This window comes from Gobio gobio, assembly GCF_949357685.1.
Source record: "Gobio gobio genome assembly, chromosome: 25".
Classification (NCBI taxonomy): Eukaryota; Metazoa; Chordata; class Actinopteri; order Cypriniformes; family Gobionidae; genus Gobio; species Gobio gobio.
Genome location: NC_137121.1, coordinates 27,580,751 through 27,819,157, shown reverse-complemented (window position 1 = coordinate 27,819,157; position 238,407 = coordinate 27,580,751). Strand labels below are relative to the sequence as shown.

Sequence of the window (238,407 nt, the reverse complement as noted above, 5' to 3'; positions counted from 1 at the left end):
GTTCTTCAACCCTTCTCTGGTATTTTCATAATAATAAAGCAGTGCTGATTGGCATTCTGTGATAAGAAGCCACATCAGCTCGACTGACGATATGAAGTGAGTTAAAACCTGTTGTTAACCGTATTTTGTTGGACAACAGGTTTATGAACACTTCACATTACTAGTTTGTGAAAATGTTTGACACGTGTTGCTTTTCAAACGCACGTTATAAGCGACTCAAACTCGCAGTCTTTCAGACGGAGCAGCGTTTACTCTTCACTGACACGCTGGGCATTTATTTATTTCAATAAAATCACAGCCTTTGCGCTTTCATAATCGCACATAAGACAAATCACGATTGCAGTTCAATATCAATTAATCGTGCAGCCCTAGTTCAAACCAAGCCGCAACCTCCCGCATTTTCTCTTGAAGCCAATACAGAAGTGACAAACTGCAATTCATCGACTGGCCACTAGGGACAGGCTCCAGAAGGAGCAGAATCTCATTGAGCCCCATGTTAAAATGCCCAACTTTACAGCAGAATAAACCATGTTTACAGCCTGGTACAAATTGCGGTTTTGGTCTATATGGCTAATTTTGTCCTTCATGACCACTGTGAGGGGGGTGAATTTTTTTTAATAACTCATTCGTTTACATTATATAAAGCCTTAAAGTTCTGCATAATTACGGGCGTGGCCACTTCGAGTGACAGGTGGATAGCCATTTATCTGCTGTCTGTTAGTCATCGCGTCACCTCAGCTCCACCAACGTCCCGCCCTTTTGCCCATTTTCTGTTATCCGGGAGTGACGCACGATAACGCGCTGCCAAGATGGCAATGGCCATCTCGACCATACTTTATGCTTCAAAACTGCTCATCAGAATCCTATGGGTGATGTCACGGACACTACGTCCATACTTTTTTTACAGTCTATGGTTCAAACCAAGCCAAAACGTCTCGATCGCCCCCAGGTGGTTGGTCCCAGTATTAGTCATAAATCATGCTCCTCTGTGTATTCTAATGGACGCGAGACAAACTAAATAAAAATTACACTTCATATACTATTTTTCAAAGATGGCTTCTATCATTTTAGGCAGTTTTTATCACGGTGGTTTTATTTAAAGTGTTCGTTTTTTAAAAAAAAAAGTTTAGTTTTACTTAGTTATTTGACACTATATAAATGTGACGTCATGATTGACAGCTGACTTTTTTGGGGATTTTCGGGAGGAGATTTGAGCTTTAGCTTTAATTTCTACATTTCCATAACTGTTTATTTCCCACCATCTTAATGAATTGTTCTTCATCTGTGAGAGTGTCGGCGGGCTTTTGATATCGCGCCTCTACTTCCTGCTCTGTACTGCGCAGACTCCGGTCCCGAGGCCACTGTGCTCATTGGGATCTTCAATGCTGCAGAATTATTTATTTTTTTACCCTTCTCCAGATCTGTGCCTCGATACAATCTTGTCTCGGAGGTCTACAGACAATTCCTTGGACTTCATGGCTTGGTTTGTGCTCTGACATGCACTGTTAACTGTGGGACATTATAAAGACAGGTGTGTGCCTTTCCAAATCATGTCCAATCAACTGAATTTACCACAGGTGGACTCCAATCAAGTTGTAGAAACATCTAAAGGATGATCAGTGGAAACAGGAGGCACCTGAGCTTTATTTTGAGTGTCATGGCAATGGCTGCAAATACTTGGACGTATTTTTTTAAATTTTGATACATTTGTAAAGATTTCACACAAACTTCTTTCACGTTGTCATTATGGGGTATTGTTTGTAGAACGGAGGGAAAAAGATTATGAATTTAATCCATTTTGAAATAAGGCTGTAACACAACAACAAAATGTGGAAAAAGTGAAGTGCTGTGAATACTTTCCGGATGCACTGTACAATATAGAGCAAAGATGCATATAAAATAAACAGTGTTTTTCAGGTACATAAACTGAATAAATTATACAAATATAAAATAACATTGCATATAAATTAAATAAAGATGAATCATTGTTGACGTTAAAAAAAGTTATTTAGTCAAGAGCATTGAATGATTTCTTTGTCATTTATTGTTTGATTAACATTAAAAACTCAGACAGCAGGAAAAGGCTTCATTTCCTTAAAGAAATAATTTACGGAAAGTGTACATTCTACACATGAACATGTCTTTCTCAACTGTTTACGTTTTACTTGACATATTTTTTTGTGTGAATTTGTCCATTCAAGCGCAAGACTTAAAGGAACATTCAGACTTTTTGGGACTTAAAAAAGACTTAGAGTTAGATAAGTCCATACATACCATTCTCATCTCCGTGCGTGCCATAACTCTGTCTGACGCACCCACCGCTAGCCTAGCTTAGCACAAAGACTGGAGGTAAACGGCTCCAGCTAGCCTAGGTACTGCTCAATAAGTGACAAAATAATGCCAACATTTTAAGCTAAGCTAGGCTAGCGGTGGGTGTGTCAGACAGAGTTATGGCACGCACAGAGATGAGAATGGTATGGACTTAACTCGGGATACGGTGAATAAGCTAAAGTCCCAAAAAGTCGACATGTTCCTTTAAAAGAGAACTCATTTGCTTGTTATTTGGGTGCTATCTGTGAGGCGCCGTGTGCACACACACACACACAAGTTTTCTCTCAGTGTGCGCGAGTTCTCCCTCGCGTCTTGCTTAAATGACTTTAGTTTAACACAAATATCAGTGTGTGTGCTGTTTCACCTGTGCTATCAGTGCGCTACCCAGGTGATGACGGCGTAAATGTTACCTCTAGTAAAACGGATGCCAGTTCTAATTCTGAAGCACTTTACACATTTGCGCTAATTTACATGAAGGACAAATTATTTGCACATTGACTTTTAACGCGTCCAGTGTAGACAGCCTTGTATGGGGTAGACGCAATGTACAACCCCAAATCAGAAAAAGTTGGGACAGTATGGAAAACGCAAATAAAAAAAAAGTGATTTCTAAATTTACTTTGACTTGTATTTCATTGCAGACAATATGAACACAAAATATTTCATGTTTTGTCTGGTCAACTTCATGTCATTTGTAAATATGCATCCTTTCCTGTCATTCAGACCTGCAACACATTTCAAAAAAAGTTGGGACAGGAGCAATTTAGGGCTAGTAATGAGGTAAAATGGTTAAATAATGATGTGTGTTTGCCAACAAATACGTGAGAAAATTATTGAAATGTTTAAAAACAATGTTCCTCAATGAAAGATAGGAAGAGATTTGGATATTTCACATTCAACGGTGCATAACATAATTAAAAGATTCAAGGAATCTGGAGGAATTTCAGTGCGTAAAGGACAAGGGCGCAAGCCTAAGCTGAACAACCGTGATCTCCGATCCCTCAAGCGGCACTGCATCAAGAATCGTCATTCATCTATAAGCGATATCACCACATGGGCTCAGGACTACTTTGGCAAACCTTTGTCAAGTACCACAATTCATAGTTACATCCACAAATGCCAGTTAAAACTTTACTGTGCCAAAAGGAAGCTCTATGTTAACAGTGTCCAGAAGCGCCGTCGACTTCTCTGGGCTCGGAGGCATCTGGGATGGACCATCACACAGTGGAAACATGTACTGTGGTCAGATGAATCAGTATTTGAGGTATTTTTTGGGAGGAATGGACGCCGTGTGCCAAAGAAGAAAAGGATCATCCAGACTGTTACCAACAACAAGTCCAAAAGCCTGGGTCTGTCATGGTATGGGGTTGTGTCAGTGCCCTTGGCAAAGCTAACTTGCACTTCTGTGAAGGCACCATTAATGCTGAAAAGTACATAGAGATTTTGGAGCATAATATGTTGCCTTCAAGAAGACATCTTTTCCAGGGACGTCCATGCATATTTCAACAAGACAATGCAAAACCACATTCTGCACACATTACAAAGTCCTGGCTGCGGAGGAAGAGGGTACGGGTACTTGACTGGCCTGCCTGCAGTCCCGACCTGTCTCCAATAGAGAATGTGTGGCGCATTTTGAAGCACAAAATGCAACAACGAAGACCCCGTACTGTTGCCCACCTTAAGATTTGTTTGCAGGAAGAATGGGACAAAATTACACCTGAAACACTTCATCACTTGGTGTCTTCAGTCCCTAAACGTCTTTTAAGTGTTATGAAGAGGAATGGCAACATTACAAAGTGGTAAATGCTTTACTGTCCCAACTTTTTTTGAAATGTGTTGCAGGTCTGAATGACAGGAAAGGATGCATATTTACAAATGACATGAAGTTGACCAGACAAAACATGAAATATTTTGTGTTCATATTGTCTGCAATGAAATACAAGTCAAAGTAAATTTAGAAATCACTTCTTTTTTTATTTATTTGTGTTTTCCATACTGTCCCAACTTTTTCTGATTTGGGGTTGTAAGACATTGCACAATGGCTGATTCTGCTAGGCGTTTCACTTTTAAATGCATGATATGATCAACACTCTTTCATATGTTTAAAAACAACCCACATATCTTCTGTACAAACAAAGGGAATCGTGATAGCCTACATGTATTAAATGTTTAAAATACTACAATGCTCTCGGTCGTTAGATCCACAGAGCTGCTCATAGATAACAGAACAGAACAGAAAAGCGTCCATAAATAGCTGACTAATGAATAACTGGATTCAGCCTCGTGATAAACATGTAAGTCTGTGTAATAGGTGAAATTACTGTCACACAACAGCCAACAACGTTGCCCAATCATTCATTAAAACTGCTCGACTGAAGAACTGGGAAACGTTGTTGGCTGTTGTGTGACAGTAATTTCCCCTATTACACAGACTTACATGTTTATCACGAGCCTGAATCCAGTTATTCATTAGTCAGCTACTTATGGACGCTTTTCTGTTCTGTTCTGTTATCTTGAATAATGTGACGTTTCCATAACACATTCCCATAACAGAGATGTAAAGCTTCTGGCATTTTCAAAGCCTCATAAAATATAATGCTGTGGCTTGGCATGATAAACAGTCTAATGGTCTAACAAATTCCAATTTTTTAAAACAAAAAGTTACTTTACCAATTTTATGGACCTTATACTTCCTATTTGAGGCAATCCAGATGAATGAGCAGAATTATTTCAGGGCAAGACCGCCCTGATTGTAAAACAACTTGATTGGTTGGAGTGTGAATGGCTTTTTATCTGATTGGTTTAAGTATATGGTGTGTGGAGTCCATTATTTGTGAATTTGTCTGCACATCTTGATGCTAGAAATGTTTCAAAATCCACAAATGCATGCAGGGATCCACAAATGCACAGAAAGTGCTTCACAAACGAATGCCAGGCAGAGTTAAAACACATTTATAATTAAATAAATAAATATGTACAACCTGAAGACATCTGCTGCTGGCTGAAAGCTATGGTTACCTAAAGGGGTAACCAATGAAAGCACCCAACAGGTGTATATATATATATATATATATATATATATATATATATATATATATATATATATATATATATATATATATATATATATATATATATATATATATATATATATATATATATATATATATATATATATATATATATATATATATATATATATATATATATATATATATATATATATATATATATATACACATACATACATACATTTTTGTGAATTTCTTTACATTTATTTGTGACTCTCAGTCTATTTATTTAGAATAATGCAACAATTCTAACATCATACATTTTACTGCAGCTGTTTAGAAAGCCTCGTCACATACACTTTATTGCCAAAAGTATTGGGACACCCCTCCAAATTTTTGAATTCAGGTGTTCCAATTACTTCCATGGCCACAGGTGTATAAAATCAAGCACCAAGACATGCAGAGGCTTCTACAAACATTTGTGTAAGAATGGGTGGCTCTCAGGAGCTCAGTGAATTCAAGCGTGGTGCTGTGATAGTTTGCAACCTGTGCAATAAGTCCATTCATGAAATTTCCTCACTACTAAATATTCCACGGTCAACTGTTAGTGGTATTATAACAAAGTGGAAGCACTTTTGGAACAACAGCAACTCGCTAGAAGTGATAGGCCAAGTAAAATCACAAAGCGGGGTCAGCGCATGCTGAGGCGCACAGTGTGCAGAAGTCGGCAACTTTCTGCAATAATCAATAGCTACACACCTCCAAATTTTGTGTGGTCTTCAGTTTAGCTCAAGAACAGTGCATAGAGAGCTTCATGGAATGGGTTTCCATGGCCGAGCAGCTGCATTCAAGCCTTACATCACCAAGTGCAATGTAAAGCATCAGATGCCGTGGTGTAAAGCATCTAGAGCAGTGGAGACATGTTCTCTGGAGTGTCGAATTACGCTTCTCTGTCTGGCAATTCGATGGACGAGTCTGGGTTTGGCAGGTGCCAGGAGAACGGTACTTGCCTGACTGCATTGTGCTAAGTGTAAAGTTTGGTGGAGATTTGGGGGATTATGGTGTGGGGTGTTTTTTTTTAGGGGTTGGGCTTAGCCCCTTAGTTCCAGTGAAAGGAACTCTTAATGCTTCAGCACACCAAGACATTTTGGACAATTTCATGCTTCCAACTTTGTGGGAACAGTTTGGGGATGGCCCCTTCCTGTTCCAACATGACTGCGCACCACTGTACAAAGCAAGGTCCATAAAGACACGGATGAGCAAGTTTGGTGTGGAAGAACTTGACTGGCCTGCACAGAGTCCTGACCTCAACCCGACAGAATACCTTTGGGATTAATTAGAGCGGAATTAAAGCCTTCCCAGAAGCGATGAAGCTGTTATAGCTGCAAAGGGTGGGCCAACTCCATATTAAACCCTACAGATTAAGAATGGGATGTCATTACAGTTAATGTGCATGTAAAGGCAGGCGTCCCAAAACTTTTGGCAATAGTGAATGTGGGTACACCTACATTGTTACTAAAGCAATCCATGTTTACACTAACACAAGACTCCATTCATAATCAGTATATAATAGATTGCTTACAAATTGTAGTCCATTACTAAATACTAATCACAGATCGCTTGTGACAGATTGTGTAAAACAAATCGGAAAACGTAATGAAATTCTGTTCAGTTATGAAATATTTTGACAATCACAAACACACTTGTATTTGAGGCGTGTTCCTGTATTGGGTTCTGTTGTGATTATTTGGAGTGTTTCTGTATTTGGTTGCGTTGTGATTATTTGCAGTGTTTCTGTATTTGGTTGCGTTGTGATTATTTGCAGTGTTTCTGTATTTGGTTGCGTTGTGAGTATTTGCAGTGTTTCTGTATTTGGTTGCGTTGTGAGTATTTGCAGTGTTTCTGTATTTGGTTGTGTTATGAGTATTTCATTGTTTGTGTATTGGGTTGTGTTGTGAGTATTTCATTGTTTGTGTATTGGGTTGCGTTGTGAGTATTTGCAGAGCATTTCTGTATTGTATTGCGTTGTGAGTATTTGTAGCGCGTTTCTGTATTTGGTTGTGTTGTGAGTATTTGCAGTGTTTCTGTATTGGGTTGTGTTGTGAGTATTAGCAGTGTTTCTGTATTGGGTTGTGTTGTGAGTATTTGCAGTGTTTCTGTATTGGGTTGTGTTGTGAGTATTTGCAGTGTTTCTGTTTTTGGTTTCGTTTTGAGTATTTTATTGTTTCTGTATTTGGTTGCGTTGTGAGTATTTGCAGATCATTTCTGTATTTGGTTGCGTTGTGAGTTTGCAGTGTTTCTGTATTTGGTTGCGTTGTGAGTATTAGCAGTGTTTCTGTATTGGGTTGTGTTGTGAGTATTTGCAGTGTTTCTATATTTGGTTGTGTTGTGAGTATCTGCAGTGTTTCTGTATTTGGTTGCGTTGTGAGTATTTTCAGTGTTTCTGTATTTGGTTGCGTTGTGAGTATCTGCAGTGTTTCAGTATTTGGTTGCGTTGTGAGTATTTGCAGAGCATTTCTGTATTTGGTTGCATTGTGAGTATTTGCTGTGTTTCTGTATTGGGTTGCGTTGTGAGTATTTGCAGTGTTTCTGTATTTAGTTGCATTGTGAGTATTTGCTGTGTTTCTGTATTGGGTTGCGTTGTGAGTATTTGCAGTGTTTCTGTATTTGGTTGCGTTGTGAGTATTTGCAGTGTTTCTGTTTTTGGTTGCATTGTGAGTATTTGTAGCGTGTTTCTGTATTTGGCTGCGTTGTGAGTATTTTATTGTTTCTGTATTGGGTTGTGTTGTGAGTATTTGCAGTGTTTCTATATTTGGTTGCGTTGTGAGTATTTGCAGTGTTTCTGTATTGGGTTGTGTTGTGAGTATTTGCAGTGTTTCTGTATTTGGTTGCGTTGTGAGTATTTTATTGTTTCTGTATTGGGTTGTGTTGTGAGTATTTGCAGTGTTTCTGTATTTGGTTGCGTTGTGAGTATTTTATTGTTTCTGTATTGGGTTGTGTTGTGAGTATTTGCAGTGTTTCTGTATTGGGTTGTGTTGTGAGTATTTGCAGTGTTTCTGTTTTTGGTTTCGTTTTGAGTATTTTATTGTTTCTGTATTGGGTTGCGTTGTGCGTATTTGTAGTGTGTTTCTGTATTTGGTTTCGTTTTGAGTATTTTATTGTTTCTGTATTTGGTTGCGTTGTGAGTATTTGCAGTGTTTCTGTATTGGGTTGCGTTGTGAGAATTTGCAGTGTTTCTATATTTGGTTGCGTTGTGAGTCTTTGCTGTGTTTCTGTATTGGGTTGCGTTGTGAGAATTTGCAGTGTTTCTGTATTTGGTTGCGTTGTGAGTATTGTATTGTTTCTGTATTGGGTTGTGTTGTGAGTATTAGCAGTGTTTCTGTATTGGGTTGTGTTGTGAGTATTTGCAGTGTTTCTGTATTTGGTTTCGTTTTGAGTATTTGTAGTGTGTTTCTGTATTTGGTTTTGTTTTGAGTATTTTATTGTTTCTGTATTGGGTTGCGTTGTGAGTGTTTGCAGTGTTTCTTTATTGGGTTGTGTTGTGAGTGTTTGTAGCGCTTTTCTATATTTGGTTGTGTTGAGTATTTGCAGTGTTTCTTTATTTGTTTGCGTTGTGAGTATTTGCAGTGTTTCTGTATTTGGTTTCGTTTTGAGTATTTTATTGTTTCTGTATTTGGTTGCGGTGTGAGTATTTGCAGTGTTTCTGTATTGGGTTGCGTTGTGAGTGTTTGTAGCGCTTTTCTATATTTGGTTGTGTTGTGAGTATTTGCAGTGTTTCTGTTTTTGTTTGTGTTGTGAGTATTTTCAGTTTTTCTGTATTTGGTTGCGTTGTGAGTATTTGCAGTGTTTCTGTATTTGTTTGTGTTGTGAGTATCTGCAGTGTTTCTGTATTTGTTTGTGTTGTGAGTATTTGCAGTGTTTCTGTATTTGTTTGTGTTGTGAGTATTTTCAGTGTTTCTGTATTTGGTTGCATTGTGAGTATTTGCAGTGTTTCTGTATTTGTTTGTGTTGTGAGTATTTGCAGTGTTTCTGTATTTGGTTGTGTTGTGAGTATTTGCAGTGTTTCTGTATTTGGTTGTGTTGTGAGTATTTGCAGTGTTTCTGTATTGGATTGTGTTGTGAGTATTTGCAGTGTTTCTGTATTTGGTTGTGTTGTGAGTATTTGCAGTGTTTTTGTATTTGGTTGTGTTGTGAGTATTTGCAGTGTTTCTGTATTGGGTTGTGTTGTGAGTATTTGCAGTGTTTCTGTATTTGGTTGCATTGTGAGTATTTGCAGTGTTTCTGTATTTGGTTGCATTGTGACATGAGTATTTGCAGCAAATGTGTTGTCAAACTGATGATGACATAACTTTTCCCCCGCCATCGACGGAAATTTCTGTTTTTACTGTTATACGGTAAGGGGTGCTATTACACATCTTCTGAAAGAGTACAGAATCTCCTAAACAAAACACATGCAAAGAAGAAGCAGAAACAAGCAATATATGAAAGCAGATGCATATGTAAAATAATGCAATCATCAAACATTAAACAGCATATAAATCAAAATAGCCTAATGTTACTGAATGAAATGTCGACATAGGACAAACTAAAGGACCGTGCAAGCATTAGGGTGTTGATGGACTTGATCTACATTCTGAATCCGATCCAGAGGTTGTCTTTGACAAAAACGCAATTTTCTTTTTTTTGCTCAAAATGTTTCTTTTTTTATTGAAGTTACACACATTCAGGTGTTCACAAAAATGCAATGCATTAAGGTAGAATAAAACTTAAAGCAGGTCTGTTGAGATATATTCAGCTGGTGGCTGGTAACTTTTTTTCAAAAATGCTAGCGGGGAAAGTGTTAATTTGCTGGTGTTTTTTTGTCTGGTTATCACCAGACCAAGCTCATTTAAGATTGAACATTGGTCTGGGGAGTCTGCTCTGTATTTTCTACTGCACAAGAGGCATGATCAACAAGCATTATTCAAATGACTCTGTATGCAATGCAGGATAAATTTATGTACTGAATTCCAGACGGAGCTGCAGGGTGAAATCAAATCGCCAGCAGATCAGGCTGGGTTTACCGAAACTATTTGTATGCGTTTTCTTCAGTTGCAGCACATTGAGACATTCAACATTTTCATTCCTTAAGATCACGCCAATGTAATTCATACAGTAATAAATAAAAAAAAATCACTTAATTTTGATACATTATTTATGTTTGAAATGAACAGCTGTTTGGGTAATTATTTTATAGTGCTTAATGTGTTTTTTTTTCTGTTTTTTTCTTCTGTTTTTTTTACTGTACTGAAAGGTACTGTACGGAAATGTGTACTTTAACGGTTAAACTCGTCAAAAGCAAAATAATATAAACGTGTGTATATTTTACATGATACAAATGTAGTTTTTGACCATTTTTTAAATTTTATTACATATTTGGGTGGGTTACACTTTATTTTAAGGTGTCCGTGTTACAGTGTAAACAATACATTTAAGTATTGAGTAATAATAATTAACTACATGTACTTTACTAGGATTAGAGATAAGGGATGGTTTAAGGTTTATTGCATTGTAATTATTCATAATTTATAGTGTTATACTGTTACTATGTACCTTGTAACAAGGACACTGTAAAATAAAGTGTTACCCATATATGTTCCTTTAATCAGGATAATCGTCAGGATTTTTTGGGATCAAAGATATCCCAATCTTAAAAAAAAAAAAAAAGACGATTTGATCCAGATCAAGTCCTTGATTGGATTTTGAACAAACCATTTTCAGATTTCGATCCAATCCAAAAGCCGATCTGATTACTTTTGAACAACTGGGCCAGGAGATATCTGGGTCAGCTTCCGATCTAGCACTACTTGCCCACAAGGTGGAAGCGTTTCACAAGTATGGCACTATTGCGCATATGCCTGACAAGAATGCACTAATTGTGGCATGGCCTTGGCTCATGAATATTGATTAAGTTAAGTGACTCCCAGTTCAGGATGGTTGCCACGCAACGTCAGCGTGTGTTATATATTCTGGTAAGTTAAGAGGAGGAGGATTCGCAGAAATGAAATGTAGGCCTATACATTTAATATTCACAGCTGTATGCATTACGAATCAATTCAATACAAACAGGCTGGTTTATTTATAACAAGGCAAGCACAAAACAGGGATTGTTTTAAACGTCATGCGCTTCCTCAAAGCACGTGCATAGTCATTCAATACCCTGAGACCTTTATTCAAACGTGCATATCTCAATAAGAGATCTTTATAAAAACGTAGGGGTGAGCAGGGCACAACCTAACGCGGGGTGAGTTGTGACACACATGGTTTAGAACTTTCCACACATGCCAGGATGACGACACTTAATGTGTTTACTTGTTGCCATATCAACACTATATAGAGAAAAAAATGCCAATATTTAAAAATCTTTGGAAGATATTACTGAACATTTATTTAACCATAGCAAAAGTAAATTTCATACTAAAGTAAATTTTTCATCTCTGTTTTTGTGTTTATTGAAAATAAGACACATCTGATATTATTTTACTCTTATATCTGTTATTTAACAGTTGAGATGGTTCTTTAATGCTGATCTAACCAGCAGAAGACACCAGCCGGGGTTGTGCAGGTGGGGCATGTTGTCACTGCGTTACAATGAGCCCCTATTAGCTCCGTGTATCTTTTGGCCATTTGATTTTCCTTATAGGAACGGGTATTAAAAAACTAAAAACGGCTCCTTTTTCTGGTTTTCATTTTTTAAACAAAACGAAAAACAAGAATGCACCTGAGTGTCACACCTGGTCATGTTGAGTGAGACGAGCGCGTCGCATCGTCGTTAAAACTGCATTTTATTATTAGCCTACATTCAGAATTAGTAGCCTATAAAATAAAATACAACAACACTAACATGTAGGCTATACGCATTATACTTGCCCAACAGACCAATTGTAACCACTGACCATTGTACAAAAGACCAATTAAATAAGCAGAATAGTTTTAAAATATTGGCTGTCTGTGTTTTATTTTGATAATAAAGTGAACGCGTGAGGCGCCGGCGCCAACTTGGATTTTTTCCTCAGCAGGGGAAATAACAGTCTATACAGTCATTTATCATCATATAGGCTATATATAGGACATCATAATCATCATCGAAACGGTAAAATTTATAATTTTATTTGTGTACATTCAAAATGACTACAATATTTCATGCCTTTGAAAAATAAAGAAAACACCTCAGTCTCCTTGAACATCTACTGGCGCACACCACAAACATGAACAAAATACAGCGGATACTTGACGAGCCTACTTTTTAAAGTTAACATTTAGATTCTTTGACGTTAAATACACTATTTAAGTCCCTTTGGAATAAATCACAGCATTTTTCATGATAATAAAAAAACGTGACGGGAAATACGGTACGGTACAGCAAATTCGCGGACCCCCTGGCACTTTGCTGGTCTAAAACGGCTGGTCTACACAGAAGAAAGCCCTGTCTATGCTCTGCCCCTGAACGGGTTGTGTCGAGCCATTTGTTAGTCTGGTTGTTTTATGAAGAAAAGATTAAATGTAGCTGCAATAAACGCGTGCAATAAAAGCAACATGTATATAAACCACACTGTATTAAAGAGACCGTTCGCACACAATGGGTCCAAGTAAAGTTGTTTACAAATGTGTTCGCTGCAGCTCAGTATACGCAACAATTGAATATATTAGAAGACGTGATTGTCGTAAGAGTTTTATTGTAAAAATATAGCGTATCAACATGATGATGCAGTTGTTTATATTGTTGTTTATATTTTTAGCTTCATTGCAAGGCAACTTTATAGAAGTTTATATAAATTTCATACACAATGCTAATAAAGTGCTTTACATAAAAATGAGAAAGAGTAAGAACTATAAATAAAATGATTTAAATTAGAATTGATTACCAGAAGATAAAAAAAGTTAATTAAATGGGTGGGGATGTTCTATTTCCTTCTGGACGGCAAGGGTGATTGCATGCATTTTGCAGGTAGGCCTATTTATCGATTTCATCAGACTCCGAAAATTCTTCAAAAAGAACTCAAAGAATGGCCTTCTCAGCTGCCATAGTTGCAACTCTTGCAGAACAGGGTGTTCAACGCATAGATATAATAAAGGGCGGAATCTCTAATGTCATCACCGGCGGCCATCTTGTCACAGGCAAGCTTTCTGGCGGGCTCTGTGGTACCTGATTGTAAGGTGAGTGATCTGCACGAACACAAATCCTCATATCTCCCCGAAATCTTGACGGATTTACAAACGGTTTGGTTTATTACAAACGTTATTAACGTTGGCTATAATTCTGGATGCTTGAACAAATTTCGAATAATTCTTCAGAAGTATGCAGTGTCATAACTACATCTCGGACGTTTATAACAAACCAAACAGTTTAAAAATCGCTAGAAAATTGAGCAAGATGTGTTATTTAAAAAGTTCATGCACCATTAAAAACACGTTACGAGTGACCGAGCTGACTGTGACAAGATGGCCGCCAGATGCAGACGTCGACCTCCATTGGCCAGCAGCCACAAGACAGCCTTTATTATGTATATTTATGGTTCAACGCAGCACCGTTTCCGTTTAAAAAAACGTTTTGTCGGGGCTGAACGCAGCCCTGATGACGGAACACTTTGATCTTCGGCTGACCAATCAGCAGAAAGGAGCATATAATTCCCGCCCACGTGTAGAAATCGAATATACAAGCCGTTTACCTCTGAACGAAAAACGAAAAATCAAGCTGACATTCCAATCCGATCTCACGGCAATTTGTACATATTTTATGAGGTGGCTAATTCGTACGAATTTGTACGATCTCACTCATACGAATGTGTACGATTTTTGCTAAATCGTACGTATTTGAAGAGTTGACAAATTCGTATGAATTCGTATGAATGACCTACCTCAAACCCCGCCCCTAAACCTACCCGTCACTTGGGTTTAGACAAAACGTACAAATTCATAAGAGTGAGGTCGTACAAATTCGTACAAATTAGCCACCTCATAAAATAAGTACGAATTGGTCGTGAGATAGCGTTGGACATTCTTGTTTTTTGTTTAGTTAAAAAATGAAAAAGGAGACGTTTTTTGCTTTTTAATACCCGTTTCTATAAGGAAAATCAAATGGCCAAAATATACACTGACCCTACACGGACCCCTTTTAGAACTACGCTATTATATTCTATACTTTTATGAATTCTATTGAGAAACCATGAGAAAAAGGTGAATAATGACTGAGAGTCAATGTTCAGAAATGCTTAATTGTTATTGTTTTGAACTATGCTGTATTGTTTGCGGTGTTTGTCAAACTCAAACATTCGTTTATTTTTTATGTATTTAAAATGCCATTATTTTATATGAAAAAGTTGATCATTGTATTTTATTGACAAAATATTTTAGTTTGTCTTGTAAATTCTTTTCATATGTAAGATAACATTTTAAGCTGCCATTTGGTCATGTTATACCCCAATGCATGGGGCATGTTGTCACATTTCACTTCCATTCTCTCTGGGTAAATCAATAAAAAAAAAGTACACCGTATTAATGAAACAAAACCACATAACTGTACTAGACATGTGTGAAAAAAATAAATACTCCGGACCTCAAGTGGATTTATACAAACTGAGAAAAAGTCAAAAAGTGTTAGTTTGTGCCCCGCTCTCCCCTGGTTGCAACAGTGCATCCGTATCTCTTAGATACGAATATCCTCGCTAAACGAACATAGGCTAATATTAATATATAATATGGCTCTAGTTTTTTTAAACATATTTTACTATAAACACAAACGTAATATTTCAGCATTAACCTCCTGAGACTTACCAATGCATTGTGTCCACTGCAGTGGACAAATGGACAGTTTTGTACAATTGAAATAAATAAACGTCTTGTTCGGTCTCAGGAGGTTAACGACAGAACAGATTCATTTGTCTTTGGTGTGCTGTCGTTTGATTCTTCTCCTCACTGACGCGCCTGCGCTCGTGGACTCCTGCAGTTTGAACCTCTCCAGCCCTCCCGCCTCATCCAGCGCCCGCGCGCTGCAGCTCGGCGTGGCCACTTTAATGGTGTTTCCAAACTTAGAATAGTCCACAGCATACATGCCATCTTCTTGAGACACCGTAGGCACAAACCTCTGACCCCATAATATCTCATCGGACAGGTAAGAGGTCCGCGCTTGGGTGGTGATGCCGGTGGTCTCCACCACCCCCTCCAGTACGACAATCACCTCCATGTCCTCGTGCAGCAGCCCGTCCGCGGATAGATCATACAGCGGGCTGTTTTTGTCGATGACGTGACTGATGATGAGGGGCGACACCAGAAAGATGCTGTTGGTGCCCACCGGGTTGTCCATCTGGATGTCTATCTGGTCCAAAGGCACCATCTCGCCTTCATTGGTGACGGTTTTCCGCACCACCTGCATGTGGATGGCGGCACTGATGATCATGCTCTTCCTCAAGTCCCCGAGGCGAAACATGAAGCAGAGCTTGTTGTTTCGGACTGTTATAACCGCGTGCTTGCTGAAGATGAGCGTTTCCGCTCGCCGGTTGGCTTGCGCCGTTTTCATGAAGATGCACCCTAACATGATGGCATTGATCAGCAAACCCACTATGTTCTGAATGATCAGTATCACGATGGCCGATACGCACTCCTCCGTGACCATCCGTCCTCCAAAACCGATGGTCACCTGCACTTCGATGGAGAACAGAAAGGCAGAGGAGAACGAGTGGATGTCCGTTACGCACGGCACAAAGTCGTCACCTTTCTGGTCCAGGTCTCCGTGCGCGAAGGCGATGAGCCACCAGACCATCCCGAACAACAGCCAACTGCACAGGAAGGACATAGTGAAGATCACCAGAGTATGAAGCCATTTTAGATCCACTAAAGTGGTGAACACGTCCTGGAGAAAGCGTCCTTGTTCGCGAATGTTCGTGTGAGCGACGTTGCACGTTCCGTTCTTGGCGACGAATCGCGCCTTCCTCGATTCAGTCTCGAATTTGGGCTGTAACACATCCTCCGCCAACCGAGTCAGCAAATAGTCATCGGGAATGAGTCCTTTTCTGGACAACATAGCTGGTCCATACTACTGTTTCGCAAGTTGGAACACGGCGAGTGCGCTCATCTTCTGCCCGCGCTGCGGTGGGTGTCCGTCCGTCCAGGCGCTGCGGGCGCGCTCGCTCACATGAGGTGAGGAGGTCCCGTGGGAAGACGCCACTTTTAGTGATCCGGCTGCCGCTGCCAGTCAAATGCAACCGGATATTTTCTCGCACATCCTCAGATGGGACCTCAGAAAGACTCGCTCAGCACAGGGCATGCGTGCTAAATGCGAACTTTACCACAGTTACACCGCTCTGCGTTACCAATTAAACGCCATGCTACACTTCTATTATAGTAAGGGCTCCAGTTCTAAAGAGAAACTATAATCGGCATACTATAAGCCTGCTATATATCATGCTATACTTTACTCTGCATTAACAATAAACAATTTTTACCTGAGCATTATTAATGATTTTGTAGCACTTTACAAAAAGGTGGCGCTTAAAAGGTGGTATTAACTAACATGAACTAAACATTTGTTACTGTATTTATTCATCTTTAATACAAATACAGCTGTACATGTTAGTTCATGGTGCATTAACTAATGTTAACAAGATTTTAATAAATATTAATAAATGTTTATAAGTGCAGTTCATTATTAGTTCTTGTTAACGAATGAACCTCATATAAAGTGTTACACTCTAAAAAATGCTGAGTTAAAACAACCCAAGTTGGGTTGAAAATGGACTAACCCAGCAATTGGGTTGTTTTAACCCAGCAATTGGGTTGTTTTAAGCAAACTTTTAACCCAACCGCTGGGTTAAAACAACCCAATCGCTGGGTTAGTCCATTTTCAACCCAACCCAATTTTTTAGAGTGGAGTGAATGGGTCGTTTTAACCCAACAATTGGGTTGTTTTAACCCAGTGAATGGGTAGTTTTAACCCATCAATTGGGTTGTTTTAATCCAGTGAATGGGTAGTTTTAACCCATCAATTGGGTTGTTTTAACCCAGTGAATGGGTTGTTTTAACCCAGTGAATGGGTTGTTTTAAGCAAACATTTAACCCAACCGCTGGGTTAAAACAACCCAATTGCTGGGTTAGTCCATTTTCAACCCAACCCACTTTTTTAGAGTGCAGTGAATGGGTCGTTTTAACCCAACAATTGGGTTGTTTTAACCCAGTGAATGGGTCGTTTTAACCCAGCAATTGGGTTGTTTTAACCCAGCAATTGGGTTGTTTTAACCCAGTGAATGGGTTGTTTTAAGCAAACATTTAACCCTACCGCTGGGTTAAAACAACCCAATTCCTGGGTTAGTCCATTTTCAACCCAACTTGGGTTGTTTTTAACCCAGCATTTTTTAGAGTGTAATGTTTTGAATCAGTCAATTCTATATACAATTCTGTAATATTTTATATAATAATAAAGGAAAGATTTAAAGAGAGCATACATGTTGTTTATATATTTTTTATTAACAAATGATTAACATTTTATTTACAAATGTGATAATAATTACAGTAATAAATAGATTATTAATCATGGTACAATTGCACTTTTATTTGTCGGCTCGCACGAACGACGCAAACACGCTGTCCTCTTGATTCAGGAGAACCTCTGGTTTATCAAACTCCAGAATGACTCCTCTCTTCATCACAATCACCAGGTCTGCATTCAGGATGGTGTGCACACGATGCTATGGAAACACACACACACACACACACACACACACACACACACACACACACACACACACACACACACACACACACACACACACACACACACACACACACACACACACACACACACACACACACACACAGGTAATGATGTTAAGTGGCTGAGACCTTGTTTGATCTGGCTGAAATGCCTCTTCAACATTAAAAGCATTGAATTGTCCCCATGCTTTTAGGATTTAACCACAGCTAGACTTCAAATATTAAAGAAAGCAAGCTAACAGGCGACTTACGGCGATGGTGACCACAGTTCTGTCGGCAAAGGCAGTCATCACAACTTTCTGTAAAATGCTCTCCTATTAAAAAAAGAGCATTATTAATATAATATAATAAGCTACAAACCAATTAAACTAACCAATTTTTAAAAAAGCATTATATTATACATTTTTTAAAATAATTTCAAACTTTTTAATCTAACCTATTACAAAGAACATTATTATATTAATTTTTTATATTAATTATAATTCATATTTATACATATATATTAGGGCTGTCAAAAGATTAATCAATAAAAGTTTGTGTTTACATAATATATGTGTGTGTACTCTGTTAATTATTATTTATATATAAATACACACACAAGCATGTATATATTTAAGAAAAACATTATTTTTATATATAAAACATTTATATTTATATGTATTATAGATTATATAAATGTATATATAGTATATACATACAAATATTTCTTAAATATATACATGAATGTGTGTGTATTTATATATAAATAATAATTAACAGAGTACACACACACATATATTATGTAAACACAAACTTTTATTTTGGATGCGATTAATCGCGATTAATCTTTTGATAGCCCTAATATATATATATATATATATATATATATATATATTTTTTTTTTAAACATTTAACCTAACCTATGTAAAAACATTATATATATTTTTTAAATACTTAAAAAATTAACTAATTAAAAAGAGCCTTACATTATATTAAATATATTATTTTATTTTATATATATTTTTTAATAATTAAAATAATTAAAATTTTTAATTTTATATGCATTAAATATAAATTACATTTGATATATTTTTTATAATTTCAAACTTTTCAACCCAATATATTAAAGAGCATTATGTTATGTTATATTGGATTGGATTATTAGGTTAAAAAGTTATTATATACACATTTTTATGTAATTAATTATATTACAAACAAATTTGTATATAATTTCTATTTTTTAACCTAAAAATGTAATATAATAGTGTTCTTTTAAAAAAATAAGTTCTCTCTTTTTAAATGCATTGCATTTCTCCAATTTAATATTTTTTATTAACAAATTATATTATTGTTATAACAATTTAAGTGAAGGATTTAATTTAAAAAATGAACATGAATTTGAGTATATTACTTTATATATTAGTGCTGTAATGATCGCTTACATCAGGGGTTTTTAAAGTGTGTGGCTGGGGAGTAGAGCTGGGCCATATGACAATATCAATCGATAGAGATTTTTCTATATAGTTCATCTGTATATAAATATATCCATGCAGCGCAGGACTATTTAAACACGATAGAGCAGCAAAGAAACATGGATGAATGAGAAGAGCAGGACGTACTTTATGATGAGTTATTAAGAGCATAATTAATAACCAAACTTTAAGTGGCGCACATCCGCTTCGGAGTGCTGAATTCAGTTGACTTTCGCGGCTTATTGCATTTGAACACAATATTCATATTATTGCGCTTATGTGTCAAAATGCCAGGTTATGTCTAGAGTGAAACTAAACAGTTGGGTGAAATTATCATTATATTGGATCCATGCATAAGGTATAAGCCTGTTATTAATGTTTAAGGGCTAGTTCATCCAAAAATGAACTCACCCTCAAGTCATCCTAGGTGTATAGGATATTCTTATTTCAGACGAATACAATCAGAGTTATATAAAAAAAAGTTCTGGCTCTTCCAAGCTTTATAATGGCAGTGAATTGTTGGGTTGTTTTTGAAGTCCATAAAAGTGCATCTATCCATCATTTAACTGCTCCACACGGCTCGGTGGGGTTAATAAAGGCCTTCTGAAGCGAAGTGGCGCGTTTGTTTAAGAAAAACATCCATATTTAAAACTTTATAGACTAAAATAACAAGCTTCCGGCGGTCAGCGGTACGCATGTCGACTAACGGTGAAAGAGTAACCCTTGACCCTTGACGTGATGATGAACGCAGAAGCGCAGAGGATAGAGCAAAACAAAACACCGGTCATGAATTAGAAGTCTAAAACGAGAATTTTTAAAGAGAAATGGCAGATAATTAAGAGAAGAGGAGCTTGAGTTTGTTGCCCAGCCCTATCCGCGAGAGGTGTCAGAGTTTGCGATGCTCCTGTACATCGCGTCAGGGGTTACTCTTTTAGCGCCGAAAGCTAGCTATTTTAGTCTATAAAGTTTGAAATATGGATATTTTTACTACACAAACGCGCCACTTTGCTTCAGAAGGCCTTTATTAACCCCCCCGGAGCCGTGTGGAGCAGCTATATGACGGATAGATGCACTTTTATGGACTTCAAAAATGACCCATCAATTCACTGCCATTATAAAGCTTGGAAGAGCCAGAACTTTTTTAATATAACTCTTATTTTATTCGTCTGAAAGAAGAATGTCATATACACCTAGGATGACTTGAGGGTGAGTAAATCATGGGCTAAATTTCATTTTTGGGTGAACTAACCCTTTGAATGATTTCTTTTTCTTTTGTAGTTTGATTAGTGCTCTTGACTAAATATCTTCCACAGCTGATACATTAATATTCACATGGTAAACCTTTAGCTATAGTGTATGGTCAGCCCAGAGCGTTCAAAAGCAATTCAATACTAACAGGCTTCAATAAAGCAATGCAAACCAAACCATCTGGCTGCTATTTTTATTCGGAATAGAGTCTGTATGTGGTGTAGAAACACCAGTACTTTTCACACGGATGCTTTCCTTTCATTTCGAATCTATCAAATTGACCCTCACACTCACTGTGTGTCCATTCCTCTCTCAAACCCAGCCCGTGCATTTATCACAGCCACGGTTCATTTACTCAGGCGAGATGAAGGCAGAGGAGCAGTCGGAAGAGAAGTGTGCTTGAGAATAGTGTGGAGCGAATCGAGGTCGTGGCCCCCGGGGTTGTTCCTTCTACCTCTTAGACTATCTTACTCTCTATTGTACTTCAAAGCACACGCACGCACGCACACACACACACACACACACACACACACACACACACACACACACACACACACACACACACACACACACACACACACACACACACACACACACACACACACACACACACACACACACACACACACACACACACACACACACACACACACACACACACACACACACACACACACACACACACACACACACACACACACACACACACACACACACACACACACACACACACACACACACACACACACACATACCGTAGCCATGTCTATGGAAGCAGTGGCCTCGTCCATAATCAGAATACTGCTCTTCCGCACAAATGCACGTGCCAGGCAGAACAGCTGACGTTGCCCCTGGCTGAAGTTCTCCCCGCCTTCGGTTATTATGGCGTCTGAAACGCAAGGGAAGAGTGTCATCAGTCATATAATTAGATTTGTTGGATAGCGTTTTTGTTTTTCAGTCTGGTACAGCTGGTTAGATGTCCGGAGGTGATGTGATTATCCCATATGACCGCAGTCAATTTGACGTGCGTCCTTTTAGAAGTGCATTGTTCTGCCAGTCACTCCAAAATGAGATATACATTCTGAATGAGACTGCTGAGAAGTATACGCAAGCGCTTTCATTCATAAAAGCACAAATGCCTGAGGAGAGTGACCTTAAAAGGCCCAGTCACACCAATGACGATAGCTATAACTATAAAGTTGTAAGAATCATTCTTATTCTATGAGAATAGGGAAGTCCACATCGCAACCATAAAGATAACACAGAGGAACGATAGTTAGAATTACTTTCAGGATGATTTTTTTCTCTCTAGTTAATGAACGATAACATTGACAGCCAATCAGAATCCAATTTGAGCATTTAAAGCTGCAGAAAACAAAGATCAGCACACACTTATAACAAACTAAACATTATTGTGTGTTGATGTGGACGCTAATATAGTAATTCTTGGTGTGAACGGGCTTGCTGTATCACTTCGGATACACAACATTTGAAGGCCTCTAAATGATCAACATGATTAAAACTGTTGTTCTTCTGTTGTACACAATCTACTTCATGCCTTTGTAGTCTGATTGATAGTTTCTACTTTTAGCAAGTGAAAGGCCCTTTTAAGCATTCTAAAAACGTCCCTCTTCAGCTCGTTCACATCTCTTATGCTTTGAAAACTTTAATGTTTTTTTTTTTTAAGTATATGTAAAAACGTCTTTAGTAACACTTTAGTTTAGGGTCCAATTCTCTCTATTAACTAGTTGCTTATTAGCATGCATATTACTTGGATATTGGCTGTTTATTAGTACTTATAAAGAACATATTAATGCCTTATTCTACATCCCTTAATCCTAACAACACCTAAACTTAATTGTTAATAAGCAGTAATTAGGAGTTTATTGAGGCAAAAGTCGTAGTTAAAGGTGCAGTGTGTAGAATTTATGAGGATCTATTGCCAGAAATACAATATAATAAACATAACCATGTTTTCAGTGGTGTATGCAGACCTTACATAATTTATTATGTTTTTATTATCTTAAAATGAGCCATTTCTGTCTTCATACACCGCTGGTCCCCTTACAGTGAAGTCGCCATTTTGCGCCGGCATGTTTCTACAGTAGCCCTAAACGGACAAACTTCACAACAGAGCGCTAGCTACTCTCTGCTATGTGCTTCGAAAGGGAGGGGTGAGCAGTGGGCAGTTGCAATTCACAACCTCGCCACTAGATGCCGCTAAAATTTACACAGTGCACCATTAATAGTTAGGCTAAAACTTATGGGGAACACTAGCCTGACGTCGTCATACTCAGATTCTAGAATATGAGTCTGATACTGCCCCGTTGGGCTGTGATTATGGGGTGTTTCAACCGAACCAGGAAAGAAAATGCCTCTGCGCTCAATTGGATAGACCAACAACCAATCAGAGCAACGGAACGACGCATAGTTTTCAACAGAACTCAACTGCACACACGCTGGATGAAGTAGAAGAAGAAGATGAGTGTAAACGATCTTTGCCGGTGTTGTAAAAGAGAATTTAAGGAGACACGGAGTACTTACCAACACGATCATCATTTTTGAGAGAAATAGTAAAGGTGAACACATATTCACTATTAACTATTTTAGCTATTAACACTATTAACTTTTGCCGCAATAAACTCCTAATTTTTGCGTGTTAATAGTTAGTAAGGTAGTTGTTGTATCGTTTAAGTTTAGGTATTGGGTAGGATTAAGGGATGCAGAATATGGTCATGCAGAATAAGTACTAATTAACAGCCAATATGCTAGTAATATGCTAATAAGCAACAATTTAATAGAGAGAATTGGACCCTAATCTAAATTAAGAGCTAATGTTTAGTAATATTTCAAGGTGAACACTTACTGGACTGAAGCAACGTTCATACTTTATTATTATCAAATATGATACATCAGGCGTTTGAGGAACGTTTATTTGTACATCTGTCAAGCATCATTGAATTGCATTGCACATTAAAAACTACAGAGCTTTGATTATAAAATAAACATGATATTTAAATATCATCGACATTATTAGGAGATATAGAGTGACACGTAGAGTACGTAGTCTGTTATACTGTTTAAAAGATCACATTGATGTACATTACAAGCTATCAGAATAGTTTACTTCAGTTTACTTTTTGGCCATATAGATATCAGAAACAGCAGCAAATTGCATATTTTGCTTTGGGCCTGTTTTTCCTCCTTGAATATGAGTTCCATATTCTCACTATCATACTACAGTATATGAGACATAAAACCTTATGCATCAAATATGATACTCAAAAAAAGGTGGCATATGTTTTTGTCGATAATTTGTCTAAACATTGAATAAACTGTTCCATTAAAAAAATATATAAAATAATCATTTGACAGGGTTAAAGGGTTAGTTTACCCAAGAATGAAAATTCTGTTATCATTTACTTACCCTCATATCATTGCAAACCTGTATGAACACTGATCCCCATACAGACTTTCCTTATAGTGACAGTATAGTGACATTTTTCAAAATATTGTGCCCTATCATACACACGGCGCAATGTGACGCCAGGTGCGCCGCAAGTGTTTTTTGCTACTTTTAGCCCGACACAGTTATCATTTTCAATCCACGTTGTTTAAATAGCAAATGCACTCGCGCTCATTTATTCGCCCAAAACGAGGTGTGTTCAGGCACATTGTTGGCTCGTTGCTATTTTGAGGAATTGAAAACGGCTGCGCCATTGACCAACAAAATCCTGCTCTAAAGTCTATAGCGCAGTGTTATTTGTGTTATTTAACGGGCACGTTAGTAATATGTGCCTATAAGCGGGTGCCCAACACTCGTACACTCTGCTTATTACACACACAGGGATGCGCAGCAGCACACACACATTTTGAAATATTAAAACAAAATATTTATTTACGATACACAATACATTATCCTCTCTAGAGAAGCGTTCAGTCTTTTCGCTCGTAAATTCCGCCATGTAAATAGCAAATCCGTCATGGCGCGAGCGCTACTGGGTTTTAAAGGGAATGGGAGATGAGATTCTGATTGGTTTATTGCACGTTACACCCAAAACACACCCATGACTTATTAAGAGAATAGGTGCAACCCTAGCCGTTTTTTCCATTGTTAAACTAGCAAAAGTGAATTCGGACACGCCCTAAGTTCACCTGAGCTGTGCGCTTCAGACCATGTGCTCAGATCGTTAAAATAGGGCCCAAAGAAGGAGAAAAAATAATACTGTAGGTTTGGAATGACATGAGAGTGATTAGATTATGACAATGTTAATTTTAGAAAAAAAAGGGATTTTATACTATCCCTTTAACATTTGATTTCTATCAGTCTCTATCATGTTTTATGAGTCTTAGGTGTCTTACCTAGTCCTCCAGGCAGGGTTTTAACTACTGGTTTGAGTTGTGCTATTTCTAACGCCTCCCACAACATGCAGTCTGTGGCCTTCATCTCTGGATCTAGATTAAAACTGAACACAAGAAAATGAGATATTATAAAACTTCTCATTATTAATTCAGTTAGCATCAGAAATCCTTACGCTCTACAGCCCCATACTGATGTGTTACGGGGTTTTTAAAAACACTGAAACGGGATAAAAAGCTATGGTAGATTCAGAGAGAAAACAGCATTGATTAATAAAATATGAAGGCTCAGTCATGCTTGTCTGTCTTCTATTCATAATGTAAATCTGCAGCAGTTTGGTCTCTGAAAAATCACATCTCCAGTGTCAAATTCAACTGATTATGCTGATTAAAAGTGCATTTTTTATTATTGTAAATTAACAAAATGTCTAGAATATTTGGTTTCAAGAGACGCACCGGATGGTTCCGCTGAACAAGAAGGGATCTTGTTGAATAATAGAGAAGCGTGACCTCAGCGTCTGAAGAGGCAGCTTTGCTATATCGATGTCATCAATGATTATCCGCCCTGTTGGGGAATATAGACTTAAAATCCATGCCACATATTATACTCTGTAAAAGAAATAAAATTAGCTTGACCTTAATAAAAAATGAGAGTCACCCTCAAACGTGTCAACCATCCGGAAAAAGGCCAAAGAGAAAGAAGACTTTCCACTTCCTGTTCTACCACAGATTCCAAGCTGTAACAGATCAACACAAAGTAAAAGGTTTAATGGTAAACCTTTATCAATATGTAATCATAATAATTGTCTGTGTGTGTATAAATATATTGACATTCCCGCCGGGACACACCCCCTCAGTCACACTGAGACTGAGAATTAAGAAGTGTTAGGAAGTAGACGAGAGAGACACATTCCCGTCTTAATCCGTCTCTTTAGTCCACTTTCAACCACTTCTGTCCTTTCTTTGAGGAGAGGGTCTATGGGCCTAAATGTATGGATTTTTTCAGATCTTTCGATGTAATAGACAAAATTAGCTCACGCAATTTACATATGAATGTGCCTGGAGACGACTTTCTGCTCTGACAGACGCTTCAGGGGACAAAGTTTAAATCCCGTCTGGTTATCGCGCTTGCCATAATGTTTCATATTAGGTCACCGGAAAGAATAGAGTCTCTCTCCGCAACGGCATTTAGCGATAGATTGATCTGTCTTCTGTGTGAAGACTGTGCACGAGCCAAAAGAGAATGTAAACCCCGCCTACTTTGATTTGATTGGTCATCTCAATCATTTTGACATTGACGAGCACTGTTAGACCACATTCGTTTCGACTGTCTGACCAGCCTCACATTCTGTTCCTGTCAATCACGCGGTGTCAACCAATTATACTGCATGAGGGAGGGGCAAGCCAACTCTCTCTCTCACACACACACACACAAAGGAGGCAGCAAGCATGGCAAGCGCGGCATACGCAACGACTCAGCAAAACGGTGCTTTTCAGAACAACGCGCGGGCCGCACTAACACTAAACTATGAGACCCATGCACTAAGGCATATACAGACTAGTTCTGTGCTGTAAAGTGAATCCATTTAAGAATCCCTTTTGCTTCTATCTATTTATTTTTTTACATGAACTTGTGGCTAGTGATTTTCCAAAGTTACTAGCCACTCAACATTTTCACTGGCCACAACTTTGACATTGATACCATGGGGGAAAACCTGCCATATAGATATTTTTATTAGTTTTTATTTTTATATTATTTGTATATACATTTGTATTTATTAATCGTATTAATTTAATATGTACTCGCCAAGACCGACATTTTGACATTATTTTGTGTATATTTGACTGTTTAAGTGCAATGAGCAGTGAAAAAGAACAATGTAGGGTGTAAGCACAAAATCTGCAGGAATGAGTTAAAATTGTGCACAATACGCGCAATCCTACACCGACATTCAAGCCCTGTATCACAAACAATATTCATCCGGAGCAAATGAAACCAGTGAGTGAGGGAGGCGGGATTGTGTGTAACTCGTTGTCGGAGAGATCACGAGAGACTGAGAAAGAGCAGCTGGGATATTGTATCTATTCAGCAGAAAAATGAGTATTGGAAGCGTTTCAGATTTCAGTATCGATATCGAAAAATCTATATTTCTGACAACACTACATCGCACTTAGTTTATTATTTCAGATGCCTCTTTAAAAGACTACAATTGAAAAATTTATATATTATATATAAAATTCAACCTGCCAAAGTGGCTAGTAGGATGGACTGCGAAACACGCCACTGCTGAAATACACCCGCCAACCCACCAAATGCACCAAATGTAATGTCAAGCTCTGTTCGTAATATAAAATGGGTTTGTCCTACATTACCCAACCATGGTCGCTGTTATTTTGCCAAGTAAGACATGATCCTGGAACAACATTCCTGTCTGAAAACAGTCCTAACCCTATCCATATCTTTACCCTTAAATTCAGAGGGAATGATAGATCATCAAGAATGGTGTAGAAGCCGCTAACTCTACATTTGTCAAACTATAAAACTTGTCCCTCAAATCTGATTGGTTGATTGGAATTTTCCAGGACCAACAAAGATATGGATCCAGGAACCTGTTGGACTTGGTAAAATCAAGTTCACCATCAAACCATACCCCTTTGTAGAACAAAAGGCTCATCATAATGGATGTTTTTTTCAATAAACACTGACAAAAACTTTACAGTTAGGTGGAATATAAGATGGTAAATATTTAATTGACGAGCTACAATATATGGACTAGGGTAGGATTTTACCCCAAAATTCAACATATCTGATATTAAATGTTTTTTTTACAGTAATTTTGCCACTCAGTGTGTGAAACTGTGACTCTGCCTACTGTGACATCATCTGCATACCCTCTATATATTTAATAAGTTCAATATAATTATTTAACTTTCTTAAGAAAATGTACTTCCTTAAATATATGTATAATGGTACCTTTTGTCCTGGGTTGATGTGAGCATTGACCTGCTTGAGGACAGGCTTCAGGGTGGTGTCGTACCTCACACTCAGATTCTGGATCTGAATCTCACCCCGCTGAGGCCAACCGTCTGGAAGCTGAGACGCAGCTGAGAGAGAAACATTCAACCAAAGAGATAAGAGCTGTAATATATACAGAGAATGACGGACAGAATGTGAGAACAGAGGAAATGAAGGAGACAGATGCTGCGTGTACGAATCCAGTGAATATGAGAAGCGGTTGTGGCACAAATATCCATTGTTTACTAACACTCACAGAGCAGACCCTCGTAGTTTTCAGGTTCTGTCTTCAGCAGAGCTTTTATTCTCTTCACAGCTCCCAGCTGCACCTCCATGTCTGCCAGATTACGCACCATCCAGTTCAGGTAGTTGGACACCTGAGAGATAAAATATAGAAACAGAAGGTATCCTATATTGTTGATGATCAGCATGTAGGAAGTTAGACGTATGTGTGTGTGGCCTTACCATGAGGGCGTATGTGAGTCCCAGCCCCACCAGCCCAGTGGACAGATGATTGTACTGGGAGTTAGTGATGGAGGCCACAGCTGCTATTAGGACAATAAAGGCCCCAATGTACTCCTGCACAAGAGATACACCAGTATAACAGTTACTGTTGACTCGGTCAGGAAGTAAAATCTACTTTAGCCAGGGCCGCAACCACTATAGACATAGAGGGGGACAAATCCCCCCCGAATAATTAGAAATGGCAAAATTGTCCCCCCCAATATTTGATATTCTTGATGCTGCTCTGCTGTACTCCATTACACACTGCTCTGTTTGTTGCAAGGGTGACAAAAGTAAAATGTTAAATTTTTAGGTTGGTCTAACATTTTTAATGAAATTTCACCATTTTGAATTGAGAACATGACATTATTTATGTAAATCATAACTGAATTTGATGTGACAACAAATGTTTTGCCTTTTTACACATTAGGCAGATGTGCATATTTAAACAAAAATGCTAATAGTTTAGGCTACTTCATAACTACAGTATACTTTTTCTTTATTTCCTTAAATCCCTTTTAATCCTTTAATAATTTAATTCCTTTAAATAAACCAATAATACCATTAACCCGCCCTTCCCTACGCAAAAACAAAACAAACGCCCAATGGTTATGGCCTTGACCTACTGAACAAACAGTACCAACTCTACAAATGTCACATATAGTAACTTGTGTGGCTTATAAGCTCACCATTCGAACCTCCAGCCAGCGGTTGGCCGCTGTGAGGAAGAGAGAGGCCATGTTATTGGCATCTGTGAACTCTAGAAGTCTCTGTCTGAATCTAGGCTCATACCTAAGAGAGGAAAATACAAGAAGATTCTGTTTAATACATTTATATGGAAGGCATTTAGCAGATGCTCCCATCCTGAGTGACTGCCACGGTCAACAGATGAGCAAATAAAGCACTCAGACCCATTATCTTGCCCACCTGAACGCTCTGATGGTTGTGAGCCCCTCTACTGTCTCAGAGAAGTGTGAGAGCAGAGGAAGCTGTGTGCTGTCTTCTAACTGCTGGAGATCTCTGGAAAAACAAACACACAGCTCACTAACACTAAACATCTCGATAGAAAATAAAGATGCTCTCATATATTTACCCTCATGCCATCACCAAAGGACATGACTTTTGTTTTTCAGATGAACACAAATGAACGTTTTTAGAAAAAGAACCCATCTCTTTAAGTCCATATGAAGTGAAACAATAGGTGGGTGTAAAAAAAAAACACGAATATTAAACCATTGCTTCCAGCCAACAGACTGGTGTAGCTGCGTTCAGCATCACTTCTCGATGACTTGTGACTTCACAATGAGCTTTCCATTTACATCAAGTGTAAACTCAACACTCTTATGAATATTTAAATTCAATAAATAAAAGGGCATGTCCGAATCCCCTTTTGCTAGTTTAGCGACAGAAAAAACGGTCTGCACACCTGGTGCATGGTCCAAAAGGGTTGTCCCTAGTCTATTAATGAGTCATGGGTGTGTTTTGGGTTTAACATGCAATAAACCAATGAGAGTCTCATCTCCCATTCCCTTTAAAAGCCAGTTGCGCTTGCGCTATGGCGGATTCGCAATTTAAAAATGTGTGTGTGCTGTTGCGTGTCCCTGTGTGTGTAAGAAGCAAAGTGTACGTGCGTTGTGCACCGCCTGTAGGCTTATATTACTAACACGCCCTTTAAATAGCACAAAAATACTGCGGTTTTGTTCTGGACCAGGGTTTTGTTGGTCAATGGCGCAGTCATTTTCAGTTCCCTCAAAATAGCAACGCGTCAACAATGGCCTGAACACACCTTGTTTTCAGACGAGTGTACAGATGGGTGCGAGAGAATTTGTTTCTAAAACAAAGTGCCGCTGGACGTGAAAATGATAACTGTGTCGGGCTGAAACTAGCAAAAACACTTGCATCTCGCCTGGCGTCGGCACATTGCGTCGGGTGTATGATAGAGCCCAGTGATTCATCCACTGGGGTTGTAGAGTACTGTTATGATGGTTGTTTGTGCTGTTTTGAGCATAAACTTTTGGGCACCCATTGACAGGCATCATATACAGTGTAGGAAAATAAGTATTTGAACACCCTGCTATTTTGCAAGTTCTCCCACTTAGAAATCATGGAGGGGTCTGAAATTGTCATCGTAGGTGCATGTCCACTGTGAGAGACATAATCTAAAAAAAAAATCCAGAAATCACAATGTATGATTTTTTAACTATTTATTTGTATGATACAGCTGCAAATAAGTATTTGAACACCTGTCTATCAGCTAGAATTCTGACCCTCAAAGACCTGTTGGTCTGCCTTTAAAATGTCCACCTCCACTCCATTAATTATCCTAAATTAGATGCACCTGTTTGAGGTCGTTAGCTGCATAAAGACACCTGTCCACCCCATACAATCAGTAAGAATCCAACTACTAGCATGGCCAAGACCAAAGAGCTGTCCAAAGACACTAGAGACATAATTGTACACCTCCACAAGGCTGGAAAGGGCTACGGGGAAATTGCCAAGCAGCTTGGTGTAAAAAGGTCCACTGTTGGAGCAATCATTAGAAAATGGAAGAAGCTAAACATGACTGTCAATCTCCCTCGGACTGGGGCTCCATGCAAGGTCTCACCTCGTGGGGTCTCAATGATCCAAAGAAAGGTGAGAAATCAGCCCAGAACTACACGGGAGGAGCTGGTCAATGACCTGAAAAGAGCTGGGACCACCGTTTCCAAGGTTACTGTTGGTAATACACTAAGACGTCATGGTTTGAAATCATGCATGGCACGGAAGGTTCCCCTGCTTAAACCAGCACATGTCCAGGCCCGTCTTAAGTTTGCCAATGACCATTTGGATGATCCAGAGGAGTCATGGGAGAAAGTCATGTGGTCAGATGAGACCAAAATGGAACTTTTTGGTCATAATTCCACTAAACGTGTTTGGAGGAAGAAGAATGATGAGTACCATCCCAAGAACACCATCCCTACTGTGAAGCATGGGGGTGGTAGCATCATGCTTTGGGGGTGTTTTTCTGCACATGGGACAGGGCGACTGCACTGTATTAAGGAGAGGATGACCGGGGCCATGTATTGCAAGATTTTGGGGAACAACCTCCTTCCCTCAGTTAGAGCATTGAAGATGGGTCGAGGCTGGGTCTTCCAACACGACAATGACCCGAAGCACACAGCCAGAATAACCAAGGAGTGGCTCTGTAAGAAGCATATCAAGGTTCTGGCGTGACCTAGCCAGTCTCCAGACCTAAACCCAATAGAGAATCTTTGGAGGGAGCACAAACTCTTTGTTTCTCAGCGACAGGCCAGAAACCTGACTGATCTAGAGAAGATCTGTGTGGAGGAGTGGGCCAAAATCCCTCCTGCAGTGTGTGCAAACCTGGTGAAAAACTACAGGAAACGTTTGACCTCTGTAATTGCAAACAAAGGCTACTGTACCAAATATTAACATTGATTTTCTCAGGTGTTCAATACTTATTTGCAGCTGTATCATACAAATACATAGTTAAAAAATCATACATTGTGATTTCTGGATATTGTTTTTTAGATTATGTCTCTCACAGTGGACATGCACCTACGATGACAATTTCAGACCCCTCCATGATTTCTAAGTGGGAGAACTTACAAAATAGCAGGGTGTTCAAATACTTATTTTCCTACACTGTAGACATGTGTTTATCTGAAGAAAGTAAGTCATACTTCTTGGATGCATGAGGGTGAGTAAATTTCACTTTAGGGTGAAGTATCTCTAAGTTTTGAGAATAAATTTGTATCTATAAAGGTATATTTCTGATTCTCTTAAATCTCTTAATGAATAAAATTACACATGAATTTGACCAATTCTTGGTATACTATATACAAAAAATAACAAATCAAATCTGGACAAAAGGTTGCAACTGAAATGGAGAAGTAAATGTCTTCAGATAAAGGACAAATTAATCGTATTGGTTACTTTGATGCGACTCTGAAGTATTTCTGGATGAAGTAGCAGGTGATGGCCAGTGGTGCTAGTACAATGAGGAAAACCGGCGTGACGTATGAGATCACACCCAGAGCCGACACACACAGCAGCGTGGAGCGACTCAAACACTCCAGGGTAGCGGGAATGTGCTGAAACATAAAGAGACAGACATATTAAAATGCAGATATAAAAATGTATTGCTGAATGCTGTTCATAATGGTCACCAAGGGAGTAATATTGCCTCACACAGACATATTTTACGACTCTGGTATCGTAACATCATACCTGATCTATTGTATTGGTATCAGAAGAGAAACGGTTTAATATGCTTCCCAAAGGAGTCGTTTCAAAGAACCTGGAAAAAGAAAGAGGAAACAATTTTGAAAAAAAAAAAAATATATATATATATATATATAACTCCGCCCACTGACGTCTGGTTAGCCCTGACAAATTACAGAAGACGCTAGATTATGTACAGTAGCAACACCAGTTTGAATCTGCCTTTTGCCGAACTTGCTCTTGAACAGATCGGAAAAGCATTTATTTTCATAAAAAATGAATATATTCTAAAAGTGGAAATAAAGTGTCTGATGTGTGTTTAATAATAAAGTGTTTATCGGTTAGGGTATTGTCCCAATAAGGTGGCATTCATTTAATAATTTAAATAAATATAATAATATAATATAATCATTTACACTATGTTATTATTGCATACCATTCAGTGTACAACAACACTGAGGTACAAATACACTATAAGTATACGCTATAAGTATAAATATCATCTAACTACCATATACCCTTATTGCAAAGAAAATCCTGCGATGTTTACATAGTCTACATACACTTTAAGAGTGGCCTTTTATTGTGGCCAGCCTGTGCAATAATCATGCTGTCTAATCAGCATCTTGATATGCCACACCTGAGGTGGATGGATTATCTCGGCAAAGGAGAAGTGCTCACTAACACAGATTTAGACAAATTTGTGAACAATATTTGAGAGAAATAGGCCTTTTGGGTACATAGAAAAAGTCTTAGATCTTAGAGTTCAGCTCATGAAAAATGGGGGCAAAAACAAAAGTGTTGTGTTTATAATTTTGTTCAGTGTATATCACTACTTTCAATTAGCTAAGAAATTATGCAATTTTCACTTAGTGTAAATAGCCGCTGCCAAGAAATACACCCTCCCACTTTCAACTAGCCTAGAAATCTAGACGCACTCTAGCGGCTGCAAATATAATTTGGACAAATGTAATTTGCAGTCAGGGTCATCTAGCAACTCTCTGTTGGCTTGCGAGCTGGAAAAAACAAACTCTGGTCAGGCCAAATCACATCGTGTATAGAGTCGGTGGGCGGGCTTAACATAATGAGGGCAGAGCTGCGGCGGTTCCGCATGCTAGGCTACATGTAAACAAAGAAGCTGGCGAACAGCGGTCTTTCAAAACGGCTTTGGCCGCGACTCTAGAAGACTTGGAGTTACGTTTTTCTTTGAGAAAAGAACAAAAAACGGCACTGAAGTCATTCTTAAGAAAGGAAGATGTGTTCGGAGTTTTGCTGACCCGATACAGCGAAAGTTTAATCTATCAACTAGCTCTGCTTCACCTTCTCCGTTGCTCTGGTTGGTTGTTGCTCTATCCTATTGCGTGAAAGACAACCGTTTATCCCGCCCCTCGGATTGAGCCCTGCCAATGGTGAGTTCCCAGACCCAACAGCTTGATGTGGGTCTGGCTCGTCAGGCTAACTTTCAACTGCTTTTTTCCAGATAAGTATGCGTAAATATTTGTATGAACATAAAAAGATTCAACAACTTAGTTCAGCCAAAATGTATTTTGTCATCTGTGAAATGTACATATGAAATTATTCTTTTTTTTTTTTGAGGGCTGCATCCACTTCCCATCCACTTTCATTGTATGTAAAAGAGCAACTTAAGACATTCTGCTAAATATCTCTTTTAGCATTCCACAGAAAATGCAAAAATTTAAAACACAACATTTGTTAACATAGGCGAAGAGCAATAAAACAAGACATGTTCACATACATGTACTCTCTCTTTCTCTCCTAGGTAAACCCTGGCCGCCCACCTCGTGTCCTCTTATTTAAAAGAGTAGTTCACTTTAAAATGAAAATTACACCATGATTATACTTATACCGACTCCTGTATTCAACTTATGCAGAAAGTGTAACGCCTCTCGTAGTTCAAAACACTTATGTTACATTCGACGTCATACGTTGTGCTTTTTTCGAAAGTTGAATATGGAAGGCGGTCTGTCGGAAGCTATATATTTTACTTTATAGCGTGTTAAATATGGATATTTTTCTCATAACCCCCCATCGATTCGCTTCAGAAGGCCTTTATTAACCCCTCAGAGCCGTGTGGAGTCCTTTTATAATGGATGGATGCACTCATTATAAAGCTTGGAAGCGTCAGGATATTTATTAGTATTAATCTGATTGTGTTCATCTGAAAGAAGAAAGTCATATAAACCTAGGGTGGCTTGAGGGTGAGTAAATCATGAACTAATTTTCATTTTAAAGTAAACTACTCCTTTAATACATACCCACATACACCCTGATGCATGACAAATTATACACAACACACTTCAGGAATATGAAAGTATCAGATGTACCTCATTGGGGCGAGAATAATATTACTGAGCAGATTGTGGTGCAGTTCTTTGGCCACCCGCAAGCCTGTCCACTCCACGGCCACTGATGTGGCCAAACACAGCACTATACCCAGACAGCACAGCAGGCTGAACACCAGCAGATATGATGAGTGACTGAAACCAACGTCCTGTGGAGAGAACAATGGTGACACTTAAAAAAATGCCAACTCACTTGATACGCAGTTCAGAGTTAAAAGACTGAATAAATCTGTGCACAGAAAGGGTTGTTAAGCAATTCTATCATGCTGATCTCACTCTAACATATGTTGTCATGGTTATACTTTCAAAACAGAGCAATAGCTGCATATTTTAAGCATTTATTCACCAATAATATTGTTGTAGCCTGTCGCAGTATTGTTGCAGAACGAGAACGATAACTATAACAATAACAATATAAATGGCCACAGCAACAGATAATAATGTTCTGCACATTCGTCTGCCACTTTAAATGCGCAAGCTATTTAAATTCTGATTGGCTGTCAATGTTTTTATTGTTTATCAGCTAGAGACAACAATATGGTTTCTCATGTCATTATCCATGTGGTTTGATCTTCCCCGTTCTCAAAGAACTATAATGATTATTAAAACTTTATTGTCTGTGGTGTGAACCAGCCTTAAAGGGATAGTTCATCCAAAAATGAAAATTACCTCATGATTTACTCACCCTCAAGCCATCCTAGGTGTATATGACATTCTTCTTTCAGACGAATATAATCAAAAGTTATATTAAAAAATGTCCTGGCTAATCCAAGCATTATAATGACTCGGAGTAATTGTTCTATAAACCATCAGGAAACAGAGGTGAGAAGAAATAGGCTAATGTACACAGGTGACGATATTTATTTTAGCAGCCTACACCTCACCAAAATTATTAAAAAGAATCATGTAAAACCCAGTAAACCTTGATATTATTACTTGTGACATGAGAACAAAAGGTATGCACACATGTATACAACTAAATTAACGATCTTTTAAATATTTCCTAATTTATCTTTATTTTCAATAAAAGGACTGATTTATGCTTTTTTAGGCTCATTTTGTAAATATAAGCAACTATTTTGTATGTGCAAACTGGGTGCCGGTGTGATGAGACGTCATGCTCGGCTAGATTCGCCTAGAACTCGTGCATCTTTAGATGCGGAGCCGCGCGAAAAGTTACAAAAAATGCTCTGCACACAGCCACGCGAAATGGGGTCTCGCGCACTCAACGTACACTACCGCCCACTCCACGATGACATCCTTTTTGCCGCGAAGGAAGGAAGGTGGTCCGCCGGAAGCTAGATATTTTACTTTATAAAGTTTTAAACATGAACATTTTTCTTACACAAACTCATCGATTCGCTTAAGAAGGCCTTTACTAACCCTCCGGAGCCATGTGGAGAACGTTTATAATGGATGGACTGCCATTATAAAGCCAGGACAATATAACTCTGATTGTATTCGTCTGAAAGAACAATGTAATATACACCTAGGATGGCTTGAGGGTGAGTAAATGATGGGATATTTTCATTAAACTATCCCCTTAAGTGTATTTACAGTACACAATTAAAAAAAAGCCATGACACTGTTAGCAGGCAAATCATTTCAATTACACATTAAGGCTGAGGATTTTCTGACTGATTCTGATTTATGTCCTGCAACCCTCCAAATGCTAATTGTACGCACTGAAGAAATCACAAAGTGAAAGAAAATCAATCTGGCAATCAAGGCGACTAAAAGGCTTTTCATTACCGTAGAACTCCAGCATCAATAATGTGAACCCACTCAAAAACATAAGAACTAAGTAGTGGAAATCTAAATCAGGGGTTAAGTCTACTTTACATTCTGTGTGGCATAAGGACTGCTGCTTAAAATGCGTTGAGCAATTATCTGAGCAGTGATGGAGAGTAAAGTATTGATTGGAATGAACTGGTTTGTGAAAATGTGGAAAATACGTTAATAAGATGCCTTGTAGTGTCTCTGCTAAAGAGGAGCATGTGGAGTGGATACAATTAGCCCTTTCATGCATGGTGTCCACATTTGTGGACAGTTAATTTAACTCCATTTAGGGTTAATTTATTATGGTAATTTTCTCCAAACCACTTGAGGGCAGTGTCAGTAGATTGACAGCAATATAGTAACAGTGGCTATATCTATGGTGGCTACTGTCTTGTATTCCAAATATTCATTGCTTGATGACGTCATTAATCCAAGATGGATGACAGCGATAGCCATGTGTCAAATGCCCCAGGCATATCTGTGAAAAACTTTAATACAAGGAGGTCAATTGAGCTAAAAAAATATATAAGTATGTACAGTAAAGTATGATGAATATGTTAGTATTTTATAAACTGAAATTCAGAGTAAAATGTAGTTGTTATACACCAAAAACTAAAGCCGCATTTCCACCGAAATTACCAGGAACAATTTGTACCAGGAACTTTTTTTACAGGAATTTTTTTCCCCCCAGATCTGCTACTGTCTGCGTTTCCACTGCGGTCTAAAGTACCGGGAAGATTAGGCAAATTAGTCCGGTGATGTAGTACTGCGCGCGGCTGCTCCTTCCAGTCAGCGACGGACAGTAATAATTTTTGTGCGATACTGTCTGCAACAATAACGAGGAAATGCAAGCAGCGCTGCTTTTGCTGGTTCTATATTGGTTTACTAAAGAGGTCATTAACAAAACGGCGGAAAAGAGATGAGCACTGATACTAAAGCGTATTCTGAAAGCTTGTAAAGCTAGATTTAAAATAAGACAACATATGTTATTATCAGCTATTACGGACATTGACTGTGCGATAGACTGAGACAGAGACAGAAAGAGCAAGACTGATATTTACTGAACGCAGAACGAACCTCGCAGAATACTTTTAAAAATGCTGGTTGAAATAAAATGTGGCGTTCAGCATGTTCAGCGCCCAAGTCCCACCCCTGAAAGTTCCCGAACTTTGAAAAAGTACTACCCCGGGAGCAGGGCCGCCTGGAGGGGGAAATATTTACCCGGAACTTCATTTAGATCCTAGTTCCTGCAGTCGAAACACACCGAGTACCACCCCAAAGTCCCTAGTTCCTGGGGAAAGTTCCTGCGGTGGAAACGCGGCTTAACTGTCCACGTATGTGGACGTCATGCAACAGTGGAGTCAGATTGCATAAAGTCTGATTTCTGTAACCTGCAAGTATATCTGTTCTATTTTTGCAAAGATGTTATGAATTGTCTTATATTGTAATAAAACAGACATTTAACAAATATATCAACATAAATAACCATTCAAAATGATTATGACATATTACGGCATTAAATGGCAACTTTACACATACATATCGAGACAAATTAGCATTTTGCCTTCCAAAGGGACAGCATAGGTCAAGCACTAAGTACAGAATAATATCCCAGAGGACAGTGTGTGTGACAGTGACAGCAGTGATGAGGAGGATGTGCCATCAAAGCCCAGCCCATATTGCTACTAGGTTTCCGCATATTTGTAACTACCATTATAGTTCCAACAATATGTTTTATTGTTGTTATATTGTAATATTAATGTTTTTAATAACTGAGCTGATATACATAGCATAACATGACATAATAAAAACACAATATTCTATATTGTCATCTGTGGCTTTATGTCCCATTTTACGCCTCTGTTGCATGGTGTCCACATACGTGGACAGTTAAATAATTTTTTAATAAAACTAATAAAAAGAATCTTTAAAAAATCTAGATAATGTTTTCCACAATTCATGCATGAAAGGGTTAGATTTTTTTGCACAGAGCAGCTGTGTGATGAGAGGACATCTAAAGGGGTCCTATTAAGCCCCTTTTTACAAGATGTAAAATAAGTCTCTGATGTCCCCAGTGTGTATGTAAAGTTTTAGCTCAAAATACCCCACAGATCATTTTTATAGCATGTTAAAATTGTCACTTATTGAGGGTGAGATAAAACGTGCCGTTTTTGTATGTCCCTTTAAATGCAAATAAGCTGCTGCTCCCCGCCCCCTTTCAGGAAGAGGGCGGGGCTTCAAGAGCTCATGTTAGCAGCTCCGATTACCTCACGCAGACACGCACTGAAAATGTCAGAACCTGTTCAGCCTTTTATGTTCAAACCGGAATCAGACAATGACGGAGAGACTCAAACAGGACGCAAGCCAACGTAGACATGAAACAGGACGTTTCTGAATGGTTAGTTGATGAATTGATGTAGGCTAGCTGATCTTCAAGTCATTGATTAGCATATTCTGTCATGATAATCTATAAATCGCTCTCACGGACCTTTTCCTGGACTGCCCCCACTTGGTGGAATGACCTGCCTATCTCAATTCGTGCGGCTGAGTCTGTTGCCATTTTCAAAAAACGTCTAAAGACACATCTCTTCTAGCAGCACCTGACCAATCAAGAATAGCACTTATCATTCTAGATCAGTTTCTGTCTATTTTTATTTTTTTTTTTATTCTGTTCTGTGCTAGATTAACTGAGACTTGTTACAGCACTTGCATATTGTTGCCCTTGACTGTTCTAGTTTGACTTGCTTCTATTGCTCTCACTTGTAAGTCGCTTTGGATAAAAGCATCTGCTAAATGACTAAATGTAAATGTAAATCGCTCGTGTGGGAGCTGTTGTAAGATGCCTTCATCAGAGAATATATGCTGCATGGAGATAGAACAGGTATAGTTTAGTTTAATTACGGTTATAACTTATGTTGTCATCTTGCTTTTATGACATGATATTGCATTTGTGTTACAGTACGTATTGCAATAACTGGAAAAGACGGCTGCGATAGCTTGAGCAGACTCCCAAATGTGCTCTACTACAACAACGCTTCCTCTTCTCTAAAGCAGCCCAACATGGCGTCACCCCCTTTGTTGCGTGTTCCGTTTGTTGTAGTCCTTAAAAGTCTGTAAAATTAAATATATCCCTTTGCATTGAACTTTGAGCGTTGTAACTTTGTAACTATGTTGTTTATGCTCAAACAGCAACATCACACACTAACTAAAGTTAAAAAAGTGAAATCATAATTAACCACCCCTTTAAGCAAAAGTTTTGAGCTGGACCGTTGTGTCTATAAGAAAGATGGAGATCTGATGGAGCTCTTCAACGTAGCACAATGCTAACCATCAGACTAACTCAAGCTGAGCTGAGGTTTACTAAATAAACTGCCTTGCCTCTAACCCTGAACAACTAGAGTCTACTCTAACTGTTATCTGAGCTGTCAGAGCACATGCTATCTCAAGGCTAGGCTCACCACAACATGCTCTTCCTCACTGGCAGGGTGATCTATTAATAAAGTCAAGGGCTTGTATCTGGCTCTTAACACCTTCTCTTGTTTTTTTCCTATGTGCCATTCAACTTTGATGTGTCTTGTGAAAACATAAAACAAAACTTTTTGTAGGATATTACAGTGTGGCATATTTATCATGGAGAAGTTTAATAATCAACCAAAGCAGCCAATGAAATCATGCATCTAAGCTATCCGAGGTCGATGAACTGCCTCTTCAGCAGGTGCAAACCATAAATCATGTAAATTGGAGCCTAAATCATTCAAGAGGGCAGTCGATTTTCAAAGTAGACATCAAATGTGCCAGATGTAAATGCCAGATGTAAATTTGGAAAAAAAAAATTACATTTTGAACAAATTTAACCAGAATATCATGGAGAAAAAAACGTCTGCAATCCGCATAGCAACCCCTGACAACCACCCACAATGCATCAGTTTTTAGTCTCTTACGTTCATAAAAGTTCACACTTATGATCGTCCATCTTTACCTGCACTAGGGAGCAATTGTGTGCAGCTGCGTCGATTTTGGCCGTGATGACTTTGGACGTCCAGTGAGCGAGCCAGTAGTCGATGGCCACCAAAATGGAGTGTTTGAGGAGCTGGGACAGCAGGAGCAGGAGAAGCAGGAGGAGGCCTGCAGAGCTCAGGTACGTCCCACAGGATTTCCAGGGAATGGTGGCTCTGTGCCTCATCACTCGAGACAGGTTATCTTCATCATCGCTCTCCACAGACTCTTCTATAGATAAGAAAAGAAAACTAATTGATAAATAGATGAGCAAATTAGATGATAGATAGATAGATAGATAGATAGATAGATAGATAGATAGATAGATAGATAGATAGATAGATAGATAGATAGATAGATAGATAGATAGATAGATAGATAGATAGATAGATAGATAGATAGATAGATAGATAGATAGATAGATAGATAGATAGATAGATGTGTGAACTTGTCTATCTATATTAAATATCTGTGTCTTGAGAACACAGTTCAATCTTTTGAATTTGAATGTAGAGAGCACACCACACTTGCTGCTCTAAATTTAAAAAGCAGAAAATAGGAATAAACATAATAAAGCTGTACAGCCCAGCCAGACACTTGCAACGTGCCAAGAATACCATTGAATGGCAGAGCAGTAATGCTGTGTGTATATATCCTGTTTATGTCAGTAGAAGAGCATTAGCCATCAGCAAATTAGTCATCATGGAGGGGGGGGGGGGGGGGGGGGGGGGCACCCCACTATGGTTTAAGCACTCAGCACAATCTCAGTGCTGAGGAGACAAAACCATTCCCACATTCATTATTCAGTCACTCCAGCACGGTCAAGTCCGTTAGCAGATGTTAAATCCTTTTGCTCCCTCTGGCACGCTACAACTAAAATCAACAATGCTTAGCAAACAAATCAAAAGTGTATTATGATAGCCATATGCAAGGAGGTCATTAATAGTAAAATGACCGTTGCACAGATAATATAACATGAGGTGACACTTCTAGAAGAGCTTCTGGTCACATTTAAGTTGATTATTTCAGGTAAAGTATGGAGTTTATTATTGTGTCAGTCACTGCAGTGAGAGGGCTAACCTTCCAATATAACTTCAGTACTGGAGTATATTGAAATTTGGCCAACTGACACATGACTGGCACTTGTCTGCCAATGTCTGCCATCTAGAGAATAATCAATTATGAAGACGAGGGGGTGTAGAAATGTAGAACAACTTCGGCCTTGGTGGGTAAAGCCTATAAGGCAGTAAGTCATGTCCATCTTGCAGGCATACCAGGCCGACCTGCTCAGAGACCTTGATGAAGGTGAGGGGGTGGGCACAGAACTGTGCTGGGCCATGAATTTGTCTCTCCGGGCCACCAAGGAAACGGCCAGTGCCATCGGTCATGCTATGGCAGCCCTGGTGGCCACAGAGAGGCATCTCTGGTTAAACCAGCGGCCACATCACCCTGCAGCCCAAGACTGGTTTCCCACTGAAGCTAAGCAGGGCTGAGCCTGGTTAGTACCTGGATGGGAGACCAACTGGGAAAACTAGGTAGCTGCTGGTAGAGGTGTTAGTGAGGCCAGCAGGGGGTGCTCACCCTGTGGTCTGTGTGGGTCCTAACACCCCAGTATAGTGATTGGGACACTATACTGTAACAAGCACCGTCCTTCGGATGAGACGTTAAACCGAGGTCCTGACTCTCTGTGGTCATTAAAAATCTCAGGATGTCCTTCGATAAAGAGTAGGGGTGTAACCCCGGCATCCTGGCCAAATTTGCCCATTGGCCCCTCTCCATCATGGCCTCCTAATCATCCCCATATACAGATTGGCTTCATCACTCTATCTCCTCTCCACCAATCAGCTGGTGTGTGGTGGGCGTTCTGGCGCAATATGGCTGCCGTCGCATCATCCAGGTGGATGCTGCACATTGGTGGTGGTTGAGGAGATTCCCCCTTCTATATGTAAAGCGCTTTGAGTGCCTAGAAAAGCGCTATATAAATGTAACAAATTATTATTATAATTATTATTAAATCTTTCTGGTATTAGGAAGAAGGAAAAAACATTTCTTCTGGATGCCCCACTTTCACATACTGGCCTCATCGGCGCCACTGTCATCTCAGTTGTTGAGAGGTTTCAGGAGGCAAGAAGCAAGCGCCGCCGTTTCAGAGGTACCTGCCACGCCAAGCTCCGGTCTCAGGGGCTGTTGGACGGGAGCAGGCCCAGCCGCCTACGAGCTCCACATACAGGGTGCCGCATGTCGCATCCTAAGCCCCCCTGCAAAAAGAACGAGGATTAGGGCAACGTTTTCAGCCGAAGCCTTCAAGGGGTAGGATTGCGGATGGTCGTTATTTCCAAGAAGACTTTGGCCAGGAGGTCCTGACACCAACCCGCCATCCTTGATGCTTCGGCGCGCAGTGGTTTCCAGCGAGTTCAGGTTTCAGTGTCCGCCCAGAGACGCTGTCGAACTCAAAGACTTGCCCCCTCAGGGGAGTGAGTTTTAGAGAAGCCAGTTTGGTTGTTCCATGCTGATTATCCTCTTCAGGGCACAGAGCTGACTGCTCGAAATACACCAGTCACCAGGCTGTTTCCCGTAGTTGACCATCTGGCAGCGTGGAAACTTCTGCCAAATCGGTCTCAGTGGGTCCAGCAGACTATACAATTGGATGAATAGTAATTTCCTACTACTTAATTCAGAAAAATACAGAGGTTTTAATTATTGGACCAAAACCTCTGCACTTAATAAGCTATCAGTTTAACTATCATACGAAACATGATTTCTTTATATGATGAACAGATTTAATTTGGGCTTTTATTCACATTTAAACATTCATTAACTCACACATTTGTGGTAAACGGAAGCTCAAGCATGTTCGCTTGACGTGTGAGAACCAATGAGGTTTATTCATCGTGTTACAGAGCACGCTTAAGCTGAAAATGAAAACTTTTGAAAACGAGACCATTATCGTCTCTGTGTAAACATCAAAAACTTGAATCTGTGAAAACTGTGATGTCATGCTCTGTAAAAGAACGAGCATGTGCATCGGCGCAGAACACAAAATGCATTGGACCCTTTTGAAACATCTTTAAAACAGCAACAAGGTTGATTTTAATAATGTATCTGGCATCGTGACAGACATGGTCACTTTGATCTAGAAATTCATTCTTCAGAATTAACGGTGTATATCAATATTAAGTGACATTGCTAACTGCTCGCCTGGCATGCATAATACATTTTTTGTCGTTTTCACGGACCACGTGAACAGGAATAGTTTTGATAGCGTTGTCATCTGTACAAAAAAAAAACGGTTGAACTATTCCGGTTTGGTTGAACTATTCCGTTAACTGCCACATCGGTTAGGTGCTGGAGATCCTTCAGGATAGGTTCTCCACAGGGCTATTCCCCTCCACTCTAAAGGTCTATGTGGCGACCATAGCTGCTTACCATGCACTTTTGGGTGGGGAGTAATTGGTGAGAAAACCCGTTGGTGTCACATTTCCTACGTGGTGCTTTGAGGCTGAGGCCTGCAAGTAACACAAGGGGTTCCGTCTTGGGATTTGGTCATTGATCTGGAAGGCTCGTCAATGGCTTAACTATTAACTGTCAAGACTTAAATGGCCAACTCTATGTTTCCCCTTGCTAGTGCTCTTGTATTCCTTCATGTTAACTTAAGGTAAATTTGAATGATGTTCCAAATTAAACTTAATCAACAAGTACAATCGACCATGACATCCTCACCTTATCTTATTCCTTATTAATGCAGAAAATTCACTCATGCAAAGCTAGATGGAGTCGTACAGCTGTGCCCTGTTACTATCATATTTTAAAATCTCAACTAATTATCCTGGTGCTGAGAACAACAAAAATATCCTACCTAAACACCTGTGGTCCTATTCTCTGTACCGGGGTAGCCAACCCTGCTCCAGGATGGCTACCATTCTGCTCCAACCCTAATCAAAAACACCTGAACCAGCTAATCAGGGTTCTAAATGTACAGGTCTATTGGAGCTGGGTTGTAACTGGAGTTTGCAGGAAGGTAGTGGGAGCAGGATTTGCTACCCCTGCTCTATACCATCTGGAATTTGCTCATCACAAGCAGAGACCCGGATGTGTGCCTACACATTGCAATTAATTATGTGAGGATCGTATTTCTTAATTACAGATTAATTACAACGCTCAGTTCCAAGACCAGGGACTTCAGCCATCTGTTAGTGGATCCTGGATTTCATGACAGATGGTGGGCATCCAAACATCTTGGCATAGACCAATCACATCAACAGCTTGGTCAGGAAAGCACAGCAATGGCTATATTATCTCAGGAGCCTGAGTAAGTTCAAGATGCCACCTTAGGAGATGCTTTCCAGGTGGACTTGAGAAAGCAATCACACAAGACTGCAAGGATTAGCAGAGAGTGCTACTATCAGATTTTATTTTCAATGCTGCAGTCAGCAGAAAAAAAACTACAAAGAGGAACCAGTGGGTGCTATCTCTTGTCACCCAGATCTTTAATGAAGATTTATGAGGATTCCCACCAGGGGTATTGCATAGTTAACAGTGCAACAACCCATTGTCCTTTTTTTGAAGATAGCTTGCTGGAAAATTCTAAAAACGATTGTACCGATGAGAATGTGTTATAAACTCTGTTAAAACATATATTAGTTTTTTACTACATGTTTATCTACTCTTACCTTCTACTTCCTCTTCAGTTTTTAAAGCCTCTCTGGAGTACATGGCTCGCCTCAAGTTTTTTCTTTCCAGCACCGTCATATTCTCATCTACTGTCTCCTGGAACACAACAAAAACATCATGCCTTAACAAATACTGAGAACAGGGTATTTTGTTTAGCATATTTGGCTAAATCAAAAGTCAATTGCATTGTTTTCCAATTAATTCCCTTGAGTACTTGGTTCTCTTAAAAAGAACAATGGATAATAGTGACATGGGCTCAGTGGCCTGTTCTGCAAGAACATCTTCCTGCAAATGTTGAAATACTGAACCTATAACGAAGGGGTCATCTGAGAACATCTCCAGGTAGTTTGGACCAAATACTATAAGATATTTCATGTGGAAGAAGAACAGGAAGGGGCCCAACACAGTTCCTTGAGGTACTTCAGCGTTGTTTGATCTTCAACATAGTTGTGTAGCTTAAATGTTTTGTTTTTTTGGACACAGAAAAACAGTTTAGAGACCTGATTGGCAGCTGTGTTAGCCACTAGATGGCATATAAACACTTGTTTTGAGACTTGAGTTTATTACAGTCACTTATTTGTCCCAAGTCACAGTCCCACTAAGTGTATCCACTGTGTCCTGTCTTCTTGATTGCCAAGCTTGTATTTTTTTTCAGTATAAACCTAGAGATTGCTCTCTCTCTCAAACAATTCAAACAAATGTCAACAAAATGGTCAAATGAGTATTTGGCTTCACAAAGCAAAACAAATGAACTTGCCCTTTAAATCCCTTCCTCCAGTATCTCATTATTTTTTTGCAGACTACCTTCTCAAATTCTTTGTCTTGTCTGTGCATCAGAGTCTTCCACTGCTCGAAGAGCTCAGGCTGAGAGTTTTGGATGTCCTTCAACGTTCCTTCTGCTTGTATGCTGCCATCTTTCATCGCAATGATCTACAAATGAACAACAAATATTCAATTTTTACTTCATTCTCCTGACAAGCCACATAAAAGAGAAGGTGGACGTTTTAAAGCCCTGTGAGAAAAGCCAATATTTAATGGCAAGCATGTCCCTTTCTATCTGTCAGCTATGTCTAAATAACAGGGAGTTGAAAAACTCTTGACCGCTAGAGGTTTATCGAGTGCCAGGAGGAGGAACACTTTAACAAGGCAATTCATCACCCAGAGCCAGGATGAAAGAGACAAGGGAACTTCTAATAACAACAAATTGGCTTGAGAACTGTCATATGTTTCATGAGTTTCGTGAAAATGCACAGTGTCTATAAGCTTACTCTGGTTAGGTATGTTGGGTCAAAGCATTTGGAAGTGAAAGCTTCAGCGCAGGTTCTGCCAGGAAGACTCAAATGCCACCACATTCATTACAATCTGACAATAAGCCAATTATGATCTGACACCTAATATATATGAATGATCGAACAGTCTCATTTTCAGCTTATAGGTGATGCAGCCGAAATTACCTCTAACGTTGGCTCCACCCCTGACTTCATCTTCGGGCAGGATCTGCCAGTATACCTCAAGATCTGGGCTATGGACGGGGTCTACGCCAAAATAACTTGTGATAGGAGGACTAAAGATGTACTTTTTATTGCCTGTTTATTCTTCTTAGAATAAAAATAGCAAACGTTTATCTGCCTACTGAGTCTTTCTGGTAGAACTATGTATATTCTCTTAAGTCTCCATATTATTCAAATTTACCTTCTAAAGTAAATTTATCTTGTATTAAGGATGTTTTACTGGAAACAAAAAAGCAAAACAATGGAAATGAATGGGGCCCATTCTTAAACATTAAAATACCCACTGTTTCAAAGGTACAACCACAAGATGTGAACACTATGCATGTGACAACATAATGCCTAACCCCTAAAACTACTCGTTTTGAGAACAACTTTACAGCTCAAATCATTTTAACAGAACAAATTATGTAAATGTTTTCATACATTTATAAGACTTATATTTCTTACACAAATCTTATATATACTTTCAAACCTTTTAGCATTTTTTTTGTGGTAATCAACATTATGCCACAAATATTGTCCATTTAGCTAAACTTGTACTGAACCTGCAATTTTCCTTTTCTTTTTTCATTCTTGTTAAAGATGTTTTCAGTTAAGTAAAATATCTGTGAAAGTGGAGCACATAGCTTTCATTCTGAAAAAAAAAAAAAAAAAACTCAAATGAATGAATCAATTAATTTAATCATGTTCCTTTCAATAAAAGTATCCAGCACATTTAAAACAAAATATCTAGTTACTTTTATTAAAACTAACACTAAAATGTAATGTGTTACTTTTTTAAAAAAGTAATGTTTCCGGCCACTGGTACTGAGCTTACAATGTAGGTGTTTTTTGATGCATTGGAATAAGTATTTCCTGACTGAGTAGTGCATTTGTGCTTGTGTTAATCTTATAAGGTGTTTTCTTTCTTTCTTTTTCCCCATTCAAACCAGCGTCTGGATGTGGAATATTTCTTGTCTCTGAAAAACAATATCAGGTTAGGTAGAAGAAGATAAATATTTGCTTATTCTAAACCTGCAGTGACCTTAATTTGGGTGAATGGCTTTGGTTTGGTCTGCAGTTTGATTCCTGCCATTGCAAACAGTGGCCAAATGGGGATTTAATTAGATTTTCTGTAGACCAGATGGTCTATTTTACTCAATTTGAATGTATAATGAATTGTATTAGTAGGATTTGCCGTTGAAAACGTGACAGAAACAAAATTAACTCATCCTTTACAACAGACTATTGTATTGAACTATAAATAAAATACATTTTGGGGTTCCTCTGAAATAATTTCAATGGGTTCAGCAGGTAGATGACAGCTGATGAATGAAGGTGAATTATTCATAAGTATAACTCAAGCTTTGTGAGATTTGACTTTTAAATTAGGCTTCAACATCTCAGAGCTCACCTATTCAATAATTCACTTGCTTTCACTCTTTCTGATTTAACAGATAAGAGTCAGAAGTCCAGGACTGCGATTCTGCCTAAGAGCATTTTTAAACTTGATCTACCCATCAAAAGTCTGACCAACTGTTTAAACGACTTTCTATAGGGGAAGAAGTTTGAATAAGTGTGTTTGCATATGAAGTACCCAGTCTGCGTGAGGGAGGTACTGTAGTTTGTGTGTCACGAGCACCACCGTCCTCTTCTCCTCTCTCAGTAGTTTAAGAATACCCTCCTGCATCAGGTGATCACTCAGGTGAATATCCAGTGCTGAGAAAGGATCATCCTATGATAAAAGAAAAAAATTATAATTGAAGTCTCACTTCGTAGCTTTGTGTGTATAGATGGTTCTAGGCTTACCAAAAACACCACATTGGTTGTTTGATAAAGAGCTCGAGCCACACTGATTCGCTGCCTCTGGCCTCCAGAAAGAATAATGCCCTGGAAACAAGAAAGAATAGGAAGAGGAAAGTTAATAGTAAGGCTGTATTGACTAAAAACCTCGATAAGAAGGAGGCAGGTGGTAGAAGTTGTTACAGTAACAACTCCACACACAAATGCCATGTGGATTGATCATATTGACTTGGTCAACACTCTTCACATGAGGCTGCTTTTAGGTACAACCTGAAAGTCATTTACAACATCAAGCTGCCTTAAATGTGACCGGAGTTAAAAACCTGCATGGCGAGAGTAAACAACAAGACGGCGTTCTTTTAACGGCTACCTGGATACTAAATCACGAGGATCCCAAGCTAAATATGCATGGTTATTAGTGGAATTCAATTTGACACACCATAACTGAAACACAACCATATGCAGTTCTAAAACCATTCCAGATGGCTGGTAATGAAATGCTCCACAAAAGTCACATGGGCGGCACACTGACCCGCTCTCCGATCTCCGTCTGGTCCCCCTGGGGCAGGATGTCAATGTCCGGCTGGAGAGAACATGCTTCAATTACTGTCTTGTACCTGGAAACAACAAAAGATGAGACAGAAGCACAGCTGGCTAGACACTTAACACTATGTGGTAATCTATCTTTATTACTTTTTAAAATATTGATGTTGAAATAAAATTGGTGTTTAATAATAAATGACTGATTCTCTGCATGGACTCTGTCATTGATATAACAGTGTTTAAAGCATTTCAACTGATACGCCACCTAAGTACGCCATTTGGGACTGGGCAATAGAACAAAAAATGTTCTATGCAAATTTCCCCCACGTCATTTATTGAAATCTTGGTGTCCAAACCAAGTGCAAGTTAAGAAATTGCCTGTCCACAATAATGCGAAAATGTCCATGACACAATCACAGTCAGTCTGAACATTTGTAATGTTTAAAATACAGAAATACTTTTATTTCTTTGTGGGTGGGGCTACTCAACAGAAATCAAGTGAGTAGCAAAATATCTGGAATATCTGCATTTACAGTAGCTAAGAGAAAACTTAGAATTAGACAATAATAGTGTAAAATTTGATGGTACACTGAGATTAGCCAATCATAACAGAGATCATTTACATATAAAAGTCAGCATGAAATAAAAACCAGCTCTATTTTCTAAATGCATATTATTGATTCTTAGTGTAAATGATTTGTAAATGATCAAAACTGGATCTTCCGGTCAAACGTCAGAATTCTCTCTGGTGACGTATGCCGGATTTCTCCAATCATTTAGCCTGCTTAAACCCACCCCTTTATTACAATTTCTTAATTTTTTATGCAACACTCACATCTCAAAATCCAATCATTAGCCGATGGATTGAAAAAGTCTCCACCATACAGAATTTTTTTTCTCCTTTTGCGAAAACCAGTTACACTCGGATGTACGTCACAATACAAAAGAAAAGTCACTTCTTCCATTTCAAGAAATTTGTCTGTCCACAATAATGTGAATCTGGACACAACACAATGACAATCAATCAGTCAATTTGCGATGTTTAATATATAGCAATATTACATGTCGACTAATTCGATTTCTTTGTGGGCGGAGCTAACCAAGAGACCGGCAAAATATCGTTTCGCACATCGTGATCGTAGTCAGTTAGGACAAAACGTACAATAAGATGATAATAGTGTAAAAATACTCTCATAACAGGGGTAATTTACATATACAAGTCTAAAAAGGATAATAAAACAGCCAGTTTAATTCTAAAGGTCAGAGAGAATGCAAAATGGTCATGCAAAATTAAATTAGTGCAATTCTGTCTGGGAATGGTAATGGATATGGCCATGTTAATGTATTTGGTCTTGGCGGAATAGATCTGCTACGCCGCTGCTGCTGCACATGTGACACATGAATTAACCTCGTAGCAGATCTATACAGGTGGAGCTGGGGAAGGGTTTCTGAAATCACGCTGCAGACTGCCAACAGCAACACAACAGTATTTGTTTGAATGTTGAGCCACAGCTCATTGGCTATGTAGATGATGATGTGATCCCTACCAAATTGAGTTGAGGACCTATCAGCCTGCGCCATCTAGAGTTCCATACCACAACTTGGTATGAAACCCTAACTAAAGGTGCGGTTACATTTGCCATTGCTCGCCCAAAGATTTCTGACAGAACACAGTTTAATTAAAGGGTTAGTTCACCCAAAAATGAAAATTCTGTCATTAATTACTTACCCTCATGTCGTTCGACACCCGTCAGACCTCCGTTCATCTTCGGAACAGAAATTAAGATATTTTAGTTGAAATCTGATGGCTCTGAAAGTCCTCCATTGGCTCAATGGCACCGTTCACTCTCAAGACCCTTAAAAGGTACTAAAGACGTCGTTACAAAGTCCATCTCACTACAGTGGTTCTAAAATAACTTTATGAATCGGCGACAATAGTTTTTGTGCACAAAAAACCCCTAAATAATGACTTACATTGTGATGACGATTTCAAAACAAAGCATCATGAAGCTTCGAAGCGTTATGAATCGATTCAGCGGTTTGAATCGCCAAATTTCAGCAGTTTGGCGGTTTGACACGCGATCCGAATCATCATTCGGCTCAGTGATTCATAACGCTTCGAAGCTTCATGATGCTTTGTTTTGAAATCGTCATCACTATGTAAGTCGTTATTTAGGGTTTTTTGCGCACAAAAACTATTGTCGCCGATTCATAAAGTTATTTTAGAACCACTGTAGTGAGATGGACTTTGTAACGACGTCTTTAGTACCTTTTAAGGGTCTTGAGAGTGAACGGTGCCATTGAGCCAATGGAGGACTTTCAGAGCCATCAGATTTCAACTAAAATATCTTAATTTCTGTTCCGAAGATGAACGGAGGTCTGATGGGTGTCGAACGACATGAGGGTAAGTAATTAATGACAGAATTTTCATTTTTGGGTGAACTAACCCTTTAAGCTCTCTTGGCCTGAAGGGGTCATCTGAGACCATCTCCAGGAAGTTTGGACCAAATACTGTAAGATATTTAATGTGGAAGAAAAACAGGAAGGGGCTGAAGCCATCCTTAAAGGTTTGATTCACCCAAAAATAAAAATGATCCCATGATTTACTCACCCTCAACCCATCCTAGGGGTATATGAATTTCTTCTCTCAGCTAAACACAAATGGTACCTTACTTTTTTGGGCTTCAAAATTCCAGGTACCATTTACTCCCATTATAAAGCTTGGAAGAGCCAGGATCTGATTGTGTTTGGCGTATACACCTAGGATGGCTTGAGGGTGAGTAAATCATAGGGTAATTTTCATTTTTGGATGAACTATCCCTTGAACATTATAAGTGGACTGTAAATATAGAATGTGTCCTCATGTACATTGAGTACAGACACCATTAACATGTGCCAGCTGCTGAGGCTCCAGGGAAGGTGAATATACAACAGAGATTAAGCGTCGACTCACAGAGAGACACTTACTGAGGGCCACATCTGTCTAATGACTGTTACTAAAACATAAAGAGGCGAGAAGGATTGCGCATCAGATGGAGATAGAGGACGCATTTCTATTGACAAATGGACATGGGGGAATATAAACGAGACAAAATTGATAGTAAACACTTGACTTTTGTACATCACCAGGGCAACAGGGTGCTAGACACAGGTTAATGCGTTCAGAAGGCACATTTGGCACAAATGTTGTACCCAGTCCGGCATATGGTGGCGTTTTTGTTATATTATTGTGTGGGCAGAAAGTAAATGAAGGTAATTTACCTTTGCTTTATTAAAGGCATCTCAAAAGTGATGTTCTCCGCTAGTGTGGTGTTTAGGAGCCAGGGCTTCTGGGAAGCGTATGCCACAGCACCTCTTTTCCTGTCAGAGGGGTTGCCATAACATCAGTGATCTCCTTCACAACACCAATGTTGCTCTTAAATATAAAAGAAAGGCTTGTTCAAGGTTTTTTTTTATTTTTTATTTTTTAATCTGACCTACACTAAGAATTATAATTTAAAGGAACAGTTCACCAAAAAATTATAATTCTGTCATAATTTACCTCATGTTAAAAGTCCTGTCAAGTCACCTATATTTATATAGCGCTTTTTACAAGAATAGGGGGGATTTTTTGTTGTTGTAAATAACATCTTAAATTTCATCTGCTACTTACACAAAGCTTAAATATGTCCTTTTATTTTCCTTTTTGTCCTTATTGGTGGTCACTATAAACTGTGTTCGGTGTGGTGATTATTAGTATTATTAGGTTATTTTAGTGTTATTTACATACTATTAAAGTATTGTTACATTTATTGCCAGTTTAACTGGACATATATTATGATTAAGTATTTATTAATATTTTGAATTAGCTTTTACGTTCACATTTTTAGTTCCCTTTCAGTCGGTCACTCCCGACAGCACGCCTGGGCCAGTGAACCGACAAATTGGGATCTCACTAGACCAATCCACTTTGAGTGTAACTAAATGAGCCAATGCACATTGGCATGCAAGATTTGCATCTGATGATCCACTCCGCCATGCGGGTATAAATACAGAATCGGAAGAAATCACATATTTGCCTTTCGCTTCGGAGCCGAGCAGTTCATGTGTTCTGCTCTGTGAATTCACAGGTGGTTTTTCCAAAACTAGTCTGCAGTTCTTTTTTGGAAGAGCCTCTCGTGTGGTGTTGGTGAGATGGCGCTATCAGCTGTGGTCGCGATCCCTACAAAAGCTTTTTAAATGGGAAGGAGCCTCTTGTGTGGTGTTGGTGTGATGGCGCTGTCAGCTGTGGTCGCGATCCCTACAAGAGCTTTCTAAAAAAAGCTGTTTTCACAGCTAGGTGCTGTTCGATCAGTGAATGAGAGGTTGCACTTTCAAAAAGAGCTTACATGGGTGTGACACTGTGTCTTTTCCAAGATGACATTCCACCCGTGTGCTTCTGAATGCGGTCACTATCTGGTGCCGGTTGATGGTCACAATCACTGTCTCTCATGTCTGGGTGTTAAGCACACTAAGGCGGTGTTTGTGGATGCGGGAACATGACCATCATAGTGTTGAGATACACAGGGTGTGAGGTAACAAAGTCCCTTTGCCTATTCCCCGATCTACTTCTGGTTCTGATGGCCACCAGAATCGGTCTACTTCGGCTAATGGCATTGGGTGATCTGAGGATTACAGTGAGGGCTTCCCCAATGAGCCAACCTCTTTTGGCCCCTCACTCCTCTTGCACACCATAGCCTATGGAGCTTCCAGAGGAACGCGCTGGCCCCTTTCGTCGGGTGCCAGCCGTTTCCTTTGAGGCTCCGCTGGATGTCAATCGCTGCATCATATGGTGAGCTAGAGTCCTCTGGGGATGAAGATTCGGCTGTGCTGCACCCTTCGGGGACCGCAGCGCTGCCTGAGTCAGGCCCAGAGTTGGCCGCTATGCTTTTCCCGGGTTGGGCTTGAGTGGAACCCTCCACCGTGTCCTGAGCCCTCAAGGTTGGACGATTGGTTTCTTGGGGCGCCCCACCCCAATGCCATTCTTCTCATAGGTGCAGGAGGTAGGAGGTCACCAGATCATGGATGACACCTTTAACTGCAAGAAACCGGTCGGGTGCCTCCTCCGCCCCTCACTACCCTTGATGGCGGGGCAGTTGCGATGCAGCTGTGTCCAAAGACCGCTAACACTGTCCAAGGCCTGTAAGTTCTTGTCTGCTCTCGCAGGCAAGGCTTACAGATCCTGTGGAGAGACTGCTTCTGCCCTGCATGCCATGGCGCTCCTGCAGGTCTACCAGGCCAAAGTGCTCAAGGAACTGCACGGCAGCTGCTTCCTCCACCTTGCCGCCAGCCGCAGCCCCTCCGCCTACTTGTTGACGAGGGCACCCATCTGCGGCCGCCTCCGCCCCTGCTTAGCCTCAGCCGCAGCCTCCACCTAGACAACAGCAAGCCCGTCCAGGCCCCTGCCAAACCCGGCGGTGAGAGGAAGAACAAGTGGCCCTGAGACGGGCGACCCAGAGATTGGGAGATGGTGATCGCATCACTCCCTCCTCCGGAGAAGAGTCGGGTGGAGAATCCTTTGTTTCCTTTTCTTTTTGTTCCCCCCACTGGCCTCACAGCTGTTCACGTCCTCAGAATTGGATTAATGCGTTTCTATGTCAACACTATCAATGCCGACATAAATCTGCAGCAGTCAGGTGGTACAACTAGAGCTCTGTAAGTTGTTTACGTTCATTATTGTAATGTTATGTGTGCGTTCATTTGTTTGGAGGAGGCGTGGTTTTGAAGACTTTGAAAGAAGGGTGGGATACTTGCTACTGCTAGCCTCTCCAAAATTGCCTTCCCTGGGATAGACAAGAAATACAATTAGTAAAATGTGCTGACGTATTAGGAAGTTTTGGGAACAAATCATACAGAATGAGTTTTTTTTTTACAGAAAAATAAAGTGCAGTTTCCTGTGATGGGTAGGTTTAGGGGTAGGGGCAGTGTAGGGGGATAGAAAATACAGTTTGTACGGTATAAAAACCATTACGCCTATGGAATGTCCCCACATTTCACAAAAAAAACCCTGTGTGTGTGTGTGTGTCTAGGTCTATATTACATTGTGGGGACCCCACAAGGATTATGTCCCCACAAGGATAGTAAAACCTGAGATCACCCACATTGTGCGGGAACAGCCAGCGGTCCCCACTGGGGAAATGGATTTAAAAAAAACATACTAAATGATGTTTTTTTGAAAATGTAAAAATGCAGAAAGTTTTCTGTGATGGGTAGGTTTAGGGTTAGGGTATAGATTATACAGTGTGTGCATGAAAACACAACGTGTGTGGTCCTGGCAATCCCTACGTGAGAAAATAAGGGCATAATGTCCCCACAAAGATGGCAATATCCGAAATCCTTGTCCTTGAGCTGACATTTTTTGGTGCCCATGAGCAAAACAGCTTATAAATCAGACTTAATTATGTTTTTTGAAAAAGTAAAAATGCAGAAAGTTTACTGTGATGGGTAGGGTTAGTATAAGGAGTTAGAATATATAGTTTGTACAGTATACAAATCCTTTTGTCTATGTAAAGACCCCATTAAACATGAAAACCCAATGTGTGTGTGTGTGTGTGTGTGTGTGTGTGTGTGTGTGTGTGTGTGTGTGTGTGTGTGTGTGTGTGTGTGTGTGTGTGTGTGTGTGTGTGTGTGTGTGTGTGTGTGTGTGTGTGTGTGTCTGAGTGCGCTTGCTTACACACCTGATGTCCTCCTCTGCAGCTGCATCTGTGGGGCTGAAAACACAAATGCATAAATAGCACTTTAAGAGACTCCCCTAAAGTATCATTAAAGGACATTTACACACACACACACAGGCATATCACAGTGACCTCTGCCGTACATTTCCCTCAGCCACCACCATGCTTCACATTAAACCCTAAAGCACTGCTGCTGATGCCATGTAATAGGAGGCTGGAGAAGTGCTGTGTAATCATGTATGGGTGAATCGCAATGCAGTGCTGCTGGCCCAATGAACGTGGATGAGTACAGTGAGAAAGACTCTTAATAGATTAGTCAATAGAGCATTTGGCCTTGTAATGTCACATTGTCCTTGAGAACATGTAGAAAGCTGAAAAATAAGTTTTATAGGAGTATTGATATGGAGAGTTGCATGATTATATCTGAAAACGATTCAAGGCTATGTTTGAAATAGCATACTATATTTGTGCATAATGATACTGATCACAAACTATTATAAGAAATATATTGTGCTCAACCTTCTATTCCAAATAAAATAAAAACTGATCAGCAAAATCAACTCTTTAAAAAAAAAAATGTTTTGCCAAAATTTAAGTCATTTCTACACAAAGCTGTAAACCCTAATGCTCAAAATAATTAATTGGTTTGAGTAGGGTAAACTAAAATTAAACAAATAAGTTAAATCAAATTAGTATTTAGAACTTTATTTTTCTTTTGAGTTCACAAAACTGACACATTTGAAGTAATCTGAATTTTCATTTTGAGTTTTATGAACTTGTTTCTTTTAATTCAGACAAACTTAAGTTTAACTGAAACTAGGCTGTGATTTCTATTTCCCAGCATGCTTTGTCATGACATTCGAAAGGGAGCGTAAATGCTAAAATGAAGTGTTATATAATATAATTAATGTTTATAAGATTAATGTTAAGTGGGGGATTTAGTAGTGTTTAATGTTTAGCTATGCTAGTTTAAAAGAGTTTCTGTTATGCATTTTTGTAGGGTTACCATCATGGTGACAAGTGGAAAATGAGCTTAGTTTGAGAACAGGGATATGTTAAATGTTCTATATTGCTGTCCTCATTCAACAATTGTTATGCTTCTAAAAATATTTAAGTTGACATTACATGATAATTTTAAGTGAAATGTATGAGTTAGCTTACTCAAATATTTCAAGTTAAGAGCAAATAAAATGTCAAAGTACAAAATAAAATTCTGCCAGTTCTGCTTATTTCAACTTTTAATTTCTTAACCTTAAAAATGTTGGTATAACTGATTATCTCAAATATTTTAAGTTTTGTCATCTTATTCGGGTTTGCATAAAAATGAAATAAATCTGACATGAAAACCAAGCCAGCAGCATTTCAATGTTATTCACGGGTGAACCAACATAATGAATATACGGAGCCCCTAAAGCAGTGGTCTCCAAACTCAGTCCTGGAGGGCCCCAGTCCTGCAGAGTTTAGCTCCAACCCCAAATAAACACACCTGAACCAGCTAATCAGTGTCTCACAAGGCCCTATTGTGAGACACTGATTATCTGGTTCAGGTGTGTTTAATTGGGGTTGGAGCTAAACTCTGCAGGACAGCGGCCCTCCAGGACTGAGTTTGGACCTCTGCCCTAAAAGGGACATGGTGGTGGAAAAAAAATATGAGATGGGAGGAAAAATAATAAGTCAATGCTTCTGTTTTCTCGCAAATGTTTTGCGTTCCCCCCGAGAAACTTTGCGTTCGCTTGCAAAACCTTGTGAGCTCTTTGCGAGCGAATGCAAAGTTTCTCGATGGAGCACAAAAGTTGTTGTGAGGGAAAATATTTGATGATTATGAATCAAGGATTAATAACTGATTATTTTTCATTTTTGCAAATAGAATCAGCGTTGATTTCAACTAGTGGTGGGCATAGATTAATTTTTTTAAATCTAGATTAATCTAGATTAATTCCAAAATTAATCTAGATTAATCTAGATTAAAATGGCTCATTTGAATTCTGCCGAAGGCATTCAGAATATGTGAGCGCGTAAGTGATCGTTTATCTTTTTGTAGTTTGAATAATAAATAACTTCTGTCCCTTTAAGAACTGACGCACGCATGGATCCCACTGTTCCTGTGAGCTGGTTACGACTGTGTTTACGTTAAAACTCACCAAGATGAGCATTGAGACATTTTTGAGTGTATTTGACCATTAATAAGCTGGAAAAAGGAGCTCATTTTTGCACTTGTATGTCAGAGGCGGCTTTATTATGGTATGTGTGTGTGCGCTTCAGATGCGAGCGCGAAATCTGCGGGAATTAGAAGAATTAACGTTATGTGCCACCCCGCACGAAATTCAGACCGGTCACACCAATACTAACAAAAGTCCAGCAGAACACCCGTTCGCCATGTTCAGAGGATTAAACGGACTGAATGTGAGGAGGCGGGGATGTCAACTCGCTGTCGGACGGAGAGGAGAGGGCAGCTGATATCGATACTGTAAACAATGAGTATTGTATCGTTTCAGATATTTCAGTATCGATACATAGCGAAATATGGATATATTTGATAACACTAATAGGCATACACACAGGGTTGAAGACTCGTTCTCTCGCCCCCTACAATGCAATTCGACTTGGTGTACATCCGCGCTAAAATATCAAGGTGAAAGTCACCATAGCTTGCGTAATATAGACCCAGCTCCCAACCCAACTTTGAGAATAGATTAACGGCGATATTTTTTTTATCGCCCGATAAGAGTCTCACGTTAACGCCGATAATGGCCCACCACTAATTTCAACATTGTTTCAATGTTTTTCACAGCATAATTCAGCAACGTGATTCAAAAGAATGTTACTATTACTATATAAAACTATTTAGCATTAAACATTGTTTTAAAAATTTTTTGTAAATGAAACATGTAAATGAAACATCATGAATCACAGAGATATGACATTGTTTCAACAACTTTTACAATGTCTTTACAATATTCAATTTCAATGGTGTTTTGTTAACCTTTTTACAATCATTCAGCGTTAAACATTTTTCATTTCAATGCTGAAGGTTAGTCCTATTGCATCATGCAAACTGTTTCACTAGGGCTGGGCAAAAAAAAAAAAAGGTTTTTCGATTTAAATTTTTTTTTTTTTTAAATGTGGTCGATTCAAAATTGATTCTCAAAGGCCACGAATCATTTTTTTCATATTTATTTCTGCAAACATTGAACATAAGATAAACGTAAATCTAATTATTAGTCTTCTCCACTAGATGTCACCCTCTTATTTGCCTTGCGCGATGTTACAAAGGAGCGAGAGGTACACCTGTCATTCATTCATTCAGTGCTTAAATGGCGGCTTCCGGTGTGTTGTCGACGTTTGTAATGCTGAGGTGAAATGCTAAAAATCTGCGAAACCAGTTAATGAGACATCACCCAGACGTTGCAACACCCCCACAGCCTATCCCCCACCCCCACAGTGATCTAAAAATAGATCACATACATGCGAATGCTTGCTTTGCATTATCACCATAGTATTAAACTTGAACTTGTTGAACTTTATTCTGCTGAACACAAAAGAAGATATTTTGAAGAGGGTTTGTAACCAAGCAGATAGAGCAACCATTGACTACCATAGTAGGGGGAAAAAAACTATGGTAGTCAATGGTTGCTCCTTGGTTACAAACACTCTTCGAAATAGCTTCTTTTGTGTTCAGCAGAACAAAGAAACTCATACAGGCTTGGAACAATTTGAGGGTGAGTAAATTATGACAGAATTTTCATTTTTGGGTGAACTATCCCTTTAAGCATGTACGTTAGCCATTATAGACATATTCAAATCAACTGAGTCAATAGACAGCGCAGGACCAATAATTCAAACCTAATAGCTTATATTATAAACAGATTTCCTCAAAAAAAAGTTAGTCCACATAAGTCAGCACGTTACAGGTGCACTATGTAACTTTTCCGTCCACTAGAGGTCGCCTATTCAAAACAAAGGCGTAGTTTGATGACGCCACGTTTAGGCGCAGAATCTTGGGACATGTGTTCTTCACCTCACAGCCGGTGGAAAAGAATCAGGATAGGACTCGGGCAGAAATCATGTTCATTGATGTGATTATTAACGTTACTGTAGTATGAAGCAGAGCAGGACCAAGTGTTGTGGAGCTGAGCAAGGCCGCTAGAGTGATTGTTAATAAGATGAAGACAACACACACCTCGCGAGCAGCGGGACTTTTATTATGCCACAGTCACAGGCACCATCTCCGCTTTTCCGGTCATGAGTATGAGGTAACGCAACTCTGTTTATCATATTAGACACATCTGAGTGTGTTAAATGATGTTATAACGTTACTCGGCAGCTGCTATGACACTTGTTCACACTGTAGTGAGAGTAAAGCGTTTCTGCAGATTAAAACCAGAAACCGAGGATAACGCAGATCTGACGCAATCGACAGGCGACTCCCTTACACGTCCCGGTTCCTTGGGTAAAATAACATTTGGGATATTGTAAGTACTCAACTGAACAAACTATATAACACTGGCCTAGTGGTTTTTGGATATTTTACTGCCAAAATTATACATAGTGCAGCTTTAAGGTATTGTTGTTCGTTACCACGGCATATCATTGTTGTATCAAATGATTAATTAAAATGTTAGTACATAGTAGTTAAGGCCACCTGATATAAAGTGGGTCCAAGAGTTTAATATACAGTTTTGTGGCTCTTAATTTCTTTTTAATTACTCACTTGTAAACTTATGTTCACTGTTCTTTTTTATAAATATAGTACTTGTATTAAATCTATATTCATTCAGTTGAATCGAGAATCGATTGGAACATCTGAATCGATACCCAGCCCTATGTTTCACATACATTTTTAAACGGTAAACATATACAGAGCTTATACTGCACAGTATGCATAATGCTAGTATTCCATTGCAAAACACAAACATTTTCTATTTAAGCTCTGATTGGCTGTCAAGCTTTATTGAAAAAACTAGCCATCACATATGCTTGTAGTAAGGAAATAACACGTTTTTAGATAAACCGTGTGGCATTTTATTGAAGTATTAAAATTGCTTTTTCATTTCAATGAATTGAATGAAATAACAGATGTCTCTGTGCATGTCCGGTAATAATACACCTTGGCTTTGTAATGTATGACACAGTGATTGCTGCCAACTGTAATAAGAGACGTCTATACTTGGCTGCCATTCCAGCTCAATTGCCAAGAACAGGACAGACACCTACACACTTCACACACCCCCATTCACACACTGTGACAGCACGTGTTTTATTAATGACCAAGGGGCCAGTAGCACTTTTTATCCCCAGCACCAACTGTCGACTTTAAAGTAAAATGCTTTTTAATAGCTATTCCCTGCAGAGTTTATGTATTTAACAGACAAACCAAATGAGTCCACCCATTACAGTAGATAAGAGAGCCATTAAAATTGCAGCCGTCTCTGTTGGGGCCATGGCTTACATGGTTCATGTAAATGCTAACATGTTGTGCACATACAAGCCACACACATGCAGCTGGTGTCATTTCCCAATCTGGTTTTCTCATCATTTTCTGTCCTCGCATCATTACCATATGAAAATTGGCCAAAACAACAATTGTCTCAAAACGTAGTGAGCAGCCCGACTAGACTGCTTTTTAACCACAACATGTCTAACATAGGTTTTGCAGGAGGCAGTATACATTCATTTCCTAGAATTTGAGACAAGCTTTGTCTTTTCAGCATGCCTGCTAAATGCTGTTTAGGTAGCTCACTAGGTTTTGAGATGCAGCTATAGACTTAGCTACTATGCTAACATTAGAATGAACTGAGCATTAATAGAATATGAAATATGTGAGAGGCTGCTAATGACGTTAATGTATATGAAATAATTTGGAGTCCATAGGAGATATAATGATGGAAAAAATAGGGTAAATGGGGGTACAAATTTCAACGCTTTTGTATTTTCTCGTGTTCCCCAAGAAACTTTCACTCGCAAAAATGTGCTCTCACAAACATTCAGCACTCTCCAAATGTTTTCTCACAAAAGTGTTGCGCTCCCTAAGAAACTTTGTATTCGCTCATGTGTTCTCTTGCAAAAGTTTTGTGTTCCACAAGCAACCTTGCATTCGCTTGCAAAGTGTGTTCTCATGCAAAATGTTTGCATTCCCCAAGAAACTTGCAAAACGTTTTGCTTTATTTTGTAAAAGTGCTGGGTTCCCCCAAGAAACATTGCTTTCACTCGTAAAATAATTATCGAGAGAGAGAGAAAGATGAAAGATGTGTACAGTACCTGCGTCTGTTTAGTGTGTCTCTCTCTCTCTATTAACAACAAAGCTGTGAGTTTTATTGCTTCAAAACAGCGATATGACTCCCTCGTTACTGAGAAATATAATGTAGAGATTTAGTAGTGAAGTATACTTTATTACTAAAAGTCTCAGGGCAGCGTTGATAAATTTAGTAGCTCCTGAATGATTCTGTGTGCCATCTGTGTGCGAGTGAGGTGTGTGTGTGCTTCAATAGCTATATTTCCATCCATTTTATGTACATTTTGGGATATTGCATAAAAAACGCTGGATGGAAAAGTTTACATCTTGCAATTCAGACTTTTTTTCTCAGAGTTGCGGGATATAAACTAGCAATTGCGAATTATAAAGTCAGAATTGCGAGAAAAAGTAAAAATAGCGAATTATAATGTCAGAATTGAATAAAGTCGCAATTGTGATATATAAACTTTGACTTTTTTTCTTGCAAATGCGAGTTTATATCCCGTAATTCTGACTTTATAACTCACAATTTTGACTTTTTCTCGCAATTGCGACTTTATATCTCGCAATTCTGACTTTGTAACTCGCAATTGCGACTTTATATCTCGCAATTCTGTCTTTGTAACTCGCAATTGCGACTTTATATCTCGCAATTCTGATTTTATATCTCGCTATTGCGACTTTATATCTCGCAATTCTGACTTTGTAACTCGCAATTGCGACTTTATATCTCGCAATTCTGTCTTTGTAACTCGCAATTGCGACTTTATATCTCGCAATTCTGATTTTATATCTCGCTATTGCGACTTTATATCTCGCAATTCTGACTTTGTAACTCGCAATTGCGACTTTATATCTCGCAATTCTGATTTTATATCTCGCTATTGCGAGTTTATATCTCGTAATTCTGACTTTATAACTCACAATTTTGACCTTTTCTCGCAATTACGACTTTATATCTCGCAATTCTCACTTTGTAACTCACAATTGAGACTTTATATCTCGCAATTCTGACTTTGTTACTTGCAATAGGGACTTTATATCTCGCAATTCTGACTTTGTAACTCGCAATTGAGACTTTATATCTCGCAATTCTGACTTTGTAACTCACAATTGAGACTTTATATCTCGCAATTCTGACTTTGTTACTTGCAATTGCGACTTTATATCTCGCAATTCTGACTTTGTAACTCGCAATTGCGACTTTATATCTCGCAATTCTAACTTTGTTACTTGCAATTGCGACTTTATATCTCGCAATTCTGACTTTGTAACTCACAATTGAGACTTTATATCTCGCAATTCTGACTTTGTTACTTGCAATTGCGACTTTATATCTCGCAATTCTGACTTTGTAACTCGCAATTGCGACTTTATATCTCGCAATTCTCACTTTGTAACTCAACCTTGACCTATCGGTAAGCCCCGCCCCCCTTAGTTACTGTTGCTAACTTGGACAAACAAACGGAGTTGCTAACAATCTTACAATGACTGCTGTCAAAACCTTGTGTGAAAACCTTATCCCAAGATGTTTTTGGACACAGAATGTAATGGACCCCGTCCGAATGATGGCCAAAATTAACTGATGGTTTATGAAGTTTATTACATAATTGTTTTTCAAGCCACAAATTTCACTCATAATTTTAGTTTTTCACTCCAAAAAAAGTTGAACAAACAAAGCAGAAGTGCGCATTAACGTCTCATTCACAAACTCTCTCTCTCCATTGCATTTTCATTAACATACACAGCAAATTATACAAAAATACTCATTCAACTACTAACAGTAAACAAACATATACAGACCGTGTGCCTTTTCGGGGGTGCTAATAAACTGTAAACTTTGTATCAGTTAACTCCGATTAACTGCTAGCTCTCCCTTTCACTACCCATAGACTATAATACCCCTCAAAATAGAAGTCCTCCTTAGTAAGACAGATAATGTAGACCTTAAACATATCTAAATATCATATCATATCAAAAATATATACAAAAACAAATCGTTTTTTGTTAACGTTACATGACGTGAGAACAGTTAGTTCCCTTTCGTTCAGTCACTACGACGTACGTTAGTGACTAACGAATGGGGGTTTCGCTTAGAAGCCAATCATCTTCATCGTATTCAACAGCGCCCAATGGCAGTGCCAATGCCATGGGCATGCGGAATTTGCATGCGTAACTCCGCCCCACCTCGTGGGTATATAAGGAAGTACGCTGCGAACATCGCATTATGTTTCTGCTTTGGAGCCAAGAGGATCTCTTCACTCCTACAAGCCTGAATTCTGAAGTCTTCTCTTCAGTCTTCGAGAGACCAGCGGTTCTCCAGGGTGTTGGTGTTACGGCGCGTTCCAGCGATCTCATGCTGCCTGCCTGCTGATCTGTGCAGTGATCTGCAACAGCTGTGTGTGTGTTTCCCTGGGCGCTTCGGCACTCTGCAGAGCTTTCCTCTCACAAAAAGAGCTTGCGCGTGGCACGTCTTTTTCAAGACGGTTCGCCCGTGCACTTCCGGGTGCGATCGATCTCCGTTGCTGTCTATGGGCACATTCACTGCTCGATGTGTTTGGGCTTCAGCACGTTCGGGCAGTGTTTGTGGATGCGTCATGTTCCCACTGCGGGAACGTGACCATCGCGATGTTGCGGTCGAGACTCAGTGATCTCCGTGAGGAGAGAGAGTCCCCTCTGCCACACCCCAATCTACCGTCTCCGAGTGAGGCGGTACTTTGGCTGGTGGCCAGGGTGACCTGAGTGCGGTGCCGTGGTATTAAGAACCCCGACGATCATTCCTCGGGCCACGCCCCCTCTTGCACATTGCTTAAACCCGCGAGTGTTGGACTGAAACAGCGGCCCGTCTCTGACGCCTCGTTCGTTTCGTTCACGCTCCAGATAGCAGTGAGATGTCGATCGCCGCATCCCAAGGTGGGCTGGAGTCCTTTGGGGATGACGATTAGGAGTTGTGCTCCGCCTCCGGGTGTGTCAGCGCTGCCTGATCCGACCTAAGGTTGACAGCCATGTTATCTCGGGCAGCCGCGAGTCTCGCGCTGGTGTGGAACTCCGCCCAGTCGCGAGTGCTCGTGGTTGCGCGATTGGTTTTTGGGGACGGCACCCGACAGCTGTTGGGCCCCGCCCCCAATGCCTTTCGCTCCCGAGGTGCATGAGGAGATCACGCGGTCCTGGAAGTCCCCGTGCTTCCCGCGATCGTTTGGTGGCCTCCTCCACCTTCTCTGCCCTTGATGGGGCCGCGGCCTAGGGTACACTGGGGCCCCCTCACCCCCACTGTTGAACTCTCTGTTGCGCACTACGGTGTCCACAGAGGGCTTGACGTGGCGTGGTGTGGCTGTCCTAAGCACCCTCCCAAAGCCTGTGGGCTCGTCTACTTCGGTGGCGTGGTCCTGCAGAGCTACGGGCAGGCCGCCGCCCCGTTGCACATGCACAAGGGTGGAGCCGACCCAGGGCTCTTCATTGAGCTGCGTGCCGCGACTGATCCCGCCCCCGGGCGGTGAAGGTGGCCACACGCTCCCTGGGTCGGGAGATGTCCACAGCTGTGGTCCGGGAGAACACCTGGCCTTACCTGGTGATTTGGAGGACGTTGAGTGGGCCCGCCCCCTCAACTCACCCATATCCCAGGCTGGCCTCTTCGGCGGCGCGGCTGGGAACTGCGCCCAACAGTTCTCGGCCGCCCCAGAGCAGACTGAGGCTGTAACACGTACTGCCCCGGCGGCCAGCTGCTGCACCAGCCGCCGGCTCAGTCGCCTCAGTCCGCTCGCCGCCGAGGGCGCCCTCCCTCCTCCCGCCCGGCCCCAGCAGCAGCCTTCACCCGGGCCGCGCCGTGGAGGTGGTTGAGGATGACGCCCAGTCCGCTCCCCAGCCTGGTTAAACGCCACGCTGGAAGTGGACAACTCAGAGATGGGTTCCAGTTCTTCCCAGGGGATGGTAGCAGGGCCTCTCCTTCCCCCGGTGGAGGGCCGGGGGAAAATCCTTCCGCTGCTGGCCCCCGGGCTAGCAGCGCTTGGGAAGAACTCATGTTCCTGTCTCTGAGAACCCAGAGACCGGTGATGACAGTGCGCGCCACCCACGGGTCCCGCCACTCGCATCCCTCTCTGTCGCCAGCCTCCTGGCAGAGCAGACCCCAGTGGAACGCGCGTCCTTCCCTGGTCTCCTCTGTCAGGACGCAGCCGTTAACCGCACCCCCACACCGGGACGCCCAACAGCCTCCCTTGTCCGGGTCGGTAACGCTGCATCGCTGCCCCACTCCGGGTACACCTGTAGTCCGATTGACCCCGCTGGTGCAGTTCCTGGGAGCCTGGCTTCAGATTCCAGGGCTGTCCCGCTGGGTCGCGAAGACAGTCAGGTGCGGCTACGCGATTCAGTTCGCGCAGGTTCCTCCCCGCTTTCGGGGAGTCCGTTCCACTATGATCGGGGCTAATGCCCCCGTCATGCGAGCGGAGGTTGCCACCCTACTGGCGAAGGGTGCGATCGAACCTGTCCCTCCAGCCGAGGTGAATTCCGGGTGTTACAGCCCGTACTTCATTGTACCCATAAGACCGGTGGGCTTGACCGATCCTGGACCTGCGCGTCTTGAACCGTTACCTCCACCGGTTTCCGTTCAAGATGTTGACAGCGAAACGCCTTTTCGAAAGCGTTCGTCCAGTCGATTGGTTGCAGCGATCGACCTGAAGGACGCCTACTTCCATGTCTCCATTCTACCTCGACACAGACCGTTCCTACGGTTTGCTTTCGAGGGGCGGGCATATCAGTACGCAGTTCTACCATTCGGGCTATCTCTGTCCCCTCGCGTCTTTACGAAGATTGCCGAGGCAGCCCTTGCGCCCCTTCGGCAGCACGGGGTTCGCATCCTGAATTACCTCGACGACTGGCTTCTGGGTCACTCTCGAGAGCAGGTTTGCGGACACAGAGATTTGGTGCTCCATCACCTAGCCCGTCTGGGCCTTCGGGTCAACTGGGAGAAGAGCAAACTTTGCCCCGCGCAGAGGATCTCTTTTCTCGGTATGGATCGACTCGGTCGCCATGTGCGCGCTGCTTTCGAGCGAGCGCGCGCAGTCTCTGCTGACTTCCCTTCGACAAGTCGAGGGCAAGAGTGCGGTTCCACTGAAACTGTTTCAGAGGCTCCTGGGGCATATGGCATCTGCAGCCGCGGTAACGCCGCTCGGATTGCTTCATATGAGACCGCTTCAGCACGGGCTACGCGATCGAGTCCCGAGATGGGCATGGCGGTCTGGCACGCTCCGGGTACAAGTGACTCGGGCCTGCTTACAGACTCTCTCCCCGTGGTCGAACCTCAGCTTTCTACGGACCCGAGTGTCCTTAGAACGAGTTTCCAGGCATCTTGTTGTATCAACAGATGCATCATCCACGGGCTGGGGTGCCATGTGCAATGGACAAGCAGCCACGGGCTCCTGGATAGGACCCCAGTGCCTTCTGCATGTCAATTGCCTCGAGTTGCTGGCAGTACGGTTCGCCCTGCACCGCTTCCGAGCGTTGCTGAAGGGTCAACATGTACTAGTCAGGACAGACGACACGGCCGGGCGGTCTACGCTCCCGCCGTATGTCTCAACTCGCCCGCCATCTCGTTTTATGGAGTCAGAAGCATCTGAGGTCCCTTCATGCTGTCCACATCCTGGGAGTCCTGAACCGTGCAGCATCGAGCTCTCACGGCTTCAGCCACTTCCTGGAGATTGGAGACTCCATCCCCAGACGGCCCAGCTGATATGGGAACGGTTCGGTGACGCACAGGTAGTCCTGTTGCCTCCCAGGACTCTTCCCATTGCTCCCTGTATTATTCCCTGACCTATGGTCGGCACGGATGCACTGGCGCACAGCTGGTCGTCGGGGCTACGCTATTATGCGTTTCCCCCAGTGAGCCTTCTCGCACAGGTACTGTGCAAGATCAGGGAGGACAAGGAGCAGGTCATGTTGGTCGCCCCGTTGGCACGGCCGGACCTGGTTCTCAGAACTGCTACTCCTTGCGACAGCCCCTCCCTGGCCTATTCCTCTGAGACTCCTCAGAGACGGGGCACCGTTTGGCACCCGCATCCAGCGTTCTGGAAGCTCCACGTGTGGCTTCTGGACGGGACGCGGCTGGTTTGAGTAGCCCTCCACCTGCGGTGGTCGCTACCATCACTTCCGCTAGGGCAGAGTCTACACGACACCTCTATGCGTTGAAGTGGGACCTCTTCGTCACATGGTGCTCTTCCCGCCAGGAAGACCCCTGGAAATGCCCGATCGGGTCTGTGCTTCGTTTCTCCAGGAGGGGGTGGGACGAAGGCTGTCTCCTTCCACCCTTAAGTGTACGTGGCCGCAATATCTGCCTACCACGATCTCCTGGGAGACAATAAGGTAAGTAGCAGCACGACCTGATCATCAGGTTCCTGAGGGGGGCGAGGAGACTGAATCTTCCTCGCTCTCCTCTCGTTCCCTCTTGGGACCTCTCAGTAGTCTTAAGTGCTCTGTAGAGGCCTCCCTTGAGCCTTTGCGGTCGGCCGAGATTAAGCTCTTGTCTATGAAGACGGCTCTGCTGACCGCATTGGCCTCGCTTAGAGGGTCGGGGACCTGCAAGCATTTTCGGTTGACGAAGCGTGCCTTGAGTTCGGGCCGGCTAACTCTCACGTGATCCTGAGACCCCGGCCCGGATATGTGCCCAAGGTTCCTACCACTCCGTTCCGAGATCAGGTGGTGAACCTGCAAGCGCTGCCTTTGGAGGAGGCAGACCCAGCCTTGGCATTGCTCTGTCCAGTACGCGCTCTCCGCGCCTACGTAGACATGACGCAGTGTTTCAGGACCTCAGACCAGCTCTTTGTCTGTTATGGTGGAGAGCGGAAGGGAAGTGCTCTCTCAAAGCAGAGGTTGTCTCACTGGGTGGTGGACACCATTGTTTTGGCTTACCAGCAGCAAGGTCGACCATGTCCCCTTGGTGTGAGGGCACACTCCACCCGGAGTGTGGCCTCCTCTTGGGCTCTAGCACATGGCGCCTCGCTAACAGACATCTGCAGAGCTGCAGGCTGGGTGACACCCAACACATTCGCCAGATTCTACAATCTCCGAGTGGAGCCAGTGTCCGACTTTGTACTCGCCCCCCCGAGGGGCCGGTAATGGACCACGCTCAGGTGTCTTCGCTTGCTCGCCATTCCACTCCCATGACTGGATACGTGCGATATTTCCTCAGGTGAGCTCCCCGAGAGCCCTGAGCTCCTCCAGCACTGTCGACGCCGACATCAGTTCAGTCTGCCCTTTCGAGCCCAGACCCTCATGTCCGGCCAGGTGCTCCGTGTGCATGGTTCCCCTCTGGCGACCCCCACACGAGTATTCCCACCGTAAGCCTCCTCAGTGAGCAGGTGTCTTTCCCTTGGCAAGTCCCTGCCACCCCTAGGGTTAAAAATCCACCTTCGGCTGGTACCCTAGAGATCTTCCATATGCAACCCTCAGCGGGTCATATGTGTATTCTCTAAGTCCTCCCTACGGTAGGCACCTTGGCATTCCCTCACTGGGATATGCTTCCCAGTGTACCTTGGTAATCCTGTGATAAGTGGGAGTCCTAGGGCCTTAAGTGGCGGGATCTCACACTTACGCAGGGCACTGGATGACAGCTGAGTGGCGCTGTTTTACAGGTTCCCCCATTCGTTAGTCACTAACGTACGTCGTAGTGACTGAACGAAAGGGAACGTCCGGTTACGTATGTAACCCTCGTTCCCTGAGGAGGGAACGGAGACGTACGTTTCCTTAGCCACGTCAGCTGTGCTGCCTGGAACGCGGAGTTCAGTCTTGGCTCCTGCAGCAGTAACATAATGCGATGTTCGCAGCGTACTTCCTTATATACCCACGAGGTGGGGCGGAGTTACGCATGCAAATTCCGCATGCCCATGGCATTGGCACTGCCATTGGGCGCTGTTGAATACGATGAAGATGATTGGCTTCTAAGCGAAACCCCCATTCGTTAGTCACTAACGTACGTCTCCGTTCCCTCCTCAGGGAACGAGGGTTACATACGTAACCGGACGTTATTTCGGTTTGTATGTTAGCAGGGACTCAATAACTTTAATCGTAACTTAATGAGAGTATGACTACCATAAAATCAGTGTTAAAGTACCCCAGGCACATCGTTTTACCATTTTTGTAGCATAAACACCATCAAACCGATGAGAGCTTCGGATTTTCCAATGTATCTCTATGGCGCTGAAACCTAAAGATGTCCGAGTTCCGGTCCCAGCGCAACTGATACTCAACTGCCATTGACTCATCTGTGTTCGAGGGGTGGGGCTTACCGATAGGTCAATTGCGACTTTATATCTTGCAATTCTGACATTATAATTCGCAATTGCAACTTTATATCACAAAATTCGGAGAAAAAAAGTCAGAATTGTGAGACAAAGTCGCAATTACCTTTTTTATTTTTTATTCTGTGGCAGAAACAAGCTTCCATACATAAACTATGATGGAAACACATTTACAGATGAATTGAATGAAATAACAGATGTCTCTGTGCATGTCCGGTAATAATACACCTTGACTTTGTAATGTCTCACAATTCTGACTTTTTTCTCAGAATTGCATGATATAAAGTCGCAATTACCTTTTTTATTTTTTTATTCCGTGGCAGAAACAAGCTTCCATACATAAACTATGATGGAAACACATTTACAGATAAATTGAATGAAATAACAGATGTCGCTGTGCATGTCCGGTAATAATACACCTTGGCTTTGTAATGTCTCACAATTCTGACTTTTTTTCTCAGAATTGCATGATTTAAAGTCGCAATTACCTTTTTTTATTTTTTATTCTGTGGCAGAAACAAGCTTCCATACATAAACTATGATGGAAACACATTTACCGAATAAATTCCTCGATGCGCATTAAAAAAGACGTGTCTATGCGATGGGACAGCATAACTGAACTAACCAGCAGACCAATCTTGCTGCAAAGCATCTGAAATGCTGTTTTGGTAATTCTGAAATGCCTGAGCATCATCAAAATGGTTCGGTATAATAATCTCCCAGAACTGTCTTAGACGACTGCGTTCCCAAACAGCAGGCATGCGAAAGCAAGATAACATAATCAAGTTTATTGCGTTTCATCTGCATGCTCTGCGGTGCAAGTAATTTATTATATATGAAAATGATTATATACAGTGGCTTCTCCTACTGCACGACTTCAATTTTGTTTATTGATATTTAGCGGCAAATCGGCTCACTGGATGGAAACTGCTTTATTCACAAATGTTTTATGCAATATCCCCATTTTGCACATAAGTTAAATTCGCAAGTTTGGATGGAAACATAGCTAATGACAACAGCGCATTATTAAAGGGCACCCTACAGCCAAGCAAGTATTCAGACAGACCATGGTTTAAATTATAATATATTATGAATAGTAGTATTTGTATGTGTTGTCATTATAAAGAAGCTGAGGGTGACTGAGCAAATACAGAGACGAGAAGAACAAAGCCTACAAACCACAGAGAAAAGGATCAGCACTGCAAGGCATGACAGGACACATCCACACACCCTCATCATGTGTACACAATAATTAACAGGCTCTCTGCGGGATGGGCTAAATGTTTATGCTTGTGTTTTGCAGTTTTGTAATAAAACAGAACCTACCTTTCATTTCCCTCTCCATCCAGACTGGGGAGTCTGCAAAATAACACACAGAAAATGAATAACTCAACAAGGAAGAGAAATTAACTGTGCCGAAAAAGAATCACAAAAATCCAATAATTTATCTTATGTAATTGGTATTTTACAGTCTAAGAGATTCCAGTGAATGATAAAAACGGTGCTATTATATTGCAAGGATTCTGAAAGGCAAGATACAATGGCGTGCAAAACGAATCCGTAAAGCGCCACTGCTAGAATTGAAATAGCTCTGCGGCTACACAAAAAAAGTATTGTCCTTGAAAAGTCAACAGGAATATAAAGAAGAGCTTTTCTGCTTTCCTGAATGCCTTTTCTGCAGTTGTAGCTCTTATGCTCTGTGCTTTCAAAACTGGAAAAAAAAGGAAAATACTACAGCACATTTAAATCCATAATATACAGGTCTCTTTAATGTTTCCCATGTTGGCTTTGTAGTTAAGACTCAACATGTCAATTTAAGATAGGCTGAAGTCTTACTGCAACGTGTTTTGAACATTTTCACCTTCATTGTCTCTTCTTAGTAATTGTTTTAATGGTAATGTACTGTTAACTGTCAATCCACATGAGGGACAACCGTAGAAATCAGATGACGTATGTGGTTCCAGAGAGATGTAATTAGCCACTGTGTGCCATTATAAAATGACTGACATTTTTTAAATCATGGCATAGCATTTGTAGAGGTGCTAACAGTGCCGCTCCTAGACTTCTGGGAGTCCTAAGCAAAACTATTAAAGGGCGCTCAGTGCACCACAAACCCTTAAAGGAGTCATGAATCGAGAAATCAACTTTTCATTCGGCCTTTGGCATATTAAAATTAATCGTGATATAAGAATATCCTGTAAGTTTCAGAGCTGAAAACATTGAAAACAACTTGTTAGGCCCAGCAAACGAGAGCTCTCAGAATGTGCCAGGATGTGACAACAGAGTGTGGTGAAACGCCGCCTCAATAGTACGCCTGATTCTGTAGCCCTGCCCACCGACTCGTGGAACTAAACTGATCGCGCTACCGAGCAATAAACATGCCAAAGATAGCAAGATATTGAGCTGTGCCTGGTTGTGGAAGAACACAGTCACTGCATAAGCTTCCTTCGGATTCTAATATTGGAAATGTGTGGTTGAACTTTATTTTTAATGAATATCCCGCTCACGTGGGGAAGACATTGCGCGTTTGTTCCTTCATTTCACCACGGATTCGTTTGTAAACAAAAGGCTGTATTTGCAGACAGGATGAGATTACATGAATGAATGAAGCAACACTTATGCGAGTAAAACATGTTTTTATATGTGATTGTATTTGATCTGTAACAATGCAATACTATGTTACATTGTGTAAACGTCTAACTAAACATAACTTACCACTGTCACAGGGCTCGCAAAGCCCAACGTCCCAGGGCTGTTTTTTTCCAGACGGGCTACCAATACGTATCATCTTAAATAGTGAAATAACATTCCTTTCATGATGTGCCTTGTTCACTCTCTTGACTTGATATTTGAAGGAAAAATACAATCGCCGGAAGTGGTTCACGCTTATATCCACCGATCGGGCGGGCCAAGTAATATAAAATAACATTCATATTAATTGCGGGTGGATGACAGATAAATCGTTGTGTTTGTTTGATAAAGACATTTTGCGAGCCCTGAGGGACGAATCATTCCGGTTGCCGCTTTCAAAACAATGCCTCACGCGTACTCATGGGGGAGCCGAAGCTCATTAAATATGCAAAGCTTATCCAATCATAGCAGTGGGCATTTACTTCGAAGTCTTCAGTGCAGCACGCGCATAAAAACCAAGCACTTCTGGAGAGAGGCTCAAAACCAGTGTAGAAAATCACCTATTACTTATTCGTTATGAAAACCATGCGAACGTCACAAGTAGACCTCAGACAACAGTATATATATAAAAAAAGCCAGTTCATGACACCTTTAATCTGTTTCAACAAACAAAAGTGAGTTGAAACAGTAAAACAATAAAAAAGGATTTACAAACAATAGGACAAATACAATAGAAAAAAAGATTTTAGCCTACTAAAAATAATAGCCTACTATACAGAAATGGAATAAAGTAATCAAATGTAAAAATGAACTCCTTTTTAGTATTGAGCAAATCCGGCAGGAGACTGTATTACAACAGTCACGTTACATGATTTGACTGATTTGGATGTTAGGTGTCACAGTCACCAGCTGGCAGGGTTGGGAGGGTTACTTTTAAAATGTATTCTGTTACAGTTACTAATTACTTAATAAAAAAAAAGTATTCAGTAACGTAATCTAAGTACCACAATAGGAAAGTAATGTAATCTGATTACTTTTGGATTCCTTTAAGGTCACAAAGTAAAAAGCAATATTTAATCAATTAAAAGCAATATTAAAGTACTTTTATATGAGTTTAAAATAAAATCTAATAAAAACTATTAAAACCAAGCAATCGTGTCTTGTTTCACCAACTAGAGATTACACAGACCCATATATACACTATTTTAGCAAAAAGTATTGTGACACCCCTCCAAATCATTGAATTGAGGTGTTCCAATCACTTCCATGGCCACAGGTGTATAAAATCAAGCACCTAGGCATGTAGATGCTACAAACATTTGTGAAAGAATGGGTCGCTCTCAGGAGCTCAGTGAAATCAAGCGTGGTACCCAGGCCCGGATTAAGAACACGTAGGGCCCTGGGGCTATAACAAACCCAAGGGCCCCCATAGTTGCCGATCTTGGTGCCACATTGTTTTCTACCACAGAAATAATTAGTATTTTTTACAAACAAAATCTTCAAAGCACAGAGATACAATGAGTATTATACTGTCTGAATATTCAATTTGAATATGAAGTAGGCCTACAGGCTATATAAATATCCCAGGCTGCAACACATTAACAGCATTCATTAACTCCAGATATGAGGTCAAAGCAAACAGGTTTCCAAATGAGGTCCCAAATTTTATCTATTTTGGGGGGCATGGTAATCAGTACCTTTTGTTGATTTCTTTGATACATGTGCATTTTAATATGTTCGAAGGCTAAAAAAAATATTAATAAATAGCTTTCAAAACCAGGTTAGAGGGCAGTAGATTATCTATCATGCCTGCTCTCTCCTCATTTCATCACTCTTATTTCTATCACTCTGCCTCATTTCCATTACTCTTTTACTCTTTTTCTCTCATTCTCCTTCTCTTGCCCCATCTCTTCCCCTCCTAAAGCTGAGCTCTGGCTGATAGTCTTTTCATTGTTTAACATTTCTATCCTAAAACAGCTGTCAAATATGAAATGTTTAGTTTAGCTTACATCTTGCACCGTTTACTGAAGCGATCATTCATGTTGATTGGTCATCTCAATTTTTTTGACATTGATGAGGGTGACAGACCGCAGGCGGGGTGGCTCAGATAAGAAGATATCCTTGCAGCACTAAAGTAGTGTTAATGCTCTTTTAGTCAATTATTTCACAACATTTATCATGTACACCACAGAAAAATACAGAGGTCCGGACCTCGGTGACCTCATAGCTAACTACGGCCATGATTACAGTCGTGTAGGCAGCCTAGTTTACTTCAACACTTCACTTTACATGCTCGCTACAGAGCCTTTACTGCACACATGATGTTGCCTGCGCTTGTATTAAATTCAAATGGATAGAGCGACTGCCTGGTGCTCATTATCACTTGAATAGAGCGGCGAAAGCGCAGAACGAGTTCGTCAGCGCTGTGTGTGAGACGGTCCAGCTGCTCTCGCGCTGCGACTGATGGATGCGCTCGCACAGTTTAATCAGCTCAACTTCTTTACCTGGCTTTTGGTGTTTGTTCCCATGCACTCGCAGCAGCACTCCAGTAAATAACAGCGCTTAATATGTGGGGGCATGGTGGGGTTTGGCGAGCGGCCCACCAGGAAAAGTTTAGGTGCTCCCGATCGACTGTCAATCATTTTCTTCTGCCGATCACGGGCCCTTCCGTGCTCGGGCACTGGGGCTTCACCCCCACCTAGCACTTATGTTAATCCGGCCATGGTGGTACCTGTTGCCACCTGCGCAATAAGTCAATTTGTGAAATTTCCTCACTACTACATATTCCACAGTCAACTGTTAGTGGTATTGTAACAAAGTGGAAGCAATTAGGAAACACAGCAACTCAGGCCAAGTAAAATCACAGAGACAAAATTTCCCAGAACTCACTGTCCGGACTCATCATCATCGTCCTGATTGTTGTCAGCTGTGTACAGTGTTGGGCACGTTACTTTAAAAAAGTAATTAGTTATAGTTACTAGTTACTTCTTACAAATAGTAACTGAGTTAGTAACTGAGTTACATCATTATAAAAGTAACTAATTACCAGGGAAAGTAATTACTGCGTTACTTTTTTTTTCTTTTAAATGTTCAAATATGTCACATAATTTGGATGCCCCCAATATTAGATATGTTAAATGAATGAATTGGACACTAAATAGAATAAATTATTATTATAAAACATTGTACATTAATGTGCACTATTGTAATGTTGCTGTGGGACAATGTGAGAGACACCTATCAAATTCAATGCATTATTGTAAATATTATCAGTAGGCCTACTATAGTGTAAATATTGTGTAAATATTATCAGTACTATACTTTCCTGTGGTAGTGGAGCTCACGTTATCACCTGGGTTTTTAGCCACTAATTTTGTGGCATATGATGATGTGAGGCGCTTCAAAATCACTTGCCACCGGCGTGGAGAGACTCTTTCTTCCTGGGCATAAGTTGCATGTTACATAAATATTCTTACCTTTCACCTCAACGAGGGAAAAGTAGCGCTTATACTTCCAATTTGCGAAAGCTACCTTTGAAGTCGTTGGACTATCGCTGAATGTGCATATGCGTGTGCGTCATAGGTGTGTGTGTGTGTGTGTGTGTGTGTGTGTGTGTGTGTGTGTGTGAACCATAGACCGTGAAAAAAAATAGGTGTGAACTCAACCTATCAACTTCAACCTTGTCTCCCACCCACCAATCATCATCAGTTATGTGTACCACCGCACCCACCCCCAACACGCATGGCTGGTGCGCGCGCACACGCACACACACACACACACACACACACATTGCAGGTCCGACTGACAGAGAGCCTGTTCGGATGAAAAGCGCTTCAGTGAGCTCAATTATAGTAACGCGACTAACGCCGCATTTTTTTCCCTCAGTAACGCTAACGGCGTTGTAACGAGAGAAACAGTAATTCGTTTGATTACTCGTTACTGAAAAAAATAATTCCGTTAGTAACGCCGTTTATCTGTAACGCCGTTATTCCCAACACTGGCTGTGTATCATTAACCTTGTTAACTCTGACTATATAAGTTCGGTTTATTCAGTCATTCATTGCTAAATCTTGTATGTGTAACAACTGTGTATCTGTTCCATGGTTTTGATCCTGTAGCCTTTTTTTCGGATTTGCCCCGATTGAGTTCCTGCCCTGGTATCTGTTTGGATTGTTTGCCTGTTTTGGATAACGTCGTTGGATTACCCTTTAATAAACTACTGCGTTTGGATCCTCAGGCTTTGCGTCTCCTAGTAGTTTGTAACCGTAGGAAAGGCGACAATGCACCGCTTTGAACGTGGCATCGTGTTTTCGTAATCGGTAAAAATAAAAAACGAAACAAAAATTCTATTAAATCACACAGTTTTAGGGATTTAAACATCTTTGTGAGCAAGGGGGCTCCCAGTGGTTCGGGGCCCTACACAACTTGTGTGCTTTGAGTATAGGGATGACTGGCACTGGATGCTAACCACCATGTCACACTATGGGCCCTATTTTAACGATCTGAGCGAAGAGTCTGAAGTGCATGGTGCAGGTGCACTTAGATGGTCCGAATCTACTTTTGCTAGTTTAGTTTATAAAACGATCTACACGCCAGACGCATGGTCCAAAAGGGTTGTACCTAGTCTCTAAATGAGTCATGGGTGTGTTGGGCGTAACATGCAAAACCAATCAGAGTCTCATCTCCCATTCCCTTTAACCCCCTCAAGTCGGCGGTCGCACCGGCACGATCGGCTCTCTTTTTTTCTTATCAGTGCCAAAGAGACTCAATTAACTCTGTCGTTTTTTATCATTCATGCAAGTGTTATATATCATTATATTCTGTTAAGTTTCTATTTTTTGTGTACAGTCACAATAAAAACAAATTGTTGTGCTTTTTGCAAATTAAGGGAAACAAACATGATTCGCGATCTTCAGCCTCTCTCTCAATGGTGTCTAATCTGATTCTCTTCAGAAAATTACCTGTAGCTTAGTGAAACCTTGACACACAAACATGAGACATAGGTCTAAAGAAATGCCTTAGCGCTGCATTGCACGCGTCTCATAAATGAACTTAAGATGGAAATTATATGAGTATTAATTGCCTTTTTTACAGTGAATTTCGTTTTGCATAAATTGTATCTTAATTTTAATCAATTTATTTAAAACGAATTTTGCTTCATATTGATGTTTAAATATTATACCCTATGTTGTTGTTGTTGTTTTTTTAGAAAGTTAATTGCTTTCTTTAAATTGAATTTCGTTTTGTATAAATTGTATCTTAATTTTAATCAATGTTTTCAATATATTTGATATAATATAACAGACTGGTATGATAAATATATGAGTATATTTGATACCAATATAGCAGACAATAGCCTTAGCGCTGGCTCATGCATTTCACGTGTTTCTGATTGAAGCTCGAAATGATATTTGAGTATTGTGTGAATTTGATCGTTTACAAATGATTCAGAAAATATTTGCCATTGAAATGACTGGGAAAAAGTGTCCCAATCAACCTAAAGTCACCAGATACTAATTGAAATCATAATTGCATTGCATTATGTTGTTTTAAATCCCTAATATTTTACTTATAACATTCATCATTACCAATTATTCAGTTATTTGTATTTATTGAATATTGAATTGGGTTCAGTGTCACAATATTACTGTCTTTTTTAGCTCTTCTTTCAAAAGCATTTCTGATTGAAATCTTGCTTTAAGTAAAAAACATTTAGATTTCCCCCCCAGAAAACTTTTTTTTTTTTTTGTACCATTACTGTACTTATCTAGTAAACCTAAAATCTAGTAGGCCTACCTAAAGCTCATTTATTATGCAGCTCATTATTATGCAGGTCTTTGTTTCTCAGGAGTGATCACATTATTATTCATGGCTCGTTCACACCTACTCGCATAAGGCCTGAGAAAAGAAAAAGTGTTTTACAAAATGTAAATGAATATATTGTTTTATATGAGTAGGCTCAATGATTCTCACATCATTTTGAAGCAAAAACTCAATGCAAATACACCCAATAATCAAAGGTCTTGTGAACACATATCTATTGTTAGTCTTAAAGCCTTAATTTTAAAACAACATATTTTTAGTTTTTTCAAAAATTATCCATAAACATTATTCTCTCAAAAATACAAGCATGTACATACATGTTGCTCACATATTATGGTAGCCCAGTTTGTGCTGAATACAGAGTAATTACACTTTTGCCATTAATATGTTTATAAGCAACTGAAAAATGCACAAATGTCAGAGCATGTCAAAACTTCTAAAGGGCCCCAAAACAGCTCAGACTCCTAGGGGTTAAAACCTGACATGGCGGATTCGATATTTACACGCTTCTCCAGAGAGGAATCCTTTTATGTTTGTGTGCTGTTGCGTGTCCCTGTGTGTGTAACAAGCAGAGTGTATGTGCGTTGTGCACCCGGCTTTATGCACGCCCTTTAAATAACAAAAAAAAAACACTGTGCCATTGACTTTAGACCAGATTTCAGTTGGTCAATTGCGCAGTCGTTTTCAGTTCTTCAAAATAGCAACGCGCCAACATAGGCACTGAACACACCTCGTTTTCAGACCAGCACACCCATGGTTGAACAGATGGGCGCGAGTGCGTTTGCTATTTAAAAAAACATGGTGCTGAAGGTGCAAATAATAACTGCGTTGGGCTGAAACTAGTAAAAAAACACTTGCGCCGCACCTGCCGTCGCATTGCGCCGGGTGTATGACAGGGCCCTAAATCTTAGGCAAAAAAAATCAGTTAAATAAATTTGTTTAGTGATTTACAACTTCTAAAATAATGAAAGCTAACTTCACTACATTAGACTTGTGCACAGGACATGTTGACATTCATAGCAGTTTTAAAGTAATTTATTTGTGCAGATAACAGTCGTTTGATAAATGATTGAGATAAAGGAGATGCTGGTACTCTTGTGGGCTTGTTTGTAAAAACAAACTTAATACAGAAAATTCTGCAATCATGTGTTCTTTGGTTGTTAAAAACATCATTTTTAGCTTGTAGAGTAATGTGATCACATGAGTCTGTGATCTCTTTAAAACAAAGCAAACTAGTTAACTAAAATAAAAAGAATCAGTAAATGTTTACAGGCAACAACTGTCAGGGATCAAAGACTATTTAGCTTATCTATTACTTACTGGAAAGTCATATTTATGATGTTTAGGACATGCTGAGATCAGAAGCTGTGAGAGTCATTTATGTGGACATTTGTGTGATAAACGATTCAGATAAAAGAGAGCTTTTTTTGCCACAGTGCCTGATACTCTCTGATCATCCGCCAAAAGATGTCGAACTCAGCATGAACATTCACACGTAAAAACCATTTCCTTTAGACAACGATTAGACAACACCCAGTAAACGCAGTCATTTCTTGTACTGTTAGTATAAACATTTGCTTTTCAAGACCTAAATTTAGCTGTTCAAGGAGATATTTTGTGTCATTAGGCTTTGTAATATATACTGATCAGGCATAATATTATGACCACTGTCAGGTGATGTGAATAACACTGTTTATCTCTTCATCATGGCACCTGTTAGTGGGTGGGATATATTAGGCAGCAAGTGAACATTTTGTCTTCAAAGTTGATGTTTTAGAAGCAGGAAAAATGGGCAAGCGTAAGGATTTGAGCGAGTTTGACAATGGCCAAATTGTGATGGCTAGAGGACTGGGTCAGATCATCTCCAAAACAGCAGCTCTTGTGGTGTGTTTCCAGTCTGCAGTGGTCAGTGTCTATCAAAAGTGATGCAAGGAAGGAACAGTGGTGAACCGGCGACAGGGTCATGGGCGGCCAAGGCTCATTGTTGCACATGGGGAGCGAAGGCTGGCCTGTGTGTTCTGATCAAACAGATGTGCTACTGTAGCTCAAATTGTTCAAGAAGTTAATGCTGGTTTTGATAGAAAGGTTTCAGAATACACAGTGCATCACAGTTTGTTGCGTATGGGGCTGCAATGTGCACTGCCACAAATCAAAAATGCTTCAGGAATGGTTTGAGGAGCACAACGAGTTTGAGGTGTTGACTTGACCTCCAAATTCCCCAGATCTCAATCCAATCGAGCATCTGTGGGATGTGCTGAACAAACAAGTCCGATCCATGGAGGCCCCACCTCGCAACTAACAGGACTTAAAGGAACTGCTGTTAACATCTTGGTGCCAGATACCACAGCACACCTTCAGGGGTCTAGTGGAGTCCAAAGGGGGACCAATACAATATTAGGAAGGGGGTCATAATGTCATGCCTGATCAGTGTATTTTTAGAAAAAAAAACATAGCTTCACCCTCAGCTAGCATAGGCATGCAGTGGGCACACATATCATGTCAACTATTTGAATAATAAATATCGGAGATGGCTCTCATAGTGTTCACATCTCAAATATAGCACATCGTGGATTCATTAACAGACCTCAGTACTCAAGGGGCACTAGAGTTACTTTCAAATGTCTGTGCCATTGCAATAGATGTCATTATTGAGATTTAAATAATTTAATGAGTATTTGTTTTGGGTGCAAAACAGTAATTTGATTCAGACCTTTCATTGACTGACCCTGTTTCTATCCTATTAATATATCTATCCTACAGGTTTATTTATATTTTATATTTTAATCTAAAACTCTTTAAGTGGATCCACATTGTCTGTCTAGTTCCACTGTTATCTTAAGGATTTGGGCTCAATTGGTTGGTTGTTGCCAGGGAGGACTGGCACTTGAACAAACACCCATCTGTATTGTGCTTGACCCAGGATGCGTCTCATAAAAGGGTGTGCGAACATCAAAACACAAGCCCCAAATCAACATTGTAATCACTAATACTCTGTAGGACAGCACAGGCTGAAGAACAGGTGACTAATTTGTGAAGAGGACTTGATATGGTGGTGGATAGTTACATCACAACACCCAGAGGGTCAGGTGTGTGATGTGTTTCTATTGCTCTAATGTCAATGTATTTCTGATATGGCCTTGTTACCCATGATCTGCTTACATTTGAGGAATTATGGGATGCAGTAATATATTTTGGCCTTTTTCTTTTAATGACCTTAGAATTAAGATCTTTCTAATCAGGGATTGTTTCACTGGGATCGCATTGGTGAAGAGTGAAGCTTGTGTGTGATTCCCACAATGTTTGATACTTAGGGTCATGTGACAGATGCATATGTATAAAACGTACATCTAGATAGATAGATGCACATAACATCCCATTCTTAATCCGTAGGTTAAATATGGAGTTGGCCCACCCTTTGCAGATACAGTATAACAGCTTCAACTCTTCTGGGAAGGCTTTCCACAACGTTTAAGAGTGTGTTTTAGGTTAGGTTTAAATTAGGTAAAAATGTTTAATTATTTGCAGCTTATGTTCAATAAATAAAAAGGCAAGGAAGTTTTGTGTTCTGAAAGAGTTTGTTTTCACAGTACATTGAACACTGTCCAAATATCAAGGAAAATGTGATTCCTCATGATGACTCCAATAAATCCTCACACCCAAAATTTATTCTTTGTGGGTCAGCTGATCCAGATACAAATTTTGGCTCACACAATAGGGGAATCAATACCAGCGGCAGTCCAATTTTTCCTTACAGGCTCTTGCTGTGTCTTACACAAGCCTGGAACTGAACAGCCACATGAGTCCAGATCTTCTTTGAAATGTTAACAAGAGGTAACACAATAAGAAACTTTTATATTACCTAGAGATTGGGAACAATATAGTTATATAAGCTTACAAAACCACACTAAACAGACCCTTATCAGAAATGTTTCTTTATATAATAGCGACTCTGAGGATTACCAATCCCCAAAACATCCACAGCACCATTAAAGCAATTTCAAGCTCTATATGAAAGGCATTACTCATTACAATGTATTCTCTGCACACAGTGCTCTCCGCATGCGCTCTGATTCAAAGAGCTCTTGTGAGCAAATGGGAATCCGTCCAGTGAATACACCAATCACTTCAACCAGGCCTCAGTATGAAATTAGGGTGACCACTTCTGCCATCGATTAGAGCTTTTCAATTACTGTAACAGCAACTCATCTTTATTCTTTCTACCACATCCCACCCCAGTGTTCAACCAGGAAAGACACAGGAGAAGGAAATAAACCTTAGTGCTAATTATATTATATACTTGATATCAAAAAAGGGAGAAACAAAATTTGCATTTCCATCAGCTACTGTACATCAGTAAACATTTAATGCGCTAAACCTTTTTCTGCAAAAAAAGTCCTTATATGAAAACTTGGCTGTTCATACTAAGAAGGATAACTATAAAGATGACGTGGCAAAAAAGTGTGGGGCAGAGAGCCGTGGGAACGGAGCAAGGCCGGTGGCGCAAGTGTTAATGAGCATCACCTGGGCGCCACACCTGTCTCCAGAAGGATAAAAGAAGGAGTGACGACAGTGGAAGACGAGAGAGGACCAGGCTTGGACTTTATGTTGTTGTTTTGTTTTAGTTTATGCAGCAGTCGTCCATGAGGGGCTGCCACTTTACTTTTGTTTTGTCATTTGTGGGTGATGTACACCGGTGCCTGGAACCCGAGACGAAGAAGTTGGCATGCCATCATGCAGTTCTCGCAAAACAGACGCCGAGCTGGTCAAAGCACTCGTTGGCCTCCACCAGATGCAACACCAGGTGCTTATGGACCTCAGGCATGAGCAGGAGGTCACTTCCATCTGCTGGTCCAAGAGCAGGAGGACCGGCAGAGCTTGCTTGGCCTGGACGCAGCACCCACCACTTCCCACGTGCCTCTTATTAAAATGGGTCCACAGGACGAGCCAGAGGCGCTTATGGACTTATTTGAAAAAATGAAAGTAAAGCGGCTCACGTCTCACATCCTTTGCAGCGACTCGCGCTTTTGAGTCGTGCATAGAACACAAAACTGACGGGAGCCGCTCCGGTGGAGAACAGTGACTGGATCTAGAAACTTCAGATAACACACAACTCGTAAGTTACCGAAAGTGAAACCACACAAGAAACCCCTCAGCAGAGCGGCTCTCTCGCACTGTATGAGACCGATGTGGAGCACAGGTGATGTTCTCCCATGGCTCTGATTGGCTCTCAATGTTTTTATTGTTCATCAGCTAGAAATGCATTTTCTGAATGTGATTCCAACTATTTAGTTTCTCTGTGTCATTATCATTTTACTTGCGGTTTAGACTTTTAGACCCTAAAATTGTATAGTTATAGGTATCAACCTTGGTGTGAATGTGTCTTTAGTCTCCAACACTGTCAAGCGCTCCAGAAGTCCTCACCTGTTCCACATAACTGAGCCAGAGATCTTCTGCATCTCGCCAAGTGCAGCCAGCAACAGAGATGATTTCCCACAACCCACCTGGCCCACTATCATAGTTAACTGGCCTGCAGAGAGAATGAATCAAGACTCAAGATAAGTGGATTTCATGGAGCAACAAAACAAAAAGTAATAGTTCAGCCAAACTGAAAATTCTGTTGTGAAGGGGATAGCTTTTCACAAAATATATGGACTATATCGCATAAGTCACTTTTATTACTTTTTTTTGACAGCACTTACCAAAAGGAATCTTAATATCCACATTTGACAACGTTGGGGTTCCATCAGTCCAGCTGAAATATCCACTTGTTATCTAGAATGGAGATAATGGAGGCTGACAGTTATTCTTATTCTCAATGGGCTCTTCACATAGATGAGATTCCTATTTACTGCCTGAGTACAGAAATAACCCGTCTCACCTTGATGCAGATATCTTCATCCTCCACAGTCAGTGGCTCGTCCTCTTGCTCGCTCTGAAGGGCAAAGCTGTTCCAGTCGCCTCTGACTGGGTGCTTACGGTTCACCACCTTCAGAGGCTTTATCACAGGTGAGAAAAACAACATATCTGGTTAAGCTCTGCATGAACATACTTTTATTAGAATGAACATACAGTCATAACCTCTCCATGCCGACCAGGATTGTGATATTACAAACATAAATAATGTATAGTCATAGCGATATGGCTGGATTCCTGAAAGCATGGCACCATAAGCTTCAAGGCCCATTCATAAAAAGAACAAATATGTCTAAAAAAATGTCCAAAAAAGTAAATACCCAGTGCGACCATCATTTGCCTCATGCAGTGCAACACATCTCCTTCGCATAGAGTTGATCAGGTTGTTGATTGTGGGCTGTGGAATGTTGGTACACTCTTCAACGGCTGTGCGAAGTTACTGTCGTATACGCCGATCCAGAGCATCCCAAACATGCTCAATGGGTGACATGTCCGGTGAGTATGCTGGCCATGAAAGGACTCGGATGTTTTCAGCTTCCAGGAATTGTGTACAGATCCTTGCAACATGGGGCCGAGCATTATCATGCTGCAACATGAGGTGATGGTCGTGGATGAATTGCAAAACAATGGGCCTCAGGATCTTGTCACAGTATCTCTGCGCATTCAAAATGCCATCAATAAAATGCACCCGTGTTTGTTGTCCATAACATAAGCCTGCCCATACTATAACCCCACCGCCACCATGGGCCACTCGATCCACAATGTTGACATCAGCAAACCGCTCACCCACACGACGCCATACCCACCATACAAACCGGGATTCATCCGTGAAGAGAACACCTCTCCAAAGTGCCAGATGCCATCGAATGTAAGCATTTGCCCACTCAAGTCGGTTACAATGATGAACTGCAGTCAGGTCGAGACCCCGATGAGGATGACGAGCATGCAGATGAGCTTCCCTGAGACGGTTTCTGACAGTTTGTGCAGAAATTCTTTGGTTATGCAAACCGATTGTTGCAGCATGATAATGTTGTAAGGATCTTTCAAGCGTACTCTCCGGACATGTCACCCATTGAGCAAGTTTGGGATGCTCTGGATCGGCATATACGACAGTCTATATCAACAGTGTTGCCAATATCCAGCAACTTCGCACACCCATTGAAGAGGAGTGGACCAACATTCCACAGCCCACAATCAACAACCTGATCAACTCTATGTGAAGGAGATGTGTTGCACTGCCTGAGGAAATTGTGGTCGCGGCAGATATTTTTTTGGACCCCCCGGGACCCCCCCCGGCCCGGACCCCCCCAATACAGTCAACATTAGCATATCAGCATCTTGATATGCCACACCTGTGAGGTGGATGTATTATCTTGGAAAAGGAGAAGTGCTCACTAACACAGATTTATACAGATTTGTGAACAATATTTGAGAAAAATAGGCCTTTTGTGTACATAGAAAAAGTCTTAGATCTTTAAGTTCAGCTCATGAAAAATGGGGGCAATAACAACCCATCCATCTATCCATCCATCCATTAACACTAGAACCGCCACGGGGTAAAATTTACCCATGGCTGTTTTTCAAATGTACATAACAGATTTTAAATAAAATATCCAAGTCTCCCAGTCACTGACTTTTACTAAAACTGTGTTATTTACAATCCCCTGTTGTTAAAAATTGTTTAGATAAAACCAGATTTAAAAACGGGGCATTTATACCTATAAGCGCAAGCGGGTCAAATTTACCCCTATATAATTCCTCTATTTTCTGTGTTTGAGCAACGCATCAAATAACGCAAGCAACGCACGGTCAAATAAAGATGTTTTAGCCTATTTATAAATACTATTTATAAAACTTTGTATTAATTATACATTTTTGTTTTGCAATTTTGTATTGAGTATTGTTTGCTACTGTGTTGCTATTTATTCAAGTCTGGCAGTTTCCTGAAAAAAAAAATCAGAAATGATGGAATGAATAAAACAATTTTCATGATTATCCCAAGTTTATTGGTGTTGTTCTCTTATTCAAATTATAAATTATATAACTATACAAATGGATAATTAATTAGGTCAAACTGTGCGCTTGAATTCGTATGTTATCCTTATCATAAGTTGTCATACATCTTATGCAGTGCTGTGAATTATTATTGCTTTTCATTGTCTATTTAGGGTATTTTAGTAATTTAAATAACATGGGTTATCTTAATATGGGATTAATGACAGTTTATTATAATATTACACCACCCAAATATGTATTTATTTCCATCTATTTCTCGTCGTCATTGCAGGCTGGTTTAGCCTATAGTCACCAAAAAGTGATTAGTGTAGCCTGCTTAAAATAGCATAAAACAACAGGACAAAAACATAGTTGATGACTAAAAATAATAATTTCATGACTCTATACATTACTTTGTGAAGACAGTGGCATAATACAGTGACATATTACGTTTTTTAGCCATATCAATACAGTAATAATCTGCATGGGTAAATTTTACCCGCTGGCGGTTTTAGGTATACAGCGACCCCTGGCTTTTCTAGTGTTAAACCACCAACCAACCAACCAACAACAACAACAAAACATATAACTGACTTGACTTACCAGGGCTTGATACTTGTGGTGATTGGTTGAATTGAGTTGGATAGTTGCTGTGGGCTCATGTTCACTTCCAATCTCATCACAGGAGAAAAACTCGCTGAGCTTCTGAACACTGGCCATAAGAAAACAATACAGTATGTCATGTGATATTCTGTAAGAACAACAACATTTGTTTATTCTTATTTGGCAATTATTTGTTCACATATCAAGAAATAAGTGTCATTCTGAGATGACACCCCTCCTAGAAAATAAAATAGGACTAAAATATATATTTTCTACAGTGCTCTGTTTATAAGAAAAGTTAAATAAAAACACAGTTAAAAAAAAAATCCAAATATATATATATTTCTGCGTAATCAATAATTCTTTGTGAGAAAATCTGCGCTGCCTATTGTGTGCCATTCAATTCCACCCTCAAATATTACCAACATGCAGAAAATAAATCCTGAGAGAAACAAGACTTGGAGACCTCAGGCAGATGCATTTTATTTTCTAGTCTAGAATGAATGTATTGTTGCAAGTAGATAATGTTGAAAAGAAACTGGAAACAGCTGATGCTGTCGTAAAAAATGATCACTAGCGGGCAGTCATTTTCCCTCTGGTGCCAAGTCATATATTAAGACCGGTGGCACATATGGCCTGTTTTTTTCCGACAGCACTGATTTATGAACTGTTTGTACACTATAAATACAGCCTTCACTCTCTAAAATGTGTTCCACAGCGTTGGATTGATGTGATTGAACCCGAGGCACACAGACAGACACACATTTCCTTCTTAAGAGGAGGGTCTATCGGCGATGAGAAAAGAAAATGCACAGCTGATCTGAAGTGATTTATCACACATTGACACAAGAAACACACAGGTACGATTCATTATATTCCTGGGTGGTTAATTAAAACCTGTAAATCCTGAACCCATGTTGTGAGTTGTACATCACAGTCATACACAGTCAAATTTATATCGCACAACACCGCACAGAAAATAAGCAGTACTATTAAAATTGGTTCAGCAGAAGGAGTCAGTTATAAAAAATGGAATATTACAATAATAAATGCAATTTGAAACCCTATAAAACCTACTTGATATGCACATTTCTAAGGCATCTAAATTATCAACATGCTCAAAACTGCTGAAAAAACTGTTGTACAGAATCTAATGCATGCCTTCTGTCATCTGATTGATAGCTTATACTTTTTAGCAAGTAAAAGACCTTTTAGCATAAATATAAAAACATCCCCCATCGTTTTGCTGTGAAATCTTTATAGATTTTTAGTAAAAATAAGAATACATTTTATATTGTTAGTAATATTTTAAGATGAACACTTACTGGACTGATGAAACTTTGATTTTTTTAATGATGTATGGATAATCAAGTAAACCTAATCAGGGAAATCAGGAGTATCAAATATGATGCATCAGATTTTTGAGGAACGTTTATTTTTTCATTTCTCAGTTATCAGTGTATTGCCTTGCATTATATGTTTTGAAACTACAGAGCTTTGATCATAAAACTAAGCATTTATATATCATCCTACTGAGACATACGCTATGATTATTGGGAGATATAGAGTGACAACAGATATTTATATGCATTTTATGCAAGTAGTCTTTTATACTTTTTTAAATATCTCATTGATGTGATCAGAATTTCAGCTTTCTTTTGGCCATGTAGATATCAGAAAAAGCACCAAATTGCATATTTTTTAATAAAATTGAGGTGTTTTTTTCTCCTCGAGTGTGACCTCTCTATATTATATGTGACCCAGGACCATATAAGTCATAAGTCGCACGGTTATATATGTGGCAATAGCCAACAATACATTGTATGAGTCAAAATTATAGATTTTTCTTTTATGCAAAAATCATTAAGATATTAAGTAAAGATGATGTTACATGAAGATATTTTGTAAATGTCCTACCGTAAATATATACAAAATGTTATCATACATCATCATACCTCAATGGAAAGCTTCAGAGGATATATAAATCTCAATTAAAAATAAATAAATACCCTTATGACTGGTTTTGTGGTCCAGTGTCACATATATGTTTTCACTATATCATACTACATAATTCACAAGTTCACACTTACATCAAATTAAATAGAGTAAAGATGATGTGTATTTGGCGTGCTGTTAGGGGGAGGGCTCTGGGCTCGCAATTTTGGCCCGAACCCAGAGTATCCCCCCCGTGATAGAGATAGTCTAGAACTAGACTGCATTGTATTATTGATTGTGTTGATGTCTAATAAGAGTTTATTAATTCAAAGTGAGGAGATGGGGTGGTGGAGGGATGCTGTCAACGAAAAGAAGGTAAATCTGAACTATATATACACCTCTTGTCGTTGATTAAATTGATTAACTTAATGAGCTCCACTTGTGTTTAATTAGGTTTAATTATCTGAACGTGCTCTTCCCGAAATGTGTTAATTAAACATCACTAAAAGCCTGTTTAAAAAAAATTATAATAAAAAAAAGTAGGGCTGTCAAAAGATTAATCTCGATTAATCGCATCCAAAATAAAAGTTTGTGTTTACATAATATATGTGTGTGTACTCTGTTAATTATTATTTATATATAAATACACACACATTCATGTATATATTTAAGAAAGATTTGCATTTATATACTGTATATACATTTATATAATCTATAATATATATAAATATAAATGTTTTATATATAAAAATAATATTTTTTTCTTAAATATATACATGCTTGTGTGTGTATTTATATATAAATAATAATTAACAGAGTACACACACATATATTATGTAAACACAAACTTTTATTTTGGATGCGATTAATCGCGATTAATCTTTTGACAGCCCTAAAAAAAGTCATAAAAGCCTGATGTTTCAAATATGATATGCAACAAAAAACATCTCAGTTTACGAATGTAACCCTCGATCCCTGAAGGAGGGAACGAAGATGTTACGTCGACGCCACAGACGTATTGGGATCAACATACGTCGGGGACGTCGACATAACGTCGAACATGACTGACTGAAAGGGAACAGATATGCGATTCCAATAAATGATTACTTTTCTTCTTTTTTTTTTACATTCTTTTTCACACTATTATTTAAAAAATCTACAGCATTTACAGGATTACATAATCTTTTTCGAAACCTACTTGTAGCGGCTTTTAATTTTCATGCAATTTTTTTTTTTAATTTCCTTTTATTTATCTCATCCTGTATCAATAACATGCAACTGACCTGACCAGGGCTTTGACGGTGGAGCGCACGACACTGGACAGCAGGAAGAGAGGAGTGACCAGGATATGGAAGAGCGAGAGGGAGGCGAAGGCCACAGCGGGGGACAGGTCCGCATCATCCGACAGATGCACATGGGCCACGAACGTCTGAAACGAACACCTGATCTTTTCATCTGCCGTGTTTATAGTTTCAATATGAACAGATATCAGACTAAATGTTGTATACTTACAACGAGAACTGCAGCAATGGGAATAGCCGTGTTCATAAATACTGTGAAGACAAACAAAATCACGGTTTTATTCATTCGCAAAAAAAAGAAGCAAAAAGGTGCAGTCAGTGAACACACCATCTATCCATGTGTCCAAGCGTTCTCACTTGATATAATAGTACCCAGTAATTTCCCAGGAGAATATAGATTATTTCATATGTGTCTACTATGTAGTATTGAGATGTAGTACAGCTCCTCTACCATTTCTCCAGCGTCAGGGTGAGCATGCGATTTTATTAAAGAACATAAGAACATTGACAATGATCTAGCAGTGTTGTAAGCTGAGATATATGGCTCGCCGGATACCCGTAAGCATGATATATTTCTCCATTATCTCTGACCCAAAGCTCAGAGGATTTTTAACATGCTTTCAAATACTTGTACTCATGCAGCTGCTCTTACAGTTCTAAGAGCAGATTTCATTGCTAAATTGAATTTCTTGTAGAGAATTTAATTTCCACAGAAGGATAGAAAACTGCACAATGAAAGATATCCTGTATGTTTCTATGCGTCACAGTCACCAGTGAGAGTGCCCCGTGGTTACCATCAGAGAGCACTCCACCCCGGACTGTCACTCCATCACAAACTACATTTTCTCACTGCTCCTCATCATCCCTGATTACATGCACCTGTGTCTCATTACCCTGTTCACCTCACCCTATATAACCCTGGTTATCTCAGTCATTCATTGCGAAGTCTTGTTTTGTGTAACACTGCATTTCTGAGCGTTTTCCCTGGTTTCACGTCTCTTGGTCTTGGATTACCCTTTTGCCTGTCTCGCCTGTTTTGTTTACCTGATTGGACTGATTACCTGTTATGTCCTCTTGCCTGTTTTTGACGTTTGTGGATTATTCTAAAATAAAGCTGCGTTTGGATCCTCTACCTTTGTCTCTCGGAGCAGTACGTTACACTATGGTAAATAAACTTTTGGAGATCAATATGATTGATTTAGTGTCTGTGTTTTCAAAAAAAGATTGTATGTATTTCTGTCAAAAAAATGTTTGTAAAGAACAAAACTTTTTGAAGAAAAATAAACTGAAAGAAAAAACATTTTATTGAAACCTTTTTCATTATTTTAATGCAAATTCAAATATTTCCAGCAAATACATTGCCAAATAAAATATACAATACATGCATATATTTTAATATGAAACATAACAATTAATTAACCCTTAATCGATTTAAGCGATTAAACCACTTAAGCGATTGCATAAGGAAATATGCATTTTTTAAATGGAAAACTATATATAATTTTTTTTATTTACTTCTCAACTAAACATTTATGCTGTGTTTTTGTGGGTATTTGGTAGTTTTTTTACCTCTTTACTGCACAAATACTTAACTATGTCATAAATTGGCTCATTAAAAATGATTTTTTTATGAAAAAATCACTTGAATGATGATCTTAAATAAATATAAATAGTTTTTGGACATTGCTCTATGTGTTAGGGATAGAATACCGCCATCTGTAGGTTTGTGGAAAAACTTTAGGAATTATAGTTAAAGAGAAAGAGAGTGCAATGACCACATTATCCAATAGAGGTCCATAGGGAAGTTATGCAAAAGTTAAGCTGCCTTTCATCTTTCTTTTATTTGCCCTTTTCCCTCTCTTTCTCATGATTGTTCCATGTTGCATTTGTGCTCTAGTATTTGTCCTTCATTTATGTATGGAATTTTTTCAGACTTATGCCAGTTTTGTTGATTTTATTTGCCAGTTTCTATAAAAAAGCTCTCTGTTGCAGTCACACACGTGTGTGTGTGTGTTTGTGTGTGTGTGTGCGTGTGTGTATGAGACAGAAAGTTCGTTCCACTTTGTGTTTATGCTCTAGGACCAGATCTTGATATAAATGTAGACATTTTCAGATTTATACTGGATTTAGTTGATTATTTTTTTACAAACAAAGTGAAAAAAAAGCATTTTTTACATTTTCCCATTAATTGCAAAAATCAAAAAATGCTCCAGACACCTGTGTTTGTGTGTGTGTGTGAGTGAACATGCTTGTTCCATATTGTATTTGTGCTCTAGTATTAGTACTTCATTTATTTATGAAAATCTTTCAGATTTATGCCAGTTTTGTTGATTTTATTTGCCAATTTCAATAAAAATACTCTCTGTTGCAGTCACACGCATGTGTGTGTTTGTGTGTGTGTGTGTGTGTGTGTGTGTGTGTACGTGTGTGTTTATGCTCTAGGACCAGACCTTGATATAAATGTGGAAATTTTCAGATTTATACTAGATTTAGTTAACTTTTTTTGACAATAAAAGTGAAATAAAATAATTTTTTACACTTTCCCATTCATTTTCAATGTGGGGTCAATAATTTTTACACACCTTTAGAGCAACCAAATTAAGCCCAGATTTTTTGTGCATGTTTAGATAGATTATTTAGGAAAAGTCACAGAGTCTCATGGCCCTGAGATGAAGGGAACACTTTTTAAAAATGCAGGAGGAAAAGTCCAGCGGGGTCAGCTGGACCCCAAGGGACGATTAAGGGTTAAACAATCTATTTATAAATTATAAATGTATTTATTTATGAATAAGTAAAGAAATAAGTAAATAAAGAAAAGTAAAAATTTTATAAAGTAAAAAAAAAAACATGATTTATTGATTTAACGAAAATATTTATATTTCTAATGAAAAATATTTGCATTGTAACCCAATAAAATAAATATAAAATAAAAAGTAAATAAATAAACAAGTAAAATAAAAATAAACAATAACAAGTAAACCAATAAACATATGAAAAGAAAATAAATAAAATGAATAAAGAGTAAGATTGGATGGATGGATGGATGTATGTATGTATGTATGTATGTATGTATGTATGTATGTATGTATGTTCTGGGCCAGCAGGAGGTAAAAAAATATATGTATTATATCTAATATTCAGTTAATGAGCCCTGAATACAGAATCATGCCCTCCTTCCAACCTGCATAGTGAGAAGTGTATTTCCATGAATGCACTTGCTCTTCTTAACAGCTTGAGTTGGAAGTGCCACAGTTGAGTGAATCCTACATTTGGTTTCATTCAGAAACTGAACATTCAAAAAGCTGCTGATTGCTGATGGATGCTGTATCTGCAGACTCAGACAGTGTTTGCCAGCTGACTGCTGACATACTTCAATCAATATGGTAATTACTGAACAAACTGGTTGAAAGTAAATGAACAAATACCAGATTCTGTTTAGGTAATCGCTATTAAGTAATTGCTATTTGCAGCAAACCCATTCATTATTTAGAGCAACTGATATGGTTGAGAGGTTTAAGCATGTTTCCCGCTATCACTCTCACAAATTTACACCTTCACGTTCCATTAAATGAGGGCAAATGAGACTTGACTGCATCCATAACTCATGAATGTCTGTTCAGGTGTTAATTAGTACCTTATGGACTAGCTTAAATCCATACAATCCCTCATAGCTGATAACTATAAACCTCAAGGGTATTTCATTTCATAATGCACAAAGACGTGTTGACACATTCCTGCACCGGCCCACATTGATTCAGCGATGCGCACTATTCTTGAGAAGCTTCAGATTTAGTTACACGTGTTTTTGACCCAGTTCCATCCAGATGTAGCTGGTTGTGGCTTTCAGCTCTAGGACTTTTACAGCTACTGAAAGCTCTTTTTCACTTCTTATATACACTATATTGCGAAACGTTTTGGGACGTCTGCCCTATTCTTCTGTGAGGTAACTGTGAAAGCTAAGGAGTCTTACTGGATATGGATGTGTACAGGGCAAAGTTCTGCAGGCTGGTGAGCTCCTTGCCCCGGGTCTCCTCCACGCTTGAGCAGAAGATGTGTTCCCAGGCATACAGCTTCAAGAGCTTGATACCCCGCAGCAATTCATTGGTCTTCTTCAGCCGCTCACTGGAATACTCCTGAGCACCGTCACATACATTATACATTAGTTACAATGCTAGGGGAGCTTCAAATCTCAATATTTGACAGGCTTATCATTTGGACAAGCTCTGGCTTTACTGAACAAATATCATCTGTGTTTAAACAAAATCGGTATTTGCAGTTTAAGACATTATACAAAGTAAAGAAGCTCACCAATGTGCTTTTCTGTGCATCTGATAATTTGGTGGCCACAAAGTACTGCACCGGAGCCAAGAGGGTGATGACCGTGGCCCCTATCAAAGCACTTATTCCCAGGAGGTAGTAAAGGAGGATGATTCCTACTATGATCTGAAACCAAGAGGAAAATGCACTTTTGATATCCTTTTCACATTCAGTAGCACTTTTGTCACAGTAAGTGATATAGATCTGTCTGGTATTTTTATCATCAGGAGAGTTAGGGCTTTTTACATTCTTTGATGCCAAGAACCACACTGTATATTTTCATGTATAAAAACCCATTTATACAGTGTGAGCAAAATATTACCCGCTATTATAGACTAGTGTTCTAAATTAAATAATCAGCTTTTATATTAGCATTGTAACAAAGCAAATTATTACAACTACCTGGGAAATGTTTACTCTGTACTCTTAAAACCGCATCCGAACCGTTTTCCGACAACAGCACTAAATAAAATCCGCACCCGACCCGACCCGCTTAAAATAGAACCGACACCCGACCCGCACCCGCAATAAAATCAGTTTAGCATATCATATTATAGACACACTTACAAAAATGTTTATTGCCAGCATACAGAAGTTATTACACGACCTTTAACACAAGGACAACTTCAGCCGGGAGGACATTCTAAAACGCTTAACGTGGCTCAATGTACTAAGACACTGTTATTAAGAGACCAAACTCAGTATACTAATAACGCACCTGTACAAAAAATCAGATGAGCCCAGTTCTATTTTCACAGCAGTTTTTCCTCAAATATCATTAAAATATTGAGTTAAACAAATATGTTTAACATTTATAATTGTATAATTAAAGTAACATTTTAACTTTCAAACCCCTTTCAAACTCAAACCCCTTTAATTTTTTCCCAGACACCCTTGTGGCCTGAACCCCAGTTTGAAAACATCTGTTATATTATGCTATATTAAGATATTATGAATATTACATCCTGGTCTTCCTATGGAGAAGATGAGCATGTGGTTTGTACTACATATATGCAGCAATAAAAAACATTGTTCACTAAAAATAGAGAAGGAGCCTTAGGGAACCAATCAAGGTTTGCACAAAGGCAGCCAGGAGTAACCCCAAGAGCGGAGCGTGCCATGCTCAACGTATCTTCCTAGTCTTACCGACTTCCTGTTTTTGAGACTTAGTCAATACATACTCTCATACTTTCAAGAGTAATCTGAATCTAAATTTTTGACCTTCCACAAACGACTGCATTTTTATTTAATTGTGGACGCTTAAATCTCATCAATCAAGAGCCCCACTGACACACAAAAAAACTCAAAAACCTTTTTTCAAGATGAGGATTTCGAGGGCAAAAATACTGTCATACACAGACTAAAAATAGTGTGAAACGTCAGATACCTCCGTAAGATCTGTCTAACCTCAGGTGAAATATTCAATAGCAGGAGTGAGAGGAATACAGAGTGGGTTTGCAACATTTTTACATTTTGTTTTCTTCAGCTCAGAATCCATTAGAGTGTGACCAACTCATGGCATGCCATTCAAAGGTAATAGTGAGCTTGTTGAGGGAAAAAAGGGGGAAATGACTGGAAATAAATTACTGGTCAGGTTTTTACATATGAAAAAGCATCTAAAAAGCCACTTCGGTCAAAAATGAGATAACGATACTGAGTGAATGCTCTCCGCATATAGTATACGTTCATAAAATACTTTCACTTCAAACCCACTAAATCCCAGCCTCAGCCCATTCAGAAGTACCGGTACTTAGGTAGAAACCTACATATAGAAGCCTGACAAAAATGCTTATTTTAAAGAAAAACGTCAGACGGACTTAGAGGCTTTTGCATCTGAAGTCTTCATATGTAAGATTACATCCATAACGTGATGAGGAAGTTCTTTTCTATTATTGAATTATTGCATATGCATGAGTTATGTGTCTACATTCCATGTGCATTCTGATGCAGATAGATTTTTTTGTGTGTGTGAATGAAAGGAAGAGCATACATTTACATGATGAAAGTCATCTACACATATTGCCAAATCCAATAATTAAACAAAGGAGAAAAAAAATCCCTCTCAAAATTGAATGAAACCATTATGTGAACCGAAAGGGTTATCTCTTCATGGCAAAAACTGAAAAAACAAAACAATAAAGCAAAAAAAAAACCCAGCGAAACTAAACTAAACTAAACTAAACTAAACTAAACTAAACTAAACTAAACTTGCTACAGTGCCATTGGATATTCAGCTGATAATCTCTGATATAAATAAAAGAAAAGGGCACTAACTATACATCATCCTAAAATGCAGGGTAATAGATTCATATATCTCTAAAATAGTAGTTAAGATCAGATTTTACTTCAGAATTAATTTGACTTTTGAACCCAAAATCTCTTCCTATGTGTGTCAAGTACAGATAACATCATAGATATAAAATCATTTGTTGGAATGCCACTTTCGGCCAAGACAGCAGAAGGTTTCCAACCCATAATTACATGAGGAGGTGTACAGTGGTGTGCGGTATGGTTGCAATCCCATCATGCATACTGAGCGGATGTAATAATATATACAGTTCCATATATATATATATATAAAGTACCTCAGGCTTACCTGAACTGGCATTGCGAACAGGTTAGGACACAAGAAGAAGAACCACATCAGTTGGTTGGTGTCTATGGCGACGAGGTTGCAAATCTGGCCCACTGTCATTCCACCCATGGACATGTTGGAGGTGCAGAGACGCATTATTTTATTGAAGATCTTTGTCTGGAAGTAAAAATCAATATTTTATTATTTGAAGTTCTTTAAATCTATGGGCCCTTTTTTTGTTTGCTGCTAGTTTCAGCCTGACGCAGTTATCATTTTCACGTCCAGCACCACGTTGTTTAAATAGCAAATGCACTCGCGCCCATCTGTTCACCCATGGGCGTGCTGGTCTGAAAACGAGGTGTGTTCAGGCACATTGTTGGTGCGTTGCTATTGTGAGGAAACTGAAAACGATGATAACAAGCATTGTTATTTAAAGGGCATGTTAGTAATATGCGGCTTTAGGCTGTCAGGACTCTTCAAGAGAAAGGACCCAGACAAATGAGCAATGAGGGGGTTTTTAATAACAAGACTGAAGACTAGAGACAGCAGGAGAGTGAGGCGTGAAACAGATCAAACAGTAGGTCAGATGATACGAGGACTGACAGGAAGGATGACCACGGAGACTGTTGGGTGGACAGTGTGCCTGAGAGGCAGCACCAAGCAGGAGCGCACAGGACCCAAAGCTGGTAGTGGATCTCCGATGTGGCCCCAGTCTTGCTGCCAGAAAGAAACTCACAGAACCAGAGGCTTGTTAGACTGCTGCATCAGACTGCTGCCAGGCAGTGAGAGTTCGTGGCCAGGGAACTCCAGAAACAGGGCGAGGCAGGGCAGGAACAGACACGAGAACAAAATATAGTTGTAAGCAGGCATTACCGGGGCCAAGCGCAAAGAAGACAAGGTACACTGACACTGCCAAAAAAGTGTCTGTTTTTAAGTGAGCCCATACATCTGTGTGTCAATTTTGGTGAAAATTTTCGAAGATATCAGCTAACGTTTTTTAAGCACTAAATTACCTCGCTGCACAAACCATACGCAGAAACCTGGCAAGTCTGGTATCGTTGGACTCGGCAAGGATTCAGGAGACAAAAAAAATTACTCCCATGAAAATAAGTCAACCAAACCCAAAGTTATAAACATTTGGGGAAAAAAATCTCCACTAGGTGGCGCTGTTTCGAAACTTCTCAGGCTCCTTCAGGGCACCGTGGTGATGACCCATACTGAGTTTCGTAACAATCCGTTCATGTGTTCATTAAATACAGCATTTCATCACATAATTCAAAATGGCCGATAGCCAAAATGTATGATTTTTGAACAAACGGTTCCAAAGTTATAAGCAAAAATAGCCATTTTTTGTATCTCCGGACCGGTAGGTGGTGCTGCGCCGAAACACTGCATGTCACTTCAAATCATGCTTGTGATGACATGTACCAAGTTTGGTTTGAATACGATAAAGTGTTGTGGAGATACAGCCTTAAGTCTGTTTTCGCAAAAGCGACGTAAAATTTGTTTGCACGTTTATCAAAAACGATTTGACAAATCAACTTGAATTCCATATATTTTTGTCAACATGGTCTGATGTTCTGTTCTAATTTTCGTGAAAATCGGAGCAACGGCATAGGAGGAGTTCGAAAAAGTAGGTTTTTCAGAAAATCCAAAATGGCGGGAAAATTTACATAACGGAAAATGACGTCATAGGGTGCAATCGAATCGGCGCTAGAGGGAATGAGTTAGAGTCTCCAAATTTGTTGTGGTTACTATTGGTACTGACCTCTATCAGTATACCAAATTTCATAACTTTTCCGCAAGCGGTTCTATGGGCTGCCATAGACTCCAATGGCGGAATAATAATAAGAAATCTAACGATTACAATAGGTGCCTCCGCACCTTTGGTGCTTGGTCCCTAATAATAGGAATGCTAACGATTTAAATAGGTAAACTAGACGAGACTCAGGACAAGACAACAAGAGCTAACAAAACAAAAAAGAAACTAAATATAACTGGAACTAGCAAAAGGACAACATAATTAAATTCTAAAATTAATAACTAGAACTAGCAAACAAAGAACATAAAAGAGTAGTTAACAATAAAAGTAAAACAAGAGAAATAAAAAAATTTAACTTGGGAAAACTAGAGCAAAATAAAGACTGAAAACTTGACTAGACTAAAAAAAATCAGCAACAAAGAAAACTGCAAAAAAACAATAGAAAATAAATGTAAAGCTTAGAACTGACAGAAAAACTAGCGAGGCAGGACCATAACATAGGCAGGTGCACAATGCGCGTAAACTCTGCTTATTACACACACAGGGATGCGCAGCAGCACACAAACATGCCAAATATTAAAAATAAAAGAATTCCTCTCTGGAGAAGCATTCAGCGTTTCTCTTCCAAATTCCGCCATGATGCAAGCACAACTGGCTTTTAAAGGGAATGGGAGATGAGACTCTGATTGGTTTATTTCACGTTACACCCAAAACACACCCATGACTCATTAAGAGAATAAGGACAATCCTTTTAGACCATGCGCCAACCATTTTTCCCGTCGTTAAACTAGCAAAAGTGTATTCGGACACGCCTCTCTAAGTGCACTTGCGCTGTGCGCAGGGCTCCAGAGTGCGACTAAATGGTCGCATTTCGCGACTAAAATTTGAGAGTGTGCTACTGAATTCCAGTCGCACATGTGCGACCAGTAAATTTGTCTGCTCTCGGTACTGGAGAAATTAAGAAAATACACGTACTAATTATAATTGATAGACGTTATGTCTGGCAAATTCTATCTTTGCCAGCCGTTTCTATATGAGAGAATATTAAACCATTTGTCCGTGATGCATTTTTGCCATTCGCAATCCAGAAGAGAGAGAAAGCGAGCTACCGCCAACACAACACCACAGTCAGCTTAATGAGTGACGATGGCCAAGAACTAAACAAAAGTTTAGTCTGCTTAAACTTTAGGGATGTGCTGTGATATTAATCGAATTTTATTTTAAATGTTGGCTTCCAAGAATTATAAAAAGATGGTATGAGGTAAAACTATTCCTATAGCCGTGTTCCGTCGAGCGCGACATACTTCCCTTCACAGCCTTGCGCTGTCATTTCTCCTTAAACCTAAACTAAACGTCAGAATCAGTGATTGTTGTAAACTGCAGTCTCTACTGTTGCTAAACTGCGGAATGTGTTTGATAATAAAGAGCTATTAAATGCACAATAATCCGCGCAAGAGACGCTGTTTCCAACTTCAATGCGGCTTATGTGTGTGTGCTGCGAAATGGACCGACTTGCACTTTATATTTTAGGCTTTGTGTGCGCGTCTAAACCATCAAATAAACAACAAACAGCCGGTACCAAAATAACCAGATTGGAGAGTAGTTATTTTAACAGTTTATATCTTAAATGGGCGTAAATAGTTTGGAGAAATAGGAGAATATGATATTATTAGTTCTACATTTGATCGGTCTTAAAGGGGCAGCGTCTAATAAACCTGCTGACGATTGAGCCATTACTTCGAATCGAACAAAAGGCAAATAGAAAATATTCACATCTCTTGAATTAATAACTTTAGCTTTTATAAGCATTAATATATCAATTTATACAGTGAAAACTATGCAGTGTTATTTTACATTTCATTACTTTATTAGATTTCTTTGTAGGTTTGTTCTTTACTGTAATATTAATGTTAGCAGACCTTCCGAATGCCTGCACACTGGTCCATTTACACATAGATGTTTTATATTTTTGTTCAAACTTTGCGGTTTCTTTTGCTATATATATTTTACTTTTCAGATTATAAAGCCATGTTAATTATGTTCTTAATTATGTTTTTTTTTTTAAATAAAAAAATAAAGTATAATAAAAAGAACAGGTAAGAATACTGTTAAAGTACCGATAAGCAGTATCGGTAAGAGTAGTAATACCATTAAACCCTTAACGATACCAATCCCTATCAGTAATACAGTGGAAATTAGTAGATTTGGTTAGCATGTTGATTTACGGTGTGCGCCCCTAAAATTTCTGGTTGTGCCCCTAAAATTTTCAGTTGGGGGCCACTGTGCTCCTAGTGAAAAAAGTTAGTCTGGAGCCCTGGTGCGAACATGTACTTAAATGGTTAAAATAGGGCCCATTGCCTGTTTTTTGCGGATGGATCGATAGACCGTTGTGCTGACCTGAATGGCTCCTCTCAAGTTGATTCCAGTCTCGATGGCAACGTAGTAGGAGGCCTGGAGGAAAGTTCTCTGGAGGAGCAGGGCGAAGAACAGGAGCACGGCTAGGACGTAAGCATTGGCGAGGAACTCCTGGGAGGAGATGAAATACATTCCAAGATGCTTCACCTGCAACACACCAAACCATTTAGCTTCACAAGCCTTGACAATCCTCTATACATTTAGCTAACATTTTAATGATAATGCTTGTCTTTTCCTACAAGGGCCCTACCCTGTCACCAATCAGCAATCTCCCTCTAATAAGAGAGTACAGGAACTCATTATAACTCTATTATATAAATATATCATGTAATTAAAGATTAGAGCAACAAGAAATAAATAAATTAAACCAATGAAAAGAAACGCAGTGGACAGAAAAATAAAAGTCTCCTCGCTGCATTTGATACTATACAAATGTGCAAAATGATCCAAAATGATGAGAAAATACCCAATCTAAAGTCATTAAAGTTTGCCATTGGCAAGTGAGTACAATTTCTGAATACATATGAAAAATTATAGAACTGTGACCCTGAACAACACATTTGTTTTCTCTATTAGAAGCCATCTTTGAATATGCCATGTTTATAAATTAATAAAGACAGTCAGTTATTACTTTGAGCAGAAGTGTGTCCCCAGAAACAGGATTTTGGATTTTGTTCTCGAAACCTTTGACTTTTTCCCCAAGCAACAAAAAGGAATTTTTAAACAATGAAATATTATCTTCTCCATTAACTGCATTATACATTAGTGCTAGAACATTACAAATGTTTTATATATAAGTTTCCTTTGTTTCATTGTCCGGTATTGTTTATGTTAAGTGTGGTTATTTTCTAAGCTTCTTCTCTGGGATTCTCCTACATGTTCCAAGTGGAATTTACTATATTAAAGTCTCTTCATCCTTTGTAACATCCCCCTGGAGCATCTACTGCTGATCCATTCATCCATCCATCCATCCATCCATCCAGCCATCCTTCCTTCCTTCCTTCCTTCCTTCCTTCCTTCCTTCCTTCCTTCCTTCCTTCCTTCCTTCCTTCCTTCCTTCCTTCATATATTAATTAATTAATTTCTTACTTTATTCATTAATTAAATTCATTCATTCATTACTTAATTACTTTATTAATTAATTACATAATTTGTTAATTTCATTGATTCATTCGTTCATTCATTCATTCATTCATTCACTTTACTTTACTTTACTTTACTTTATTCATTCATTCATTCATTCATTCATTCATTCATTCATTCATTCATTCATTCTACTTTACTTTACTTTACTTCATTTATTACTTTACTTTACTTTACTATTCATTCATTCATTCATTCATTCATTCATTCATTCATTCATTCATTCATTCATTCATTCCTTTACTTTACTTTACTTCATTCATTCATTACTTTACTTTACTTCATTCATTACTTTACCCTACTTTACTTCATTCATTCATTCATTACTTTACTTTACTGTACTTCATTCATTCACTCATTACTTCATTCGTTTATTCCATACATTCATTCATTCATTACTTCATTCATTACTTTACTTTTTCGTCACTTTACTTTTATTCATTCATTCATTATTCCATACATACATTACTTCATTCATTACTTTACTTTACTTTATTCATTCATTACTTTACTTTACTTCATTCATTCATTACTCCATTCGTTCATTACTTTACTTTAGTATACTTCATTCATTCATTACTTCATTTGTTTATTCCATACATTCATTCATTCATTACTTCATTCATTACTTTACTTTACTTTACTTTACTCATTACTTTAATTTAGTTTATTCATTACTCTACTTTACCTTCATTCATTCATTCCTTTACTTTACTTTACTTTAATTCATTCATTCATTTATACTTTACTTCATTCATTCATTCATTCATTCATACTTTACTTCATTCATTTATTCATTCATTCATACTTTACTTCATTCATTCATTCATACGTTACTTAATTCATTCATTTATTCATTCATACTGTACTTCATTCACTCATTCATTCATTCATTCATACTTTACTTCATTCATTCATTCATTCATACGTTACTTAATTCATTCATTTATTCATTCATACTGTACTTCATTCACTCATTCATTCATTCATTCATACTTTACTTCACTCATTCATTCATTCATTCATACTTTACTTCACTCATTCATTCATTCATTCATACTTTACTTCATTCATTCATTCATTCATTCATTCATTCATTCATTCATTCATTTATTCATTCATACTTTACTTCATTCATTCATTCATTAATTCATACTTTACTTCATTCATTAATTCATACTTTACTTCATTCATTCATTCATACTTTACTTCATTCAATCATTACTCCATTTGTTATTACTTTACTTTACTTCACTTTACTATACTTCATTCATTCATTCATTCATTACTTCATTTGTTTATTCCATACATTCATTTATTCATTACTCCATTCATTACTTTACTTTACTTCACTCATTACTTTACTTTAGTTTATTCTAGTGCTGTCAAACGATTAAAATATTTAATCGCGATTAATCGCATTAATGTCATAGTTAACTCACAATTAATCACAATTAATCGCACATTTTTATTTATTCTAAATGTCCCTTGATTTCTTTTTGTCCCATTATTTTTTCTTATTTTAATGCTCTTATCAACATAGAAAAGTGGATCGGCTTGCTTTGTTCAAATGTTTGTTTTATTGAAAACAACATTGGCATACTTTAGTGTTCGATTTCACACCAACATTCTCACTTGGAGCAAATAATCTCACACAATGTAACACTGCCCATCAATAAAAGGGTGAAACAAATACTTTGTTGCACAAACAGCCCCTTCAACAGCCCTTTCTAAGGGATCAAAACAGGGTGATATAAAATAAAATTACAAAGTGCACATGCAAGGTAAACTAGGACTCCGCCTATAGTGCAGTTAAACCAGGGGTCGCCAACTAGTGGACTCCGGTCCGAATCCGGACCGCGAGATGCGTCCATCCGGACCGCGAAGCCTTTTGACATAATGAAACAGTTAACGTTGCAATGCTCAGTTACTACGTTCAGACCCAGACGCGCGGTCAAGCATGCAGTGAAGAAGAGACTGATGGTGCGCTCACACCGGACGCGAATGACGCGACATGCACACCGCTTAATCCGCGCCGCAGAATGTCTATTTGCGTCTTTGCATTGACTTAAATCACTCGCGCAAAACGCTTCATTCGCGTCTGGTGTGTAGGCTACGCACCATCAGAGCAGAAAGCAGCGCTCAAGACAAGCACTTTTAGTTGAAGACCCCTGAGTTAAACCATGGCTTAATACGTTTCTCATTTCGGCGTCTCACGCTTGCCATCCACGTCTACTCTTTTAATGGCCCAAACGAGTGCGGGCAGCCGCAGCGTGCCTGATGTTTTGGTTCCGGTCTAGCTACATCCGGAGTGGTGTTGTAGTTTTTCTAACGTTACTAGTTGTTGCAACAGCATGTGAAAAAACTACAAAGTTTGTTAGACCAAAAAGAACGTTAATCTCGCGATAAAAAAATTGACGCCGTTAAAATAGGTTTGCGTTAACGCCGTTAATAACGCGTTTAACTGACAGCACTAGTTTATTCATTACTTTACTTTACTTCATTCATTCATGCATTCCTTTACTTTACTTTATTCATTCATTACTTTACTTCATTCATCCATTCATTACTTTCATTCGTTAATTCATTAATTAATTCATTAATTCATTCATTCATTCATTTATACTTTACTTCATTCATTTATTCATTCATTCATACTTTACTTCATTCATTCATTCATTCATTCATTCATTCATTCTTACGCTACTTCATTCATTCATACTTTACTTCATTCATTCATTCATTCTTTACTTCATTCATTCATTCATTCATTCATTCATACTTTACTTAATTCATTCATTCATTCATTCATTCATTCATTCATTCATTCATTCATTCATTCATACTTTACTTCATTCATTCATTCATTCATACTTTACTTCATTCATTCATTCATTCATTCTTACGCTACTTCATTCATTCATACTTTACTTCATTCATTCATTCATTCTTTACTTCATTCATACTTTACTTAATTCATTCATTCATTCATTCATTCATTCATTCATTCATTCATTCTTTACTTCATTCATTCATTCATTCATTCATTCATTCTTTACTTCATTCATTCATTCATTCATTCATTCATTCATTCATTCATTCATTCATTCTTTACTTCATTCATTCATTCATTCATACTTTACTTCATTCATTCATTTATTCATACTTTACTTCATTCATTCATTCATACTTTACTTCATTCATTCCTTCATTCTTACTTTCATTCATTCATTCATTCATTCATTCATTCATATATTAATTAATTAATTTCTTACTTTATTCATTAATTAAATTCATTCATTCATTACTTAATTACTTTATTAATTCATTACATAATTTGTTAATTTCATTGATTCATTCGTTCATTCATTCATTCATTCATTCACTTTACTTTACTTTACTTTACTTTATTCATTCATTCATTCATTCATTCATTCATTCATTCATTCATTCATTCATTCATTCATTCATTCATTCTACTTTACTTTACTTTACTTCATTTATTACTTTACTTTACTTTACTATTCATTCATTCATTCATTCATTCATTCATTCATTCATTCATTCATTCATTCATTCATTCATTCATTCATTCATTCATTCATTCCTTTACTTTACTTTACTTTACTTCATTCATTCATTACTTTACTTTACTTCATTCATTACTTTACCCTACTTTACTTCATTCATTCATTCATTACTTTACTTTACTGTACTTCATTCATTCACTCATTACTTCATTCGTTTATTCCATACATTCATTCATTCATTACTTCATTCATTACTTTACTTTTTCGTCACTTTACTTTTATTCATTCATTCATTATTCCATACATACATTACTTCATTCATTACTTTACTTTACTTTATTCATTCATTACTTTACTTTACTTCATTCATTCATTACTCCATTCGTTCATTACTTTACTTTAGTATACTTCATTCATTCATTACTTCATTTGTTTATTCCATACATTCATTCATTCATTACTTCATTCATTACTTTACTTTACTTTACTTTACTCATTACTTTAATTTAGTTTATTCATTACTCTACTTTACCTTCATTCATTCATTCCTTTACTTTACTTTACTTTAATTCATTCATTCATTTATACTTTACTTCATTCATTCATTCATTCATTCATACTTTACTTCATTCATTTATTCATTCATTCATACTTTACTTCATTCATTCATTCATACGTTACTTAATTCATTCATTTATTCATTCATACTGTACTTCATTCACTCATTCATTCATTCATTCATACTTTACTTCATTCATTCATTCATTCATTCATACGTTACTTAATTCATTCATTTATTCATTCATACTGTACTTCATTCACTCATTCATTCATTCATTCATACTTTACTTCACTCATTCATTCATTCATTCATACTTTACTTCACTCATTCATTCATTCATTCATACTTTACTTCATTCATTCATTCATTCATTCATTCATTCATTCATTTATTCATTCATACTTTACTTCATTCATTCATTCATTAATTCATACTTTACTTCATTCATTAATTCATACTTTACTTCATTCATTCATTCATACTTTACTTCATTCAATCATTACTCCATTTGTTATTACTTTACTTTACTTCACTTTACTATACTTCATTCATTCATTCATTCATTACTTCATTTGTTTATTCCATACATTCATTTATTCATTACTCCATTCATTACTTTACTTTACTTCACTCATTACTTTACTTTAGTTTATTCATTACTTTACTTTACTTCATTCATTCATGCATTCCTTTACTTTACTTTATTCATTCATTACTTTACTTCATTCATCCATTCATTACTTTCATTCGTTAATTCATTAATTAATTCATTAATTCATTCATTCATTCATTTATACTTTACTTCATTCATTTATTCATTCATTCATACTTTACTTCATTCATTCATTCATTCATTCATTCATTCTTACGCTACTTCATTCATTCATACTTTACTTCATTCATTCATTCATTCTTTACTTCATTCATTCATTCATTCATTCATTCATACTTTACTTAATTCATTCATTCATTCATTCATTCATTCATTCATTCATTCATTCATACTTTACTTCATTCATTCATTCATTCATACTTTACTTCATTCATTCATTCATTCATTCTTACGCTACTTCATTCATTCATACTTTACTTCATTCATTCATTCATTCTTTACTTCATTCATACTTTACTTAATTAATTCATTCATTCATTCATTCATTCATTCATTCATTCATTCATTCTTTACTTCATTCATTCATTCATTCATTCATTCATTCATTCTTTACTTCATTCATTCATTCATTCATTCATTCATTCATTCATTCATTTATTCATTCATTCATTCATTCATTCATTCATTCATTCATTCATTCTTTACTTCATTCATTCATTCATTCATACTTTACTTCATTCATTCATTTATTCATACTTTACTTCATTCATTCATTCATACTTTACTTCATTCATTCCTTCATTCTTACTTTCATTCATTCATTCATTCATTCATTCATTCATTCATTCATTCATTCATTCATTCATTCATTCATTCATTCATACTTTACTTCATTCTACTTTACTTTACTTCATTACTTTACTTCATTACTTTACTTCATTCATTCATTCATTACTTAATTCATTTATTCCATACGTACGTTCATTCGTTCGTTCATTCATTCGTTCGTTCATTCATTCATTCACTCCATTCACACATTTATTCCATGTATTCATTCATTCATTCATTCATTCAGTCAAACATTCATTCATTCATTCATAAATAAACAAATAAATGATGGCCATGGATTTTTCTATGCAGTTTTTCTATCCATACATTTATTCCATTCATTCTTTAATTTCATCTTACAGTCATCTTGCATCAGTGTTTTTTGCCTATGTAGTGAAGTAGATTATATCATACAAAGACGTCTAAACATCCGACATCTGAGAGCCAGGCAGAATGCTGTTCAACTATTTAATAATTGATGACAGCTGCATGGCGGTAAAATGCTTTGTTACAGAAAATGTGAAAAGATGAAGTTACATGAAAGATGTAGCCATGACCTGAAGTCAGTCCCTCACTGCAACGGTTTCTAATTGTACCTTCAAAAAAACTCAAACTGACTAGTAAGTAAACAACACAAATACTGAAAAAAAAATGATTGGTTGTTTTAATGTGGCTTAGATGGGTTCAAAAGACAGAAATGCTCTTACCGGTGGCAGAATGGTGTGGTTCTCTTTACTGAGATGGTGCACGATGCCTGAGATGCAGAGCGGGCCTGCAAAGCCAAGAAGATCCGCCAGGAAACGGTAAGTGATGCTGAGGAGCAGGTTCCTTCCGAAAGCCTGTCGCAGAGCCGTCCAGATCCACTTGGACCCCTGCGGATGAGAGCCTTGAGGCCTCTGAATATATAACAGAAAAATAAAGACATTATTTGTATTAATATATTTATTATTACAATTTTTTATATTAGATTTTATATTTCCAGTTTCCATTTTAATAAAAAAAGTTTTTTATGTCCTTTTGTCATTTTTATTAGTGTTTTATTTTATTTTGCTATTTAGGTTTGATTTATTTGTAATTTTATTTTAGTGCTTCAATTTATTAACCTTATTTCAGTATGTAGCCAAAACAACCAGTTTTTTCATAGAATATTTATATTTAATATCAACCTTATCTCATTTAACAATTTTTTTTAACAGTTGGAGTTAACGCTCATAACCTGGAGACAGATATTTATTGAATCAAGATTTTCTTGAATGCATCCAAATTATTCACTGTATTTCAAAGGTGGAAGTCACAATATCTCTGATCGAAAACCTAGTGAATGTGACGCAGGCGAATTTAGAAATGATTGTGACGCAGGCGAATTCAGAAACAAGGGAGAGATGGCTCCAAATGCAGTAGGTTTACTACAAAGCTACAAAACAAAAATGCTGGTGAACAGAAATAACGCACCAACATAACAGCTATAGAAAGACTAGACCGAAATAGGGCACTATTTGAGGGAACAGCCATTTGTAGTGGTGATCGAAACAATAGTGGACGTTATTGTGTGCACTTATTCATACCAACATTGCACCGCAAAAAAGAGTGTACAGCTGATGTACCACAACGGCTGTCCGAATTCACTCACTCCTTTTCATTCACTCCTTCAAGTGACTTCAAGCACCCTAATCAAATGTTCTACATAAGCAACTCCAGCAACTGTTTCATAATCTTGGATGAATTAAAAAGAGTACTTTTTATGCAAATAATTAATTTAAAAAATATATAGTTAAGTGCAAATTGAATGCAATTTCTTAATTACTTCTATTGTCTTTCAAATATAATAAAAGCGTACTGCCGAATTTACAGACAAGCATTTATGGTGAACTAAAATGTAACACTTAAAATGTGTTTTGTCATGTTAGTCAATGCCTCAAAAAAGTTTACTTCTTTAAAGCAAAACAAAAGATTATTAAAACATAATGATTTAAAATGTCATTTTAAAAGTGTTCTTAAATGTGTTAAGGAACCGTCATGAAAGTGTACTCTCTTTAAGAACATCTAAAGGCACAGTATGTAAGTTTCACCGCTAGAGGTCGCTTATTCAAAACAACGGACGCAACTTGATGATGCCGTGAATGAGCGTGGAATCATGGGAGTTGTAGGTCTTGACTCTTCACCGCCACAGCCGATGGAAAGCAATCCGACGGACAGAAATCATGTTCAAGAATGAGCGAATGTATTATAGTTTTATTAAAGTTACCATGGTATGAAGCAGGGCACGCCGAGTGCCGTGGGAGAGAATTACCTGCGCAAAACACCGGTCTCTGAGCTTTTATTCTGCAAGTCGCCGCTTCCGCTCTATTCGTTGTGTAGGTGGGGTAACACAGCGCTGTTTTAGAAGCTTAAAACAATCAAACTAAATACATTTGAGTGAGTTGAAAGTTATAACGCTACTCTGTGCGATATTAGAATATATTAATAAAAGGTGGATGACTAAATGACTGTTGCTAAATGACAATAATGAAAATATTGTATGATGGAGAAAGCTCTCTCAGATTATGCTATATTAGCCACTTGACAAAATAGTGTTGTCTCTGAGATGTGGTAGAAACATGGTATTCATGGTAAAACAAGGGATTCAACAATATGACTAACCGTGTTGAGCTGTATAATAATAATTTGTTTTCTGTTGATAAATGTATCCAAACAGTTGCTCACATATTTCATGAAACACATAATATATATTTAAAGCGTCTTTGTTGTTTCCATGGTTTCTACCGGAAATCAAGGATAGCGCAGATATGACATAATTGACAGGTGACACAAAAACACGGTCCGTGTCCTGGTTAAAATAGCAGATTTATCTTTCTTTAAACATTGTTGGAAACGTCTGGGAAAATATCAGTACACAGGCCATCAAAATATATAACATTGTTCTAGTGGTTTTTTGGATATTTTTATCTAAAATCGTACATATTGTGCCTTTAAGTGGCCTTTTATGTCATTAATATTATATTACCTGCACATACAGTTAAAAAAAAAAATTCTATGTATATAAACTTTTAAGATCTGATAAACACTACAAGCGTAAATTGACATTTAATTAAATTTTTTTACAAAGGAGAGAGTTTGTTGCAATACACATGATTTATCTGTGAATTATATGTAATTTATGCAATTTAGATAAAATTATTTATCACAAAAGGCATTTATTCTGGAGCTGCCTATATCTAGTAACAATCTTGAAGGCACTATGACTTAAAATGCTATTTAGGCAGCGTTCTAGCTTATTTTTTCCTTACTAAACAGCTGCTTCTTTTATTTTCTTGTGTTTTGTTATCTTTGTGCTTAGTTACTGCATATGAGATACAAGGGGCGACATTTCCTTAAGTCAATGTGAAACCCTGTTTTACATTTATACTGGTGCATTTCTGAAAAATGTAGGGCATGGATTGATTTTATAATTTAGGAATTGATTGGATGGTGAAAAGCGGTTGTTACATACCAGAAAGGAGCCAAATGTGATACAAACCATGAATTATTGCACCAAAAATTGGAATCAATCATATGTAGCATTTATCATGTCCTTTACTAATGGAGTTCATCACATGGCACGTGCCAGATGTCACAACGCACGTGCCGCACGTGAGAACTGTCACGTTACGAACTGTCACAATATCTGTTCACCTGGAGCTGAACGCCAAACATGCAACCGCATACATCACATGCTCTTTATTCCCACGAGCACAAAGATACAAAGGTCCTTCACCCCGCTGAGGGTCAAAATGTCACTGTGTTCCCAGCACAAAAGGATCATCTTCTGTCTTTTAGTGTTTTGAAGACACGCACCCTCATTATTCCACATCTGTCTTGCTGTGGTTTGGGACGTGCATGACTTTTCACTTCATCGTCATCCTCATCATCATCAAAGAGAGAGTAGCAATCCCCAAATCCACAGAGAATAGACTACCGAATATGTTTTTTGTGTGTGTGTGTGTGTTTGTGTGAACTCTTTTAAACACTTGAGTCTTTGATTAAAGGAAGTATGACTATTTATGAAATACCACACTACTTCAGCACTATTTCTGCATTTTTTTATGTCAGGGTTATGTTATGTTTCATTGTGTTTCCTTTCAGGGGTGCGTTTCCCGTATAACGACGCAACTCGCTACTTAACTATCATAGCACGATGGCAGGGAAAGAGTTAATGGTTGTGACATTAAAGTCATGTGAACGTGGTGGAGCTTGTTTGTAGCCTACGTTTAGCTTTTTACTTCAAAAAGTCATGTTCATTTGTGAAAATGATCATGATGAACAAAATGAGTAAGAACCATAAACCTTTGTTGGTCAAAGAGCTTATTTTCATTAATGGTCAAAAGCCAATGACAAAATTACTGTGGTTTTGTCAAGGGAAGCAGGGAGATGGTAAATTACAAGTTGGCCTAAAATACATTATCACTGCAGAACTCTATAATGCTAAAATTGTGCGCAAATACTACAGTTACTACTAGTACTCATTTTTTTTACTCACTGTTTGGAGTCATATTCTTAAATTGTGACAGAAAAGAAAGGAATTTTGCCTGAAAACAGTAATAGTAAAAATATAAATTGAAATAAAAAAAAAAAATATGACAGATTCTTGTACCTTCTGGGTTTCAAAGGCCTCACGGAGCCTCAGGTAGTTTGTTAGAGCTCTCATAGCGATTGGTAGCCTGCCAATGACCTTCAGATCGATGGGGCGTCTGTGCGCTGAAGTGATGAAGGTGTTCATCCACCAGTATGTGCTTTTGGACAGCAGGTTTACAAACGGCTGCAGAAATCGAACCCCCAGGTCCTGTAAATCCTCCGGGGGCTTCACTTCAGGGGCGTATGCAAAACATATATATCGCTGTAGGAAAAAATGAGAAAACCTTGTCAAAATTGTTCCATAAATTGTACATAAATGTCCATAAATGCCAATTCAAAAACAATGTTTCTAATCTAAACATTGAATATTAGAAATTAAAGAGGTCATGATGACAGATGAAAATGCCAATTCAAAAACAATGTTTCCAATCTAAACATTGAAGAACAGAAATTAAAGGGGTCATGATGACATGACAAATCTTAACAAAGTTTTTGTACCATTAAAACATCCTGCAGGTTTCATAGCTTAAACATTGTCCTCATTATAAATAAAGCATTTATTCAATCAAGCTCCAAAAATGGCCATGAGTTAACAGATAAATACATTTGCATATATCTGCATATAATAGTTTTACATCATCAAACCATAGGCCCCGCCCACTTGTGCTCAGTCGCTTGCCTACACCTGAGGCTAGCTTCGTGTTGCGTCAAAAGGAAATATAACCCATTATAAATCTCTGACGCTGTCTACACTGGATACAGGATGTGTTCAGTTTCTGAAATACTCCACACACTTGAGCAAAGACTTTATATATAGGAAGACGGTGCACTCATATTATTATGAATGGGAGAAAGTGCAACGCACAATATGGCGGAATAAGTCCCGCCTTCAAAATAAGAGCCAATTGGCGATTGGTAAAGTCATTGCGTCACTGCAGCTACCATTAAATGCTCCAGTTCCAATAGAAACAGTCAGACGTGCGCTTTAAGGCCGTGTATGTAATCCAGTCTGGAAAAAGGATTTTTTTTTTAATGAAATTTATGAGAAAGTTGTTTTCAGATTTCATTGGCGATTTCAAATATGAAATTTAATCATAAGCTTGGCGAACAGTTTTGGAGAATTTGATGTTTGCCCATTCAAATAGCTGCACTTGCAAGCCCGAGAGGCATTTCAAAGATGGCCACCGATTGAAATAAACTTGAGTCTGCCGACAACAGGACAAATGGAAGCATAAAGCAACATTCGCTTTGCAAACAATGTGATAAATCAAACAATTTCTCTTCATTTTAATAACGGGCCTGTACAGAGATTTTTCCCCAAAAAATCCTCTTGTGGAGAAATACACTATATTCCCAAAAGTTTTGGGACATCCTTTACATGTACATGAACTTTAATGACATCCATTCTTAATCCGTAGGGTTTAATATCAGTCAGGCAAGTACCGTTTTCCTGGCAAACGCCAAACCCAGACACGTCTATCGGATTGCCAGACAGAAAAGCGTGATTCGTCACTCCAGAGAACACGTCTCCACTGCTCTAGAGTCCAGTGGCGGTGTGCTTTACACCACTGCATCCCACGCTTTGCATTGCACTTGGTGATGTAAGGCTTGGATGCAGCTGCTCGGCCATGGAAACCCATTCCATGAAGCTCTATGCACTGTTCTTGAGCTAATCTGAAGACAACACAAAATTTGGAGGTCTGTAGCTATTGACTATGCAGAAAGCTGCCGATTTCTGCACACTGTGCGCCTCAGCATGCGCTGACCCCGCTCTGTTATTTTACGTGGCCTACCACTTCGTGGCTGAGTTGCTGTTTTGAACCCAATTGCTTCAACTTTGTTATAACACCACTAACAGTTGACGTGGAATATTTAGTAGTGAGGAAATTTCACGAATGGACTTATTGCACAGGTGGCAACCTATCACGGTACCACGCTTGAATTAACTGAGAGCATTCTTTCACAAATATTTGTAGAAGCAGTCTGCATTATTTTATACACCTGTGGCCATGGAAGTGATTGGAACACCTGAATTCAATGATTTAGAGGGGAGTCCCAATACTTTTGGCAATATAGTGTAAGTGATCCATATTATCATAAAATCATAACCATAACACTGCAATTATTATGAGATGCATTGTCATTTGTCATAATAAACAAATAAATACTTAAGTCTATAAAATTTCTGTCATATAGATTCAAAAGACCACATTTATGCAGCTTGAACATTCTACCAAATATCTCCTTTTTGTTCCACAAAAGCAGCTGGAAAGACATGAGGGAGAGTAAAGAGTCTGTACTCGGACTGATAACACTTTAAAGTCCATATTAAAGATGGGATTGCATTCAGAGCTTCCCAAACTCCATGTGGTCTGCCAGGATACGTGAGCAGACTTGTGTATTATCTGAGACTGCAGTATGAGTATATAGAAAGAAAATCACAGTCAGAGGCTGAAGAATATGAATGGACAATCAATGACCAAGAAAACAAATCTCAGGCACACAATCATTACCCTCGTCGTGATGACATTAATCTCCACGGCCAACAGCAGACCGTATAACAGGGTCAGTAAGCCCGTGATCCCGAACCGCAGCTGCCTCAGGCCGATCCCATGCTCTGTGTACTTGGCAAACTTGATTGATTTAGAAACAAATGCCAGAACCCAGTAAATGAGCAAAGCTGTGAAAGAAAATTAAAATTGACAGTAAATATAATCATATATGAAATTACATTCTCTACACGCATTAGTACTAAAGGCATCAGTCTCTGCTGGTTATGATCAGCATGCATAACTTTAAAGGCCCACTGAAGTGCCTTGAAACGGCCAGAGTTATTCAGTTAGTGGTGATGTAATTTCCACTGAAACAGGAAGAAAGGGCCTTTTCAAAAATAACCAATTCGTTTATATCACAGCTCGACCTGAGCTTGGTAAAGCTTCTCCCTTTAGGTTCAATATGAAACTGTTACTAAAGCATAAGTGAACGTAATCATGGTGAGGATGTGCAGTTTGAAAAGTGTGTAAGCTATGTTCGGTGCCTGGCACCGGTTTTATCTCTTCTACTCGTCAGTGCTGTTTCTAATGCCAAGTCTGTCTAACCATTTCCCCTCCAAATCTCCTCCAAATCTCCTCCATATTGCTTTAAAATAAAGCATTCTGTGCAGAATTCAATAGGTCTGACACGTTTTGTATTCTGTGTTGTGCTTATGATCCACGCTATCGTGTCTCTGGACCGGAGCTGCTGCGTTTCGCCTGAAAGCTGACTTAATTTGCCTCAATGGAAAACATATTTACCCTGTCTGAATCTTTCCCTATCCCCTATATAGTGCACTCTGTGCCGTTCACCATGTAGAAAAAAGTCGAGTGTGAGCAAGTGACCGATTTTAGCCATAGCTTCAAGCTAGTATTTAGGGGGGCGGGACGCTTCAGATTCTAGAGCATTTGATTGGACAGAAAATCTGATGAGAAGCTGGAGTGCAGAGTGATGTCATCAAAACCATTGATCCATATTGGCGAAAGTGAGAGACTGTAAGTTTTGAACGCTTATATCTTCTAAATGTGATTTTTGTCATTGTTTTGGAGCACACTAGCTTATAGGTAACACTAAGGCTAACACATTCATACTAAAAGCCAAAATACTTCGATTTTGATTTCATGGGGCCTTTAAAGTGCCCTTATTATGCTATTTAATGGTTCCTAATTTTGTTTTGGAGGTCTCCTACAATCGGTTTTAATTATCTCATAATATACATTGCAGCATCACCTCTATTCTCACACTCACAGTCAGGGCCGGCTCTAGCTCTTTGGTTGCCCTAGGCGAGATTGAGTTTTGCCCCCCCCCCTCTAATTGTTAAGTCCACCGGCAACTATAGTTGCCAGTGTATAGTTGTCATTTTCCTTCTGTAAGTATTTTTCTAGATATTATCCATGTTTTATATCTTAATGACACACAAGCAGACAACCAAATAAAGGATTTCAAGAAAAAAAAAATATATTAACTTCCTTCCTGTCACATGAGACTGCCAACTTCCTACCCCTACTTCCAGGGAGCACAACGAAGGCAAACCCTCCCAAAGAAAGGTCATTTTCATGTTACTAATAAGTATTTTTTGTTGACATATATATATCAACATAATCATGAAGGTCTCTAGAATCATCCAAACAAAACACATCTTACAACAGATCTATAGTTTTTAGTATACTTAGTCAAACATAATACATTTGATTATGAATAAAGATTGATCTGTTGAAAGCAGTTATTTTGAGTTAGATGCTAAATGTTCTCCTCTTATTCATATTTGACATTGAAGGGGTGCATACAACATATTTGCCCACCGGCAACTATAGTTGCCACAGATTCAAATACGATTTTCAAGAAAAAATACAAAAACCTGGGGAAAATAAATGCAGAACATGCCATTGGGCACAAATGGGTTAAGTATTTATAAAAACTATATAAACAAAAATGCTCCTATTGTTACTCCAAGACTTAAAAAGCTAATTATGACTTAAATGATACACTCTAATAAATTGCACATACAAAAATGCTACAAAGAAAGTTGGAGGATATTTAACAAATTATGACTCAAACTATGGATGAACAAACAAAAATGCTTTTATAGTCACTCCAACACTTAATCAAGAAAGTTAAGACTTGAAGGATCAACTGCAATAAATTGGTCATACACAAATGCTAGAAAGAATGTTCAAGGATATTTACCAAATATTAACTCCATAAACTGTGCAAAAACTCTCTTAAGCACCTGTAAAGACACTTAAGCAAATTATGACCCATAAACTGGATTAACTATACCCTCTACAAACAAAAGTGCTATTATGGATACACTGTACTTACCACTACAAAATTAAAATATATAAGTTCTTGTAGCTCTATGCCTATCTTAAATAATAAAAGATGAACAGTTGTTTCTGGCATTTCTATTCACCTTCAAAATTGACGCAGCATTAAAATTTGTCTCGTCTGGATTTCCTTATTGTCAGTGAAATGCGTAGAAATATGTAGATAACTAGCTAGCTAGTGATAGCTTAGTGACAGCAATAAAACGTCCAATGCCGTCCAATATTAGTTGATAATATCGATAATACGAAGTAAATTTATTTCGTTTGACACCTTTATGGCTGAGATGAGAAGACTTACCTCTATACTGGGCTTTCTTTTGATCGTCTGCCTTTCTCTTTTTCCGTCCCTGTGCACTCGAGGGTTTAGACCGCTTCATTTTTGAAGAACGCGCCAGTGCTGAGCACTAGCCTGACATAACGCCTGTGCTAGACAATATTCACTTTCAATTCAATCTAATAATCAGGTTAAGTAATTAAACGTGCGGCTGAGGGGGCGCCCAAGGATGATCATGTTTAATAAACAGTATGTTTTATTTCGCTTGTTTTAATTCTATGCTTAATGGGAAGTAAGTTTAAGGGCGCCACTAGAGGGCGCCTGGCTGCGCCCCCAACACATTTGTCGCCCTAGGCAACCGCCTAGCTCGCCTATAGCAAACGCCGGCCCTGCTCACAGTGTCTAAAACTGCTCGATAAAGGCCGCCTTTCTGAGAGCTTCCTCTGCTCTGATTGGTCAGAGAAATCAAAGAACACCTGAAAACAGTGTCTTCTCGACATGTCGACAACACGAACCAAACTCTTCCAGGCCTCAGCTACAACTACAGGTTTAAGGGTCAAAGTATAGAGTAGCTCACCGGCAGCCAATGAAGACCATAGGCTGGCATTATGCAAATTTGTTACAAAACTACATAGGTTTGTGCGGGAAGTCAGACTGAAATTACTGACCTCTCCTTGCAGGAAGTTCAGAATCGGTTCTTTCTTTTGGGAGACAAAAACTACATTTATCTGCGATTTGATATTTGAAACTTTACAGATCTTTACAAAAAAAACCTGTATTACACACTACATGAAAGGTAATATCCGGAAAAAGCACTATAGGGGCACTTATCACTCAAGATGTTCAATGACGGGATGATAAATAAGGTTAGAGTCTATTAAAGAGGATATTACAGTCGAGGAATGTGATTGTAAGGCTGAGACTTAAATCTCTTGAGAACATTCAGATGATTTCAAGTAACAGACTATTTTATTCTGGAAATTAAATTGTAGTTGGAAAATAGGATTGAACCACCAAGAGCACCAAGTCTGTAGCACTGCAATGCAGTCGGCTTTCTAGAAACACAGGATCTGTGTAAATGCAGCTGTTGCAATTAAAATATTCTTCCAAGTACACATATTTCTTATTAAAACTGCTGTAACATCCATATTAATCATGCTTCACATTAAAAAGTGATTTGCATTATGAAAGAAATGCGCATGCCACATCCAAATAACAGTAAAGTCAATCCTTAAAAAGCAAAAGACACTATAAAGTCGACACATACTAATCAGTAGTTTGGGGAAGTTGGAGGTCTCTATGTTGTGGTAGTAGATGATTGAGGTGATGGCAGCCATGAAGGCCAAACATGATGGCATATAGAGGTGCAGGTGGACCGACTGATTAAACCTGAGAAAGAGAGAGACAGTATTAGACACACATCAGCATTTCCAATTCCAAAATAATTCCCAATTCCAAATAACTAAAAATCTGTCATTGGGCCTACACTCTCTCTCTCTCAAAAAAAAAAAGAGTACAAAAATGTACCTTTTAAAGGTACAAATGGCCGTCACTTGGGTGGTACTCTTAAGGGTATATTTTTGTACTTCTAGGTCAGGGCAGGGGTAGGCAAGTTCGGTCCTAGAGAGCTGATGTCCTGCAGAGTTTAGCTCCAATCCTACTAAGCTACCTCGGTAAAAAACTCAAGGCTCCCAGTATGCATTGCAGCATGAAGTATATCACCATTGTTGAGATTCATATGCTGATTCTTGAAATCTGTGTGCGTCTAAACTTTTTTCTCCCTAGAATGTATTAAAAAAATCAAAATTCAGAATGCCTGATCTGTGGCAAGAAAGTATTGTTGTTGAATATTATTTAATAATATTTTTTAGTCGGTCATGAGTTTAGTCCAACATTTTTCTTCATGACAATTTTTGTTTATGGCTTTTGATTTGAACAGATTACGTGTTTTGTTAACACTAACAAAAACCACAAAAAAAAGGCAAGATTCAAACTGCCCAACTAAATAAAACACTGATCACCCAAATGGTGACCAAATATTTTCAATAAAACCAACATCTAAACCTCTGTTAATTCTCAATAAGAACTTCTATAGACGTCTTTCAGGGTTGGAGCCAAACTCTGCAGGACAGCGACTCACTAGGTTTAATTGTACCCTAAGGACCAATTGTGTACCTTTAAAGGTACAGCTATATGTTTTGTTGCCCAAGGAATAAAATTTTTACCTCCACTGTACCTTTTTTTCTGAGAGTTTATGACTAGGGCATGTTCTTGACAGGCTTAATAAGATTCACACAGACTGACAGACAAACAGACAGATCGATCTCACCCATCGGACACAATGCCCTCGGCTATTTCACACACAATGACGAAGAGCAGGATGAAGGTGAGGATCCAGCGGAGGTTGTGTCCGGGGAAATGCAGCCAAGTGCTGTGATGGATGTGCACCTTGGAGCTCTGACTCCCCCAACCTACAATACAATGATTACATATCTGTACATGGCTTACAGCAATATATTTCTCTCTGTCAGGAAGTGATGTAAACTACCCTTGAGGAACAAACTGTTTGTCCATATATCATAATCTCTATCAAAGAACATCACATACGCATTTGGCAAGTGCTTTTATGCAAAGTGAGAAATCTTTAACTTTTTATATGGGCAAATATACCAAATATACAAATATACAGAAATGGAAAAAAATCCATGTTCCATGTATCAAAAACAATCTGTCTGAGTTATTGTAATAATACTGGGAAAGATTTTACCCTTGATATCCAGAAGAACTGGATATTAGGGATATGGGGAAGCTGATTTAAAACAAACAACACAAATGTATTGCATATTAAAACTGATTTAAGCATTTATTTTTGTAATATCAAACATAAAATGCCCATTTGAGATGGGAATTGTATGGAATTTAATGATACTGTTTCACTAACAGTTCCATTAACATTTATTTTGGTAGCTTATTGCATTTGTTCTGCTGAGATTCCAACAGAACAGATAACAAATGTTAAATACTTTCTAAATTATTTTCAAAAGTTTTGAAAATGTATTCTGGAATCAGACCATCGGTATACACTAGGTACTGTATAATTTGCAAAATTGCAGCTGTCAGTAGGAGTAAAGCTGTGAAGATATTAATTTCTGAATAATATGTGTTATTGGTTAGAAAGCCTAATGTCTATATTGACAGATATCACTGAAAGTTTGGTTTTGGGTTTTGTTCATGTTTTATGTCTTTTATTTTTTAATTCTCATAGTCATATTTCCTGCTTAGTGTTTGTTATGTGCTTCCCTTATTCCTCATTTTAGCCTGCCACGTGCTCCCCGTGTATGTGTCATGTTCTGATTTTGGCGTGCTCAGTTGGGGACACTAAACTTTTCTAAATTTTTCAACTAAATATCGAAATAAATCTAATTATTAAACTAAATTAACCATATAAACTAAATTACTGATCTAAAGCCCACACTGCCACTGTATGATAATAGAAATGAACTGATGACATAACCGTTTTCTCCAGAATGGCTAAAAGGCTGAATAAAATTATGCTGCATTATTATCCTTTTTAACGCTGTAAAGCTGCTTTGAAACAATCTGCATTGTTAAAAGCGCTATATAAATAAAGTTGACTTGACTTGACTGAGTTTTTTAGGTCATGTGTTTCTCAGTTGTTGGTTCATTGTTTGATTGTTCTCAGGTGTGCCTTGTTAGTCATTAGTCTTTTGGTGTGTCCCAATTCGCATACTATCCTTCCTAAATACTATTCAAAAATAGAATTACTGCGTCCCAAATCAAAGTATGTTGAAATGAGTATTCCAAAGATACCCGGATTGTTTACTATTTCTAGTTAGAATTCGAAGTGCAGGTCTGTGCACACTCTAACGGCTGATACTGCCCACAACCCATTGAGAGTTGGACGAGGATTTGATTAGAGCTATAAACACGCATAAAAAGTGTTAAAAGCTACAAACATACGTGTGACTCCGATGGTTTAGTAGAGATGTTTCGATAAAGGGGTTTGAGTACTTAATAATCAGTATCTAACTTGATGAAAATATATTTATTTTTTACTATCCACATTATATCTGTAACAGCATTGAGAACTTTTGTAATGATACGTTTGGCCATTAAAGGATTAGTTCACTTGAAAAAATTAAAATGTACATACTTTTTAACCACAAATGCGCGACTTCGGGTGTTGTGATTCTTCACGGCGTATGACGTCATCATGTTGGAAAGGTCACGTCAGTGACATTCGTGGAAGTACCGACCCAATGTTAAAGCAAACGTGCAAAGACTAAATCAAACGCCCTTTACCAAAATAACGGATAAAACAACGATGTCGGATGATTTTGAAGTTGGAGGAGAACATAAGATGGAGTCAGTACTTCCACCTACATCACGGGCGTGACCGTTCCAACGTGATTAAGTCATATGGCTTGAAGAAGCACAACACCGAAGTCGTGCATTCGTGGTTAAAAAGTATATAAATTAAAACATTTTCTTGAAAAAAAAGGCCATTTCGCTAGAAAAGACCCTATTCCTCAGCTGGGATCGAGCCTATGAAGCCCTTTGAAACTGCATTGATTTGGACCTTCAATCGTTGGGTGCAATTAAAATCCATTATATGGAGAAAAATCCTAGAATGTTTTCCTCAAAAAACTTAATTTCTTTTCGACTGAAGAAAGAAAGACATGAACATCTTGGATGAGATTGGGGTGAGTCAATTATCAGGAATTTTTCATTTTGAAGTGAACTAATCATTTTACTTTTAAATGCATCATTATGCAAACACATGAGGGGAGTCTCTGCATGAAATACCCACGACTGGCAGAACAACGTGCTAATATATTTCTCTCTGTTACAGTAGGAAATTAAATTGAATTGAATGTGGAGGATTTTTGTTTCTAGTTTATGTTTATTTTCGAGTTTATGTTCTGAGAAGGACTGGGTTGCTCTGCCCTTATGAAGATTAACCATGGTTTTATTATAGTAAAAGTGTAGTAGGTTTAGGTATTTTTACTACTATTTGATCAAAATCAACAGTAAATATTACAATTTACAATTTTGTTCAAATATATTTAATTAATTCCTGTGATGGTAAAGCCTCAGCGACAAAGTGACTCCACAGGATACTTGCAATACTCACATTTCAAATGAAATACGCTGGTTTGATATTCAAAACCACACGTCATTCACACTCTACCGCTTACTGTCGACCATTTCGTACGTAACAGAGCATGTGAGCGAAGCGGAATCTTCCGCTCTATGACAGTGCGCTCCACAATTCACTCTAAAATGTAAATTATTTTGTTTAAAAGTGTGAATTGTTTCCTGTTTGTGTGACAAGTATTCGTTGAGTTTCCGTTCATCTTTCAGATGTGTTTCAGAAAGATTCTTGTGGAGACAGAGACAGTTGAAAGTGCACCCTGTTTATTTGTACAAAAGCACAAAGTTTTGTTGTTATTTTGAGTTTACACAAATAAAAGTAGACCACTTAGCCTATAGTTTATAATGATGTCGTGCACCCTGTTTATTTGTACAAAAGCACAACGTTGTGTTGTTATTTTGAGTTTACACATATAAAAGTAGACCACTTAGCCTATAGTTTATAATGATGTTGTGTACCCTGTTTATTTGTACAAATCAAAAAGTTTTGTTGTTATTTTGAGTTTACACAAATGAAAGTAGACCACTTAGCCTATAGTTTATAATGATGTCTTACACTTACATATGGCCAAAAGTTATTTCCGCTGTCATGAGTAAAAAAATACATCAGAACGCTACGGCATGTTTTAAATTCATATTTATGTTTATTTCATCTATGCTGTATATAAAAAATTAACAGCATGAGTAAAGATACATCATAATATGCACAATATGTCGGGAGACATGGAGTGGGTCGGACATGATTTTGACCACTTCATTAAGTTTTGTTTTGTAGAAAGCTTTTCGTTAAAGTGAATCTCATTTTGTATGAATTGTATTTTGATTTTATTCAATGTTTCCTCAATTAATTGCCTGGATTTAATAAATAAGTAGCAAAATGGTTTGAAGTGCGTAACAAACGAACCCACTAGCCTACCATGTTTCCGAGTCCTTTGAGTAAGCCTGAAACAATACTTCTTTCTGTTTTTAATTCATTGACATAGATGTTTTTAATACATCTTGAATACATGTTATGTATTAATTAAAGTATATAGGCCTATAGAAAGTTATGATATGTATGGCTTTACAGCAATAGGTTATGCTATATTGTATAAAGTGGTATAAATAAACGTGGTGTGACTTGACTGGAGTGCTGAATCGCAGAGCTGGTGCAAACATTTCTATATCGATGTGATCAGGTCAGACACTTTCTTACAATTTTTTTACACCGCTGTCATGTTTCAGGGCTCAACACTAAGGATTTTTGGTTAAAATGTTTACTTGCCCTGCCAAGTTTTTTACTGGCCCCACCACAAAAAAGTAATAAATAAAATAAAATAGGCCTAGTTATTGTTTTTGATCCATGTAACCTTAATAAATAAGGTTGACTCCAAAAATCCTAACTTATATACATTTTAAATATTCTTAAAGACAAATAATAGAATTACGAGCAACAGCACAAATAAATACAACAGTTCTTTTCTGGTTTTTCATGTAGATCTAAACTAGATTTTCAGGTACTGAAATAGTAATCGAATGTAAAATATCACTGCATCGTCTTCACTATATAAATATAGATTAACCCTAATTAAAGTTATACAGTCAAGAGCAGTGAGTGATATTTTTTCTGTCTGTAGTTATCTCCATAGACTGTATAAAAGGAGAAAATGCTTCCCAGCCATTGACGATATTTTACAGATTTCCCTTTTTTCCTGTTAAATGGTAGGGGGGCGCTATTACACATCTCCTGAACGAGTACAGAATCTCCAGATCATAACACAGGCGAAGCAGAAGCAGAAACCAGCAATCTCATATAAACATATGCGTATGAAAAATATTGCAATCATCCAACCTAATCTCACGCCAATTCGTACATATTTCACGAGGTGGCTAATTCGTACGAATTTGTAAGACCTCACTCGTACGTTTTTTGCTAAATCGTACGTATTTGACGAGTTGGCAAATTCGTATGAATTCTTACGAACGACCTACCTCAAACCCCACCCCTAAACCTACAAGTCACTGGGGTTTAGACAAAACGTACAAAGTCGTACGAGTGAGGTTGTACAAATTCGTACAAATTAGCCACCTCGTAAAATACATACAAATTGGTCCTGAGTTATCAGCAATAAACAGCATCTAAATCAAAACAGCCAAATGTTACAGAATGAAATGTGGACCCAGGATGAGCTCTAGGACTTTGAAGCTCTTTGAAGCTTTGGGGTGTTGATGGACTCGATCTGCTCCATCTGTGTTTTGATCATCGTTCAGAATCTGATCCGGATGTAAGTTAGTCTTTGGCAAAAACACGATTTTCTCAGCTTTTTTCTCAAAATGTTGCGTTTTTCATGAAACTTACCCACATTCAAGTGTTGATCAAAAAAATAATGCATGGATCTAGAATAAAGCAGAGGGTCTGTTCTTTCTTTTGATATATTGCATGTTTAGATGTTCATACAAGATATTCTGTGGGCCATGAAACTTGTGAAAAGGACAAAAACGCTGGCGGTGACTGGCATATTTCATGTTTACGTTCATTTAAAAGACATAACCGATTATGTTTATGATGATACTCGATAAGACAGGCATTTTGACATAATTTTGTATGAATATTGGCACGCTGTGAGACGTGTGGGTGTGCTTAAGCTAGTTTTGCTGCTCCGAGCCAGAACCAAACTGAGCGACACGGGCACTTTCTCGTATGTGCCCTTGAATATTTAAATAGGCAAGGCTTACAAATGCGAAAATTCAGTGAAGATACAGCACTGGCCCGAGCGGGCTAGCGAAAGTTCCGTCAATTGGCCCAAGTGTCTTTCACGCTGGCCCCAGGCCATCGGACAGTCCTTATTTTCGAGCCCTGTATTTGTTGTGTGTTTATTATTGAGAGAAAAGCACGCAGCACATCTAAACGGTGCTCTCAGCAGTGTGGACGGCGTCAAAAGGTTCATTAACAGTATAACGCTGCCAAGGTATTTCAAAGTTCTTTTTACCCCAAGGCAAAGTACGATCAATAATTTTGCAGTGTGCGTGTTGGAGAGAGAGACGAACGCAAAGAGAACTGTTCAATTTTATATAAGAAACTGATAAGATACTGATTTTAGATGGTCTAAATTAAGTAGTCTAGGACAGGCACACAAATTTGCTTATATAGGGTTCCCTTGCGAGCGCAGTGTGTGTTTGTATGTGCTTCAAACTGTGCAGCCTAGGGGCCAGTCGTAATAGCCTGCACTGGTAAGTTACGCCACTGATTATTACTATCAAAGTTGAAAACAGTTGTGCTGCTTAATATTTTTGTGGAAACCGACACAAAAAAATGTCATAATTATTTGAACATTATAAAAGACTTTACTGTCAATTTTGATCAATTTAATGCATCCTTGCTGAATAAAAGTATTAAGTAGGATATATATTGCTCACAATTTATTCAATTTATAATTTTTTATAATTCATGTTGCATATTTTTCATATCATTCTGTTTTTCTTCCAATAATTATCATTTATTTTTTTTCAGCAGAAACTTGGCGCAAGGTGGCCGGGCGCATAATAATGTTTATCAGAAATCAAATCAGTCTTGATTCCGAATCATTTAGAAAAAATTTATAATACAAAGTATGAGAGTAGGTGGCAGGTTGGTTAACTCTGACATTAATGGGATTGTTGAATGTTGCCTTGACTCTTCTGGTATGGCAAAATGAACATCGTCTTCCTGTAACTCGACTCTCTGACTCTCTTCAGCTCTAAATTCCCCAACTAAGGTCACATTTGTTTGTCTAAAATTGTTTCCCACAGCGGGTTCTATGCCGGTCTCCCTATGTGGTTCGCCAAACCACATTTTTAACCACATTACTTGAGTGCAAATCAATTATGCAGTGTTTATCTTCGTAATGAATGAGCCAAATATTCAGAAGTTAATTTAATCATTAATCATCAAGAGCTCATTAATCATTTCCTGTTTTCCTTCAACAAACAAAACACTACTCTATCTATCTATCTATCTATCTATCTATCTATCTATCTATCTATCTATCTATCTATCTATCTATCTATCTATCTATCTATCTATCTATCTATCTATCTATCTATCTATCTATCTATCTATCTATCTATCTATCTATCTATCTATCTATCTATCTATCTATCTATCTATCTATCTATCTATCTATCTATCTATCTATCTATCTATCTATCTATCTATCTATCTATCTATCATCTTTCTTAAAGTAGAGTATATTGTTAAGTTGAAGAATATTGTCACTCCAGCCATTCAGTATTTTGACACAAACATGCACTAGTTCTCACCTGTCTTTGACACTCACCGATGAAGAGGATAGGAAAGGTGATGAAGAGCAGGAAGACGTGCGGCACCACTGTGAGGGCGTCCAGAAAGCAGCCGTTGTTGAGGACACCGGCATCCACGTTGTAAGCGGCCGAGTTGTTGTCGTTGCCGCAGAACGCCAAGGACATGGTGGTATCGGGTCTCTGAGGTGATCCAGTAGAAGAAAGACAGAGGCAGGAGGAGAAAGAGGACAAGAAGAGGGTTAAAAGCTAAAAAGATCCTCTCAGAGCATAATCTGTCCACAGAGGAGCCGTTACATCCTTGCTCTAGGTGGAGGATATCACCCGGAGTGAATCACTGCACAGGTAGAGCTCAACAACGGCTCTGGTCCTGCATGGGATGAGCACATCCAAACAGCTTCTTTCCGACAGGGGGACGCCTGTATCGGATTCCACCGACAGAGCCTCGGCTCTCCACGGGCATGCTTTTAATACCAACCGCAGCTTAATGGCATTAAAAAAACAAAAAGCATCTCTGTTTGTGCACAGACACACGCGTGTGCTCGGGATGCAATCTTCCTGTGCTGTGCTGATCAGTTGACCTTGTGGGAGGATTGCTGGATGGCGGAGTGTGTGTGTGAGAGTATGATGAAGGGAGAGAGAAGGAGGGAGAGAGATAGCATGACGGAGGGGAGGGGGAGAATTTCACTGCTGGTGGAATCGGAAAACCAGCACACATCACAGTGAGGTTCACGCCATGAGACGTCAAACATAATGAACGGTGAACTGACTCACAGTAAACAAAGACTGATTTGGTCGGATTGTCCGGAAATTCGAAAACCAAAGCGAGCCTATTAGACTGTTGAAGGACGAAGCTCTTGTAACGACGCCAAGCAGCGATTTAGCAGGATTACTGAAATGGTTTGTTCAGTGGCAGATACTGATATCTAGAAATCAGTGTGGCTCATAGACGTAACAACCCAGTGTTTGGGTAGTTTTTGTGTTACCCAGATCCTGGGTCAGATGTATCAACCCAGTGTTTGGGTAGTTTTTGTGTAACCCAGATCCTGGGTCAGACGTAACTCAGTGTTTGGGTAGTTTTTGTGTTACCCAGATCCTGGGTCAGATGTAACAACTCAGTGTTTGGGTAGTTTTTGTGTTACCCAGATCCTGGATCAGATGTAACAACCCAGTGTTTGGGTAGTTTTTGTGTTACCCAGATCCTGGATCAGATGTATCAACCCAGTGTTTGGGTAGTTTTTGTGTTACCCAGATCCTGGGTCAGATGTAACAACCCAGTGTTTGGGTAGTTTTTGTGTTACCCAGATCCTGGGTCAGATGTAACAACCCAGTGTTTGGGTAGTTTTTGTGTTACCCAGATCCTGGATCAGATGTAACAACTCAGTGTTTGGGTAGTTTTTGTGTTACCCAGATCCTGGGTCAGATGTAACAACCCAGTGTTTGGGTAGTTTTTGTGTTACCCAGATCCTGGATCAGATGTAACAACTCAGTGTTTGGGTAGTTTTTGTGTTACCCAGATCCTGATTACCCAGTTACACGCCTATGGGCCATTATATTTAACCCTGTTGTGTTCAGGTCATTTAAACCTGGACAGGATTTTCTTTTTAGCTTATAAATCGCTCGTTATGCTATTGTAACAATCATGCTGTCTGCACCTGTGTTCGTTCAGCCCTGATTAGTTAATTGTCTTCCACCTGTGCCTGTTTAGTTCCTCCTTCACTCAGTGTATTTATACTCCCTGTCCTGTTCTGTTCAGTTCATCGTCAGTTATTGTTTGTATGTGCTAGTCACAACGACTTTTACTTTCTTCATCTCCCTATGATTAAATGTTGTCTTATAAAACTGAATTCTGTCTTCATCATCCTCCTTCTCCCCAGCTATAATATCACGGAATATCACGGACAGCTATAATATCACGGAATATTTGATTCAATCTTTTTGTCAGCTTGTTTCAATCAATTAGGAAAGGTTTTGTATTTATTTTTGAAACTGACTGATTGTAGGCCTCAATGATCTGAGCTTATATTGGTCAAAAATGTCCATCCATTGAAAAAGAATGGGGAGATTAAAAATAAGAGAAACATTTATTGTTCAGAAGCATGTTCATCATGTTCACATTATGTGTGCTTGCAAAGATAAGGGCCTCGGATCTGTGCATGCGTGGATACATCGCACACACACACACACACACACACGTTCTATTGAGTATTGAAGGCTTTCTTTTTCACAGAGATGAACTTTAACCTCAGATCAATGAGGCTCAGATCAATGAGGATTATGATCAATCAGCTTAAAAAATAAATACAAAACCTATCCTAATTGAAAGAAAACAAGCTGACAAAAAGATTGAATCCAATATTTGGTGATAATATAGCATAACAAGAGATTTACAAGTAATTTGTACATGACCCGGAACACCGAAGGTGTTACAGGGCAGCATTAGGGTTAAATGTGGAAGCTAATTACAAAATATTGAAGGCTATGTCCAAAATTGAGTCAATTAAATGGTGAAGTTTGAAGAATTACACCTTTCTGTGTCTAGACTAGCTACCTGACCCATGCTGATATTAGATCTAGACGTATTACTGTCCAGACAAACACCTATTGCCATAGTGTGAAAACCTTATGACATAGTGGTGAGAAGATAAAGTTGATCTATTACTCAAAGGTGTCAAGTACAGACAGGTGTGGTGTGTTATGCGAGTTATTTCAATAAGGCAAAATTTAAATTCCTGTCGGACCAGCAGATGCAGCAGAGCAACAGTTAAAATGCACCACCGATGAATCAGAATTTAATTCCCTTAAAAGAAGCATTTCCTGAAGATTAATTGAGTCGCATGACCCTATAATCTGCAAAACATGGAAGGTCAAATCAAAAGTGGGCCTAAAGGTATATTATTATGCATTCAGTTCTATTCAATGTACTGTGGTCCCCATCAAGTGTCCTTTAATAATCATCTACATTAAATCTTTTAGTCATCAGGTTATAGAGACTCTATAACTGTATAACACTGGACATGGGTGAATCTCACAAAGCTTCATGGTCAAGAAATTTTTATTTTCCACCCCAAATCTAAATAATATAAAAAAGATAAATAAAAGGTTATAGTTAACTCCATATTTATAAAGTATACTGTTGAATACATAAACATTGGGGTCATAACATCAGTACATTAATAAAACATTTAGCAGCAAATTAATCCTATTTTCAGGACCATTACATTTCATGAAAACTAGACAAATTTCATTCTCATTTATAATTTAAATAGCTGATTATTATATTATTAGTTCAGGGGGATATTTTTTGTGCAGTGATTTATACTGATTTTGATTAAAAATGTCATGAAATTGAATAAATCTAATCAGAACGAATATAAACAGCTTTTCTTTTGACTCAAAATGATACTGGACCATGACAATTTTAAAAGATTAAGGCCAATCTCATTGAAAGACTTATGTACATCCTTGTGCATTTGCAAAAATAAAAAAAGAACCCTATACATTAAAAATCAAAAGAACCCCTATGTATAGAGCTCTGACACATACACGCACACACATGCATACACAAAGTCTAGTATCTTTCTGGGGACGTAATGGTTTTTATACTGTACAAACTTTATACTGTATATTCTCTCATTTTACACAAATCCCCTAAACCTACCCATCACAAACTATTTTACATTTTCAAAACAACAACAAAAGTCATTCTGTATTATTGATAAGCTTTCTTACCCATTGGGACCTCATGAGTCTGTGTGCATTCAGGTTGAAGTCCCCCCCCGGAATAGAAAAACATTTCCACACACACACACGCACACATACACGCACACACACACACGCAGGCACGCGCGCACGCGCACACACACACACACACACACACACACACACACACACACACACACACACACACCAAGAGAGATGATTAATGTGAAGAGCTGGCTGTAGTATATCGATATCTTTCTTCCTCTTCTTTGTCTTTTTTTTTGTTTGTTTTGTTTTTATCTTTTGGGCTTCATCCCATTGAAACAGGATCAATTACAAAAAAAAACTGCGCATGCGCAATATTTCAGTTCACCGGCAGCCGCTGAGGCTCTGAATCGCATCTTGTCACGAGCAAAAACGTGTCAAAATGGTAAATATGTCAAAATGTGTCTAAGGCGACATCAGGTTAAACATTTTTGAAAATGTTTCATAAAAAGTTACAGCATCTTGCTTTGTAGCTGCTTGTAGGCTACGGAGAAAACCCTCATTTTGATTTCCTAACTTCCTCACTGGAAAATAAGTCGAGAAAAAAAAAAAAAACAATATCAAATAGCCTAGTCCAACACATCACTTCGTGTTTAAAGGCTGATTTACAACATGTAGGTAAAACTCATGAACATTTCTAACGGAAACCACTTTCTATTAATAATAATAATAAAAAATTTGCATACCGGTCTGTAGCGCGTGATCATCATCCTGAAATTCCAGTTGTTCCCAAAACGGCGACCTCATATGATGATTTTCAGTCCAGTCCAGAGACCTCACCGTCAAATAGAAGCGAAGAATGAGAATAACTCAAACGGGAATATGTTAAGAATACAAAAATAACTGAAATGTGTCCGTGTCTTTGCCATATGGTCCGAGAGTCTCCCCAGAGGAACTAACCAAGGTGCTGAAAAGAGCCTTCACAGAATCGGACACATTCCCAAACATCGATTTGAAAGTTGGTCGATGAATCCAGTTCATCCAGTCGGCACGTACACACGCGCGACACGTCAATCCCAATCAATGATGCAAAAGAACAGAGCGATATACGGTCAATCACACACACAATAGAAGAATACTATAACCGATATGCAGCTGGTTTTACAGCCTGAGGATTTAACGATAAACCTAGATAATACTAATGTAATTTCTAATAATTGTAGCCTAATCACATTGGTGGAAATACATATTTGTTTCCAGGATGAGACCTAAAATTACAGCCTCCATGCAAAAAAGTGACCCACTAATAATTCGCTACGCCTTGGATATATAGGGCAAATTCGACAGGTGCTGAATATATTGCTTGTGAAAACTAGCCAATCAGGACGTCAGCAGAGGGTGTCGTCATCACAGCACAGAATACCGCCTTCTTATGGCTCAAAACAAAGGGCATAAATGATGGCTATAACATATTCAGAAGTCATATAGACATAAAAAAATAGCCTTTGTTGATGCATATTTGTTACAGCATGTCCTAAAGTGTATCTATTTAGTATTTCAAAAACACTGTGCTTTATTTATAAAGCACGAGCATGGCTGCATTTTCTTTATAAATCTTTATAAATGATTTACATTTATACTAAACATATGACTGTGGCCTGGTTTTTTTTTTTTGAAATTATCTTTTTATTTAGAAAGGCAAATTCCCATCACATACATTAATTACAGCTTTAGTTTTTCAAGTACATAAGTAGGGATGGATTCAGATATTTTAGATAAATTGTCCATATTGCCCTTCTGAGATTTTCTTTTACGGACCACTACTTATTCCAGTTAAGAACATTAACTAAACAGAACAGAACCGGAATGCGCACCACTTCACATAATTAAAACATCACATATAAAGAGGGGCCTGTTTTAAAAGAATATTTCATATAAGGATATTTAAAGAGGATTGGTATCTTACATCCACACATGAGGGGTGAAGAAAAAAAGGCAGCACACTAAATCAGGGAAAGGAAATCAACAGCAAAGATTTAAAGTATCAGGTTGCTATAGGCTATTAAACTTATAAATAAACAGTACAGGGGATATGTCACTGCATTGGTTCACAGAATGTGTAAAAATATGCACAATGCACAATTACTATCTGCTGCAACCAGCAGGACATTATTGGAAGTGCAGCCAGGAACAAGCGCCTTCAAGCAGAGAGAGGCTACTGTAGGCCTACGTTTCCATTTGTTTCATAATGACTCACAGCTCTAAAGAACCAATGGCAGTATCTTTTCATAATTCCATGCACGATAGAGCTGTAGACATTTATAGTAACATGCAGTAGCAAAGGGATTGGTCAAAGCTGTAATAATCAATGCATGAGTCACGACAAGTAATAGTGTGAACAGCATCAACCAGAACAACAGCACAACCTTGTGAAAGGGATAGTTCATCCAAAAATGGAAATTAGCCCATAATTTCCAGACCCTAAAGTCATCCTAGGTGTATATGACATTCTTCTTTCAGACGAATACAATCGGAGTTATCTTACACAAATCCAGGCTAATCCAAGCATTAGAATTTGGTTCATAGTTGCTCTGTTTTTGAAGTCCATAAAAAGTGCATCTGCCCATCAAATAACTGCTCCACGCGGCTCCGGGTTGTTAATAAAGGCCTTCTAAATCTGTTCAATTTATGGAGAAATTGTGGAAAGTTCCCCTGCCGATCGAAAGACTAACGCGACCAGGTAGGCTCGTCATGACGTCACGTACGCATCTTGAGTTTCACTTTCAACATTCAACACTTTTCCACGGAAGGTAGTCTGCCAAAAGTTTACTTGATAAAGTTTTAAATATGGATATTTTTCTCACACAAATGCGTTGATTCGCTTAAGAAGGCCTTTATTAACACCCCAGAGCCATTATTTGATGGGCAGATGCACTTTTTATGGACTTCAAAAACAGAGCAACTATTAATCAAATTCTAATGCTTGGATTAGCCTGGACTTTTGTAATATAACTCTGATTTTATTCGTCTGAAAGAAGAATGTCATATACACCTAGGATGACTTGAGGGTGAGTAAATTATGGGCTAATTTTTATTTTTGGGTGAACTATCCCTTGAATTCCTCACGAAGAGTTAAGTTCAATTCAATACACAATTATTTGTAGAACTTTTCACGACATATTCAAAGCAGCTTTACAAAAAAAAATGCATGTGTCTGTTGGGAAGATTATAGTTTAGGAAAAAAAAATAGGTTACAGAATACATTAACCCTATTTAAAAATGTAATAAGTAGTCTAACTATTTCAATTACTTTATTAAAGTAATGTAACTGATTACATTTGATTCCTTATTAAAATTTCTAACGAATGTTTTCAAATGAAATTATTTTCAAACAAACAGAGATATACATTTAAAAACACACAAATCTAGATTATTATTGTAACGATCCACAATCGTAGTCAAAAACAGGCAAGAGGTCATAACAGGTAAGCAGTCCAAACAGGCAAACAAGACAGGCAAAAGGGTAATCCACAGAACAGGCAAGTAATCCAAAACCAGCGACAAGAAACCAGGGAATTCAGTTATACTAGACAATACTTAGCAATGAATGACAGCGTGAGCATGGTTTAAATAGGCTGAGGTAATGAGGTAAATGAGACACAGGTGTAAACAATGAGTGCTGATGAGTCCGGGCAAAGGATTATGGGTAATGTAGTCTATGATAGAATGACAGTCCGGGTTGAAGTGCCCTCTGGTGGTGATCACGGGCACTCACACTGGTGAATTGTGACAATTATACTGTAGTAAAACATGTTTTTCTTATTATTGATATTAAAAAATAAATAAATAAATAAATAAATAAAAAAAAAACTATTTTTACCACTATGTGTGTAGGAAGGGAAAAAATTATACCATATAAGACCTAATATTGATTTCTCACAAACAGAAGCAAGAATAAAATCTAGTTCCATACTTACTGGCAACCCAAACAGACAGTGTAATTACATGCATGGGTTTTTTTTTTTAAATAGTTATATTCCACCTAAAATATTGTTTAGACTCAGTAACCAATAATTGTGTAGTTAAAGGTGTGTGTAGTATTGACAGAAATGCAATGTAATAAACATAACTATGTTTTCAGTGGTGTACAACGAACATAATGAACCGATATGTTTTTATTACCTTAGAACAGGGGTGTCCAAACTCGGTCCTGGAGGGCTGCTGTCCTTCAGAGTTTAGCTCCAGCTTGCCTCAACACACCTGCTGGAAGTTTCTAGTAGCCCTCCATAGATATCCATAATAAAGGCTAGATGTCTTACGCCGTAGTCTCTAACATCATCACCTGCGGCCATCTTGTCACAGGCAGGGCTCTGTGGTACCTGATGCAAGGCGAGTGATCTCACTGAAATCTTGATGGATTTACAATTGGTTTGGTTTCATACAAACATTATTAACGTGGCTATAATTATGGATGCTTGAACAAATTATGAATACATTTTTCATAAGTATGCAGTGTCATAACTACATCTCTGACGTTTATAACAAACCAAACAGTTTGAAAATCGGTAGAAAATTGAGCAAGTTATGGTTATTTAAAAAGGGCAAGCACCATGAAAACAATGCTACGAGTGAGCGAGCTGCCTGTGACAAGATGGCCGCCAGGTGTGGACGTCGACCTCCATTGGCCAGCAGCGCGGATGAGACATCTAGCCTTTATTATGTATATCTATGGTAGCCTATGCCTAGTAAGACCTTGATTAGCTGGATCAGGTGTGTTTAATTGGGGTTGGAGCTTAACTCTGCAGGACAGTGGCCCTCCAGGAGCAGGATTGGACACCCCTGCCTTAGAATGAGCCATTTCTATCTACATACACCACTGGTCCCCTTACAGTGACGTCTACATTTTGGGCCGCCATGTTTCTACAGTAGCCCTAAACGGACAAACTTCTCTACAGAGCGCTAGCTAGGCCTACTCTCTGCTGTCTTTGGCCCTGTCCCAAATGGCACACTTCATGTGCACTTTCGGTCTTGTGGACTTACAATGGCCGCTGCGTGCGCATGTCTGTCAAGTACACGAGACCGCAGGGTGTCCCATTTGTCATTTTACGTCAAGGAAGGGTGCTCGCGAGCGCCCCCTTTGAGGTCGATATGCGCCCTCGATGCGCACTTCTGCCGAGCCCGCACTGGTCATCGGCCCTCTCTATGTGCTTCGAAAGGGAGGGGTGAGTGGTGAGCGGTTGCAATTCACAACCTCACCACTAGATGCCATTAAAATGCACCTTTAAATAGCTCTATTTTGCAAGTCAAAATGGGACCAACTAATAGAGACATTTATTCACTAGGTGGCGCTTAAGGTTAACATTCATCATAGGAGATGCTTCCTCAGGTTCAACTTTGAAACCGTCGATGCCAATAGCATTTTAATTTAACATATTTTTGCACTGAACTGAAATGATTTTTACATTTCCAGCACTGGAACTCATTTTTATCACCATGGTGTCAACTCTCAGACAGGTTGTAGCCTAAAGCTTTCAGCAGATTTCTGTGGATTGATGTAATTGCAAACCGAAGCATTGAAAACTTTGTAAGTGTACAAACAGTTTAATAAGAAGATACTTTATAAAGAAAGAACATGACACGTATACAGACAAGGAGCCATCTTGGAAAACAGTCTCGACGAGTCAAGCCACGAACGCTATGCTAAGTGAGCTGGTCGATAGGAATTAATCGCAACTTAGCACAGCGTTCGTGGCTTGACTCGTCGAGACTGTTTTCCACTTACAAAGTTCTCAATGCTTCGGTTTGCATGGAGGGACCCTCAACCCCCTTTAAACGGCTTTTAAATGGCAGGAGGCACATCAAAAACAGGCAAAGCAACAAATTAATATTATTCAACATATCCAAGCAGAAAATATTCAGATGTAACCCCTTTTGTAATCGTTAACATTTTCATAAGTAACTGCAATTTAATTAAAAAAAAATTCACAGTAACTGTAACGGATTACCGTTGTATGTATGTGTGCACAATGTGTGTGTGTGTGTGTGTGTGTGTGTGTGTGTGTGTGTGTGTGTGTGTGTGTGTGTGTGTGTGTGTGTGTGTTTTAACTAGCATCATAAGTAAACCACAAGGAACATATATCCAAGATATTTTTTAATCCCTTTATTTAAAAGCATGTTACACACAAACACACATGAGGAGATTTCAATTATACAATATTAATCATGATTTTGGCTTTCCAATTTGTACATACATTTATCATATAGTATACCACAGCAATTCTATAAATCAAACTACAGACATAGAATAAGGAACAAGGAATTCCACAACATGGAATGACATCTATTAATGTCATACATAAACTTTTTGAGGAAACTTGTAGAAATGACCACAACGCTAGCCAGCGTCACTTTGAACGTAGCTTTGAACTAAAACATTATAAATGTGTAAGTTCTACGTCTATGTACTGTAAAGTAATGGCAGCCATCATTGGCTAATGTCCAGAGATGGCAGTACCCATTTTGGTCAGTTTTGTATGGACAATGTCATACCGCATTTTCCATTCCTCTGGTGTAAGTGAAGATGGGTTGACCTCCAGGAACTTATACGCATCCTTATTCTGCAAGCTAAAGGCCCTCTTTGCCAACAGACAGGATTCACCAAAGGCCTTCCAATTCTGAAAGAATCACAACACAGAAAATGCAATGAAATGAACTGTTAAATAATAAATAAACCTGCAATTGAACATTTACTCAGTGGGTAGGTTACCTCTTGCGCTAAATCAATATGCAGCAGAACAATCTCCTTCAGTTCATTCTCTTCAATGAAGTGTTTATCAGCAAATGTCTCGGATTTGAGAGATTCCAGAAATACTAGCACTGATTTCCAGAACATATTATGCTGAAGCAGAGTTTGTTGAATTTGATAAAGGCACTTTTGGACCTCACTCAGATGGGTAGCATCAGGTATTGAACCTTGAGAAACCATATGAAGCAGATATTAATAATGAGAGATCACTTGGTTTTTGACCAAAGGCAAACAGAGATCTTGAAAGAATCTCACCCTTTTGCGTCTTCATGTTTGCCAACTTCAGCTGAATATCAGTCAGCTTGACTTGGATATTGTTCTCCCGGCTTTTCAAGTTTGACTTCTGAGCAACAAGTTGAGCTTTTTGATTGGGGAGAGCCGGGTTCTTCACAGGTTTAGATTCAAAAATGGATTTCAGAACATGTCCAACAAATGGTACAACGGCAGCCAGGAAACTAAAACCAAACCTTCTACGAGCAGATGTGGTTTGACACCGGTTTATCTTTGCCTCAATTTGTCCGATTTCCTCTAAGGTTTTCCTCAGTTCCATCTGAAGATCTCTCACCACATTCTCTAGAGCCTCTATCTCCTTAGTAGTTTTTAAAACATTTTTTTCTGTCTCAGCCTTTTCAAGAATCACATCACTGGTGCAGGAAGCCACACTGCGGTTGTGTTCCTCATATCTGATGATGAAAGATTTCAAATAAACCGTCAGTTCAATCAGTCAAATGTGTTCTGTATGGGTTCACATATTAAAATGCTTTTGACATGTAACACTTTTCTAAAATTGTACCTGTCTACTATCTCTACCACTCTGTTAACACTTTCTGCGATCCATTGTCTTGCTTTTTCCAAAGACATCGTAGCCTGAATGTTTTCGTTATTTTCAACAGCGAGTTTCAGTAGAGGGAACATCGAGGAAACCATTTGGTTACTTGTGTCCGCACACTAAAAGACAGCAAGAATTTTTACATGTTATGTCCTTGCATGTGCCCCCTTAGAAATTGTGAGCCAACTTACATTAATCATTTTATATTAGATTATTAATTTCCATGTTTATTGTAGGTACAAAATTAATAGTACACCAAAGTTGTCACCTTTTTGTGAATTTCGCTACACGTGGTTGGTAGCCTAGAAATCTAGACGCACCCTAGCGGCAGCAAATCAAATTTTTGGGGAATCGGTGTAAAATGTTTACAATATTAATTTATCAACTCAATCAAAGATTTTTTGCATTTAATGAGATTATCACAGTCAACTGCATCAGATACACCAATAATTTGTAATGTCGTTTATCAAAAATATGCTATAACTATAATTTTCCTTATCTCCACCAGAAGACAGAAATTCTAACAGAGTTGAATAAAAATAACTTTATTTTGCATATCAGACATGTATTAAATATTGTTTGACATGTTGTTTATCCGCTGCTAGCTACTAAATAAATTAGACCAAATGAAAATTAGAGAAACATTTCCAAATGATATCTTTTTCACTTATCCCATCCAAAACCCACGAAAGCCTATGTGACCTTGACATGAAATGTTCTTCTTCAATGGTGCATGAAATGAAAATTAAGTTATTAATTACACTGAAATATATTTCAATGCATTTCAATTCTACTCCTTAAAATTATTCAGAGATTTTTAAAAACTCTTTAGTTTGACTTCAATAAGAGAAAAGCCAGAAGAGCATTGACTTTACCTTCTGCAGAAGAGCCTCAGAGGAGGCAAAAAGAGACTGGGTTTCAACAGCACACCCTTTGAGAACACTCTCTAACTTGGGGAACTTAGCCAAGCAGAGATAAGAGAGATGGTAGAGCAAAGCCGTACGCTCAGCTGATGGAAGAAGCTCCTGGAAGAAGCTGAGTTGATTTTTGTCCATGACTTTTTCAAGCACTTCCTCCATCATTTCTGTAGAATTACAAATGTAATACTTACTACATGATGGTTTTTGCACAGGCTTGTGTCGAACACCACAACATTAAGCATGTAAATAAATACATGAAGACTGAAAGATTTGTATTGCACTTCCTTTGTCAAAAACAATTCATAAACTTTTACTCACCTTCCCTGACGGGCATTCCTCTTCTGCAAGTCATCTTTACTATTCTTAGTCTGTAAAGAAATTGCAGTGCCTGAAAAACAAAAAAAAAACTAAATAAGGCAAGAATCTCTACAACAATGATGGATGGAGCATGTCAGTAAAAGTTACCTGCAATAGGAATGAACCTCTAAGAAATGCAGTTGTTGGTATCAGCATAGGGAATTTATACTCTACGGCGCCTCCTTAAAAAAAGTTTGGAACGAAGACATGTAAAACTTATTGTCAAAGAACAGAGGGAGTAGCCTTTTGGGGATTAGCAGACATCCTTAAAGGGATAGTTCACACAAAATTGAACATTTTGTAGATTTACTAACAATGAACATTTGACCTTTCTATATTTTGGATCTATCTATCTATGAAACAATCTGTGAAAAAGATAATAATTGGGTGTTGTTTAGAAATGTAATAATTAGATTGTTCCTTGCCAATGGTTCCTGTACAGGCCTGTTGGTGACAGTTGATCTATTTCAACAAACCCCAGAATTTCACAATTTCACAAACCTGCCTTGCTTGAAAAAGTCAACAGTGCATAAACAGTCTTAGTAAAAGTGACAAGAATATGTTCACAGGGTTCCCCTCAGGGTTTGGAAAAGTATGGTTCCAGACTATTGTCCCTATTTCATTTTCTAAATATAAAATTAAGAATTTCTAAATAATAAATATATACTAAATCTGAGATTTCAGTCCCTTTATTAAAGGACTTGTTCACCCCAAAATGAAAATGTCCTAATCATTTACTCACCTTAATTCCATCCAAGATATCCATGACTTACTTTCTTCAGTGAAAGATACATTAAGTTCCCTTTCGAAAGGGAACTCGCGCTGCGTCAGCTTTGACGCTACGGGGAACGCCTCCAGAGTGACTGGTGCCTGAAATCACATTGAATCACGTCAATCCTATTGACCGGCGACAGCCTATGATGTCATCAAGGTGCGACCAGGAAGTATATAAGGGAGCCTTGCCAACATGACAGTATCTTTTCGTCTTCAGGGACTGTTTTGTCTGTCTTCACATGAAACGTCTGCAAGAGGATAACAATGAAGTGTGCTGAGAAGCAACGCCACTTCTGCAGGTGTGTTTTGAACGTGTACCATGTAGCTTGTGCTTTGGATACACTCACACTTTGCGTTTACTGTCTGGGAGAAGAGCATGCACGAGAGGTTTGCGAACCTCTTGTGAAAGTATTTGCGAGCGTTGTCCTCTGGAAAAACGCTCCGCTCTCGGCTGGACCTCTTCTCGAGGGGAGATGTTTCAGTATCTGGGAACGACCACGCTCGAGCTGAGGCTGAGCGCCGTCTAAACACCACGTGCTTCCCAGATGGATCTGGCTCGTCGCGGAGACAGATGTGGTTCTCGCGGGACGATCCAGATCGCGAGAGGCGGACTTCGGAGGAGGAGCAGGATCTAGGTTCCTCCTCCTCGTCTGCTGCTCTTCCACTCGAGCAAAGGATGGGTGAGTCAGTTAAAAATGCTGAGGCTTTTTCACCATTCTGTCCCATGTACGGGGAGTTGCTGGAGGTCATGAAACGCGCTGCGGGTAGACTGCAGCTGCCTTGGCGGCGCGTGAGGAGAAAGGCTGAGCGTCCAAACAGTTCGGACGACCGGTTTTTCTCCGCCCATGACCTCCCAACTCCTGGGAGTCTTCCATTCCTTCTAGATCTCCATCAGCAGATCTCGAGGGGATGGAAGAAACCATACTCAGCCCCGCATCTGTCGACATCGGCGAGCTAAATGTCGCTGATGTCGAGGGACGGCCTGGCTGTGTATGTGTCGATGCCGCCCGTGGACTAGATGTTATGTTTGTCTCGCCTCTGGGCGGCCGGCGACACTGTGGCTCCCACCCTGCTGGTCTAAAACGCCTGAATGGCAGGGCGTACATGTCAGTGGGTCACTCTGTGGCGGCTTTGCACACCACAGCTGTGTTGCAGGCTTACCAGGCGGACCTGCTGAGGGACCTCGATCAGGGGGAGGGACCCCCTGAGGCGGTAGTCGAGTCGCGCCAGACCGCGACGAGGGTGATGGCGGCGAGGGTGGCCACGGAGAGACATCTGTGGTTAAACCGTTTGGACATTGGGGAGAAAGAAAAAATCCTTTCTCCCTGATGCCCCGGTTTCGCCATCTGAACTTTTCGGCACCTCCGTAAAGGCGGTGGTGGGAAAGTTCGGAGAGGCGAAGGCGCGCTCGGCGGCATTCAGGAAACATGCATTCCACTGAGGTCCGGGACCGCGCCCAGGCAGTCGGGTGTCCCCGGCCCGTCCCAGTCTGAGGGCTGGAGACGGGAATAGCGAGCCAGCGTCGCCTCTCGAGCGCCCCGCCGTGGAGGACTGGGGCGCAGGGGAGGCGGGACACCCGTGACAGGAAGAGGAAGGAAGCCGGGGCTGGTAACCGGAACCAGCGCAGGCAGCAGACTCCACCCCCCGAGGAGCGCGGAGATGAATGCTGCCTTTTTTCCCTTCCTCTGGTTTTTCCCTGGGCGCTTTGCATCAGGCCGGTGGCCTATGATGAGCAGAAAATGTAAGATTCTGCCGGCTCGCCTGGTTTGTTTGGTGAAAGCGCCCCCCTCAGGATGGCGGGCGGATACTAGCCTTACGGCTGGCTGGAAGCACCGCTGGGAGCGATTGGTGAGTCCCCCTCTCTGAGGGTGAAACATTTCAAACTATGTTTTTCAGAACTCCTATACCTTCGCTCGCCTGAGAGGTTTTTCTGGGGAAATTTGGATCGCCGCTGGATCTTCGCAGGGCCTGCAACTCCCCGTGAGTAAGCTAAGAACGATCTTCTTTGCAACGAATTATGTGGTGGTGTGTGAATACCTCGCTTTCTGCTAGAGAGTTGCTGCCTCTCCGTGCTATATTTTCCCCATTGTTTGGGTAACTGAATCGCGCTCTCGCCTGAGGGCTTGTAGCGTAAGGGGCGAGCTGTGTTTTTCCTAACGTAAAGTGAGAAGTAGCTGAAGACCGGGTACACGCTAATGCACGAGCTGTAGTGAGATCTGCGCCCAGCTCTGCGGGGCTTTGGGAAAAGGGCTTTTGGGGCCTCATTGTGTAATATTAGAGGTGATAATATTCCTTTCCCGGGCCCTGAGTAGATCTAGTGCGGACTTATGTCGCACCACTTGGCCTAGGCTTTGTCAAGGATGGGGGCGTTCCCTTTAATAAAGATGTTCGCCCCTGGCCTGTCTTTTTATTTAAGAACATGGCGTTGTTTATGCATCCTTGTTTCAGCCTCCTCTGTTACAGAGTCGTCCGGCCAAGGCCCGCCCCCTTCTCTGCGTTCTGGGGTCACAAGGAATGCAGACGAGGTGTTGCAGGAGACAGCGACTTCGCCAGTGGTCGTGGGGTGGAGTTAAGCGTCTTTTCGCCGGTTTGCGATTAGACTTTATCTGCAGTGTCCGCCTTTCGGAGCTTGGTGGCCGCCATCTGCTGGCGGCCCCCGGCCTCTTCCTGGAGGATGGTACGGCCGGTGGATTGCACATTTCTGTGATATTGTTCCCTTGCTTTATGTCTCTGCTTCACCTCCTTTAGGGCCCGGGTCGAGCGGAACATCGGGTAACCTCTGCTAATGCGGTTCCGGTTGGATGCTCCCCTGAGGCCCGAGCATTGCCAATGGCTGATGCCCTCGCACTTATGGTGGCCGCTGCATGGGAAGTAAGACAGCCGCCCCGATGCAGGTGACGTAAGTTGTACTCCCCTCGCTTAGAGGGTCTTTGTTTGAGCACTTTCGCTGAGTACACTGCTGTTGGGAATGTGATTAGGTCCATGTTTGTAGGCACTGCCCAAGAGACTGCGCCGTCCTGGGGGCCCTAGGACACGGCGGAGCAGGTTGTCCTTAGCTGCCTCTGGGATGGAGCCAGCCCCGGGTGCGGGCATAGGAGCCAGCTGGCTTTGAGTGGCCAGCTTGGACGGTCTGGGCAGTAGGACTTCAGGACAGGTAGTAGGCGCTAACCGGCCTCCTTGCAGGAAAGTCCCGACACCGTGGCCCACGAGTGGGCCCCGGAGGCTTTCTCCACTGGTGTCGACGTCAGCAGTGACCCGTCATTTGGCCCTGGGGATGAGTCCCCAGGTGTTAACTGGATTTCCAGGCCTTCGTCAGCAGCAGACAGTTGCCGTCAGCCCAGGTAGCAGCAGCCAGCCTTCTTAAAGTCTCGGCAGGATCCTTGGAATGTGCAGACCCCCTATTCGGTGGATAGGTCCTGCCAGGCCTCCCTGAGGGGTAGGTTCCCGGTCTGGGTTACCTTCGCTCAGGAGCTAGGCCCTGTTCGGCCTCCCTGAGAGCCTGCTGTGGTCAGCAGGCGCTGCCTGGTCTCCCCCGAGGGGGCACCATAGGCATTAAGTCCCTCGACGGCTGGTACGAGCTGCTAAATAGGTGGTAGGCCCTACCGGGCCTCCCTATGGGCCTGCTGTGGGGAAAGCAGGCTCACTTGACATCCTCTGCGGATGGCGTTCCTGGGCCCCAGTCACTGGATGGCTAGCATGAGTGCTAGTGGGTAGTAGGCCTCATCCGGCCTCCCTGAGTGACCTCCCTGGAGGCAAACTCCCGGTGCCCAGGCATTGTGGCGGTGAGCATGAAGTGCTATGAGTAGCACCTTCTGCTATCAGGTGGTAGGCACGGATGGCCTCCCTGACGACGAGCTCACGGTTCCCGGTCGCTGTGGCAATGAGCGCGAATGCTACGAGTAGCACGTTCTGATTTCAGTTGGTAGGCACGGTCGCCTCCTTGAGGGTGAGCTCCCGGTTCCCAGTCGCTGTGGTAATGAGCGTGAAGTGCTACGAGTAGCACGTTCTGCTTTCGGTTGGTAGGCATGATTGCCTCCCTGGAAGCGAGCTCCCGATCCTCAGGCGCTGAGAAAGCGGGTGAGACGGTTAGCGAAGCGCTATGGACGGCATGTTCTGCTACTAGGTGGAGGCATTGCGCCTCCATGGAATCGTTCCCTGGTCCCCAGTTTCGGTAACGGAGCGTAGCATGGGCTACTATCAGGCAAAGCTGCACGGGCTTCCCTGAGGGGATTCGCTTGGAGTAGGAGGCCCACGTGGCCTCCTCTGAGGGCACGCTCTGGCTTGTGGTTTTCTGGAGGGGTCCAGTCACTGAACAGAGGCCGGCTCCCCGGCCGCTGTGGTGAGCGTAAAGTGCCGTGAGCGGCACGTTCTGCTGTCAGATGGTAGGCATGGTACCTCCCTGAGAGCGAGCTCCCGGTCCCCAGCCGCCGTGGTGAGCCTGAAGTGCTACGAGTAGCACATTCAGCTAGGCTGTGAGTGCCCGATGTCTTTGCAGTTGGTAGGCCTGCTTGGCCTCCCTGATAAGCGAGTCCCTGGTCTTCCCAGCTACCTCGAGGGCTAGCACGACTGCGATCAGGTATCAGGCCCGTTTGGCCTTCCTGAGGACGAGCGCTGCTGTTGGATGCGCAAGCGGTCTATCAGGTTAGCAGGTGGAGGCCTCTCTCGGCCTCCCTGGGGGACGAGTTCCCCAGGTGGGAACACACAACTGGCTTTACGCTGACAGCTAGTGGCCACCCGCTATCAGGCGCCGGCCTCTGGCCGTTTGCGAGACCTGAAGGCGGTGTTCTTACCCTAGCAGGACGAGGTGTCACTGCGGCTATGCGGTCCCGACAGGACGGGACCTTCATAGTGTGCCTACGGCGTGGTTACCTACCGGGCAGGCTTATGAGCTCCTCTCAAACGAGGGTCTGTTATGAGCTTACGGCCACTTGGCGCTGATCTGTTGGTGGTAGGTCCCGAGGGGCCCTCCCGATACGTTCAGCCTTTAAGGCCTTTGGCCTCCTGAGCACGTTTTAAAGTAAGTGCTTGGTAGATCCGAGGATCGAGCGGCTCGACTCCCCTCGCTAGCAAGGGTTTGAAAGCACTTCGCTGAGCTCTGCTCTCCGGGATAACCCGTCTCTGAGGTCCGGCTAGTCGGTGACGCTGCCCTTTCTTGCAGCACCCTAGCGGGATGTCTCTTCGGAGGCGAGTACCAGAGGCTCTGTACTGTACAGACAGGGTTGACCGTATTACGTGTCCCATACTAGACTGGGTCACCTGGTCAGGTCTCCCTGGTGGCATTCGGTGAGAACCTCCCGAATAGTGACTGGCATGGGTTCCCTCGGGTTCCCCTTGCCACGTTCCCTTAAAGGAACCCCTTCTAAGTCGAATGGGTTGGTTCCAGGCCTTCGAGCAAGGCCTGGGAAGGACCTCATGTGTGTGAAGGTTTCCTTCTCAGGCGATAGCTTGGGCTATGACCGTAGGGAGCGCTGTCACTGACAGCCTAATGTGACCAGAAGGGGAGTGGTTCAGGCATTTCAGCAGAATTTGCTTGTCTTGACAGTTGTCACTGCCATTGGGCATGCACTCCCGTCGGCATGGCGGCGTGGGTATATCGTTCCCCGTAGCGTCAAAGCTGACGCAGCGCGAGTTCCCTTTCGAAAGGGAACGTCTCAGGTTACAAATGTAACCATTGTTCCCTGAGAACAGGGAACGAGACGCTGCGTCGCTGTGCCATGCCGCAGGGCCTGCCTGCCGAAACACAGTCCCTTCAGACGAGTAGATACTGTCATGTTGGCAAGGCTCCCTTATATACTTCCTGGTCGCACCTTGATGACATCATAGGCTGTCGCCGGTCAATAGGATTGACGTGATTCAATGTGATTTCAGGCACCAGTCACGCTGGAGGCGTTCCCCGTAGCGTCAAAGCTGACGCAGCGTCTCGTTCCCTGTTCTCAGGGAACAATGGTTACATTTGTAACCTGAGACGTTTTTGAGCAACCAACTGGGTTGGTTGCCATTTTGGATGGCATTGGGGTGAGTAAATGATTAGTAAATTTTCATTTTGAGGTGAACTAATCCTTTAAATATCTTCATGTGTCCAAGATTTCCAAGATTAACAAAAGTCTTATTAGTTTAGAATGACATGAGGGTAAGTAAATTATGATAGAAATTAAATGTTTGGGTAAATTAATAACCCTTTAAAAAATTGTGACTGATTTAGCATTTTGATCGTTAAGGTCACAAAAGGCAATATTTTAATATAGGATTTCTAAATATTAGATAGCCTACATAGAGGTTTTGACTCAGAGTGTAACATACTTGTAGGCGCCAATAGCATTGTGGGTAAGTGCGTCGCCATGTAGTGCTTTGTGTTTCGGGAGACCCGAGTTCGAGTCCTGCCTCATGGACTTTCCCCAATCCCACCCCCCTCTCTCTCCCACCTTACTTCCTGTCTAGCTACTTTCCTATCCTAATAAAAGGCAAAAACGCCAATACTAAATCTTTAGAATGTAACACTTGTTAGCAGTTGAATTTGAAAACATTTGATCAGAACAAGTTAAATATGGTCGTAAATATGTAGGAACCCTGTGTTCAACCCATAAACAACACCTATGGTTTTTGCAATTAAAGGCTGACATGAGTTCAGACATGAGCCACTGAGGTTTGTTTGTCCATCAGTCTCATTTTTCAGATTCTATTAATTGACATCCACAATATTTTCACCCATCTGAGATAACAGACAAAAAAAAGCAAAAATACATCCATAAACCCTGGGTTAACATTCTTATTTAGATATTTGATGTCATTATCATTGATTGGACAAACAAAGCACAAGGGGTGTTTAAAATCGTAATAACATTGAAGTACTGACATATTCCCTTCTGCATTATGATATACATTTGGGTGAAGCATATGGATCCTGCTTTATTTAAGACAGTGTTAATGCAATGAAGTTGGATGATATGGCAGTTGAGTAGAAGCAGATGGAGAACAGCTGCGGGTATGCTAAGTTGCCAAACTCACGTACTCAGTCACTGTAGATAATATGATTGCACTTTCCTTTTCTTTGTAGGGTGAACACACATAGCTGGAGATTGGAGACAAGAAGCTGGATTACATCAGGGGAGTCTAAGATGAGGCGTGATAAGGGTGGGCGTCCTGGGTGGTGCAGGCAGCCCAGGGGACCAGGTAGGAGCCAGCAGTTCAGAGGACCAGCGCGAAAACGGTAGTTCAGGGCTGAGCGTCTCCGGGGCGGCCTCTGTGGCAATGTCAGGGAAAGCAGGAGTCTCATTTTGTGAATCAAAATTCACAATCAAAATGCTTTTATAGGAAAAATCTAAAACTGGAAAAATCTCCACGTCCTTCACTTGACAACCAACACCTGCACATCATTCATCCTCTTCTATGAGCTTTACTGGTGGGTGCATACCAAATAAGTTTGTCCATACTGCCACCTACTGTGCTGGAGTATGACGAGGATTGCAAATCATTCACTCCTGTGGCCTCTGGGATGAAGATGTAATCAAGGATCTCGGCAGAAATAGCAAGCTATCCGGGCATTTTTTCAGTAATGTTTCATGAATGCTAAGAATTCAGACATACTAATTTCCATGGCTAATAACACATTTTAGAAATCTAAAGAACCTACCCTTCCCACTATAAAGACATTTTTGTGCAATGGAAAGGTTCCATGAAAGTTAAGAGTTCTCCATGGAATTATAGATGCCAATAAAGAACCTTTATTTTTAATATAAACATTTGTGTGTCCATAATTGAGTCCATCATTCTCAACAAACGAGATGGCACTTATTAAAACAACCACAGTTTTACTACAAATACTATGGTTAAACTATGGATAGTGTAGCAAAGCGTTTACTAATGTCTCGTTTACTTACCCCCGTTCCCTGAAAGAGGGATTGACGATATTGTGTCAAAACCAACACTAGGGATCACTCTTGGACCCCCACACCTCTGACATATGAAGAAAAGGCCAATGAAATTGGCGTGTGGAATTTGCGCGCCCATGTATACAGTGAGGAAAATAAGTATTTGAACACCCTGCTATTTTGCAAGTTCACCCACTTAGAAATCATGGTGGGGTCGGAAATTGTCATCGTAGGTGCATGTCCACTGTGAGAGACATAATCTAAAAAAAACTATCCAGAAATCACAATGTATGATTTTTTAACTATTTATTTGAATGATACAGCTGCAAATAAGTATTTGAACACCTGAGAAAATCAATGTTAATATTTGGTACCGTAGCCTTTGTTTGCCTTTACAGAGGTCAAACGTTTCCTGTAGTTTTTCACCAGGTTTGCACACACTGCAGGAGGGATTTTGGCCCACTCCTCCACACAGATCTTCTCTAGATCAGTCAGGTTTCTGGCCTGTCGCTGAGAAACAAAGAGTTTGTGCTCCCTCCAAAGATTCTCTATTGGGTTTAGGTCTGGAGACTGGCTAGGTCACGCCAGAACCTTGATGTGCTTCTTACAGAGCCACTCCTTGGTTATTCTGGCTGTGTGCTTCGGGTCATTGTCATGTTAGAAGACCCAGCCTCGACCCATCTTCAATGCTCTAACTGAGGGAAGGAGGTTGTTCCCCAAAATCTTGCAATACATGGCCCCGGTCATCCTCTCCTTAATACAGTGCAGTCGCCCTGTCCCATGTGCAGAAAAACACCCCCAAAGCATGATGCTACCACCCCCATGCTTCACAATAGGGATGGTGTTCTTGGGATGGTACTCATCATTCTTCTTCCTCCAAACACGTTTAGTGGAATTATGACCAAAAAGTTTTATTTTGGTCTCATCTATTTTGAACCTTCCGTGCCATGCATGATTTCAAACCATGACATCTTAGTGTTTTACCAACAGTAACCTTGGAAACGGTGGTCCCAGCTCTTTTCAGGTCATTGACCAGCTCCTCCCGTGTAGTTCTGGGCTGATTTCTCACCTTTCTTAGGATCATTGAGACCCCACGAGGTGAGATCTTGCATGGAGCCCCAGTCCGAGGGAGATTGACAGTCATTAGCTTCTTCCATTTTCTAATGATTGCTCCAACAGTGGACCTTTTTTCACCAAGCTGCTTGGCAATTTCCCCGTAGCCCTTTCCAGCCTTGTGAAGGTGTACAATTTTGTCTCTAGTGTCTTTGGACAGCTCTTTGGTCTTGGCCATGTTAGTAGTTGGATTCTTACTGATTGTATGGGGTGGACAGGTGTCTTTATGCAGCTAACAACCTCAAACAGGTGCATCTAATTTAGGATAATAAATGGAGTGGAGGTGGAAATTTTAAAGGCAGACTAACAGGTCTTTGAGGGTCAGAATTCTAGCTGATAGACAGGTGTTCAAATACTTATTTGCAGCTGTATCATACAAATAAATTGTTAAAAAATCATACATTGATTTCTGGATTTTCTTTTTTTAGATTATGTCTCTCACAGTGGACATGCACCTACGATGACAATTTCAGACCCCTCCATGATTTCTAAGTGGGAGAACTTGCAAAATAGCAGGGTGTTCAAATACTTATTTTCCTCACTGTACGTATATAAATGGTCACACACTTTTATGCTGGTTTGTGCTGAGGAACTTTAGCGGCAGTTCAGAGTTGTGTCAGGAGGGACGTTGATGTTTTGTCGAAACCGAGACAAGGGGTCCCTGTACTATATGCCATATAGCTCATGCAGCATCAGCATCAGCATGAGCTTTGAGATCAAAGTCTGTTTGGGCGACTTTGGCGCAACCATTAGAAATGGTTCTTCTTCCTCCTTGCACAGCGTCTGTGCAATGAGGCTCAGTGGTGGATATTTGCTGTCTTGTGCTTGAACATATTCAAGCAGCTGAGCACAGACCGGGTGTAACCTTCTGAATGACATGCTGTCATGGTGATCGAGTCCAACTGCACACCAAAAAAAAGAGATTCTCTGCACAAGATAAAGCTTGTTCTTCTCCCAGATGACCCGGAGTCCCAATAAGGCTCTATGCTGAAGGACCAGGCCTTTTTGCATGTATACCACCTCCCGAGAGGAAGCTATAATTAGCCAGTCATTCCCTTGGCCGCCTCTGGAACTTGAAGACTCGAGGAGATGGGGACAACCTGAAAGGTAGAATCTTGTACTAGTATGCCCATCACTCAAAGGTGATGAAATCCTTTCTTCATCTCGGCCGGAGGGACTAGAAGGACTGTGATCTTGTTCTTCAAGAAAGCAGTGCCCTCACCTCGTACTGAGGTGAAAAGTACACTGCTGTATCTGGGCTGTATCTAGGTGAAATTAATCGTATAGCCGAGCTGAATGGTCCTGATTAGCCAGCGTGGGTTGGGAAGCGCTAGCCACACCCCAAGCTCGCAATGGGAAACAATATCTGGCGTGCCCTGAGGTGGAAAGCTACGGCTCGCCACGTCAAGAAGGCTCGAAAGCTGTGAGGAATGGTGTACGAAAGCACCAACTTTGGCCCGGGGGCCCACAGTGGCAGAAGTCAGTGACGGTGAAAGGAGCTATACTGGTTTGCAACTCTTCAACTATTTGTGTCCACAGAAGTTCTGAGGGAAGTGTCTGTTGTACGGGCGTCGCCATGAGCATAGGGTATTTGGGACTGACCCAGGGAGAAGGAAAATTGCTCTTTTTTGACCATATAAAATTCACTTCCCCCTCCAGGGAGTGAGGCCAAGCCCAATTCCTGGTGCGAACAGGCCCATAGCCACTCCTTCCCTGGATCACCCGCCTTAGGGCCACTTCAAAGCTGTAGGAGGGTTCTTGACGTTCTGCCAATGTGCAGATGGGGCTACCTGCTTTCAAGAGGACCACTGGGTCTGGCTTTGTTTTATGACAGTCTCCGGCTGCTTTTTCATTGCCGACAACTGCTGTGTGGAGTTCTTGACAGTACCACAGAAAAGGCTGCCTTGGGCAATAGGGGCGTCCCTGCCCCACCCAACATCAGCCTCATAACCTACGTAGTCAGGGCAGAGTCGGTAACTGAATGCAGTTTCTGCATTACCTCTGGGTCAGGAATGTTTTTTTTCCTGATAGACTTGCAATATGACCATTGCATGCAGGGTGGATGGAAAGCCTGGCAAGCAACATTGAAAGTCCTTAACGTGAGCGACTACGTAAACTTGCATGCCCTGAAAGGGAGCCTTGGACTATTCCTCCAGGCAGCAGCGTTTTGCAGGCACAAGTGCGCCACAATCGTACACTCTACCTGTGGAACCTCCTAGTACCCCCTTGCTGCCACACCGCCGCAGGTAATATAAGCAGAGGAGCCAGCAAATCATGAGTGGGCAGAAAAAAGGTGCTTTCCACGATTTCGAAAACTCCTTAAGCACTTCCAGGAAGATATGTAATAATGTGATTGTTCTCTGTCAGTGGTTCCTGTACAGACCTGTTGATTACACTTGATCTATATCAACAAACCTCAGAATTTCACAATTGTACAAACCTGCTTTGCTTTAGGCAAAGTCAAGCTTGCATAAACAGACTTAGTAACAGGCCAGGACATGTTCAACCAATTAACAATATGTATAGTTGTTGTAATTTAAGGCTATAATGAAGCCCTCTACTGGTCCCACTGAGGTCTATTCATCATTCAGAGTCTCCTCTTTCAGATTCTATTCATTTACAGGAACAATATTTTCACCCAGCACAACCCCTTCTGCAACCCCAGGTGCAAACCAAATAAAATTGCCCATACTCTGCTGGAGTATGATGAGGATTGAAAACCATTCATTCCTGTGGCCTTGTGTAATGAAGAAGCACTCTGTTACATATCTGTCTGTTTTGACTTTAAGTTGTTTGTGTCATTTCTGTTTGCTACTTAAGTTCTTTCCTGTTTCTCACTCTTTTTCTGGTCACCGTTATGATTAGTTGTGCTGTTGCCTGTTTTCCTGCCTTTGGTTTACTTATTATTAAAACACGTTGGTATTTGCATCTCCTACGTCTTCTGCTTGTTCCTGAGCACCACACCCGTAACAGATGACCAGGCCGATTACAGACTGCAGTGCGGGCCTTCTCCTCTTTCCCCAAGACCCAGCTGATCTTTTGCTGTCCATCTCCCAAGACCAGCGGCTGATCGAGGAGTATGTGGAGGAGTTTCTTGTCTTGGCCCACCTGGTTTCATGGGGTTATGGGATGCGGAAGGGCATCTTTTGGATGGGGCTGGATGACCACCTATTTCGCCAGGTACCAGCAGCAGCGACCACATGCTCCCTGGCCCAATATCTGGATTATGTACTATGGCTGAGTGGTTCTTCCCTTACTGTTGGTGAGGTGGATGAGGACACCACCACCACTCAACTACAGTCACCCTGTTCCACTCCAGCCAAGATGGATGCTGCCATACCAGCAGCAACACCACCAGAACCAGCAAAAGAAAACTGGCTTATAGACTTTTGGTCTGAACCACTTCCAGCCTCTGACCTAAGTCCGGTTCTGGCTCCAGCCCCAGACCAGCATCCACTGGGGGCTCCTGCCCGTGACCAGGTTCCTAAGGTTTCTGCGCTGCCAAGTCCGGTGGTCCCAAGTCTGGTGGTCCCAAGTCCGGTGATCCCAAGTCCGGTGGTCCCAAGTCCGGTGACTATTCCGGAGGTCACTGCCGTCCCTAATTCGCCGCCCAGGCGCCTTGCTCTGCTGTGGTCAGCCACTGTCCAGCATCCAGAGATGGCTCCAGCCACTGACCAACGTCCTGAGATGGCTCCTGCCAGACAAGTGTCCAGAGATGGCTCCATCCCCAGACAAGTGTCCAGTGGGGGCTCCTGCCCGCGACCAGCGTCCAGTGGGGTCTCCAGTCCAGAGTGGACTCCCCCTCCCATCTCCGGTCCAGAGTGGACTCCGCCTCCTGTCCCCACGATGGTTTCTCCCAAGAAAATATTTTTTTGGGGGGGCAGTGGGTACCTTGTTACCTTCTGGACCACCAATGTGGAGATCACCTGACCCAGGGTCTGCGTCCGAGAAAGCACAACACAGTTCCTGCATTACCACTGGGTCAGGACTACCCTTGAGCAGATCTTTTAATGCTTTGGCCTGATAGACTTGCAGTATGACCATTGTCTCGGACTATTCCACCAGGTGGTGGTTTTTGTGGACACAAGTGCACTGCAATCGCACACTCCACCTATGGAACCTCTGAGTACCCCCACACTGCCGCACTGTTAAGGGCATTTTGTCACGTCTGTCTGTTTGTCATCGTTCTCCTTAACTTTTAGTTTGTATCTCCTTGGTTACCTGTTCCAACAAGACTACAGCGTCAGCAAGGAGCTGGTGGGTGATGATTTGGGCTGGAATATTGGGAAGTGAGATGGATGTTACCCCGTCATCATACCCCGTTTCTTTTATTAGTGTCCTGTAACATTTAACCGGAATGAACAACAGTGAAGTGCGTAGGGATGCTCCGATCCGATACTCAGATCGGGAATCGGCTCCGATACTGTCATTTTTGCTGGATCAGGTATCGGTCAGAGGAGACCGATCCAAATCCGATATTGTGTGTATAGTATTCTGTGTTATTGTTAAGCCACACAAAAGGCACAATACCATTAAAAAGCACCATCAAGTTTTCATGCACTATATTTCAAGTTTTCTGAAGCTTTTAATATTTACAGATTAATATTTAAGTCATTAAATTCACGTGAATGCTTCCCTCGGCTGTGGCTGTCAGTAATTCTCCATTCAGCTTTCAAACTGTGCTGCGTTCGGTGACAATAGTCAACACGAAAAAACTCTCTCCAAGATGATTCAATGTTCCTATTATTATACTTGATCCGTAGATAAAAGGTATATGGTTTTGTATAAAAGGACTTGCTGAAGTTTATTGCGGTTTCTAATTCATGTTACTTTCTCCCGTGTGTCTGTTAGATCACACACAACACTTGAGTAGAGAGCGCTATAATCGTTCTTCACGCGCACAGTAACTGAAATGTAAAACTGTTAAAAGAAAAGGCTCAATAAACTATTGCATAGGTACAGTATATTACATTACACATCAATTTCGCTCCCTTTGTGTTTTGAACTTCAATGCGGACGGAGCGCTGCGCGTTGTGACTCTGTGTTGCTTCAAGCGCATCATCCTGCGCATGGGATGCGGATACGCGTTTTGTGCTACTCTGTATTGGAGGAGCCTTTCATATTGTAATACTTTTGTACATTGAAAGGAAAAAAATTCTGATCGGAGCATCCCTAGAAGTGCGTAGGCTATATCTAACAGAAATCAGGCACAAGCATTTTTCGCAAATTACTCAATCCCAACGTTGTTTTGCGCTGTATTTGGACTTAAAGGGTTAGTTCACTCAAATTTTAATTATGTCATTAATTACTCACCCTCATGTCGTTCGACACCCGTAAGACCTCAGTTCATCTTCGGAACACAAATGAAGATATTTTTGTTGAAAGCTGATGGCTGAGAAAGGCTTCAGATAGGCCTCCATTGGCATTCAGTACATTTACACTCCCAATACACAAACCCATAAAAGGCACTTAAAACGTCGTTACAAAGTCCATCTCACCACAGTGACTCTACAATAATTTTACGATGCAACGACAATAGTTTTTGTGCGCAAAAAAAAATCTAAATAACACCTTTATCCAACTTGTTCTTGTCTTCCGTGTGTGCCTCCACGACGCATGCGCGAGAATATTACGCAGATCCGGTGACAATAGTTTTTGTGCGCAAAAAAAAAATCTAAATAACCTATTCTTGTCTTCCGTGTGTGCCTCCACGACGCATGCTCATGTTCATACTGGCCTTTTTTGGTTTTCTCAGATGTTCAGAACTCACCACCACGTCCAGCTTCAACCCAAAAATCCATTCCACAATTACAGATTTATCAGTGTTAAATGACGACACCATCTCTTATTTCATTAAACAAAGTAAAACAGACAAAATGAAAAAAGGCCATTTCATTTACATCTTTAATTTCCCTGCACCAATTCAGCCGTACTAAACCCTTTCAGCTTATTTAAACTTAAGAAATGCTCAGGCTAAACTCCCATCCGACCCACCCTTTGTTGATGATTCCAACCGCCCTGTCACAAGTTTTTGGTTCCAAAAATCCATCTTGATTCAATCAGGCATCCAAGCAGACCACTTTTCCAGCCATTCATTCCGCATAGGAGAAGCAACTTTAGCTACCCCAAAAGGCCTTTCCCAGCACCAGATCCAAACACTTGGTTGCTGGTCTTCAGAAGCTTTTAAGAACGATATCCGATCAAATCGCATCCATATCAAAGAAGCCCAACGAACACTCATCAGCTAGGTTTTCAGCTCCAGCCTCGCTCTCCCACACATACCCGCAAGCCCACATATCCGACTCATCTGATACCATCATTCCAACAAATGAGAATTTTCTTTCTCCACTGCTGCAGCAGTGATGTTTCCTTGGCTCCCGCAGGAGCTCAGCTCTTCTGACTAACTTCTCCACAGCCACAGCAGTGATGTAACCTCTGCTCCTGCAGGAGCTCAGCTCTTCCGACTAATTAGATTAGATTAGATTCAACTTTATTGTCATTACACAAGTACAAGTACAAGGCAACGAAATGCAGTTTAGGTCTAACCAGGGGCCCGTTCTTCGTACCTCGCTTAATACATCTGAGATGATTTGACAGATCCCAGATCTTTTAATCGTGATAACTGATGTCTGGATAATTTGGTTCTTCAAACGAATTTGCGGATTGGATTTAAATATCTGGATTGAATGATCTAAGATCACTGTGCGTTCTTGTTTTCCCTGAAGAGGGCAGATGCATCGATACTAGAAACCATGATCAGCAGTGCAGCGATTGGCTGGCGTCAAGACAGCAACGTAATGACATCATATAATTAAAAAAGCCACCTGGCAAAAAACTTGGCAAATTACACAAAAAACCCCCACGAATATCTGGAGCTTTATAAGGAAATGGCTAAACGACCAAACCAACATAAAAGTTATAATAGATCAATGATAAATGTTTTTTTTGTTACATGATTACCAATTATTCACGATTTTATACAGTATTTGTACACCCTTTACATTTTTATTTCAATGTTGTAATTCAATTTTTAATTGTAATAATTCATCAATTTGAAGCAGATTTGTAACGTGACAGTATTAACGTTTTTAAGGGTCAAGATCAAATTCTCTGCATCTCCTGCGCTGCATCAAGCCATCCCATAATATCCGTCATCACTTAAATTAATGCACGGCTCAGATGAACTGTACAACATGTGTGCAAACCTCCAATAAAATTATAAAGTAATTATTCCATCACAAATAAATCGCTCAATCAAGTGGCTGTGTCTATAGTATTATACACAACATTATAATATTATATTCATTCTCATATACATATACAATTTAAAAATGTGTATATTATTATTATTATTTAAAATGATTAGTATTGCCCCTGGTTCAGTAAAGAACTCTTGTAATAAAGTAGCAGTGGCTGGGACAGATTTTAAGTATCACCTCAAGATGCAATCTAATCCTGTTTACATGAAATAAGCCTGCTCGCGAGCAGGTTTAAGCTAACGGACCTGTTGCTATGACAGCAAGTCCAGGATGAGCGTCGAAGAACCAAACAATCCAAGATCATGCCAAATCGTCAACAATCAAATCCGGCTAACTGAGTTAGCGAGGTACGAAGAACGGGCCCCAGAAGTGCAATAGCAATAAGTGCAGGACATGGATATGTACTGAGTATATATAAATATATATATAAATAGAGAGATGGTTATTACTATAAAAAGAATTTACAGGTGAATATGTACAGTGAATAATATACAGATGGTTATTACTATAAACAGAATTTACAGGTGGATATGTAATATAATATACAGATGACTATTACTATAAACAGAATTTTACAGATAGAGGTATACAATGATATGTTAGGCTAAAAAGAGGAATATGGCAGTGGATTAAGGTAGTGCAATAAATTATGGACAGAAGCTATCCGAAAAAAAAGTGTAAAAGTGCAGTGGAAAGTGATTGCATATCACAGATGCAATCATCTGACTAATGTCTTCACTGCTGCAGTGATATTTTCCTCTGCTCCCGCAAGAGCTCAGTTCTTCTGACTAATTTCTCCATTGCCGCAGCAATGATGTTTTCCTCTGCTCCCGCAGGAGCTCAGCTCTTCCGACTAATGTCTTCACTGCTGCAGCAGTGATATTTTCCTTAGCTCCCACAGGAGCTCAACTCTTCCGACTAATTCTCCACTGCCACAGCAGTGATGTTTCCTTGGCTCCCGCAAGAGCTCAGCTCTTCTGACTAATTTCTCCATTGCCGCAGCAATGATGTTTTCCTCTGCTCCCGCAGGAGCTCAGCTCTTCCGACTAATGTCTTCACTGCTGCAGCAGTGATATTTTCCTTAGCTCCCACAGGAGCTCAACTCTTCTGACTAACTTCTCCACAGCCACAGCAGTGATGTCACCTCTGCTCCCGCAGGAGCTCAGCTCTTCCGACTAATGTCTTCACTGCTGCAGCAGTGATATTTTCCTTAGCTCCCACTGGAGCTCAACTCTTCCGACTAATTCTCCACTGCCACAGCAGTGATGTTTCCTCTGCTCCCGCAGGAGCTTCTGACCAACTTCTCCACTGCCACAGGAGTGATGTTTTCCTCTGCTCCCGCAAGAGCTCAACTCTTCTGACTAATTTCTCCATTGCTGCAGCAATTATGTTTTCCTCTGCTCCCGCAGGAGCTCAACTCTGTCTAACTCACCTTCACTGCCGCAGCAGTGAGGTTTTCATCCAATATGACGAGAACTCTCACGGTCCTTCAAAACTAACCCCCCAAACAGCACAATCAGCCTCCGCATTGCAATTTTTGGGGGTCATCAGTAATGTTACAGCTGCTGTCCTGCATTGGTTCGCAACTTTTGCCCAAGCTCGTAGCCCTCTCCTCGGACAGCACGCCAAATACGCATACTACTACGCATACCATTACGCATACTATTTACTATCTGATTATTTGTAAGTGTGAACTCATGAAATTATATTTGAATGAGCAAAGTTCGGGAGGAACACGTTCCAATGATCTATCCAATCATCATGTCATTCTAACCAGCTGTCAGCAATCAGCAATCAACATGTCTACCCCAATCAGCACAAGTGAAGGACTATAAAAATACCCAGTCAACTCACCAATGTTCATTGACAGTTTTTCAGCATCCCTCCACCACCCCGTCTTCCTCACACTCACCTGGTTACTTTCCTAACCAGAGATACGGGGGGAGTACTCTGGGTTTGGGCCAAATACAGAGCTAGGAGCCCTCTCCTCGTACAGCACGCCAAATACGCATACTACTAAGCATACTATTTACTATCTGATTATGTGTAAGTGTGAACTCGTGAAATACAATTTATTTTCACTCCCTCATTGAGACTCTTACAGTTATTTTGAACACAAACTATTGGCAAAAGTGAATTCCCCTTTTATGAGGCTTTCTTATTGTAAGAAACTGTAGGCGAGCCAGTTACAAGCATGAAGGGGCATGTTTATTTTTGAAGTCTAATAAAAAGACCATTAACGTCTGCATCCTTGAGTCCTTCTTCATCCCTTGCCTCACCTGACAATAAGTAACATTACAAATATTTTTATATTTTAAATGTAATTTGTTTTATACATTAAAATAAAATCTGTACGACATTTGTCAGTGATAGTGATTTGTCACATATATAATTGAAACATGTATGTGGAATAGAGATATATGTCAATATATGAAATTTCTGATAGCTGTGCATATATGTGCATTTATGTTTTTACTTTATATGAGCATATTAGGATATTTCATATATGAGACATATATGTTTTGAAAATATGTATTGTTCAAATTTCTAATAGGTTTCATACATGTTTTTACTTTATATATCGCATATATTGATATTTCAAACATACTGGTATATTACATTTCCGTATGGGGACCCACAGCCTATATGAAATCAACTGCAAATGAACATAGTTATTTTACATAGTTGGTAAAATACAAAATAAAATCGTTTTTTTTTTGTGGTTTTTGTTTTGGTGTTTTTTTTTTGTTTCTCTATTTTTGATGTAATGTTTATTTAACAAAGAAAATGTGACTTTTAAGTGTAACTTGGGCATGAATTTACATTTGATTTATATAAATAAACTGCCTTGTCATTTCAGAACACTGTTACACACCATTAATCTCCTTTTAAGGAAATGCTTGAAATAAGAATGTTTGATTTCAACATTTTAAACGGTTGGCTTTAACAATAACAGATGTGGTAAGAGTGATGTTGAAAATCCAAGTCTCATCCTGCCCGACAGAGATCCTAAGGTAACAGTACGTGATGAACAATTTTAGGGGCGCGCCATAGAGTATAAATTCCCCATGCTGATACAGTCAAAAACATTGCTTAGAGGTTCATTCATCTTACAGGTAACTTGTACTGACCTCTCTCATTTATTGTTGAATCTCGTCTCACGATAGTGTTGTTGTTTTTCAGTGTTTTTCAGGTACTTCCTTTACAGACAAAAAATGTCAGAAAACCAAGGTGGGTTAAAATTCCAGAATTGTTTTTCAGTGATAAAACGTAAACCTCTTACATGTTTAATGTTGTTTATAATTGATACAAGTCAAGTTGTAATTATTATTACATTTTTTAATTCTACAGAAATTGCAGTCCCAAGTAGCCCTGACTTTGTTACGGAGCTTCTTCCATCTGCCCAGCGTACAGCTTTGCTCTACCATCTCTCTTATCTCTGCTTGGCTAAGTTCCCCAAGTTGGAAAGGGTTCTCAGAGAGCGTGCTGTTGAAACTCAGCTTCTCTTTGGGTCCTCTGAGGCTCTTTTGCTGAAGGTAAAGCCAATGTTCTTGAGCCATTTTTGTTATTGCATCCAAAAACACTCTTAAAAATAAAGACTCTATTTATGGGTTTTCAGTGCTATAGAATAATCATTTTTGGTTAACCAAAGAAACTCTCAGTGAACAGTTCTTTAAGGAGTCATGTGAAGAATATTTAAAAATCTAAAGAACCTGTTATGACCAGAACCTTTTTGTGCAAAGAAAAAGTTCCCAGGATTTTAAATGTTCTTCATGGAATCATAGATGCCAATAAAGAACCGTTATCTTTAAGACTGTACTTACATCTGTCTGAGAGATGTGCATTGTTATACATACTGTACAAGATCTGTTTACCATCATGGTTGACATTTCTAATGAGTCCACCATTCTCTTCACCAAGAGAGATGGAAGTCATACAATAATTTCAAATACTGGCAATAAATCTGCAGTGTTTAGATGACTATTTAAATATGTGCTACACTCTATCTCTTCATAACACAACCACACAATAAAAATGATAATGATGATGAAAGAGTGGTTAAGAAAGCTTCTGATTACAGAAATGTGGATATGTTTCTACATCTGCAATTTGACACTCAAATTCATTCTGACTCAGTGAATGAATTAATGATACAGCAGAGCCCTTGAGCCTTATTGAGTAATCATCATGGACTAATGGCAGTTTGAAGGTGTTTGCCAGCCAGCACAAACTACCGAAATGAATTGAACTTTTTGAGAACTGTCCAAAGTTATTGCACTTATTTCACTCTTGTTTGGCATCTCAACTGAGCCTAATCTTTGAACTGTCATGAGCTTTTATGTTTCATTGATTGATTGATTTTGACCAGTTGTTTCCTATCTAAAGTATGAAATGTGGATAAACAATGTAGGCATTTCTGCTTTCTTTCAGTGTGCGGCCACAAGTAAAAATCTAGTTACCACGCTGCTGCCTGCGCTGAAGATTGCTGTAGAAAAAGAAAAAACTATTTTGGCCATTAAGTCCTTGGAAAAAGCCAGAGCATGGATCACTGAAATTGTTGACAAAGTGGGTCTGATGGTAGACAGGTAAAATGTTTCAAATTGTTGCCAAAATGTTACTTTTACCATCAGAAAGTGTTGTAAGATTTGTTGAATGTACCATATCTGGAACACTTTTGCCAAAAGTCCTTTTTGATGGAACAGATCAAGAGTTTCAGTGAATATCAAGAACATTTACTGTGTTTAAGCTGACAATTAATCTGAAATCTGTTGTCACCAGATATGAGAAACACAACCACAGTGTGGCTTCCTGCACCAGTGATGTAATTCTTGAAAAGGTTGAGACAGAAAGAAAAAAAGAACAAAGTTCTCAGGACATGGCTGCCCAGGAAAATGCGGTGAGGGATCTCGAAGAGCAATTGAAGAAAAACACTGAGAAAATTGGACAACTTGAGGCAACGATTGCACAGAAAAACCTAGAGCTGTATAATCATGTCAAAGATTCTTCTCGCAAAAGTAATCGTCTGGGATTCTTCTCTGCCCTTGTCCCATTTGTTGGACCCATCGTTAAATCATTTATTGATGCTAAAGATTCCCCTGAAGCAGCTGCAAAAGCCCAGCTTCTGTCCAGCGAATTGACTCAACTCTCTATTGAGAAGTCAAGCCTGATGACCAAGGAGTGGAACATCCAAGTCAGGATGACTGAAATGCAGCTGAAGTTGGCAAGCATTAAAATAGAAAATGGTAAGATTCTTTCACTTAAAGGCCGGGACACACTGACCATTGTGAGCATCTGTCAAACTTGTTTTTGTGGCGTGTTGTTTTTGTGCCTTGTTTTCGAGGCGACAACCCATTCCTTGATTTACACCAGAAGCCTCAGAGTGATATCATATAATTATTGTTTTCTTAATATTGTTTCTAAAGGTTCAATACCTGACCCTATCTATCTGAATGATGTCCAAAAATGCCTTTCCCGAATCCAAAACATTCTGATTCAGCTTCAGAAGTTCTGGGAATCAGTGAGTGTAATGCTGGAGGCTCTCAAAGACGAGACTTTTGCCAATGAACACTTCATCGAGGAGATTGAAATGAAGGAGATCTTTCTGGACTCTATTGATTCAGCAAAAGGGGTAACAGACATATGAAAATATTCAGTTGCAGGGTTACAGAAGTTAATTTCACCTTGATTACATTCTCGTTTTTGTGATTTATTTTGTACCTCAAATCTTTCAGCATTGGAAGGCCTTCGGTGAATCCTGTCTCGTTGCAAAGAGCATGTTTAGCTTGCAGACAAAAGATGCGTACAAGTTCCTGGAGGTCAGCCCATCTTCACTGACAAAAGAGGCCTGGAAAAAGGAGTATGACACTGTCATGGAGGAACTGAACAAAATAAATCCTGATCATTCCACTCCCAAAGTGCCACCTCCCATTGGGCCGTAATGTACAAACTTAAGAAGTCTTTACGGCACAGTACATGCCTATAATGTTTCAGGCTTACTGCTTAATAACACATTTGTTATTTATGATGCTGTTTTAATAAAACCTTTTTTCAAGTGAGCTAATTTGTCATGGATTTTCATTTCTCTCATGCCATTTCTCTTTGATTAAATTGCTTTGGATTTCAAAAATATAAACCATATGTTCTTTTTTTAACTGGATACTGTCATGCAGGGGTTGTTCAATAAAATGCACATTGTCGATTATAATGGGGAAATCAATAAACTAAAGCATGAGAAACCACAAATACCATAACATGGACAACACCAGAGTATGAACAAGAGAACATACAAACATATGAAGTTGATATCATGTCTTCTTGATTGGCAGATCATTTATGATACTGCCCAATGAGATGGTTCTATCCATCCAAATGTTTCCCTCTATCTTAAAATGCACTTTTTCAGACACACTAGCAAGCGCAGTTTTTGGACCTCAGATCTCCCTAAACCCTGTGTATGGCCATGGACGCACCTAGGCAAAGTAATGAGAGGAAACAAGGTGTGTTCGACATCGGCTGCACCTGGATGCAACCGATCTGCGAGATTAACCGTGTGCAGGCGGGGAGGAGCTGCAAATGGAGACGTGAAGTCGGACACTTTCTGCTTCCCGTAGTGACGCTAGCCAGTGTTTGCATACTTCATCACAGCTGAAGTGAAATAAATGCAATATTTGTCAAATACACAGATGTTTCAGAAACATTATCATTCAATACTTTATGTACTCTTTAAAACAGCGTGTGTTTGTACAATAATACAGTTCAACATATAAGCCTACACTACACTCTAAAAAAAAGGTTCTTTATGGCACCAAAAATGGTTCTTGGCTCATAATCATAGGGGAACCTTTTTAAGTGCTATATAGCACCAGTTTTGGTGCTTCAGTGGTTCTTCAGCAGTTCTTCAGAGGTTCTTCAGCGGTTCTTTGACTAAGGTGCTATATAGCACCGCTACCATATACAGAACATGTTATGATATGGTGCTATATAGCACCAAAAGTGGTTCCTCTATGATTACGACGAAGAACCATTTTTAGTGCCATATAGAACCTTTTTTTTAGAGTGTATCAATGAAGAGGGGTATGTTTTTTTATCAGTTTTATTTTGATAAACATGACAATGTAACATGAAAAGAGTTTTTACTGTTATGATTTGTTAGCATTTGTGGAACTGAAGGTTTTAGAGTAAACACAAAACACACGTGATCTTTGACATGCGGTGAATCCGGCCAATCGTGGAACAGATGTGTCGTCATCAGAACTCGTGCAGCCGCTCTGGTGAAGCTGTGCAGAATGCACCACCCAGCTGCTCTCGAATTGCTCTCGATTTACACCAGCACTTGCGGCACTTTGTTGACATGTCACTGTCACGTGGCGTTGGTGCCGCCTCAAGTCGGAAAAAATTTCGAACCAGCATTCACTGCTTGAAGTCAGCCGCCGATCGGTCGGCGCATCGCTACATGAAGTCGAACAAGCCTAAGAACAGGGGAAACCAGAAAAAATAGGGGCACGTTAAGGAGGTTCAATCAACTTTGAGTTCAAAATTGAACTCTGAGTTGACTTACCCTGATATGGGGAAACTCTGAGTTTTGGGTTTCAGAACAGATTAATTGAGTTCAGACCAATTCTGAGTAGGCTGACTCTGGCTAAATCCGAAATCGCCCCCTAAACCCTTATTCACTATTCCCTACGTTAGTCCAATAATATAGTTCACTTGAAGGAGTGAATGAGAATGAGTGAATTCGGACAGCCGTTATTGCGGTGCAATGTGGGATTGAATGAGTGCACTCAATAACGTCCACTATGGTCTCGGACACCACTACAAACGGCTATCCCCTCAAATAATGCCCTATTTGGAGGGTATAGGTTTCAGGCTCTGAGTTAAGCACGTACACCACAACTATGAAAAGCCATGATCAATGGAGCTCCAAAATTATAATTCACCATGGCAATAGCACCCGACAAAAAGACGTCTGCATACTTCAGGCTCAGATGAAAGTTTAATTCTTAATCACCGTTATAATATCCGAGGTGAAAACTGGCAGAACGCTAAGTTATTGAACTAATATTCATTTTCATGGTATCCCACGGGCAAAGAAGAAGAAAAAAAAAGAATGTGGCAGCATCCATAAATGAAGTAAACTTTTGACTTCTACTCAGCCAACAGCAAGAACTCATTAAAAAAAATGGGGGAATGAAGAGGAGATGCCAATACCAAGTATTGGAAGAATATTAAAATCCAACAGAAAAAATAATAACTGTTGCTTTTGTATTTGTAGTAAATAAAGATGACCAAATCAATTATGAATAATTTGTGTTTATTTAACAGCTGTGGTGGTGGTTACAACATACACTGCATGAAAAGTGGGATTTTCGTCAGTATGTGACACTGTAGATTGCCGTGAAACTTCAGGTTTACGACTGTGCACGGCAATTTGCAGGCAACACCGAAAACTGCCGTAAATTGTCGGAAATTGACGTGGGCCTTGCTTGGCAGTTGTCCCCCCATGACCCCCCCCCCCCCCCTTATGTCTAGGGGAGGCTTTATCATGTAAATGAACATGCTGTGAGCTACACAAATGCAAATCAGAGTAGCAGCAGGGGGAGTTTTATCTAGGTTCTGAATTTTTTTAACTAAAATAAGTTTAAAGTTTAAGTTAAAATGTTAACTTAAATTTAAGTTAAATGTACTCGTTTTAGTTCACATTACTAAATATTTAGGGCAACCAGTTTGCTCAAATTTTTTGAGTAGATTCAACTTGTCCGGGCTCACAGTGTAGATTAATTACTCTGTATGTCATTAGCAATAACCAATGTTATGTAAAAAAAAAAAAATACAGGACAGCAGTTCATGTCTTCAACATTTAGAGAGGTTATGTGATGCAACAAGACAATGAACCAAAGCACACAAATAAATCAAGTAAAGCATACAGTTTACATACCAAAATAAATTTTCCACCCTGCACTGATTTCTAAATGGCTATTAATCATAAATGTGAAAAGTACAAGTTTGTGTGTTAATAGTTAAGACAGATTGTGTTTTTCTGTAATTGTCATTTAAATTGAGCTCACACCACATTTTATGAATTATCAATGCAGATTTTCAAGAGGTGGTTTCCTGGACAGGGTTTAAATTATGCCAAGAGTAGGCCTTAATCTAGTTAATCGTGAGTTAAAAAATTGTTGCCTGCAACAAAGAATAAGCACAGATTACTAACACCTGCTATGAGTCCTGAACTAAAATAAACTGGATTAATTTACAGTTGTATCTAATTGCTTACACACAATTTAGTCAAGCACTGATGGGGATGTGTTGTCAAAGCATTCAACCATATCGGATATCCTAAAGGAAATTCAAATTATTAAGTTTACCAGAGGTCACAGCAAGATGTAATCAAGTGAACTTCATTTATCAGATTAGCTCATTTAAACAGTTTTCAACACCACTGACTTGCAATCCTGTTAAACTTCTCTTTGATGGCTCTCACTGCCCAGGAAACAACACAAAAATTCTGAGGCTGAGGGACCCTTTCCTTACCGTTGCATACAGCAGCCTTACTAATCTAATCGGGGGTGCTCTATGTGCAATGTTATATAGAAAACTATTTAAAAATGGTACAGCTCAAAGAAATTTGCATGTGGATATGGCAACAAACAAAAAAAATCATGACATGTAACTCTCTACAAATGAATGCAGCCTTCTCATCTACAGGGTCCATGCTATTTTTGTCACTTTGACTGTGTCTGCATGATGAAAAAAATAGCAATTAATAATGTACCTGCACTGTAAATAAACACTTTTCATACTTAATCATTCTTCCTCTCTGTGGTCATTAAAAATCCCAGGATTCCCATCGATAAAGAGTAGGGGTGCAACCCCGGCATCCTGGCCAAATTTGCCCATTGGCCCCTGTCCATCATGGCCTCCTAATCATCCCCATATATATAAATTGGTATCATCACTCTGTCTTCTCTCCACCAATCAGCTGGTGTGTGGTGGGCGTACTGGCGCAATATGGCTGCCGTCGCATCATCCAGGTGGATACTGCACATTGGTGCTGGTTGAGGAGATTCCCCCCTTCTATGTAAAGCGCTTTGAGTGCCTAGAAAAGCGCTATATAAATGTGACAAATTATTAAAACTATTCATTCTTAAAGGGGGGTTTTGATGCTATTTCATGCATTTTGGAGTTGGAGCCTAAAATGTAAAAAAATTATTTGGATGTATGGCAGTATTTCTGTGCCAAATACACTCCTTCTGGATTCAAACAATTTTCGAGTTTCAGTTTTTTTTCAAGTATGGCCATGTATTACGTCAAAATGGGTGGAATTCCTTGTATGGGCAAAGAACTCGGCGAGAGTGAGAGCGCGCCCATCAACGAGCTTCATTCGGGTTACGGGAGCCGTCAGCAGCGCTTTGTTTTTAGACCACAAAATCAACAATGTCTAATGTACTAAAAGAAGTGCGTTTCTGGTTGTGAGGGAAAGATAACCTTGGTCAGCTTCCCAAATAACCCAGTGGTAAGGAAACAGTGGATGCAGTTTAGTTTTCCGGAGCAGCAACGGAGTTCTGCAAGTGTGTTTGTTTGTTCCCGGTCACAAATCGAAACTACATCAAATGTTTCTGTTTTGTTGTCAATCGGTGCGTAAGTGCATATAATGTAAACAAGACAAACGTACAATGAATCGAAAGTTATCCAGGGATAATGCCATGATGTAGTGTGTGTGTGTGTGTGTGTGTCTCTCTCTCTTTCTCTTTAGGTCCGCCCACTGTACTCCTCCACGATTTTGTCTGTTTTCGGAAAGATTCGATACAGCGTATTTTAAAAATCTGATCAAATTAAAAACTTTAAGATATGAAGGATGCAATACTACTCCATGGGTACTCAAGATTAACATGAGATTGGCTGAAACTGTGTGTGTAATTAGTCAATAGTTAATAATTAATAATTTATAAAGCATTAATAGACATTAATAAAGAAGCAGTTAGATTTACTTGGCCTGATTTGGACAGATCATGAAGTGTTTACTGTAAAACAGCCTAGTGTCACATCAATAAAGCTTTTGTTCACAAATTTCTGCTCAGATGCTCTAAGTTTTGAATACAACAGGCTACTTAGCCATTAAAACGTATTTTGTTTCATAATGATGTTTAAATATTATAAATAAAGTTATTTTTTAATTTAATCTATGTTGACTATGAAAAGTGAACAGCAAGATTAAGAAAGGACACATAAGATGTGCAATATGTCGGGAGACAAGGAGTGAGTCAGACATGATTTTGACCACTTCATTCATTTTTTTCGTAGAAAGCCTTTCTTTAAAGTGAATTTCGTTTTGATTTGAAGTGAATTTAATTGTAATCAATGTTTCATCAGCCAATTGCCTGGATTTAATACATAAGAAGCAAATATAGCAGACAATAGCCTATAATATGCATCAGCGCTATCATGTATTGCACAGCGCATGTCATAAATGAACCGAAACTCGAAATTATATTTGACTATTGTGTGTATCGGATAGTTTACAAAATAAAATATTCAGAATAATTTTGCTATTGAAATGACTGGGAAACAAAAGTCCCAATCAACCTAAATTCACCCTATACTCTATGAAATCATAATTGCATTGTTTTAAATCCCAAATATTTTATTTATAACATTCATCATTACCAATTATTCAGCTATTTGTATTTACTGAATACTGAATTGTATTACAATGTCACAATATTACTGTTTTTTTTTAGCATGAGACAAAAACTTTAAAAATAGTAATTTCAAATCTTTTGACAATTTAAAATATAATAGGCCTTTGTAATGTGTCTTTGGCTCTCACTTTATATTGTAAACTATATTCTAAATAAAAATATATTTATTTTGTCTTTTTCCTTAGCGCCCTCTCACATACCTGATTCAAAGGCTCATTCATTGTGCGGCTCATTATGTGGTTCTTTGTTTCTCAAGTGTAAATCACATCATTATTCATGATCGCATTTGTAAAGAAAAAGTGTCTTACAAAATTTAAATTAATATATTGTTTTATGTGAATGAGTAGGCACAATGATTCTCATATCAGTTTGAAGCAAAAACTCTAGGCAACAACACCCATTAGTCAAAAGGCTTGTGGACACATATCTATTTTGTGTTTTGTGTTTCAGTGACTTACTTTTTTGTTTTTGACAATTTAACAGTGAAAACAGTTCAATGACGCTTTTGCCATTAATATGTTAATAAGCAACTGAAAAAAAGCACATATGTCAGAGCATGTCAAAACTTCTAAAGGGCCCCAAAACTGTGCAGACTTCTAGGGGTTATAAATACAACTATAAATGCTTTATTCTTGATTTATAATTGTTTAATTTAAATTTTAGAACTGTATTTTCATATTTTATTAATGATCAATTTATCATTTCTAAATTAAGTATTACATTATTTACAAGCAAGTTATTTAGGAGTTGGCAGTGGTTCATAAGATAATTTAGAAAGTTTAAGTAAATTATTAATAAACTATTTCATTTATTACATATTATTTAGACATATAGTAATAGTTATTCAGTGTGTTAATACATGCTTTATTAACATGTATTCCTACTGTAATTCATGATTAATTCAAGTAGTTATAAAACATTTAGTACTCAGTTAACTAGTTTTGCGAGTTCATCTAAAGTGAGGACTATTTATTCCTCATAAAGCTTTTACGAAGGAGATTAATATTAAGCATTTATTAACAAACTGAGTGTAACGAAGGATCCACTGGAGGCAAGTTGAAGTGAGAACGTCTCGGTTACGTATGTAACCCTCGTTCCCTGAAGGAGGGAACGGAGACGTACGTCGGAACTGACCGACGAATTGGGATCTGATCTCAGAGACCAATCTACTTCGAGTGTATTAAAAACGAGCCAATGGAGATTGGCATGCGATCCACGCATTCCACGCACCGCCCCGCAGCGCGGGTATAAATAAGGAAGTGGAATGCTTGATCATTGCCTTTTTCTGCTGAGGAGCCGAACTAGTGACTCGGCCCCCTAGCGGAAGCACAGCACCTGGCGACGGGACGTACGTCTCCGTTCCCTCCTTCAGGGAACGAGGGTTACATACGTAACCGAGACGTTCCCTTTCAGTCGGTCACGTTCGACGTACGTCGGAACTGACCGACGAATTGGGATCCCTACCAAAACGCCAGGGCGCTGGCCCTTCCAGCGTCCTGCTTGAGCGCACTGGACCGTCTTAGATGGTACGGAAGTCAGGGCTCCAAGCAGGGAGGTCAGTCACTGCTGTTTCTGCAAGACCCACTCAGTGTGACTATTGGATAACGCTGGGAAAGCGTGCCCGTCTCGGGAGATGGTACGCTGCGGAGCCACGTCCTTCAGTAGAAGGCTAGGTGGCAGAATACACATAAGGACTAACCTGGCAGGGTAGTGCAACATATGGCAGTCTCTGGGGTGGTTCCAGCCTGGTCCCAGGGGGGAAAGAACACGCCCAGAGACGACAGAGCGGGCTCTGTCAAGGGAAAGACACGGGGCTAGCCGAGTAGGGCAGCTGGTACCGTGGAAGAATACACATATGGGGTAGCCGTGAGGGGACCGCTACATATGGAACCCAGCCTACACACACGTTTCACAAGCATACGGGTGCAGGCCTGGCGTCAGACGGCCGCAACGTCTGGCACCGCAGGGGTGACGGAGGAGCTCGACAGGGTTAGCCGTTTCCGGGGAACACAACTGGAGAAAAATAGACGCACGTATCCGGCCCAGAGGGCGGGAGTGGCGTTGCAAGCCGACACTTAGAACGGGCACTTAGCGCTACTGGCCACTGGGGGCGAGGATGCGGGAAGATACCGGCTCTACACGGAGGCTATAGAATCTAGCGAACGTCGCCCAGCCCGCAGCTCTACATATATCTGTCAGCGAGGCGCCTTGAGCCAGCGCCCAGGAAGAAGCAACACTCCTTGTTGAGTGTGCTCGCAACCCGAACGGGCAAGGCACGTCTTGGGACTGGTAAGCCAAGACGATAGCATCCACTATCCAGTGGGCTAACCTCTGCTTGGAGACAGCCTTTCCCTTCTGCTGGCCTCCGTAACAGACAAAGAGTTGCTCTGAGGTCCGAAAGCTTTGAGTCCGGTCGTCGTAAGCGCGAAGAGCGCGGACGGGACATAAAGCCTGGGCTGGGTCTGCCTCCTCCGAGGGCAGCGCTTGCAGGTTCACTACCTGGTCCCGGAAGGGAGTGGTAGGAACCTTGGGCACGTATCCAGGCCGGGGTCTCAGGACAACGTGAGAGTTGGCCGGCCCGAATTCTAGGCACGATTCGTTGACCGAAAGTGCATGCAGGTCCCCTACCCTCTTGATGGAGGCCAATGCCGTCAGAAGCACTGTCTTCATTGACAGGATTTTAAGCTCCACAGACTGCAAAGGCTCAAAGGGAGGGCTCTGAAGTGCTCTGAGCACTAGAGCTAAGTCCCAAGAGGGTAACGAGTTTGGACGAGGAGGATTTAGCCTCCTCGCACCTCTGAGGAACCTGACGATTAAGTCGTGCTTTCCTATGTACTTACCTTCGACTGCGTCGTGATACGCCGCTATTGCTGCGACGTACACTTTGAGGGTGGAGGGAGACAGCCTTCGCTCCAGCCCATCTTGCAGGAAAGAAAGCACGACACTAACCGAACACCTTCGGGGGTCTTCCCGGTGGGAAGAGCACCATTCAACGAACAGGTTCCACTTCAAAGCGTAGAGGCGCCTCGTAGAGGGGGCTCTAGCAGAAGAGATGGTGTCCACCACTGCCTGTGGTAGACCACCTAGAACCTCCGCGTCCCGTCCAGGGACCAGACATGGAGTTTCCAGAGGTCTGGACGCGGGTGCCATAGAGTGCCCCGTCCCTGAGAAAGAAGGTCCCTCCTCAGGGGGATCGGCCAAGGAGGGGCTGTCGCGAGGAGAGTTAGTTCTGGGAACCAGGTCCGGTTGGGCCAGTAGGGCGCAACTAACAAGACCTGCTCCTCGTCCTCCCTGACCTTGCACAGGGTCTGTGCAAGAAGGCTCACTGGGGGAAACGCATATTTGCGCAGGTCCCGGGGCCAGCTGTGCGCCAGTGCATCCGTGCCGAGGGTGCCCCCGGTCAGGGAATAGTACCACTGGCAATGGGTCGAGTCCGGAGAGGCAAACAGGTCTACCTGTGCGGCTCCGAAGAGGTCCCATATCAGCTGGACCGCCTGGGGATGGAGTCGCCACTCCCCCGGAGGTGTCGACTGGCGAGAGAGCTCGTCGGCTGTCTGGTTCAGCGCACCTGGGATGTGAATGGCACGAAGCGACCTCAGATGCTTCTGACTCCAAAGGAGGAGGTGGCGGGCGAGTTGGAACATGCAACGGGAGCGTAGACCACCCTGACGGTTGATGTACGCAACGGCCGCAGTGCTGTCCGTATGGACCAGTACATGCTTGCCACGTAGCGGCCCCTTGAGGCGGCGCAGTGCCAAGTGTACCGCTAACAACTCGAGGCAATTGATATGCCAATGCAATTGAGGTCCCGTCCACAGACCTGAAACTGCATGCCCGTTGTACGTGGCCCCCCAGCCCGTGGAGGAGGCATCCGTGAAGAGCACAGCATGCCTGGACACTTGTTCTAAGGGCACTCCGGCCCGGAGAAACGAAGCGTCGGACCATGGGCTGAAAGTTTGGCGGCAGTAAGGAGTCACTGGGACCCGGTACTGGCCGCTCTGCCACGCCCACCTCGGGACTCGGCCATGGAGCCAGTGTTGAAGCGGTCTCATATGAAGCAATCCGAGCGGCGTTACCGCGACTGCAGATGCCATATGCCCCAGGAGCCTCTGAAAAGATTTCAGTGGGACCGCCGTCCTGTTCTTGAACGAATTCAAGCAGTTCAACACCGACCGGACCCGCTCTTCCGTGAGGCGCGCAGTCTGGCTGACCGAATCCAGCTCCATACCGAGATAAGAGATCCTCTGCGTGGGACAGAGTTTGCTCTTCTCTCGGTTGACCCGAAGGCCCAACAGGCTGAGGTGACTGAACACCATGTCCCTGTGTTCGCACAACTGCTCCCGAGACTGGGCGAGTATGAGCCAGTCGTCGAGATAGTTGAGGATACGAACGCCGCGTTCTCTGAGCGGAACAATGGCTGCCTCTGCGACTTTCGTGAAGACGCGAGGCGACAGGGACAGCCCGAAGGGCAGGACTTTGTACTGATATGCCTTCCCCTCGAACGCAAAACGTAGGAACGTCTGTGTCGAGGAAGGATAGAGACATGAAAGTACGCATCCTTCAGGTCGATCGCTGCGAACCAATCTTGGGGACGGATGCATTCGAAGATGCGTTTCTGCGTTAGCATCCGGAACGGGAGCTTGTGCAGGGCCCGATTCAGGATACGCAGGTCCAAGATTGGCCGTAACCCACCCCCTTTCTTGGGTACAATGAAGTAGGGACTATAGAACCCCGCCTTCATATCGGCTGGAGGAACCGGCTCGACCGCGTCCTTCGCCAGTAGGACATCGATCTCTGACCGCAAGACCTGAGCATCGCTGCTTCGCACGGAGGTGAAGAGGATGCCCTTGTACTTGTGAGGCCGGTGAGCGAACTGAATCGCGTAGCCGAGTCTGTTGGTACGGATGAGCCAGCGAGACGGCCTGGGGGCGAAGCCCAGAGACCGCACAAGCGGGACCAACGGCACCACAGACGTACCCGGGGTGGGGCAGCGAGGCGGAATAGACAGACCCGACTCGGGAGGCCCGGAGGCGGCCCTGAGTGTTGTCTGAGTATTCCAGGGTGGGGCAGAGTGTGGGTGAGAAGGCCCGGGGGCGTTCTCGGTGCCCACACTGCTGCCCCCTGGCGAAGGGAGGGGAGGAAAGAAGTGACAAGGCCCGGGGGCGTCGCACACTGCCAACCTGGCCCTCTTGGGGCCCAGGGAGAGAGGAAACTGCTCTGAAAATGTGGGTACCACTGGACTCCGGAGAGCCAGCGGCAGAGTATTGACACCAGTCAGGGCCCCCGGTCCTCCTCCGGGGGGGTTGAGGGAGGGGTGCGGACACCAACTCCCTCGGAGCAGCTCCTGTTCTCCCTGGGCTGCCCATCTCAGGGCCACTTGCCCTTACGCTTGCTTGTAGACTAGCAAGCCCTGAGTGGGTTGGGCGCCTCCCTTACGTCCGACACCCTGCCTCCCAGATGGAGGCTGCTGCCTGGGTTTCGCAGGGGCAGAGGCGGACGCAGGGGGGGGCGCCCTCGGCGACAAGCAGGCAGAGGTGCTGCGAATTAGGATTTTTTTTTTTTTTTTAAACCACCTCTGTCTGCTTCTAGGCCATCGAGAACTGCTGGGCAAAGTACTCGACGGCGTCGCCGAAGAGGCCAGCCTGACAGACGGGCGTTAAGGAACCGAACTTAGTCGGACTCACGCATATCTGCCAGGTTTAGCCCCAGGTTCCTGGACCACTAGTGTGGACATCGCCTGACCCAGGGAGCGTGCAGTGACTTCCGTCGCCCAGAGAGCGAGGTCCACCACCGCACGCAGTTCCTGCATAACCCCTGGGTCGGGACTACCCTCGTACATGCAGGACAGAGGGTAGTGAGAGAGGGAAAAATTTATACAGATTTTGGCCCTTTTGGTGTTCCATATTTTGACACCAAATAGTTCCATACTGCTCATTTTTCCAATGCCCATCCGGGAAAAAAGGCACGGGGGTAGGCAAGGCGATTTAAGCGTTGCACTACGCCTCAGCCACCCGGGAAAGCATGGCTGCCAACTCTGAATCTGATTCAGCAAAAGCACACACCATTATAGTGGGAAACTCAGCATCATCATTTCCAGTGCATAACAGCCCTCTCTCCGATGCAGCAATTGACATCTGTCCTCTGCCAGAGCCACAAATGAAACATTAGGTCTCCTTGTTTTAAAAGGACCAGCAATCCCATCTGTAAGCTACCAGCAGGCATGTGAAACAGTGAACGTGGCCGTCAAACTCGACGGCACACGGTGCGCTGAACGCTCAAGCCCTATGAAAAGGCAAGACGAACACCGCACCGACGTGGTCATGTTCTCATGAGAGAACATGAACCACCCACGAACAAAGTCTCGGCATGCTCATGATGCGATAGAGGAGTGGGGGCCCGAAGAGATGTACCCGGCGGGGATGCCCCACTGTAATCCTCAGGTCCACCAAAGCTTATTAACTAAAGTAGTCCTTTTCTGATGCACCAGAAAAGAAACTAGATCAGGGAATAAGGAAAGGGACTCAACCCCATTTGAGGTTTCATAGTCTGGACCGCGCATCTAGAGAGTGCCGAGTGACGCGCTGGGTTGCCGTGGCAACCCCCGCTGTCAGCCGGCGCTCGACGGCACACGGCGCGCTGAACGCTCGAGCCCTTACGAGAAAGGTGAGACGAACAACGCGCCGACGTGACCATGCTCTCCTGAGAGAGCATGGATCACCCACGAACGCAATCACACATGTTTATATGTGAGAGAGATCGTGGCCGTCAAATGAGGACAGGAAACAACCGCATCCAGAAACACACGGTTTGAATGACATCTTGAAAAAGACGCAGGGTCAAACCGTGTTGCTCTTTTAGAAAAGGAAAACCGCTCTTTCAGTGCTGAAGCACTCAGGGAGATGACCGCGGCTCACGCAGTTCAGATAGTGCAAGCCTGCGTGAGCACTCAGAAATGGAAACGCCCAGCCAACCAACAAAACCAGCTCTTTATCTCCTCTGAAGCGGCCACCCGCTGAAAAGCGCCGTCACACCCGCACTGGAACAGCAATCCTTCTCACGAGACTCGAATAACACTCTTCGTAGACACAGCAATGACGCTGTTCGGCTCCGAAAAAAAAGGCAATGATCAAGCATTCCACTTCCTTATTTATACCCGCGCTGCGGGGCGGTGCGTGGAATGCGTGGATCGCATGCCAATCTCCATTGGCTCGTTTTTAATACACTCGAAGTAGATTGGTCTCTGAGATCAGATCCCAATTCGTCGGTCAGTTCCGACGTACGTCGAACGTGACCGACTGAAAGGGAACCCAAGTGCAGTTTAATTCTAAATATGAACATATACAAAACAAACAATGACTTGAACTTAACTTGACTTGAAACATGAACAGACTTGACTTGAACCATGAACAGACACTCACCAACAGCAGGTTACATAACAAAGCTAGACAAGGGAACATGGCAAACATGAGGGCTTAAATACACAAATCACCCCCTTAAACCCTCATTCACTATTCCCTACTTTAGTCCACTAATATTGGGATCATTGGATCCCAAGATGGCGGCGCGAGTAGATCGCGAGGCTCTGGGTCTCTCCAGATTCTGCAATTTTGCGGTATTTTTCTTGCTCATCTCGGGTCTGTTCGTGCAGAACAGTTGTGCCTTAACATCGTACACCCCTGGTGAGATTTTGGATATTGGTTTGCGAATTTCCGACAGTTTTATGGACAATCTTCGACTCCTTCCTGAGATCGCTAGGACACCCGAGGCTATGCACTCTACCTGGCCGGGCGGAAGTGCTCGCAGGCGGCATCGAGACCGTAAACAAAGGCGGGGGAAGCGCGGAGGACTGAGAGCTAAGCTAAGGCTAACACCACACAACGGCTCTCTTTACCCAGCATTTTCCTTGCCAATGTACGGTCGCTAGTGAACAAAATGGAGGATATTCGACTCAGCATCACACACAGCAAGAAACTTTTGAACTGTAACGTCCTAATCTTCACGGAAACCTGGTTAAACAGCGGAATACCGGACACCGCTATTGAGCTAGCGGGACGCCACACGCTCCGGGCGGATAGAACATTAGATGGCTCCGGTAAGACCAGAGGTGGTGGATTGTGCATTTACATTAACAAAGCTTGGTGCACAAACTCTGCTATTGTTGGGAGTCATTGTTCAGCTAACCTTGAGTTTCTCATGGTTGAATGTAGACTGTTTTATCTACAGCGGGAGTTCACTTCCACCATTATAACTGCAGCCTATATTCCCCCGGATGCTGATGCCAAGCTTGCTATGAAAGAACTTCACGCAGCCATCAGTAAACAACAGACTGATCACCCGGAAGCTGCTTTTATTGTTGCTGGTGACTTTAATCATTCAAACTTAAAGTCAGTGCTACCCAAGTTTCACCAGCATGTTTCCTGCCACACCAGAGGGAACAAAACCTTAGACCATGTTTACACAAACATGGCTGGCGCTTACGTTGTGACACCTCTCCCCCACCTGGGACAGTCAGATCACCTTTCTTTGTTCCTCACCCCCAAATATGCACCCCTCATCAACCGTGTGAAGCCATCAGTGAAGACCATCAAGGTGTGGCTTGCCGGAGCAGATTCAACACTCCAGGAAAGGTTTTTACACACAGACTGGAGTGTGTTTGCTTCTCAAGCCACCAGTGGCGCTCACGCGGACATTGACTCCTACACCTCCTCTGTATTGGGTCATATCAATACCACCATTGACAGTGTTACAACCCAGAAACAGATCACCACATACCCAAATCAGAAGCCGTGGATGAACAGGGAAGTGCGACTCCTGCTGAAGTCACGCAACGCTGCCTTCAGATCAGGAGATGCACAAGCCTACAGCACATCCAGAGCAAACCTGAAGAGGGGCATCAAACAGGCCAAGCACTGCTACAAGCTAAAGATAGAGGGTCACTTTTCCAACTCTGACCCTTGACGCATGTGGCAGGGCATTCAGGCCATCAGTGACTACAAACCCATCCACTCCACCCCCGCAGCCACTGATGTCAACTTCCTGAACAAGCTAAATTACTTTTATGCTCGCTTTGAAAGAGACAATAGAGAAACTGCAACCATGCTCAAACCCTCAGATGACCACCCACCAATCACACTCTCCTCCACAGATGTCTGCAAGGCACTTAGCCGGATCAGTGCGCACAAGGCTGCTGGACCAGACAACATCCCTGGTCATGTTCTCAGGGCATGTGCGGAACAGCTCGCTGGGGTTTTTACAGACATTTTCAACCTGTCTCTTGCCCAAGCAGCTGTATCATCATGCTTTAAACGCACTTCCATTGTGCCAGTGCCAAAACACTCTAACCCGAGGTGCCCTAATGACTACCGCCCTGTAGAACTCACACCCATGGTTATGAAGTGCTTTGAGCGGCTGGTCCTGGAACACCTAAAAGACTCTCTACCATCCACATTGGACTCACACCAGTTTGCCTACCGCAGCAATAGGAGCACAGAGGATGCTGTTTTCATGGCACTGCACTCTGTGCTCATTCATCTGGACAATAAGAACTCTTATGCACGCATGCTGTTTGTTGACTTCAGCTCAGCATTCAACACTGTCATCCCAACCAAGTTAATAGCCAAACTTGGAGACCTGGGCATCAACACCTCAATGTGTAACTAGATTTTGGGCTTCCTAGCAGACAGACCCCAGAATGTTCGATCAGGACTCACCTGCTCCACATCCATCACACTCAACACTGGTGTACCACAGGGCTGTGTGCTAAGCCCGTTTCTCTACTCCTTCTTCACCTCTGACTGCAAGCCTGTGTATGGATCTAATTCCATCGTCAAGTTTGCGGACGACACTACGGTGATTGGTCTCATCAGCAACAACGATGAGACTGCCTATAGGGAGGAGATCCAGCACCTGGCCACATGGTGCACTGAAAATAACCTGCTCCTCAACACCACCAAAACGAAGGAGCTCATCGTGGACTTCAGGAAGGAGTCAAGAGGCACACACGACACCATCCACATCAATGGAATGGCTGTTGAACGTGTCTCCAGTTTCAATTTCCTGGGGATCCACATCTCGGCGGACATGTCGTGGACAACCAACACCTCCAGCCTGGTCAAGAAGGCTCACCAGCGCCTCTTCTTCCTGAGGACACTGAGGAAGAATCAGCTCTCCTCGGCTATCTTGGTGAACTACTATCGCTGCGCAATAGAAAGCATCCTGACCAACTGTGTGGCAGTATGGTATGGGAAGTGCTCTGTTGCGGAGCGCAAGGCACTGCAGCGGGTGGTGAAAACTGCCCAGCGCATCACAGGGCCTCCACTACCTGCCATCGAGCACATCCAGAGGAAACGCTGTGTGCATCGAGCTCGCAGCATCCTCAAGGACTCCTCGCACCCAGCCCACAGACTGTTTTCTCTCCTGCCCTCCGGCAGGCGTTTCAGGTGCCACCGGACCAGGACCAGCAGACTAAAGAACAGTTTTTCTGAACTCAAACCCCCGTTGATCCACTTCTCTCATATACTGCTAACTCTCCTACCTCCCATCTGCCTTCACTTTGTTATTTGCACTACCGACTGTTTATTACAGTAACAACTGTTTACTTATGCATTTTGCACTACCATACCTTAACTGGATTATGCTCATTTGCACTGCCGACTGTTATTTACAGTACCTACTGTTTACATTTGCATTTTGCACTGTACTTCTAACTGTAATATGCAACCACTTTCCACTGCACTTTTACTCTTTTTTTCGGATAGCTTCTGTCCATAATTTATTGCACTACCTTAATCCAATGCTGTATTCCTCATCTTAGCCTAACATATCATTGTATACCTCTATCTGTAAAATTCTGTTTATAGTAATAGCCATCTGTATATTATATTATATTATATTCATAGTACATATTCACCTGTAAATTCTGTTTATAGTAATAGCCATCTGTATATTTACTCACTGTACATATTCACCTGTAAATTCTGTTCTGTTTATAGAAATAACCATCTCTCTATTTATACATATTTATATATATATATATTCAGTACATATCCATGTCCTGCACTTATGCAACCGTTGTATATCCTGCACTTGCTGCTATTGCACTTCTGGTTAGACCTAAACTGCATTTCGTTGCCTTGTACTTGTACTTGTGTAATGACAATAAAGTTGAATCTAATCTAATCTAATCTAATCTAATCTAATCTAATCTAATCTAATCTAATCTAATCTAATCTAATCTAATACAGTTCACTTGAAGGAGTGAATGAAAAGAAGAGAGCAAATTCGGACAGCCGCTGTGTGTACATCGGCTGTACACTCGTTATTGCGGTTCAATGTGGGATTGAATGAGTGCACTTAATAACGTCCACTATGGTTTTGGACACCACTACAAATGGCTGTCCCTTCAAATAGTGCCCTATTTATAGGTATAAGGGGTGATTTTGGATTCAGCCAAGGACTAATGACTAAACAAGACACACCTGTAAACAATCAAGACAATGAACCAATGACAACATGACACAAGACTAGGAAGCACATGACAAGATCAATTTTTTTTTATTTTGATAACAAATTATATAGAAATTATATTAGATTTAGTCTAACATTTACTATAGAAGTTTACCCTGCTACAGTTTACTTCTTTGTTCCAAAACCAGAAATGTGAAAAGGGTCCAGTGTGAAAGCACCCTTAATTTGCGAATAATCAGAAGTCATACAAATAATACACAAAAACACCTTTTTGTTAAAGCATATTTATTGTTTTGCATACTATTTATTTTTCATAATATTGCCCAAACAGTAAGTTGTGTATTTCTAGTACAGATGTTTAATTTATAAATCATGTGAATAATTGCATTTGCTTCACTTACAACATATATACTAAATTACAAGCTTGCTGCAAAATTACTAAGGAATGGCTCTCGATCGATTTCTCCTATGGTCCGTCTTAAAAAAACGTCCTGTAAAAAGAGTGACAGAAAATATAAAAACAAGATTAGTCTGATAGATATTTCAAAGAGGGTTCCCTTTCGAGAGAACACTATGTCTTGGTGTTGATGCAATGGGAACGCCCTCAGAGTGTGTTGGTGTCTGAGTCACATGTAGTACAAACCACAAATATTGGCCTAGGGCAAATTTCAAGTGACGCAACACACACTATACAATCAATTCTATAAATATCACCTGTGCAAGAGCAGCTGATAGAAACCGCTTGGCAGTCGGTGTGTGTGCAAAACTGTTTGTCTATCTGTCTTTAGAACAGGAGTTGAAAAAAACTGTCAAAGTTAAGGAGATGTGTTTCACCATGCCCCGATTGTGTTTCACCTTGCTTTGTGTTCGGCCTAACCTTCACCAAGTGCATGGATACAGCTCTGGCTTTTCTACGACTCCAGGGCATCCGGGTGATAAACTACATCGACGACTGGCTTATTTTAACCAGAATGCGAGCATTGGTAGTTTGACATTGAGATGTCATTCTTGCTCATAAATAGAATTTAGGTTTTACACTAAATCTAAAGAAGAGCAATGTCACAATGTAAGAGAACGTTTCTCAGGGTGGTTTAGGATTTGACCACGATGCGGGCACAATTGTCCCTGGCTCGAATAAATTCTATTCACACCATGGTAGGGGCAGTCTGATGTTATGGCAGGAGCTTCCGTCCGTCAATGCCAGGATCTGACATGTCTTAAGGCTGCAGCCACCAATGTAATTTCATTGGGCTTGCTGCACATGAGACTCTTCCAGTGCTGGCTCAAAAGTCGAGGGTTTCATCCCTTATGAAAACCCCTGTATATGGTAAGGGTCACACGCTGGGTCGCTTTATGCCCTTTCTATCAGGAGCAATCCCTGGTTTCTCACTTTGGGTCCCTCTCTAGGAGCAAATTAGCGTCTCACTTACAGGCTGGGGACCGATCATGGAAGGCTGTTTCAACTCTGGGTCTTTGGTAGGGCCCTGTTTGGTACATCAACTGCCTAGAGATGAGGCCTGTGCACTAAAACACTTTCTCCCAAACCTATGATGGACCAAACCCACCGTCAAGTAGTGGAGTCCACATGGCAGAAGTTCAGCCAGGCGAAAGTGGACTTGATTGCCTGCGAGGAGTCAACCCACTATCCCTTGTGGTTTTCTCTCCATCCTCCAGCTCCTCTAAAGATAAGAGCTACTTGTGAGGGAGTGGTATGAGAGCGCTGTTAGCCAGGTTTCTTGGTAGAGCAGGCAGTTGAGAGAAAGGTGTTCTCTCCTGGGGCCTCTGTCGGTCCTTAAGATGGGATGCTTAATACTTGCTCCGGCTGGAACTAATGGCTGAGGTTCCGGGGGGCAGTCATCTAGTCTGCCCTGCATTATTGGTGGCAGGTGCAGTGAGCCTGCAATCTACCTAGTCAGTTCTACCACCGGGTAATATACAGTGTATCCAGAAAGTATTCACTTCACTTTATCCACATTTTGTTATGTTACAGCCTTATTCCAAAATGGATTAAATATATTCTTTTTTCCCTCAATTTTGCAAACAATACCCCATTATGACAACGTGAAAGAAGTTCACATGTACATAAGTATTCACAGCCTTTGCCAAGGCACTCAAATTTGAGCTCAGGTGCCTCCTGTTTCCACTGATCATCCTTTAGATGTTTCTACAACTTAATTGGAGTCCACCTGTGGTAAATTCAGTTGATTGGACATGATTTGGAAAGGCACACACCTGTTTTTATAATGTCCTACAGTTAACAGTGCATGCCAGAGCACAAACCAAGCAATGAAGTCCAAGGAATTGTCTGTAGACCTCAGAGACAGGATTGTATCTAGGCACAGATCTGGGGAAGGGTTCAGAAAATGTTCTGCAGCATTGAAGGTCCCATGAGCACAGTGGCCTTGAAAGATTGAAGCAAGCGTCATGTCTGGAGGAAACCAGGCACCGCTCATCACCTGGCCAATACCATCCCATTCCCTACAGTGAAGCGTGGTGGTGGCAGCATCATGCTTTGGGGATGTTTTCAGCAGCAGGAACTGGGAGACTAGTCAGGATAGAGGTAAAGATGAATGCAGCAATGAACAGAGACATCCTTGATGAAAACCTGCTCCAGAGCGCTCTGGATCTCAGACTGGGGCGAAGGTTCATCTTCCAACAGGACAACAACCCTAAGCCACACAGCCAAGATAACAAAGGAGTGGCTACGGGACAACTCTGTGAAAGTCCTTGAGTGGCCCAGACAGAGCCCAGACTTGAACCCAATTGTACATCTCTGGAGAGATCTGAAAATGGCTGTGCACAGACGCTCCCCATTCAATCTGATGGAGCTTGAGAGGTCTTGCAAAGAAGAATGGGATAAACTGTCCAAAAATAGGTGTGCCAAAAAGACTTGAGGCTTAGCTCGCTGGTGATTTCACAGCACAGTGATCAGGCATTTGGGCAGTATGGTGTAGTGGGTATTTCATTCCCATAGCATCAACTCCATGACAGAGTGTTGAGTTCCACTTTGAAAGGAAACATTGGGTTAACCCCGGATCTCTGAGAAGGGGAACGAGATACTGAGTCGCGTTGCCATACTTTCAGCATGCCTTTACATCATCCTTCAGAAAATTGAAGCTGATGACGTTCTTTCTAGGTGCCCTTACAGTATATACTCTGCTGGCGAGCCTGTGAGATCTCCTTACTTCAGTAGCCAATCAAGAGGAGTATTCCCATAGTGTCAACTCCATGACACAGTGTCTCGTTCCCCTTCTGAGGGAACAGTTTATATCTCACATCCACACGAGGGGTGAAGAAAAAAGGTTGCACTCTTAGCAAGGAAAAGGAATTTTAAAGCGAAGACTATACATTCTATATATGAAATCTATATAAAAATGACAGATAATGTCACTGAATAGATACACAATATGTGCAAAAAGGCATTGTGAAAAAAAGTCAAAAGGCACATTTACTATCTGTTGCAAACAGCGGGCCATTCCTGGTAGTGTAAATATAATTGCTTTCAAGCACAAATTTTGCACCCGTCTATAGGTTTTTGACTCCAAGTGAACTGCTCGGGTTATGTATATAACCCTTGTTCCCTGAGAAGGGGAACGAGCACTGCATCGGGACGACGCTTTGGGGATGCTCCCTTAGCATCAGCGAATCTGAAACCAGAATGCCAACTAGGCCAATCCGATTGGCGTGCGTGATGACGTCATTGTGACGGCATACCCGGAAGTATAAAAGGGGAGCTGGAACGTAATGGCGGTAGTAATTGCTCTGAAGCATGCGCTCCAGGCGCGCCGAGGTGTGGCGTCGGGATGCAGTGCTCGTTCCCCTTCTCAGGGAACAAGGGTTATATACATAACCCGAGCAGTTCCCTTTCGAGGGAACTCGCACTGCATCGGGACGACGCTTTGGGGAACGAGTACCCACTAGGCCACACCGAAGGGTAGCGCCTGCCCTAGTGTGAAGCCGGAAACCGGGCACAGCTAGGACTGGAGCACCCTAGCACCAGGCGTCGTAGGGAGATCCAGGCTATAAAACCTGATAAAAGTGTGTGGGGTAGCCCACCCGGCCGCCTCGCAGATATCCTGCAAGGGGACCCCAGAAAGAAGGGCCACCGAAGAGGCCATGCCTCTGGTGGAATGAGCCCTCACGGCCACAGGTGAAGGCAAACTGCGCACCTGATAGGCCATGGTAATCGCCTGGACAATCCAATTACTGATTATCTGAGTAGACGCAGGCAATCCCTTCTTAGGTGAGCCAAAACACACCAACAGTTGTTGTGATCTCCTCCACTGTGCAGACTTCGCCAAATAAACTCTGAGCGCCCTAACCGGGCAGAGTAGGTGAAGTCTCCCCTCTTCCGCCGTCACATGAGGCGGAGGATGAAATGCCTGCAGGACCAATGACCTGACCACCCTTGATGGCACCTTAGGCACGTAGCCCGGCCTAGGGTGTAAGATGGCTTTTACTCCTCCCGGGGCAAACTCCAGGCAGGTCGGCGTTACCGCCAAGGCCTGGAGATCTCCCACTCTCCTGAGAGAGGTAATGGCAAGGAGAAAAGCCACCTTAAGGGTCAGATCCTTTGGTCCAGCCGACTCCAATGGTTCGAAGGGGGCCTCAGCCAATCCTTCGAGAACCACTGCCAGGTCCCAGGTTGGAACTCTGGACCGAGCCGCAGGCCTCATCCTCCGAGCCCCACGGAGGAATTGTACAACCAGCTGGTGCCTACCCAGAGGCCCATCACCCAAAGGAGTGTGGAAAGCCGCAATGGCAGCCACGTACACCTTGAGTGTGGACGGGGTAAGCCCTGCAGAGAAACGATCTTGGAGGAACTCCAGCACTGAAGCCACTGGGCAGTTAACTGGGTCCACCTCACGTTCTCTGCACCAAGTGGAAAATACATTCCACTTGAAGCTGTACAGTCTCCTCGTAGACAGAGCCCTGGAGCTGAGTAAGGTCTCTATCACGTCTGCCGATAGGCCAGCCTCTATGAACCTGGTCCCCTCAGGGGCCAGACCCACAGGTTCCAAATCTCCGGGCGGGGGTAAAATATCGTACCCGCCGCCTGAGATAGGAGATCCCTCCTCAGAGGAATCTCCCACGGCTGACCTGCTAGCAGAGCTATGATATCCGAGAACCAAACTCGAGTCGGCCAACGGGGTGCTACCAGAAGTAGACTGACCCCCTGTCGACGGACCCTTTCCAGGACTCCCGGGAGCAGAGCAATCGGGGGAAATGCGTACAGACGCAGCCTCGGCCACGTCTGCACCATGGCATCCAGCCCCAGCAGAGCTGGATGCGTGAGGGAAAACCACAGTGGACAGTGGGACGTCTCTCGAGACGCAAACAGATCCACTTCCACTGGGCCGAACCTCTTGCATATGGCCTCCACCACCTCTGGGTGGAGTCGCCACTCCCCGGGCCTCAGCCCCTGCCTCGACAGGATGTCTGCTCCCTGATTTTGGACCCCCGGGACATACATTGCCCTGATGGACAACAGTTTCCCTTGGGACCACAGGAGGATGTGATGCGCCAGTCTGCAAAGAGGGCACAACCTCAAACCCCCCTGCCGTGCCCCAACCAGTGAGGGAGGCGTCTGTTGAAACGGATTTCCGGCAACAGGACGCTCCCAACACTGGCCCTTGGGACAGAAACCAAGGTTTCTTCCATATGACTAGGGAACGAAGGCCACTGCGCGTTACCCTGATCATACAGAATGGATTTCCCCTCAAGGAAAGCCACCTGGTTTACCTCCGTATCAGTACATGGTGGCCGCGGAGGTCCGGGAAAAAGCTCCTCAGAGCTTTGTAGACCGCCAGCATTTCCAGGCAGTAGATGTGCCAGGAGAAATGCCTGGTCTCCCACAGACCTCTCGCAAAGCGGCCGCCATGACCACGTCACAGCCAGTGAGGGAGGCATCTGTTGAAACGGATTCCCGGCAACAGAACGCTCCCAACACTGGCCCTTGGGACAGAAACCAAGGTTTCTTCCATATGACTAGGGAACGAAGGCATCTGCGCGTTACCCTGATCATACAGAATGGATTTCCCCTCAAGGAAAGCCACCTGGTTTACTTCCCATAACCACGTCCCAGCCAGTGAGGGAGGCGCCTGTTGAAACGGATTACCGGCAACAGAACGCTCCCAACACTGGCCCCTGGGACAGAAACCAAGGTTTCTTCCATATGACTAGGGAACGAAGGCATCTGCGCGTTACCCTGATCATACAGAATGGTTTTCCCCCCCGAGGAAAACCCCTTGATTCCCAGCTACCACTGTAAGGGTCTCATGCAGCAGGCCAAGAGATATTCTGTTGGACGCAGCCGCAATGAGCCCCAGCAGCCTTAAACTGCTTCACAGTGATGCTGTGGCCTAGCTTCATTTTAGAGACCAGGCCGCCTGGAAGAACCCGATATTGGTACGCTTTGCCCCAAAAAGCGAACCTCAGGAACTTCCTGTGACACAGAAGGATGGATACAGGGAAGTATGCGTCCTCTTCAGACCCATCGTGACAGACCAGTCCTCAGACTGGATCTGAATCACAATGGAGGAAATGCTAAGCATCTTGAATCTGAATCTCCTCAGAGAACGATTCAAGTACCTCCGGTCTAAAGTTGGATGCAACTCGCCATCCCTCTTAGGAACTATGAAGTACTGGCTGTAGAACCCGGACTCCCTGTCTGGCGGAGGAGCACATTCTGTGGCCTCCTTACCAACAGGGAGTGAACTTCCTGTTCCATTACCCGAACCTGCCCAGGGACCACTGCCGTCCAGACCACCCCACTGAACTTCAGGGGAAGGTAACCGGACTGCAGTCTGTATGCCCCTTCCTACAGTCGCAGGCCCCAAGCTGATATATTCGGAGGCATAACCATGCGCCGAGATAATCTGCTAAGGGAACCAGCCTCTCGAGGCCGGTCTCGGGTGTCAACCGAGCCTCCTCCCCGACCCCCTGAAGCGGCTTACCGGCAGGGCGAAATCGAGGAAGATTTTCGGTGTGCGTACGCGTTTGCTGGACCACCGCAAGTCTTGCTAGAGGCGGCTGGTGCAGCACGCGTGCACGGGGAAACGATGTGGCCCGAAGCGTACTAGACGGCGGGAACACAGCATCGATTCCCGAAAACTCCACAGGGGAGGCGACCTCGATCGCTCCTACCCGGGAGAGGGGGCTGGCCAGCAGGGGGCCTCATCTAAGGGAGCAGCTCAACAGGGCCACAACCCTAGAGCGGACACTGCGATTAGCAATTGCCTGAAACTGATGTGTCCCGCAGGCCACAAGGCGGCGAGAACGACATCAACTTCAGGAGGGCTCCATCTTAGATGAATATCCAGTTCACAAGTTAAACACGCTTGGGTGACAGAATTAAAGTATCCAACTTATCAAAGTCGGATAACATGACACTCAATTCCTCGGAATTAAATGCCATCATAATCACCAAACCCGTGCAACCTGATCTGAATAATAGGCTGAATAAAAAATATATCTAACTCCTCAAAGTCAGATAATATTTTAATTTAATTCCTCAGAATTAAATGCAGCCACAATAAGGTGAAACATAGTCTGAATGATAGGCTGAATATCTAACTCCTCAAAGTTAGATTATATTTAATTTTAATTCCTTAGAATTAAATGTAGCCGTAATTAATCAGACGACACTGTTTTATTTGTATTTATACGGACTCATAGACCCCGCGTTGCCTCAGCAACGTGGTTCAAGCCGTCATAATACAATTGGCTTTCATCCCTCGAGAAAAAAGCCAAACAGTGTCACACAATACAGTGAAACATGGTCTGAAATGACTGAATATCTAACTCCTCAGAGTCAGATAATATCTCATTTAAATCCTCAGACTTAAATGCAGCCATATCAGACAAATACTGATTTATTTTACTATACGGACTCGTCCGTTAAGCCAACCAGTATCTCATGCACACCGATCGCGTGTGTTCACATTAATTGCAGACCCATAACCTGCGCGCTGCCTTTTTTTTCTTTTTTTTTTTTTTTTTTTCCAGCAATCGCGTGGATGGAATCTTGCATATTTAAGAAGTGCTTATGACTTTGACTGCCTCGATGCTGAGTACGTCTAATTCCTCAGAATCAGACCTCTCACACATCGCGTCCTCCGCCCCGGGGGAAGAAGCCGCAGCGCGGGCTTCCACACGGGGAAGGAGAACATCTGAACTGTCAGATAAAGACTGGGAAAATGCCTCAGCAGTCCCAGTCCCGCTGACAGTCCATCCGTGAGCCCCATGACCAGCCTCGCCGCACCGCCTCGGCGGATGCGGGACCGATCCACGGGGCTCACGCCGAGAGCGGAGCACTCTGAGCGTCAGCTTTCATAATGCTCACAAGCGGCTCCCTCGAGAGCCGCTCGAGCATGCTGAACGCCCAGGCAGTGCACACACAGCAGGTGTGTATCCGAGCCCGACATGTAGCGAGGGCAAGGATGCACACACTGCTTGAACTCTCTCACTTTTTCACACTTCATTTCAATCACACACTTTCACTGACATACAACAGTAAATAGACAGACAGTTTGACAGATAGCGCTTGCTGAAGAGCAATAACTACCGCCATTACGTTCCAGCTCCCCTTTTATACTTCCGGGTATGCCGTCACAATGACGTCATCACGCACGCCAATCGGATTGGCCTAGTTGGCATTCTGGTTTCAGATTCGCTGATGCTAAGGGAGCATCCCCAAAGCGTCGTCCCGATGCAGTGCGAGTTCCCTCGAAAGGGAACCAATGGCAATATCTTTTCATAATTTCACGGACAATCGTGCTATAGACATTTACAGTAACATGCAGTAGAAAAAAGAACAGATCAAAACTGCAACAATCAATGCATAAGTCATGACATGTAACAGTCCCTTTGAACAACATCAATCAGAACGACTGCGCAGCTTTGTGAACAACAGAGTACTGTATATTGCATTATTTAATTTTTATCACACTGAATCCCCAAATGAAAAGATCTGGGTGGGCTTTCAGATTGACAAAGAGATTGTCACATGTACATGATGCACACTGCAGAATGGTATGGGTGGATTTGGGGGGTGGGTTTACCACTGGGCTAGTGGCCGATCAGGTTGGGGGATGGGGGGTCCTCATCTGAAGGACGTAGCCCTGTCTGTACACAGGGGCACTGCCTTGGAATACCTTTTTCTTTGCAATGGGTCTGACTGATGCTGCTTTAGGGCTGAAGACATACAGCAGATGAAAGCTTCACCACTGAGAGACCTTTACCCAACTGATTGCTTTTTTCATTGGGCACAATGGAAATAGACCACATAATGCATAATACTATATTTAAGGGAATTTAATTTAGAGGGCAATGGAGCTGTCATTGTATTATGAGAAAGAATGCAACTATACGTACACTTCATCTTCGTATTCCTTCGGTGGAGACACCGCAATGACCAGGTCAATCCAGTCCTGCATGCAAAATGTCAAGCACATGCACATGAACAAAAGGATGGAAGTGTTTTGTAAGAGTCAGATCAATTCTAGCACACCTTGCCGTCAGTGATTTTTCCTCCTACACGTTTCATTTGCAATGAAATGGATTAACTGTGAATAACATTAGCCTACTTAAATCCCCACTATCTTGATTTTTGACAAGCACATTGGCACAATGTTCTTGATACATTCTGCTTCAACTCTTCATCTATATTTGATGATGCTTGCTGAAAAAATCATTACAGTAACAGACCATGTGCGCGTTCTAGTGATATGTGTCTCACAGGAAAAATAAAACCCATTTCTAATAGCATAGGTTGTTATGCATACCTACAACCATACTATTTGTATTACAATTGTTGAGGGAAATCTATGTAATTCTGCAGAATTGGTTTAAAGCAGCATTTACGTTAAATTACCATAATAACTGTAATTGTGCAATGAAACCTTAGAGATTCCACACTGTGCTATTCACCTCATTGTGCTCTGAAATTATTCATTTCTAGGGCAACACTAATAAGATTCAGTTTTGTTGACGAAACGAAAATGAAATGAATAAATCACTACATTTCAGTTAATCTCTATACTCTTCCATGCCAATCTCACAATTTTTTTGTATCTATTCAGTTTTGACAAATTCATACAATTTAATTCATATGATGAAATTCATAGGTTTTCATTGGCTGTTTTATTGTAACGAGGACCGTACCCCTCCACTGTTCCAGGCCTGAGCCATTGAGGTCTGTCCTTCAGCTAGAGTCACATCTATCAGGATCTTTCCATTCACAGCCATGATCTCGTCACCCGACACAACTCCACCTGGGATAACATTGACAAAACCATGGAGAATTAACAGTAATATGTGACCCTGGAGCACAAAACCAGTCATAAGTCGTATGGGTATATTTTGGTCAAAATTATGGATTTTTCTTTTATGACAAAAATCATTAGGATATTAAGTAACGATATTAAGATCATGTTCCATGAAGAAATTTTGTAAATCTCCTACCGTAAATATATATATAAAAAAAGTATTATTATTAGTAATATGCATTGCTAAGGACTTCATTTGGACAACTTTAAAGGCGATTTTCTCAATATTTAGATTTTTTTGCACCCTCAGATTCTAGATTTTCAAGTTGTATCTTGGCCAAACAATGTCCTATCCTAACAAACCTTTATTCAGCTTTCGGATGATGTATAAATCTAAATGTAAAAAAATTGACCCTTATGACTGGTTTTGTGGTCCAGGGTCACATCCTTCCCTCGGGTCATTTTGACCCGAAACTTTTTTTTTTAAATTGAGTGGTCATCGGAGTGGTCCAAGATCCTAAGACTTTTGTCGCACTTGAACCACAAATACACACACACACACACACACACACACACACACACACACACACACACACACACACACACACACACACACACACACACACACACACACACACACACACACACACACACACACACATACACACACACACACACAAAATCCTTCCCTCGTGGGTCAATTTGATCCCCAATGGAATGAATGGAATGCGAGGAATGCTTCAGTACACATAGAAAAAAATGTAAATGCTACCAAAGAAACTTTACTTTATTAAAACTTTACTAAAACTTTACCAAAAATTATTTTATAATGTCTCCATGTCAAGAGTCATGAAATATCATGATATATTATTATTTTTCCACAAGAGGTCGAAAAAAGACACCCAATTTAAGATATTTTGAGCTGAATTAAAAGGGTTATGCATGAAATTGAGTTATTTTGAATTTAAGTTGAAAGAATGTGAAGAATGTGCTTAAATTATTTATTTATTATATATTGATAAAATCTAGTAATTTAAAAGGTAAATCAAATAAAAAATAGAAAAAAATATTATCAAAATAAAATGAGATAAGCTTTTTGGACCAACAAAAAAAAAAGTATAATTTTAGGATTCGGGTCATTTTGACCTGCAAGGGAAGGATTTGTTACAAAATGCAAGGGAAGGATGAGGGTTAAGACACTATTACAGGTCAATATAATCAATATCACAAATTATTTTAGAGAGCTAAACTAGATTTTGAGTGTTGTTGTGCAGTTGCTAAGGTTTTTGCCAAAGCCTGAAGTCAAAAGAACCAACCACCAAATCTCTATGATATGGAAACATGCTATTTTGGTATGACTTACCATGTTTATCTGCTGCACCTCCCTCGTAGATAGACGACACCACAATCTTTCCCAATGGGGAGTCGATCCCTCCCTCTATGGACAGATCAAGCTTTCCTTCCTGAAGAATGTGAATAGAATAAAAAATCAAAAAATCTCCCAATTCTTATTTTCCATTGCTTACATCTCTGCTTATTTTCTTATTTCCTTAATTACCTTCTTAATTCTCAAAAGTCGCACATCTCTGCCTGCTATCTGCTCAGCGGTGAACTGTTAAAACACACAGTTTGAGCAAAGATGTTAAAAGTAATATAACACTCAGGGAGTGTGGCATATCTGTGTTATAAAATATAAAAAGGGTACAGATAGAACTGTTAATTCAAAGGGTTACAGTACCATGGAATATGGATCAAAATCATCCACGTATTTCTGAAAAGCCTGAAGAAGGGAAAAAAAGGAAAAACAGACAGTATAGTATAGTCTGTAAAGATGTGAGGTTCAAGCTATGGACATAATTTAAGCAGAAACAAATGCATTGCTAAATTATTTTCAAGAAAAGACAAATGAACACTATATATCTGGATAATTGTCACCTTTAATCCAATCAATGGCAGGTTCAGTTTGCTCTTCCAGATCAGTGTTTAAAGTCATGACTCAGTAGTTTGGCATGAACACTAAATCAATCTATAAAAAGCATCTGATCTTAAAAAGTGCACTCTATATGTCTTAACTCATTCTTAACTCACAAAAACTAATTTCAAAAACACATATCAATACTGAGAAAGGATGCATTTGTTTTGTTGGATCCATTGGTAGCTTTCAAGTTGGATGGTGTCAATAGACAATCATCTGCAATGGTGTTTAAGGTAGACAATAAGGGTCTCTCACAACCACAACACACTTAAAACCCCTTGCCTTCCACAAAAACAAATAATCAATCAAGGTCTACCACCCACTGAACCAACAAAATGGAAACACACAGACCTCTGGTGAGGCTCTTCCTCGTAAAAAAAATGTAAAACGCACACAGAGATGTCATTTGGTGCATATTCACTCTAATATTTTGCCATTTGTGCAGTGGATCCACAAAAAAGGCTGCTTTCACAGCAAACAAGATGGAGGTATCATTGCATGGGGATATATATATATATATATATATATATATATACTGTATATATATAGGTGTGACTGAAGCAGAATTCTGATATATTTGAGTTAATCCACCAGTGCAGTGTCATGGAAAGGGGAAAATGTAATGTCTTAACTGAAAAAAAGGTGTAATTTTGCTATCATACTTCTGGGGCCGTATTCACAAAACAACTTAAGGCTAAAAGTAGCTCCTAACTTGCCGATTTAGGAGAAACTCTTAAAAATAATGGCCGTGTCAGTCCTAATTTTAGGACTCCTAAATTTTTGCCTAAGAGTATTTCACAAAGCCTTTTAGCGCTAAAACTAGCTCCTAAATCTGTGAAACGTTAGGAGTAGTCAAGAGGACTCCTAAGTCACTAAGACCAAATCACAAACAATCCTAATGGCTGTTGCGGACCTTTCTTCCCCTTTTTACCTGTGGCAGTTGTTTCACGAGTTCACACTTACAACTGATCGGATAGAGTAAAAGAGTAAAATAAGCCTATTTGCCAGGTCTCCGAGCACAAACCCACAGTATGCCTACTCCCCTGAATCCCTGGCTTGGCCGAGAGTGAGGAATCGAGGTGGTGGAGGGATGCAGAAAGCTGTGGAGGTAACTAGGTGATTCGGCTGTGTATACTGTATGTCTCTCGAGCTGATTAAATTAGATAGTGCTCTCCCGAACTGTGTTTACAAAACATAATTTGTCGCTTGAATTCTGCAATCTCTATCGAGAGGATGACAATTAGCTGAACACATGTTTAATTAGTGACACTAAGCTACTTTTTAAAATGTTTATTTGAATATGGCAACATTCTTTTTTTTATCTTTATTTGAATATGGCAACATTTTTATTTTAAAATCTTTATTTCGAATATGGCAACATGATACGTTCTACAAAATTTATATCACTGACTGAGACTCCTCCCCCATCAGCCAATCACTGTGGGCATAGTTAGTAAGCGTGATGACATCATCCATAGCAACAAGGTCAACCCTGCCCTTTCTCTTAGCTTAAAGGGATAGTTCATCCAAAAATGAAAATTAGCGCATGATTTACTCACCCTCAAGTCATCCAGGTGTATATGACATTCTTCTTTCAGACGAATAAAATAGTTATAGTTATATTAAAAATGTTCTGGCTAATCCCAGCCTTATAATAGCAGTAATAGTTGCTCTGTTTTAGAAGTCCATAAAAAATACACCTGTCCGTCAAATAATGTGCTCCATGCGGCTCCGGGGTGTTAATAAAGGCCTTCTGAAGCGAATCGATGCGTTTGAGTAAGAAAAATTTCCATATTTAAAAATGCAATTCATTTTTTTCTGTGGCTCTGCATCAGCCGTGCCCGCACCATCACTTCTGGCGAATAAGGTCAAAATACATGCAAAATGCAGGCGCGATCATAGATATATACATAGATTCCTCATTAGTGCCTGTGTGAATCGGTCGAATGAGGTATCTACGCATATATATCTTTGATCGCGCTAGTATTTTGACCTTATTCGCCGGAAGTTATGGCGCTGGGAATATTAGATGACATTTGTCTGATAAGAGGTAAAAAAATAACATAAATACTGTCCAGTTCTGAACTGTTCTGTTCAGAAACCGATCGTTTCGTGTCTTAAGACATCAATGTGTCGCCACAAGCCGCATGGTTTAATAAGGATTCGTATGTCTGTGTTTTTACTCTCATTGCTCTCATACTAAAATAAAATATCCCCATTGACATGCATTATACGACTATCACACTGCAACGGTTGGAGTTAAAAATCTTCATGTGTTCTACTGAAGAAACAAAGACACCTACATCTTGGATGCCCTGGGGGTAAGCAGATAAACATAAACATTTAGTTTTTGGGTGAACTATCCCTTTAAGACTTCTTTCTGTTCTTTAATAAAAGTTGCTCTCAGCAACTTATGAATAGGTTTTAAGAAAATACTCTTAGCTAAGAACTTTTACTGCTATTTAGGAGAACTCTTAGTGCTAAGATAAAATGTTTTATGAATACGGCCCCAGATGTCCTTGAGTATTTTAAGAGATATTCATAACATGCATGTGTAACACAAAAAATGCAGAAGACATTTACCTAACAAAATAATTCAGACCTTAAAGGGGTCATATAATGTATTTTCATATAATTTAATACACCAAAACAGTCATGATTTTTTTAATGCATCTTTGCTGCTGTGCCTTTAAGAAGTCTATGTTAACACCCATTTACAAATAAACAACTGCACTTTGGTTCAATCACACAAATGTTTTGTTTTTACAGCAAGTATTCCTCATGATATGACACCTTTAATTATTGTCAAGGAAACAAAACTAGTTTTAAATCAGCTCGATCGGACACATTTCACCAGTATCCCCCAGGGAAATACTGTTAGAAATGTCGTATACTCTTCACATGCAGATGTATACACTCAGACAGCAGAGACTTCACTCAAGGACCTCAGTTTTGAGTGTGAGAGAGAGAGGGAGAGAGAGAGATAGGGGAGCGGTGTAACGCAAAGTAATGTTGACAGTTACTTGTTTCTTGCTTGATTTAAAGGACGTGTTGTACGTGACCATCCGTTTGAGCATCTCTGGGGGCTGAAACAAACATAATTGTGACACCTCAAAATAACACAGACTAAATGCTTTCACAATCTCATTACGTGCCAAATAATGTTTACCTCAGCCATACAAATAGACTTATTAACTATTATCTATGAATTCAGGCGTCTGTGAGATTTACAATGACACTCACTGCTTGACTGAGCTGATAATCCATTAAATACAGAACAGCAATGATGGTGAGGCTATAAGGTACTGGATCATTTGAGAGAAATGACACCTGGTTCTTTAGATACGAGTGAACAAGATAGATAATTAGGCTTATGCATTATAGCAAACAGCTTTAACAATAATAAAGAAAGACTGAATAGACACCTCAAGGCAGCTAAGTATTGTCCTCTCTTGACCTTCTTACCCTCTTAAAATAACTACAGAGTTGGCAAGCACCCATTCATTTAAATTAAGGAGGCACAAGGACAGGGCAAAGTGATTAACTTCCTTTGTGATCTGATGAAATAGGACTAAGTGTCTGATGGATGACAGGGACAGCATGTCTAGGTTTGTCATGTTGATCAATCAAAGACATTTTAATTCTGGAAACAAATGGAAAAAGAATCTCTCTTTTCACCACTCTCCCCTTCTGTTCTTCTCTTTCGGTCTACTCATTTAGTGCAATCAGTAAAACCTGCATCTAGCTAGTCCTCCTTGAGTTTGAAAAACTCAAATTATAATCAGAGTCAAATAGCAATTGGTGCAACAATCAAACCAATGAGTAAAAGTCGTAAAGATCCAGTAGCTTATGCATGCATCATCACCATCATCCTCCTCACCGCCATCATCATCGCACATACACACACGGGTTCTTCCTGTCTTACCATGGTTTCAGAGCGAAGTGTGGGTCTGTGTGAGGACTGACTTGGTAGCATGACAGGTTTTGACATAACAGGGTTGATCTGTCTCCGCTGGGTTGGAGGGCTGGGGGCTATTCGCTATGCAGAGGTTAGCAGTAAGGGACACAAACTTAAGGTCAGGGTGTGATATACCTTCAAGAGTTATTCAATCATGAATCACACAACACAAAATATTGTATGAACACTTAATTTAGTACATATATCCCAGCAAGCAATAACTGTCATTTTACCATCTCGGTTAACTATAGACCTGAAATAGTCCGGCTATGTGTAACCCACTTCTAGCCAAAATAACCTTGAATTTAAAATTTTGCCAAAACAACTCGTGAGATGCATGATATTCCATTATGTAAGCAAAGTCCACAGTGATTACAAGGTGTTTGGTTTAATTTCTTTGAAATTGATGACTAGTCTATTCTTGGGCTATGTTTTAGCCCTGTGTTTGGACTGCTATTAGACTTCTTTTAAAAGCAAAATTGCTTGCTGGCTATATATCATGCAAAATGTCAGCCTCTGTCTTTCTAGAGTATTGACGCTTTTGTGAAATGGCTTTTTAAATGTCACTACTTCACAAATAAAAAAGAGGTATATACGTTTATATAATGCAAAGAGTTACGGTTTCATAAAATCCCCTATTAGGATTTGTGGAAACTATATTCATTTCAAAACGGTGTTGTTACAACAGCAGGAAAACTCTTGAAACATCTTGGCATGGAGAACTGTTGGACAACTATTTCCGCTGTAAAGAGATGCCAGTTTGCATTAGATTTGTTACACAAGCTTGACAAGACTGATTTGTGCTAAGAACGGAAGGTCCAGTGCAACATGTATAATTCACAAACTAAGGACTCACCAGTGGATTATTAGAGATGGATATCCTGCTAGCATGAGATGTGTTTCTCATCACCTGCACCACAAGGATAAGGTTTTCAACAGTCTAGCAATGATAGAAACTACTGGTACTGCAAGGTCGTCAAACCAAACAACATGCCCCAAATGTATCCTAACAAACATCTTTAATAAGAAATTAAAAATAGGTATTCTCATCTACAAAACAACACAACACACTCAAGGCATGCATGCATTGCGATTCTGAATTGATTCTAAGTTAAATTTTTGGGGGTCACAGTGCAACGGCGCCTATAAGCTTCGCCTGCTGCCAGTTCCTGACACACACACACACACACACACAAAAACAAGCATCTAAATTTCCAAAACAATTGGAAATGGCAAACAGAATTACCACTGCTGTCACTGCACAGGATCCCTATGGGTTTCTGCTCAGTGTTGCAGATGCAACAATCTCACCATTTCAGTGAAGATAGCAATACTATGTATCATGAAATCAATTTGAAAGGTCCCATCCCTATACAACATACATAAATCAACTCTCACACTAATAAAAATGTTAACTATGCTAACCGTCAAGTTGCGGTCAACCTTCGGGCTGGGTGGGCGTGAGAGATCACTGGGTGTGCTGGAGTGAAAGCCCCCTCTCTGCCGGTAACCATTGTCCCCGAACCTGCTCCCTTGTTCAGACAAGCTCGGGGAGCGAGGATAGTTGGATGGCCCTGCATAATACTTGTCCTCCATGTGCAAGGGTGGAGGAGGTGGTGGAGGAGGAGGTGGTGGTGGTGGAGGAGGTGGTGGTGGAGGGGGAGGTGGCTGAGATGACATACCCCTGGAGGAGAATAGTGGGGAAGAAGGGCGTGGCCGGCTATGACCGGAAGGGGGTACCCTTGTGGCTGGTGGGGAAGGTGGGCGCTGAGGGGATGGTCTGGGACTGGGGTGCATAAGGTGCTGTGTTCTTGGAGATGGAGGGCGATGGTTGGATGTCTGGTAAAGTCGGGGTGAGGGTGGAGGGCGTGGCAAGGGAGGTGGAGCTTGGTTGGATGTAGGTGGGGTTGGGGCTAGTCTTTTCAAAGGCTGCCTTAGACTTTGGTCCACATCATCTAAGTTTATGTCATCAAGGTCAGTAGTGGCCAATGTCAAGCCTCCAGGGAACCTCCGCTTGGTGGGACCAGTCGAAGCAGGAGAACGGGTTGGAGACATCTAAAGGTACACTTAAATTGCTTAGAACTCTGAACTTACAAACTATGGACTAGAAGACCAACACACATTAGGATACTTGAGTGGAACTTGATAGACTTTACCTCTGGAGACTCATTTTCAACTGAGGAGATTTGCTCTAGTCTGGTTTGACAGAGCCTTTCCACCCAATGCTGCACCTTTTCCGACTCTTCCAGGTCTTCCCTCTCAGTTTCTGACACCTAGTTGAATTAGTAAAGCCACATCCAAAGATGGAAACTTTGATATACTAATGAGAATGTGGTGAACTGCCATTGGAAAGGGTACAATAGTGCAGTTACCTGCTGAATTTCATTTAGGGTGCTTTCACACTGGCAGTTTAGTTCCAAAAGTGGCACTGTTCACATGAAAAATTGCTAATACGAAAGCTGTCATGCGAACCCGGGTGCACACTGGGGTACCGAAACCCGAGACTACCTGAAGGAGGTGGTCTGAGTTCGGTTGCAAACTGTGGCGCGATTCATATGAATGTGTTTCATACGCAAGCGTTTTAGCCGATGATGATGTATTAAGGTCAATAAAACCTATGTAAAGGATGCTAGTGTTGATGATTTATCTTGGATACGATTGAGAGTGAGCCTGCAGTGTAATTGTGGATAGCGCGTGCAATCAGGGCGGCAAATTATTGGCACTCCGCTGTCTCATCAAAAGATTCCGTTTGCCAGCAACAGAAAGCCGCCTCCATGCGACGCACATACAGTAAACCCAATTGTTGTTTACTCTGCACATAATAGCACCAAATTAATAATAAAAAAACAATATATAGACAACATTCTCATTAATTATCATGCAGTGTGCACATTTGTGATGACGTAAAATGAACGCAAGTGCACCAGGGCAGGCCCAGCGCCAAAGGACATCCGGATGGATGGATATCCGGACTGACAGAGACGGACTTGATATTAGTGTGTAATTTTCTCTCTCAAACCACTGCCTGCTTCTGCTACTGATTGCTTTTAGAGTGAAAAGCTACCCATAACTGCTGGTCTAGGATCTGTAATAGCAAATTATTAGAGAAAAGGAGTTGGCAAAAGTTCCAGTGCTTGCGCTCATCAAATGATTACATTTCCAACGTGTTTCACCTCCGGTCAAACCTGAGAAATATAAATGCCACCCGAAGTCATGTGTCCTGGCGCTGGGCCTGCACCAGGGTTCAATAGAATCAAGTTGAGTGTGAAACCAGACCAACGCTGCCGGAGGCACTGGGAACAATCACGCTCGGACTCTGACCAGAATAAACGTGCCCAGTGTGAAAGCCCCCTTAGTCTCTGTTCATTTGACCAATCAATGAGAGTCAGAGGGCCATTGGCCAAGGATAAAGAATCATTTACACACATTAAACTGAGAGTACAATACAAGTCATGAAACTCTACTGTAACCTCACAAGAACAAGTCTGATACCTCTTGCAGAAGTCTGCTGATTTTCATCTGCTTCTCTCGCTCAAGTATTTCTTCCTTCTCCTTGGCAAGTTTCAGCTCAAACTCCATCTCTTTCTTGTTCTTTTTCTCGGCTGGAAGAGTGTCAGTCTTGGACATCTTCTTCTTCTTTTTGGTCTCTTTTCCTTTCTAAATATCCAAAGTGATTTAACACCTGGTTCACTTTTCATCAATGTCAACCTAACTATCATGCAAACCATAACTTCAGACATATCTCCAAGATGAACAACATATTCCATAGTTCTAGCATACCAAAATAGCACAAGAAGTTTGCAGCACACAATGTACCTTTTTGAGTGTAGGCAACTTTCCTTCGTAACGGTAAAACCAACCGAATGCTAAGATAGCAAGAATGATATATTAGTTTCATGCAAAAACTCAACCATATGGTGTATTCGGCAGATTCATTCATCCACAAGCTACCAAAAGATCCAACCAAACAAGACAAGGAGGATAGTCTTCATGCAGTTGAAGTGTCTTTAAAAAGGGGAAGCTTGTCAAAGGGAGTCTGTCTATAATGGCATATGAATACTTCACTTACCTCTTCAGTCTCTTCTTCATAGGACTCAGCTGATGGAACCAGGAAGTGAGAGACACGGCACAACAGAAAGGCAAATAGACAGAAAGACAAAGAGCACACAAAGAGAGATGATGCATCCAACATAAATGCACATCCGTTCATGCGGAGGAGAAAGGAGTAATGGTGCATTATGTGTACGGTTTTAGACAGGGTAACATCCTTGTTTGATATTTAGAGATTAGTGTAGTTCTACATACAACATTCAAGGTTCATGCACTGGAGAATTTTTATAAGTGTGGTCAACTCACTGGAGGTTTTGGGTTTGGGAGAAGGTGTGAGGCGTGTGGGTGGTTGGGGCGAGGGAGAGGGGGAGGGGGAAGGAGATTTGGATTTTTCCTTGGCGCCCCAATCCTCTTCCCACTCTTTGTGGTGCTTCCTTTCTGATGCTTCAATTCTGACACACATGACACATACATTACATGGACAGTCATCTATCCAGACAAGCCTGCTAAATAATTCAAGCTAAAGAATAGATACAGTATATTGCCAAAAGTATTGGGATACCCCTCCAAATCATTAAATTCAGGTGTTCCAATCACTTCCATGGCCACAGGTGTATAAAATCAAGCACCTAGACGTGCAGATGCTTCTACAAACATTTGTGAAAGAATGGGTTGCTCTCATGAGCTCAGTGAATTCAAGCGTGATACCGTGATAGGTTGCCACCTGTGCAATAAGTCCTGTGAAATTTCCTCACTACTAAATATTCCACGGTCAACTGTTAGTGGTATTATAACAAAGTGGAAGCAATGGGAACAACAGCAACACAGCCACAAAGTGGAAGGCCACGTAAAATCACAGAGCGGGATCAGTGCATACTCAATAGCTACAGACCTCCAAACTTCGAGTGGCCTTAAGATTAGCTCAAGAACAGTGTGTTGAGAGCTTCATGGAATGGGTTTCTATGGCCGAGCAGCTGCATCAAAGCCTTACATCACCAAGTGCAATGCAAAATGACATGTTCAAGGTCCATAAAGACATGTAGGGCTGCTACAACTAGTTGATAAAATCGATAATGAAAATCAGCGACAACGATTCTCATTATCACCACATGCCACCAACTTCCACCAGTCACTCTAAATTACAGCACCGAATAATGCATTTCTATGGACAAAATGCATCTAAAAATAGTGGAGTGGCAACAGAGTGAGATGCTGTGGGAAAGGTACATGAACCAAGCGCCCAAAACATGAGAATTCTTTATTTTAAGCTTCAAGCTAATGCATTAGTGTTTAACATACCCTGTCATGCGCTTTGATGCGTGCGAGTCATTAGCGCAAAATGTTCATTTTACGGATCTATATAAAGAATAGTAGTTTTGTCAGTTAACAAAAAGGCCTTTTTATCGATTAATCGGAAAAATAATCGGCCATCGATTATCAAAATAATTATTAGTTGTTGGCCTGAGTCCTGACCTCAACCCGATAGAGCACCTTTGGGATGAATTAGAGCGGAGACTGCGAGCCAGGCCTTCTCGTACAACATCAGTGCCTGACCTCACAAATGCGCTTCTAGAAGAATGGTCAAAAATGTCCATAAACACACTCCTAAACCTTGTGGAAAGCCTTCCCAGAAGAGGGTGGGTCAACTCCATTTTAAACCCTATGGATTAAGAATGGGATGTCATTAAAGTTCATGAGCATGTAAAGGCAGACGTCCCAAAACTTTTGGCAATATAGTGTATATTTAGAATGAACATCAACACAAATGTCAAGAAGTTGACACCTTTTGCAGTAAACATTATTTGTTACATTTATTTATTTATTTATTTATTTATTTATTTGTCATATTCATCATATACTGTATATAATTTGAACACATTTTCACTGAACAAAAACATTGGTTGTGAAAATTAGAAGTGACTTAGGACATATTGAACAGAATGTACTTCCATCCCTCACAACACTGCTTTCATCCACATCAATTTGCTCTACTCTGACTTCTGAGATCTGTTTTCTTTGAAGATATTTTTGCTTGGAAACTTTATACAAGTCCTACCTCTCCATCTCGTTGCGATGGCGCTCTTCTTCCTCTGCAGTCTTCTGTGATATCTCCATCTTCCTCCTGCAAAAATATTGCACATGTGAAACAATACAACTTTCTTTAAAGTGAAGACCATTTTTCAGCAGCAGTAATGATTCATCAGATTCATTACTGACAACATGAAGAGACAAAGATAAAGCATAATTATAATGGTATTTATTTTATAAGTATTTGCATGTACAAGTGGATATGCATTGTTGTTTTAACCACAAGAGAACAGTACCTAAAATGCTGTATCATTAAACATGTGTTTTGTCTGTTGTTGGGCGAGTCTCTGTTAACTATAGACCCGATATAGTCCGGCTATGAGTAACCCACTTCTAGCCAAAACAGCCTTGGATTTGGTTACATGTCATTTTTGCCTAAATAACTTGCGTGATGTATGATATTCCATCATGTAAGCAAAGTCAACAGTGATTACAAGGTGTTCGGTTTTATTTCTTTGACATGTTCATGTTCTTGATGACTAGTCTATTCTTAGGCTATGGTTAGACATCTATTCAATTTTCACTGACAACCCAAATTTTGCCTGATTTTAGCCTAGACCTCGGGACTGTGTTTGGGCGGCTATTAGAAATCTTGTTGTTATGTCTAGAGTCCTAATTGTTTTACATGAGAATATGAGGTCATTTCAAGGTTTGCACATGATAGTCTTTGATTTGAATCAAACTTTCCCCAAAAGTAATTTTTTTCTGCTGTAGCTATTTGACACTTATGCTGGTAGAATCTGGGTATTTGGCATGCTGTGTGTGGCCTATATAACAAAATTTATGTCACACTCACAATTAAAGATGTTCTTTGAGATGCATGTGAAAGACTGGAGATTTTGTTAATTGATAAAATTGCACTAAAATAAAAGCATCCAGAAGCAGATTGTTTTTTTTTTATACTGCAACGTTAAAAACAAATCAGAACCACTACTGCAAATGCAAATTCAATTATAAATAATAAAATAAGTAGCTTACAGGCCCAGGGGAACGGGAAGTGGGGGTGCTGCAGCACTTAGCATATTAACACTTTAAGTGGCTAATTAAAAAGTATTATTTATATGTTGAATTTAAAACAAACATGAGGTCATATTGTGACAGTTGCGTTGTGCGTAGAAAGAGCGGTAATATTTCCTCCAGAGTGAGAGCGCCTTTCTGAAGATTCCGTTCATTTCTAAAGCTCATCCACCGCACATTCAACCCAGAATGCCCTTTGTGACATATGCTGGTTCAAATATAGGCCTATCTAAAATAAGTAGCTAGGGCTGCCCCCAACTAAAGCTTTTTTCGAATAGTTGTTCATTTAAGCCATTGTTCACGCGGCGCCGGCGCCGCCGTGTCATTGTCTGCTATTTGCTTATTATTTATTAACCCCCTCGAGTCGACCGTCACGCCGGTGTGATCAACTCACATTTTTTCTTATCAGTGCCAAAGAGACTCAAATAACTCTGTTGATTTTTATCATTCAGGCAAGTGTTATACATCATTATAATCTGTTAAATTTCTACTTTTCAATGATGTCTAATCTGATTCGCTTCAGAAATTGGCCTGTAACTTAGTGAAAACCTATCACACAAGCATGAGACATATGTCTAAAGAAACGTTGAAATGTCAGATTTTAAATAATGTAAATCAAAACGAAAACAAATATTCTCTGTTTATGTAATCTGTTTGAAAAGAGAGAGATGTCAGTCTTTGGCGAGCCTCTTCATTAGCCCACAGAGCGTGCGTTCTTTTGAGATTCAAATACTGAGGCGGTCCATGAAAGCACAGTCAACTCCCACATCAACTCCAATAAACACACCAACACTATACATCGTTTTGAGACGCAGTGAGGAGGAATAATTCTGGAATAATTTACTTTATTTCTAAGAGTAACTGCTAGGCGATTGTGAGGTAAGTTAATTCTGTTCGTTTCTGTGAATTTTAAACGCAAAAAGACTGTTTAAATATGAATCCTGCTGCAACATAAAATATCATAGACGTAAGACTGTTTAGACAAGATTGATTTGGCCTGATTTGGACAGATTATGAAGTGTTTATGTAAAATAGCCTAGTGTCACATCAATAAAGCTTTTATTCGCTAATCAGATGTCTGCTCAGATGCTATAAATATAGTACCAGTCAAACGTTTTGTGTTCAGTAGCCATTAAAATGTATTTTGTTTCATATTGATGTTTACATATTATAGCCTAATGTTATTTTTTAATGTAATATATGTTGATTTATGAAAAGTGTACAGCACTTGTAATAAAGATACACAATAGATACACAATATACCAGAAGACATGGAGTTTGTCAGAAATTATTTTGACCACTTCATTAAGTTTTATTTTGTAGAAATCCTTTCTTTAAATCCAGGCAATTGGTTGATAAAACATGATTCAAATGAAGATACAATTTATACAAAACAAAATTCACTTTAAAGAAAGGCTTTCAACAAACCAAAACTTAATGAAGTGGCCAAAATCATTTCTGACCCCCATGTCTTCTGACATATTGCGTATCGATGTGTCCTGTTCACTTTTCATAATCAAAGTAGATTAAATTAAAAAAATAACATTATAATATTTAAACATGTGAAACTAAATATGCATTTTAATGGCTACAACAAGTATAGTAGGCTACAGTACAGAGAAATTTAATGTGGGAGCAGGATTTGAGCGCACGTCGTTTTACCGGTGAGCGGTTCATGAGTCTCACATGCTCACATGCTCTGGTAAGGTAGGCAGGTTTTTCGCGTTAATTTTTATTTCCTGTTTCTATGCAAGCTCTTTTATTGTACATGCTCAATAACCCTTTTATATTAAAGGTTTAATGTAGGGCATAGTCCATTTCATTACGATTGCAAGAAGGATCAACAATGTCAAAACTGTGATGTGCAGTCAAATGTCCCGGTGTGTATGCTGTTTAAACGAGTGTTCTCACCGATATGTTTCTTGTGCTTCGTGTTTTATAGACTCGATTTTGTTTATTATTCAAATGTGCTGAAAGCACAAGTCTCTAGTTCATTTTTAATGAATGACACATGGAAAGCGGCAAATCAGTGGTAGTCTCTGTGTGCACAGCTCTTTCTTAGCAGTTGTAAATATTATTATTATCAATATGTATATCAATACATCACATTTCCAAAAAATGAATTCAGATATGCTCAACGTACGTTCATTTTGGAACAATTTTTCAACCATTACAGGACATTTCAACGGTCATTAAACGTCCAAATGTTAGCTGGAATATAGAAATATTACGCACACAATAAGGTGAGCCACATAACTTCTTCCCCGCTTTCTCTCACATAGCTAAACATGCATAAGCATACCTTTCAGAAGCGCATGTCGGGCTTTAAAATCATTAGCCAGCAGTAAAGGTATTTTTTTCTTCTTTTTTTTAATTTTGATGATATTTTTGGATGTACATCAGGGAGTTTTTCCATGTAGACCGATGGCCCTCTATGTGGGGCGGGATTGGGTGGGCATGGGCTACTAGGAAGGAAAGTTCATTTAGATTTAGAATAACTAATGGAGTGATAACTTGATGATGGAAGTGCAATAATTAAAACGAATGTCCCAAAAAATAATAATTAAATAAATTAAATGGGGGAAAAAATATTTTATTCGCCTATAGGCACGCGCCGGCCCTGTTTACTTTTGTTTGCATGTAATACAGTCTGAATATGGTTTATCTTGTGAAGTGTTCAGTTGTGTGTTTTTTCACTGACTGGCGCTCTTTCTCCTGCTGTTCTTTGATGATTTTGTTGGTCTCTAATGCCACCCTCTTCTGATGCATTAGCTCCTGTCTCTCCAGCTCACGTCGAGCTTCAGCCGCCAGCCGCTCCTCATCCGTCAAAAACAGCTCACGTCCCTGAAACATACAATAGACAAATCAGCACTTGTCCAGAAATATACGCACAAATACTATCCATTATATACTGTACAGATCACATGCTTGAAGCACAAGATGTTACGTTACAGTAAGCCTATATGTCAAGCATAATTCACATACATTTACCAACTAAAATACCAGTTAAATAAATAAGACAAATGCACCAATAAATAACATAAATACAAATTACAGCATAATACAAAAAACACCTCCACAATGTATTCCCCTTGTCCACCGCTGTCAATTACAACAACTTTTCACTAGACAAATGGATTTGTTTTCCACACAGCCCCTCTGAGAGAGACCAAAGCCTTGCAGCAAGTACTCGAGATGTTCTGATGGCAGAAATGCATTAGTAGACTCTCTGTGAACTTACAGCTCCAGTGAGGACAGTAATTGTCAGACTCCTGCTGCTCTTTAAAACTCGCACTGCCTGAAAACACACGCACATCAGCCGACATGGTTACAGGTTTAAATATGCAGAGAGGTTCTTATTAATTGGTTGACTTTTTAAGCAAGCTCCTACTTACTTCTTGATGACTCAAGTTGGTGAATTCCACCCCATTGACCTCCACAATCTGGTCGCCAATCTACAAGACACACAAACACACACGTTACTACACTTGAAGCAAACGGCAATGCTCTATTAATGCAGATTAATCTAGGAATTAACTTAAATGACCTGTAAGCCCACTTCAGCAGAGAGTGAACCCGGCTTCACATTGCTCACATAGATGCCTGGTTTCTGTGTTGGTCCACTCGATATGCTACAACAGAGAGTATTTCCTTGTCAGAAGATATTGCATTTTGTGTAAATGCAGGGCTCCAGACTAACATTTGAGAGCAGTGGCACCAGCGCCACTAAGTTCTACAGATGGTGGCGCCAGCACCTTATTTAGTGGAGCTGGAGGAAAATATATCATAAATGTAATTTAATCATAAAACTACTATTGTTTTGCATTGTTTTGTAAATAAGTGCAGTTATTAATAGGCCTATATTACATGTTTATTGGGAATTTAACAGTGAAGCACTTAGCTTAAATTGATATGCAGATAAAACAGTAATGTGCAAAAAAACCTAATTTTATAGAGACAATTTAACCCATAAGAACCCACAGTGACACGGGTGTCACAAACACTGGTGATTATCTGGAAAGGTCTTTTTAAAGCAATATCCCTAAATTTCAACTCATGAAGTCCCTAAGTGACATATAAGGAACACTCAGGTTCAGTCATGTGACAATTTGTGAATTTTTTGTTGCCATGGCAACATTTCCAAAATGGTGGTCTGTCTGGTTAGCCCATGCAGTGTGAGCAATTTTTTAATACGCTTGTTTTTGTTACTAAAGGTATGTTTCAACCCATGCAACAATTCTAACATTTTAATAACTTATCATAGATTACACTTAACCTGATTTTAATACATTTCTTAAACAAATTGATATAAAACAAGTTACGAAAATATTGTAGTGACATATATGTCACATCGGGCTGTTAACCTTACAACAGTTGGTGGAATTTTGATGTTATGTATTTGTCATATTAAGAAAAATATTAATAAGTTGCTCAATTAATTTAGCAGATTCAATAATTTTTTTAGTGTTATATATTTTCTCTGTTTTATATAAAATCTGGGACTCAGAAAAATGTTAATAGCACTGTTTAATATAATTGAAATATTGATTGGTATTGATCTGCGCATGATCTGCACCAAATGTCAGGAAATCATGCATACTTGGGAAAATGACAAAATGACATACCATGGTGGCTGACAAAATGTTTCGCAACTGTTTTCAGACTCTACTAGCATGTCTACATTTCACTGACAACAATGATTCTTAAAATCAGCAAGCAGGGGATAAGTGTTGGAAGATCCGTCTATGGCTTGATATGTTTTGTTAATAATTTTTTAATAATATGCATCATTTTGATAAATGTTGTGGAAAAGAAAAGAAAAAAAACTGCTATTTAGCAAAAAAATTATTAAATGTTTTTTTTTTTAAACTGAGAAATAAATGCCCAATGTGACATATATGTAACAAAATTTTTTTACCATAAACGCCCAATGTCACATATGTGTAACATTACAGATCTTTCACAAGGAGGGGTTGTATTTCAAAAACAACTGCAGAAACATGTTACAAGTGGTCCATTAAGCGTGTTTTATATGCCCCATAATTTTCCTATAAGGATAAATTGGTCCGGGTTCTTATATTCTACTCTTATTAAATGTACCATTGATCTTGTAAAGAAGGGGTGTCCAGTCCTTCTCCTGGAGGGCCACTGTCCTGCAGAGTTTTGCTCCAACCCAAATGAAACACAGCTGAACCAGCTAGTCAAGGTCTTTCTAGGCATACTAGAAACTTCCAGCAGGTGTGTTGAGGCAAGCTGGAGCTAAAATCTCCAGGACAGCGGCCCTCCAGGACAGAGTTTGGACACCCTGTCACTGAACTAAAAGGAGCACTCTTTACTTGTTTTCTGGGTAATTCAGTCTCAATTTGAAGAAAAGTTTTTATTTTTCATGAGACTTTGTGACATCCTACTTTTTCCATATAGTGGAAATTGCTAATAAGCCAATAAGTGCTCCTCTGCCACCATCTACAGGTTATAGGGGTAATGTCATGTCTTTAAGTAAAAGTGCTTGTTTGCCAGAAAGTTGTTGTAGTTTTACAAATATTCACATTAAAAAATACCATTCAAATTGGATAATATTAAGAGCTTTAAAGTGCTGGAAAAAAGTGTGAAGCACTTTAAAGCCATTGAAAAGTGCTTGAATTTCACTCTCAAAAGGTTGTACCAACCCTGACCGTGCGTTCACACCAAACGCGAATAGAGCGTCAAAATCACGTCTACCGCGTCTAGTTGGACGCTTGAACATTTTGAATCCATTTGCGCATTCACAGCGAATTGGACGCAAGTATAAATTGAGCGTTTTAAGCTAAATAGACGTGCGTTCAAGGTGCTCCAGGAGAAATATGTCATAAAACACCACTCAGCCTCTTTTAAAGGTCCTGTTCTTCGTGATCCCATTTTTCAAACTTTAGTTAGTGTGTAATGTTGCTGTTAGAGCATATATAATACCTGTAAAATTATAAAGCTCAAAGTTCAATGCCAAGCGAGATATTTTATTTAACAGAAGTTCCCTTTCAAAGCCTACAGCGAACGGCCGGTTTGGACTACATCCTGGTACTTCCTGCTTTAATTACATCAGTAGAACAGTTTGTTGACTAACCTCCGCCCACAAGAATACGCAAAAAAGGGGGCGTGGTCTTGTTGCTCCCTCGTGGAGAAGAGGAAGTGTTGCGTTCGGTTCGGTTCGGTTCGGTTCGGTTCGGTTCGGTTGCGTTTGTCGCCATGTCGTCCAGACGCTGTTATTTTCATCCCGGAGTCAAATCACCTTTGTTTGGCCTTCAGGGGCTGTAGTTTGAGCACGTTCATCTCCCCGTTATGGTAAGAGGCGTGACCTTCCCGGGCAACGCGTGTAAGCTGCTGTCGAATCACAACACGGGAATCGCTGGCACAATCAGAACTCGTTACGTGTTTCTGAAGGAGGGACTTCATAGAACGAGGAAATTCTCAGGCCGTTTTGAGGACAGTGAAAACAGCGGTATACAGATAAGTAAATTGTGTGAAAAATACTGTGTTTTATTACACATGAAACATGAACACATGTTATATTGCACACTGTAAACACAATCAAAGCTTCAAAAAAACACGAAAAACGGGACCTTTAATATTCATTAAAAATATATATTAAACATTAATAGCCACACAAATGTGGTCCAGGCAACGCGCTACCTACATTATCTTCACTGCATGTATATTTAAATATCCTAAAAAATAAAGTTATGAAACTTCTCTTCGCCCTCAGTCAAAACGATTTGGCAGACAACAAATTATAGATTCATGACACCAAAGATCGGCCATTAAATCTACACAAGACGAATTCTATCTCATGTTTAACCACTACAGAGGCATCCGAGCCAGCGGCAAACGTCAGAAGGACTGGCCGAGGAAAGGCTGCTCTTGCCGGGGTTAATGAGCGCTGAGCGCCCGGTTATCGCCTGTATCTCACAACTCCAAAAAAGCAAGATTAATATTTTTAAATAGGTGCTCTCTTTAAAAAATAAACCACAGATTTGAGCTTTAAACAACTACATTCTCATGTCTTAAAACTAAATTTTTAAACTTAATTTTGTGACACAATAACAGTATTATTTTTTAATTATACAGGGTTTCTCATCACATCACTTTACCACGTGACAGCAGCAAGCAGGTTCCTGATTGGTTAACGCGGCGTGAATAGACGCCAAAGTTCAGATTTTTCAACTCGGGCATCAGACACTAATTTGCTGCGAATGCACAAAGAACGCCAAATAAAATCACTCGCGTGTAACATGCATATAGCGCAAGATAGTCGATTTGCGTCATTCGCATGAACTGGACGCACAAAGGAGGTGGAATCGCATCCATCGCGCCTTTACATTGACTTAACATTGAAATCACTCGCTCCAGATGCTCTATTCGCGTTTGGTGTGAACTGAGATGAATAATGACAACATTCAAAACATTTTTTGACTATTTCTTCCACACCATGGGGTGTTCCTATATTAAATATATGGTGAATGTTTATGATTTTGTGGACTGAAACCTCTTAACTTTGTTCATGCAACAATGGTTTCTCCTGGTTTCCACGTCAGCGCTGTTTGATCTGATATCTGGTTCATAACAGAGAATTCTGCGACGAACGCTTCCCACTACATCTCACAGTAGCGATGTTATTAAATATGTGGTGAATTCAAACGCTTTCTCACTGGATCTCCCAGCGCTGTGTCGCATTATCGAGATCGACCCGTGTATGAGCTTGGGCTGCACTGTCTATTATTGCTCCGAGCTGAAAACAGTACGCACAGCGCAGTTCAAAGGAGTAGCTTGGTTTACCGTTTGATGTTTCTTATATGTAACAGAAATGGCAGCACTTATCAGTTGGGTAACTTGTGGTCGCAGCAGTGTGACCTCTAACAAAATTTAGTCGCACCAGCAGGATAAAAGATCGCAAATTGCAACCATTTGGTCGCAGTCTGGAGCCCTGAAATGTAAAGTTCATTATGACAATATGCGTTAATAGACCTTGAAAGATTTTGTAAATGATTTTAGTGTAATTCATCTGTGCACTGAATCAGTAGAATCAGTTCAGTTTCTTCCTTACCTGATTCCCATGCCTTTGGTCCCCACCAAACTAAGGAATACTTTCTTTTCCTTGATCTCTTTCCCTCCAATTGAAGTCAAGCCAGCAATACTGGTCTTCTTCTCCTGGAAGGGAACAGACAAAAAATCAGTGGCAAGCTGTGACATTTTTTTAACTGGGTATGCTGGGTGGCAAAAATGCACCTGGTGCAATAAGTATAATAAATAATAAATAAATAAACGTGTTTGCTCTAGACAGAGCTAGCTGCGCAGTTGCTTACTCTCATGACACATAGCAACACAGCTAATTTATTGAAAATAGCCTACATTTACTTGTTGATGCCTTGACAAGCCCCTGTAAAAGTTGTTGAGTTGTGTTTGAGTTGAGTCAGAAGCGACGCACGAAAGGGGCATTTGCAAAATATGCTTGTATTTTTGTAATTCCGCTAGGTGGCACTAGTGATAGACTATTTCAAAACACTGCTTCATGAAGCTTTGAAGCTTTACGAATCTTTTGTTTCAAATCAATAGTTCGCTTGTATCAAACTGCCAGTCACATGGTTTCAGTAAACGAGGCTTCGTTACTTCAAAAACTGTTTCGAAATTTCAATGGTTCACCGCTGGGGGACGATGATCTCTGTGAACCCATGAATCTGTGGGTTTTACCTGCATGATCTCTGATCAGTTTTATTCTAACTTGTACTTGGCTTTATGAAAAATTTGTTCTTGTAATTGTTTAACTATAGCAGTCTAAGTCAAAAACATGCAGAATGATGTTTTCTCCTCTTTCCATCAGCCTTTTTACTTTATGTGGCTATTCTAGATCATGTTTGACTTTCTACATAGCGTTTTAAAGTGGTAAATTCTCCATAGAATTCAAATAGGTTGCACATTTTATCATCAGGGTTGTGATATGAACGGCTCACGCAAATCTTATCACACTTTTGGGGCGCGCCGGTGAACGTGCTCAGAGTACGGTGATTCGCGTGCCACGCATGCACAATTAAATAAACCGGGCTTCAGTCATATTGTGCAGATAATTGGTCCGTTCAGTTTGTACAGGAACTTAGTGCTTATAAAAGCTCAGAACGCGCAATGTATATAATTTATTAATAGCCTGATTCTATGTTTCCATAAAGCATGCTATAAATATGGGGGGGGGGGGGGGGGGCTTTGTACTTGCTTGTTTTGGTTATATTAAAGGCACAATATGTAGTTTTTCACCACTAGAAAACAAAACAAAGGGGTAGCGTGATGACGCAGAGATTGAGAGCGGATTCATGGAGAGGCGGTATTAACATTAAGTGACATGGCATCTGACGCACAGAAGCCAATGGCACATGTCACTATGCGTATTGGCACATCCGCTGGCACATCCGGTCTTCATTGGCATGTGCCAGTGGATAGTAGGGATGAAACGATTACCGGTTTCACGATAAACCACGGTAAAATTTAGTGACGGTTAGTAATATCGTATAAAATTTAATTATCATTAAAACCGCATGTGATTATCACGATTTTAAAACTCACGGTAAATCTTGTCCAGTCAGCCTCAGTCTGTTGCGCGCACTGCTGTCTTTTGAATGAGAAGAAATGGCAGAAGGCAGTGACAGCACTCTGGAGATTGTTCAGCCTCTAAAAGGACCCAATCTGAGGCGTTGTCATATTTTGGCTTTTACAAAAGTCCTGAGGGAAACTTAATCGAAGATGGTCACCTGTCTGCAGAACATGCCAGAATAAAGTCACTGTAATAGAGGGAAACACTTCAAAACTACGAACGCAAGGCAAGTGGACTTTGACCTCAATACCAAAACTACGTCTGGGAAAAAATAACGTGAAGCGAACGAACAAGTTCAGACAAGACTAGGGTAACATTTAAGGGATAATAATCAGGGTTTGCCATTAACAACCGCCGTTTGCGGGTGTAAGTTAACGTTATTTCGGCTGCACACTAGCCACTCTGCTGTTGAACTTATTATAGTCTTCTCAAAAGCCATCTGTTATAATCGCGTTGCACATTATAACCACTCACACGTGTTTATATTGAGTTTATGAACGCAATGTCTCATAATCAGAGGCGTTCAGATTATCCGGAATTTTGTTCAGAGCGCGCGCCGCTCACACGCTGAAATCTACACTAAAAGCAGAGATGTGTGTGTGATGTACGCAAGAGATTCACTCGTCATACAGTGGATGACTGTTTTTGTTCTATTTCAGCAGCGAAAATAGTTTCAAACAAACACAGCAGAACCACAGCGCATCTGATGTGACTGGCATAAAGTTGGTGAATTTAGGGACCGTCTCTAAAGTTACACACAACATTGGTAACGTTATACACGTTTGAAACTTTAATAGCATTTGAAGAGAATTAAAGTCATAAAACTGGCTGTAAAGTGATCATCTAGGTGTCAGGTATGATGCAGTCATTTTGATATTTAATAAAATAAACTGTCAAATCATATGGAAATATGGATATGCATTATTTCTCTAGGATACTGTTTGGGCTCTTACACAAAACATGCTAGATTTAAATTGCTGAACACTGATGAGAATATTGCTTGAGAATATATTTACAGAGATAATATTAGAGATTATATTTACGAGAAATTATTATTACTTATGCGTTGCTATATTGACGACGGCCATTATAAGGAAGAAAATCCCACAGAATCTTGCTTAAAAAAGTGCATAGAGCTGCTTTAGTTTGTTTGTTGATTTTCAAATATAAAACTTGAACAAAACCGTGATAATATTGATAACCGTGATAATTTGGGTCACTATAATCGTGATGTTAAATTTCCATACCGTTTCATCCCTAGTGGATAGTGGCATGTGTCACAGTCGCTGCTTCCGCTTCTTCCGGTCATGCGTATGTGGGGTGAAGCAGCGTTGTTTTATCATATTAGATACATTTTAGTGTACTCAGTGAGTTCGCTCGGCCACTCCTATGAGACACTTGTTGAACACTGTAGTAAGCTAGATCGATATTAGTCATGGTAAAACATGGTACTCACGGTAAATCAAGAAAACCAGATTAAAACAATAAGATTAAACGTGTTGAGCTATTTAACAATGATTCGTTTTCTGTCTATAAATGTCTCCAAACAGTTCTTCCCTTGTCATGTAATATAAAGCGTCTCTGGTGTTTCCATGGAAATCGAGGTAAACGCAGGTATGATGTCATTGATGCACGGACACAGTCTATGTCCTGGTAAAAAGAGGCTTATTTCTCAGGAAACTTTTGATTTAGAGGCTTTGGAAACTTGCATATGAAATATGATACAGCTTTATAGTGTTAAAATATGGAGAAGGAAACTCTTACCCCAGACTCAGACACAAACTGATCCACAAACTGCCACTTCAGAGGGTCTTCAGAGGAGCTGATTAGGATAATGATTAGAATATTTGAACAATATTATTATAGAGAAAATAGACAAATTAGAGTGTTAGCAAAAGCTACCCTAATTCAAGTGATTGACCAAATTACCTCTTGACAGGAATCATTCCCACATCTGTGAAGAGAGCGTCACAATGGGAATAATCAAAAACCATCAATAAATAATATATTTACCTAGCAGCAATCCCAATAAAGAACTCGAATGAAGGGAGATGAATTAATTTCTCAAAGGTTAAATCAATCGCCACTCTGAGTTAATCACTGTAACTGACAGCTAAATCAATGTATTAACCCCAGCAGAAATAAACACAATACATGTGTGCTATAATTAATAAGGTCAGCTCTGCAGATGACAATATAGAAATGAAAAGTCTTACGGCGAACTTTCAGAGACACAGTCTTCTTGGTCTTGATGAGGTTGATAACCTCCTCATGAATGCAGGACGAGATGGAGTAGCCATTGATACGCACAATCTCATCGCCAATCTGACAAAGACAGCAAATATTGTTAATTTAATGCTAAAAATACCAAACATTTTAATTATACCAGAATATTTTCATCTTTCAAGTCTCTGTCATAAAGGTGTTTGCACTGTAAACACCTATAGGCTGCATCTGAATGCTATATGGGATCAATTCTTTGAATTTATCTGCAGGACAAACATTGATCGAGGGGATTACAGTAGAGGACAAGAACTGTGTTTGGAAATAGAAGACGGGACGAAATTAAGAAGGCTGGTTGCTCCCTCTGGTGGAGAGAAGGTGCACTGATCATGACTGTTTGGCATGTCTTTTGTGCAGCCCATTTGAAAGTTTAACATTTTCTGTTGTCAGATATTTAATATAAGGCAAGAGAGTGTCTGCTTAGGGTCCAAATATGCATTATTTACTGAAAGAAAGCTGTATTTGCTACATAATAGTCTCAAAAGCAGCCGCATAACCAGGCATCCTTGAGTTTTTCTGGATTTTCTGTACCTGCAGGCCGACATTTCCTGCCTGTCCATCTTTGACAATCTGTGATATGAAGAGCCCAGAGCCGAACTCCAGCCCACCTCGAACACTCAGACCCAGACCCTCGGGGTGTGTGCGGTCCAGACGGACTTCCTTCAACTTCCTGTTCATAACAAAAGTGAACAAAATAGTGGCATCTAAAATCAGTAAAAGTGATATTTAGAGAAATGTAACGTTCCTCAAATTACAATAATATTACAACTACAAAAGCAAACTTTGTCAAGACAAACTTTAATGTGTTGGCAAAGCCTGAAACTTTTAAAATAAAATGATATAGAATTTAGTGATTCTGAAAATAAATAAATAATTATAACCCCCTCAAATAAAATCAATACCAAATACCAAAATAACCTAAACCAATATTAATATTAATAATAATAATATCTGATGGTATATACTGTATATCCTGTACATATATATACACACCTTCAATAATATTAATAACATATAACATATAACAAGTCCCCCCAAAATAAACAAATACCAAAATAAAAAGATTAATAAAGATTAATAATAATATTTGTATTATTTATTTTTAATAAAAAGTATAATAAAGTTTGCTTAAATAAATTAAATAAATAAATAAAATACAAATATTTTAAATAAAATAAAAATAAGAAAATGGAAAAAAAAAGAAAAAAAAAAAAAATATATATATGTATATTATTTTCATTTCAATTAAACTCTTTTCCTTCGAAAACCCCTAAACCAATACTGTAATAAAAATATACAGTATGTTTTAAGTATATAATATATATATATATATATATATATATATATATATATATATATATATATATATATATATATATATATATATATATATATATATATATATATATTATATATATATATTTTTTTTTTTTTTTTTTTTTTTTTTTTTTTTTTCTTATTTTCTCTGAGAAAGACAACAAGAGGAAACAGAATCCAGTTCATTGTGGTCCTATTAGCGCTGCGCATTAGACGCGGTTGAATAAACTTGTTCTCTCTCTGTGCTCATGCACGTCTGACCGAGCATGAGAGAAAACAATGATTCTCTTTGGAGATGAGAGCGGTGGCTGTCATTCTACCTCCTCCTCTGATTTCCAATGTCCTCTTTCTGTCTTTATTGCCTTCTCTGCTATTCATGTAAGATATCCATACTGCACAGAAGCATCCCACCTTATTAACCCATTTTAACACGTCATTATTCTCTGTGTTCCCCGTTTGCTCTCTCACCTGGATCTCTTGGGCGTGAGCTGGTCGTACTGCACCTGGTGCTTCAGAGGAATCAGGGGTCTGATGGCATCGAACAGCGGAAGGCGTTTGGGCTCATTTATCACCAGTTTCAGGTCACCGACCAGGACAGGCAGTTCCATGGATCTAAAGGGCAGAGCAGAGCCATTTAAACAGGACCTGATTGAGAACATTCAAACAGGAGGGCTAATTCAGAACAGCACAAACAGTTTGTGCTCAAGATATGGATTACATATTTATACTGTATATATATTTAGACTCAGTTAACTTTAGACTATTACTGATTCAACATTCTGTGTTGATACTCGATCGCTATTATTAAATCATTATTCAATCTTTTGTATCATTTTATATATTTTGTATAGAATTAAATTAACGTTAAGTCAACTGGAATTGCAAAAAAAGACTGTCGTCATACATGTTTCACAAAATAAAAATAAAAAAATAAAATAAAAAAGTTAACGTTCAACAGGGAATTGTAAAAAAGACTGTTGTCATACGTTTCCCAAAATAAAACAATTAAATCATTAAAAAAGATAAATAAATAAATAAATAAATAAAATAAAAAAGTTAACGTTCAACTGGAATTGCAAAAAAAGACTGTTGTCATACATGTTTCACAAAACAAAATAAAAAAATAATTTAAAAAGAAAAATAAATAAATAAAATAAAAAAGTTAATGTTCAACTGGAATTGCAAAAAAATACTGTTGGCATACATGTTTCCCCAAATAAAATAATTAAAAATAAATAAATAAATAAATAAATAGATAAATAAATAAATAAATAAATAAATAGATAAATAAATAAATAAATAAATAAATAAATAAATAAATAAATAAATAAATAAATAAATAAATAAATAAATAAATAAATAAATAAAATTAAAAAGTTAACGTTCAACTGGAATTGCAAAGAAAGACTGCTGTCATACGTTTCCCAAAATAAAATAATACAAATTAAAAATTAAAAATAAACAAATTAAAAATAAATAAATAAATAAGTTAACGTTCAACTGGAATTGCACAAAAAGACTGTTGTCATACATGTTTCACAAAAAAAAAAAAATAATAATAATAATAAAATAAAAAAAGTTAACGTTCAACTGAAATTGTAAAAAAGACTGTTGTAATACATGTTTCACAAAATAAAATAAAAAAATAATAAACAAAAGAAAAATAAATAAATAAATAAATAAATTAAAAAGTTAAAGTTCAACTGGAATTGCAAAAAAAGACTTGTCCTACATGTTTCCCAAAATAAAATAATATATATATATATATATATATATATAATTTTTTTATTTTATTTTTTTTTTAATTAATAAATAGATCAAATTAAAAAGTTAACGTTCAACTGGAATTGCAAAAAAAAGACTGTTGTCATACATGTTTCCCAAAATAAAATAATAAAATCAAATAATAAATAAAAAAATCAAAATGAATAAAATCAAATCAAATCAAATATGAATTTCACTAATAAGACAAAACCTTATTAGGCACACACTGACACAGACATGTTGGCTGATATTGATAGCCTATAATTATTTTCATATTTAGAGTTGTTTATGTTTACTTTTTCCTTTCAATTTAATAATCCCAACTATTATTTTACATGCTTCCTTTTGTACATGCTTTTCTTTTCCTTTTGTAACCTGGTATAGAAAGTTAGAAAAAGTAATACAAAAAAAAAAAGTTCCTAAGTACTAGGAAAAACCCTATATTCTTCCAATATTTATCAATTCAAATATATAGTTTAAAAACCCCATCTAATTATATCAGCCAAAACCAATATGGTCATCAACAGCATTTCTAACTAATATATATATATAAGTAGTATTAGCTGTGATTTTGTAAGTTAACCTATATCAAAAACATTCTGATTTGTTGCTTGTTGTATAGAAAATGACACTTTACACCCACATAAAATCAGCTTATGAATTTAGAGGCAGCTGCTCTATGAATCATTGATATTTCACTCCTGACTCAGATATCAGAGACAAAGGGGCGTCAGAGAATGGCTGCCCTTGAATGCAGGGAGGACAGTGGAAATGATCTGATCCAAGTTACTTTTCCATTGGATTAAGCCTCTTATTTCTGTCCAGCGGAGCAATGACGTGTTGATTTACACACAAGATCACAAATAAAGTCCCAAGGGAACACATTAAGCATTTCCTATTATTACACACGGACAAACAGACACTGAATACTTTTGAATGTGTCATGCAGCTTTCATTTGATCAACAGATTGCCAGCACTACTGATGGAAATTTACATTATTTATCAGCATCTAACATTTTCCAGACACAATACAGTTGCAGAGACATTTGTATACAGGAAGTATGTAATGTCTGTGAACTACATTTTACATTTCCTGTGCAAAATTCACTAGGTTTGTACAAATCAGGATTGAACCTGCAACCCTTATGTCAGCACCCAGGGTCCTTTAATATTACGCAAGAGGTTTGCAACCCAAAAATGTTTTAAAAATTGTAATTCATTTTGAATACTTACTGATGATACATGCGGAGAACATCATAGAGATAGTCCTTCTCTGCTTCATTGTCAATGAGCAGCTCCACCTGCACAACACAAACACACAAACATCAGATCATCATTAATAATCAGAAAATCAATCAAATGCACATCTTTTACCTGGTGGTGGCTAATCTGCTGTAGGAAAGTTTTGAGGAAGCGTTTTGGCCAGTCAATGATGTAACACATCTCTTTCTCACTGAGGGAGGTCAGTGAGGAACGAGAGGTCGTGAGAGAGAAAGAGGAGGTGGAGGAACTATTGTGCGTCTGTAAGTCAGGCGTCTCTCAGATTGGCTGGGTCGCGTGTTGTTTTTGTTGAATGGGTCAGGTGGACCTTTTCCTGCATTGTGAGTATCATTCGGTCAGATCTGCTCCACTGGAGCTGTTAATGTTCCTGGGCTCACATAAAGAGGTTTATCATGCTAGCAGTGTCACCTTACATTAGTGTGCTGCCGCATTATTATTATTATAGGAATGCTAATGAAGTTAAAGGCTACATAACACAAAGTTTCTGTCAATGTTGATCTTGAGTACCTATAGAGTAGCATTGCATCCTTCATATCTCCGAAGAGTCTTTAGTTTTATCATATTTATAAAAGACAGATACGCTGTACCGATTTTTTCTGAAAACAGCCGAACTCGTGGAGGAATGCACTGCAGTGGGCGGAGCTAAAGAGTCACAAGCACACACATACACACACAATATATTATGGCATTATCCCAGGATAACTTTCGATTCACTATGCGTTTGTATTGTTTACATTATATGCACTTATGCGCCGATCGCCAACAAAACACACATTTGACGCAGTTTCACTCACCGCTTGCGGTTTCGACTCATGCCCGGGAACAAACAAACACACTTGCAGAACTCTGTTGCTGCTCCGGAAAAACAAACTGCATCCACTGTTCCCTTAACACTGGGTTATTTGGGAAGCTGAACAATAGAGCTGTGCGATATTGAAGAAAAATGCGATATGCGATATCCTTGTTAAATAATGCGATATTCGATATGCGATATGATATTGCTTTAAGTGTGTAAAATCTATTTCTTTCCCCAACTGATATCTTTCACTTAAAGCATAACTGACTGTGTTTACATGATTACTCATCAAGACAGCCATTTTGACATAACTGTGTGTGTATTTGACAGTTCGAGTGTGTAACAAGACAAGAAAAAAAGAACGGCTTGTGCGCACGTTTTGGTGTGTGTGTCAGACAGCAGACAGCACGAGACTGCAAGTTATTGTGTTTAATAACTCTTTTTAACGTCAAGCAAGTCACATAAGTAACAGTCGTGTGCTCAGTCTATTCTCTGCTATATGCATCGACCTAAAACGTACACTTTTCACAATGTTGAAGTAGCCTATTAAAATCATTCAGATATTGCGTGCCCTTGCGATATGCATATTGCGATATGTACATTTGCGATATTTCGATAATTTCGATATATTGCGCAGCCCTATTGAACAAGGTTATCTTTCCCTCACAACCAGAAACACGCTTCTTTAGTGACATTGTTGATTTCGTGGTCTAAAAACAAAATGACAGCAGTGCTGACGGCTCCCGTAACCCGAACGACCCTCGCTGATGGACGTGCTCTTGCACTTGCTCTCATTCTGGGGTGCCTTTCCCGAAAGCATCGTTAGCCAACTTTGGTCGCACGTTCCATCGTAATCAGCATAGTTCAACAACTCAGTGTTTCCCGGAACCATAGTTCCAACGAACATTCGCAAACAGAATCGCAAAGTCGTGTGGTTGGAATGACAGCTCTTGACCTGTAGATTCAGAGCATAGTTTCTTGTTTGCGTGACATGTGCACTCAATACACCCATATATCGAACAAAATAAGCAAGCTGACATTCAGTACGATCTGTATCTTTTATTTAGAATACATACAAATGTCATTCACGTCTTTTAGTTTGTCAAGAGATTTTAAGATTTTAAGATGAAAAATGAGAAACAGTCCTCAGATGTCATGTCTGTAATTTATAGAAAAACATCTAGCATTATTTCGATCTCAGAAGTTATTACTCCACCACGTGCGTGACATCATTGATTAAAGGGTTAGTTCACCCAAAAATGAAAATTCTGTCATTAATTACTCACCCTCATGTCGTTGGACACCCGTAAGTCCTCCGTTCATATTCGGAACACAAATGAAGATATTTTAGTTGAAAGCTGATGGCTGAGAAAGGCTTTAGACAGGCCTCCATTGGCATTCAGTACATTGACACTTCCAAGATCCATGAAAGGCACTTAAAACGTCGTTACAAAGTCCATCTCACCACAGTGGCTCTACAATAATCTTACGATGCGACGACAATAGTTTTTGTGGAAAAAAAAAAATCAAAATAACACCTTTATCCAGCTTGTTCTCGACTTCCGTGTATGCCTCCACGACGCATGCGCGAGAATATGACGCAGATCCGGCGTTCGGACACATGACCCAGAAGCGATTTGTTTACGAGCAGAGGAAGATGCGCGTGTCTAAGCTGTTGGATTCTACATTGATCGTGCTTTAGGTCTCGGCGTAGTTCTCAAAATGGGGCTTAAGTGTGTATTTCATGGATTCCAGAACACCGGCGCTACGTCATATTCTCGCGCATGCGTCGTGGAGGCACACACGGAAGTCGAGAACAAGTTGGAAAAAGGTGTTATTTTGATTTTTTTTTGCGCACAAAAACTATTGTCGTCGCATTGTAAGATTATTGTAGAGCCACTGTGGTGAGATAGACTTTGTAACGACGTTTTAAGTGCCTTTCATGGATCTTGGAAGTGTCAATGTACTGAATGCCAATGGAGGCCTGTGTGAAGCCTTTCTCAGCCATCAGCTTTCAACTAAAATATCTTCATTTGTGTTCCGAATATGAACGGAGATCTTACGGGTGTCCAACAACATGAGGGTGAGTAATTAATGACAGAATTTTCATTTTTGGGTGAACTAACCCTTTAACGTCGTTGAACGACCAATTTGCGACAGTATGGTTTCGGGAAGCAGTCGTGACCAGCTAGTTGATTTCTTCAACAATGCATCGTACTATGGTAGTGAAGCAGCGAGTTATGTCGCTGTATGGGAAACACACCCCTGGTTGACACATGCTCATCCGGGAGAAGTGTCCACAAGGAATTCTGCCCTTTATGATGTCATACAGGGCCATACTCGAAAAAAACTTTCTAAAACTTGTTAGAATCCTAAAGGAGTGTATTTGGCACAGAAATAAAAAAATGTTTTACATTTTGGCCATGTTTTGCATGAGAACCCAACTCTTTAAAGGAACACGCCGACTTTTTGGGACTTTCATCGTATTCCCCAGAGTTAGATGAGGCCATACATACCATTCTCATCTCCGTGTGTGCCATAACTCTGTCTGACGCACCCACCGCTAGCCTAGCTTAGCACAAAGACTGGAGGTAAATGGCTCCATCTAGTTTACTGCTCAATAAGTGACAAAATAAAGCCAACATTTTCCTATTTACATGTTGTGATGTGTATAGTTACATCGTGTACTAAGACCGACGGAAAATTAAAATTTGCAATTTTCTAGGCCGATATGGCTAGGAACTATACTATCATTCCTGCGTAATAATCAAGGAGCTTTGCTGCCGTACCAAGCCCGGTTCTCAGGGGGCTAAGCACCCTCAAACGCAAGCAAAAGCACCTTCAGTTGATACTGTAAGAATATCGGCAAAACAGATTTGGCAGATTTGCAAATTTGTGTCTGAGCTCTGGAGAGCATCAATTGCATCTATTTACAGCGTGTTTTTGCAGCGGCGAGTAATGTAGCCAATCACAGTTGATCTCTTGAACGCGATCAGATTTAGGGCTGTGCAATTAATCGAATTTCGATTTCGATTTCAATTTCGATTTTGCCTCCCAACGATCACGAAAATAGTACAATCGAGAAAAAACGATTATTTCGCCATGTTCAGTTTTGCAAGAACACTCTTATTTTGTCTTGCGTTCTGAATGAAATGCGCACGCGCTCATCCGCCCCTCCCGAAGCCACAATCTCTCTCAGGTCGCGAGTCTCGTGACTCGTGTGCATATCATCCGCTGGAATTTAAAAACTTGCCACGAGTAAACTAAAGATGGCAGAAGGAGGGCAGTTACAGCAGCGTTTGGTGAGCAACAAAGGCAAAACCAACTTCGTTGTCTGGGAACAGTTTGGCTTCGAGGAATCAGACGCTACGTGCAAGATTTGCTACATCGTAGTGGCTGCAACGCAAGGGAACACCACGAATTTGTTTAACCACTTGAAAATTAAACAGAGTGACCTATGACAATCTAATAAAGAAACAAAAACTGACGAGAGCAGGGGTGCCGTGTAAACGTCCTTTTTTACCCCTCATATTTTTCAAATAATTCTCTCTTTGTAAACTTTGTTCAATGCATGCGAGTGCTGCCATATTTTCGAATATGACCAGCCGTTTTCGCCGTCATCACCCGGGTTTAGTGCCAGAAGACGCGAATGAGAAGCCGCGCGCGCTGTGAGAAAATCTGTCTCTGTGCTCTTGTCCGAAAGCGCGCACACGTCTCACAGCGCGGAAATATTGAGTTCTCTTTCTGTCTTGCTCTTCGACGGACAAACTCACACAAAAAGTATGTCAACATGTCCATCTTGATGAGTATCCTAGCAGACATAGTCTGTATATGCCTTAAGTGAACTTTATACAGTCGATAAAGACGACGCATATCCGATCATTAGGTCTTAAAGAGGCAGTAGCCTTTACTGCTGTCTGTTTAATGTCAAACAACAAAAGACAAGGACACCACTCACCGCTCTTGATTGAATAGCTTTTGTAAGTTTAATAGGATTAATCTTTAATTTATGCACTCAAATATGCAATGTTATTTGATACATTTCTGTACCTGAAAACTAATGTTAGACGTACCTGAAAAGCATATCTAGCCAAACCATATTGTTGATCTTATTTATTTGTGGTTATCATTTTTACATGAATACTTTTATACTTTGATTTGAATATATGTTATATTATATATTTTAATAGTTCAAAAAGTACAACAAATGTTACAATTTCAATTGAATTGTTGAAAGGGTTTTTTTAATAAATACAACACATTCCCAAAGTCATGTGAAATAATCGTTTTACATAATCGTGATTTCAATATTGACCAAAATAATCGTGATTATGATTTTTTCCATAATCGAGCAGCCCTAATCTCACCGCTCAAACGGCAGAGTTTTTATTCAGCGCTGAGTTAATGCAGGCTCATGAAACCTCTCATTAACAAACAAAGTCAAGACACGATGTAAGTAAGAGATTTATTGTTGACATTTTTATAACGGAACTTTGTGAGATTGCGATGAACTGACAAAGCAACAGCATTTTAGTGATGGTATGGCGATCTGGCCTCACTTTCGAGGCTACAGTCTATAACATTCATTGAATAAAACTATTATTGCTAAGAGGACCGACGGCCAAAGTTTCGGAAGTGACATCTAAATATAAATGCCACTCTGCACGAGACAGAAATATCCTCCTGACCCAGAATAGAGGTTTTACCTCTGTAGACGACATTATTTAGCGAATTTCTCAGACAACATACAGTTTTAAGTCTGGATATTCTAACATGTTTATGAAATAATTTGCAGAAGCACCCTCAGTCATTTGATTCTGGAACCGGGCCTGTGCCGTACCACGGGTGCAGTGGCGCAATGATATCCCGCAGTGCCTGAAAATAGTCGCCAGCACGCTCCCTGTGCAAGCAGGTTGTCACGTTGGTTATGTTGACTGAAGTTAGCCTATTTTCAGGCGCTGCGTAATATCATTGCGGCGCTGCACCCATAGTAAGGCAGCAAAGTTCCTTGATTATTGTAGTATATGCAGTAGATGGTTCAGTCTGGGTCACCCCCATACAGTTTGTGTAGTTGGTATGAACCAGTGGTGTACTGCGCATGTCGATATAACTGAGCAGGTGTAGAAGGAACTAGTAAAGAGAAGTTCAACACATCTAACTCTGTGTGTGTGCCTTTATGGGAATTAAGTGTTAAACGGAGAACACAACATGGTGTCAGAATCGACGGTACCCACTAACTAACGCCGCGCACGTCAAGAAGTGACAAAAGATCACCGCTGCACGAGCGACGAGTGACGAAAGCATCACAGGCACGTTGAAGCGGCGAATAAGATGGAAATGCTTCATCCGCCGCCACCTTTGTCTCTGACGGGGAACCTGGCTGAAAATTGGCGTAAGTGGGAACAAAGATTTAATCTGTACCTTACTGCCTCAGCGCTAGTGGATAAACCTGAGTCGAGACAGATTGCTGTGCTGCTGCATTGCATAGGAGAAGAGGCGCTAGACATTTATAATTCGCTGGAGATTGAATATGCGGACGTAGAACATAAAAAATTATCAGAGGTGCTCGCGGCATTTCACAGATACTGTGCTCCGCGAAAGAATGTCGTTTTTGAACGACACCAGTTCTGGGCCCACACATTTTCTGAGCAAGCAAGCATAGACAAATTCGTCACAGAACTACGAAACAGAGCACGCACATGTGAATTCGGAGAAACGGAAGATCTCATGATACGAGACAAAATAGTATTCAGTATAACTGACTCTGGACTTCGCGAACGGCTACTGTCCATATCTGATTTGACGCTTTCAAAAGCCATCGACATATGCAGAGCTAAAGAGGTCACAAAAGCACAAGCCACAGCCATGGCAGGATCATCTGAAGCACAATTTGTGCATGCCATTACAAAAAAGGGCTCACAGCCTGTGTACAAATCAAGCAAACCCGCAGTAAATAAACAATCTTCAAAGTCAATGAGAGGACACACAAAAACCTGTGGAAAATGCGGACGCATTCACATGCCAAGACAGTGCCCAGCCTATAATGAAGTTTGTAAAAAATGTGGCAAAAAGAACCATTTTGCGATTGTGTGCAAATCCAAAGCTAAAATGGACACGCTTGACATGGACACTGAGCTATCTGGAGTAGACACACTGTTTGTCGGTACTGTAGTTCACTCAAACACGCCTGACACAGGCTGGCACACAAATCTGCGCATGGCAGGCACAATTGTCAACTTCAAGCTTGACACGGGTGCTGAAGCGAACGTCATTCCAAAGAAAATCATTGATCAGCTACAGATTCCTGTGAAAATCAAAAAGACAAACACAGTGCTTGTATCGTATGGAGGCACTCGCATCAAACCAGAAGGTGTTGTTAACCTCCATGTGCAGGCTAAAGATATAATGACTGACATGATGTTCTTTGTGACCTCAGCATCAGATATAGCTCTACTTGGGAGACAGGCATGTGTGCAGTTGGACCTCATAAGAAAAGTAGAGGCCCTTACATCATCATCGCCCACCACAAAAACGGAGCTCCTCACCCGCTATGCATCAGTGTTTCAAGGTTTGGGCCAGTTTCCAGGATTGCACCATATTCACACTGACCCTACTGTTCCTCCTGTGATACATGGCTGCAGGAAGATTCCATATGCAGTCCATGACCGACTCCGAGAGACGTTGGATGAACTGGTGAAAAAGGGTGTGATAAGCAAAGTGTCTAAGCCTACTGCATGGGTTAGCAGTCTGTGCATCACAGAGAAGAAAAACGGCGCACTGAGAGTCTGCCTGGACCCTAGAGACCTAAACAGGGCCATACTCCGTCAGCACTACAACATACCCACCCTGGAGGACATACGGAGTAAGTTAGCTGGCAAAAAGTTGTTTACCATCCTGGACGAGAAGGACGGCTATTGGCAGGTGAAGCTAGATGAGGAGTCAGCAGACCTGTGTGCTTTCAACACGCCATGGGGCAGGTATCGGTTTCATCGCATGCCTTTTGGCATCAAGTCAGCAAGCGAGGTATTTCAGCGTTTGAACTCAGAGAGCTTTGGTGACATTGAAGGCGTTTTCATGGTGGCCGACGACATGATCATAGCGGCATCCACCAAGACAGAGCATGATACCATCCTAGAAAAGGTGATGAACAGAGCAGAGAGTCTCAGTGTCAAGTTTAACAAAGATAAGCTGCAGTATATGGTCAAGGAGGTGACATACCTAGGCCATGTCATAACATCAGATGGAATGAAACCCGACGAATCAAAGGTATCGGCAATAGTGCAGCTTCCTCCTCCCACTGACAGAAAGGCACTTCAGCGTCTGCTGGGGATGACACGCTATCTGTCACAATACATGCCCAACGAAGCCACCCTTACTGCACCACTCAGACTGCTGCTAAGGAAAGATATAGCCTGGCAGTGGCACCCTGAACAACAGTCAGCACTTGAACAGCTGAAAGCAGCCATAACAACGGCTCCCGTTCTCAGACATTTTGACCCAAAAGAGCCTATAGAGGTACAGGCAGATGCCTCAAAAGATGGTCTGGGAGCCACACTGATGCAGAAACGGCAACCAATAGCGTATGCTTCACGAGCACTATCTGTGGCTGAAAAGAACTATGCCCAGATAGAAAAGGAACTGCTGGCCATAGTGTTCGCTCTAAAGAAGTTTCACCAGTATGTTTATGGCGTTCCCATCAGAGTCCAGTCTGATCATAAACCACTAGAAGCGATAATCTCCAAACCCATCGGAGCAGCGCCAGCACGTCTTCAGAGAATGTTGCTTCAGCTGCAAAGGTATGACATCCATATCGTCTACACTCCAGGTAACCAAATGCTAATCGCAGACACACTGTCCAGGGCATACATTCAGTCTGACGGAGCAGAAAGTCTTGACCTGAGTGAAGAGAAAGTAATCTATGCAATGAATGGAGAAGCGCTCAGTGGTAACATCATGTACATGATCCAACAAGCCACACAGTCAGATCCTGAGCTTCACCTGATACGGCGACTACATGAGCAAGGATGGCCGGACAGAAAGAAAAATGTCCCACTAGCTGCTCAAGCTTACTGGCCAGTCAAAGACACTATCAGCATAGATGATGGGCTACTCTTGAAAGATGATCGGATCATCATTCCTCGTGCACTGCGACCAGAAGTGCTGAAACGACTGCACACGGCACACCAGGGTATACAGCGGTCTCTAGCACATGCCAGATCATGCTTCTACTGGCCAGGACTCACTGAAGCCATACGTCACATGGTAGAAGCCTGTAGTTGCTGCCAAGAGAGCTTTCCTGAAAATCAGAAGGAGCCACTTATCCCGCATCCGGTTCCAGAGGGACCCTGGCTGAAAATAGCTGCTGACATTTTTGACTTTCAAGGGCGACCATTTCTTCTGATAGTGGACTATTTCTCTAAATACCCAGAAGTCCTACAGCTGTCAGACAAAACATCAGGCTCACTAATAGCAAAATTCAAAGCAGTGTTTGCGAGACATGGTGTGCCTGAGATCCTGATCGCAGATCATGTACCCTTTGCCAGTGCTGAAATGGCTCGATTTGCTCGTGACTGGGGTTTCAACATCACACACTCCAGTCCAAACTACCCTCAGTCCAATGGAATGGCCGAGCGGGCCATAAAGACTGTCAAAACGATGCTGAAAGCTGCTGCTCAGTCTGGTGCTGACCCGCATCTAGCCTTATTGAATCTCCGCAACACTCCTGTCACTGGTCTCAAATACTCTCCAGCCCAGATCCTTATGGGTAGAGTCATACGTTCCACCTTACCAGCCAGCAAAGCTGTCCTGCGACCTTCTGTACCTAAACACGTTCAGGTAGCACTGCAGCATCGCCAATCAAAGCAGAAGAGCTGGTATGACGGAACGGCAGCTCCACTTCCAGCCTTAAAAGGGGGACAGAGAGTATACATGAGAATCAAAAACATGTGGAAACCAGCCACAGTTGTCAGTATCAGAGATGAGCCCCGCTCATATAATGTTGTCACAACATCGGGCACAATCTACCGCAGGAACAGACGCCACCTCAGACCGGACAGGTCAATCAAACCTGATTCACAACCTGACTGTTCCATGTACACTGACGATGACTTGTGCAAACACACGATTCCAGAACCTGTTCAAGCTGAACGACCCCAAAGCGTGGAAAGTGCTGTGCGAGGTTCTGAATGCACTAGAGCTGGACGCACCATCAGACGACCTGCACGGTTCAAAGATTATGTGCTTACTTAAGTATGCTAGACCACTGCTCACATTGCTTTTTACAGTAAATGTTTATTTTCACACTAGTAATTCTACAGCATACCATTTTTTGTTTCATGTCTAATTAACACTTTGTTCAAAGCTTAAGAAGGGGGATGTAGTATATGCAGTAGATGGTTCAGTCTGGGTCACCCCCATACAGTTTGTGTAGTTGGTATGAACCAGTGGTGTACTGCGCATGTCGATATAACTGAGCAGGTGTAGAAGGAACTAGTAAAGAGAAGTTCAACACATCTAACTCTGTGTGTGTGCCTTTATGGGAATTAAGTGTTAAACGAAGAACACAACAATTATTATGCAGGAATGAGAGCTAGGCTAGGCTAGCGGTGGGTGCGTCAGACAGAGTTATGGCACGCATGGAGATGAGAATGGTATGTATGGACTTATCTAACTCTGGGGGATCCGGTGAATAAGCTAAAGTTCCAAAAAGTTGGCATGTTCTTTTAACAGAGAAAATAAGTCAGAATGCATGAAATAGCATTAGACCCCCCTTAATCTAATGTGTGAGGTCAGCATAAAAATTATTCTGTGGTGAAGTAAAATGGTTGAATGAATGAATGAATGAATGAATGAATGAATGGATGGATGGATGGATGGATGGATGGAATGAGTAAATAAATACAGGCATACATAAATAAAATGGTTGGATGGATGGGTAGATGAATGAATAGATGAATGAACGGATGGATGGATGGATGAATGGATGGATGGAATGAGTAAATAAATACAGGCATACATAAATAAAATGGTTGGATGGATGGGTAGATGAATGAATAGATGAATGAACGGATGGATGGATGGAATGAGTAAATAAATACAGGCATACATAAATAAAATGGTTGGATGGATGGGTAGATGAATGAATAGATGAATGAACGGATGGATGGATGGATGGATGGATGGATGGATGGATGGATGGATGGAATGAGTGAATAAATACAGGCATACGTAAATAAAATGGTTGAATGAATGAATGAATGAATGAATGAATGAATGAATGAATGAATGAATGAATGAATGAATGAATGGGTAGATGAATGAACGGATGGATGGATGGATGGATGGATGGATGGATGGATGGATGGATGGATGGATGGATGGATGGATGGATGGATGGATGGACGGATAGATGGATGGATGGATGGATGGATGGTTGAACAGATGGATGGATGGGTGGAATGAGTGAATAAATACAGGCATACATAAATAAAATGGTGGAATGAATGGATGGATGGATGGATGAATGAATGAATGAAAAATAAATGGGTGGATGAATGGATGAATATATTTTCAAATGAAATAAGAACAATAACATTTAAATGTTTAAATAAGTTAAAAAAGTTAAATATGAGTGCAGATAAACAGTTGTATTTTAATTTTTTTATTTTGTATGAATATTACCTATATTAGTATGATTGTTTGAATTGTTCAAATATATATAATGCATAATAAATTAATACGTTTGTAAACTACATGAACATTGTGGAGAAATAAAAAACCATATCCACATTCTTCCAAAATCAACACCAATGTCAGGCCACATGCAATCAAACTTAACATAACACATGCGTCATAAACACTCTGACCAGCCCAGATGACAGACCACCTTTGGACTTTAACATCATAAAAAGCAGATCTGTAACTGATACCAGCTGGATTTATTCTACAGTTTATGCAAAAGGGGACAAATGAACTGAATATCATCTAACAATATAACAGAAAAGCTTTTTTTAATTTACACAGTCTGGTGCAGCTTTCCCATCCCCATCTACAGGCAATAAGACAGGCTGAACAATAAATGCAGCAATAACTTCCGCCTGACCACACATTTCTGACACCTCAGCTAATGCTGTGAAAAAAACGGTCCTTTGTGTTCCTCCATCCACCACACAACAGATGGTACAATTCTACAGTTACACACACTTCACAGGGGAAGCCTTTGTGTGGAATCTTAAAAATAAAAATAAACATGAGCATGTAAATATGTATCAGAATTAGTAAGTAATTCAGTACAAATAAAAAATGTAATCAAACATGTATCTACAACAAAATGTTAACTTCACATTTCGGAGGCAAAAAGTAAATAATACCGGTAGTACAACTACTTCTAAAACATATATAACACCTGTCACCTGCTCAGCCAATCAGAACGCGCACGTCGGGTGACGTCACCGTGCAACCTACCTCTACCTATCTGCACCTTTGGCTTACGTAAAGCAATAAAATTAGACGAAATGTGTCATTACGTCCGAATTACTAAACAAGTAACATGTTTTAAATGTTCACTGTAAAAATAAAGACGTCTAAAACACAACAGAGCAGAAAAACTGGGGTAGGATGCTAGGTTTGGGTATCTTTTGTCTTTTACCGATCAAATATCACCGGTTCCTATGGATACAATAATACTTCCCTTGTCGGAAGCTTGGCGAATATTCATTTTTCATACTTTACAAATATTTTATAGCGTAAAAATGAAGGATGCGTCCTTCTCCGCCAGCAGTGAGCAGTGTCTGCTAAGTTAACTAGAACAATAATAACTATGACTAATGCTAATAAAAACAGTGATATTTTAAGTTGAACAGTAACCGTTTAAAAGCTCACCTTATGCCGAAATTCTCTTGCCACTTTTCGCTCCATGATGAACAGTGGGTGTTTTCAGGGTGTTGCTAGTCTGGTTGGCGTCCCGTCCCGTCTGTCAGTCAGTCAGCGGTGTGAGCGGATGTATCCGTGGACTATCAGCGCCGGTCATAGGTCGATTCTGCTGCTGTTATATTACTGTGCTCGCTTTATTACACATCCAACGGCCAATGTCAACCAATATCTATCTATCTATCTATCTATCTATCTATCTATCTATCTATCTATCTATCTATCTATCTATCTATCTATCTATCTATCTATCTATCTATCTATCTATCTATCTATCTATCTATCTATCTATCTATCTATCTATCTATCTATCTATCTATCTATCTATCTATCTATCTATCTATCTATCTATCTATCTATCTATCTATCTATCTAGTCTGTCTGTCTGTCTATCTAATTCAAATTCAAAATTGCTTTATTGGCATGAATGTAAATAATACAATATTGCCAAAACAAGGAATATGAACATAAAATATTAATAGTAATAATAAACATAAAAATAATAGAAGAAAATATTATAACAACTTACACTTAAATAAACAGTGTAAAAAATTAGAACATTTGATACCACAGTCTTTTACAGTTTTTTTTTTTTATTCGCTTTGGTACTATTTTCACAAGTAAGGTGTACATTTTCAAAACTCTTAGTGCAAAAATCCAAACTGATCACACTTGTAACACAGCTAGTTATTCTTTCAAAACCTGATCTCATGCTTTCATTCAGTTGCACATATTTTCAGTCCATATAATCATCGTTTCAAACACAAGATTATTATAATATGTAATGAGAACATTTGGTTTAATCACGGAAACACAACAGTGTGATCTTCTTTCAGTTTAGTACTTTTAACAATCAGTTCATCCAACAGAAAACAATGCAAGATACGTTTCAAATCTCCCTCGTTGCTGAATTATCTACAGTAACAGAGGCTACATTTGCCTCATTAGAAAATACACTATGTGAAAATACTTATGTCATTGAATCCATAATGTTTGTAATAGTATTATTCAGTGTTATCAAAAGGTGTGATGAAGTTATGACACAGCCATGAGGCTCTGTGCTATAACAGAGTTTGCTGCCAATACAGTAAATGTTCTCACTGTACCATATGACTGAATCTATAGTTGAGCTTTAAGGGTGAGTTACAGTAATGTGGCAGACTCTACCATGGTAATCTGTTTACAGTATCACATGGCATACATACTGTAATGTAAAATGCTATATTTGATGCCATCTGTCGCCCTTCTTCTGATTTCTGATCAGATGTTACACCATCATTGACTATTCCTTCTCCCTTATACTCTTATAATCTGTCTGGGTATACGTAGGCATGATGGTTACAAGCTATGCAAACTGTATTTTATCTCCCCTTACACTAACCCCTAAACCTACCCATCACACAAAACTTTCTGCATTTTTACATTTCCAACAAAAAAAACACATTCTGTATTTATAAGTTTCCTCATGGCCATGGGGACAAAAAAATGTCCCCGCAAGGACAAGGATTTAGGATATTGACATTTTTATGGGGACATTTTGTCCCCATAATGTAGAGTTTACCAGGCCACACACACACACACACACTTTGACAAAGTGGTTATAATCTAAGATAGATCGCTTGTAATGTAAAAAGAATTCATTACATATGGTTATCCATATCGGAAATTGCAAACAAAGTAGAAACCATGTCTATATAATAAATATCTATAGAAATCTATAGGTGTACCAAATGATTCATTGATTAACCATTAAGATCAGTTGGATTAAATAATAGACAAATGTTTTAAAGTGAACGAGAAGAGATGCAAATCAAAAGTTTGATAGTAAGAGCTTTATGAAAGGCAGTTACTGTGAATGAAACATTTATAAAGAGGAAACACTTATTTTGTGTAGTGAAAAGGATACTTTGGGGTTTTGTGTATTGTATTAACACATTTGAAAATATGCTGAAATGTTTGAAAAAGTGTGATATTAGCACTATGAGTTTTGAAAATGTACACCTTGGTTGTGAAAATAGTACCAAAGCGAATAAAAAAAACTGTAACATATTCTTTATTGATGTGTTGGAAGCAGGAAAAATGCACCAAAATTGTGATGGCTAGACGACTGGGTCAGAGCATCTCCAAAACTGCAGCTCTTGTGGGCCGGTCTGCAGTGGTCAGTTTCTATCAAAAGTGGCCCAAGGAAGGAACAGTGGTGAACCGGTGACAGGGTCATGGGCGGCCAAGGCTCATTAATGCGTGTGGGGAGCGAAGGCAGGCCCATGTGGTCTGATCAAACAGACGAGCTACTGGAGCTCAAATTGCTCAAGAAGTTAATGCTGGTTCTGATAGAAAGGTGTCAGAATACACAGTGCATCGCAGTTTGTTGCGTATGGGGCTGCATAGCCGCAGACCAGTCAGGGTGCCCATGCTGACCCCTGTCCACCGCTGAAAACACCAACAGAGCACATGAGCATCAGAACTGGACCACGGAGCAATGGAAGAAGGTGGCCTGGTCTGATGGATCACGTTTTCTTTTACATCACGTGGATGGCCGGGTGGCTTACCTGGGGAACACATGGTGCACTATGGGAAGATGGGAAGAAGGCAAGCCGGCAGAGGCAGTGTGATGCTTTGGGCAATGTTCTGCTGGGAAACCTTGGGTCCTGCCATCCATGTGGATGTTACTTTGACACGTACCACCTAGTTGCAGACCATGTACACCCCTTTCATGGAAACGGTAGTCCCTGGTGGCTGTGGTCTCTTTCTCAGGATAATGTGCCCTGACACAAAGCAAAAATGTTTAGGAATGGTTTGAGGAGCACAACAACGAGTTTGAGGTGTTGACTTGGCCTCCAAATTCCCCAGATCTCAATCCAATCGAGGATCTGTGGGATGTGCTGAACAAACAAGTCCAATCCATGAAGGCCCCACCTCGCAATTTACAGGACTTAAAGGATCTGCTGCTAACATCTTGGTGCCAGATACCGCATCAAATCTTCCGGGGTCTAGTGGAGTCCATGCCTCGACGAGTCAGGCTGGTCTCGATTACTAGACTGTGCTCAGTCAGCCTGTACTTGGTCAGGATCCGTCTCTGCTTTGTGTCTCTGACACTCAGGAGATAGTCTTCCAATTCATAATTTGACTATAGAGTTCGATAGAATTGTAATTTACTTTGTGATTTAGTTTCCTGATCCCAAAGTAACAGATATGTATTTTTATATTTATCTATCAACTGTCTGTCCGTCAGTTCATCCGTTCTTCTAATATAACATCATATTCGTATGGGTCATTTTTGTCATGTGTGACTAGTGACTTTAAATGAAAATAATTGCATCCCCTTATACCTTCTTAATGTACCGTGCATAGACAGTTAGGGGTAGACATAACAGGACAGCAACTGCTTACAGTTCCTATCAACTCTTACTGTTTTTATCACACAGTATGTTTTTATAATGTAATTCACAATATTTTACCCTGTGTGTGTTCTACATCACTGCTGTTTAGGGGAGCTTTGTAATTATCATTATTTATCACCATGACAAAACATTAGGCCTAAGACCACACACGTTCACAGGATAATGTGCGTGAGTGTCCTGTGTCCTGAGGTTAGCGCTGGCATATTCTCGTGCGTGTAAGTGTGTGTGTGTGGGAGACAGTGTATGTGGGTGTGTACATGTGTGCCCCTCATTTTCAGGGGAAGCAGTCAGGTTGGCCCCTGCTGGTTCAGCTGTTGGCAGTGTGGTGCTCTTGGGGGGTTCGAGTCCCTGCACTGACCCAAAGGCTTACAGAGAGGGATTACAGCCTGTAATACTATCTCATCGACCCACCATCAAAACACACGGACGGACAAAACTTTAGAGGGCAAGAACAGAATAAAGATTCGGACTGAATTAGGCATAAATGAATTCAAAAGCATTTCATTTAAAATAGCTTTAGAGTTTATCAGAGATGATAAAAGACGACTATGTTAAAACACTCCAGCACTCTAAAGTTATGTATAGGCCTATATCAACCGCTTATTACTCAAAATTATATAACTTTTCCTCTTTTACTTGAAAGGGTTAAAAACAAAACCTAAAAAATAGCATTAAATTAACTATTGGGGGGTTTTATATATTGACACCTTTCGTATTTAATTTTAGAAAATACAGTTGCATACCATATAGACATTTAAATAAAATTGGTAAATGTTAAAAACTTTACATTCAATTAAATTGTAATGTTCTTTACTTTAAAGCAATATAGTATGATTACATTTTAAAAACCATTTCCACAGGGTCCTCCAACAAACAAACGTGTTCTCTTTATGTACAAAACAAAACAAAGCAACGATCATTTACTTGGCGATAAGATCAAAACATACTTCACATCTAGAATATTCATTCACGCGGTCATACGGCCATTGATCTCTAGGTGGCAGTATGAGAAAGCAAGTCTTGGCTCAATGGCGACAGTCATTCCACCAGTCCTCTCTCACTCTTCCTGTAAGTCATGCATCATAATGTAGTGACTAGACGGTATCATCTGCATACTTCTGTTTAATTCAAGCTGTACTAATCAATTAAAGGGATATTTCACCACAAAATGTAAAATTGGTCAGTATTAACTCACCCTGGCCTCATGTCGTTCCAAACTCTTACGTTTTTCTTACGAGTTTGATACAACATGTGGGTGAATAATGATGACATTGAATGACATGAATTTACTGTATTATTATTATTTGTATTTTTTAACCGGCATCAAATCTTTGAAAGTGTATTTTTCCACACACCTCTGCTACAGACCTGTAATCAGCCTCCACCCAGCCCCTGTGCTTCAAGCTCACAGGAAGAGACACATTGTGAAGGTGTTGAAAAAGAACAGGCAAATGTGTTGGTCTGGCACTTACACTAAATGCCCTTGCACCTACCAAAATGTGTGTGGTTCAAGGTGTGTGACTGCAACAACTGAATTTGTGGCCTATACTCATGATATGTCTTATAATTTTTCCATGTGGTTCTTTTTAGCTGAGCGATTCATCATGATTCATTTTTTACCTTTGTTTTTAATTCTCAATATTCCCCATAATACTTTACTAGAACGAGAATAAAATTGCTATTTGTGAACTATAATAATACAATAATATAAAGTCAATATATATATGAAATATATATATTTATTTTTCCTCAGGTTCCTTCATCAACAACAAAAAAAAAACTATCTCAAACTACACAAAACAAAAAACTTGACAATAAGATCAAAACAAACTTCAAACATCTCGACACCTCGTGATTAAAAATTATACACTTTTGTAAAAGTATGTCTTATAATTTAATTGTATAATGTGTGGTTCTCTTTAGCTGAGCGATTCATCATATATATTTGCTTTTGCTTTTAATTCTCAATATTCACCTATACATACTGGAACGAGCATAAACTTGCCATTTA

General features: G+C 40.3%; 5 protein-coding genes across 6 annotated transcripts; 1 reads left to right on the top strand and 4 right to left on the bottom strand.

Annotated features, from left to right (window-relative positions):
* Positions 1 to 10,033: 10,033 nt before the first annotated feature.
* kcnj11 (potassium inwardly rectifying channel subfamily J member 11) lies at positions 10,034 to 16,578 on the bottom strand. The gene has a single exon (XM_079809240.1). The coding sequence runs from the start codon at positions 16,399 to 16,401 to the stop codon at positions 15,256 to 15,258; it is 1,146 nt and encodes a 381-aa protein (XP_079665366.1). The 5' UTR covers positions 16,402 to 16,578; the 3' UTR covers positions 10,034 to 15,255.
* A 1,263-nt stretch (positions 16,579 to 17,841) lies between these two features.
* abcc8 (ATP-binding cassette, sub-family C (CFTR/MRP), member 8) lies at positions 17,842 to 132,900 on the bottom strand. Its single transcript, XM_079809077.1, has 40 exons — positions 132,316 to 132,900; positions 127,903 to 128,065; positions 120,762 to 120,903; positions 119,700 to 119,821; positions 115,813 to 115,979; positions 113,319 to 113,561; positions 109,396 to 109,584; positions 101,995 to 102,159; positions 97,857 to 98,012; positions 95,252 to 95,386; positions 94,914 to 95,076; positions 91,155 to 91,195; positions 90,926 to 91,071; positions 87,708 to 87,816; positions 85,075 to 85,191; positions 84,896 to 84,968; positions 84,618 to 84,723; positions 72,069 to 72,101; positions 56,229 to 56,261; positions 52,795 to 52,893; positions 49,523 to 49,607; positions 48,997 to 49,077; positions 48,785 to 48,922; positions 46,502 to 46,627; positions 45,697 to 45,793; positions 41,010 to 41,257; positions 35,234 to 35,400; positions 32,895 to 32,964; positions 32,601 to 32,758; positions 29,592 to 29,684; positions 29,354 to 29,456; positions 28,626 to 28,739; positions 28,417 to 28,537; positions 28,119 to 28,249; positions 25,803 to 25,881; positions 25,601 to 25,709; positions 25,148 to 25,251; positions 21,541 to 21,674; positions 18,338 to 18,400; positions 17,842 to 18,061 (listed from the first exon to the last, which is right to left on the bottom strand). The coding sequence occupies exons 1-40, from the start codon at positions 132,337 to 132,339 to the stop codon at positions 17,924 to 17,926; spliced, it is 4,785 nt and encodes a 1,594-aa protein (XP_079665203.1). The 5' UTR covers positions 132,340 to 132,900; the 3' UTR covers positions 17,842 to 17,923.
* A 4,805-nt stretch (positions 132,901 to 137,705) lies between these two features.
* On the bottom strand, positions 137,706 to 141,348 carry LOC307122345 (uncharacterized protein). The gene is made up of 8 exons (XM_079810428.1): positions 141,223 to 141,348; positions 140,589 to 140,662; positions 140,442 to 140,511; positions 140,079 to 140,287; positions 139,168 to 139,322; positions 138,630 to 139,057; positions 138,336 to 138,541; positions 137,706 to 138,243 (listed from the first exon to the last, which is right to left on the bottom strand). Exons 2-8 carry the CDS (start codon positions 140,634 to 140,636, stop codon positions 138,061 to 138,063), a joined length of 1,299 nt encoding a protein of 432 aa, XP_079666554.1. The 5' UTR covers positions 140,637 to 140,662; positions 141,223 to 141,348; the 3' UTR covers positions 137,706 to 138,060.
* A 19,143-nt stretch (positions 141,349 to 160,491) lies between these two features.
* LOC307121199 (uncharacterized protein) lies at positions 160,492 to 163,717 on the top strand. Of its 2 annotated transcripts, none has more exons than XM_079808696.1 (7): positions 160,492 to 160,610; positions 160,662 to 160,725; positions 160,846 to 161,030; positions 161,926 to 162,080; positions 162,274 to 162,737; positions 162,918 to 163,123; positions 163,227 to 163,549. In XM_079808696.1, the coding sequence occupies exons 1-7, from the start codon at positions 160,563 to 160,565 to the stop codon at positions 163,431 to 163,433; spliced, it is 1,329 nt and encodes a 442-aa protein (XP_079664822.1). In that variant the 5' UTR covers positions 160,492 to 160,562; the 3' UTR covers positions 163,434 to 163,549. The 2 variants fall into 2 exon arrangements, with proteins under 2 accessions (XP_079664822.1, XP_079664821.1); XM_079808695.1 differs by having other exon boundaries at positions 160,497 to 160,610; positions 160,678 to 160,725; positions 163,227 to 163,717.
* Positions 163,718 to 180,935: 17,218 nt separating this feature from the next.
* Positions 180,936 to 233,201, bottom strand: ush1c (Usher syndrome 1C). The gene is made up of 21 exons (XM_079809857.1): positions 232,948 to 233,201; positions 220,224 to 220,291; positions 217,694 to 217,837; positions 216,440 to 216,578; positions 215,842 to 215,950; positions 215,555 to 215,579; positions 215,390 to 215,447; positions 212,090 to 212,193; positions 207,563 to 207,647; positions 207,411 to 207,470; positions 207,257 to 207,313; positions 206,717 to 206,859; positions 202,967 to 203,032; positions 201,217 to 201,362; positions 200,930 to 200,958; positions 192,666 to 192,707; positions 192,486 to 192,539; positions 192,291 to 192,390; positions 190,824 to 190,933; positions 190,035 to 190,090; positions 180,936 to 181,150 (listed from the first exon to the last, which is right to left on the bottom strand). The coding sequence occupies exons 1-21, from the start codon at positions 232,981 to 232,983 to the stop codon at positions 181,138 to 181,140; spliced, it is 1,644 nt and encodes a 547-aa protein (XP_079665983.1). The 5' UTR covers positions 232,984 to 233,201; the 3' UTR covers positions 180,936 to 181,137.
* Between the last annotated feature and the right edge of the window lie 5,206 nt (positions 233,202 to 238,407).

Excerpts from the sequence above, each read along its gene's own strand:
- kcnj11 (XM_079809240.1), bottom strand. The coding sequence starts at position 16,401 with ATGTTGTCCAGAAAAGGACTCATTCCCGATGACTATTTGCTGACTCGG.
- abcc8 (XM_079809077.1), bottom strand. The coding sequence starts at position 132,339 with ATGATGATCACGCGCTACAGACCG. Across the intron at positions 95,077-95,251 it reads ATGCACAGAAAAGCACATTG|GAGTATTCCAGTGAGCGGCT; the intron begins GTGAGCTTCTTT and ends GACGGTGCTCAG. Across the intron at positions 91,196-94,913 it reads CCTGTACACATCCATATCCA|TATTTATGAACACGGCTATT; the intron begins GTAAGACTCCTT and ends TTGTCTTCACAG.
- LOC307122345 (XM_079810428.1), bottom strand. The coding sequence starts at position 140,636 with ATGCTGATACCAACAACTGCATTTCTTAGAGGTTCATTCCTATTGCAG. Across the intron at positions 140,512-140,588 it reads GAGGTTCATTCCTATTGCAG|GCACTGCAATTTCTTTACAG; the intron begins GTAACTTTTACT and ends TTTGTTTTTCAG. Across the intron at positions 140,288-140,441 it reads AGGAATGCCCGTCAGGGAAG|AAATGATGGAGGAAGTGCTT; the intron begins GTGAGTAAAAGT and ends GTAATTCTACAG.
- LOC307121199 (XM_079808696.1), top strand. The coding sequence starts at position 160,563 with ATGCTGATACAGTCAAAAACATTGCTTAGAGGTTCATTCATCTTACAG. Across the intron at positions 160,726-160,845 it reads AAAAATGTCAGAAAACCAAG|AAATTGCAGTCCCAAGTAGC; the intron begins GTGGGTTAAAAT and ends TTAATTCTACAG. Across the intron at positions 163,124-163,226 it reads CTATTGATTCAGCAAAAGGG|CATTGGAAGGCCTTCGGTGA; the intron begins GTAACAGACATA and ends CAAATCTTTCAG.
- ush1c (XM_079809857.1), bottom strand. The coding sequence starts at position 232,983 with ATGGAGCGAAAAGTGGCAAGAGAATTTCGGCATAAG. Across the intron at positions 220,292-232,947 it reads CAAGAGAATTTCGGCATAAG|GTGGAGCTGCTCATTGACAA; the intron begins GTGAGCTTTTAA and ends TGTGTTGTGCAG. Across the intron at positions 200,959-201,216 it reads TCCCAAACCCAAAACCTCCA|CTGAGTCCTATGAAGAAGAG; the intron begins GTGAGTTGACCA and ends TGGTTCCATCAG.